The sequence below is a fragment of the Oryctolagus cuniculus genome, chromosome 11 (genome assembly GCF_964237555.1).
Source record: "Oryctolagus cuniculus chromosome 11, mOryCun1.1, whole genome shotgun sequence".
In the NCBI taxonomy this organism is placed as follows: Eukaryota; Metazoa; Chordata; class Mammalia; order Lagomorpha; family Leporidae; genus Oryctolagus; species Oryctolagus cuniculus.
Window position 1 is genome coordinate 79,168,856 of NC_091442.1, and position 254,734 is coordinate 79,423,589.

Consider the following 254,734-nt stretch of genomic DNA (forward strand, 5'->3'; position numbering starts at 1 on the left):
ATGGGAACGTCCAAGCACAATGAGAGAAAACCATTTCCTTCATCGAGTCAACAAAGGCAAGGAGCGGCATAAAAGAAGAGGATTTCCAAATACTTTATTTTTGTCTTGATGGGCACTTTTTAATTTTTTTTAATTTTTATTTATTTAATGAGTGCATTTTTACATAGATAGAACTTTAGGAATACAGTGGTTCTTCCCCCCATGCCCCCCACCCCACTCTCATCCTGCCTCCCATTGCCTCTCCTATCTCCTTCATTATGGATCATTTTTAGTATGACTTTATACATAGAGGATCATCTCTATGCTAATTATAGATTTCAACAGTTTGTTGTGGGCACTTTGAGTGGCTGATACTGACTGAGGCAGCTCTCCACTGACACAATTACCTGTAGTTTATGATTCTAATTAAAACTGCTGGTATTTGGCTCTTGAGTGGAGTCTTCCCTAATATCTCAAATGCTAGCACGAGTGATGCAGAGGTTAGACTAAACCCACATTAGTTTAAGAAGTTGTAGTTCTGATTTTCACTGGTAGCACAATTCATGCTGGCGAATAAAAATTACTTCAGTTCTTAGGTGGTTTTGGAAGTGAGTTGTTAGAAGAGCATCAACTCTAGCTCCCAAGGGTAGCCCTTTAGCCTTGTGCTGAATGGCAACAGATGCCAGCAGTAAAGTGCCAATGTGACTATGCAATCAACTGTGGACTTTTAGAGCCCAGTGTCAGTGGGCATTTAATCACTTGCACTTTTACCTCACGTTCTTTCCAAGGAGAGAGTCCATGGTGCATTTATTTAGCTGATTGAGACAACAAGGACCCTTAACTGGAGATGAAGGAAATAACAATTTAAGTCATTTTTCTTACTCCTGGAGGTGAAGAAGAAGAGTATTCTATTAATGAATCCAGCACTTGAAGCTGAATACATAATGTCCCTTCATGGAAACACAGAACAATGAAAGCAATTTTACCTGTTCAAAGCTTTGCTTTCTTTCCTCCTCCGAGGCTTGTAAACAACTATGCTTTACCAGATGGGGGAATCTGAATTCTTTAAATGGCGAGATGAGCTAATGGTCTCCAAATTTCAGCAACGATCTATATTCCCCAAATAGAATTAGAACTGCTTCCTCTAGAAAAATGTTTACTGAAGGGAAATTTTATTACCTAGGTATTGAATTCAGGGATACCAAGGGCATTCCTTTGTACACAAAAGTCCATCTACCCAGGTTTGATTTCTATTCTTTCAATCACTTCTTGGCCTTTTGGCTAAGATCAAGTATGATTTTTATTCTTTCACTAATGCAATTCAACAATGTCTTTGTATTTTATTTTATTTATTTTTTTTAGAATTTATTTTTATTTGGAAGGCAGAGAGAAGGAGATTCAGGCAGAGAGAGAAAGAGATCTTCCATCTACTGACCCACACTGTAAATGTCCATAACAGCCATGGCTGGGCCAGGCCAAAGCCAGGAGCCCAGAAAACTATCAAAGTCTCCCACATTGGGGCTGGTGATGTGGGCGCAGTGGGTTAAAGCCCTGGCCTAAAGCTCCAGCATCCCATATAGGCTCCAGTTCTAGTCCTGGCTGCTCCTCTTCTGATCTAGCTCTCTGCTGTGGCCTGGGAAAGCAGTAGAAGATGGCCCAAGTGCTTGGGCCCCTGCACCCATGTGCGAGACCTGAAAGAGCTCCTGGCTTCTGGCTTCAGATTGGCACAGCTCTGGCTGTTGCGGCCATCTGGGGAGTGAACCAGCAGATGGAAGACCTCTCTCTCTCTGTCTCTACCTCTCTGTAACTCTGTCTTTCAAATAAATAAAATAAATTAAAAAAAAAAAGCAAAGTCTCCCACTTAAGTGGCAGGAGCCTAAGCTCTTGGGCCACTGTCTGCTGCTTGCATAGGCACATTAGCAAGAAGCTGGATCAGAAACAGAGCAGCCAGCTCTCAATCCAACACTCTCATATAGGAAGCAGGCATTGCAAACCATGACTGTACCACAGCACCAGCCCCTGTTCAATTTTTTTGATGGATTAAATAATACTTTAGTCTTTGTTTAAATGATTCAATTATTTATTTGAGAAGGAGAGAGAGGGAAAGAGAGAGAGAGAGAGAAAATGAGAGAGAGAGAGAGAGAGAGAGAGAGAAATTGAGAATTCTTTTCACCTGTTGGTTTATGTCTCAAATGACCACAATGGCCAGGCCTGGGCCAGGCCAAAGCCAGGAGACAGGAACTCCATCTGGATCTCTCTTGTGGGTGGCAGGATCTCAAGTACTTGGGCCATCTTCTTGGACCTGAACCGGCAACTCTGATGTGGAATGTCAGTGTTGCAAGCAGCAGTTTAAGGCTCTGCACCGCAGTGCTGGCCCCTACCTTAGTCTTTTTAAAATGTCTCTGGCAGGCATGTCAGTTCTTCAGTGTACGTTTTCCCTTTTTTACCCGCTAGGCAGCAGACTGTACAAGGGTCTGTCATCACGGGGAAGAATGCTTATACCAATACTTTTGGGGCAGGGGTGGAAGGTGAGCACAATAAGGGAGCTCCTCCCTTGGACCCTTCTTTTTCTGAAATTGATACTCTTTCCTCCAGGTCTGTTTTAACACACTTGGAAGAACAGTTACTTTGACACCTTACAACCTGTGAAGAGTCAACACTTTCAGAGAACGTGTTTAGGAGGCACAAGTACAATACTTTCCTTATGTATTAATCATAGCAATTTTTTTTTAGATTTTATTTATTTGAGACATAGAGTTACAGACAGAGAGGGAGAGACAGAGAGAAAGGTCTTCCATCTGCTGGTTCACTCTCCAAATGGCTGCAACAGCCAGACTGGGCCCATATGAAGCCAAGAGCCAGGAACTTCTTTCAGGTCTCCCACGTGGGTGCATGGGCCCAAGGACTTGGGCCATCTTCTACTGCTTTCCCAGGCCATAGCAGAGAGCTGGATTGGAACTGGAGCAGCCGGGACTCAAACCAGTGACCATATGGGATGCCGGCACTACAGGCAGTGGCTTTACCTGATATACCACAGCACCGACCCTTTTTCATTATATTTTTAATTAACATATAATGCAGGTGCATATATATGTGGTTCAATGTGATGTTTCCATACATTTGTGCACTGTGTAATGAACCCATCAGAGTAATCGGATTTATCCTTTCTTTGTGGTGAAGCATTCTGATGGCTTCTGCCTGCTGCTGTCCTCAACCCACAGGCAAGAAAGCCCAACTGTGGAACTTTGTTTCTTCTTAAAGCATGTGGCTTTTCTTTCCGTTTTTAGATGATTTTTTTTTTCATTTTATTTAAAAGACAAAGAGACACAGAGACAAACAGATCGAGAGCCTCCATCAGCTTGTTCACTCCCCAAATTCCTGCAACAGCCAGGGTTTGGCCAGGCCAAAGTCAGGAACTCAAAACTCAGTCTGGGTCTTGCACATAGAGGGCAGCAGCCCAAGAACTCGAGCCATCACTTGCCCCCTCTCAAAGTAGACATTAGCAGGAAGCTGGTTCAGAAGCCGAGTAGCTGGGACTCTAACCAGGAACTCCAATGTGAATGTCCCAAGTGGTGCCCTAATGACTTTACCAAATGACCACTCTGCCTTGTTCTTAGCACTAGTAGCAACTAGATAGCTGGCACGATTCACCTAGGCTCAGTTTTCTTCTTCTTCTTTTTTTTTTTTTTAATAAAATTATTGTTCCTTAGAGACATCTGTTTTGAGCTGGTGGGGGAGAGGAAACAGTTATTTAAGAAGAGATGAATGTTTAATAGGTATGCTGAGGATAAAATTGTAACTAAATTCATAAAACATTTGAGTTCATGTTCAACTAACAACAGATTTCTCGTATTCCTTTCACTGTTAGTGACTTCTGTGGGTCCCCAGCAGTTATATTTGAAACCCATTTCATACCTCCCCTTGCCTGTGTTTCTCATCTAAGTGTATTGGGTGTTTTTTCTCTTATACAGTCCTTGATGTGATTATTTGCATTTTTTTTTAAAAATTCCTCCACATAGCTTAACATCCAGTCATGCATGCCAGCCAAGGCCTTTGTTGGCCTTGCAAAGCTTACTGTCTATTTTATTTCTTTTCTGTGTTTTGTTTTGTTATTGTGTTTGTTTTCTGTGTTTTTGTGTTTTCTCCTGTGCAGGCCAGCTGCAACAGTCAAACAGAACCTGAATGGGGGCGTGGGAATGAAAAGAGGGACAAGGGCGCAGAGAATGGAGCCAAGACAAATGAACTGATCAAGGCTCATTTATTCCAGCATCTCAGTGATATTTATACATAACCAGCTATAGCTCAAGGCAACCAAACATAAGCAACATGCACAAGCAACTTATCGGGCTTTCTGCAACAGTTATAACACAGTTAATTTTAGCAGAGTGTTCTTGTTTGATCATTCTCCTTCAACATGAGAGTACGTGACATTTTTATCCCAGGAATTCCACAAGCCGAGTGACCTTGACTTGTCTATGACTTGTCTATGGGCTGCCTACATTCTCCTTTGGTGCTTATCCTCTTGTACCCCATCTTCTGGAAATTGTGGACAGCTTCTACTTCCATTGCTTGTTGCCCCTGTGTCTCTGGCACCCCTCCTAGGTGGTCTACAGACCTGTGTGGCACTCTTCCAGCTGGGTGGACTGTGGACTTCATAGGCATTTCAGGTCAGTAGGGCATGAGACTATGTGATTTCAACAGGAAATGATGGGAGCCCAAGCTGAGTTCTCCAAAATCATGCCCAGCACTCTACACAGAAGAAGCCTTCAATTTCTGTAATTTGCTTGGGGCCATGTCAAATAATTTCTGACCCATGATCCAGCTAGCTCTCTTAGTGAGGGCTCCTCACTTATGAGAGCCCACCCCTATACCTACTGCAATGTACAAGATCATAAGTGAAGCCTATAAATTGGTCCCTTAAAAATTGAAGATTCTAAAGGTGATGGAGGGAAAGAAAACCTTATTTTTACATACTCTGCAAAATCTAGATTGTACAAAGTCCCAGTGTGCCACACGCAGCAGAGTGCCAGGAACTCAACAAATATTGATTTCCTTGAGCCAAATGCATGTAAGGGCACTTAATTGTGACTTCCAGACACTTACGCCATCCTTCCCTCTGAGAGTGGGAGAGACTGAGTCAAAAGACAATTTTGGCTTCCTTTTCAAGCCCTAGTCCTTTGCAGTGTATTCTACTATGGCTGCTTGAGATAGAGGAAGCAGGTAGGGTAAAATGGTTTCTCTTCTGGTTTTTGCCACTGGAATTTAGGAGCCAAAATATGTACACAACTGAAGTAAGATCTGGTCCCAGAACTGTAAATGTTGGTTTCCTGGTACCACAATCCGTCTTGAGGATAGGTCTTTGCCAAGTCTATGGCAAAAGAAGGCTCCTCTGTGGGACTCTGCACTACCCCAGGAACTGGAATTAACCTGGTCACAAATAAAACAATAAAGTAAGGAGTTGCCTTGATACTCTGGTCTTTATGACACAACATGTAGCTTACTAATATAGTTTTTGGAGCCAGACAACTCAAGTTCAAATTCCATTGGCTTTGTTAGGATCTGGAGCCAGAATGTCAAGTTTAAAATCCTGGCTCTGCTGTGAATCTACCCTGGGCAAATTCCTTAACATTTCCATGCCTCTGTCCATCTGTAAGATGAAGGTGATCTGTGACTGTCTGATTAGCTTATTTGTGAAATTAAAGAGATTAGTATGCAAAAGGTACTTTGACCATAAGGGCATAAGGAAATTGCTGGATAAATGTTTGATATCTTCTTTCTGCCAGCTAAAGTTAACATGTTGCATAACTGGCATAAACCATGAGAAAGGTGACAGTTGAGGTTATTATAAGAATGTAGGGATGACTCATGAAAAGCTAAGAAGAAATGACGAACACAGACCTGTGATGACGCGAGAGGGACCAATATGCCATCCTTCTGTTTTCTCTTAGAGACATTAAATGCTGTAAAGTTCTACTCTTTGCTCTTAAAGTTTTTAACTTACAATTAACCTGGTGTGATTCAATAATATTTTTTCAATTAACATCTTATCCTTTTTCCATTGAATACCACTCCTGTAATAAGTCCATATACATATGTAGATCTACTTCTAGATTTTTTTTATTTTCTTCCATACCTATACCATTATCACATTATCTTACTTATATGGCTTTATGATAATCTTGGTATCTGGAAGTCCAGATTTCCCTGGTTTATTGCTGTTTTTCAGGCATATCTTAGCTATTATTGGACCCTTATTCTTAGTGGGTCATTTAAGGCTGCAAACTCTTTGGCATTTCCCTTGATAGAGAGAGTTGATGTCTCTTCTTGTTATGTAGCATTACTTCTGCAGTATTGATTGAAGCAGTCACAAGCCCATTATGATGGACTGAATTGTGCCCCCCCAACAAAAGCCCTAATATGTGGAAGCACTATTCCCCAGCATGACTGTATTTGGAGATAGGACCTTAAATGAAGTAACCTAAGATAATGTAGTGATACAGGTGGAGACCTAATCTGATAGGACTGGTGTCCTTATAAAGACAGAAAGAGCAAAAGTATGTATTTTTCTCTGTGTGAACATAGTAGAAATGTCATGTGAAGATACAGAAAGAAGGCAATTGGTGGTATTTGGGCTAACAGTTAAGATACTGGTTGGGAGACTCATGGCCAATATCAGAGTACCTAGGTTTCATCCCAGGCTCTGGCTCCTGATTTCAGCTTCCTCCTAAGGCAGACCCTGGAAGGCTGCAGTGATGAGTCGAGCAGCTGGGTCCCTGTCACCCATGTGGGAGACCTGGATTGAGTTCCCGGCTTTCATCTTGGCTGTGCTGTAGCTGTTGTGAGCATTTGATGAATTAGCCAGCAGATAAGGGGTTTTCTCTCTGTTTCTTAAATAAATAGTAACTAACTAGATAAGATATTTTATAAAAAAGAAGGGAGCTGTCTATAAGAAAGGAAGAGAGAAGAGTCTCATCTGAAACAAATCCCGATAGGACATTTATCTTAAAGATTGATTTATTTTTGAAAGAGTAACAGAGAGAAGAAAGGGGAGAGAGAGAGTGAGAGAGAGAGAGAACGCAAGAGAATAAGGGAGATCTTCTATCCACTAGTTCAAAGAGAATAAGGGAGATCTTCTATCCACTAGTTCACTCCTCCAAATGGCTATAACAGCTTGGGCTGGACCAGGCTGAAGATAAGAGCCACGAACTCCATCCAAGTCTTCTACATGGGTGGCAGGGTCCAAGAACTTGAGGCATCTTCTGCTGCCTTCCAGGTGCTGTAGTAGGAAGTTCTATTGAAAGCCAAGTAATACTCTGACTGACATCATAAATGATGACTTATCCCACTGTACCACAATACTGGTCCCTAGAACTTTTGTCATAGATTTTCAACTTCCAGAATGATTAGAAAATAAATTTTTGTTGTTTAAACAACCCAATCAATGATATTCTGTTATGGAAGCTCAGTCTAATCTACCCATCTGTGCAGTGTGCAATCCTGAACTAGAAAAATGACTAGTGCGATAACGGGAGAATTTGAACAAAGTCTGTCAGTTAACTAACAGTGCTGTGTCTATACTAATTTCCTAGTTTTGATCATTGTAATATGATTATATAAAATGTTACTATTTGGGGAAATGTGAGAACATTAGTACATTTCAGATTTTCAAATTTTGTATGCTCAACCTTAAGTTTATACAGATATTCCAAAATCTGGGGGGGAGAAAAATATCTGAAATTTTTCTGGTCCCAATCATTTTGGATAAGGGATGCTCAATCTGTAATACAGAACATATATTCAAGTATACACGTAAGTAAATGATAAAATATCTATATCCAAACCCATATGCCATTTTCAGTAGTTTTCACCTTGTGTAAGTTACTGTGAGCCACTTATAGGACAAGCACCATAATCAATTTTGTTTTTTAGGTAAATTCTGGTGAAGTATGGTGAGTGGATCAGGCCAAGCAAGATAGAAGGCAGGAAAAGAAGGTAGGAGATTACTGTTGTTGTTTCATCTATTCAAAAAAACACAATACAATAAATCGATCACCATTCTAGGTACTGGGAAAATATTTGTAACAAGACAATTAAGGCCCTACTATCACAGAACTTATCTTCTAGTTGACTAAGCCAAATAAATAAGTAAATAAATAAATGTATGTAATTTCAGAAAGGAAGAAATGTTGTGAAGAAAACAAAAAGGGTTGTTGGAAATAGAGTTATTGCTAGGCTACCCAGGGGACACCTGGCCAAGGAGGTAGCATATGAGTTGAGACCTGAATTACAAGAGGAAGACAAGTCGCAGGGACAGAACATTTTAGCTACAGAGAATGGCAAGTGCAACCCTTTTGTTCATGTTCTCAAAGATCAGAAAGTGACCACTTTGCCTCACACTAAATAGATGATAGGAGTATTTGTTGAGTTTAGAGGAGTAGACAGGGACCAGGCCACCATGGTCCTCCTGGGCTATGGTAAGGAGTTTAGATGTTGTTCATAATGCAATTGGAAGCTATTGGAGGGTCAGAAGCCATGGGGAGTATAAAAATAAGTGTTAAAAAGTTCATTTATGTGACTGCTTTTTGAAAAGTGGAAACATTTGTTATAAACTACTGGGCTGGGCAAAATAGGGAAAAGGCATGAGCCCAGATAGGTAGGTATGGGGGGATTAACTCCTATATGGTTCATGCTGACTGACCAACCTCCCCTGCAATGACTATAGGTCCTACAGCCTATTCATCTCCAAATCCCTAATGCAACTCAGTGCCTGGCACACAAAGCAGATGAAGTAGACATTCAAAACATGCCTTAGTGAATGAATTGCTACCACAGAATTCTGTCTCAGATGATGGCAGTCGTTACTTAAAGGGTAATGGTGAGCTACGGTCTCAGACACAATGTAGATCAGTTCAACTTGGTGATGTCCCAAGGTCACAAATCATGGTTATGTTGTAATCATGGCAATTATGGTAATATCTATTTGGTTGCCAAATATTTTGCCATAGCAGAGCCTGGGTAATTCTATGCATGCAATGCAGTATGAATCTGCCACCCTTGCTAGAAATTAGTTGCAAAAAAATGGCTACTGTGTTTGTGTTGTTGGTAACATTATCATTATATATATATAAGATAACATGTGTTCAGGGACTTTTTATTGCTAATAACTATCATAACTTAAAGATGATTACATTTGGACATACTCTATTTGTGTAAAGCAAAATAGTCTCATTTAAAAATTTTTTCAAAGAAACAACTACTACTCCAGAGAAGTAGAAGTATGGAATTCCAGTTAAGAATACAGCTTTATCAATAATTAAAAATGAATCTTAATGAAGAATGGGATGAAAGAGGGAGTAGGAGGTGGGATGGTTTGGGGGTAGGAGGGTAGGTATGGGGGAAAGAACTATATTCCAAAAGTTGTCCATATGAAATTTATACTTATTAAACAAAAGCTTTCTAAAACAAACAAATAAACTACCTTATCATAATTTTGCATCTAAATAAACAAAATAAAATAAATGTTCCCCCCACAAAAAATATGGCTTTGGCATCCGATATACCAGGTTTTGAGTCCCAGCACTGCTATTCACGAATGCATTATCTTAGGTAAAGAATTTATGCAACTTTAAATTTTGGAAACTAGTACTTGTGTGCAGAGTTGTTGTGAAGATTGAATGAGACAATTATCCCTTTAGGCTTTTCAGTCCCTAAACTGTTACAGAATTCCGTATTTTTGTGTATTGAATAGAACAAAGATCCTCTCTTCCTGAAGATGTTGAAAGCACTCGAGGTGGGTTTCCTTGCAACTATAGACTTCAATGTTCAGCTGTAATTAAACCAAATTTTGTTGCAGGAGCCTTTGGGAGAGGAGGGAAGATACTGGGAGCTCCCTTCTGCGTAGCAATGGCAGGTGCAGTGGTCACAGTGGTGACACCAGCCAGGTTCTTGGTACAGGAGTGACACTGGTGTGGGTGGACACTGGGTTCTTGGTGCAGAAGAGGCACCAGTAGAAACTGTACCATGTAGTGCTTTGTAACAGTGATAGTGGCTCCCTTGTTGGCCTGGTTTTGTATTACTCCTAGAAATTCCACCAAACATGTTTCTTCAGGTTCAAAAGATTGTAAGCAATCAATATCCTTTGATTAAACTCTCTTATAGCCAGTAAGCTGGAGTTAGCTTTGGTTGTAAGCTGCTCAGGACTCCTGTTGACTTAGATTCTGTATCTATACTCTCAATAGCAAAGCATCTGCAGTAATAGGACTATTATTAGCAGTTATAATCACATGTTCCTAGTAACATCTGTTAAATATTACATTTTATAATGAATTTCAGTGACTTTGCTCCACATTTAGGAGCTCTACTTACTATTGCTTTTACTGTTTTTTTTTTCACTTTGAAATGTCTATTAATAATGTGAATTGCATCTTGATTAATCTAAGATTTTTTTCCTAGACTATAAGCTCCTTTAAGACAGAGGTTGTCTTGCTCATGGATGGATTATTTTCTGGCATTGTGACGACATGGTTGGCACCTTAATAAATATTTGTAGAGGTGGCACATGGAGAGTTTATTGGTGACACAGCAGTGCCATCTCAAGAGCATGGCTGGGGGCTTAGGAAGGGGCTGTAAGTTGCTATTATCTCAGTAAGGTAACTTAATCCAGGATTGGTCCTCAGCTCTATAGGCCTAGAAAGTCAATTTTCCACCTCACCCAAAGGCAATCAGTTTCTTGGAAGTAGACTCATACTAAACAAACTCTTGAGGAGCTGACATATAAACTATACAAGAGGTCTTCAAAACTTGTTGGAGAGGTAGGCATTTGGAGCAGCAATTGAGTTGCTGCTTGGGCCCACAGCATCCCACATCAGAGTGCCTGGGTTCAAGTTCCAGCTCTGCCAAGTCTATGGCAAAAGAGGGCTCCAAACACTTGCTACTACATACCCTGGGAGGCAGCAGTGATAGCTTAAGTAATTGGGTTTCTGTTACTCACGTGGGAGACCTGGATTGAGTTTTAGCCTCCTGACTTCCACCTGACCTAGCCTCAGCTGTCACGGGAATTTGGAGAATGAACAGATGGAGCATCTTTCTCTCTTTCTGGTTTTCAAATAAAAATGAAAAGAAATTTCTTGGAAAATGTGTATTATGAAAAATTTATGTGTGGATTTAAAAATTCCTGGCCCACAAATAAACATTTTAATTCAATTTTCCATGAACTTTTGTAGGCCTCTTGTGTAACTTTTGTGTGGTCTGGAGTGCTGCTCATTTACTCACTTGCTGAATGTTAAGTATTTGCTGTGTATCAGCTACTGTTTTATTCTTGTATAAACAGTGGACAAAATAGCTAAGATTGCTGCTCTCACATAAGTTGCACAATAATGTCAACATATAAATATTTAATTGTGGATAATGATAACTGTTAGAAAAATAAAGCAGGATAAGAAGAAGAGCATTATTGAAAAGGGGTATATACTCTTCAAGTTGGATGCTAATGGAAGGTGTCCCTCAGCAGGTGGCATGTAAACTGAAACCTGAACAAAATGGACAAAGATTGCAGCATAACCAGCTTTTAATAACTAGAACACAGTAGAGGTGATGGAATGCCACTATCAACATCATGTTGCAAAAGATGAGGTTTCTGTCATGGACACTTTATTTTGTCACTCCCTTTTCTTTCCTTTTTTTAAAAGATTTATTTTCTTTATTTGAAAAACATAGTTACACAGAGAGAGAAGGAGAGGCAGAGACAGAGAGGTCTTCCATCTGCTGGTTCACTCCCCAAATGACTGCAATGGCCAAAACTGAGCTGATCTGAACCCAGGAGCCAGGTGCATCTTCTAGGTCTCCCATGCAGATGCAGGGCCCCAGCACTTGCACCATCTTCTACTGCTTTCCCAAGCCACAGCAGAGAGCTGGATCAGAAGAGGAGCAGCCAGGACTCAAACCAGCACCCATATGGGATGCCAGGACTCGAATCTGCACCTATATGGAATGCCGGCACTGCAGGCTGAGGCTTTAACCCACTGCACCACAGTGTCGGCCCCATCCATTACATTTTCTTGCTGTGTATGTAGAGAAGAGTTCACACAGCAGAGCTGAGAATGCTAGCTTTAGAAACGCCAGCGAGTCAGGTTGACCCTGGGCTGCTAAGTAGTTCCTTACACTAATATAAAACTTTCCCTAATGGATAAAGGAAGCTTATGATGCCTAAACTGCAGATAATATGACATGTTGACGACCTGCCTTCCTCCTGGCAGTCTGGAATATCAGTGTGTGCAAGTCACGGGGTGCCTGTGTGACTGGTCCCCAGGAAAACCTTTTGGTGCCGAATTTTAATGAGCTCCCCTAGGCAGAAGCATCACATACACGCTGCTGTGGTTTTGTGGCTGGGAGAAGAATGTGACCCCTCATGGAGGTCAGAGCGCAGGGAGCCTGTCAATAGATTCCCGCAGACCCTGCCTGCGCTCTTTTCCTTGATGATCCAGCTATGTGTCCTTACTGCGTTGCCTTCATAAATCTTAGTGTAAGCATAACTGTGTAGCAAGTCCCCTAAGTTCTTTTAGTTCATCTCCGAGGGTGGCCATTCAGTCTTGGGACTGCCCTCACCTGATTTCTGTTACTTTAACCAAAAGACTCAAGAGGAGCTTCTTGTGAAGAAAAAGCTTTATTTCAGCCTAGAGCTTGGATGTGTTAGCTCGAGATTGAGCAGCCCCGTAATCTGGTGTCTGGTGCGGGCTGGTCATAGCAGGTGCAGAGGATCGATCGTAAGTGAGCCAGTACACAGAGAGAGAGCAGCTGGGCTGAACCTGAACTCCAATCATCAAACCTCTCTCAAGAACCACCCTCGAACGGCATGCCTCCAGTGACCTAAAGTCCTCCCACCAGACGCACTTCTCAGGTGCCATAATCAGATCAAGTCCCCACCCTTAATCCATCAACTATTAACACTAAGACATCAGCACTTAAACATCTGCATGAGTTTTGGGGAGACAAGTACTGCAGAACTCCTAGCAGCAACCTTGAACGCACGTGTTCTGGTAAAGGCCGTTGCCATGAGCTGACCTGTGTCTCTGTGGGAAGGAACTGAGCGATAGCTCTGGCCTAAAGCCAGTGAGGAAGAAGTGAGACCTCAGTCCCACAGCACGTGAGGAACAAAGGTCCACGTGATGCCTAGGAAGCAAGTCTGTGCTGAGACCAACACCATGACTGCAGCCTTGTGATGGACCTGGAGCCAAAAGCACCCTAAACTGTGCATGGATTCGTGGTTTATCTGTGAGATAATAAATATTTGTTGTTTTTAGCCTCTAAATTTGGGGATAATTTGTTACCCGGTAATAGATAACTAATGTAGCCAATGTTATTGGAATACAGGAGGCAAAGGGAATGTGATAGGTGGTGGGTTCAGAGCAGTAGACAGGACCCAGGTCCCAGAGGGCCTTAAGTTTATATGAAGGTTTTGAGGTTTCGTTCCACTGGAGGCTACGGTTTAGAATCACCAAGGGAGATCTATAAAAACGCCTATGGCAGGCCATGCCCCATATGCTCTGGCTCAGTGGCCCTAGGAGACACTCTAGTAATTTTTTTTCAAAGTTCCCCAGGTAATTTTGATGGGCAGCTTAAATGCCAAGAACCAGATGTGCGTTAGGGCAGCAAACTTGCATGAAAAACCAGAGAGCATCGCTTGCTGAGTATGGAATCAGGACAAATCATGTAAGGAGTAATGTGTTTCAAAAACTGGATTGTTATATCTAATTAAGCCGGCTTGGTACATCTAGGATGGTGCACTCTCTTCTGATCAATGCTGGAGAAACAGCTGCAGTTGCTAACCCTTGGATTTTCCCTTTTCATGATAACTATCATCTATCTTTTCTTTCCAAATATGGTATAATACTGAGGATTAGGAATGCCAATACAGTGACAGCAAATGTAAATCTTTGGCCTTAAAACTCTTTTGATAAATTTCCATCACTGACAACACTTCCTACGTTCTAAAAAGGAAGATATAATTAATCCTTCAGCCTACTCAGTTTTGTTCTAAAAAGACTGGACCCAATAGTCTATATTACATGGACCCATAATCAATATGTGCATATAAGAGAGCAAATTGGGAGACACGTCAAATGTCACAAATCTGTTTCTCAAAACATCCCTTATACTGAGCAGCACAGATATTAATTAACTCATCATAACAGAACACTTAATAAGAACGCAACAAGTCTGGATTTTGTGTTTAGTATATTTTCTATCAATTATTTTTTATATTTCTGCCAAAGAAATTCATCTGAATGTTGAATTGTGATCAACACGCTAAAATTCTTAATTGAAATACAATTATGGGGCCGGCGCTGTAGTGTAGTGGGTAAAGCCGCCACTTGCAGTGCCGGCATCCCACTTGGGTGCTGGTTCGAGTCCTGGCTGCTCCCCTTCTGATTCAGCTCTCTGCTATGGCCTGGGAGAGCAGTAGAAGATGGCCCAGGTCCTTGGGCCCCTGCACCCGCATGGGAGACCCAGAAGAAGCTCCTGTCTCCTGGCTTCAGATCAGCACAGCTCCGGCTGTTGCGGCCAACTAGGGAGTGAACCAGTGGATGGAAGACCTCTCTCTCTCTATCTCTCTCTCTCTCTCTCTGCCTCTCCTCTCTCTGTGTAACACCGACTTTCAAATAAATACATTTTTTAAAAAAAGAAATATAATTACAATTTTTGATGAATTTTAACTCAATTGAAAAGTGAATTTAAACATCTTGATTTAAAATGTTATATTAAAAACTGTAACTTTTTGAGGTAGAGATGGAGATAGTTGCGTTTGCATCTCTTTGCTGTCTGTTTGGGGCCCGCGGAAGGGAGATTCACTTGGGGAAAGGGCTGACAGTATTCCCAGGACTTTGAAAAGAAACAAAGACAAGTTCAAAAGCATTCAATCACAACCATTCATTCATCCAACAAATGTATTGAACATACTGTGTGTTAGGTGCTGTTCTGGTATTAGGGCTATAACAGCAAACAATTTATAACAGCAGACAATTTACACGAGATCCTTATTTATGTGACTTTGAAGGGTAAAAGGATCAGGTAAATGTCACTTAGTGGTAAGCACTTTTGTTATAATAACAAAGATGGTATGATTGGAAGGTGGGCAGGGAAGAAGATGGTCACTTGTGTTTGGTAGAGTGAGCTCTTAAATGTGCTTTGCTTTAGAATACTTTGACCCGTGGTATATTTTTAATTGCCTACTTTTAATGTTTTAGGGATTTCACATAAAATGCATACTTCTCTTGACAAATCAGATCACTACTGGCATTTCTGTATGACAACAGGTGTCCTTTCGGTGAGACATCTCATCTCCTCCTCTTTGTAATCCCCGCCTTTACTAACAGAGTAACTTATCTCCTTTACTATGCAAATACTGAAGAATTCTCAATCCCTCGGCTAGGGATTGAATAGAGATACAGTAGGGTACGCAATGGAATTCAAGACATCCAGAAATCTGTGAGTTGGGCAGCCACGGGGGCAGGCCTAAACACTTGTACCAGCTTCTGCTATAGGTTAGCTAGGGTGTGAGTTTGTCCCCCAAAGTCTCAAGTGTTGGAATGTGGGCCCCCAGTGTGGTGATGTGGGAGGTGGTGGAACATTTAAGAGGTGTAATCTTGTAGGATGTCGTTAGGCCAACTGGAGATGTACCCTCAGAGGAGACTGTGAGACTTCACTGTGTCTGGCAGCCTTTTTCTGCCATGTGATCTTCCCTCCTGCTCTGCTGTTGTTAGGACCTCACCAGGCACTGAAGCAATGCACTGCCTGATCTTGGACTCTCAGCCTTCAAAACTGTGGAGCATTTCTTCTCTTTGCAAAGTTACCTAGCTTCAGGTGTTTCACTGTAGCAAGGAATAGCAGATGAATACAACATCTGAGATCACTTTTTTGATTGTTTCCAATATGGACCTGTTATGACATACAGAATCTATTTTTTTAAGATTTATTTATTTATTTGAAAGTCTGTATTACACAGAGAGAGAAGAGGAGGAGGCGGAGGAGGAAGAGAGAGAGAGAGAAAGAGAGAGAGAGAGAGAGAGAGAGTCTTCCATCTGCTGGTTCACTCCCCAATTGGCTACAACAGCCAGAGCTGTGCCAATCTGACTCCAGGAGCCAAGAGCTTCTTCTGGGTCTTCAACATGGGTGCAGGGGCCCAAGGACTTGGGCCATCTTATACTGCTTTTCCAGGCCACAGCAGAGAGCTGGATTGGAAGTGGAGAACCTGGGTCTCAAACTGGTGCCCATGTGGGATGCCAGGGCTTCAGGCCAGGGCATTAACCCGCTGTGCCACAGCACCGGCCCACAGAATCTATTTTTTAAACATGTGCAGAGCTGACCAAATTGTTTAGTGTTCTGGAGAAAGGAATGAACTGTGGCCGAGTTGTGCTGCTAAGTGCTATATAATTTCCCAACATCACGTGTGTGTATGTGCTTATGCTTTCCAAAACAAGCAGAAGTAAGATTTTTTTAGACACTGTTTCTCTCCACTCAGATTTCCATTTCCCATATATTGGACTTTACCTGATATCAGATGACTTCGGAATGACTACAGAAGCCAGCTTAGGAGAGATGAGCTGTGAATATACCACTGTTGCAATTTGTAAAGCCATTTCAGAATGGTTCAATAAAAGTAGCCAGGAATTGTAAACTGAAAATTTGGAAATTTATTAAAAGTACTTTCTTTTGTCAGCTTTAAATTTATTTACTAAGTAACCAAAAGAAAATTATGATAAAAAATGAATGGGATATGAAACAAAATGGACAAAAGGAATACTCAAATCAATGGAAATTATCTTGACATTGAGAATCAAATAGTAGCAAATTTTTTTTGTCAAAGGATAGCAAAAATAGCAACTCAGGAAGAGAAAGAAACAAGATTGTTGGGTTGTCTGATATACTATCGTATGAAGAGGAGTTGATCACATGAAAAGAATTTAACTTTCTCACAATTTGACATTTGTGTGATTATTTATGTACTGCCTTTTTGACTGCTTTTTGAAAAATGTATCAAAGCCCTTTAAATAATTTTCCTTTGCCAGCTGGTGCTGAAGCTTGGGAACAGAGGGTGCTGGGGAGATATTGCAGGAGGGAAAGGATTTACTTCCTGGTTCTGGTGCATTTGGACAGGTTCCCAGGGCACACAGGCTGCAGCGTACCGCTCCTCCTGCCTCGTGTGAGGTTTCCCCAGAACCTGGCTCCTGTGGCGTTCGCAGCTTCTGCAATGCGCAGGAGCCTATGGCCACCTTCTGCAGCCCCTTGAACACCTGGGTCGAGACACCTCTCTCTGACCAGCTTTCACCAGCATGTTATAGGGCAGATTTCTGGCAAGTTCCACCAAAGAGCACCATAGCAACTTCTCTGCCATACAGCTGCTCATAGCCATATGCTCCAACAATGTCTGTGTCTCAGTCCTGATTGTGGGTAGAGGGTGGGGGTCCTTCGTTGCTCTATCATAGCTGGGGGGTGGTAGTTGCTCCTATAATCTGCTATTTCTATATTTTTGGATTTTGTTCTCTTTACTGGTTTTCTTAAACTTTTCCTATCAAATTACTACGGTTTTCTCACCTAATTGGACTCAGACAGATACAATGTGAAATACCAGCATCTATGAAAATTACACAAAAATATTTGCATATAATTGTGAGAACATTGATGAAAAACTGGTTAATATCTGTTATCAGCTCAAGAGCATTTATATTTAGTCATTGCTTAAGAAAATTTAAATGCTTTGAGAAGCAGAAAGCTCATACGTGACAGAGAATTAGTAAAGGATTTTCCCAAATTTGACAGTTCTAAAAATGTGGATGACCTCACCACAATAATTATGAAACTGAAAGAAAATTTTCTAAAGTTTAATTAAAAAAAAAAAAAAGCACAGGTGTTTATTGCAGTGGTTAAGACACCCATATTCTTCACTGGAGTTCTTGCATTTAATTCCCAGCTCCAGCTCCTGACTCCAGCTTCTGGCCAGGAGGAGTGGTGATAGCTCAGATGGCTGGGCTCCTGCCACCCACATGGGAATTCTCATGCTCCGGCTTCAGCTTTCATCCAGCCCTGGCCTTTTGTGGGCATTTAGAGAGTGAGGTGGAATCTCTCTCTCTCTCTCCCTCCTCCCCCAAGGAAGTGTGTGTGTGTGTGTGTGTGTGTGTGTTTGTGAAAGAGAGAGAGAGAGAGAGAGAGAGAGAGAGAGAGAAAGTCTGCTTGTTCTATCTCTGAAATACATACATTTTTAAAAAGTAGTTTTGTTTGACCATGCTTGAGCAAAGATTGAATTATCTTTCAATTCTTTCTAATTAGAAAATGTTATGAAATTATCATATGAATAGGTAATTAAATAGTATGTAGTCCAAAAAGGTAGGAAAGAATAAAAGAGGTTTTAAGCCATTTATTCATAAGAATATTATTTTCTGAAATTTTGTTAATGTTTGTGGTGTTTGTCAGCTTTTAAAAATTTGTAATGTAGCCGGCGCCGTGGCTCAATAGGCTAATCCTCCACCTTGCGGCGCCGGCACACCGGGTTCTAGTCCCGGTCGGGGCGCCGGATTCTGTCCCGGTTGCCCCTCTTCCAGGCCAGCTCTCTGCTATGGCCAGGGAGTGCAGTGGAGGATGGCCCAGGTGCTTGGGCCCTGCACCCCATGGGAGACCAGGAAAAGCACCTGGCTCCTGGCTCCTGCCATCGGATCAGCGCGGTGCGCCGGCTGCAGCGGCGGCCATTGGAGGGTGAACCAACGGCAAAGGAAGACCTTTCTCTCTGTCTCTCTCTCTCACTGTCCACTCTGCCTGTCAAAAAAAAAAAAAAAAAAAAAAAAAAAAAAAAAAAATTTGTAATGTGATGTGACTTCTCATTATAAATAGATTCTCATCTGTATATATAGCATTTTATTTATAATTGTGTATTTTTTCTAATTTTTATTTATTTAATTTCTTTGAAAGTCAGAGAGACAGCACTTATTTATTTGAAAGGCAGGAAACAGAGGGCAGAGGGATGAGGGGGAGAAAGAGAGAGAGCAAGCTGGTCCACAACAGCAGGAGCCGGGCCAGGCAAAAGCCAGGAGGAGCCTAGAGCTCAATCCAGGTCTCTTACATAGGCAGCAAGGACCAAGTACTTGAGCCATCACAAGCTGCCTCCCAGGGTGACATTAGCAGGAAGCTGGAACTGGTAGTAGGACTGGGACTTGGCTTTCTTATATGGGATGAGACATTGCAAGACATGCCTGAATGCACACCCCTGAGTGTTCTTGTTCTTAAAGATCTGCCAATTGTATAAGGTTGCCCACAAATCTAGATTTGACCCAGTCTACTCTCTTCTGCCTATCTTGTACTAAGGAGCTTTGTTTGGATCCAAAAATCTGCACCAGGGGTTGTTTGTCCCTATTCTCCAGGGAGATTTTAGTGATAAGCAACTTGTGCCTATGGATGGTGTGGAAACTTGAGGAAAAAATGGTGGCTTAGTTTGATGAATCTCAGCTCCCAAATTCTAAGATCCCAGTAACATTCTCTATAGAAATGTCCCCACCAAATATGCAGGAAGTAAGGGAAAAAATAGTTCTCCCTTTACCAGATGTTGGGGGCTCTTCAGCTTTGGTTATAGTGTTAAACACAGGCAGAGTAGGGCTGAGCTGGGGCTACATGAGTGTACTTCAGAAAATTCATGGAAAATGGAACTGAAAGACAAATTTGTTTTGGTGGACAAAAAAATTTGAAATCCATCCATACAAGGGGTCCTCACAAAGCTCATGGAAAATGTGTATTATGAAAAACTATGAGTTAACTTCAAAAGTTTTGGCACCAAAATTAACTTTTTTTTTAATTCAATTTTTTCATGAACTTTTAAAGTTCCCTTGTACATTCAACACGGTATCTATCATGTTGGGATGACCTACACCAACCAACTCCCATGTAGATTTTACTGGTATCTGGAATTCAAGACAGCAAATGTAAGCATTATATCATACATACCACTGCATTGGCTGTTTTCTCAAATTAGAATATTTCTCTCTGTCAAGAGATCAAGCCTTTTTTTTCTGCAATGAATAACAAAGCTAAAAATACATATACCCTCAAAGTGATGGCGATTATATCCTTTCTTTGACAGTTTTGATTGGAGACAGGAATGGGGGGGGGGGATTGGAGAGCAACTTCAGAAAGAGGATACTCCTTCCATGTAAAATGGGGCAGTGGGAGATACTGGAGATGAACCACTTCTACATCAAGTTCTGCGTGAAGTCTGGCTGGTTAAGCTAGCTAAAGGACAGGGGAACATGTTTAATAAGAGCAGTGTTCATGAATATATTCATGGTGGGTAGAAATAGCCTTCAATATGCAAAGAAGAAGGAGGCCCATCAGCAAATGCTTACTGCCAGCCCTTGAAGGCATATGAGATGGAAAATTTCAGTGAGCTTACCACAGACCTCTCTACCCCAGGATGTGACTTTTCTGCATTCCTTCATATTTAACAGTATGTCCGGTCATGTTTAGATCTCATTATCCTTTATTCCTTATTTCTACTCACAGAGAAGTAAATTAGTCTGCTTTTTTTTCCTTTTGGCAGAATATAGTGTTTTTAGGTTTTTTGGTCATTTTTGAGGAAAGAAGACAATATTATAAACTTTTCATTTTTGTATTTGTCCAATATTTTTACATGGGATCTCTACAGGAAATGTTTAATGCTGGGTTTTCAAATAAATATCTCTCCTTTCCATAATGAGACAAATATTACAAATTCTGACTCACATATCTTCTATTGAAACTGTAGCTTTGAAAAATTTATGTATATATTTTCATTTTGTTGAAAAGCAGAGGGGCTGGTGCTGTGGTATAGTGGATAAAGTCGCCTCCTATGTACCAGCATCCCATAAGGGCACCTGTTCGAGTCCTGGCTGCTCCACCTCTGATTCAGCTCCCTGATAATACACACGGGAAAGTAGTAGAAGATGGCTCAAGTGCTTGAGACCCTGCACCCATGTGGGAGACCCAGAAGAAGCTCCTAGCTCCTGGCTTCAGATCAGCCCAGCTCTGGCCTTTGGTGCGCCATTTGGGGAGTGAACCAATGGATGGAGGATTTCTCTCTATGTCTCTTCATATATATCTCTCTTTCTGTAACATTGCCTTTCAAATAAATAAATAAATCTTAAAAAAGAAAAGCAGAGAGATGAAAGAGAGGGAGATGGAGAGGAAGAGAGGGAGAAAGGGAGACAGAGAGAGAGAGAAATCTTCCATCCACTGGTTCACCCCCAAACACCTACAATGGCTGGGGCTGGGCCAGACTGAAGCTTAGGAAAAGTACTCTATCTGGGTCCCCCACATGGGTTGCAGGGCCCCAAATACTTAAGGTCCTACCAGCTGTCTCAGGATGTGCACTAGCAGGAAGATGGAGTGGAAGTGGAGGAATTGGGACTTGAACCAGGCACTGTGGTATGGGATGTGGGCATCCTAAGCAACAACTAAACAACTGTGCCAAATGCCACCCTTTGCAACTGTACTTTTTGAGGCAAAGCCGTACATAAGTGACCAAGACAGAAGGGCCAATACTTTTGTAACAAAGTTTGGTTTGATTGTGAGAGTCATTTTGCAACTGGAAAGTACTGCAGTAATATTCTAGTAAAACTTAAGGAAATTGAAGTCCACAAATTGTTAAAATATTTGACAATTGGTAAGAAAGCTAAAATTAGAATTTAATTGATTCCTGGCCCAGGGGTCTTTTCATCATACCAAGTTGCCTCCTGTATTTGCCCCATTGTTTAAATGAGAATGATAATTGGTACACTGATATTGAGCAAGTACTGTCCTTAATATTGAGCACTGTTATCTAATTTTATGGAGTATTTAGTCAATTTAGTTCAAATAACACTAATAACAACCATCCATCTGTGAGTGCTTTTATTTGTGAGGCATATATAGTCTTCATTGATCTTCACAGTAGCCGTGAAATTCCTATTATACCCATTTTACCAGTGAGAAAGATAAAGGCAGAACTGGAAATTCAGCCTTATTTATTTAACTCTGGAACCTACCATTTTAAGGAAGTGCAGTAATGAACTGATGTTATAACCAGTTTTATTTGTTTTGTCTTTACTGTTTAAAAACTTTACTATTTTGGCTTACTAAAATTCAAATTGGGCTGACACTGTGGTATAGTGGGCTAAGCCTTTGCTTGTGGTGCCAGAATCCCATATGGGCACCAGCTTAGGTCCTGGCTACTCTACTTCCTGTCCAGCTCTCTGTTATGGCCTGGAAAAGCAGTAGGAGATGACCCAAGTGCTTGGGCCCCTGCACCCGCATGGAAGACCCGTAAGGAGCTCCTGGCTTCAGATCAGCCCAGCTCCAACTGTTGTGTCCATCTGGGGAGTTAACCAAGAGATAGAAGATTTTTCTCTCTGTCTCTGCTTCTCTCTATGACTCTACCTCTCAAATAAATTAAACAAAATCTTTAAAAAAGAAAAAACTCAAATAAGCGATCAGCTTTTTTAAAAAAATGATTTATTTCTTTATTTGAGAGGCTGAGTTAGAAAGAGAGGGAGAGATAGAGTGAGAGGTCTTCCATCCACTGGTTCACTCCCCAGATGGCTGCAGCGGCTAGAGCTGGACTGATCTGAAGCCAGGAGCAAGGAGCTTCCTCCGGATCTCCCATGTGGGTACAGGGGCCCAAGCACTTGAGCCATCTTCAGCTGCTTTCCTCGACCATCAGCAGGGAGCTGGATCGGAAGCGGGGCAGCTAGAACTTGAACCAATGCCCATATGTATGGGATGTCAGCACCATGGGCAGGGGCTTAACCTATTACACCACAGCATTGGCCCAGTGATCAACTTTTGAAAACATTAGGTTTCTCTGTATTTTCTTGTTTTAAATAGGACAATATGGGGCCTATATGGGATGCTGGTGCTGCAGGTGGTGGCTTAACCAGCTATGCCACAGCACTGGGCCCTATATTAAATAGAATTAAAAAGCATACAGTTACAGCTCACCAGTCTCCTGTCCTTTCCTATAATCCAGACTTCTGGGAAAAAAATCTGGGGGCTAGAAATAACATGTGCTTACCATTAGCCAGCATATAACACTCACACTGCTATTTGAGTGATTGTAAAGCCTGGAAATAGCTTCATTAGTGATCAGAACATTTTTGTACATCAATTTGGAAGAGTCACATTTGCTGGTGCTAAAAAATATGTTGCAGAAATGGATGTAATTTTCTCTGTAGGTTTTCTGTAAAAAATGAACTGCAAGTTGTAGTTTAGAAGAATGAACTGGGCCCAGTGCTGTGGTATAGCAGGTAAAGCCATCGCCTGCAGTGACGGCATCCCATATGGGTGCCAGTTCGAGTCCCAGTTGCTCCATTTCCAATCCAGCTCTCTGCTATGGCCTGGGAAAGCAGTAGAAGATGGCCCAAGTCTTTGGGTCCCTACACCCAAATGGGAGACTCAGAAGAAGCTCCTGGCTCCTGGCTTCGGATTGGTGCAGCTCTGGCCATTGTGGCCAATGGAGAGTGAACCAGCAGATGGAAGACACCTCTGTCTCTCTCTCTCTCTCTCTCTCTCTCTCTCTCTCTCTCTCTCTTTCTCTTTGCCTCTCCTCCTCTCTCTATATAACTCTGACTTTCAAATAAATAAATCTTTCAAAAAAAGAATAAACTAACACATTTTATAATATGGAAAACTAAACATTCAGGAATTCCAATTCTGATAATTTTTTTAATACAAGGGAAAGTTGATCTTCTACCCAAATGAAATGGAAAATCAGCCAATATTTCATCTTTTTTTCATCCACATTACTCAGAAATGTCACCATGACACAATACATGAATTTAAATTATTTTGCTGCTGATGTCTCATTGAAAATTCCCCAAATTTCTATTCTTTCAAGTAGTAATGCAAGTTGAACCATGATGTCCACCTTTATATTTTAAGGAATAATATTTGTTTAATATTTAAAACATTCATAATAAACAAAATATATGTATTTAATTAAAGTTAAAAGAATAACTAGTAAGTTATATGTTAACAAATAATTATATTACATATAAATGTTCCATATACATACTTTTTAATATATATGTATACATATTTGGTATTCAAGGGATTTTTTTAATATTGCCTAAACTGTATTTGATAGTAAGTTACTACTAATAAAATCATGAATATAGTACCAAAATATGATGGAAGATGACACACTTCTAAAAGCTAGCTCATGTCAGTAGTTTAACACCTTGTAATAATATTAATGTCATAATATACTAACCCATTATTTCAAAAATTACAAGTACCCTACATTTTACACACACACACACACACGGAGCTTTGTAATCCATGTTATACTGTATGTATCACCAAAAATGTGTGATAGACTCATAATGTAAAAGGGTTTATTTCCTTTATGTAAGAAGTTTAAACAACCTTAAAATCCTGGGAAATTTTTCTTTGCTGAATTACATTCCACTGTTAGAATGTCCCTCAGGTTTACTCAGGTCTCTTTCCACAGCGTGTATCCTTCTCATATGGTTGTCAACCCTAAGGTTATATGCTGTAGCCTTTTCCTGAAAGTTTCACCTCTAACCTCTCTTTTGGTAAATCCAAAGAAGTTTATGTGGTCTTTTTCCTCTTCAGTGTTTCTGTGGCATTCAACATATCCGTCACCCTAAATCTGTTCTTCAGAGAAACAGAATATCGGGCCATGAACACTGTCTACCAACCTTTTCTGATTCTGTGGTGGATTAACTTAATTCTCTGCTGTGCGGGTGATCTCCACATCGAAGGGAATATAGTTGCAGGCAGCTTAATTTTGTTGTTGTTATTCAGCTTTTTAAAAAACTTTATTTAAAGTATATAAATTTCACGTACACATAGACTTAGGAACATAGTGATACTTTCCACCCTACCCTCCCTCCTGCCCACACTCCCACTCTTCTTCCTCCTCTCTCTCCTATTTCCACTATTAATTTTTACAAAATTCAGATTACTTTATACTCCTAAGATTAACCCTACACTAAGTAAAGAGTTCAACAAGTAGTATGAAGAAAAAAAACACTGTTGCAGGCAGCTTAATTTTACGTCCTTAGGATTTGTAACCAAAGCCCCTGTCAAGATTCCTCTCTCCATGTTCCAGGTTAAAAGACTCCTGGGTCTTTAGCCATCCCCTGAGTCAGTTTTTGTGGCCTGGGGTTGAGCATATTCCATTGGCCTGGCTGGGTAATATGCTCACCATTGAGACGTAGGCACAGAATTCATTGCTAGAAAATGGAGGTAGCAAGTTGTGATCACTGGGGGAATTGTGAGGCAAAGAGATACAATAATTTGTCTTTACTGCAATGATCAGAATAACAGGACCACAAATTTCTGGGATAATACTACATTTTACTGTTACAGAAGAGTAGCTAAGTATATGAGAGTACTTTAAGAAGTTCATAGACAATGAGTGTGTGCAAAAACTATGCATGAATTTCAAAACTTCTTATCAAAATAAATTTATCTTTTTTAAAAAAGATTTATTTATTTCAAAGGCAGAGCAACAGAAACAGCCAGATCTGAGCCAAGCTGAAGCCAAGAGCCCAGAACTCCATCCAGGTCTAAATTTATCTTTTAATTCCATTTTTCTGTGATCATTTAGAAGTACCCTGTACAAATTTTGGAGTCAGCATGAGTTTAAGCTCTTTTTTTCCAGAAAGAAGTTCTTAGAAAAGTGTCTGGTTTATAAGTCTCAATAAGAGACAATATTTATCTTCGTAGTTATCCTTTATGGATGGCTTAGTTTTTTTTTTTTTCCAATGATTTCTTGACTGAAAAATTCCTTCATACTTAGTTTATATATAGGGCATCCAGAAGTCCTATCCAGTCATTTGTAGCATTTGATAAAATGGAAAAGTTGGATCAAGTAGCTCTTGTGAGATAAAAAAACACCCATGGAGGTGGGGGGAACAGTGTTGTGGCGCAGCAGGTAAAGCCACTGCCTGCGATGCCAGCCTCCCAAATGGGTGCTGGTTAGAGTCCTGGCTGCTTTACTTCCCATCCAGCTTCCTGCTAATGTGTCTGGGAAAGCAACAGAGGATGGCCCACGTCCTTAGACCCCTGCCACCTGCCTCCCACATGGAAGACCTAGAAAAAGCTCCTGGCTCCTTTCTCTCTCTCTCCCTCACCCTCTCCCCCCCGCCCCTCTCCCCCCATAACTCCCCCCTTTCAAATAAATAAATAAATTTTTAAAAAGCAAAGCAAAACAAAAATACTCACTGGAGATGGTACTCTATAATCAGAGATGTGCCAAGAGGGCTCAGTATTACACATTATTCTTGCAAATTTGAACACACACATATAGTTATCAGTGGTGAGAAAAAAGCCTCCAATGATGCCTATGTGATGTTTCTCCTAAATTTCTTACACCATGAGTGCTTGAGCAGTGGGTGCCTTGAAAAGTGAAGTTGTTCATAGACATTGGCTGACTGCAGGAGGATCAGAAGCTCAAGTTGTGCATTTTGGGTCACTGTGGCATAGTGCCTCCAAAACCATTCTGACTGGGGCCAGTGTTGTGGCACAGCAGGTTAAGCCACTGCCTGCAATGCCAGAATTCCTTTATTAGAGTGCTAATTTAAGTTCCAGCTATTCCACTTCCAGCTTCCTGCTAATGCACCTGGGAAAGCAATAGAAGATGGCCCAAGTACTTGGGTCCCTGCCACCCATTAGAAAACCCAGATGGAGTTCCAGACGGTTGCTCTCTGTATTGCATCAACCATGCCTATCCTTGGATTGATTTGGAAAAGGTCTTCTGGAGGAGGTGTAGTGAGGATATGATTGGCAACTTACTGAAAGTTTATGATGCTCAAACACCTTCCTTGTATACTTTCAAGGTCCTGGGGACTGGGTGAACAAGTTGTGCCTTGCACAAAATCATCAGGCCTGACAGATGCCAATGAGGGCCAACACTGAGCCTGGGCTCAGCTCATCAAGCTCTCTGCTGTGTAAAGGATTGCAATAACTGAGGAAAACCAGCCAAAGCCTTTCCCTGTCCTATATTTGACTTTACCTTAACACCAGTGGGATTCTTATAGACTTCTATGTAGGATCAGCTAGTTTAAGAACCAGAACACCATGGTGAAAAAACTAGACACCAGCAAAGCTAATAAACATTTTGAAATGCAATATATATCCCCTGGCAAATATAACTCTTCACACCAACTGACTCTTTGCATAAGCATTCTTCTGTGGTTCAAATTAGACATCGAAGAGTACATATTGGGAGTAATCACACTCACATAATGAGGATGGAAAAATTTCAAGATCCTTTAGTAGATTTTTAGTTTATTAGGAAAAATCCCATGCTTTTTAAATGTATTGTTGAAGATTTTATTCATTTATTTATTTGAAAGAGTTACAGATAGAGAAAGAGAGATACATCAAGAGAGGTCTTCCATCCACTGGTTCACTTCTCAAATGGCTACAATGGCCAGAGCTGAGCCAATCTGAAGCCAGGAGCCAGGAGCTCCCTGCAAGTCTCCCATGCGAGTACAGGGGCCCAAGGACTTGGACCATCTTCCACTGTCTTTGCAGGCCATAAACAGGGAGCTGGATTGGAAGAGGAGTAGCTGGCATATGAACTGGCACCCATATGGGATGCCAGAACTGCAGGTGGAGGCTTAGCCCACTACACCACAGCACTGGCCCCTTGAATTACATTTCAATTTTATCCAACAAAATGAGCCTATGCCACTCAACAATGTCTATTGGTTGAAGCGTTGAAGATGTGTGTGAAGCCTCTTGCCACTTGGAGAGTTTTGTTTCTTCTAAATCCCATTGCCTAGAACATAATTCCCTCCCTTTCCATATGTTGTTTTCTAAACCCAGAAATCTTCCTCCATTAATTCAAATTAAGACATAAATGTCAATTCCTTTGTCCAGTCATCTTTGACTTTTCTACATTAGTCATTATCTCTAGTTCTGTCTTCATCTTTTATTTATGAAATATATACCACTTGTTTGCATTGTAATAGGTAGTTTATGGCATTATGCGATTGAATTATGATTTTTCATTGTTTTATTGTTAGATGAATGGATACTTTGCAATGCTGAGAATATGTTTCTTTTGTGGTTTGATGTTTTCGGAAACATTGGTAGCTAAAATTTAAAAAGAAAGAGTTGAAATTATTTTTATTGAGCTTATACTATGTGGAAAGCACTACTGAGAAATAATGATGCATGATGAAGTAGTAACAACAGTACAGTAGGGAAGATGAGGCATACAAATAAATGGCTACCAGATGGGGCAGTATATGGAATATGTCAAGAGAAATATACCTAAAGTGCTAGGGAAATGAAGAAGTTGGAAGACATTACTTCTTGTTTTGGGTTAGAAATCAGAAGATCAAAGCTGATTTTACCTTTTTGTTGGATGTGTTCATTTTGGGGGGCCCTCATTGTGGCCTAATGATTTGGGCTGCTGCCTGCAACCTGGGGCCCCATATGTACACCAATTAGCAAGTCTCTGCTGCTCCACTTCCCATTCAGCTCTCTGCTAATGCACCTGGGAAAGCAGCAGGAGATGTGCTTGGGCCCCTACACACAAATGGGAGACCCAGAAAAGACTCCTAGCTCCTGGCTTTGGTCTAGCCCAGCCCTGGCTGTTGCAGCCATTTGGGGAGTGAACCAGAGGATGAAAGATTCTCTCTCTCTCCCTCTCTCTAACTCTGCCTTTCAAATAAATAAAATAAATCTCTTTAAAAATTGTTAATTCTAAAATCTTTGGTTGCAATTAGCTTAAAGATTAAACACAAAATTAAAATGTATGTTACAACAGAGAAAGATTTGGAATTTGCAGAAGATAAAAGGGCATTTCTGAAAACTGAAGTAAAGTCTAATGAATTTTCTGTAAGATTACCATTAATACCACCTGGCTCACACCTAACCTTCTTGATGAATATGTAAATCACTGAAGGCAAAACTGGCATTATTATATATTTTACAGCACAAAATTGGGGACATCAATTAAATCAGACAAGTGTAACAAGATTATAAATACTTTATTAGTGAAGGCTTCAGTGAGACTTTATAAACATGAAAGCTTTACAACTTTCTTCAAGTTGTAGTGCTCTGTTGGAGCAGTGAAAAAAAAAAGAAATAATGGAAAATGTTATGGACAGTCTTATCAGAGAAAAGCTATTTAATTAAAAAGTTTCAGGAAATAAATGTTGACTTTCTCTGCAAGCAAACTGAATGAGAAAAATGCAGTCTATGTGACCTCAATATAAATGTTGCATGAGAAAGAAAATAAAGTTATCCTCAAACTAAATTTCTGGCTTCCTTTTGAGAAAAAATTTGAGGTAAAGTGCCATAAATAAGATCAGTTATGACAGAGACAGGCTAGCTGGGCATTTAGCTAGACAACATTCCCAGCCTCCCTTGCATGTATGGATGGGTGACTAAGTTCTAGTCAATAGAGTGAGCTTCAATGATACACGCCACCTCCAGGATGGGTCTGTTAGCCATCCCATACACTTTCTCTTGCTCTTATTTGATGTAAATAAACACAGAAGCCTTGGAAGTCATGTCTTGAAGATGCCACAAGATAAGCTGAGTCCATCTTAGAGGGAAGCCCCCACCATCAGGAACATTCAGGCTAGATTTCATGTGTGTGAGAAATAACTTTCTATTATGTTTGAACTTTTGTATGCTTGGGAGTTTGTCATCACAGCCAGTGTAATCTTACTTAATGTAATAGGGATCTGTAAATCTTTCTTTGTGATAGTGGCACACTTCAGACTAGGTTTATCTCAAGCCTCTCCCACAAAAACCACTGCTATGTCTCCCCTTTATCCAAACCTCCTCTCTAACCCATCCCCAGTAGCTAGGTCTAAGCCAAGAGTATAACTGGCTAAGATACAATTTAATACCATGAAGTCATGAGTGATTTACCTTGGGTTGAGTCTCAGCTCTGTTATTACTAATTGCATGACTGAGGGCATATTGCTTAATTTTTTTATGCTTCGGTTTCCTCATCCATTAAGTGAGGATAAAAACCCCAACCCAGAGTTTCTTTGGTAAAGATTTGAATAGAGAATATATGAAAATCTCTCAAAGCAGTGTCCCCATGGAGGATTTAATAGTCAGGTTAGCTATTACTGATATGTTAGGAGAAAACACAAGTGGCCTTGCATTTATGTATTTTCCTTTTTAAGTTCTCCTTTTCCCTTTGTCCTTTTCTTTTTTGGATTCTGCACTTTTCGGATTCCATATTGGAGTCTCTATGAATTGCCTCTTTTGGAACTCCATATGGCCAGTGCCATAAATAGGGCTCAGAGGAGTACATCCTCCCCTGGTGGTCCATGATAAACAGACATTTTCCAAGCTTCCTCCAACCCAGACAAAAGGAAGAAACTTGAAACAGCCTGAGTGCCAAGTTCCTTTGGAGGTTAAATCTAATTCTCCAGAAAGGCATAATCAATGATTTTGCAACCTAATAATGATGGCTGTATGTTTGGTTCACAATTCAAAGCTTTCGGCATCTTGCTGTCCATTTTGTTTTTTAAAAAATTGTTTGCTTATTTGTTCATGAGAGAGAGGGGGAGGGAGAGAGAGAGATTGAGATTTCCTGCATCTACCTGTTCACCCCTTAAATGCCTGCAAAAGCCAGGGTTGGGCCAGGTCAAAGATAGGAATCCAGAACTCAACCCAAATCCCCCATGTATGTGACAGAGACCCAAGTACTTGAGCCATCACCTGCTACCTCATAGGATGTGCATTGCCTTAGCAGGAAGCTGGAATCAGAGGCAGAGACAAGATTTGAACCCAGGTACTCTGATATGGGATGTGGACATCCCAACCAGCAGTCTTAACTGTTGCATTAAATGCCTACCTCCACTTCCGCTTCTTTTATTGGCTTACTAGAATGTGTGTATTCTTTGCACAGCAGTGAGAGTGATGATGCTAAAATGTAAAACATCAGATCCCATCACTCCCTTCCTCCTTGTTCTCCCAATAGCTCCTATGGCAGCTGTGGGAGATTGGCATCCAGCATCTATTACCATTTTCTAACAGTCTCTCATATCATAGAGATTGGAAAATTAAAATTCACATTTCTTAGCTCTCTTGCAGCTGTGACTTGGGTTAGGTCTTAAGTTTCACCAGCTTGATACACATAAGAAAGATGAGGAAGGTGGAAGTTGACTGAGGCCATGTTCTGGCTGCCTTGACTTGCTGCAAGTAAAGAACACTCAGAGACATTGACTCGGTGTATTTTAATTCCCTTTTTCTGCAAAGTTTTTGAAGAACCATTGTACAGAAAAGTGTCAATGGCATTTATATCTGGGTGGTGAGAATTTTATTTTCTTCTCAGTAATTTTCTGTATTTTATAAATTTCCTATAATAAAATGTTATTTAGATAATCAGAGAAAACATTGTAAAACAGAATAAAAACTGAATGTAATAGATTTCATTTCACCCTTAACTGTCGACTTTGAAGCATCCAACAGCAGCAATTGATACAGGATATGTAAGTTCACTGCAGGTGTTTCCCGTCTCACATTTCTGTAAATACGAGGAAATAACTGCTTCTGAGTGTTATCAAGTTCAAGACAAAATAATCAACAGTGCCTGGGGAGCGAGTGCTGGCTTTTTCCATACTTGACACCCAGGAGAGAGCAATTCCCACACCTGCACACCTGACTCTTGGTCTGTCTTCATATCTTCACTTGCTCCATCCTTATGCTTCCAATTTCCCTGCAAAGGTATCTGCAATGGATCTAGGCATTGGAAATATGAATGTACAGTTGCTACTGTTCTGGATCTCCAGAGGGAGAAACAGAAAAGAAACAGTAAATCAAAATGCAAACTGTCACAAAGAGGAACAAAGAATATCTCATGGCCTCATTTGTACAAAATAGTTTCAGACACAGATATTTGTAAACTATTGTTGATTCAGTGTTGTAGGTGAATTCCTTCTATTTAAAAAAAGATTTATTTATTTATTTGAGAATCAGAGTTACACAGAGAGAAAAGGAGGCAGAAGGAAGGGCGGGGGTCTTCCATCCGCTGGTTCACTCCCCAGTTGGCCGCAACAGCTGGAGTTGTGCTGATCCAAAGCCAGGAGCCAGGAGCTTCTTCCTGGTCTCCCAATCAGGTGCAGGGGCCCAAGGAATTGGGCCATCTTCTACTGCTTTCCCAGGCCATAGCAGAGAGCTGGATTGGAAGTGTAGCAACCGGGACTCAAATCAGTGCCCATATGGGAAGCTGGCACTGCAGGTGGCAGCTTTACCCGCTATGCCACAGTGCCCTCCCCAAATTCTTTCTTTTAATCCTGATAGAGGAAGCTGAAATAAAACAGCGCCAATATCTATGTAACCATAAGTATCCCTCTTTCTGTGCTTATAAAAAAAAAATCTCATCTTGGAAAAGAAAACTTCCAAGTCATGCAGCTGAACAACGCTGAAGTTTATATTTTCTAAAAATAATGTGAGGCAAGCATTTAGCCTAGCAGTTAAGATGCCTAAATCTCATATCATCATGCCTGGGTTCAATTCTCAGCTCTTGCTCCTGATTCCAGCTCCTCATTAATGTGGACTGTAAGAAAAAGAATTGATGGCTCATGTAAGTGGGTTCTTGCCACAAGGGAATTCTGCAATAAGTTCTTGGCCCCTGGCTTTGGTCCTACCTAGCCACTGCTATTCTGGGTATTTGGGAAGTGAATCAGATGAGAGTACATTCTCTCTCTCTCTCTCTCTCTCTCTCTCTCTCACACACACACACACACACACACACACACACAAATAAATAAATAAATATTTAAAATTAAATTTGAAAAACAGGAAGTAATCTTTCCTATAATATCTCACAATATTGCTTAAAAAAAACTCCCTTGGCACTGGTGTTGTAGCACAGCAGGTTGGGCCACTGCTTCCGATGCCAGCATGCCATGTGGGAACCAGTTCATGCCCTAGCTACTCCACTTCCAATCCAGTTTCCTGCCAGTATGCTGGGAAAGTGGCCAATGATGGAGCAAGTACTTGGGCTGGATGAAGACCTGGGTGAAGCTCCTGCCTCTTGGCTTTGGCCTGGCTCAGTCCTAGCTTTTGTAGCCATTTGGGAGGTGAACCAGTGGGTGGCAGATTTGTTTTCTTTCTCTGCCCTCCCCCATTCTGTAACTCTGTCTTTTAAATAAATAAATACATTTTTAAAACAAGAGCTCCCTTAGTTTTAGTGACCTTTTTCTTCCTGCTATACTCACTCTTAGGTGATTCAGTTAAGACTCTTGAATGTATAGCTCCAGTCTAGATCACTGCCTTGAACTTTAGATTCACTGCATGATATCTTGGTAAGATAAAAGGCACCACACAAAACATGTCCAAAACTGAGCTCTTGTTCTTCTTCTACCACCTCCTAAACCTGTTATTCCCACTGATTTACTCATTTCCATAGAGGGTAACTTCATCTTTCTGGTTGCTCAGGCCAAAAGTCTAGTCATCCCTCATCCCAAAATTCGATCCATTTGCAAACCCTCTTGGCTCTACTTTCAAAATGTGTCAAGACTCCCACCATGTCTCACCATCACCCCAACTCTATTTCATTTTGCCTCCATTGGTTCACTCTCCAAGATGGCTGCAATAGCCAGAGCTGTGCTGATCTGAAGCCAGGAGCCAGGAGCTTCCTCCAGGTCTCCCATGTGGGTGCAGGGGCGCAAGGACTTGGGCCATCTTCTACTGCTTTCCCAGGCCATACCAGAGAGCTAGATTGGAAGAGGAGCAGCTAGGACTAGAACTGGTGCCCATATGGGATGCCAGCGCCAGAGGTGGAGAATCAACCCACTGCGCCATGGGGCCAGCCCTAAAATCTGAACTTTGTCTCCCTTTCTACCTCCTAGCTACCTCATATCAGGACCTCAGTGTTGGATATGTCAAGTTGGATGCACCCTTTATATTTCTAAGGTCCTCTTTGCCATTCTTTGACTATACTAGGCATGCTTTTGTGTGTGTGTGTGTGGTGGGGAGGGAGCAGTTTACACTTCAGGTCTCTCTGCCCGGCAGATTTTTTGCCCAAAGCTATAGGGCTTTCCCTCTCCTCTCTTCCAGGCCTTTGTTCAAATATCACCTTCTGAGTGAAGACTTCCATGATTACCTTATGTAAAATTATTCTACCCCTGCCTTGTCCCCCAGCTCTACCCCTTGCTTCCCCCTAACTAACCTTCTGCTTTTCATAGCATTTCTCATCACCTGGCATTCTATGTAGTTTACTTTGCTTATTGTCTATCTACCCAAAAGTTGATTATATTCTTTCCTGTGGAAATGCAGAATAATGTCATATTTATGGTTACACATGAGACTGCCTGGGTTTGAGCCCTGGTTCTTTCACTCAAACTCTCTGGGCCTCAGTTTTCTTATTTAGGAAATGAGGACTATAAAATCACCTTTTTCAAAGTCATGTAGTAAGGACTAAATAAGACAACACATTTAAAGTGCTTAGGACAGTGCTTGGCATCTACAAAGTGCTCAGTAATGTTAGCGAATCTTGTGTGTAGTGGGTGCTGTGATCTCCCTTCAAGTCCTCCTTTGTCAAGCATATACACTCATCCCCAGATGCTGAGAGTAACAGCTGCATTCTGTTGACAGCTGCAGCTTGACCTGGGAATTACCCTCAGCTTCAGAGAGCTGCCTAAGCTCCAGTGTCTATCAGGTAGAGGCCAATGGTAAATGACTGACTTACTCAATGATACAGAGACAATCCTGAAAAGTCATCTCCACTCCATTTAAGATAGCTGACTCTTCAGGGATAAAGCGCTCTGGGTCAATTTCCTCCTCTGCCCAATCCTCACTTCCTTACAGATGGATCTGCCAAGATCACTCCCTAATAAACTTTCTGTATGCAATTTTCTGTTTCATAGACTCTTTCTCAAAAAAACAGTCTATGATGTTGAATGAATCAACAATCTTTAATAGGATAAACATCTAAATCTTTAGCATAGTACATGGGATATTTTATAAGTTGGCTCCATTCTCTTTCTCTCTACCCTTATCTTTCACAGTTCCTTGTTTCCTTTACCTCTAAGGCACCCACTATGCTATTCACTGCCTTGCTTAAGCTTGGAAAATACTTACAATGAACTGTACTTAGAATTTCTTTCTGGCTAACTCCTTATTCTCGCAGACTTGGTCCTTGTCTTGCAGAAAGCCTAAATCCATGCTTAATTTAATCCTCTATGCTTTCATTCACTGTGTGTATACTTTTATCAAATTATTTACTACAAAATACTGAAAATTTATAGAGTATTAATATGAAAATGGTTTGATAGTTACTGTAAGGAGATCTAATTCAATATATAAATAACTTCTTGAAGCTTTACAGTTGTTTTGGGGGATGAGGAAAGAAAAATATCAAATTTGTTTATTGTTTTTTTTAAGTCAAAATTTGATATTGGATTATTCTTCAACACAAAAATGTTTCAGCTCTTGGTATTACCAACCATCATTCTCAAAGCAAGATAAAGTAGTTTCTGATGATTGAATCTTAGAAATAAATGTCTTAGAACCAGCATTGAGGCATAGTAGGTAAAACCACTGCCTGCAGAGAACGATCCAATATGGGAAGCAGGATACACAGCAGACTTACAGAATGGCCGATGTCCTAAACAACATTCTGGCCTCAGAATCAGTCCTTAAGGCATTTGGATCCGGCTGAAAAGCCCATGAGAGTATTTCAGGCATGGAAAGCCAAGACACTCTGGGGGAAAAAAACATGACCTAAATGAAAGATCTCTGCCAGTGAGATCCCAGTGGAAAGAACAGGTCATCAAAGAAGGAGGTACCTTTCTCTGAAGGGAGAACTTCCACTTTGACTATGACCTTGTCTAAATATGATCAGAGTCGGTGAACTCAAAAGGCCTCCATAGCCTTGGAAACTCATGACAAGAGCCTAGGGTGATTACTGATGCCATAAACAAGAGTGTCAAATTGTTAAGTCAACAACAGGAGTCACTGTGCACTTACTCCTCGTGTAGGATCTCTGTCCTTAATGTGCTGTACATTGTGATTTAATGCTATAACTAGTACTCAAACAGTATTTTTCACTTTGTGTTTCTGTGTGGGTGCAAACTGTTGAAAGCTTTACTTAATATATGCTAAATTGATCTTCTGTATATAAAGAGAATCGAAAATGAATCTTGATGTGAATGGAAGGGGAGAGGGAGCGGGAGAGGGGAGGGTTGCGGGTGTGAGGGAAGTTGTGGGGAGGAAAAAGCCATTGTAATCCATAAGCTGTACTTTGGAAATTCATATTCATTAAATAAAAGTTTATAAAAAAAAAACAGTAAGAAAAAAAAAAACACTGCCTGCAATGTCATCACCCCATATGGTCATGGGTTCAAGTCCTGACTGTTCCACTTCCAATCCAGATCCCTACTATTGGCTTGGGAAAAGCATCAGGAGATGGCCCAAGTATTTGGGCCCTTGGAACACACATGGGAGACCCAGAAAAAGCTCCTGGCTTCAGCCTGACCCAGCCCTAGCCTTTATGGTCATTTGGGGAGTGTACTAGCAGATGGAAGATCTCTCTTTGTCTTTCTCTCTATGTAATTCTGCCTTCTAAATAAATGAATCTTTTAAAAAAGGAGTAAATGGTAGATAGATGATGGAGATGACACCCCTGATTTGCTGATAGGAATAAGAGGAACACATTGTGTGAGGATGAAGCCCTAGTCATTGTTTTGGGCAGAAATGAGATGCTTATGGTTGGTGTGTTATATTCTTGCTTTCCTGACGCTGTCTAAAAAATAGACTAAATATCTGTGCTCTGTACAGGAACTTTGATGGGAATCAAAGGAGAGAATCCTAACATTCTATTCTTTGCCAGCCAATATCAACAAAGAACATACAAATGATACCCTACTGCCTTGGTGCCAGGGTGTAGGAGATAAGGCAGGCATTTGGTAATGCTTCCTCCCCTCTCCTCCCCTCTCCTACCCTTCTCTCCCCTTTTCTTCTCTTTTCTCTTTGGGTACCTGGTATTAATTTTATAATTGGGTAGACATGAAAGTGTTGGCTTGAATTGTTTCACCAACCCTTAATTGTCTGACTCAGGCACTACAAGGAAAGATGTAGCTTCCTTTCATCCTTTGTACAAATGGTTGAACAAGCAAATCCTGAGTATTATATACTTATAATCTCTCAGTGAGAGGCTATCTTGACTCTCTTGATCCTCAGTCTGGGTGCCCACTTCTGGTACAAACAAATGTGGCAAGAGCTTTGAGTCCTGGAGTATTTATAGGGCAGCTGCCACTGTGGTAATAGGGATGATGTTAACAGAGACAATTTCTGGAGTGAAGGGAGGAGGGGAGAATGTCATAGGTATCCACTGCATTGTTCCAAGTGTTCTTGAAGAAAATGAGGTTTTTCCAGAGTGCCTATCAGACCATTTAGTTAAAATAGGAACGTGAGCCCATAACATACTTGCTAGTTTAGCTTCCTCAAAGAGAACCCATATCTTGAATAATCAAATAGACTCAAACTCCTTGATATTTTGCTTGGAAAATTTTGTTATTCAGAAGGAATAAATAACTTGGTGGGCTGATGGGGGACTTTTTGTTTGGTTAGTTGTTTTTTGTGGGGAGCAACTCGGACTAGACTAAGTTACTGGAATTAAGACTTATTCTATGCATCTGCTCTCCCACAATATGGTGCTGGGAGAGGAGGAAACAGCTTCTACACAGCTGCCTCCAGTTCAACCAATAAACAGCAGGAGCTGCTCCTGATTGGAGTAGAGCAGCGTACTCGGCGTGTGGGTAGCAGAGTTGGGATTGGTGGAAGAGGACTATAAAGGAGGAGAGAGACAACATGCACCAGGAACATCTATCTGAAGGAACACCTGTGCAGCCCCCAAGAGAGCCGGCCGGCGGTGTGCCGCTCCCCCACGGAAGTGGGGAAAGTGGCAGGGGGAACCGCCCTTCCACAGAGGTTGAAGGGTTGGTAGCCAACCCGGGAAGAACCAGCAGCAAACCCGGGGAGGGCTGAGCAGACCAAAGAACAGCGCAGGGTCCTGTGTCGTTCCTCCACGAAGAGGGGGAGCGACAGTTTTTTGTTTTTTGTTTTTTGTTTTGTTTTGTTTTTTTTCAATATTTAGATGTTTAGATTAGGGGAAAACTACAGCTAAACTAAAGAGATTTCATTGTTTGGCCGGTGATGTTTCTAAATGTTTTGATTTATTAATGATCTTTCAATATCTTTTTTGATTTTCATCTGAATTTTTCATACCTATAAATTAAAGTTTACTAGTGTCTTTATGAATACACTGTTAGTGCCCCCAAGTCCACCTGGCAAGTAGTACAAAAGCATCACAACCACCAACAGAAACAGAAACAGCCAGATGGCTCTCTCCCCTGCTAGAAAGTTCATAGGTAACAAAATGAAATAAAGATAATTTACTTCATTGTATTCAACGCAAGCTTCTGTAGTCTTCCTTGAAAAGTACTAGACTGGGAATTGTAAGTGTTATAATGACCTAGTAGCTACTGCCTGTGACGCTTGACAAGTCATAGTTGCTCTGGTTTCAGTTTTCGACTTGTTAAATGAACTGATTAGAATAGATTTCTAAGTGTCCTCCCAATTTCAGAAATCTCATTCTATTAATTGTGGCTTTAAGATCCCATGAGCAAAGAGTTATTTATAGGAGAAATACCTATCATAAGGGGAGGAGAGAAAAAAATAGCAAAGAATGTTTCACTGCCCCAAACATTAAGCAAATTTAACAAAACACAACTCAGTTTGTTAGAAGTCACTGAAGTCAAGGGCAGCACCTCAACAGAACAAGAGGGAAGAGTCAAAGAATTGTATAGGATTTAGGAGGTCTGGGCTCAGGGAATTTATGGCAAATATTTCAAGGCATGGAACCAATTGGGACTGGGTAAATTTATGAAATAATAGTTTAAGGTTGATTGATATACTGAGGTGAGAAGCTTGAAGTGAGTCTTGATAAATGCCAGTGGTGTGATAAGGGACCTATATCCAGATGAGAATATTGTTGTTTCAGATAATCTGATTTTCAGGGATTTCCTGAAGCAAACAGTGAAGTTATTTATTGGTTTATGGTCTTATGTTTTCTGAGAAAATTTTCCAGGAATAAACCATTAAGTCATGTTGATACAGGTGGTCTCACTCTTTAGGTCTTATAGCTATATCATATTGGGGCAGGTGGCCACAGTCCTCATGAATTTTGAGTTGACAGAAAAAAAAATGTACTGCAGCAGTGGGTGTTCAATGAAGGCACCACTCCTGGCCTGCCTTGCCTTGAGTTCCATGCTCAAACATTCTGCTTCCTACTTGGCATTGTCTCTGGAGTATAGTATGTTTCTCAAACTCCAAATAAAACAAATATCAGATTCCAAAGAGAATCCCTGGTGTTGATGTTCTCCATTTCAGTAAACAACACCACCATTCATTCAACCAGTTATTGAAGTCAGCAACCTAAGAACCTCTCTTTCTTTACACCCCAACATATGCCATAACAAGTCTTATGAGTTGGACCCTCAAAATATATGCCAAATGCAATAACTGAATGTCTTCACTGTTAAAAGCATAGCTAAAACAAAACAAAACAAACAACAAAAAAAAACATGGCTCAAGCCTTCATTTTTTCTTGTCCAGGAGGAGTCATTGCATTATAATATGACACACTGATTTTTTTTTCCTTTTCTAGGAAAAAAGCTCTAATCTAGACGACTACTCCTTTGGTTCCTTTTCACTTTTTTTTTTTTTAATATTTATTTATTTGAAAGGTAGAGTTGCAGAGAGGCAGAGGCAGAGATAGAGGTCTTACATCCACTGGCTCACTCCCCAGATGGACGTAATGGCCAGAACCGCACCAATCTGAAGGTGGGAGATAGGCGCTTCTTCTGGGTCTCCCACACGAGCGCAGGGGCCCAAGCAGTTGGGCAATCTTCTACTGCTTTCCCAGGTCATAGCAGAGAGCTGGATTGGAAGTAGAGCAGCTGGATCTTGAATTGGCGCCCATATGGAATGCCAGGACTGCAGGCAGTAGCTTTACCCACTATGCCACAGCACCGGCCCCCTTTTCACTGTTGAAATTTCATCATTGAGATGTCTATTTCCTCAGAAACGACTTTTCAGAATCACCCTAATTAAAGTTGGCCTTTTTCCCCCACTGTCTCCACTCTATCCCATGCCATATTTGATTTATTTCTCAGTAATCAGCAATTTATGAAGCTATATTATCCACTTTCTTTTCTTGCTTTCCATCTGTCTCTGACCAGTGAATATAAATTCCATTAAAGATTTTCTACTGGATACCAGGTACTGTATCCCCACCACTTCAAACAGAGCCTGCAACATAATTGATTCTCAATAAATAATTGTGAAATGATTCAAGAAGAAATTTTTTTAGCAAAAATCAATTGGATGCATGTGTGAAAAGTGAGCAGAAATTGAGTCACTTTTATCAAGTCGTAGCTAAAATAGAAAAATAAATACGCACTAGAGGCTATGCAAGAGGGTATCTCATGCACGTACGCCTAATAACAAGAACTATTTCCAGAAGAATTCACTGTATAACCTTACACATGGTCATGACAATGTTATGCAAAAAATACTTCAGCAAGGATATCTGCCCAGCAACAGCCTGTTCAACCTTGGGCTGGCACTACCCCTGTTATTAATCCTTGTAGCCAAGGATTGTTGTTTCAAAATATATTATTCTCTTCATTTTGCTTTTGAAAACTTCCATTTGCCTTGAGTGCACTCATAGTATACTATGGCACATGTATTCTCATTGCAGTACTCTGCTGTTCCCAAATCAATATCATTGTTCTTTGAAAAATCTCTCTGATTATTATTTAGGTGGATAGATGTATGGAAGTATGGATTAATATATGAATTATATAAAAAGTAATAATCATTTAATGGTAATATAGTCAAAGACGTTAAGTATAAAATCTCTAACTTCAGGAATGGTGTAGCATGCTTAACTCATTACTTATGGTAAATGCCACCTTTCATCTAGCAAATCCCAATGTTAAAGAATGATATTCCTTTTATGGTGAAATTGAATGCTATCATGTTCATAATAGGTATTTTATTGGACTATTTAAAGAGGCAGGAAAGGAAGAATGGTTAGTGCTGAGAGATTCAGAGAACAATTGAATATTTAACTAAGTAGCTCAAAGCTAGAACCAAAATTATTAGGAAGACTTGCTTCCAAATTTAAAAAGTTCCCTGACTTAATATATATTTGTTGATTTTTGCAAGTGCTAAATGTTAAGATAACTTCCTGGGAATGTATAAGTATGTTTAAAATATTTATTCCATAGTGTATGGGATTTGATGATACCTTTAAAATAGAAATTTAATCTTCTTTATTAACTGCTATTCTTTTTTTAATTGCCTTTTTATTAACTAATGTCTGTTATTCATTACTACAACAAAATATAAATGTGAAAATATTTCTCTTTTTAGTTTTCAAGATAAAATATACTAATGGAACTTAAAAACAGTACTCCATACTTTTCTCCTTTTTTCTATTGGTATTTTCTTAAAAATATATACATATACACAGATGTATATCTTTAACAAAATAAAATTTTTACCATCTGTGTGTCTAAAAAATAAAATATTTATTTCAGAAGAGCAAAGTGAATTTTAGTGATAAAATATGTTAATTTTTATATACACCCTACACACGCATCTTAAAAGGAGCTGCTTTTGGCTGGCACCACGGCTCACTGGGCTAATTCTCCGCCTGCGGCGCTGGCACCCCAGGTTCTAGTCCTGGTCGGGACACCGTATTCTGTCCCGATTGCTCTTCTTCCAGGCCAGCTCTCTGCTGTGGCCAGGGAGCACAGTGGAGGATGGCCCAAGTGCTTGGGCCCTGCACCGGCATGGGAGACCAGGAGGAGGCACCTGGCTCCTGGCTTCGCAGGGTGCTGGCTTTAGCGGCCATTTGGGTGGTGAACCAACAGAAGGAAGACCTTTCTCTCTATCTCTCTCTCTCTCTCACTGTCTAACTCTGCCTGTCAAAAAAAATAAAAATAAAAATAAAGAATTTGCTTTTGAGCTGTTGGCAGGGAGGGTGTCTCCCAGGTAGTTCTCTACAAAGCAGTCTGACTGTGGACTAACATAGATGAGTTACATTAATCAACAAAGCCTAGATGCCACAATGGGAGCAGATAAATCCTAACAAAGGTCTAGGAAACAAATTTAAATTTCATCTTCAAAGAGCTGATGAGGAATTCAGGAAATTTGTCCATTTCATATAAGCTTCAATAGATTTGAAAATATATTTTGAAACCACTGAAGTAGGCTAGAAACTCCTTAACAAATATTTGCTGAGTACCCACTATCTTCTAAGCAGTGAACTCGGAGTAAGAATATAAAGATTAAAAAAAAAAAAAAAGCCATAGTCCACTGATGTAGTCATTTCTTCCCCCAAAATTACTACTATAGATTTTGTTTGTGATTAAAAATAAGCATGGAAGTTCCTTTTTTAAAGATTTATTTATTTATTTGAAAAGCAGAATTATAGAGATGCAGAGGCAGAGACAGAGAGAAAAGTCTTCCATCCTCTGCTTCACTCCCCAAATGGCTACAATAGCTGGAGCTGTGCTGATCCGAAGCCAGGAGCCAGGAACTTCTTCTGGGTCTCCCATGTGGGTACAGGGGCCCAAGAACTTGGGCCATCTTCTACTGCTTTCTCAGGCCATAGCAGAGAGCTTTAATAATTTGCAATAAGTTAATATATTTAACAAAAAGACAAGTAAAGATACCAGTTCTATATGTGTGTATACTAAGCAAACATTATGTGGTTGACAAATATATAATTCCCAAATTTGAAAAGAATGCTCTGAATGTGAATTCGTGGGAGGTAGTGATAAGACCACCCACATTGCTTTTATACCAAAAAAAACCCTCTGAATTATCCATATTAGAAATGTTCTAACCACAGTCTTTTGTAATTATCATGTTCTAAAAAAGTACCCTTCAATTAGACAAATAATTACATTCAGTCAATTCCTTTAAAGTCAACCATAAAGCAGCAGTTAAAAGTCTCTAAAATTTTAAAAAATGAAATGACAGTTATTTTAGAAATGCAAAGAAGAGATCTTTCTACTTTATTCATAGGTATTGAAAAGTGGTAATTATTATCATGTTAAATATTTCCCAGTGGATATTTTACACCAAGACATTGTTACTCAAAATAATCCTCACATCAACTCACATTTTGAGCAGTTTGTACAGTTTATGAATTACTTCAATTGTTTTTATAATGTGATGATTTTATGAGTCTTTGTTCATTAAACTAATATTCTAAATGTGTAGATATTTAATTAATATGTAGGAAATGTATTAAGGCATAGGGTAGTGAAACTTATAAACTTGGAAATATGGTTGTAAGTTAATTACAAATTTATAAAATCTACAAGAAATGGATGTAATTGTAGACACACAAGATCATCTTTGTAGAACTGGCTCATTGCCTGAGGGGGCCTTGGATAGGAAGGCTAGGGTCTTATTTATTGCACCAATGTTTTCAAATGATAAGAATTAATAAACATCCAAAAACATGAGAAAAGCAAACCCCATTCTCAGTATTTTGCATGTAGCAGTCCATGAGGAGTGGGTGCCTGCCTGCGCACAAGAACTCAGATTCCAGGGTCCCATTGGACAGCTCCAGGTTTCCTAAGGGAAACCTGCCATGCTGAGTAGGAGCCTATGCTGAAGCTGCACTTGCAAATAGGCTCACTCTTTTCACTTTTCCTTTGCTGTTATTTAGGTTACTTTGGAGGTGCTAAAGGCAAATTGGAAGAGTCTATAAGGCTTTCAAGCTGTCTTGTGTAGCCACTGTTGGCTATTCCTCTATTATAGAGCTGCATGTCTTAGGTTATTTAGAACATATTCTCTCAGTTACTGACATGATGCATTCATAAAAGAATCCTATCTCATCTGTAAAGGAGTACGATACTGTTTTGTTTAAGGGTTTAGTTAAATTGCTCAAACTTGGATGTGTAAAAATGCCTAGTAATAGCAAATAAAAAAATGCTAGTTTCTTTAATAATAGCTTAATAATGCATTAAACACTTACATAACTTTGATAACCAATAAAATTAATTTTTGAATATTATATCAGCTTCCTTTTGCTGCTATAACAAATTACCACAAATCTACTAGCTTAAAACAAAATAAATTTTAGGGGCCAGCGCTGTGGTACAGCAGGTTAATACTCACAAGGAGAGAGAAAGAAAAAGAGACAGAGGGATCTTCCATCCACTGGTTCATTCTCCAAATGCCCACAATGGCTGGATCTGCACCAGGGCAAATCCAGGAGCCCAGAACTTCATCTACTTTCCCATAATGATATCAGGGAGCCAAGTAGTTGCATCATCACATTAGTAGGAAGCCAGATAGGAAGCAGAGTAGCTGAGACTCAGACTGACACTCTGATAGAGGATGTGGGTATCACAAGTAGCAACTTAACCTTCCATGCCAAAATGCACACCCAATAACATTTAATTTCTTACAGTTCTGGAAGTTGAAATACTAAACTGAGTCTTGATGTTAACAGTGCTGTATCCCTCAGGAGGTTCTATCTGTCTCCTAGCTTTTCCCAGCTTTTAAATACTACCTCCCGTCAGCAATCACATCACTTAAACCCCACTTTGGCCATTGTATCTCCCCCACCCTGACTCTGACGTGCCTGCTTCCTTGCTATTGCAATGATCCTACTGAATTATCCCAGATAATCTCTTCCTATCTCAAGATTGTTAACTAACTTATGCCTACAAGCTCCATTTTGCCATGTAAGTTTGTATAATCACAGGTACAGTAGTCATGGTTCTCCAGAAAAACAGAATGGACAGGAGACGTGTGTGTGTGTGTGTGTGTGTGTGTGTGTATTTATATACACACTCATATACATATGTGTATATATATATACACATAGAGAAAGAGATGGATAGATAGGAGTTATATGTATGTATGTATGTGTGTGTATATATATGTGTGTGTGTGTGTGTGTATTATAGAGAGAGAGGAGAGGCAGTGGAAACAGAGAGATTATTAGGAATTGGCTGGCATAATTATGGAGACTGGCAAGACCAAACTCTGCATCGTGGGCAACAGGTTTCTAGACCCAGGAGAGCTGATGGTGTGATTCCAGGTCAAAGGCCACAGGCAGAGACTCAGGAGACTCAATGGGACAGATCAAGTCCAAGGGTCATCTACTGAAGACGTCCCTCTTGCTGGTGGAAGCTGGTCTTGCACTCTCTTCAGATCTTCAACTGATTGGAAAAGCCCCACTCACATCATGGAGGGCAATTTACCCAACATTAACTGATTTAAAAGTAACTGTTATCCCAAAACACTCTCTAAATTGACATAAAAGTAACCATCACAAAGATGTCCAGGATTAGAATGGAGATCTTCGGGGGTGGGTTGGACATCATTCTGTTTCCCCAAATATCAATCCCTGTATTGAGCCCTCTGCTCAGCATTCAGCCTACCTACACAGTATGCCTAGTTTCTGCTTCTAAGGAGTGCACATCTAGCAGAGAGGACTCATAATGATAGTTGTAATGCACTAGAGTAGGTGTGATGATACAGCTATGCACCTTGGAAATACAGAATGACAAGTAATTCAACTGGGAGGGGGCAGTGCAGAAAGGGAGGAAGCGAGTGACAAAGAATTTTCCAGAAGGGATGATGCTTAAGCTGAATTTTCAAGGGTATGTTGAAGTTAAAAAGGGGAAAAGCTGGCCGGCGCCGTGGCTCAATAGGCTAATCCTCCACCTTGCGGCACTGGCACACCGGGTTCTAGTCCCGGTCGGGGCGCCGGATTCTGTCCCGGTTGCCCCTCTTCCAGGCCAGCTCTCTGCTATGGCCAGGAAGTGCAGTGGAGGATGGCCCAGGTGCTTGGGCCCTGCACCCCATGGGAGACCAGGAAAAGCACCTGGATCCTGGCTCCTGCCATCGGATCAGCGCGGTGCGCCGGCCGCAGCGCGCCAGCCACGGCGGCCATTGGAGGGTGAACCAACGGCAAAAAAGGAAGACCTTTCTCTCTGTCTCTCTCTCTCACTGTCCACTCTGCCTGTCAAAAAATAAAAATAAAAAAAGGGGGAAAAGCATTGCGAGCAGAGGAGACACCTTGAGAACAGAGTAACTGCTCCTTTACATTTAATCTATGCTTACTTAAAACCTTTCTCTTTGTAATTTAACTTCCTTTGAAGTTTTTTTTCCCATAAGGAAAAAGCACGTTGGCCAGAGAACTCAAGTACCCACTCCCTTTTTTCATTATTTATTTACTTACTTACTTAGTTATGTAAGAGAGAGACAGGCGGAGAGCTCCCATACATTGGTTTACTCCCAAATGCTTGTAATAACAGCCAGTGCTGGGCCAATTTGAAGCCAAGAGCTTGGAATTCAGTGCAGGTCTCCCATATGAGTGTCAGGGATCCAAATACTTGAACCACCACTTGAAGCTTCACAACACGTGCAGTAGCATGGATCTTGTCGCTCCCCGTCTTCGTGGGGGAACGACACTAAACCCTGCCTAGGCTTCATATCCGAGTCACGGCACCATTATGTCGCTCCCCCTCTTCGTGGAGGAACGACACAAGACCCTGTGCTGTTCTTTCGTCTGCTCGGCCCTCCCCGGGTTTGCTGCTGGTTCTTCCCGGGTTGGCTACTATCCCTTCCACCTCCGTGGAAGGGCAGTTCCCCCTGGCCGCATTCCCCACTTCCGCAGGGGAGCGGCACACCGCCGGCCGGCTCGTCTCGGGGGCTGCACAGGTGTTCCTTCAGCTAGATGTTCCCCATAGATGTTCCCCGGTGCATGCCGTTTCTCTCCTCCTTTATAGTCCTCCTCCGCCAATCCCAACTCGGCTGCCCACACGCCGAGTACGCTGCTCTCCTCCAATCAGGAGCAAGTCCTACAGCTTATTAGTTGAACTGGAGGCAGCTGTGTGGAAGCTGTTTACTTCTCTCCCAGCGCCATATTGTGGGAGAGCAGATGCATAGAATAAGTCTTAATTCGAGTAACTTAGTCTAGTCCGGATTGCTCCCCACAGATCTGAAATCGGGAGTAGAGCTGAAACTCAGACCCAGGTACTGCGATATAGAATGTGAGTGTCACAGCTGGAGTGCTAACTGCTATGACCAATGACCGCCTCAAGTCCAGTTCTCTTTCTTTAAAAAAAAAAAAAGACTTTATTTATTTGAAAAGCAGAGAGAAAGAGAGAGAGGGAGAGAGAGATTATTATTCCATCTGCTGGTTAACTCCACTAATGGCCACCAGGACTCATACTTGGGCCATCATCACACTGCACATTAGCAGGAAGTTGGATCAGAAGGAGAGTAGCCAGGACTCCAGCAAGATACTCCATTATGGGATGCAGGTGTCGAAAGTGGTGGTTTAACCCACAGCACCACAGTGCCTGCCCCAAGCCCAGTTCTTCTGATAATAATATTTCTCAGTGTGAATGAATACATTGGCACTCAGGTATATGTAAATATAGGGGGCGGACTTGATTGTTTACTAACAACCCTCTTGCCCTCATTTCTTACTAACAGAAATCCAATTTCATTCAATGACTTAGCAATATACTCTGGAAAAGTGAGTCCTTGCTTTAGCCTCAGAGCATTCAGGGAAATGTCCATTACTTTTTGTGTGATTAGTTCGGGGGAAGGGAGGTGACATAGTTGTGGCCATTGAGAGAAGCGAGAAAAGAGAAATCACCTAGTGAATTTTTAGAAAATGTTTTCCTTCCTAATAAAAAGAGAGATTTTATGAGAAGCTCTTAGTCCTTCTTTCTTGCTTTCTTTTTGTTGTTGTTTGAGGATGCAATGCTTGGAGCTGAGGCAGATATTTTGGTATCATGATGGTAAAGTAAGATATGCTAAGCAAGAGAATAGAAAAATGAAAAGAAGCTGGAGTTTAAGTAATCATTGAGCTGCTGGACCGGAGATGGTAGGTAGAAGCCAATGAAGATACCATATTGGTGCCCTGTGAAATTACCTAAACAATAACCAGGGACTTTTCATCATGTGTATTTAGCTCCTTGGCACTATTTAAACTAACTAAAAGAGCACCTGTCTGCTATCTCATCATGGGCACCAGAAGGATGACAGGAGAAGAAAAATGCTATTCCGAGGCAAATGTGTATCTATTTAAAACATTTTCTAAACTTTATAAATGATTAAGCATTGGATTTAGATACTAGGGTGGAGTTTGGCATACTGGTTAGGTTGTTTTTGTGATGTCTGCATCCTAACATCAGAGAGCCTGTTTAGGGTCCTGGCTCTTCCACTTCTGACCCTGCTTCCTGCTAATGTGCACCCTGGGAGGCAGCAGAGGATGGCTCAAGTACTTGGCCTCTGCCACTCAAATGGGATATTTAGGCTGAGTTCTGGGCTTTTGGCTTCAGCTTGGCCCAACCCGGTTGTTGTGAGCAGCTGGGGAATGAACTAGCGATAGAGAATCTTTCTGTGTGTGTGTGTGTGTGCGCGCGCCTTGAAATAAAATTCAGATAAATAAATAAGCATTCTAAGAGAAAGAAATTAAGGAGAATCATGTCACCTAACATTCTGTTCCCTCCTTCCCTCTAACTTTTGAAACTTTCTTATTCCAATCAAATCTTAGATTCAAAGCAAACTATTTTACTGGTAGTATTTTAGCACTTACCCATTACATTTTAGAGTTCAGCTACTTACAAAATTATTGTTTTTAAAGAGATACAGAGAGCAATTGGTTTCATTTTCCTTTAAAATTTTTAAAGATTTATTTATTTATCTGAAAGTCAGAATTACACAGAGAGAGAAGGAGAGACAGAGAGAGAGAGGTCTTCCATCCGATGGTTCACTCCCCAATTGGCCACAATGACTGGAGCTGTACCAACCCGAAGCCAAGAGCCAGGAGCTTCTTCCATGTCTCCCTTGTGTGTGCAGGGGCCTAAGGACTTGGGCCATCTTCCACTGCTTTCCCAGGCCACAGCAGAGAGCTTGATCAGAAATAGAGCAGCTGGGACTCACCAGCACCCATATGGGATTCTGGCACAGCGGGGGGCAGCTTTTACCCACTACACCACAGCTACGGCCCCTCCCATTAAATTTTTTTTAATAGAAAGCTTTTATTTGATAAATACAAATTTCATAAGTACAACTTTTGGATTATAGCAGTTCTTCCCGCCATACCTGCCCTCCCACTCCCAAACCATCCCACCTCCTACTCACTCTCCCATACCATTCTTCATTAAGATTCATTTTTAATTCTCTTTATATACAGAAGATCAACTCTATACTAAGTAAAGATTTCAACAGCTTACACCCACACAGACACACAAAGTATAAAGTACTGATTGAAGACTAGTTTTACCATTAATTCTCATAGTACAACACATTAAGGACAGAGATCCTACATGGGGAGTAAGTGCACAGTGACTCCTATTGTTGATTTAACAATTGACACTCTTATTTATGTTGTCAGTGATCACCCGAGGCTCTTGTCATGAGCTGCCAAGGCTATGGAAGCCTCTTGAGTTTGCCAGCTCCGGCCTTATTTAGACAAGGCCATAATCAAAGTGGAAATTCTCTCTTCCCTTCAGAGAAAGGTACCTCCTTCTTTGATGGCCCCTTCTTTCTTCCATTAGATTTTGATTCACACTTACACATACAAAATTGTATTATCTCTGAAATTCTCTAAAAGTAAATTTGAGGTTTATACATACACATTTTTAAAATCATGGATTTCATTGTTTATACATCACATTAAGGGATGGTTAATGATGGGGCTTATGTTGTAGCACAGAAGGTTAAGCCACTGCCTGCAATGCTAGCATTCCACACGAATGCCTGCTTGAGAAAGCAATGTAAGATGGCCCAGTGCTTAGGCCACTGCTACCCATGTGAGAGACCTGAATGGAGTTCTAGGCTCCTGGATTTGGCCTGGCTCAGCCCCAGCCATTTTGGCCATTTGCAGAGTGAACCAGAAAATGGATGATCTCTCTCTCTCTCTCTTGTTCTCTTATTCTGTTTTCCTTCCCACCCTGTAATTCTGCCTTTCAAATAAAATAAATAAATTTTTCATAAAGAATAGCTAATGAGCAAAGAAATAGAGAACACACCTAAAATGAGTATTCTATTCAGCATCTTTTTGCTTGTATAAAAGCATTTTTGTTACTATAGAATACAGTAAATGTTCTGAGCTATTGTGCATCCTTCCATTACGTACACATTGGTTTATAGCACATTTAAGTAGCAATTATTCTCACTATTGTGAAGTGCTTGTGTGCTGCTCACTCAACATGCAAAAATTTTAAATTACTGTACATTAAGATGTCAATGACAAAAGGAACATTCTAAAAATAAAGTCATTTTAAAGCATATTATAAAATGACTAACTCCTTTACCAGTGAAAAAAAATACTCTACATTCCCTAAAATACTTCCCAGGAACCCTTATAAAACAAAAAAATCTTACTTTCAGTTGTGTTATCTTAGTAGATCAAGGAATAATGCCTCCTGACTCCTTAGCATTTATAATAGAATCAGACTTACTTTTCAGGCAAGGATGAGCCTTGCTGTATTCAAAGATAAGTTAATGTACACTCGCTGACCTTAATAGCCTTCCACCTTCATTTTTCCTAAAGCAGTACATCAGTCTTATCTTCAGATCAGACTTAGAGTGAGTCTCAGTTGTCACTCATGAATCAAGGAAGTATTCAAAGATAACTGCAACTACTATTAATAAAATTAATCTTCCACTTATTTGCTCCATAGGCTTGGGAATTTTCTCCAAATGCCTCTGTATGAACCAGGACTTTCTCTACCATTTTAGTCTCCTGAAGGCTCTCTTTTCTAGGTGTCTTGTAGAACATTGGGTAGGGCAAGACTGACCGGTGGAGAGCACATCCTTTTGTACAGACTTAGAGAAGAGGTTTCTAATTTATCCCTTTTAAAGATTTATTTATTTATTTGAAAGTCAGGATTACACAGAGAGAGGAGAGGCAGAGAGAGAGAGACAGAGACAGAAACAGAGAGAGAGAGAGAGAAGTCTTCCACCTGCTGGTTCACTCCCTAATTGTCCACAATGGTCGGAGTTCTGCAGATCCGAAGCCAGGAGCCAGGAGCTTCTTCCAGGTCTCCCACGTAGGTGCAGGGACCCAAGGACTTGGACCATCTTCTACTGCTTTCCCAGGCCATAGCAGAGAGCTGGGTCAGAAGAGGAGCAGCCAGGACTAGAACAGGTGCCCATAGGGGATGCCGGCACTGCAGACGGTGGCTTTATCCACTATGCCACAGCACCAGGCCCCATTAATTTATTCTTTCAGGCATGGTACTTGAGATGCCATATTCCATATCAGAGTGACTGGGGTCAAGTCCCACCTGCTCCTCTGCCTTCATTTCTGATCCGGTTTCCTGATAAAGTGCCTGGCAGGCAACAGTTGAGGGCCCAGGTACTTCAGTTCCTGCCACCCATGTGAGAAACCCAAATGGCCCATCCTGCCTGTTGTGGGAATTTGGAGAGGGTATCAGTGGATGGAAGATTATCTATCTATCTATCTATCTATCTATCTATCTATCTACTGATGGATCTATATCTCCCTCTGTGTCACTCTACCAAATAAATAAATAAATAAAAATTTTAAAAATATTTGGGTAGGAATCTAAAATGGCCATATAGAGAAGTCCAGTGTTTGCCTCCTCTTCCAACAATTTACTCCAGTGTACCTATGTCCATATGTCAGTGCCTAAGGAAGAGCACCAGAGGCAGCAGGAAAAAAGTAAGAACATAGTGGGGTGTCTATAATGGGTGTAACAACTTGAGAGAAGAGAAAGAGGTGGCTGAGGCCTTGCACCAGGAAATTACCTGTGGCAGGGAAGAGGGTGACCAGGAGAGCACAGGTGGAGCCCGTCTGTGCAGACCTCTCACCTGGGTGATCCTCTATGGAGAGGAATCCTGCGGTCACAGATCAGTTCAGTGAGGAGTGCCCCCTAGAAAACTCAGGGCTCCCAACTTCGGAGGGCAACCTGCACAGTTTGCTCTACCACTCCCCAGAGCAGGGAGTGCAGTGGGAGGGCACCATTGAGAGGAGAGCTACTGTCTTGCTTCCAGGGGCCTGCATTCTAGCAGGACATGCTAAGCCTCACAGGTCCAGGCTGGGTCTGCAGGGCAGCAGGAACCTTGGAACCCAGATCCACATGGTGCTCTGTGGTATTGTATCCAGCAAGGGCAGGGCAGCTGTGGAAGTCCCTTGTACTCTGGAAATAAAGAGGCAGTCTCCATCTGAGACTTCGAACATACCAGATGGGTCCAACTTCCCTTCCCCCAACTGATCATAGCCAGAAGAGCGGCATCATGCCCATCTTGGGTGTCACTCTGGACTCTTGTCCCACCCTCAAGCAGTGGTCTAAGCTCCTTAGCCTCACCGATCACACACCCTTGGAGCTCAAGTAGAAGCCTTAGGTGCTCCACTCAGCCCCAGAGGCACATCTTTAGGAATAAACCCTTCATCAAAAAACTATCCTCCAAGACAGACATGCAAAAATCAATGTAGGAACATAAAACACATGACAAGAGGACACCAATACGACTACCCAAAAGGAACACTGTATGTATTAATATTGGACTGTCATGAAAGGGAGATTGACAAAATGCCTGAAAAATAATTCAAAAGAATGATTGCAAAAAATACAGGGCCGGTGCTGTGGTGCAGCAGGTTAATGCCCTGGCCTGACGCGCCAGCATCCCATATGGGCACCGGTTCTAGTCCCGGCTGCTCCACTTCTGATCCAGCTCTCTGATGTGGCCTGGGAAAGCAGTGGAAGATGGCCCAAGTGCTTGGGCCCCTGCACCCATGTGGGAGACCTGGAAGAAGCTCCTGGATTCGGATTGGTGCAGCTCCGGCCGTTGCGGCCATCTGGGGAGTGAACCAGCAGATGGAAGACCTTTCTCTCTGTCTCTACCTCTCTCTGTAACTCTTTCAAATAAGTAAAATAAATCTTTAAAAAAAAATACAAAGAAACCGTTAAATGAAATCAGGAAATCAGTACATGACATGGACAAGAAATTCAGCAAAGAAATAAAGATATTGAAAAAGAACTGAATAGAAATACTAGAATTTAAGTATTCAATAACTCAAATGAAAAACAGGGAAAAAAAGAGGAAGGAGAAGAAATTAGAAAGAACAGAAACAATGTTTGGGGTCTGTGGGATGTTATCAAATGACTAAGTAGATATGTTTTTTTTTTTTCAAAAAGATTAATTTATTTGAAAGGCAGAATTATGCAGAGAGAGAGAGAAAGAGAGAGAGAGAGAGAGAGAGAGAGAGAGAGAGATCTTCCATATGCTGGTTCACTCCTAAATGGCCACAACAGCTAGAGTTGTACCAGGCCAAAGCTAGGAGGCAGGAGCTGAGCTCATCCGGGTTTCCCACATGGGTAGCAGAGACCCAAAAACTTGGGTTATCTTCTGCTGCCTTCCCAGGTGCATTAGCAAGGAGCTGGATCAGAAGAGATGGAGCCAGGACTTGAACTGGCACCCATATGGGATGCTAGCACTGCAGTCAGTAGTTTAATCTGTTGCACCACAGTGCCAGTCCCACAAATACACATGTTTTCAGAGTTCCTGAAGAAATTGTGGGAAAAAGAAGGGCTTAGAAAGTCTATTATATAAATAATAAAATAATAGAAAATTCCCCAATTCAAAGAAATATATGGGCATCCAAATACAGGAAATATATAGAACCCCAAATAGGCACCATCAGAAAATATTCTCAACATGACACCTTATAGTCAAACTTTCAAAAGTAATGCCTAAAATTTGCAAGACAGAAGTGCTAGGTCATTTTTAAAGGAACTCTCATCAGATTGGCAGCAGAATTCTCAACAGAAACCTTTCAGGCTGGGAGAGAATGAAGAGAGATAGTCCAAGTTCTAAAAGAAAACAACAGTATTTCTTGAGTTCTTGTGATGTGGTGGACTTGAGGTGTGTCAGTACCCAAGACGAAAGTAGTTTGCTGTTTTTCTGAGTTCCAGTCTGAGAGGAAGAGAAAGAGGATGAGGCAGGACAGTAGGAAAAGAAAATAGCTAACATTAAAAGAATGGTCATTCTATGCTAGCCACTATACTAATTAACATAAGGTGAGACAGAGAGGAACATGTAAATTTCACAAAATTGTAGAACTGCTAAGTAGAAGAGCTAGGATTATACTACAGTTTGTCTGAATCCAAACTCCATCACTTAAACACTATATCAAAATGTTTCTCTTTCACCTCATGGTAAAAATTACCAAGTAAAGGAAAGGACTATTTTTCTTTAATTGAAAATAAAATGTTTTCCTTCATAGTTGAGTTTATTACTTCCTATTTGCAGGTGGAAATCCAATTGGATATCTTTGGAACTAAGTGCTAACCTTTCTTGTAGATAGAAAGGGAGTTGTCATCCTCAAGTAATCTAACCAGAGAAGCCTCTGCTACACAGAATAGATGCATACACACACATAAGATAAAAGATACATGTGTATTGTATAATTATATACAAAATGGGAAACATTGGCATGTGTGAACTAGAGAATTTCAACAGAGAGATGAAAACTAAAAATATATTTTATATATTATTAATACTAAATATATATTATACAAATATCAAATGAAATTCCAGAAATGAACACTGTTATGTCACAGTGTGAACAGTGCCATGTTACTTCATGAACTCAAAAGCAATCTTGAAAGAATAATGTCAAGGGTCACTGAAAAAGGATCAAAGAAAGGATTATTGAACTTGAAGACATTGGGTCTGCAGACACTAAACATTGCCAAACTAAAACAAAGGCAGAAAAGAGAGGTTAAAAATGCTTGCAACATCCAAGACCTTTGGAACAATATCAATGCTCTAAAGCATGCAATCAGTGCCCAAGAAGGAAAGATGAGGGAGTGAGAGTTTCCAATAATTTTCTAAAACTTTTGAAAAATATCAGCTCACAAATCCAGGAAATTGAACCGAACACAGGCAAGACAAATAAAAAGAACACACACACATATATCTTATAGTCAAACTGCAGCATCTTTAAAGTGCTGAAAGAAAGAGCAAAAACAGTTAACCTAGAATACAAAATGACTCTTTGAAAAGACACAAAAAATGAAGACATTTGCAGATATATATAAAAGGTGAGAGAACTTGTTGATAACTTCCCCAGACTATGAGAAATACTAAAGTATGCTTTTGATATAAAGGGAAGTGATATGAAATAAAAGCCAGATGATTATTAGGAAGTAATAGATATATATCAAGTATGTTTCATATGTTTCATATATATGTATATGTGTGTATATATATATATATATATATGAGATAGAGAGAGATGTAATCTGCAAAAACTGGCAGGAAAATATAAAACAGTGTCTCATTTATACAGACAAGAAAAATTCACAAACTAATTTATAGAATGCACCTAAGAGTGGCATGGAGTTATCGTAAATTCAATTTATGTGTTAGCAGGGATCCCCTCACCATGGAATCCTAAATTTCAGATATGATTGACTCAAACTCTCATTTTCATGCTCTGAATTTTTGTTCTATTCTCTGCATGGTTATGTCTATTCTTCTATTTCTGTGGTGACATTGACACAAGCTGGGTCATACCTTATGCTTTCTGTTCCCCTTTCCCATCCCAAATTACCTTTGAATAAAAGGACTATATCAAGAAGCAGAAATTTTATTGGCAATAGGAGCCTACACATCTCATGTCAAATTACTGACAATTGTTGGCAGAACATTCCTTTCTAAAGAAGCCCCTTGTTGGTTCTCTTTCTGGCCGCTTCCCCAATTGACCAATTATTCTTCCCCCACCGCACAAGCTGCTCCCCTTGCTCTGCCGCCTGTCTGGTTCTTTTTTATCTTTTCTTATGTTTTAATCCAAGAGAGATATCAAACTTCTCTAATGTTCTCCTAAGAGCACCTTACCATTTCTCTCTTTGCTTTGCTTCCTGTGAGCAGGCTCCTCTTTTTCCCAAGAGACTTCAATGCATAACTCGCTGGGCCTCCCTGTAGTCCAGGTAAATGGTGCTCCTGGAGTTGTGCAGTGCAGACTGAACACTGGGATATGGCTGTTCGACTTGTACTTTATTAAGGTATTTTCCAGTTAAAGATTGTTCTGGTGACAGCTGTTATGTATATGAGCTCTTACCTATATTAATGAGAGATATACAAAAAGTTTAAATGAGATTGAAAAAAGATTGAATAAGTAGAAAGCAATACCATGTATTTGGATGGGAAATCCAACATTATAAAAATGCCTATTCTTTCCAAATTACTCCTAGGTGTCAGAAATTTTAATTAAGATATCAACAGGTTTTTCTATTTCTTCAGTATATGAAAACAGTTTTGTAATATATTTGGAAAAATGAACAAGAGAAAACAGAAAAATTAAATCTTTTGGGAAAAAATGAGAACAAATATATCCCCACGCATCTGTCTGTCACCTGCATAGTTACCTAGTTAGCTGGAATCCTTCCTTCTTTCCTCCCTTCCTCCCTTCATGCCCTCCCAATCTATTTTTTTGGACATACAAAGCCTTTTTCTTTCAATAATATCTTCTCCCTCCTTCACAAGTACAGCATCACCCCCGTCATGTACCTTATGTGGTTTTTGTGGTGCTATTTATCATAGCTCCATAGTGGACATGCAATTGTAGGCTGGGCCAATTGGAGTAAACCATCCTCTTGATTATAATGATTGGTCCAGGAACAAGTAAATAGCAAGTCACTCAGAATTTAAATTTTCAAAATGAAGCTGAGAAAAATACATCCTCTTCTGGAAAAAATATCCCTGGAGAATGATATAAGCCCAAGCCTGCTGGCAGATGGGTTTTCTGCAAGAGGAAAAGCCCATCTGTTCTAGGAGACAAGGAAACCAAGCAGAAGTGAGCAAACACAGGAGAGATGAAATGAGTGAGAGAGAAAGTCTTGGAGGTATGGAGTCCCAGCTTGAGTTTATGAAGCCCCAGGACCTCTCTTCTACCAGAGTTTTCTCAATTCTCTCTTTTCCTAATATTCTACTAATAACATAGACATAGACAGTTCCTAGCTCTGACTCCTAATTCTAGCCTTCCACCAGTTCACCAGGAATGGTAATAGCGCAAGTAATTGGGTACCAGCCACTCGTGTGGGAGAGCTAGATTATGTACCCGGATCCTGGCTCCAGCCATATAAATAGATAGATAGATAGATGGATGGATAATAGATAGATACTGATATAGATATAGATAGATATAACTAAACAGAGAATAGTTGTGGGCAGCCACAGGCAGTCGCCCCTTTTGTTTACACTTAAATATATGGATGGAGACATCCCGGCACAGACAATTAGGCTAAGGAGATTCCAGGAAGAGGTAGGAAGAACCGTATCTCACTGCTAGACTTCTCACAAGAAATGATGTAGATAATCAGCCACACCTGAAACCTGCATTTATCACCTGTGTGTTTTATTATACCCTTGTAATCTATGATTTGATAACACTTTGTGATCTGTTAAGCGTAAGAACTTTTTCGGGAACTCTATAGGAACTTTTTGTAACCCCAGAAGAATTTTAGGTATGTAAATCCTAAATCCTGTGTGCCTTCTTGTGTACAACTGGTCATGTTTAAATACTACTGGACTTGTTGAATAAACGAGCCTTGATCAGGATTTGTCTTGGCTCCATTCTTTGCGTCCTTGTCCCCGCATTCCCACTCTCTGTTTCAGGAAACCCGGTTCATTGTGCTGCAGGCTGGCACAAATAGTGTCTTCCTTCTGCCCTCTCCTAGTTGTCTTCCAAAGGAGGAAAGGAAGAGATGCCACTGTGATGGGCCAGAATCTTGGACATGTTTTATGGTTACGATTAACTATTGGATTGCTTTACTCCTGGCTAAAAATAGTAGTGATGGTAGTGATAAATGTATTAGTATTTGTGATAGTAACAACAAAAATGTGCTGGAAGGTGCTTAGATATCCTGAAGTTTCTTCAGGAATGACATGCCTCTGGGGTTGAAGTGGGGATGGATGACTTAAGAAAGTAGATGGTTTAGAAGATATAGTTGGTGTTGAATATTATATTCTGAGCAGATAAATGGTGTGAGTTATTTTATAAAACCTCTGAGGGAATTTTACTAGGGATAGGGGAAAGTCTGGATATCTTTCTTGACTTTAAGCTATCTGAATTAAATTACGAATTTCTCTAGAATATCCTAGGTTACCCAAGTTTACTAAAGCCTCCAAACTGTCTCAGACTATTCAGACATTAGATTCCCATTCTAATTCTTCCTGGCATGCTTTTCTGTAGTTCCTTCTTGTTCATCTTACCTCGATGAACTTTCCCACTCATTTAGAGAGCTTGTGGAAGTTTGTACTGAGTCTCTTTTGTCATTCCTTTCTTGACCCACCCTGTTTCAGATGAATATTTAGTGAGAACCCTCTATATTACAATCACTGAGCTACCGGTCCTCTAGGAGCTTAGATCCTGGTAGTAACAGAGACACGAAGCCACTTAAACAGTTGACACACTCAGCCTCATTTAGCAGGGTCTTAATATGGTCAGTCTAATCTTCTTTCCTTGTATCTAAGTGTCTCTTGCCCCCTCTTTCCTCTCTTACATATCCAGTTTCTTTCAGGGGCTGACACTTATCTCAACCTTCTAATCACAGACAAAATCTAGCAACATATACCCACTTTATTTCCTGGTTACCAAGCAGGGGAAGTACAACTGCCCCACTGTAACATGTGGTGCTTTCCTTTGTATGCATAGCTTACATAGGACAGCCTGTGTCCATCAAGGCTTCCTGTAGGGTCGGGGTAGGAAGTGGAGAAAATTCCTTATTCCAAATCCTGTATAAGAGCTCTTGCTTCCCTATCAAAGATGGCAACATAGAACAATCGGATACAATATGGACTGGAAGTAGTTTCATGATGGACTACTTAAAATATAACTCCGCACAATAAACTTGACCTCATAATATAAAACAACATTTAGTACTTCATTTCTATTAGTACTCATTGTATCTGTGTAGACTAAAAGTGACTAACCTTCACATTTCACTTTTATATATTTTTATTTGTGCTTCTCTCATATTTCAATTCATTATCATATTAAAATTCTACCCACTGGGACTGGTGTTGTGGCACAGCAGGTTAAAACGCTGCTTGCAATGCTATCAATCCATATCAGAGTGCTGGTTTGAGTCCCAGATGTTCCACTTCTGATCCAGCATCCTACTAATGAGCCTAGAAAATCAGTAGGGAAGGCATTAGGGGACATCCCAAGTATTTGGGCCCCATTCTTTCTTCTTGCTCCCTTCCCCCCTCTCCTTCTCCCTCTGGTTTGCAGCTCTGACTCCTGAATCCAATCCAACTTCCCACCACTTCAGACCTTGGGAAGCAAGAGTGATGGCTCAAGTTAAGTGGGTTTTGGTCACTCATGTGGGAGAGCCGGATTGTGTCCCCAGCTCCTGACTCGGGCCCCAGTCTAGCCCTAGCCATTGTGAGCATTTGGGGAGTAAACCTAAGGAGCGGTCCTCTTTGTCTCTGCTCTCCCCCCTCCTCCCTCTCACTCTTCCATCTCTTCTTCTGTGTGAGTGTGTATGTGTGTGCGTGTGTGTGCCTCTCAAATAAAAATAAAAAATTAAAGGGCAGGTCTTTGGTGTAATGGTTAAGCTACTGCTTGGAAAGCCTGCATTCCATACCGGAGTGCCTAGGGTTGAGTCCTGGCTCTGCTCTCCAATTCAGCTTCCAGCTAATGAATATTCTGAGAAGCAGTGGTGATGGCTCAAGCAGTTGGGTTCTTGTCACACATATGGAGACCCTGATTGAGTTTCTGGCTCCTGACTTTCTCCTAGCCCAGTCCAGGATGTTGCAAGCATTTTGGGAGTAAACTAACAGATGGGGTATCTCTCTCTCTCTCTCTGACTTTCAAATAAATAAAGATGTTTTAAAGATAAAAAAGAAAAATTACACATAAAGTGAAATATAAAAAATTTATCCATGCCCATAAAGCCACTAACACTTCATATTTGTCACTGAAGATGCTTAAGCATGTATGGTTTTTTCCCCACAAATGAAGTCATGATACACACACACACACACACACACACACATATACAGGGACACAATTTTATGATTGTCTTTTCCCATTTAACCATATTTCCCCATAGAATTCATAGTGGTGTGTTTAGTAATGTATTTACCTGTTGATTGAAGCAGAATGAGAATAATTTTAGATTTTTCACTATTATAACACCACAAATAACTTTGTTCTTGCATTTTTATATGATATATTTATAGGGTAAATTTCTAGAAACAGAATTGTTATGTTGAAGAGTAAATATTTTGAAGTTTAGATAAATTCTATAAAAATGTCATCCAAAAGCTTGAGCCAGTCCATGGTTTCCACAGCAGCATGTGTCGCCAAAATGTTAGTAAGGCGTAACATAATGTTGTTATTAAATTTGGACTTCCTTAATTGTGAACGGGATCTAGTGCTTTATCATTAATTGATTAACTGCATTTCTCTTTCTCTCAACTGCATTATTTTTGTAGCTGGTTTTGTTCTATTTCAGAAAACTTCTAAGAAAGACTTTACATGTTTTGAATTTCATATTGGGACTACTGGACTTTTTAAAGCATAAAATTAAATTTATAATTAGAGTGATACCAGGGTCATATATAATGAATGTTTTGTATGAGAGCAGTACCCAATTCATCTGGGTGCCCATGGATTCTCCCCTTCCCAACAAGGAAAAGCATATATAAGTATACTAATATCTGCACTGTCATTCTTCATACCTGGGAGTACTGATCTTTAGAGATTCATATCCTCTTTAAAAAGCTGCACAGCAATATGGTTTATTGTAGCCTTAGGGCTCAAAAATATAAAATCATAAAGGATAGGTGGACTCAATGCCAATAGCATAGAAAGTAGTTTTTGAGTAGTCATGTAAGAAAGAGGTGAGAAGCAAAATAGTCGTGCCATATGCAACAATAAAATACTAAGATTGGCCCACACCTTAACTGCAGCCATGAAAAAAGCCAGAGGCAAGAGAAAATGACTGGTAGTGGGGAAGAGTTTGAATACTAGAATACCATCCAAAGATTGAACAAAGGACCATTTTACCTCTGTTTAAGTTCAAGATAAGTAGTTCTCCAAAATACAGATGCCCCCCAAATGTAGCAAACCAAATATTTTACTCTTTCTTTGTTCATTGTTCTTATTGATGGTGGTGATTTTTTTATTGCAAGCTCAAGGAAGTGATTCAAACTGGTCAGGCTGAAAAAGCATTACTAGAGTAGGTATTTGATCTAGTGACTAAGACACCAGTTAAGTTGCCCACATCCCATATCAGAGTGCCTAGGTTCAAATCCTGACTCTTCTCTTGATTCCAGTCTCCTGTTACTATGGATCCTGGGAGGCAGAGGTGATGATGCAAGTAGCTGGGTCCCCGCCACCCATGTGGGAGATCTCAATAGAGTTCCCAATTCCTGGGTTTGGCCCCAGCCTAAGCCTGGCTATTGTGGCATTTGGGTGGTGGAGCAGAGGATGGGAGCATTCTCTGACTCTTAAATGAAACTAAATTAATTAACTAACAAGGGAGAACCAAGATGGATGAATAGTGAGAAGCCACACTGACGTCAGCCACATAAAAATATCAGAAAACAAAGGAAGGGGGCTGGCGCAGTGGCGTAGTGGGTTAAAGCCAACTTCTACAGTTCCGGCATCCCATATGGGCGACGGTTTGAGTCCCAGCTGCTCCACTTCTGATCCAGCTCTCTGCTGTGGCCTGAGAAAGCAGTAGAAGATGGTTAAAGACCTTGGGCCCTTGTACCTGCTTGGGAGAGCTGGAAGAAGCTCCTGGCTCCTGACTTTGGATAGGCGCAGCTCCAGCCATTGCAGCCAATTGGGGAGTGAACCAGCTGGTGGAAAACCTCTTTCTGCTTCTCCTTCTCTCTGTGTGTAACTCTGACTTTAAATAAAAAAGAAATCTTAAAAAGAAGGAAAGAAAACAAAGGAAGAATCACTTTCCTAAGGAAATGGTTGAGAGAAATTTTCAGTGGAGAATGGATAGAACAGAACAGAGACTCCGTGGAGCAGTGAAGAGAGACGAAAGACATACTGCCTCCAGCCACTCCTGAATCTACAATGCCAGCTCCAGGCTGGGAAGTGCCATCTCCCCAGGGCAAGATGAGAGGAGTTGCAGCAGCTGCCACCACTGGTGGCTTTGACTGAGAGCGAATTCCATGGTCCCCACTGAGAAGCTGATGAGGAGTATGCATATCTACTTTGTTCCATGAAGGGAAGCCGCTTTACTTCCCTCTCCTCCCCCCACCTAAGCACCAGACTCAATCTGCTGAGGTAGAGCTGCAGCTGGACTTTGTCCTGTGCAAGGGAACAGTGGACAGGGTTGCTGCTGCCAGAGACTGCTGGGGCCAGCACTGGGCAGCTTACAGGGTGAAGAGCAAACTTCCTGCACCCTGTGACTATGGGAGTTTTGGGCAAAGGCTATGACGATGAGAGGGTCACAGATTGTGACTGGGTCCTGTGCACCTGTCTGGTCTGACAGTAGAGACTCACATCTCCCTGCATGCCAGGGACAGGTCTTGCACAGGGGTGAAGAGATATACTGCAGAGTGGGCAGTGCTCTGCACAGTGGATATGTCTAGGTGGGTGGGGCGCAAAGGCACCATGAGCTCACTGCAGGCTGTGAATCGGCTGGTTCATCCTGGCGCATAAAAGAGCTGAGGCTGTGAACATACTAGCTGGCCCCAACATCCCCTCCCCCCACTGACTGTGGCCAGAAGTGCTTGACCACACCCAACTTGGATGCCATGCTGTATTTGACCCTCCCACAACTGGTAACCATTTCTCCCTGGCCCCATCCAGTACATACACTGCTGAAACCAAAATGTGAGCCTTAGGCACTCCACCAAGCATCAAGGCACATTTCCAGGGAACAAAGCCTTCAAACAGAGAGAGACAGAGACAGAGACAGAGACAGAGACAGAGACAGAGACAGAGACCATCCACCGCTTCACTCTACAAATGGCCACAACAGCCAGAGCTGGACCAAAGTCAGGAGCCAGGAGACTCCTCCAGGTCTCCCAAGTTGGTGGCAGGGGCCCAGTCCCTTGGGCCATCTTCCACTGCTTTCCCAGGTACACTAGTAGGGAGCTGGATCTGAATTGGAGCAGCCAGGACTTGGACCAGTACCCATATGGCATGCTGGCACTGCAGTCAACTGCTTAACCCCTTGCAGCATAGCACTGGCTTTAGTCTCTCTTTTGTTTACTTCTGCTTTGATCTTTATTATTTCTTTCCTTCTAGTAATTTTGGGTTTGTGTTTTTTTTTTTTTTTTTTGCTTTCATAACATCATTTTTTTAAAAAGATTTATTTTATTTATTTGAAAGAGTTACAGATGAGGTAGAGACAGAAAGAAAGGTATTTCATCCACTGGTTCACTCCCCAGATGGCTGCAACAGCCAGAGCTGTGCTGATGCAAAGCCAGGAGGCAGGAGCTTCTTTAGGGTCTCCCACGCGAGTGCAGGGGCCCAAGGACTTGGGCCATCTTCTAATGCTTTCCCAGGCCGTAGCAGAGAGCTGGATTGAAAGAGGAGCAGCCAGGACTAGAACTGGCTCTCATATGGGATACCAGTGCTTCAGGCCAGGGCTTTAACGCACTGCACCACAGTGCTGGCCCCATCATAGTATCTTGAGTTATACTAATAAATTGTTTATTTGAAATCTTGCCATTTTTAGCAGTTGTTTTTTATTTTTAATTTTATTAAATTTATACAAGTTTCATGGATTTCACATATGCAGATTAGGAACTTAGTGAGATTTTTCTCCCATTCTCCCTCCCACCCAAGCTTCAACCCATCTTCCCCCTCCTTCACACATTCCCACTATTAATTTTTACAAAGATCTATTTCAGTTTACTTAGTGATCATATGGTTAACACCACACTACGTAAAAGATTTCAACAAATAGTATGAAGAAAAAAGAAAAGAAAAAAAAAAAAACAACACTGTTCCTCAACAGAAGAGAGAATGTCTGTAAATAATCATTGAATCTCAAAATGTCTATTTCACTCCAATACATAACATTTCAGGTACTCTATTAGTTACATTGGATCAAGGAAGAGATGATATCTGTCTTTTTGGGACTGGCTTATTTCACTAAGTATAATGGTTTCGAGTTGCGACCATCTTGTTGCAAAAGACAGGATTTCGTTTTTTTGTTGTTGTTGTTCAGCTGAGTAGTACTCCATAGTGTATATATACACCAGAATTTCTTTATCCAGTCAACCGAGGATAGATATCTGGATTGATTCCATATCTTCATGATTGTGAATTGTGCTGCAATGAACATGGGCGTACAGATAACTCTTTCATATGCTGATTTCTTTTGGTTTGGATACATTATCAGGAGTGGGATGCCTGGATCATATGGTAGGTATATTCAGATTTCTGAGGTGTATCCATACTGTCTTCCACAGTGGTGGCACCAGTTTACATTTATACCAACAATGGTCCAGGGTATATTTCCCCCCACATCCTCACCAGCATTTGTCATCTGTTGATTTCTAACTGGAGTGAGGTAAAAAGAGCCATTCTAACTGGAGTGAGGTGAAACTTCATTGTGGTCTTGATTTGCATTTTCCTATTGGCTAGTGATCCTGAGCATTTTTTCAAATGTCAGCCATTTGAATTTCCTCTCTTGAAAAATGCCTGTTGAAGTCCTTTGCTCATTTCTTAACTGAATTGTTTTGTTGTTGTTGAATTTCTTGAGCTCTATATAGATTCTAGAGGTTAACCCTTTATCAGTTGCATCATTTGTAAAAAATTTTCTCCCATTCTGTCTGTCGTCTCTTCACTTTGAAGAGTGTTTCTTTTGCAGTGAAGAAGCTTCTCAGCTTGACGTAATCCCATTTGTCAATTTTGGCTTTGATTAACTGTGCTCCTGCGGTGTTTTCCAAGAAGTCTTTGCCTATGCCAATGTCTTGCAGAGTTTCCCCAATGTTCTCTAATAATTTGATGGTACCAGGTCTTAGATTTAGGTTTTTGATCATTTTGAGTGGATTATTGTATAAGATGTTAGGTATGAGTCTAGTTTCAAACTTCTGCACATGGAAATACAGTTTCCCCAGTACCATTTGTTAAAGAGACTGTCCTTGCTCCAGGGATTGATTTTACCTCCCTTGTCAAAGATAAGTTGGTTGTAGATGCATGGATTGATTTCTGTGGTTTCTATTCTCTTCCATTGGTCTACAAGTCTGTTTTTGTGCAGTACCAGGCTGTTTTGATTATAATTGCCCTCTGGTATGTCTTGAAATCAGGTATTGTGATGTCTCCAGCTTTTTTCTGTTGTATAAGATTGATTTAGCTATTCAGCATTTCTTGTGTTTCTCTATGAATTTTAGCATAATTTTTTCTAGATCTGCAAAGAATATCTGTAAATTGCTTTTGGTATTATAGAAATTTTGATGATGTTCATTCTTCCAATCCATGAACATGGAAGGTTTTTCCATTTTTAAATGTTCTCTTCTATTTCTTTCTTTAGTGTTTTGTAATTTTCATCACACATATCTTTCACATCAATGGTTATATTTATTCCAAGGTATTTAATTCTTTTTGGAGCTATTATGAATGAGATTGATTTTTTAGATTTATTTTATTTATTTGAAAGTCAGAGTTACACAGAGAGAGGAGAGGCAGGAAGAGATAGAGATAGGTCTGCCATCCATTGGTTCACTCCCTAGTTGGCTGCAAGTCTGGAGCTGTGCCAATTGGAAGCCAGGAGCCAGGAGACTCCTCTGGGTCTCCCAAGCAGGTGCAGGGGCCTAAGGACTTGGGCCATCTTCTACTGCTTTCCCAGGCCATAGCAGAGAGCTGGATTGGAAATGGAGCAGCTGGGACTAGAACCAGTGCCCATATGGGATGCCAGTACTGCAGGCGATGGCTTTACCCATTACAACACAGTGCCAGCCCCAGGACTGATCTTAAAAGTTCTTTCTCAGCCGGCGCCGTGGCTCAATAGGCTAATCCTCTGCCTGCGGCGTGGGTACACCGGGTTCTAGTCCTGGTCGGGGCATCGGATTCTTTCCTGGTTGCCCCTCTTCCAGGCCAGCTCTCTGCTGTGGCCAGGGAATGCAGTGGAGGATGGCCCAAGTCCTTGGGCCCTGCACCCACATGGGAGATCAGGAGAAGCACCTGGCTCCTGGCTTCAGATCAGCGCGATGCGCTAGCTGCAGCACACTGGCCATGGTGGCCATTGGAGGGTGAACCAATGGCAAAGGAAGACCTTTCTCTCTGTCCCTCTCTCTCACTGTCCACTCTGCCTGTCAAAAAATAAATAAATAAATAAATAAATAAAAGTTCTTTTTCTGCCATAGCATTGTCTGTGTATACAAAGGATATTGTTTTTTGTGTCTGTTAATTTTATATCCTGCCACTTTATCAAACTCTTTTATGAATTCCAATTATCTCTCAGTGGAGCCTTTTGGATCCCCTATATACAGAATCATGTCATCTGCAAATAGGGATAGCTTGATTTGTTGCTTTCTAATTTGTATCCTTTTGATTTCTTTTTCTTGCCTAATGGCTCTGGCTAACACTTTCAGGACTATATTAACTAGCAAGGGTGAGAGTGGGCATCCTTGTCTGGTTCCAAATCTTAAGAGGAATGCTTCCAGCATTTCCCCATTCAATACGATGCGGACCATGCATGTGTCACAAATTACCTTGATTGTGTTGAGGAATGTTTCTTCTATAATCAATTTACTTAAGTTTTTCATCATGAAAGGATGTTGTATTTTATCAAATGTTTTTCTCTGCATCTATTGAGATAATCAATCATTTGGTTTTTCTTCTGCAGTTTGTTAATGGGATGTATCTCATTGATTGATTTGCTAATGTTGAACCATCCTTGCATACCATGGATAAATCCCACTTTGTCCAGGTGAATGGTCTTTCTGATGTGTTGTTGGATTTGACTAATATATTGATGAGGATTTTTACATCTATGTACATCAGGGATATTGGTCCATGATTTTCTTTTTCTGTTGTATCTTTTTCTGGCTTAGGAATTAAGGTGATGCAGCCTTCCTAGAGGAGTTTGGGAGGATTCCCTCCTTTTCAATTGTTTTGAGCAGCTTGAGAAGAATTAGAATTAGTTCTTCTTTTTTTAAGATTTATTTTATTTTATGTGAAAGAGTTACAGAGAGAGGTAGACAAAGAAGTCTTCCATCCACTGGTTCACTCCCCAGATGGCTGCCACGGCTGGAGCTGCATGGATGTGACGGTCTCCCATGTGGGTGCAGCGGTCCAAGGACTTGGGCCATCTTCTGCTGCTTTCCCAGGCCACAGTAGAGAGCTGGATCGGAGGAGGAACAGCCAGGACTAGAATGGGCGCCCATATGGGATGCTGGCACTTCAGGCCAGGGCTTTAATCCACTGCACTACAGCACTGGCCCTAGAATCTGTTCTTTAAATGTCTTGTAAAATTTAGCAGGGAAGCCATCCAGTCCTGTGCTTTTCTTTGTTGGGTGGGTTTTATTACTGATTCAATTTCTGTTTTCATTATTGGCCTGTTTAGGTTTTCTATGTCTTCATGGCTCATTTTAAGTAAGTTGTATATGTCCAAGAATCTAAACATTTCTTCTAGTTTTCCCAGTTTGTTGGCATACAGTTCTTTGTTGTAATTTATGATGTTTTTTTTTATTTCTGTGGTATCTATTACATTTCATTTTACATATCTGATTTTATTGATTTTTGTCTCTTCCCTCTTTTTTTTTTTTTTTGGTTAGTTTGGCCAATGGTGTATCAATCTTAGTTTAAAAAAAAAAACAGCTCTTCATTTCACTGATATTTTGTATTTTTTAAGTTTCAATTTTGTTTGGTTATTCCCTAATTTTAATTATTTCTTTCCTCCTACTAATTTTGGGTTTCCCTTGTTGTTGTTGTAGGTCCTTGAAATGCATTGATAGCTCATTTATTTGGTACCTTTCCAATTTCTTCATGTAGGCACCAATTGCTATAAACTTTCCTCTTAACACTGCTTTTGCTGTATCCCATAAATTTTGATATGATATACTGTCTTCATTTCTTTCCAGAATTTTTTATTTCTTTTTTGATTTCTTCTACAACCCACTGTTCATTCAGGAACATGTTTTTCAGTTTCCACGTGTTCACATAGGATCTAGAGATTCTTGAGTTGGTGCATTTCCAGCTTCATTCCATTGTGGTCCCAGGAGATGATGCATAGTATGATTTCAATATTTTTAATTTGCTGATACTTGCTTTATGGCCTGGCATATGGTCTATCCAAGAGAAATTCCCATGTACCGGTAAGAAGAATGTGTATTCTGCAACTGTGGAGTGAAAAGTTCTGTAGATATCAATTAGGTCCATTTGGTCTATGGTATTGATTAGCTCCCTTGTTGCTTTGTTGGTTTTCTGTCTAGTTGATCTATCCATAGATGAAAGTGGGGTATTGAAGTCTCCCATTAATATTGTATTGGAATCCACCCAGACCAAGTGGGATTTATCCCTGGTATGCAGGGATGGTTCAATGTGCGCAAATCAATCAATGTGATACACTACATTAACACACTGCAGAAGAAAAACCATATTTATCTCAATAAATGCAGCGAAAGCATTTGATAAAATACAACACCCTTTCATGATGAAAACTCTAAGCAAACTGGGTATAGAAGGAACATTCCTCAATACAATCAAAGCAATTTATGAAAAACCCACAGCCAGCATCCTATTGAATGGGGAAAAGTTGGAAGCATTTCCACTGAGATCTGGTACCAGACAGGGGTGCCCACTCTCACCACTGCTATTCAATATAGTTCTGGAAGTTTTAGCCAGAGCTATTGTGGGGAGCAACTCGGACTAGACTGTTACTGGAATTAAGACTTATTCTATGCATCTGCTCTCCCACAATATGGTGCTGGGAGAGGAGGAAACAGCTTCTACACAGCTGCCTCCAGTTCAACCAATAAACAGCAGGACCTGCTCCTGATTGGAGGAGAGCAGCGTACTCGGCATGTGGGTAGCAGAGTTGGGATTGGTGGAAGAGGACTATAAAGGAGGAGAGAGACAACATGCACCAGGAACATCTATCTGAAGGAACACCTGAGGAACATCTGAGCAGCCCCCGAGAGAGCCGGCCGGTGGTGTGCCGCTCCCCCGCGGAAGTGGGGAAAGTGGCAGGGGGAACCGCCCTTCCACGGAGGTGGAAGGGTCGGTAGCCAACCCGGGAAGAACCAGCAGCAAACCCGGGGAGGGCCGAGCAGACAAAAGAACAACGCAGGGTCCTGTGTCGTTCCTCCGCGAAGAGGGGGAGCGACATAATGGTGCCGTGACTTGGATATGAAGCCTAGGCAGGGTTTAGTGTCGTTCCTCCACGAAGAGGGGGAGTGACAGCTATTAGGCAAGAAAAAGAAATTAAAGGGATACAAATTGGGAAGGAAGAACGCAAACTATCCCTCTTTGCAGATGATATGATTCTTTATTTAGGGGATCCAAAGAACTCTACTAAGAGACTATTGGAACTCATAGAAGAGTTTGGCAAAGTAGCAGGATATAAAATCAATGCACAAAAATAAAAAAAATTGTATTGGAGATTATGTCTCCCTTTAGATCCATTAGCATTTCCCTTAAATATCTAGGCACCCTGTATTTGGTGTATAAACATTTATTACAGTCACACCTTCCTGTTGAATTGATCCCTTAATCATTACATAGTGCCCCTGTTTATCTCTTTTAAAAGTTTTTATGTTGAAGTCTATTTTGTCTGATATTAGGATGGCAACACTGCCCTTTTTTGCTTTCCATTAGTATGGAATAGTTTTTTCCATTCTTTCATTTTCAGTCTTTGTTGGTAGGTATGTTTCTTGTAGGCAGCAAATAGATAGATCTTATTTTTTAATACATTCAGGAAGTCTGTATCTTTTAACTGGAGAGTGGAAGCCATTTACATTCAAAGTAACTATTGATAAATAAGGAATTGGCCCTGCCATTTTTCCATAAATATTCCTATTGCTTACTTTGGATTTCTTTTGTACTTCTACAGGGGATTTTCTGCCTTCACATTGTTGCATAATGATGGCTATCTTTCTGTATTTCTGTGTGTAGCACATTTTAAGCATCTTTTGTAAGGCTGGGCTAGTGGCAACAAATTCAATTGCTATTTGTTGTGGAAGGTCTTCATACCACCTTCATTCATAAATGAGAGCTTTGCAGGGTACAGTATTCTGGGTTGACAGGTTTTTTCTCTCAAGACTTGTACTATATCTCACCATTCCCTTCTAACCTGTGGGGTTTCTGATGAGAAGTCAGCTGTGAATCTAATTTGAGATCCTCTGAAAGTAATCTGGCATTTTTCACATGCACATTTTAGAGTCTTTTTTTTTATGTTTTACTGTGGAAATTTTGACTACAATGTTTCATAGTGAAGATCTTTTCTTGTCATATCTGTTAGGAGTTCTATGTGCTTCCTCTATTTGGACATCCCTTTCTTTCTCCAAATTAGGACAGTTTTCTCTAATTTTTTCACTAAATAATCCTTCTAGACCATTCTCTCATTCCACATCTTCAAGATCTCCTAAGACCCATATGTTGGGTAATTTGATAGTATCCCATAGATCTCCAACACTGTTTTTAAGTTACAGAGAGGCAGAGAGAGAGAGAGAGAGAGAGAGAGCAAGAGCGAGAGTGTGTGTGAGAGAGAGAGGTATTCCATCTGCTGGTTCATTCCCCAATTGGTTGCAACAGCTGGAGCTGAGCCAACCAGATGCCAGGAGTCAGGAACTTCCTCTGGATCTCCCACGTGAGTGTAGGGCCCAAGGACTTGGGCCATCGTCTACTGCTTTCCAAGGCCATAGCAGAGAGCTGGATCAGAAGTGGAGCAGCTGGGACCTGAACCAGCCCCCATACAGGATACCGGCACTGCAGACGGCAGCTTTACCGGCTACACCACAGAGCTGGCCCCAATGCTGTTATCCTTAAAATTGTCCATCATGTAGTTGTTGAAAACAAGGGCTATTTCCATCTGTGAGTTCACTCCCCAAATAGCTATAACAGCAAGATGTGGGCCTATATGAAGCCAGGAACCAGGAGCTTCTTCCAGGACTCCCACATGGATGCAGGGGCCCAAGCACTTGGGTCATCTTCCATTGCTTTCCCAGGCCATATGCCAAGAGCTGAGTCAGAAGAGGAGAAGCCAGGACACAAAATGATGCCCGTAAGAGATTCTGGTACCATGGGTGGAGGCTTTTTGAAAACAATTCTATTACTAACCATAATAAAACAAGTAAAATAAAAAAATTGATGCATAAGTATTGTCTAATCTATATAATATATGCAAATTTTGCTATTGTCCCAATATTAGCAAAACAAAATACTGGATTTGGTGTTATTTTCAATTTTTATTTGACATGGAGCAATTCCTTAGTCTTTCAACACAGTGATATTTTCTTTCTTTCTTTTTTTTTTTTTAATAATTTGGCAGGCAGAGTTAGACAGTGAGAGAGAGAAACAGAGAGAAAGGTCTTCCTTCCATTGGTTCACCCCCTAAATGGCTGCTACAGCTGGCATGCTGTGCCAAACTGAAGCCAGGAGCCAGGTGCTTCCTCCTGGTCTCCCATATGGGTGTAGGGGCCCAAGCACTTGGGCCATCCTCCACTGCCTTCCTGGGCCACAGCAGAGAGCTGGACTAGAAGAGGAGCAACCGGGACTAGAACCCGACGCCCATATGGGATGCTGGCACCACAGGCGGAGGATTAACCAAGTGAGCCACTGCACTGGCCCCCAATGTTTTTCTATAGTACTGGCCATAAAATTTGTAGAACATCCCTCAATTTGGGTTTTTCAGATGCTGCCTGATGACTAAATTTGGGATGTGGCTTTTGGGCAGGTTTCTGTGTGAATCTTAACTGCTAAGTCAAATGCCTTCCCCTCTATCAACATTTTGAAGTAACTTCATACAATATTAAGATGGCTCCCTGGAGCTTGGAGAAGATGACAAAGGCCTATGGAAAATGAAGAAGAGATTCAAGAAATGCCTTTACTGCCGTAAGGCAGGTGTCATAAAGCTCAGGCAGTTAAAGTAAATTTATGATACCTAAGAATCCACCATCTAACTGTGTCTTTGTAATAGCCCAGAAGACATAGTTATCTCTAAGGTAGTAAGAAATATGCTGGGGAGGGTGCCATTGACACTGAGAAGTTAAGTGTAGTTGATAGTAAGAGATGCTGCTTTGGAACTAGATTTCCTAATAGAATTGAGTTGATAGGTATCTAAAAAAGCAGAGGCCAAACGGTAGCATTTGACTCCAGAAAGAAAGTGTACATAATTACCATAATGGGCTGCAAGGCCAGAGTGACAACCAGAACGCCTTCACCCACAGGGCTCTGTGATAATAGCTAAAAGAACTTGGATCAAGTTAAATGAACATCCACTAGGATGTTACTTTACTTATATGAATAGCCAGGAAGGAAATCAACAGATAGTGAGCAGAAGGCTGATACTGGCTATCTCAATGGAAATTGTAATTGCAGTGACTTCCCAGATCCAGAGCTTATCATTTGATGGGGAAGACAAGTAAAAACCTTGCAATACTAGTGTAAGTATATACTCCATGTATTCCTCCAATGAGTCTCCAAAAGGACATACACTCATGGGCAGAGAAACAGTGTCCCTGACATTAAAATCAGAAACTAGAGGAATTATCATGACACCTAGGTAAATCGAATTTCATAGAGCCCAGTGGCTCAGGTTTGCCTCATGGTGGTCCAGAAGAATCACAAATCCACGCTATGCTTATATCCTCAGTTGCTAATTGAACCATTGGACTGAATACACTTGGCAAGTGACAGAAACCTCAACTTGGCTTCTTGACATTATAGTAAGTATTAGGAGAGGAAGGACAGGTTGAAGTCCCTGAAATGGTACACCCTCACTGATTAAGATAGTGAATCAGAAGGAATACAACATTCTGAGAGGAAATGCATAAATCAATGTCACCATGAAAGACTTAAAGGATATACACATGTTTATAACTATCACATTCTTGTTCAACTAACCTATTTAGCCTGTTTGGCCACTATAGAAACCAGATTCATCACAGTAAATGATGGTGGACTTAACCTAGGAATAGCTCCAAACACAGCTGCTGTTCCAGGTGTGATATATTCACTAACATAAAATAACATGGATCTTTGGCTCCTGGTATGCAGTTACTCCTTGAGTGAATGAATAGGTTCTTCTCAATCCCATTAACAGAAAGTACAAAACCAGTCTCCTTTTATGTGGGAAAGAGAACAGTACACATTCATTGTCCTACCCAACACTATGTTAACTTTCCTGTTCCCTGTCACAATATACATAGTTCATAGGCCATATTGATCAACTTGATGTCCTGTAGAATACCATGCTATATCAGTGTCATCATGCTAGTTGGACTTCTCAGTGCAACCAAGCCAGTATTAGCCAAAAATGGGCAAATGCAACAACCCTTGCTCAATTGGGTTCAAGTAACTAAGGGTTTCAGCCTTTCCAGTATAAAGAATTACAGGCAACTAACCCAGATCAAGTAGTAGTGGAATAGAGAAGGGGATGACTATCAACTATGACTTTGAGGTCCATTATAGCATCAGGGACAGTGTTCATTCCTCTTTTGTAGACACTGCTGTCAGTTGCCACCATGAAGACTCTGTGATACACTACATATAATACAGGCTATTAGCAGATCTGAGAAAAACATCCTATAGAGCATAACAGACATCTCGTGCTCATTTCACATCCATTGCTACCAACTGAGCCAAAGTGACATCTGATAGCTGCACTAAGTACCTCTTGATTTCTACCCTGGGGCTTCTCTGTTGTGCAAGACTGGAAATGCAAAGGTGTAGACACTCCCAAGGACAACCATATGTCCACAGGGGATGACAGTATCCCTTCTTCTGTGTCTCAGCAAATAATTCTGAATTCTGGTCCCTCAGAAGCTCTCCAGCAGGCCTGGGTTCTCATAGTCTGTGAAGATAACCAGTTCAATAATGTACCACTGTGTTGGTTTTCTTCTCATGTTTTGTTTCTGGTCTTCTACCCCAGCTTTTGTTCCATGAAATCACCTCTCAGAATAAATGACTTTAGAAAGCCCTTGTCTCAGGTTCTTCTTTTTAAGGAACCCAAGCCAAGACAACAAACTAAGAACTCCACATGTGGTTGCTTAAGTTTTTCAGAAGAAATAATGCTTAAGTATTAAAGTTTCACTTGAAAAATTGCCCCAGTGGATAAGAAGTAAGAGTATTCACAGCAGAGGTGGCAGCACGGACAAAGGCAAAGATGCAGGAAAAGGAAAAGTCTTGGCAAATTTGGGGAATTTTAAATGCTTCACAATGGAAGGTGCAATATAGTCATGTGCAGGAAGTGGCACAGGTGCTAGAAAAGTAAGCAGGAGTCAGACACAGAAGACTTCGTATGCTACGCTAGTTGGAACTGCTTTTTGTAAACAGCAACAGAACAATTATTTTAATCCTTATACCAAATATCCCCCTTAAGCTGAAGCAATATCAAAACCACATCACTTTCCTACATTGAGACACCAATTACTATTACGTAGAAACTTTTAAAGATGCGTCTGTTCTTAGACAGCTGATTGAAATTTCAATGTGTGGTAATATGAAACAGACATAGCTGATACTTACCCAAATCAATTCTGTCTCCCCCTCTCCATCTTTGCTGGGAAGAGCCTCAGTGTTGTTTATACTCACTGACCACAAGGACTTATGTTTAGAGGAGAGACTTCCTGGCCTCAGGTAATAGTCTAAGCCAGAGATTGGCAAACTTTTCCTGTAAAAGATATTTTTAGGCTTTGTGAGCCATGTGGTCTCTGTACCAACTACTCAGCTCTGCTGTTGTAGCATGAGAACATCTTTTAACAATATCTAAACTTTATTTATGGACACTGAACTTTGAATTTCATATTATTTTTCAGTGTCATAAAATATTCTTATTCCTTTGATTTTGGGGGAATTCTTTAAAAATGTAAAACACAGAGTTCATGGGCCATACAACATAGGCAAGCAGCCAGAGTTGGCCCACAAGCCATAGTTGGCCATTCCCTTATGGGTGATTGGCTTAGTATGAACATGTAGTTAAATCCTGAGTGATGTGAACTGCAAGTGTTGCCTGATTCAAAACAGAGGCATGTGAGGAAGAATAGCACTTTAAAAAATTATTTACAGTAGTAATACATATTTCAGGAGCTACAGTGTGACAGTATAACATGTCTGTTACCGTGTATACAGATCAAATCAGAGTAATCAACATTTCCTTTATTAGAGACTTGGAACTCCTTTCTTCTATCTAGGTTATTGTGAACTATAGTCACACCACTATGATGTAAAACACTAGAATTTTATTTATTTGATCTAATTCCAATTTGGTACCTATTACTCAAACTCCTGTTACCCCCTACTACCTCTCTCAGCCTCTAGTAATCACTATCATGTGTTCAGATTGAGTTTTTTTAAGCTTCCACATGTGGGAAAGATTATGCAGTATTTGTCTTTCTACATCTGGCTTATTTCACTTAACACAGAGTCCTCCAGTTCCATTCATTTTGCTGCAAATGATATGATCTCATTCTTTTTGTTTTTCTTTATGACTGATATTATTTCATGGTTTGTGTGTGTGTATGTATAATATTTTCTTTATCCATCAGTCTGTTGATGGATACCTTGGTTGATTCCATGTCTTGGCTATTGTGGATAGTGCTGCAGGGAGCAGTGATATCTTTGATACAATGATTTTTTTTTTTCATCCACTTCCATTTCCTCTACTTTGCGATTAGAAGAGGTATGCTTGCACCCAAGGGCAGCTGGGAGATGATGGCAGAAAGCTGCTGTACCTCTGACTAGCACTTCTGGCTTGCTCTTGTCCGTGGAGGAATCTGGGCCCGGGACAGGGGAGGGATGTAATCTGAACACTCCTTTGTCAGAGGTCACCAGGGTGTGCTTGAGGGGACGGTAGACATAAACGGAATTTAGAGGCAGGGAAGACTCCAGAGTAGAAAGGTGATGTGCCACAATCTCCCGACAGTGGATCAGCGGGGAGCTCTCCATCTGTGCTTTCTGAAGCAGTTCAAGTGTAAGAGGAAGCCAATCAGGAATGAGTTTCTCCATTTCCAAACTAACTATGGCCAGAGCAAGCATGGATCCTTTGAACTGCAGAAGGTGGCTGCAGGCCATACAGTGAAGCGGTTGCTTGGTGAGGACTGCCAGATGTTGAGATGGGCTCAATTTGGGCAAACTGAACAGTAACTGTGGCCTAGTTGATACTGCAATGGCATGAAAAATGTGAAGAAAATCCAATGGTGTGGCTGTGTGAAGATCCCAATTCAACTTATCCAGAATAATTCTCTGCATTCTCAGAATTTCAGATGAGGAACATCCACAGAAACTATCTCTTGCCAATACCTTCAGTACTGGAATTCTCTCATCTTCCTCAACAGTCTTAGCAGCTAGGAAAAAACAACTGATGGCAATACAACTCAAATATTTCAGGTGGACCTTTACAGTAGCTAAAAACCTGTCCAAAAGACTGCTAGCCAGAGCAAACGTTTCTGGGTAAAGATTGAACTGGTACTTGAGTTTGGCCAGCCACTGAATTACTTCATCTCTCTGGGATGGAGAAACATTCTGATTTGTAGGTAATTTCGACACATGCACCTTCCACATCTGGGCTTCCCTAGAGATTGCCTTTTCCAATAGGAAAGACAATCTCTGGTTTTCCAAGGGTCCTGGAAACTTCATGATATCCTTTGGGGCTGCCTGCCACCCAGCCTGATGTAGCTTCCTCCTCCCCCTCCCCCTCCCCCCTCCTCCTCCCCCTCCTCCTCCTCCTCTTCCTCCTCCTCCTCCTCCTCTTCCTCCTCCGCTGGTGCCCAGGTGAGGAGGGGGCTCCCATAGGGCAGCGGGGGCGGGGAGAGGCGGGGGTGAGACCAGCTCTGCCCCTGCCCGAGGGAGCGCCTCCAAGGGGAAATGGTGAAAGGGGGGAAGGGGAGAAAAAGGGGGGGGGGAAAGGAAGGGGAAAGGGGGAAAAAATAAGAAAAAGTGAGACAGAGGCGCTGCCGCGTCTGCTCGCGGGGAAGGCTGGGGAGGGAGGTGCTGATACAACGATTTCATATCTTTTTGGATATATACACGGTAGTGTGATTGCTGGAACATATGTTAGTTCTGTTTGTAGTTTTAAAAGACATATCCATATTGTTTTCCGTAGTGGCTATACTTATTTACATTCCCATGCACAGTGTTTAAGAGTTCCCCTTTCAGACCAGTGCTGTGGCTCAGTGGGTTAAGCCACCTTCTCTAGCACTGGCATCCCATATGGGCACCAGTTCAAGTCCCAGCTGCTGTACTTCTGATCCAACTCCCTGCTAATGTCCTTGGCAAAGCAGTGGAGGATGTCCCAAGTGCTTGGGCACCTGCACCCATATGGGAGTCTCAGAGGAGGCTCCCAGCTCCTGGCTTTGCCCTGGCCCCACACTGGCCATTGTGACCATTTAAGGAGTGAACCAGTAAATGGAAGATTTCTCTCTCGCCCTCTCTCTCTCTCTCTCTCTCTGCCTTTCAAATAAACCTTTTAAGAAAAGACAAAATTAAAAGTATGCACAATTATTCTACCGGAATTTAAAAAAAAGATTTTATAAAAAAAATAAATTAAAAATGTTGACTTTCTGGATGGACAGTTACTTTGAACAGGTTCTGTGGGGTCTAGAAGTGGGACAGCTCAATGCTGAGACCTAAAATGGAGTAAGGCCTTAAATTCAGGCAAGTGGTATCACTTTTGCTTTATTCTCATAATGTGATACCTTCAGCCGTACCGTCATCTTTCTGCGTGGATTTAGAAAAGCATTGTATAGACTAGAATAACTTTAAACACCAGACATGGCACTACAACTGTTTAGCTCTTGTTATCTCTGAGAGACAGGCTGTTTAATGCACTGCCTTTGGAAGTTAGTACTATGTGTTGTCTCATTTGAGTGTGCATTAATGATTTAGAAGTGAGAAAAGAGATTTTCTACTGATGGAAGTTATTCATTGGATTTCACTAGTAAGATGTAATATTCCTGGCAATGATTGTGGTAACAAAGACACAGAGAATTTAATAAAGTTCTATGATATGAGGGGCCAGCACTGTGGCATAGCAGGTTAAGCTGCCGCCTGCAGTGCCAGCATCCCATATGGGTGCTGGTTCGAGACCTGGCTGCTCCACTTCCAATCCAGCTCTCTGCTATGACCTGGGAAAGCAGTAGAAGATGGCCCAAGTCCAAGTCCTTGGGCTCCTGCACCCACGTGGGAGACCCGGAAGAAGCTCCTGGCTCCTGACTTCAGATCGGCTCAGCTCTGGCCATTGCAGCCAATTGGAAAGTGAACCAGCAGATGGAAGACCTCTTTCTCTGTCTCTCCTTCTCTCTCTGTGTAACTCTGACTTTCAAATAAATAAATAAATCTTTTAAAAAAAGTTCTATGGTATCAGGGAATTAGAGAAAAATTGGGAGTAAAAAAAATCTATTTATTTATTTGAAAGGCAGAGGTAGAGAGAGCGAGGGAGAGACAGAGAGAAAGATCTTCCATTCATTAGTTCACTCCCCCAAATGGCTAAAAGAACCAGGGCTGGGCCAAGCCAAAGCAAAAAGTCTGGAACTCCATCCAGATTTCCCATGTGGATGCCAGTGTATGGGTTATCGTCTGCTGCTTTTCCCAGGCACATTAACAGAGAGCTGAATGAGAAGTAGAACAGCTGGGACTTGAACTGGCACCTATATGGGATGCCGGTGTTGCAGGCACTGGCTTAACCTGCTATGCCAAAACACCTGACCCAGGAAATAAGTTACTGTCATATCAACATAGAGCAGAAGTTAATTGCAGAGATTGTGGACTTATCATTATCTGTCTAGGATGGCATTATTATTATTAGAATCAGAGATGAAAGAGGCTTTGGAGGGCATCTATGTCATTTTACAGATTTTTACAGATAACAAAACTAAGGCTGAGAAATTAAAGTGACATGCATCACACAGGTAATTAGCTGTAAAACTAGAATCAGTATTTCGTTCAGGTTGTCTTCTATACCATATTTACTGAGAATTTTGTTTGAACACAGTAGGATAAACTAGATGACTTCCTAAACTCTTTTATAGATTAACTACATTAGTCATGAAGTAAAGCTATAATTTATCATAATCAGGGATTGCTTTATCACTTGGAGTCCATTGACCTTGCTCAGGGAGTCTCTGAACCCTCTAGTATTTATGCAAATGTGTGTATGTGTGTTTGGAAATCTGTATATCCCCAATGCCTTTCTGTAACGAACCAGCCTAGCAGCAAGTATCTCAAAAGCTGAATTTACGGTTAGTCTCAATTGAGATTGAAAATAGAAAACATCATGCAACGAATGAGGTAACCAGGTATAGAGCAAACACACTGCAACCGTGAGGGGCAGAGGAGTTAATGAGACTCTCAGTTTGAGTGATCTGGTAATAGTCTCTGGAGTATCTGATGACATCAGTATATCCAAAGCTGAACAGAGATGGAAGAAAATTCACATGGTTGGAGGATTGCCTAGATGTCCAGGTGCCCAACAACAAGTGCATCACAGACTTTCTCTATCTTAATATATGTTCAAAAAAATATGGAGTAAGAAATTCAGCAATTCTGCAAATATCCTTATCTTCTTCAAAGAAAGAAGAAAAATATTATTGGCAGGCACAAAAACACATGACACTCTGAAACAAATAACAGAGAGGAATGAAAAGGCTTACTTCCTAAGGTTGCCCTCTCACTTACTCACCTGCTTCGAGCTGTACTGATAAAAACGCCAAAGTCTGAGAGTCACACAAGCAGCCCCACATTTATAGAGAAGAAAATCAAGTCCATCTCTGCATTCTTCAGATTCTCACTGTACAGTGCTAGAAGTGCCTGCAAGACAGGCTGAAGAAATGGTGAGAGTGAACTATGGGGCTCTTTCTTATGAAAGCAAAGGATTCAGGAATTCTCAATCAGATCAGGAAACCATGTGATATCTGAGGATAGTCCCCTCTGGGAACAAGATAGGACTCTCACCAAGATGGAATGAACAAACATTCAGCAGAGAGCAGGACCCACTTTTCTAATGCAACCAGTATCTTACTTGCCTCAACTAAGTTAATCTCTACCCCACTTTCCCTTGAGGCATATAAAAGTAAACAGAAAATAAAATACTTTATCTTCAAATAGAAATTAAGAGTGGGAAGCAAACTAGACTCAGATGTGGAGGAAAACAAAGTGAAATAGTCACCCATCTCATTTCGCAATAAGTGGAAAGTCTATCAGAGCTTTGAAAGCATAAACAAGTGAAAAAGACATGGTATGGTGACTGTACAGTGGCACAGCCAGAGACCTTATGTAACTTGCCTGAGGTCAGAGAATCAAGGTGATAGAATTGGGATTCAAATCCATATATTCTAACTTGAGAAATCTGGATAGACCTACAAAACAGTGACCTCAATAAGTCAAAGCAGTTGAACCAATCAGTTAGATTTCCTATTCTCAGTTTGACTCTTAGGGGTAATAAAGGAATTAGGTTGAATTCCTCTAACAGGATCTTGGGAAACAGCTCAAGGACAGCAGGGCTGGGGATCATTCTGGAAGTAGCATGTGAACATTTGAGGCCTACAATACCTCATATACATACATACTATCCTAATGAAGCCCTGAGGTAAGTTTACTTTTAACATAGTCCTGTGTAGAAGCCTTGTCAGGGGTCCAGCAGAGCAAAGTTAAGGAACTTGTAGCACTAAAACTGTCACCCTTCTCATTCTAAGTTAAGAATATTAGAGTTAGGGCGGAAGGATATTAAACAGTGGTTGTCAAGGCCACTTCCTCCGTGTTTCACAACTGCCAAATTGATAGCTTCCTTCTTCTTGGGCAGGAGGGGAGAGTGAACTGGGTCCACTTCCTTCTTGTTTCACAACAGCCAAGTCAATAGGCTTCTTTTTCTTTCTGAGACAAAGTGCAAAGAACACTTAGTTTATTGGCAACGTGAGTTTGGGTCAATGAAAATGTGTAGAAGTTACTCCTGTGGTCCAGTAGTCATTTTGTTTTTTTTTTTTTTTTAAAAGACACATTTATTCAGCGTCATGATCAGACTATTACATTTAGCAATCAACAGCATGGGTGCAAAAGAAAAAAAAAGAAAAAACTACATTAAAACCCTTTGTTGGAATGCTTTACACTTTCCACAGAACAGAAACTAAAATAACCTGTTATACAATTAGTCACAAATACAGTCCTCGAGTTTTTTTGCCCATACACATGAGTATTGTCTAAAACATGTCTTCTTTGTAGCAGCTAGGCCCTGCCACCACTGTGCTTGGCTGAGTTCACAAATCTGTTGTAACCTGTAGCTTCCCTGTCACTTCTCTGGCTCTCCTCTCCTGCTAAGCTTTGTTTCCTGGCAGTTATCAAAACCTTCTGCCACTGCCATAGCTGCTGCTGCTGCTAGAACCACCATAGCCACCTTGATTTCGTGGTTTGGCAAAATATTGGCCGCCACCACCATAGGGGCCAGAGCTTCTGCCTCCAAAATTTCCTCCCTTCATGGGTCCAAAATTTGAAGATTGATTGTTGTAATTGCCAAAATCATTGTAGCCTCCGCTGCCTCCAAAACTGCTTCCGTCATTACCAAATCCATTGTAACCATCCCCACTGCCACCATAACCACCTCCACCGCGGCTGCCGCCGAAGCCACCTCTTGGGGTGGACGAAGCGCTGGCCATCTCCTGCTTCGACAGGGCCTTCCTCACTTCACAGTTGTGGCCGTTCACAGTGTGGTATTTCTGAATGACAGTCTTATCCACGGAGTCATGGTCGTCGAAGGTCACAAAAGCAAAGCCCCTCTTCTTGCCACTGCCTCGGTCAGTCATGATCTCAATCACCTCGATTTTCCCGTACTGCTCAAAGTAATCTCGGAGGTGATGCTCTTCAGTGTCTTCTTTAATGCCACCCACGAAGATCTTTTTCACAGTGAGGTGGGCACCTGGTCTTTGGGAATCTTCTCCCGACACAGCCCTCTTTGGTTCCACAACTCTTCCATCCACTTTGTGTGGCCTTGCGTTCATGGCCGCATCCACCTCCTCCACGGTGGCGTAGGTGACAAACCCAAAGCCCCTGGAGCGCTTGGTGTTCGGGTCTCTCATTACCACGCAGTCCGTGAGCGTGCCCCATTGCTCAAAATGGCTCCTCAGGCTCTCATCGGTCGTCTCAAAGCTCAGCCCTCCGATGAAGAGCTTCCGCAGCTGCTCGGGCTCCTTGGGCGACTCTGACTTCGACATGACGGCGGTGGGAAGAGAGAACTCCACGATGCTTCCTCGGCGGCGTCCGCAGGCAGAAAAGCCAGTAGTCATTTTCACAATGATTACTTTTACAATGACTCTAACTAAATGGCAGCATAGAGGGGGGATCTGGGGATGGATAGACATGTGCAAGGGATGTGGGAGGTCATTGAGAAAATGTTTTTGACTTTTCCTCGTTTCTCCCTAATTTGTACAAAGGTCTATGGTAAAAAGCTTCTTTCAACAGCTTTTATTGCCTAATGGTCACAATCTAAAAGGTTAATTTTTAATAAGCTCATTTTATTTTCTCTTAAAGCTATGCATTAATTATAGGAACTATGTTGATTGCCAGTTATAAAAAGTTTTCTAGGATTGTTGAATTGTCCTAGAAAAGCTAGTAAATAATATATAGTATTAGATCAGGGATGTAATTTTTTTTTATTAAAACATTTACTTACTTGAGAGGCAAGAAAAGAGAAAGAGAGAGAGTGGAAGAGAGGGGAAGAGAAAGGAAAGAGAGAGAGACCGAGAGAGAGAGAGAATGCAAGCGAGCCCCTATCTGCTGGTTCACCGCCCAGATGCCTGCCACAGGCAGGGCTGGGCCAGACTGAAGCCAGGAAGTGGGAACTCAATCCAGGTCTCCCACATGGGTGGCAGGGACCCAACCATTTGAGCCATCATCTGTTGCTTCCAAGGGCCTGAAATCAGTAGGCAGAGCCAAGAATCAAATCCAGGCACTATGATATGTAATGTAGACATCTTAGCCATTGTGTTAACCACCAGGCCATAATCAGCCCCAAAGAGGTGATTTTGCATGCCTTTTTAGTTAGTTATATTAATAACCAATCAGTATATCTAACTTCATGGACTATTAACTATTGTCTGTATATTTTATTTCAGGAATTGTTGATGCATCATTAGGCCACTTAATATGCAGGATTCTAAGAATCTCTGTTGCTACCATGTTAGCTTACTGTAAGAGGTTAACTCCATTGTAAAAAAAAAAAGATAATAATAGGACCAGTCTTATAACTTCATATGGCAATTAAGTAGAATAATGTAAATGAAGCACCAGACTGGCACATATGCACACACACAAAAGTGTCTGTCAGTCAGAGCCCCTATGGAAAACAGAATTCCTGCCACATGGTTCAAAAAAAGGTGTTAGTGAAAGCACTACTTACAGTGATGTGGGTAGGGTCAAGGGGATGAACAGGGATGGTGAGTACCCAGAGACTGCAATACTACATGGGCAGGAGAATATTACAGAAGTTGGATGATAGCTGCAACCCTGAAAAAAGAATCTCCAGGTAAGAGTCACAGTCTCAGAGGGACGAGGCTGCTGATGGAGATGCTTCATCAAAGAAGGGCGTGCCTGGAAAGAGAAATACCCTGACCTCTCTTCCTGCCCTTCTTCCTCCTGTCAGTGCTAAGCCCAAATAGCAGACACCTTGGCAAGGCAGGATCAGGATCAGTCCCTGGGGATCAAGTTACAAGAGCATAGAGGAAGGAAAGAGCAAAGAATGAATTTGAGGCAACAGTTGTGGAATATGCTGTTGGACCAGCATACCTTGATTCATTTTTTAAACCAAAACATACCATCTCAATCTTGACAAAGTGGATTTTCCCTCTGGGAGAAATAAATTATGTGAAATTTTGACATCCTTAGATTAATATTGGCCTTCCTTATTTCTTATATTCTTCATTCAAAATTTATTCATTTAATAAACTGGAATAACTACTTTGAGAAAGTATGCTAAGTATCATATATAGGATTTGTATTCTTCATGAAGATTATCAATTACAGACAATTTGTGTCAACCAATATCATTAAAGTAATACAAATCCCCAATGTAAAAATTTCATTCATGTAATAGGAAGCAGTACTTCTGAAAATGTGGATTTAACCTTGGAAATGTTTCTAGATTTGAGCAACTATTTTGGATCATAGATCCATCTGAAGAAAGCGCTATACTTTCTCCCTAGAGAAATGTGCACCTACACCCAGGAAGGACTTTCATTGCTCACTGTCTCAGCTGGGAGGGGGGCAGAGTCTCAAGCTTGCTCAGTGGAGCATTTCTCAGATACTCCTTCTGAAGGAGGCAGGCATACAGGTTAAAATCGATTAGGTTTGCGAGCTGGAAGACCACACCTTCACCATGCTCCGGTGTGACCTCACGCCCTACCTGATACCTTCACCATGCCCCTGTGTGACCTCATGCCCCCACCTGCCACACCTGGGTGCCCACCAGCCAATCAGGTTAATTAGCCACTCCCCTTTGGAAGTGGGTTAAAAGCCTGGGACACAGTGTGTCCCACCCTTCTCTTCTTCCCTGGCCTCTTGCCAGGAGGGGGCTGGCTGTAGCCCTGCTCCTCCAGGGAGCGTGGCCTTTGGGCCACCTGCCCTAGGCTTCCTGGCCTAGATGCTCCTCCAGGTGGCTGGTTCTGGGTGCTTGGTATGAACCCAGATTTACCTCTCTCTATTAGATAAAGCTCTCACTCTTTTATGATTTTTCTCACTGAATAAAAGCCTAAAATGTACCATGCTGCCTTGTTTATCTGTGCTGGTATTTAGAATTCTCTAAATATTAGGCAAGAACCCTCTTGGGCTTATTTATATTGGGGATTTATTAATAAGCATATGGTGATATCGTATGGCACCCCAAATTCCGGTAGCATATGTGGCATCCCAGATGGCGCTTCTGGGGACCTTTAAGGGGCCACATTTTAGTATAGATTTTAGGGGGTCATCTCCATTATCACGTCTGTCTCCCACTAGGGGGTCCCTTTGATACTGTTCTGCTTATTAATAACTTCCAACATTAATAAGTTTGTGGGCTCTTGCCACAGATTCAGAGAATCCTGAATACTGGCTCAAATAGACCAGACAGCATGGTAAGTTTTTAAGGATTTTATTCAGTGAGAGAAATGCTCAGGAGAGTAAGGGCTTTATTTATGGGAGAAAGAGAATTCTAGAAGCTAAGTTGGGTCCATACCAAGCAGAAAGCAAGCCAGGAGCAAGCGACGCGGAACAAGTGTGCAGGCAGAAAGGCAGAGAGCAGGCCACCCGAAGTCCACATGCCCCAAGGCACGGGGCAAAAAGGGCAATAAGGGAGCTCCCCCTTCTTGCTCCAGGCCTTTTGTCCACTTCCAAAGGGGAGTGGTTATATAGCCTGATTGGCAGGTGGGCGTACAGGTAGGGGCATGAGATCACACAGGGGTGTGGTGGAAGACATGCTCATCCAGCTCACAAATCTAATAGATTTTATCTTATCTGCCCTGGAATATTGCAGAGGATAGGGATCAAAAGGAAAGGACTAAAACCTAGTGGCAGTGACAGTCATGGCCACAACTTGAGTTACTTCTAAAGATTAAAATGATAGAGTGCTGGTGCATCACAATGGAAATTTGCCACCACCAACCCCTCCACACCATACATGCATACATAACACATATAGAAACAGGCAAGCACCTGGGTGTTAAGAGGGCTTTGACCCAGGAGGCTCCTCAGGAATCCTGCTCTTGCAGGGGAAATTTCTTTCTTGATGCATTTTCCCTACATTTCCTGGAAGCAAGATGCATTCTTAAGCAAGTTCAGATCCAGTTCTCCATACTTCTGCTATTTAGACTTTCCCACTCTTTTAATATATACACTGTTGTTTCAAATTCTCATTATTTCTCAACACAAAATTCTACTCTCTTCTCTTTCACAAGAGATATTTTGGCTTTTGAAGGCTGATTCCAAGTTATTAGCACTGATTTCTGTTAGGAAAAGAGGCACAGATTGGTGCCTCCTTATACAGAGCACCAAAAATGTTAGGAAAAAGGCATAGAGTAGAGAGGAGGCAGAAAAGAATCTACAGCCAGACAGAATTTATTCAGAGAAAAATTCATAGAGGTGGGTTACCAACTGCCTGTGTGCACCTCGATGGAACATGCAACAGAAGGCCTCAAACCCAGGGGCCGGACTGTTTTATATTTTAGGATGGTTAGGGATGGGGTTGGGAGTAGAGGGAAGCAGACAGAGGGGATTTCCTGGAACTGGGATTTCAAGTGGCCTTGTTGGGCCTTGGGGACCTAGAAAGAATGTGGGGGAGGGTGAGGTATGAAGGCAATAGGGTATGAGACCCAGTTGAGATGCAAGGGCAAGGAATAAATTTCATTGTTTATCTATCTTTTGGACAATGAGGGAGAATGGCTGAGGCTTAGGTCTTTGTTCCATCAATTTCACTCTTGAGGGATGTGAACAGCTCAGTCTTCAGACATTCCCTGAAAAGGAGAAATTTGTGGAATACATCTCCCTCTCCCCCAACAGAAATAACAGCAAAATAGATTACACATTTCTTCTAAGGAAGCAAAACTTAGGGAACAAATTACCAATTCTATTAAGTCAAGTTGACTATTTTGATACTGCTGAATTTTTGTAAACATACAACTTTGCAAATGACTTGGGGGCTTTTTGCATTGTATTACCTATTATTATATAGCAAATTATCTCCACATTTAGCATCTTTGAAAAATAAACACTTAATATTAGTGGATTGAGAACCCAGGCAAAGCTTAGGTTGGTGGTTCTGGCTTGGGATCTCTCACAGGCGTGTGGCTGAAAGGTTAGCTTGGGTTGCAGCCATCTGAGTGATCCACTAGTAAGCAGCTCCCTCACATGCTGCCAAGTCCATGTTTGATGTTGCAGGATGCTTTGGTGCCTTGCCGAGTGGATCTCTCCATAAGGGCTGTATCAGTGTCTTCATGACACAGCAGCCTGCTTCTCTTGGAGTAGGGATCCAAGAGAGAACAAGGCTGAAGCTATGATGCCTTTCATGACCTGGCTTCAAAGGTCACACAGCTTTTTCCTACAATTTCTTATTGGTTACAAAGGTTAGCACTACTCAGTTGGCAAAGTGTAAAATGTGTGAAATCCAGGAGATGACAATCATTAGTGGCCCTCTTGGAAGCTGGTGATTACACATGGTTTCCATATATTTCCATTAATTCTCCAGTTTGATTTTATCTACATAAATGACTCATATAGAATATGAGCACAAAAAATTGAGCTCACTTCACTTGAAATTGTATTGTTATCTGTACTTTTTTATGAACATAGCAACCACTTGCCTTATCCCAGTTCTAAATAGTTAGTAGTTTATTTAGTCCTAGAGTCCACAGTTCCAATAAGACATAGAAATTTGTGAAAACCTTGTAATTAATGTACTTGGTTAGAATTGAAAGAACTATGATTACTGAACTATGATTAGCTGGGTCAAATAATGTTAGTGGTATCTTAAAAAGCGTCTTTATGTTGCAGTTACTGATTCCAATATTTATGCATAACAAATATTTAATAAATAATTTTTCTATGTTAGAATAAATGAAAACAGTAAAGTTGTAGGACGTAAACCACATCCAAAAATTAATTGTGTTTCCATATACTAACAATGAACTTTCCAAAAAAAAATTTAAGAAAACAAATCCATTGGGGCCAGCACTGTGGTACAGCAGGTTAAAGCCCTGGCCTAAAGTGCCAGTATCCCATACGGGTGCCGGTTCTAATCCCGGCTGCTCCTCTTCCGATCCAGCTCTCTGCTACGCCCTGGGATAGCAGTGGAAGATGGTCCAAGTCCTTGGGCCCCTGCACCCATGTGGGGGACCTGGAAGAAGCTCCTGACTCCTGGCTTCGGATCGGCACAGTTCTGGCCATTGCAGCCATCTGGGGAGTGGATGGAAGACCTCTCTCTCTGTCCTTACCTCTCTCTGTAACTCTGTCTTTCAAATAAAATAAAATAAATCTTTAAAAAAAAAAAAAGAAAACAATTCCATTTACAATGGCATCAAAAATAATAAAGTTTAGCCAAGGAAGGAAAAAATTTGTACATTAAAAACCACAAGTCATTGATAAAAGAAATTAAATAAGACAGAAGCAAATGGAAAGACATTCTATGTCTAGGGATTGGATTAATTAATACTGTTAAAATGTACATTCTACCAAAAGTGGTCTACAGATTCAATGCAAAACCATAATGTCATATTTTACAGAAATAGGAAAAAAATATCAAAATTCATACAGGACCACAAAAGACCCTGAATAGACAAAGCAATCTTGAGAAATAACAAAGTTGGACACATCACACTTCCTGATTTTAAAATATGAGCACATTACAGTAATAATATAATATACATGTAATGATGTTTTAGTCAACGATGGACTACAGATACAATAGTGGGTCCATAAACTATATTGCCTAGAGATGTTGCAGCCATTTCAGTTTGTATAAGTCTACTCAATGATGAAATTTCTGAATAATGCATTTCTGTGTGTATCCCTGCCATTAAATGACACATGAGTGTACAAAGTCATAGTTATAACATTATAGCACTCATATAAAAGCAAACACAGAGACCAAAAGAACAGGACACAGAGCCTAGAAATAAGTTCAAACACGCGTAAATCAACTGATCTTTAAAAAGGGGTCGTGAATATATATATATATATATATATATATATATATATATATATATACACACAATGGAAAACTTACAGTCTCTTCAACAAATGGTGCCAGGAAAGTGGGTATCCAATGCAAAACTGATGAAATTGGGTCCTTGTCTGGCCCAATACACAAAACCAATTCAAAGGACTAAAGACTGAGTGTAAGACCTAGAACTCTAAAACTCATAGAAGAAAACATAGGTGAGCGGCCGGTGCTGTGGTGTAGTGGGTAAAGCTGCTGCCTGCAGTGCTGGCATGCCATATAGGCACTGGTTTGAGTCCCGGCTGCTCTGTTACCTATCCAGCTCTCTGCTATGGCCTGGGAAGGCAGTGGAAGATGGCCCAAGTCCTTGGGCTCCTGTACCCCTTGGGGAGCCCCATTGCAGCCATCTGGGGAGTGAACCAGCAGATGGAAGACCTCTCTCTCTCTGCCTCTACCTCTCTGAACTCTGCCTTTCAAATAAAATAAATAAATCTTAAAAAAAAAAAAAAAGAAAACATAGGCAAAATGCTTCCATGGCATTGGGCTTGGCAACAATAAACAGCATGTGACAAAAGCACAATTAACCAAGTGGTATTACAGTAAACTGAAAAGCTTCTGCATAGTAAAGGAAACAATCAACAGTGAAAAGGAACAAACAGAATGAGAGAAAGGGTCTGAAAATCAAATATCTGGGGCTGGCGCTATGGCATAGTGGGTAAAGCCACCACCTTTATGGGCGCCGGTTCGAGACCCGGCTGCTGCACTTCCTATCCGGCTCTCTGCTGTGGCCTCAAAAAGCAGTAGAAGATGGCCCAAGTCCTTGGGTCCCTGTGCCTGCATGGGAGACCCGGAGGAAGCTCCTGGCTCCTGGCTCCTGGCTTCGGATCAGCTCAGCTCCGGCCATTGCAGTCAACTGGGGAGTAAACCAGTGGATGGAATACCTCTCTCTCTGCTTCTCCTTCTCTCTCTGTGTGTAACTCTGACTTTCAAATAAATAAATAAATCTTTAAAAAAAGAAATTAAGTATCTGATGAGGGATTAATATCCAAAATATACAGTGAACTCCTCCAAATAAATTGTAAAAAAATCCCAGATAAACTGACTAAAAATGGAAAAGGACTTGAGTAGAAAGTTCTGCAAAGGAGGGGCCTGTGCTGTGGTTTAGCCAGTAACCTGCAGTGCCAGAATCCCATATGGGTGCCGGTTCGAGTTCCAGCTGCTCCACTTCCAATCCAGCTCTCTGCCATGACCTGGGAAAGCAGTAGAAGATGGCCCAAGTCCTTGGGCCCCTGCACCTGTATGTGGGACCTGGAAGAAGCTCCCGGCTCTCGGCTTCAGATTGGCCCAGTTCTGGCTGTTACGGCTGTTTGGGGAGTGAACCAGTGGATGGAAGAGTCTCTCTGTGCCTCTGCCTCTCCATAACTCTGCCTTTCAAAAAAAAAAAAAGTTTTGCAAAGGAGATCTAGAAATGGCCAAGAGGTAAATGAAGATGTCCAACATCTTCAGGGAACCGCAAATCAAAACTCTATCACCTCACACCTGTTAGGATGGCTACTACGAAAAAAAAAAAAAATCCCAAAAGCTAACAAGTGTTGAAAAGGATGTGGAGACACTGGATCCTTTGTACACTGTTGGTGGGAATGGAAATTGGTACAGCTTCTATGAAAAATAGTATGATGGTTCTTCAGTAAATAAAAATTGAGACAGGTGTTTGGTGCTGTGCCTAAGACACTGCCCTGGCTTGGTACTAATTCCGCTTTCTGCTAATACATACCCTAGAAGAGAGGAAGTGATGGCTCAAGTAGGTGTGTCCATTTCACCCATGTGGGTTGCTTGCTTTGGCCTGACCCAACCCCAGCTGTTGCAGGTATGGGATACTGAACTAGCGGACAGAAGAGCTATTTCTCTGACTTTCAAATGAATAAACAATAAATAAATAAAAATTAAAAATGGAACTTACATATGGTCTGGCAATCCCACTTTTGGATTTATAGCCAAATGAATTGAAATTCTAATCAAGATCTCGAAGAGAATATATACTCTCATGTTCATGTGATATTATGTGATATTATTCAAAATATCCAAAGTATGGGAACAATCTAAATGTCCTTTTGGCATTGGATGAACCTGGAAGAATCCAATTCCAGAAGAATGAATACTGTGTGATTCCACTTACATGAGGTATCTAAAATAGTCAAGTGGATAGAAACCACAGATTGGTGGTTCCTAGAGTAAAGCTGGGGGACAGCAGGGAGTTGCTGTTCAATAGGTATAAATTTTCAGTTACACAAGATGAGATTTTGAGATCTGTACAGCGTGGTTTCCGTGATGCTAAACTTTTTTGTAATTAAAATTTTTAAGAACATACTCTCTTGGGACCGCTGCCTACAGTGCTGGCATCCCATCTAGGCACTGATTTGAGTTCCAGCTGCTCCACTTCTGATCCAGCTCTCTGCTGTGGCCTGGGAAAGCAGTAGAAGATGGCCCAAGAAGCTCCTGGCTCCTGGCTCTACATTGGCGCAGCTCTGGCTGTTGCAGCCAACTGGGGAGTGACCCAGAGGATGAAAGACCTCTTTTTCTCTCTCTCTCTGCCTCTCCTTCTCTCTGTGTAACTCTGACTTCCAAATAAACAAATCTTAAAAAAAAAAACTCTCATGTTAAATGTTCTTTTATTTATTTATTTATTTTTTATTTTTGACAGGCAGAGTGGACAGTGAGAGAGAGAGACAGAGAGAAAGGTCTTCCTTTTGCCGTTTGTTCACCCTCCAATGGCCACCACGGCCGGCACGCTGCAGCCGGCACATCGCGCTGATCCGAAGCCGGGAGCCAGGTGCTTCTTCTGGTCTCCCATGTGGGTGCAGGGCCCAAGCACTTGGGCCATCCTCCACTGCACTCCCGGGCCATAGCAGAGAGCTGGCCTGGAAGAGGGGCAACCCGGACAGAATCCGGTGCCCCGACCAGGACTAGAACCTGGTGTACTGGCGCTGCAAGGCGGAGGATTAGCCTATTGAGCCACGGCGCTGGCTAAATGTTCTTAAAACAGTAATTCAGATGCATTATATAATAATTCTCTGAGGTTAATTACAATAGAAGAACTATGGGGAGAGGGCAGAAGTAGTAGGTTGTGAAAATTCAGGAGGCTTCAGGACATGATCCTGCTACTGCTCAGTTCTGTGGCTTTTATAGGGTTTCTCAGGCTCCCCAGTTGCTTCTCCATCTGTGACACACGATGGAGGTAGAATTGGATGATTGCTAATGCTTTCACTTCTAATAGTCTCAGAAGTTACCTATGAGACACTATGTTCTTTACAATGAATGCCTCATTCCTTACAATCTGCTTCTAAATCCATTGCACCATTCTTCCCCGACAAAGGTCTACTTTTCTCTTTGAATTTATTCTTGTAACCACTCTTGTACATTCCTCCATAATTCTATACCTTTCTTTAGCTCATCTACCCAATCAGTGCATTTTCTTGGCTGTCCTTGAATAAAGTCTCAAGTTTGGGCTGTAGATAAGATCTACCCAATTACTAACATGGACTCTGATTAAATATAACGAGTTGAGGTCTCAAAGCTAACAACTTTTTTCTTACCACCACACAGCAGCTATAAAATCCCATATCAACCCCTCTTTGACTGATTTCGGTAGTCTTACCAATGAGCATCAGGTGTCCTTGGCTATTTTCATTTATTACTGGGGGTATCCAATTCTGGAGTTGCCCTGGACTCATGATAGCATCCAATCCATTCTTAATTCCCTTTTTTTCTTTATTCAGTCTTGGCAGATGCGTCCAATCCAGAACTGATCCCCATTCTCTTTCTAGACTCTCCTGATTCCTTTGGCAGGAATCTAAGCGCTTCTTAAGTTGGCTTACTCCTGCCATCTCCAGTGGCACACCAGGCTTCCCCAGAGCCCTCCTCGGGCAGATTGACAAGCCAGTCTGATGTTGGACTGCGGCCTTTGTCCCGGTGATCTTTGGTAGATAGGGCTTCAACAGGAGGCAGGTTGGTATCAACAGCTATAATAGCCACATCGTTCTCTGAGCTGTTTAGATTGGCAATTTTCAATAGCTAAAAATAAAGAGAGTGCTTTCTAAAACTACCACACCAGCCTATTCCCAAGAACAACCCATTCTGCCCTCCACTTCTTCAGCCCTAACAACATTCGAAAAAGGGCTTTAGTATGCGTTTCAAGTGAATTCCGTGTAAATGACTTAATTTTGAATTCCTGAATCATATCAAAATCTAACAGATAAACATGTGTGGGCTCTGAGATCGCATTTTTTTTTTTTTAAATCTAATTCAAGACCAACAACGGCAAGATTCGATCATTTTGAAAAGGCTTTTCTAGGAGGAAGCCCCAAGTTTAATCTGTTTTTTCCTGGGCGCCCTGTGGAGTCCTGGGTTGCGGGTGACCTTTTTGAGCATGGGGAAAAGGGTTCTTTCGTCTACAGGAGCGATGCACACCCACATCCAAGCCTGAGAGCCCAACACCTTCTCTCTGGAGCGAGACCCCGGGGTCTGCGTGCGGGGGAGCGGGGCTGTCGGTCGCCTGGGGCTCCCCAACTTGGACCGCGCCGGTCTGCAGCTCTGTTCTCGCTCCCGCTCTACCGCTAGGTTTTCCAACCGAACTCATCAGCAGCATAGCCGGCTCCCCCAGCGACCAGCGGCACACATCTGCCTCCGGCCGGGACCCACCCTTGAGCCGCGGCGCCCACGCCCAGAGCCCTGCGCCTGCAGCGGCGCAGTGCAGCAGAGCGCGCTCGCGTACGGGGCCCGGGCCGCGCTAGCGCGCACGCGCGCAGGGACCCGCGCCCTCCGCGGGGGGAGGGGGTAGAGGGGGCGTCACGGGGGCAGGGGAGGAAGGAGGAGGCGGCGGCGTCGCCTCTGGCGGGGCTCGCGCTCGCCCTCGCGCTCGCCCTCCGCCTTGCCCGAGCCCCGCGAGGGTGAAACGCTTTCTCCCGGCATGCAGCGGGAGGAGGGATTTAACACCAAGATGGCGGACGGCCCGGATGAGTACGATACCGAAGCGGGCTGCGTGCCCCTTCTCCATCCAGAGGTGAGAAGCCGCGCGAGGGCATCCTTTGCCCTGCGACCCCCGACCTTTCTCCCCCAGACTCGCAGAGGGCCGAGGCCTACGTGTGTTGGGGTAGTGGGACGTGCCGAAGTTGGGGAGGGCGGGGAGGCGAATCCAGGCCCGAGCGCGGCTGCGAGCGGATAGCGGGGGAGGAGATAGCGGGGCGGGCCAGACCGGGGCGGGCTCTGGGACGCAGTCCCTGGCAGTGCCTGGAGGACAGAGGTGGAGATACCGATGGCTGTGCCCTGTGGTCGCGCAGTTTGCGGGTGCAGAGGTGGTGCGGGCCTGATGCCCTCTTGGAAGCGCGGCTCAAGCCCCTAGTCTCACTCCAACCCTCTCGGGGGGCTAGGAGGAAGCGCGTCTGCTTTTGATTTCCTCCTTTCCTGTGGTGGGATGAATGACGGGGTCTGGTCCTTCCATTTAACTCCCTTCTGGGGGGAGAGGGCACAGGTTTCTTGGACAGTTTTCCAGGTGCTGCCATAGGCAGCACCTCGGGCACCTTGTATCCGGTGTCCTTCTGTGATCATTTGTCTTTAAGCGATGAAAAAAAGAGAGGTCAAAACTTTTGGAAATAAACCCACTCCCAATTAGCTTGTCAAAGTACTGCTTTTTCTTGGGGCCTTGGGGAGGACGGCGCAACACATCTCCCATCACAGGAACGGCTGAGGGTCTTCCCCGTGTAAGCGAACAGTGGCCCGCTCCCGCATCAGTCACATTCTGTGCTTGTTTACTTCTTAGTTGGTGTCTGAGCTGGCGCTTGTTAAGGCCTGGAAGCGGTTCTTCATGCTTCCTGGCTTTTCATGATCCTCAGAGATGTGTTGATGGGGCGGCACATAGCTGCCTGAAGAACTCAGGGGTTTTAGATGAGGTTGAGGGGTGAATGTGTGTGTGTGTTTAAGGGGGAACAGTCATGGAAGCCTCCACCTGGTGACTGTGCCTTCAAATGGTTGTCTATTTCTGGATTTTTGGTTTGGAGGATGCTCGTATTTTTTTAGTAAAATGTGGATAACAGCAACCACTCTCTCCTGCGGTACGTTAATGTAAATACGCAGCCACCCCTCATTCATCACTTTGGTTTGTCAAAAACAGATGAGACTGTTCCTTGTGACTGTACACCTGGGCCAGTTTCAGCGGAAAAGGCAACACTTTGGACTTCTGATAAACAGTGCAGCGAGACCAAACTTTGTGAATCAAAGTGGTAGCATTTTCGGAACTGGCATTGGAGACATCTCTTGTGGCTTACCCCTAGGCCCTAAAAATCTCAAGAAATAGAATAGTTTTCAGGTGATGTCTTGAAAATGTTAAGGAGTATTTCTCTACGTCTTTTCCTGTGAATGTATTTAAGATACTTAAATATTTTTTTCTGTGTATTTTTAACATGTTGTTCTTCATAAGCCCTTGCTTTATAATATGTTGCTTGCTTGTTACTTTAAGAAGAATTTTTTAAAAAAGATTTATTTATCTGAAAGTCAGAGTTAGAGAGAAGAGATAGAGCTTCCTTCTGCAAGTTCACTCCCAAATGTCTGTAATGGCCGAGCCAGACCAGGCTGACCAGGAGCTTGGAGCTTTCCCCTGGTCTCCCACATGGGTGCAGGGCCCAAGGACTTGGGCCATCTTTTTTTTTTTTTTTTTTTTTTTTTTTTAAGATTTATTTATTTGAAAGGCAGAGTTAGAGAGAGGCAGAGGAAGAGAGAGAGAGAGAGAGAGAGAGAGAGAGAGAGAAGTCTTCCATCCACTGGTTCACTCCTCAGATGGCAGCAACTGCTGGAGTTGAGCCCATCTGAAACCAGGAGTTTCTTCCGGGTCTCCTACGTGGGTGCAGGGGCCCAAGGACTTGGGTCATTTTCTGCTTTTTGGGCCATCTTTTGATGCCCTCCCAGGCCAGCATCAGGGACCTGGATCATAAATGGAGCTGCCGGGACTCAAACCAGCACCCATAAGGGATGCCGGCACCGTAGACTGCTGCATAACCTGCCACACCACAGCCCTGTGCATAGAATAATTTTAACTGGTAGGAAGTCCAGAGATGGCTTGGTCTAATACAGCCAGTAGGTTTGAAGTTTAGAGACCAGTCTTGAGGTTGCCAGTTAATAGTAGTATTACTAGAAAATCAACTTTCTCATCATCGAAAATTGGCATTGGAGGAAATGATATGGTACCATTCCTTTGTACATGTGAAATACAAAGTCTGATTAGTAAATGTTTTGCATATTAAGCTCTTAATTACTTTCTTGCTACTTTGTTTTTCTGTGCCGGCACCTGGTGTGGACCTGGTATGGACCTGGTATAGTTCTGTTACTTTCCAGCAGGGTGTTCTTGGGCAAGCTACTTGTCTGAGTTCTAGTTTCACTATTTATAATAATGGAAGAATAATATAATTCATAACTAATAGGCTATTAGAAGGATTAAATGAGGTAATACATTTTTGTTGTTAGAATAAGCAGTGTTTTTGGTTTCCCTTGGAAAGAAACATGTTTGTTGTCTTGGAGAGCAATGAAATAATGGTGCATTTAATCCCATTTTGGAGAAAATAGACTTTGAGTCAGACACACTTGGATTCTAGTTCTGGATCTTCAGTAACTTAAGTGTCCTTTGACAAGTGTTTAATTTCTTTAAGCCATATATTGTTCATTGGAAAATGGAGATGTCCAGTTTACTTGGCTGAAAAGGGATTAATTGAGACTAACATTTAAGTTCAAGAAATGGCACATTATAGGTGCTCCAGTTAATGTGGTTTCTTATTAAATGTTTGCTGAACAGATGAATTATTTGCAGAATAAAGAATTTAGCCATTGCTTAAAACTTGCCATTGTTAAATCTTAGAAGAATCTGTAATTAGATGAACAAGGAACGTTTCTGGTTTTGGGGTAGGAGAACCTTACTTTTTAAGGAATTAAATAATCCATTCATTTAGTAAGTCGTTTAAATATTTGTTAATGATGCTTGGGTCAGGCAAGGTGCTGGACTCTGGGACTTTGTGATTTTTGTGGTAAATTAAATGAGAGCGGCAGTGTAGGATACTGATTATGAGTCAGAGTTCTGGTGATAAACCAGGATTCTGGGTTTTGCCGCTGAGTATCATCATGGTAAAATTATATTTTCTTCTTTTGTAAAATTGGGTGAGTAGTACCTGTGTTTTAGAATTATTGTTAGTATTGGTGATTATTCCTTTTGTCATAATGGAAGAATTAAATGATATTTGGAAAACTGATTCTCTGGGACTTAAGGTGTAGTCTTAGCTCTGTGCCATTGAGCTAGTAGATATTTAATTATTGTTAGTTTCTTTGCTTTTAAGATAAAGAGGCTAGCCTGGGTTATCTCTAAGGTTTCTTCAAACTCTAATGCTGTGATTGTAAGTTGTTATTTTTCAATATAATGAACTTGAGCATCTGTGTTAGGTTATATGGGTTAAAATAAAATAGAAAAGATTGCATGTGTTTTTCAGAAGGTAATGATGTAGTTGGGGAGATATATTATATGTAGGACTCCTGACAGAATGTAAGTGCTGAATTGAATAGTGTTGCCTGTAAGCAGTGTCAGATTCCCGTCATTTTAGAACAGTGAGAAGAAGGACTTAGGTAGAGGGACAGAGGTCTACAGGTCTGGCACACTTCAATCTCTGTCTTCGTTTCACCTACTCTTAAAGCCTCAGAATGTTGTCTTTGCTTTCTCAATGGAATGAGAGCGCAGTACCCCCTTCTGCCAGGGTATTGTAGGGACACCGAGTTTGAGAAAGATCTGACTCAGAGCTTTGAACTGGATTGCCTAGATTATCTTGGCCTTTCATCTCTGGCTTGCTTCCCTTTTTTCTCAATTGCAAAACTTCTGTTATTGCCTCTTTTCTACTATCCCTCTCTTTTTTAAATAGTAACTTTTGAAAAAATCTCACATTCATTTTATCCATACTCAGGTTTCATGATTTTTTTCTTAGACTATTAAATCGAAGTATTACCATATCCACTCTTTTCACAGATTTTGCTCAATAGGCTAATCCTCCACCTGCGGCACCGGCACACCGGGTTCTAGTCCCGGTCGGGGCGCCGGATTCTGTCCTGGTTGCTCCTCTTCCAGTCCAGCTCTCTGCTGTGGCCCGGGAGTGCAGTGGAGAATGGCCCAGGTCCTTGGGCCCTGCACCCGCATGGGAGACCAGGAGAAGCACCTGGCTCCTGGCTTTAGGTCAGCGCAACGTGCTGGCCACAAGACGCTGGCCATAGCGGCCACTTGGGGGGTGAACCAATGGAAAAAGGAAGACCTTTCTCTCTCTCTCTCTCTCTCTCTCTCTCACTGTCTAACTCTGCCTGTCAAAATAAATAAATAAATAAATAAAACTTTTCTTTAGTGAAAATGATTTTGCCTTTTTCCTTTACTGTGTTTTTTCACTACTGTGTGTAGAGATTTATGCACATAGATAAACTCATTTGTGATAGTTTATTGGCAAAACTCCTCTTTCTACAGTCTTTAGGATCTGATGCCTTTTTTTTTTTTTAAAGATTTATTTATTTGAAAGTCAGAATTATGCACAGAGAGGCAGAGAGGAGAGGCAGAGACAAAAAGGCAGAGAGAGAGAGAGAGGTCTTTCATCCACTGTGTCACTCCCCATTTGGCTGCAATGGCTGGAGCTGGCCCATCCAAAGCCAGGAGCCAGAAGCTTCTCCAGGTCTCTTACGCAGGTGCAGGGGCCTAAGGACCTGGGACATCCTCTACTGCTTTCCCAGGCCATATCAGAGCTGTATCGGAAGTGGAGCAGCCAGCACTCGAACTGGTGCTCGTATGGAATGTTGGCACTGCAGATGGAGGCTTTACCTGCTATGCCACAGCGCTGGCCCCCAGTGCCTTTAAAAAAAAAAAAAAATCAAAATGCTGTTGTTCATATGATTGTATGTAGATTTTTTATTTGACAGAGTTTTAGAGAGAGAGACAGAGAAAGGTCTTCCTTCCGTTGATTCACTCCCTAAATACCTGCCATGGCCAGCGCTGCGCCGGTCCGAAGCCATGAGCCAGGTGCTTCTTCTTGGTCTCCCATGGGGTGCAGGGCCCAAGCACTTGGGCCATCTTCCACTGCCCTCCCAGGCCACAGCAGAGAGCCAGACTGGAAGAGGGGCAACCGGGACTAGAACCCGGTGCCCGTATGGGATGCTGGCGCTGCAGGTGGAGGACTTTCAAAGTGAGCCATGGTGCCGGCCCCTGTAATTTAGATTTTAAAATACCATATCTTTAACATAGTAACCACTGAATGAAAATATGTATACATATCATATATATAATTAAAGTTGGGGCTTATTTGTGACTTCATGAATTGTGGTGTAGTCAAAGTTGACACTTACTGATGTATAGAGTGATAAAATTGTATTTTGCTATTGAGAAATGCCATTTTCCTTTTTTGTTTATTTAGCTCATTTTTATTTACCTTGAGAAAATAATTTCAAAAGTATTAAAAACTGGACTGTGGAGTAGATGGGTATAATATCATATCGATTAAAATTATGAGCAAGTGGTTTTAGGGTCCTTGGATTCAAATCTCCATTCTGCCATTAGTAGCTTTGCGGCCTTGGGTAAGTTACTGAACTCTGTGTCCTGAATTTACAAATTTACAAGCTAAATTGGGATATAACAGCACTTACTTTGAGTTTGTTGTAAGAATTAAATGAAATAATTACATGCTAATTGCTGTTTTTGGCACTTAGTAAATGCAGTGAATGTTAGCTATTAATGGTGTGGTAAGAAATCAGTAATATCTCAGTTTGGTAAATAAAGCATTACTATATGTATATTGGATATGGAGGCAGCTGTCTAAAATAATTAGTATTGATTGTCTTGTTATTAAAAAGAGGAAGAGCAGAGGAGTTTTCTAAAATTCCTTTGTACTGTGTGATTTAAAAGTTCTGTACTTTGTGATGTTTTTTGAGCATGTAAGTGTAGTATTAATCCTTTGATAGGCCACAAAATAATTTGATTTACAAAATAGCACCTTTTAAAATGATAAATGATTGATTTAATAATGTCCTTCAAGGCCGGCGCCGCAGCTCACTAGGCTAATCCTCCGCCTAGCGGCGCCGGCACACCGGGTTCTAGTCCCGGTCGGGGCGCTGGATTCTGTCCCGGTTGCCCCTCTTCCAGGCCAGCCCTCTGCTGTGGCCCGGGAGTGCAGTGGAGGATGGCCCAGGTGCTTGGGCCCTGCACCCCATGGGAGACCAGGAAAAGCACCTGGCTCCTGGCTCCTGCCATCGGATCGGTGCGGTGCGCCGGCCGCAGCGCGCCGGCCGCGGCGGCCATTGGAGGGTGAACCAACGGCAAAGGAAGACCTTTCTCTTTGTCTCTCTCTCTCACTGTCCACTCTGCCTGTCAAAAAAAAAAAAAAAAAAAAAAAAGTCCTTCAAATACCTTAGGATAAAGGTGAGTGTATAAGTCTATTTCCTGTTACCATAACAAAATACCAGAGGCTGAGTATTTTGTAAAGGAAAGTGGTTTAACTCATAGATTTGGAGACGGAAAGTACCAGATTAGGTAACCTCATCTCTTTGGACTTTGGGATGGGCCTCCTGGCAGAAGGATGGTTTCACAGTGGCGACTGTGCATGAGGAAAAGAGAACATGATGGACAAGAAGTCAGAGGGTGGGAGGGATGTCTTTTTTTAACTTAAAAAAAGGTTATAAATGTATTAATTATATAATTAATGGACATGTAGTAGTTGTGCATATATATGGGGGACAGTGTATATTTCAGTACATGTGTAATGATCAGATCAGGGTAATTGACGTATTTATCATCTTGGACATTCATCATTTCTGTGTGTTGGGAAGTTTTGCCCTTTTCACAACCACTTGATTTCATAAGAACTCAATCCAGAAGATTTCACTAATTCCTTCTGAGGACAGCACTCTTGGTGACTTAACCATCTTTCCCTAGGCCCCACCTTCTAAAGCTGCTACCACTTAATACCACCATGTTAGGGACCAAGCTCCTAGTGTATGAACCCTTAGGTTACAAGCACCTCCAAACCATAGCACTCTCTCCTTCTCTGTGTGTGTGATTATTTTTTAATTAAAAATGAATTATGGTTCTCCATTGTTGTAGAGACCATCCTAAGGTTCTGTTAAGATAAGTTTGAACAGTAAAGGTGTCAGAGGCAGAGTTACAGACAAAGGGAGGGAGACATAGAAAGGTCTTACATCTGCTGGTTCACTCCCCAAATGGCTACAGTGGCTGTAGCGGGGCCGATCCAAAGCCATTTTTTTCTGGGTCTCTCATATGGGTGCAGGGGCATAAGCACTTGGGCCATCTTCTGCTTTCCCAGGCCATCAGCAAGGAGCTGGATTGGAAGTGGAGCGGCTGGGACTCAAACTGGTGCCCATATAGGATGCTGCTGCTGCAGGCAGATGCTTAACCTACACCACAGTGCTGGCCCCAGTGGAGTATGTTTTTAACAGAACCTCCAGCAGTCACATGATCCAAAAAGGAATTTCACCATGAAGTTATGTAAAGTTTTTTTCAAAGTGTCATTTAATTACAGTGTTATTTCATGATTATATTTTATTACAGATGGATAATTTAAGAATAAAGTAGCAGATATTTTAATTTTGAAGTTTGTAAAGTCATGATTCAAGGCAGTATTTATATGCACAAATAAAATTTTCACCCAGCGGAATAATTATCCAGTCCTAGGATAATATCTTCTAGAAAATAAAAAAGCTTTAAGCAGCTGATTTGCAAATTACAGTGAAACTTCAGCCTTCTGCAAAGGAGATAATGTGAAGAACTTAAATATCTTGAGTTATGGCTGGTTAAACGGAGTACCTTTTTTTGTTTTAATCCTTGTTGAAAATTTGCCAAATGAATTACTCACCTTGTTAAGATTAATGAATATTAAATATAATACAGTCTATCTTTGATGAATCAGGATATTGTCATATTTTAGGATTATTTTACTGATTATCAGTGATATTGTTGAGGATGTGGAGATGATAGAACTAAATGTGCCTGAAGCATTTTTTTAAGATATGCCGGAAGGCTTTTTTTTTTAATCAGTTTTATTGTAAAAAAAAAAAAAAATCAAGTGAACCAAACTTCTGATGGAGATGCCACTACACATCATTGTGTGAGTTTAAAAACTAAAACTATATAATGAGTTTAGTTTTTTGATTATGAGCACTTACTAATTTAGGAAGGATCCACTGAGACACCAAAACTATCCCTGAGGTGAAGACAGGAGTATCTTGTTGTGTTAAAATCTGGTTGCAAATGTCAGCAGCCTTGTGAATTTACTATCTCAGATAACCCAAACACAGGATGGCAGGACTATAGTGATTTAGGGTATGCCTGTTATCGTGGTAGTAGCACAATGATAGGCCAAGCTCATTTGAATGGAGTTAGGGGAAGGATAGTTTTATTTGGACAGGAACAGATTGCAGAGAGAAAGAGAGAGAAAAACTCACGTGTGCACGTGTGCGCGCGCACACACACACACACACACACAGTGAAAGAGAGACCTTGCATTCATTGGTATGCTCTCCAGATGACTACAATGTCTAGGGCTGGGCCAGCCAGGAGCCTGAACCCCCATCTGTGTTTACAGTGTAGGTGGTAGGGTCCTAATAGCACTTTGGCCATCTTCCACTGCTTTCACTTTTGCATTAGCAGGGAACTGGATCCAAAGTGGAACAGCCAGGACGAATTGGTACTCAGATGGGATGCTGGTATTGCAGGTGGCGGTTTACCCCACTGTGTCACAACACTGGCCCCTTGTCCTCTACATTCTTATGGGAAGAACTGTCCTATTTGCTTTGTTTCTAGCTTTCTAGATTTTTTTTTATTCTTTTATACTTTAAGAGATGTTCTAATTACATCAAACCCATTTATTTCTCACAATATATGTTTTAGTTTGAGCTACTGAATAACATTCTCTGAATGATTTAGATCAGGAGTTGGCAGACTTTCTATGGAGGGTCAAGTAGAGCTTTGTGGGCCATATGGTCTTTGTAGCAACTACTCAACTCTGCAGTTGTATGAAAGCAAGCAGCCATAAGCAATGTGGAAATGAATGGGTGTGCTGTGTTCTCATAAAACTTTATAAGATCAGGGGTTGGCAAATTATGACCTGTGGGCAATAATTTGTCATGCCCTGACCTGGGCAATATATAGAAAACAGTTGATTGAATATTACTTGTTAATCACTAGTTAGCTATGGTTGCAGATGTCCTCATTTATGTTTTGTTTTTAAATTTTTAGTAGATAGGTGTTTTTTAGAGTAAGCTTAGGTTGGTGGCAAAAATGGAGCAGAAAGTACAGAGAGATCCATTTACCTCGTCCCTACACATGCATAACCTTCGCATTAACATCCTGCACCAGAGTGGTACCTTTGTTACAAAAAATGAGGCTTTGTCATCACCTGAACTCCATATTTTATGTTAGGACTTATTTTTGTTGCTGTGTGTTCTGTGGATTTGAACAAATGTCTAATAACACACATCTACCATTCCAAATGTCCTCAACTTACTATGGTTTGACTTAGTGAGTTTTTGACTTTATGATTGTGTGAAAGTGGTGGGCATTCAATAGAAACTGTATTTGGAATCATGATTTTGATCTTTTCCTGGGCTAGCAATTTACAGCAAGATACTCTTCTTGTGATGCTGGTTGGAGGTTGGGAGCCAAAGCTCCCAGTCACCTGTGTGATCATGAAGGAGAACAACCTATACTCCGCAGTAGGTATATTGAAGTGCATTTCCGCTTACCATGTGTTCAGACTTCATGCAGATATGACCCCTTCATAAGTCAAAGGACATCTATATATTGTCTTACAATGTAGTTTCGTACTGTAAAATTCCTCCCTGCTCTGCATATTCACCCATCCCTTCCCTCTAAATTGTGGCAGCCCTTGATTGATCGTTTTACTGTCTTGGTAGTTTTGTCTTTTCTAGAGTGTCATATAGTTGGGATCATACAGTATGTAGCTTTTCATACTTCTTTGACTTGGTAATTTTCATTTAAGTTTTTCATGTCTTTTCATGGCTTGATAGCTCTGTTTTTTGTCACTGAATATTTGAAGGTACTTCAAACAATTTTGGAAAAGTGGAATTAAAAGATGAGTGCAAGATTTTTTGAAGTCCATATATACTCACATAGTTTTCTATTGTGTGTATTTGCCACAGTTTATTTGTCCATTCACCTAGTGAAGTACATCTTGAGTGATTCCAAATTTTGCTCATTTGCTTTTCACAGTAGTTCTGGAAAGTATGTGTTGTTGAACTGTTTACAGATTAGGAAACAGGTCAACTCATTTATTACAGTTTACATCTGTAGTAGTTGGCAGAGAATTTGTATTGGAACCTAAATTCTCTCTCAAACCCATATATACTTTGCCATATAAATTAATAGGATCAAAATGATTTATTTCTAATTTTAATTTTTTTATAAAATGTAGGGGAAAATCTCCACCAGTCACCATCAGTTCTTCCTTAAATTTTTTTTTTTTCCTTTTTGCAGCTGCTTTTGAACTCTTAACTTCCAAACCTGCCTGCTACATGGGGAAAGCCATCTCCCATGGGAGCAGAGTCAGCGGGGTGGGAGGCCACATTAAGTTTCTCAGGACCCTGGGCTCATTGGCACTAGGTTCCTGGTTCCTTATTCTCAGCCACCCCCTCTGCTCTTCCTAGTCTCACTCCTTATGCTGCTTCTTGTGCTTCTTGTTCTTTTTCTTCTTCTTTGCTGCCTTGCTGTCTTTGGGTGTGTGCCTGGCCCTCTTGCTTGCATCACTCTCAGAGTCTGAGCTGTCAGTCAGATGACTTCCTGTCTCTATGTTTCTATTTCTTCTTTTCTTTCTTTTTCTAAAAGAATTCTTTGTGGGGTCAGGTTTCTCAAATTCTTCTGGCTTTGCCTCTTCCTTCTCCTCTTCCTCGTCAGGTATCAGAGAATATCTGGTCCCCCCTGGCTGCATGAAGCAATCTTTTGCAAAGTGACCTTTACAGCCACACTTCTTGCAGGTAGTGTTCAGAACAGCCTCAAGGGTGATCTTCTGCCAGTGTAGTCCTGGAAGGACTGCCTCCGCCTCGCTTCTTGCTCAGTAATAACGTTGTTGGGATCCAGGTCTTTCCCAGTTCCGTGGTTGACAACTTTCATGGGGAGAGATACTTTTATCCTATTATTTTTCATCTCTTGACCAATAAACTTCACCCACACTTTGTCTCCGACATCTACTATCTCAGAGGGCTTATCTACCCAAGAGGATGACATGTGAGTTCGATGGACCAGACCTTGCTTCCGACAGCCTGGGATTTTGATAAAGGCTCCATGGTCTGTCACCATAGCAACCTTTCCTTGGAAAATAGTGTAGAGAGCAGGCAAGTTTTCCATGGTCTCAGGCCTCCCTGAATTCATTCTTACTGCTCTAGGGCTCCTCCATTTCTCTTCTGCTAGAGCTAATTCAAGTGTCTTGGCATCAGCTTCAGGTCTCTCCTAATTTTTTTTTTTTTTTAATTTTTTATTTTATTTGAGAGGTAGAGTTACAGACAGTGGGGGGGGGGGGGAGGTCTTCCTTCCGTCGGTTCACTCCTCAAATGGCTACAACGGTCGGAGCTGTGCCATTCCAAAGCCAGGAGCTTCTTCCCACGTGGGTGTAGGGGCCCAAGGACTTGGGCCATCTTCTACTGCTTTCCCAGGCCATAGCAGAGAGTGGGATTGGAAGTGGAGCAGCTGGCGCCCATATGGGATGCTGGTGCTGCAGGCAGAGGATTAACCTGCTGCGCCAAGGGCCAAGGCACCGGCCCTTTTCTTCCTTAGTATTACAGGAGTTAAGGGAAGATTGATTTTTGGTGTCTGCTCTACTGCGGCTTAATTAACCCTTTGACTTCCTTAAAGATCCTCCTTTACAAAATTTCCCTTTATTCAGTTGGTTCTTTTCTCCTGTTTGGTATCAGATAATAATCATTAATTATTGGAAAGGAGGTGCCTTCCATTGAAGTGACTATAGGTGTAGATGAGGTTGGAAATAGAGACTCTCAGTTTTATAGTATCTGTGGAACTTGCTAGTGATAAGATATGAAGAAGTGCTTTGGGTCCCACTATCATTTGTATTATTTGTGCAGGGCCACATTTTCCTGCTTAATAGGGGCACATTTCAGGGAAAATAATGTAGTGAAAATGCTACAACCAGCAGATAGTAGTGGTATAATCTTGGGCAAATTACTTACCCTCTGGGTGTCAGTGTTCTTATCTGGAAAATGGGAATAATAATAGCATCCACCTTTGGTTCTTTTGAGGTTAAATTAATGCATTTTGTAATTTAAACATGTATTTGTTTTGCATCTTAATATCTCTGAAATTGGGATTTATGCTTTATGGTTAACGATGCCTGTTGACTTGGCCAAGTATCAGTAGTAATAAATTGTTACTGTGTATGCGTGTGGTTATTCCTCATAGCATGATTGTACCTGCAAAGACACCATTTCACCCAGCAATCTGTTTAAGGAACATTTGAGAAAGAATTATGTTTCATAGTTAATTTATTTGTGAGTAATTTCTGGTGAAATCAAAAAAGTACACCATCAAAACTAGCCAAATATATGTAGTAGCTAAGAAGGAAATATCAGAGATAATAGTGACAGAATCTTTTTTTTTTTTCATATTATTTATTTGAAAGGTAGAGAGAAAGAGAGAGAGAGAGAGAATATGAATCTTCCATCTGCTGTTTTGTTCCTCAAATGGCCTCAATGGCTAGGCTGGATCAGGCCAAAGCCAGGAAGCCTGTAACTCCATCTGGTCTCCCACTTGGATAGCAGTGGCCTAAGCACTGGGCCATCTTCTGCTAGTTTGCTTTACACATTAGCAGGAAGTTGGCTTTTTTTTTTATTTTTTTATTTTTTTATTTTTTTGACAGGCAGAGTGGACAGTGAGAGAGAGAGACAGGGAGAAAGGTCTTCCTTTACCGTTGGTTCACCCTCCAATGGCTGCTGCGGCCGGCCCACCGTGCTAATCCGAAGCCAAGAGCCAGGTGCTTCTCCTGGTCTCCCGTGCAGGTGCAGGGCCCAAGGACTTGGGCCATCCTCCACTGCCCTCCTGGGCCATAGCAGAGAGCTGGCCTGGAAGAGGGGCAACCGGGACAGAATCCGGTGCCCCGACCGGGACTAGAACCCAGTGTGCTGGCGCCGCAGGCGGAGGATTAACCTAGTGAACCGCGGCGCCGGCCAACAGATTCTTTTAAGAAAAGTTCTGTGCTCCAGTGTTCTTGGTAGTTCATAAAGAATATTATGATAAAAAACATGGGCATTGACAATTCTAAACTGAACCGTGATTCAGAAGAGGCTAACCTTAAATGAAGATTTAGGTATTAAATAACCAGTTTACTTATTTATCTACTTTTAAAAAAATTTATTTATTCAAAGAGTTACTACTTTTTTTTTTTTTTTAAATATTTTTGACAGGCAGAGTTAGACAGTGAGAGGGAGACAGAGAAAAAGGTCTTCCTTCTGTTGGTTCACCCTCCTACTGGCCACTATGGCCGGTGTGCTGTGGCTGGCGCACCGCACTGATCCGAAGCCAGGAGTCAGGTGCTTCCTCCTGGTCTCCCATGTGGGTGCAGGGCCCAAACACTTGGGCCATCCTCCACTGCCTTCCTGGGCCACAGCAGAGAGCTGGACTGGAAGAGGAGCAACCAGGACAGGATCCGGTGCCCCAACCGGGACTAGAACCCGATTTGCCAGTGCCACAGTTGGAGGATTAGCCTAGAGAGCCACAGCGCCAGCAAAGAGTTACTACTTTTGATACTACCAAAAGAGTAATGTATTACAAAAGCCTATCTAAATAAGTCTATAAAAGATCTTTTATTGGTATAAATAAACCTCCAATTAATATAAATAAAAATTTTAGGGGATAACAAAGCATCATATAGCAATTTGATATTGTTTTCTTATTAGTGGTATATACAATAATGGTGTATGTTAACTCACAGCATCTGTGATTCTGAAATTCTCGCTCTAGATGAAGTTTAGAACAATGGTAGGCAAGTAGAGTTAATGATTAGTGTTTTATGTTCTTTACTTTCTACAGTTCAGGATTATGAAGGAGCACATGTATCATTGTTAATCCTGCTTTTCCCTTGGAGATTTTATCTCTCTCTTAGCTATACTGAAATTATAGATACTCATTATCTTTACTCATAATTGTATAAATAAAATCATGAATAAATTGTAAGCATTGTATTTTATGGAAATTTTGCTCTCTGGACACCTGTAATGTAAATATTCAAGATCTTCCAGCTGTTTATGAGAAATTAATTAACTTGATTTCAGAAGTTGTCAGTATTTAAACTTATTTTTCCTTATTAATGTTCTTTTTTTCCTATGAATAATTGAATTTAACCAAGTACAAAAAGAAACACATTTGAGGCAAAAAAATTTGGCAAACAGAATCCATCTAGCCACCACATCTAGGGTAGCTGACCAGATATAAGCTTAAACCTTCTGAATTATTATTGTCCTATAACCTGATACTATTGTTAAATAGTACAGTCATCCCTCGGTATCTGCAGGGATTTGGTTCTAGGAACTGCAGCGTGGAAACCAAAATTTCCTGATGCTCAAGTCCCTTAATTGAAATAATACAATATTTGCATATAACTTAGGCACATCCTCCTGTATACTTTACATCATCTCTAAATTACTTCTAATACTTAATGCAAAGTAAACGCAAGTAATTAGTTGTTATATTGTTTAGAAAATAACAAGCATAATTGTCCAGTACAGTTGCAGTTGTTTTTCCCCTGAATATTTTTGACATGTGGTAGGTTGAATTTGCTGCTATGGTACCCACATATGGAAGGCAGGCTATATATGAGTTTTCAAGATATCACAAACTTAAGCACCAGCTTGGATATTGTAGTCTTTAAAAAGTGACACTGATTATTGTCAAATTTAAATAGTACTATAGGGTATATAGAAGATGAAAATCTCATAGCTCCTCATTCCCAGCAAACGCATAATTTCTCTCAGTTCTCAGAGGTAACAATACTTTTGAATACGTTCAGAAGTTTTCTATGCCTATATAAATGTATATTTTATGTAAGTACTTGTCTGTACTTAATTCCTTGTACTTTCATTATGTAGGTGGTATATGTTATAGAATTCGTATTTTTTCTTAATACAGTTTGGACATAGTTCTGTTTTAGCACATAAATGTTTTTCATTCTTTGTGATGATGTTGATGGACATAATTGTCCAATTATGTAGTCACCAGTGATATGTAGCTGTTTAAATAAAACTGCTTAAAATGAATAAAATTGAAAATTTAGATTCTCAGTCATACTAGTTGGATTTCAGGTGTTTATTAGCTGTGTATGACTAGTGGCTCCTGTGTTAGCACAAAATTAGAGGAAATGTCCATAAAAGCAGAAAATTCTTCTGGACAACATCAGCAGTTTTTAAAACAAATTGTCTATCTTTTAAAAAATCTTTTGAACTGTGTAACTGTTTATTGAAACATATAACTGATGTGTATTAACTTTATATGTAGTTTACACATTTTGAATGTTTAACTTGATAAATTTTCTTTAAGCTTTAAGGTTGATTCATATGTAATTATGAAAATAAAATGCAGAGAGATCCCATGTACCCTTTACTTGGATTTTCTCAATGGTGATACCTTGCAAAATTACAGAATAATATAGCCATATCCATGTGGCCTTCCCCCTCAGCCTCTAGCCTCTCTTTAACCTCCAGAACCACTAATCTGATCTCTATTTCTATAATTTTACAAGTTTAAGAACTTTATGTAAATAGGGAATCATGTAGTATGTAACTTTAGATTGGTTTTTCCATTCAGCATAATTCCCTGGAGATTCGTCAGGTTATGTTTGTCAGCGGTTTGTTTTATTACTGAATAGGATACATCACTGTTCATATAGTAGTTTATTCATTGATTGTTATCTGAGCTATTTCTAGTTTAGGGTTATTTGATTTTATTTTTAAGGATTTATTTTGTTTATTTGAAGGAGTTACAGAGAATTGTAGAGCCAGAGAGAGAAATAGAGGTCTTCCATTCCGCTGGTTCACTTCCCAAATGACCACAGAGCTGAGCTCATCCGAATCCAGGAGCCAGGAACTTCTTCTGGTTCTCCCACATGGGTCCAGGGGCCCAAGGATTTGGGCCATCTTCCACTGCCTTCCCAGGCCATAACAGAGAGCTGAATCATAAGTGGAGCAGTTGGGACTCAAACTGGCGCCCATATGGGGTGCAGGCGCTGCAGGCCAGGGCTTTAACCTACTCTGCCACAGCGCTGTTAGGATTATTTATTTTAAATAAAGCTGCTTTAAGCATTTGTGTACAGGTGTTTATGTCAACATAAATCCATTTCTCTGGGATAAATACCCAGGAGTGCAATTACTTTGTCATATGGTAATTATATATTAATATTTTTAAGAAACTGCTGAGCTATTTGCCAGAGTGGTTGGATGTTTTACCTTCCACCTAGCAGTGTATGGGTGATCTGATATGTATTCACCCTTACCAGCATTTGTCATTTATTTTCCTATGGCTATTATTATTTTGCTCTCTTCTTTTTTTGTAAAGTTCTATTTATTTAAAATTTAAATTTATTTATTTAAAGTTTTATTGTACTTTGAAAAGTACAATGAGAGAGGAAAAGAGAGGCATACACAAACAGGTATCTTCTATCTGCTAGTTTACTCCCCAAATGCCTGCAATGGCCAGAGCTTGTTCGGGCGGAAACCAGGAGCCTGGAGCTCCATCTGGGTCTCCCACATGGGTGACAGGGGACCAAACACTTGGGCCATCATTCACTGCCTTTGCAGTCACGTTAGCAGGAAGCTGGATTGGAAGTGAAGCAGCTGGGACTTGGAACTAGAACAGGCATTCCAATATGGGATGCCGGTGTTGCAAGTGGCAGCTTAGCTCATGCCGCAACACCAGCCCCTACTCTCCCTTGCTAATTTGGTCTTGAAGTCTCTTTCTTGAGAGTGGCTATAATTCAGTTAGTCACTCTCTAGAAGAAACTGAGCAAGGAGTTTGGAGGCCGGTAGTTAGAACCTGGTGTGTGTATCACATGAGGAAGGGCAACCAAAATACATCTTGTTAGGATAATGATAAGAATTCCATTAAACTTAAATATTCATTTGGGGAGAATTGACTTTTTACCATGTTGAGTCTTTCAGTTCATAAACATGATGTGTCTTTTTAGATCTTTTTTTTTTTTTTTTTTAGTGTTTGTAGTTTTCAGCATGAAAGAACTGTACGTGTTTAGTTAGACTAAATTCTGTCCCTTCATGCAAATATAACAACTTTTCTGCTGATCTTTTGTCAGTTTTTTGCTCTACAAGATAATTTCTAATAGTAATTATTTCTCTCAAAGCAAAACATCATATTTTTGTTTGATAGTACTTTATTCTGGCTTTTGCCCTGTTTCTTGCTCTCTTTTATAGCAAAGGTCCTGAAAAGAGTTGTCTGTACTTGCTGTCTTCAATTCATTTCCTACCATCCTTTCCTAAATCAACTTCAGTCTGGCATGTGCCTCTAATTCATAACGTGACCTTTAGATTGATAAGTCCAATGGTCGTTCTCATTCTTCTGGACCAATCAGCAACATTAATATAATTGATCTCTTCTTGCTAAATTTGTCTTTGCTTCATGGAAATACAGATGAAAACTAGATAAAAGTTGATACCTATCATGTCTTCCCAAATTATGAAATTTAGTAAATCTCAGTGTAGTGAAAAGAAAACCATACATTGCTAATGAAAATGTAAATTAGTACTACCAACTTGGAAAGCAATTTATTGACTGTAAAGTTGAAGATACTCAGTCTTTTTATCCATAAGTTCCATTACTAGATGTTTACCTTAGAGACACTTAAAGATGAGACTTTTGTAAGACTGTTCGTTGCAATATGTTTTACAGTAGCAAAAAGTCTGAGCAAACCTGTCTCTTAGTAAAGGGATATATATGGCTTATTCATGTAATGGAATACCATTTAGTGATGATCATGCATAAATTAGAGGGCTACAAAAATCAGCATAGAAAAATCTCAAAAATAAAATGTTAAGTACAAAATAATAGATGTGAAAGTATAAGTATTGTGTGATACTGTATATATTTGTGCGTAGCAGGATAGTGAGTAGAACGTTTCTTGAGATCTCATCATTTTTCCTTGAGCCCAAGGCAAAGGATCTCTGTTTTATAAACAGAGAAGTTGAACTTGCTGGTAAGTGGCCATAGTTTGTCCTAGAACTCTTATCACTTCCAGCCTATACAGGATAAAGAGAATTTAATGTGAGGGAAGGTTACTTGAATCATTATCAGTCCACCAGGGAGTGCTGTAATCTTTATCTTGTTCTTCCTGTGAATGGAAAACAGTTGTGTGAGAGACTGAGAAACTTTGCAGGAGGGAAGATAGCTCTCTGGCTGGATGCCAGTCATGAGTTAGCCCTCCCTTGGAGTGGATTGTCAGAGAACTATTGGAGAAGTGTGATTGGGGTCCTCTGCTGGAGTCTGCTACTGCATTCCTGGAGAAGCATAAATGGAAGAGCTGTATAAAAGACATTTACAGAGAGCCAGAGGAGAGGGCTTTTGTACCATGAACAGCAGTGAGTCAAAGGTATTTCCTTTGGGACACTTTAGAGGCTAGATAGGATAGTGCCATCTTGAAAAAACTTGTCAAGGAGAGTTACCTGCTCAGCAGAAGCTACCCCAGGTATGTACCACTGGAGTAGGAGATAAGAAGTATTAAGGAATGAACTGGAGAGTGTCCCTTTTGATATGATCGGTACTGACTGACTTTATTTTACATTCTTCTAAGTGTTTGGGATAAGTTCATGAAAGGTTTTGTTTGATTGCTAAAATGTTCTCACTTTATGTGTATGATTTTAAAATTTTCAGTAAGGGAAAGATAGGGATAGTAATATGAACAGAACATTTGAAAGGATATTATAGGTGGGGCCGGCGCTGTGGCATAGAGGGTAAAGCCACCGCCTGCAGCGCTGGCATCCCATATGGGCACCAGTTTGAGTCCCAGTTGTTCCACTTCTGATCCAGCTCCCTGCCAGGCAGAGGAAGATGGCACAAGTATGTGGGCCCCTGCATGCGTGTGGGAGACCTGAATAAAGCTCCTGCCTCCTGGCTTTGGATTGGCCCAGCTGTGGCCGTTGAGGCCATCCGATGGAAGATCTCTAACTCTGCCTTTCAAATAAATACATCTTAAAAAAAAAAAAAAAAAGGATATTATAGGAGGAGTACAGAGAAAGGAACTTAGATTTGTTTGGAGGAAAGTAATGAGACTTGTTGATTAGTTCATCAGACCTGAGGATGTGGGTAAAGAATCTAAGTTGAATGATTTTTCTAGCCATGACATTTTGATAGTTAGAAATGCCTTTGGGGCTGGTCCTCTGCCGCCTACATTGCTGACATCCCATATGGGCGCAGGTTTGAGTCCCGACTGTTCCGCTTCCGATTTGGCTCTCTGCTATGGCCTGGGAAAGCAGTAGAGGATGGCTCAAGTCCTTGGGCCCCTGCACCTACGTGGGTGAAGAAGCTCCTGGCTCCTGGCTCCGGATCAACGCATCTCCGGTCGTTGCAGCCATCTAGGGAGTGACCAGTGGATGGAAGACCTGTGTCTGTCTGTCTCTTAACTATACCTTTCAAATAAGTAAATAAATCTTTAAAAGAAAAAAAGGAAATTTATTTAAAGGGCTAGTGTTGTGGCCCAGTGGGTTAAACTGCTGCTTGTGGACACCAACAGGCCATATCCAAGTGCTGGTTTGAATACCAGCTACTCTACCTCTAATCCAGCTTCCTGCTAATGTATTTGGGAAGGCAGTGGAGGATGACCTGGGTACTTGATTTCCTGCCACCTCTGTGGGAGAGCAGGATAGAGATCCTGGCCCAGACCCGGCTGTTACGGCACTTTGCAAAGTGAATCAGTAGATAGAAGATATATTTCTCTTTCCTTCTGTCTTGCCTCCTTGCTCTGTTGATCTACCATTCAAATCAATCTTCTTTTTTCTCCCCTGAAAGAAAATGCTTTTTGATAAATAGCACAGGAACGAGGAAGAGTAAGTCATAGAGGTGGTAGTGAGAAAGAAATCATTAGATGATCCTTAAAAATTGCATATTTAGAGACAAGTATTTGGCCTAGCAGTTAAGATGCCAGTTAGGATACCCAAATTCCATATTGGAGTGCTTGGGTTTGATTTCTGCCCTGGCTCTAATTTCAGCTTGCTGCTAGTGCAGTGTCTGGGAGGCAGCAGGTGATGTCTCAAGTAATTGGGTCCCTGCCACCCATGTGGGAAACCTAGTTTCTGTCTCCAGCCCCTGAGCCAGCTCTGGATGTTGCAGGCATTTGGGAAGGGAGTCAACATATGAGAGCTCTCTTTTTGGTTTCTGTTGTCTCTGACTGTCTCTGTTCCTATCTCTTTCGTTTTTCAAATGCTTTTTTTTTTTTTTGAAGATTTATTTATTTGAAAGATAGAGTTACAGGAAGGAGAAGCAGAGAGAGACACAAACCTGAATAAGTTTTAAAATTAGGGGTATGTTGATCTCTTAAAATGGGTTGGAAAGCATTTGATCATTCCTTTTTTTTTTTTTTTTAAGATTTATTTATTTATTTGAAAGGCAGAGTTATGCAGAGGCGGGGGTTGGGGGAGAGGTCTTTCATCTGCTAGTTCACTCACCAATTAGCTGGGACAGCTAGAACTGTGCCGATCCGAAGCCAGGAGCCAGGAGCTCCTTTCATGCGGGAGCAGGGGCCCAAGGATTTGGGCCATTTTCCTCTGATTTCCTAGGCCATAGAAGAGAGCTGGATCGGAAGTGGATTAGCCGGGACTTGAACCAGCATCAATATGGGATGCCGGCACTGCAAGCAGCGGCTTTATCTGCTACGCCATAGCACCCACCATTCTTTATTTTCTGAAAGAACATACTGTGCCATTACTTCTAATTTAAATGTTTAGTACAATTCACTAGTGAAACTATTTAGGCCTTTAGTTATATCTAGGGGAAGATTTTATAAATTAATTTCTTTAATACACATAAGGTTCAGAAATTTTTTTCTTTACATGCCATTTTTCTGAATTTGTGTTTTCGAAGAAATACATGCATTTTATTAAGTTGTGAAAGTTGTTATAAGCTTATTTAACATTCTTAATGATCTACTGTCTCGGTCTTCTTTGGCTATTTGTGTTTTAATTCTGTCAGTGTTGCTAGAGTATTATTGAAGTGTTTAGGGATAGGCCTAAACACTTTAGGATTGGCCCAGTGTTACTGCTTCTTGGGATACCTGCATATCATGTTGGAGTGTCTAGTTTGAGTTTCAATTGCTACACTTCTGATCCAGTTTCCTGCTAATGCACATCCTGGGAGGCAGCAGATGATGGCTCTAGGAGTTGGTTCTTTGCCTCTCCAGTGGAAGACCTGGCTTGAGTTCTGGACTCCTCCTGGCTTCAGTAGGCATTTGGGAAGTGACTTAGCAATGGAAGATCTGCCAAGAGCCTTTACAGCTTATATATAATATATATATCTACACATTAAAAATTTTTTATTACGCACAAAAAAACGAGAATGTGCCCTGCAGTAAATCTAACAAAATATGTGTAATACCGTTATGGAGAAACCTATGAAAATTTATAGAGGGACATAAAGAGAAACCTGAATAAATTGGAAATATATCTTACTCATGGATGGGAAGGCTCACTTTAACTTTGGTACTTACTAACCATGTGACCTTGGAAATTTGTAAAATCTTAATGTGAGCCCTATTTTCTTTATATAAAATGAGAATAGAATCTCCTTTATAGAAATTTTTGTTTTTAAAAGTAGTAGAAGTAAGTGGCATTTTTAGGACACCTCAAAGTTACATACAATATTTTCTTCTAAATTTTTATTTTCTACTTAAAGGGCAGAGAGACAGCTTCCATTCATTGGTTCACTTTCCAATGCTTGCAGCAGCTGGAACTGGGCTTTGGAACCAGGAGCTGGGAATGCAGTCTTTGTTTCCCATATGGATGCAGTAACCCAATTACTTGAGACATCACCACTGCCTTCCAGGGTCTGTATTGGCAGGAAGCTGGCATCAGGCGCTTAGAACAAAAATTGAACCCAATCACTTTGATGTGGGGTATGGACATTTTAACTGCTAGTCTGAATGCCCATTTCATGTGATTTTTTTTAAGACTTATTTATTTGAAAGAGTTACAGAGATAGAAGGAGAGACAGCGAGAAGAGATGTTCTATTTGCTGGTTCACTCCCCAGATGGCTGCAACAACCAGGCCTGTGCCAGACCAAAGCCAAGAGCCGGGAGCTTCTTCCAGGTCTTCTACATAACTGGCAGCAGCCCATACACTTGGGCCATCTGCCACTGCTTTTCCTACATTAGCAGAGGGTTGGATCAGAAGTAGAGTAGCTGAGACTTGGACCTGTGCCCATATGGGATGCTGGTGTCTCAGGCAGTGGCTTTACCCACTTTGCCACAGCGCCAGTATTTTTAATTGTACAAATATATGAATGTAGTTGCACAAGGAAAGGCACGAAAGAATGCGCACAGAACATAATAGTGGTTACCTGTAAGAACTTAAGAGGGATGTCAAAGTTCCATTATCTGTAATGTTTTTAATTATTTTTAAAAGGAATTTATTAATACTTTATATGATTTTTAAAAATTTAAAGGAGATATTTTAAATGAAATTCCATGTGGATTTTTATACATAATGTATATATAATTAAATAAATGAATTAACTGCAGAAAATTTAGTAAGTTCAATCACTTGGCTATTTTTTTCAGATATATTTGATTATTTGAAAGTCAGTTATAGATCTTCCATCTGTTAGTTCATTCCCCAGATGGTCACAATGGCTAGCACTGGGCTAGGCCAAAGCCAGGAGCTATGAGCTTCTTCCTGTCTCCCATGTGGGTAGCAGGGACCCAAGCACTTATGCCATCTTCCACTCTTTTCCTAGTCCATCAGCAGGGAGCTGTATGGGAGTAGAGCATCTGGGACACAGAAACTGGCATCCATATGGGATGCCAGCGTTGCAGGCATCCACCATACCACCCTGCTGGCTTCTGAATGATTCTACCATGTGCTTGAGAAAAGAGCCAGAAATATTTGATGATTACCACTAATAATTACTGTAGTGTTTTTTTTTTTTTTTTTTTTAAGATTTATTTATTTATATGAAAGAGTTACATACAGAAGGAAAGGCAGAGAGAGAGGTCTTCCATCCACTGGTTCACTCCCCAATTGGCCACATCGACCAGAATTGAGCTGATCCGGAGCCAGGAGCTTCCTCCGGGTCTCCCATGCAGATGGAGGGGCCCAAGGACTTGGGCCATCCTCTACTGCTTTCCCAGGCCATAGCAGAGAGCTAGATGGGAAGTGGAGCAGCTGGGACTCAAACCGGTGCCCATATGGGATGCCAGCACTGCAGGCGGCAGCTTTACCCGCTGTGCCACAGTGCCGGCCCCAGATTACTGTAGCATTTAAGTATAAAAATTAAGAGTTAAGAAAAAGTGTAAGGATGGCCGGTGCCGTGGCTCAATAGGCTAATCCTCCGCCTTGTGGCGCCGGCAAATCGGGTTCTCGTCCCGGTTGGAGTGCCGGATTCTGTCCCGGTTGCCCCTCTTCCAGGCCAGCTCTCTGCTATGGCCCGGGAGTGCAGTGGAGGATGGCCCAAGTGCTTGGGCCCTGCACCCACATGGGAGACCAGGAGAAGCACGTGGCTTCTGCCTTCGGATCAGCGCGGTACGCTGGCCGCAGTGCACCGGCCGCGGCAGCCATTGGAGGGTGAACCAACGGCAAAGGAAGACCTTTCTCTCTGTCTCTCTCTCTCACTGTCCACTCTGCCTGTCAAAAAAAAAAAAAAAGGGTAAGGATTAATGTATGTGACTTTGTATATATGTTTCAGAGCGTGATCTCTGAAATATTGGAAACATAAATTGGTAATTTTAAAAATAGAACAGAACTGTAGAAAAGTAGGAAAATGTTAATATCTAATCTTATATGTACATGAACATCTAATTCAAATATATTCAGTAAATTTCAAAACTTTAAAACATAAGTAAAATAGCCAAAAGATATGAATAAAGAGTTCTCAAAGGATGAATCAGAAAGTAAATTTAAACTCAAAATTACAAGTATTACTTTGTTTAAACAAGGGAAAATTTAACAGTAATACCCAGTTCCATTGTGTCCATTGTGTTTATTATGAAATGAGTAATCATTCATATATTGCTATTGAGATTATAAATCCTTTGACAAAACATTTTAGATACTGTGTCAAGAACCATGAAAATGATTATACCCTTTAGTTTAAAAGCTCCTCTCTAGAAAGTTTACCTCAGCAAACAAGAAGAAATGTTTAATAACTGTTTTTCAGTAATAAGGAAAACATCCATTCTTTATTTTCACTGAGAATGTGTTAAACTTTGTTTTAAGCGTTAGTGGTACACAAATATTTCTGGGCTGGCGCTGTGGCATAGCAGGTAAAACCGCCTCCTGCAGTGCCGGCATCCCATATGGGCACCTGTTCGAGTCCCGGCTGCTCCCCTTCTGATCGAGCTCTGCTATGGTCTGGGAAAGCGTTAGAAGATGGCTCAAGCCCTTGGGCCCCTGGACTCGCGTGGGAAGACCCAGAGGAATCTCCTGGCTCCTGGCTTTGGATCTGTGCGGCTCTGCTGTTGCGGCCAATTGGGGAAGTGAACCAGCAGATGGAAGACCTCTCTCTCTATGTAACTCTGACTTTCAAATAAATAAGTAAATCTTAAAAAAAAAAAAGGGGGGGGGCGTCCTGTCCTGTCATGGCTTAAAGTCTAATGGTGAAGAGATTGTTATTGGAAGACAGAAGAGCGATAATAACATTAGTTAGGACATGTAAGGATAACCTAAATGTTCAGCAATTAGGTAGTGTTTCAGTCAATTTTAATATGCGCAAAGTTAAAAACAGTGCTTACAAAACTATGTGTAATGGCATAAGGAAATGTAGAGGGAAAGAATCTAAAATATATGACTACTATGAATACAGGCCATATAAAAATATATAAGCGTTTAAAATTATTTTTAGCAGTGTTGAAAAAAATTTGCAAAAACAATTAAAAACAGTTCCTTCTCAAAACATAGCTGCTGTCTAATAATGAGAAAAACATCAGACAAATCCTAGTTGAGGGTCATTCTACAAAATAACCTAACTAGTTATCTTCAAAATCATCAAGATGATCAAAAACGGGGAAAGACAGAAAATGTCACAGCCAAGAGGAATGTTGGGGAGTGAGACAAAAGTTGTGTCCTAGATGGGATCCTGGAACAGAAAAAGGGCATTACATTAAAAACTAAGGAAATATGAATTAAGTACTGATTTAAGTTTATTAATACTAATTCATTCATTATAACAAATGTACTGCACTAATGTTAGATGTTAGTAGAGGAAATACAGAATACTGTGCTCTTTGCACTATTTTTGTAAACTTAAAACCATTCTTAAAAAAGTTTATTATTTTTTTTTAAATTTTTTTTTTTTTTTGACAGGCAGAGTGGACAGTGAGAGAGACAGAGACAGAGAGAAAGGTCTTCCTTTTGCCATTGGTTCACCCTCCAATGGCCGCCGCGGCCAGCGCACTGCGGCCGGCGCACCGCGCTGATCCGATGGCAGGAGTCAGGTGCTTCTCCTGGTCTCCCATGTGGGTGCAGGGCCCAAGCACTTGGGCCATCCTCCACTGCACTCCTGGGCCACAGCAGAGAGCTGTCCTGGAAGAGGGGCAACCGGGACAGAATCCGGCACCCCGACCGGGACTAGAACCCGGTGTGCTGGTGCCGCAAGGCGGAGGATTAGCCTAGTGAGCCGCGGTTGAAAGGCAGAGTTACAGAGAGGCTGAGGCAGGGAAGAGGGTTCTTCCATCTGCTGGTTCACTTCCCAATTGGTTGCAGTAGCCGGAGCCACGCTGATCCGAAGCCAGGAGCCAAGAGCTTCTTCTGGGTCTCCCATGCGGGTGCAGGGACCCAAGGATTTGGGTCATCTACTGTTTTCCCAAGCCATAGCAGAGAGCTGGATAGGAAACGGAGCAGCTGGGACTTAACCGGCACCCATATGGGATGCTGGCACCACAGGCGGTGTCTTTGCCGCTACGCCACAGCACTAGCCCCTTTATTTATTTTTAAAGATTTATTTTATTTACTTGAAAGACCAGGCTAGAGAGAGAGGTAGAAGACAGAGACAGAGATCCTGTATCTGCTGGTTCACTCCCCAAATGGCTGCAACAGCCAGAGCTGAGCCAATCCAAAGCCAGGAGCTACTTCCGCATCTCCCACACAGAGGCCCAAGGACTTGGGCCAACCTCTGCTGCTTTCTCAGGTGCATTAGCAGGGAACTGGATTGGAAATGGAGCAGCTGGGACTTGAACTGGTGCCCATATGAGATGCTGGCACTGCAGGACAGGGCTTTAACCTACTGAGCCACAGCACCGGCCCAAAAAGCTTTAAAATCTCAAGGAGACACATTTCTTTTTAATTTTGTAATTTAATTTTTAAAAATTTATTTGTTTTAAAGATTTATTTATTTGATAGAGTTACACAGAGAGAGGAGAGGCAGAGAGAGAAAGAGGTCTTCCATCAGCTGGTTCACTCCCCAATTGGCCGCAACGGCACCAATCCGAAGCCAGGAGCTTCCTCTGGGTCTCCCACGTGGGTGCAGGGGCGCAAGGACTTGGGCCATCTTCTACTGCTTTCTCAGGCCATAGCAGAGAGCTGGATTGGAAGTGGAGCAGCCGGGTCTCGAACTGGCGTCCATATGGAATGCCGGCGCTTCAGGCCAGGGCGTTAACCTTACGATGCGCTACAGTGCTGGCCCAGGAGACACGTTTTTATGTAGACATTTGCTTCATTGTTTCCCAAATGTCTGTGGAAAGAAAAAGTAGGCCAAATTTATATTTACTTATATATATATATTAGTTACAAATACTTGTGTTTATGGGGATTAATGCTAAAAGCAAATGAAGGGAAAACAGTTTCAAAAGAAGTCAGAGGTTGATGAACATTTTCCTGTTGTAAACATTTGTATTTTTATTTAAAGTACCCATGTATTTTCTCAGTCAGCCGGATCTTGCTGTCCAGTCTTACACAGTACAGCAAGTTGGTTAGTGAAGGATTCTGTGTGGACTGTAGTGCCATCTGCTGGCACTGTTAAGTGGTAACATTTTAAAAGTTAAAATTCTGTAGTGGCAGCTGTTCTTGATGGTTTGGTGTAAAAGTATGTTTTATGCCATTCCCTTTTTATATTAAGTAACCAATATTCCTTTTAGAATTTTTCAATAGTATCTTTAGGATTTAGTTCATTACCACCTCAAGTTTTTTTCCTTCCTTGCCTTTTTTTTTTTTTTTTTTGCTTATTTGTATTGCTATGACAGAATTCCTTTATTTTTCAAATATAATTTGGAGTGAAAGGTTTTTTTTTTAAGACTTACATGTTTGTGCTTTGTATTTCATTTTGTCTTTAGGTCTCACATTTGCTTCAGTATTAGTTAAGACTTGAATCTAAGTCAAGTACTTATAGAGACTGTTTTTCCTTTCGTATCTTGTCAGCAATGCTTTATAGTGCTCTAATCATCTTATAAATATGATAGAATTAAATTTGAATAATGCAGCAATGTGATTAAATTCATTTAGAGTTTGGATTCTGAGTTCAGCTTGTCAGAATGATAACCCAACAGCATTTTCATAGTGTAAGTCATAAGCATGTGCTTGGGGCCGCCGCTGTGACACCGTGGGTTAAAGCTCCGGTCTGCATCGCACATGGGCAGTGGCTCGAGTCCTGGCTTCTCCACTTTTGATCCAGCTCCCTAGCTAATGCGCCACCTGGGAACGCAGCAGAAGATGGCCCAAATCCTTTGGGGAGTGAACCAGTGGATGGAAGACCTTCTCTCTCTCTCTCTGTCTCTACCTCCTCTGTAACTCTTTCAAATATATAAAAATAATCTGAAAAAAATAAAAGGATTTAAAAGCATGTGGCTAAGTGCTTTGGACTTGCTAATTCACCAGTGATTTGCGCTGTAAAGGCAGTCAGCTTGTGTATTGTAGGTAACAGGTACATGCCTTAGTGTTTCATTGAAATGTCTCTCTTTCTCCATTTGGAAATGCATTGTTTAAATATTTTAGTTACAGCATCTTTTCATACATGTGTTTGCCGTTATATTTTCCCTTTTTGAATAATCTTCATATTCTTTGCCCACTTTTCAAATATGTAAATATGTGATTGATGCCTTTCTTAGAGCTTTTTTTTTTTTTTTTACACTAGACTGTTATTGCCAATATTCTTTACAATTAAACCTTTGACCTAGCTGGAAGTTATTCTGATAAAAGAAGTGATTCTGGAATCTATAGGAAAAACCTTTCAGCAGACTCAGTCCTCCTAGTGGATTGTAACATTTCTGGGAAGTGTGGGAAATTAATCTTAAATTTACCTTCTCTTGTAACATTTGAGAAGTCTTGGAGTGAACACCAGGCACACAGGCAGAGTCTCTAGAACAGTCAAAACAGTTGAGGGGACGCAGAGACTTCCAGGAACAGGAGGGTACCTCTTCTCTCTCCAAGAGGATGGTGTCATAGGCATCTCTTTGTTCGCATGAAGAACTTGAGGGACCTGGAACCCCACTTAGGAGCCTGCTGTCAATCAATATTTTGTGCACGTTCACAGGGCTGCTCTGAGACACAGTAGAGCCTCTCACAAAAGTGAAAATAGTGACTGATGCTGTCTGTATTTAAACTGTGGATGTTTGGTTCCTCATGGAATCTTTTTTTTTTTTAAAGATTTATTTATTTATTTGAAAGTCAGAATTACACAGAGAGAGGAGAGGCAGAGAGAGAGAGAGAGAAAGAGGGAGGGAGGGAGGGGTGTCTTCCATCTGTTGGTTCACTCCCCAGTTGGCCGCAACGGCTGGAGCTGCGCTGATCCCAAGCCAGGAGCCAGGAGCCAGGAGCTTCTTCTGGGTCTCCCACACAGGTGCAGAGGTCCAAGGACTTGGGCCATCTTCCACTGCTTTCTCAGGCCACAGCAGAGAGCTGGATCAGAAGAGGAGCAGCCGGGACTCGAACCAGCACCCGTATGGGATGCCGGCACTTCAGGCCAGGGCGTTAACCCGCTGCACCACAGCACTAGCCCGGGAATTCCTATTCTATACATTGATTTTGATTTTTGATATTTCATTAAGATATTTTTAAAGTTATGACTACTGGCTTTTTGATATTCTTTTTAAACCTTCTGTTAGCCTCATCCTATCCAGGTCCCAAATTGCAGTAAACTGTAGAGAAGTTTATGTATAATAGGAGCTTGATATGTGTTTTGATGGAGTTGTTATTTCATTCTTCTTGAAAGCTATAAGTTGAATTTTATTCTCTTTCAGAGGTCTTAGTAGTCCTAAGGAAGTGACAGTTTTATTTTTAAAGATTTATTTATTTGAAAAACTTAGATCGTCCATCTACCAGTTCACTCCCCAAATGGTTACATCAGCCAGGGCTGGGCCAGGAGTGAGCCAGGATCCCGAGCTTCATCTGGGTCTCCCATGTGGATGCAGGGGCCCAAGGATTTGGGCCATCTGCTGCTGCTTTCCCAGATCATTAGCAAGGAGCTGGATCAGAAGTGGAGCAGCCAGGACTCGAACTGGCACCCATATGGGATGCCCATGCCACAGGGCAGCAGTTTAATGCACAGCACTGGCCCCTGGAAGTAACACAGAAGATTTAGAATATTTTCCTGTACTAGGGACAAATGGAATCAATCATAAGGGGCTGACTTTGTGGCTGAGCCGGTAAAGCTGCTGCCTGCAGTGCCGGTATCCCTTATAGGAGCTAGTTCATGTCCCGGTTACTCCACTTCTGATCCAGCTCTTTGCTAATGGCCAGTGAAAAGCAGCAGACAATTGCCCAAGTGCTTGGGTCCTTGCCACCCATGTGGGACACCTGGAAGAAGATCCTGGCTTCAGCCTGGCCCAGCCCTGGCCATTTCTCCATATGGGAAATGAACCAGTGAATAGAAGATTCTCTCTCTCTCTCTCTCTCTCTCTCTCTGTGTGTGTGTGTGTGTGTGTGTGTGTGTGTGTATCTCTGTATCTTTCTCTCTCACTTTGTAACTCTGCCTTTCAAATAAATAAATATTTAAAAAAAAAGAAAATGAAATAAAGTTTAGGAGGATGCAAGTGTTACAGGCCTAAGAACTATCTTTTTTTTTTTTTTTTAAAGAGATTTATCTATTTGAAAGGCAGCATTACAGTGAGGCAGAGGCAGAGAGAGAGAGATATTCCATCTATGGTTCACTCCCCAATGGCTGCAACGGCTGGAGCTGGGAGTCAGGAGCTGCTTCTGGGTCTCCCATGTGAGTGCAGGGGCCCAACCACTTGGGCCATTTGCTGCTGCTTTTCCTAGGCCATAGCAGAGCGCTGGATCGGAAGTGAAGCAGCCGGGCCTGAAACCAACATCCATATGGAATGTTGGAACTACCGGTGGCAGCCTCAGCCACTGTGCCATAGTGCGGACCCCAGAAGTTCTTTCTTCACCTCACTCTACTGTGTGTAGAGCCTAGAAAAGGTGACAACTGCAGATCAGTGGAGAAATTAAATAGAAGAAGCTTAAAGAAATTAAATGGTGTTATTTCTAAGTGAGTGTTAACAGAGGAATGCCACACCCTGGTAAATTTTAGAGTCTTATTGCCTGCAGCCGAGAGTAGTATCATGCCCCAACAGGGTTTGAAGAGGCAAAAGCCACAAAATCGGGAGGTTGCCAGGATTGGGGGGAAATAAATGGTTACTGGGGTCAAGCTAACCTAAAACCTATGCAAAACTAATGTCAATTATAATCTTAACAATACCAGTTACCATCTTAACAATTTCAATTATAATCTTGACATTAATCCAGGTATTGGCTTAAATCATATGTAGGTCATAGACAAATTACTTTTTTTTAAAAGATTTATTTTATTTATATGAAAGACAAGAGTTACAGAGAGGTAGAGACAGAAAGAGTGGTCTTCCATCTGGTGGTTCACCAGCCAGATGGCCACAACAGCTGGAGCTGTGGTGCTCCAAAGCCAGAGCTTCTTCCAGGTCTCCCAGTTCGTGCAGGGGCCCAAGGACTTGGGCCATCTTCTACTGCTATTCCAGGCAGTAGCAGAGAGCTGGATTGGAAAAGGAGCAGCCGGGTCTTGAGCCAGTGTCCATTTGGGATGCCGGCGCTTCAGGCCAGGGCGTTAACCCGCTGCACCACAGCGCCGGCCCGACAAATTACTTTTTTTTTTTTTGACAGGCAGAGTTAGACAGTGAGAGACAGAGAGAAAGGTCTTCATTCCGTTGGTTCACCCCCCAAATGGCTGCTACGGCCGGTGTGCTGCACCACACCAATCCAAAGCCAGGAGCCAGGTGCTTCTCCTGGTCTCCCATGCGGGTGCAGGGCCCAAGCACTTGGGCCATCCTCCACTGCCTTCCCGGGCCACAGCAGAGAGCTGGCCTGGAAGAGGAGCAACCGGGACAGAACCGGCGCTCCAACCGGGACTAGAACCCGGAGTACCGGCGCTGCAGGCGGAGGATTAGCTTAGTGAGCCGTAGCGCTGACCAACAAATTACATTTTTAATATTAACCCGGATGCAGCGTATTGGCTTCCAAGCTTGAGCAATCATGCTAGGGGGTTTCTATGCTTTGCCAAGTGTGATGTAGTAGACTGCTATCGTCCAACTGTTTTAGATCATAGTTTCAGACTGGACTCTCAATGGTGGGGGGTTGCCTTCTTAGGTTGGAGTCTCAGGTGCTCTAAAATGGAGTCCCTACTGTCAAGGTTTTACTTCAATGGATAAATCTCATGTGTCAGTTTGCCTTATCACTTATTCAGATGGTTTATATGCCCCAAATATTATACTTGTCCATGTTTTAGTTTAACCAGTTCTATTTTATTAAGTTCAAGAACAATTTTTTTAAGATTTTTTTTTAAGTTATATAAGTTTTATATATTTCATATGTACCAATTTAGGAACTTAGTGCAATCCCTCCTACCCCCCCCCCCCATGCCCATGTTTCAATGCTTCCATTACTTCCTTTTAATTTTTACAGTGATCTATTTTCAGGATACTGAATAATCGTATAGTTTACTCTAAGTAAGAGTTCAACAAATAGTATGAAGAGAGACAAAACAAAATACTGTTGCTCAGTGGAAGAAACAAGGGCTATAAACAATCATGGATTCTCTAAATGTCTGTTTCATTCCAATACGTTACTTTTCAGATACTCTGTTACCTTGGATCAGGGAAACCATGATATCTGTCTTTTTGGGTCTGGCTTACTAATGGTTTCCAGTTACAACAATAGTGTTGCAAAAGACAGGATTTCTTTCCTTCTTTCCTTCTTTCCTTCCTTCTTTCCTCCCTCCCTTCTTCCTTCCTTCCTTCCTTCCTTCCTTCCTTCCTTCCTTCCTTCCTTTCTCTGTCTTTCTCTGTCTTTCTTCTTAAAGTTGTGTAGTACTCCGTAGTGTATATATACCAAAATTTCCTTATCCAGTCAACAGTTGATGGACATCTGGGTTGATTGAAGAATAATCTCTTAAAAACAGCTGGTAAAGCCATTGTCTGCCATGCTGGTGTGTCCCAGTTGCTCCACTTCCAATCCAGCTCCCTACTAATGGCCTGGGAAAAGCAGTAGAAGATGGCCTAATTGTTTGGGCCCCAGCCACCCACATGGGAGACCCTGGTGAAGCCCTTGCTCTGGCCTCAGTTGTGGCCATTTGGGGAGTGAACCAGTAGATGGAAAATGTCTGTCTCTGTCTCTCCATCTCTGTAACTCTGCCTTTGAAAGAAAGAAAGAGAGAGAGAGAAAATTTTGAAAAATCAGTTAATAAATTCTCAGTAGTGTATTGTGAATCTTGTCTTTAGAATGATGCGTGCTTCCTTTTTTCTGCTGCTGTGGCTATATGATTTTTACTGTGGTATTTTGATATCAGCAATAGCATTTTATAAGGAATAAGCATTTGTCCCTTGAAAGGTTAAATACTAAGCAGAATTTGCTTTTGTGAAATTTTATTTCCCTTTTATTGACAATATTCAGATTTCTAAATTTATGGCTCAGCGACATTAGTTTTGAATTTCTCATGTAATGTGGCTAGAGAAGCTAAAGCTCCAGTAAAGTGTGCATAACTTTGTTTTAAATTTTAGTGGTAGGTAATGTGACCATAGGCAAGAGAGCATAAATCCTTTGAAGAATTTCTTTCTTTTTAAATATTTTATTAGGATAGGCCTTCTTACTTACATTTGTAGAAAAGATCAGAAACAGCAATTTGAACTGATGACATTAGAGCTGAGTATACTCAGATTTTCTGTTTTCATGAAAACAAACAATTGTATCTTAGTGCCATATTACATTGGGAAAGCTGACAATATATAGCAGATTTGACATTTCTTTATGTGTTTGAAAGAAGAGTATGAGTTTGAGAGACAGAGGAGTCTTCCATCAGCTGATAAATTCTCCTAATGCCTATAATAGCTTGGGCTAAGCCAGGAGCCTGGAACTCATTCCAGGTCTCCCATGTAGGGGGCACAGACGCAAATGAGCCCTCATCTGCTACCACCTAGGGTGTGTGTTACCAGGAAGCTGGATTGGAAGCACAGCTGGGAGTTGAGCATAGACCACTTGGATTTGGGATGTCATCCTAAGCAGTATCTTAACTGCTGTGCCATCTGCCCGCCCTAATTTTATGTCTTAAATAGAAAATTACACACAGCATTAACTTTGAATGGATGCAGTATTCTGTAGAACTGTGATTAATATTTCATATAAAAGTTTAGTATCTTGAGGATATTGACATTTTTGAAACATTTTATATTTGATCAGAGTAGCTCCATTGTTCCTTATTTGTTTAATAGAAGATGTTTAGCAAGTCCTCAATGAGGCGTGGAAGAGAAGATAAAATCTGAAAATAATAGAATAATAATATCCTTGGGTTTCTTTCATAAGGTCTTTAGAATTTATTTGGTAAATAGGATGGTACATGTGATGAAAGTTGTAAAGTGTAGTGTTAGAGCTAGGTATTTTGCAGAATAATAGGAAAGTTTGAAGGAGAGTTGATTTGATATAGAGGTAAGAGTTCTGTGGTGCTGATTCATCAGTAATTTCTAATAGCTTTTTTGAGAAACTGCACAAGGTATGTATCTACTTGAAAATGTTTTTTCCCTAAAGAGTATGGATTTCAGAATAAGGCAAAACCACTCATTTTGATAATGAACATTCTTCAGGCAGCACAAAAACACTGGTGTAAAATACTCAAATATTCTACATAGTCTCTTTTAAAAATTCTTGACTGTGTGTAATTTTGTCTTTAACAGGAAATCAAACCCCAAAGCCATTTTAACCATGGATATGGTGAACCTCTTGGACGGAAAACTCACATTGATGATTATAGCACATGGGACATAGTCAAGGCTACACAGTAAGGTTTTTATTGTAGTTGTCCTGTTCTTTGAAATCTGCATTTTAAGTGAAATATGAGTCTTAAAACATTTGGTAGAAAAATCAGTATCTTAAGTAAATTTGGTTGTTTCCCATTGGTTAAATGAATGGTTCTGTTACCTTTTGGTAATTGCTGATCTTTACGAGATTTATTATTATGCCCTTAAGAATATTAAGACTGGTTATGGAGAATCAAAAAATATTAGTATTAATACTTTTAATGGTGAGCATTAGTATACAACCAATATTCCTCTCCCCCTCAACTAGGTTCACTGATTATAAATAAAACATAGTTAATGTCAAATACATATGTTTATATGTATATTTGTGTCTTTGGGGGATTAGTTCCAGGCCCCCCCAAAATCCATAGATGCTCAAGTTCCTTACATAATAGTATCATAGTATTAACATACAACTTAGGTGTATCTTCCCATGTATCTTAAATCATCTCTAGATTATTTATAACACCCGTCACAATGTAAATCTTTGTAAATAGTTGCTACACTGTTTAGGAAAAAAAATCTGTACATGATTAATACAGGTTTTTTTTCTCCAAATATTTTTGGTTCATGGTTGATAAATTTGTGGATATGGAGGGCCACACACATACACCCACACACACATGTTTATTTAACCTGTGCTGAGGGAAAGATTACAAAGTTGCCTAACATAATGACCTTTAGAATGCCAGATTATAAAGTTATTTGAGATAGGCCAAGGAAAAGAGTAAATCTAAGAATATTTTAATGCAAATCTTATAAAACTTGAAATACAAGCTGATATTTTTATCTGCAAAGAAGAGAAACTGTGTTTAGTTCACAGGTTCTTAAGAATTGTCTGAAGTTCGTTGCATCTGGCAGAGTTAATATATTCACAATGGAATTACTTCAGGTATATGTTTTTATTGGTCTTGATGATCATCTGTTCATTGACATGGAGTGATATGTTATACCAGCAAGTAAACTAAGTAAAACTGAGGCGCTTTTAGCTTCTTAATATTTATTACATGGAATGATGGAAATTATGACACCTCTCAGTGAAAAACAAATTTCAAAACAGTATGGCCTTTATTAATACTTGTTTAGAAGGTATAAATTACTTAGCATCCTTTCCTGGATCCTAGGAAGAATTTTAGACTTCCCTTGAATCCCTTGATTTTCCTAGAATTGTTTGCAAAAGTTTGTTTGTTAGATCATTTTTTTTGGGTAGAGTCTTAGGACTTTTTTCTTTAAAAGATTTATTTATTTGAAAGTCAGTTAAACAGAGAGAGGAGAGGAGAGGCAGACAAAGGTCTTCTAATCCACTGGTTCACTCTCCAGTTGGCCGCAGTGGCCGGAGCTGTGCCAATCCAAAGCCAGTAGCCTCCTCCGGGTCTCCCATGCAGGTACAGAGGCCCAATCTTCTGCTTTCCCAGGCCATAGCAGAGAGCTAGATGGGAAGTGGAGCAGCTGGGACTTGAACTGGCACCCATATGGGATGCTGGCACTGCAGGTGGCGACTTTACTTGATATGCCATAGCACCGGCCTCAAGTTTAATAACTTTCAAAGGATCCTGTGAGTCCCATGAAAGATTAATAATAGTAGATCTTTATGATTTGATTATTAAGTGATTTCATCCTTTGCATGGACTTTAAGTAATACAACATAGAGAAACTATAAAAAGTTATGTTTGTTTCTTTTTGTGTTTAGGTGTGAATAACCTATCTCTCCTAAGTACACATTTTAAAACTTGAATAGCCCATGTAATCTTGTTTTCTTTATGCATACAACAACAAAACAAAGCTCTTAAAATTTCTGTTATCACAACACAATTAATTATGTTCATAGTGCTCTCTTCCTACTTGATATTTACTTGGAAATTGCTTATTACAGTAGAAAGAAGAAGCAGAATACTACATTTCGGTATATAAATTCAGTTCATGTTAAAATTACATGGATCTCAATGCTTTCTCCAGTTATCTTAGGCCTTTAAACATTAAGAAAATATTTCATTTTGTCAAACAGCTGAAACTTTTTGACCTGGGGGCCCTTGAAAAAAAAAAAAAACTCAAAAACCTACAACAAAATACTAGGACTTCTAGTTAATTTTCAATTTCAGAAAACAAGGACTAACTTTATTAATGTAATTGTTCTGTAGTACATGATAGCCCTGTTAATTGAGCCTTTTATGCTTTGTAAATTGCAAGTTTAATTATCTTTTATATGTTTTGACATGAGATACTATCCCTTCTAGTCTTGCACTTACTTGAATTTTAACTCTTTAATACATTGAAGATACTCTGAGTGGGAATAGGTGCTTTATCTAAAAATAATTATTGCTGTTATTTTTCTCTACAGTATGTGCACTGTTTTCAGCTTTCTCATATTTCTGTCCTCATGTCTGTTCCCTCTTTTGTTTTCCAGTTTTCCTTCAGCTCAGTTTGTGCTCTAGGTCTTGTAGTTGGAACCAGTGAATAATTATTTACCCCCCTGATCTGGTGAGGATAGGTCACAGAGGGAGAAGCTGAAGAGAAAGTTGAAGAGTCTTGACCAGTTAATGGTAGCAGTAGTAGTTGGTTCGGAATCTTTTCTGCTAAGGAAAGATCCTACTTCTTGGTAATCATGAATAGGATAATCATTTAACAAAATGATTGGTGTGATTCCAATATGAAAATAGCTAATGCATAACAAAAGTGCTATGTGCTTAGGAGATTGTAAATACTCTCTGGAGTGTTACCTGTTACTTTTTTTATTTTATATTTTTAAGATTTATTTATTTACTTGAAAGGCAGAGTTACAGAGAGGCAGAGAGAGAGAAAGAAGTCTTCCATCCGCTGGTTCACTCCCCAAATGGCCGCAGTGGCTGGAGTCAGGCCAATCTGAAGCTAGGGAACCTTTTCTGGATCTCTCACATGGGTGCAGGGTCACAAGGACTTGGGCCATCTTCTACTGCTTTCCCAGGCCATAGGAGAGAGCTGGTTCGGAAGTGGAGCAGCCAGGACGTGAACCAGTGTCCATATGGGATGCCAGCACCACAGGCAGTGGCTTTACCCACTATGCCACAGCCCCAGCCTGTTACTTTTTTTTTTTTTTTAAGATTTATTTTATTTATTTGAACATCAGAGTTACACAGAGAGAGTAGAGAGAGAGAGAGAGAGAGAGAGAGAGGTCTTCCATCCACTGGTTCACTCCCCAATTGGCCGCAATGGCCAGAGCTACGCCGATCTGAAGCCAGGAGCTTTTTCCGGGTCTCCCACATGGGTGCAGGGGCTCAAGGACTTGGGCTATCTTCTACTGCTATCCCAGGCCATAGCAGAGAGCTGGATCAGAAGAGGAGCAGCTGGGACTAGAACCAGCACCCATATGGGATGCTGGCGCTTCAGGCTAGGGCGTTAACCCGCTGCACCACAGAGCTGACTCCTGTTACTTCCTGATCGAAGTTGATAGGGATCTACCCTAAGATTTTTCAAAAGTTGTTTCTGCTTAAGGTGCTTTAGCACCTATATGCTCCCCCCACCCCCATTAGGTCCTTGTTTTCCCCAACTGTTAATATTTTTTAAGGTTTATTTAATTGAAAGTTGGAGTTAGAGACAGATCTTCCATCCATTGGTTTACTTCCCAGATGGCCACAACTGGGCCCACCTGAAGCAAGAAGCTTCATCTGGGTCTCTGACGTGGCCCAAGGACTTGGGCCATCGTTTGCTACTTTTCCCAAGCCATTAGCAGGAAGCTGGATTGAAAGTGGAGCAGCCAGGACACAAACTGGTGCCCATATGGGATGCTGGCATTGCAGGTTGTGGCTTTACCTACTGTGCCACAGTGCCAACCCTGTAGACTTGACCTTTATGTTAGGGACTGTTTTCTTACTTCTTTCAATTTGAACATTTATAATAGTACTCATTTTATTAGTTGTATTGCTCTTAAAATATAGACTAAAAATGTCTAAATTTTTATTTCTGAAAACATTTGGAAATTCTCAGAAAATGTCATCTGTATAAAGATTAAAAAAACTTGGAGAGCCGGCGCCGTGGCTCAATAGGCTAATCCTCCACCTTGCGGCGCCGGCACACCGGGTTCTAGTCCCGGTCGGGGCGCCGGATTCTGTCCCGGTTGCCCCTCTTCCAGGCCAGCTCTCTGCTATGGCCAGGGAGTGCAGTGGAGGATGGCCCAGGTGCTTGGGCCCTGCACCCCATGGGAGACCAGGAAAAGCACCTGGCTCCTGGCTCCTGCCATCGGATCAGCACGGTGCGCCGGCTGCAGCGGCGGCCATTGGAGGGTGAACCAACGGCAAAGGAAGACCTTTCTCTCTGTCTCTCTCTCTCACTGTCCACTCTGCCTGTCAAAAAAAAAAAAAAAAAAAAAAAAAAAAAAACTTGGAAAATATTTGAAAATTTAAAAAAGAGACAGATGTATTCCATATTACTAGTGTGGGGAGCAAACCGGATTAGACTGAGTTACTGGAATTAAGACTTATTCTATGCATCTGCTCTCCCACAATATGGCGATGGGAGAGAAGTAAACAGCTTCCGCACAGCTGCCTCCAGTTCAACCAATAAACTGTAGGACTTGCTCCTGATTGGAGGAGAGCAGCGTACTCGGCGTGTGGGCAGCCGAGTTGGGATTGGCGGAGGAGGACTATGAAGGAGGAGAGAGACGGCATGCACCAGGAACATCTAAGGGGAACATCTAGCTGAAGGAACACCTGTGCAGCCCCCGAGAAAGCCGGCCGGCGGTGTGCCGCTCCCCTGCGGAAGTGGGGAATGTGGCCAGGGGGAACTGCCCTTCCACGGAGGTGGAAGGGATAGTAGCCAACCCGGGAAGAACCAGCAGCAAACCCGGGGAGGGCCGAGCAGACAAAAGAACAGCGCAGGGTCCTGTGTCGCTCCTCCACGAAGAGGGGGAGCGACATAATGGTGCCATGACTCGGATATGAAGCCTAGGCAGGGCTTAGTGTCGTTCCTCCACGAAGAGGGGGAGCGACAACTAGCCTGAGAAGTACAGGTAGCAGTTTCATAGTTGTATAGGCTGTATGTACAATAATAGTCTTGTAACGTCATGGTGTAGCTGAAAAATTTCTGTTACTTAATCAGTTATCTTAATGGTATTGCACAGTATATTACTGACATGTCTTGTAATGATACTGATAATTGCACTGCAAGTTATATAAAAGTATAGTGCATGCAGTTATGTACGGTACACATTACTTGGTAAAAATGATTATGTTACTGGTTTATGTGTTTACAGTATTATACTTTTATTATTATTTTAACATATCTTCCTACATATATTAAAAAAGGTAAACTGTAAAAGAATCTCAGGGAGACTTTGAGGTGGTATTCCAGAGGAAGGCATTGTTATCATAGGAGATGACAGTTCCATGTGTTATTGCCCTTGAAGAGCTTCCAGTGGGACAAAGTATGGAGGAGGGGGAGACAATGATATTGATAATCCTGACCCTGTGTAGCCTCTTCTAATGTGTGTTTGTGTTTTACATTTTAGCAGAAAAGTTTTTTTTTTTTTTTTTTTTTTTTTTGGACAGGCAGAGTGGACAGTGAGAGAGCGAGACAGAGAGAAAGGTCTTCCTTTTGCCGTTGGTTCACCCTCCAATGGCCGCCGCTGCCGGTGTGCTGCGGCCGGCGCACTGCGCCAATCCAAAGCCAGGAGCCAGGTGCTTCTCCTGGTCTCCCATGCGGGTGCAGGGCCCAAGCACTTGGGCCATCCTCCACTGCACTCCCGGGCCACAGTAGAGAGCTGGCCTGGAAGAGGGGCAACCAGGACAGAATCCAGTGCCCCGACTGGGACTAGAACCTGGTGTACTGGCGCTGCAAGGCGGAGGATTAGCCTATTGAGCCACGGCGCCGGCCAGCAGAAAAGTTTAAAAAAAAAAATAAAGAAAATTTTAGTGGAAAACTTATATATTAAAGATAAAAAAATACTTTTTTGTACAGCTATATGGTAATATATGTTTTAAGCTAAATGCTATTGGAAAAGCATTCAGAATAAGAGGATTAAAAAACTTAAGAAGTGGGGCTGGTTCTGTGGCATAGTGGTAGAGCTGCCATCTGCAGTGCTGGCATTCCATATGGGTGCCAGTTCAAGTTCTGGCTGCTCCGCTTCTGAGCCAAACTCCCTGCTAATGCACCTGGAAAAGCAGTGGAAGATGGCCCCAAGTCCTTTGGCCCCTGAACCTGTGTGGGAGACCCGGAAGAAGCCTCTGGCTCCTGGCTTCTGATTGGCTCAGCTCTGGCGGTTGCAGCCCTTTGGGGAGTGAACCAACAGATGGAAGATTCTCTCTCTCTCTTTCTGTCTCTGCCTCTGCCTCTCTAACTCTGCCTTTCAAATAAATAAATTTAAGAGAAAACTGATATTCACTATCTCAAAATTTAAAAAGAAAAGAATTCAATAAGCTAACGTTAGATTATTGTTGGACAAAGAAAAATTTTCATAACTTTAGCCTAAGTGTACAGTGTTTATAAAGTTCATAGTAATGTCATAGGCCTTCACATTCACTCACTCACCCTTAGCAACTCAAGCTTATAAGCTCCATTTATGATAAGAGCCCTATACAAGTGTACCAACTTTTATCCTGTATATTTTTCCTCTTAAGTTGTCTATGGTTAGATAAGTTGAAATACATAAGTACTTAGCACTGTGTTAAAATTGCCTACAGTATTGAGTACACGGTAGGATGCTGCACAGGTTTGTGGCCTGGGAGCATTAGACTTAAACTATGTAGCTCAGGAGTATAGAGGGCCAGCCCATCTAGATTTGTGTAAGCATACTCTGTGATCACACAATAATGGAACTGCCTAATGACATACTTCTCAGAACATATTCCTATTGGTAAGCGACTTACAACTACAATTGTTTCATTAAGACAAACATTTTTTAAAGTGTGGGCTTTTCCCCCTCTCTTTGAATATACATATTGAACAATAATCCTTATTGTTCAGCTATAACAAAAATCTCAAGAAATCTACATTCTTGTAATTGGAGGAATTAATGCATTTACATATAATGTAATTAGCGATGGGGGCCAGTGCTGTGGTGTAGTGGGTAAAGCTGCCGCCTGCAGTACCGGCAAGCCGTATGGCCGCTGGTTCAAGTCTCGGCTGCCCCACTTCAACCCAGCTCTCTGCTATGGGCTGGAAAAGCAGTAGAAGATAGCCCAAGTACTTGGACCCCTGCACCCGCGAGGGAGACATGGAATAAGCTCCTGCCTTCCAGATCTGCACAGCTCTGGCTGTTGCAGCCAACTGGGGAGTGAACCAGCGAATGGAAGACCTCTCTCTGTCTCTGCCTTTCCTTCTCTCTAACTCTGACTTTAAAATAAATAAATCTTTTAAAAAATGTAATTAGTGATGAAGTGACATTTGTATCTAACATTTTATTTCTTTTCTTCTATATATCTTTTGTCTTTATTAGTCCACAATTCCTCTATTACCTGTTGAGAATTCTTTTATGTGATGACTCCCCCATTTTTTTTTCTTTCTTGGCCTCTGTTAAAATTCCCTTTAGTTTCTAACAGTTTGATTTTGATGCCTAGGTTTGAGTCTCCAAATTTCCTGCTAAGATTAGCTAATCAAGCTTCCTAAGTGCATAGATTGTGTGTGTAGAGACAATATGTATGTATGTGTGGATCTTAGATATATATAGATTGATATTTTGCATTCAGTTTGGGAAGTTTCTTGCTGTTATGTCTTAAATATTCTTTTTCCACTTTTTCTCCTTTCTTCCTGTATATGTTTGATGATGGCTCTGTTCATTTTGTGCGTGTATATGTTTATCATCGATATTTTTTTCTTCTGCCCGCTCAAGTATGATTTTAAGTTCCTTCATGACTTTTTTTTTTTAAATACTTGTTTTTATTTATTTGAAAAGAAGAATGTCAGAGAGGGAAAGAGATCTTTTCATTGGCTGGTTCGCTTACCAAGTGGCTACAATACCCTTGGCTGGTCAGGCTGAAAGCAGGAGCCAGGAACCCCATCTGAATATCCAATGTGGGTGGCAGAGGCTCAAGTACTTGGGCCATCTTCTGCTGCTTTCCCAGGTGCATTAGCAGGGATCTGCATTGGAAGTGAAACAGTCTGGCCCAGAGTCCCGGAGTCCAAGCCGGTTCCCAGCCCAGTCCTGTCCCGCAGTCGCCTGGCTCCTCTTTCCTTCCAACATGACAGATGCCGCTGTGTCCTTCGCCAAGGACTTTCTGGCAGGTGGAGTGGCTGCGGCCATCTCCAAGACCGCGGTAGCGCCCATCGAGAGGGTCAAGCTGATGCTGCAGGTGCAGCATGCCAGCAAGCAAATCACTGCCGATAAGCAATACAAGGGCATTATAGACTGCGTGGTTCGTAACCCCAAGGAGCAGGGAATCCTGTCCTTCTGGCGTGGTAACCTGGCCAGTGTCATCAGATACTTCCCCACCCAGGCTCTCAACTTTGCCTTCAAAGATAAATACAAGCAGATCTTTCTGGGTGGCGTGGACAAGAGGACCCAGTTTTGGCGCTACTTTGCAGGAAATCTGGCATCAGGTGGTGCTGCTGGAGCCACATCCTTGTGTTTTGTGTACCCTCTTGATTTTGCCCGTACCCGTCTAGCAGCTGACGTGGGCAAAGCTGGAGCTGAAAGGGAATTCAGAGGCCTCAGTGACTGCCTGGTTAAGATCTACAAATCTGATGGGATTAGGGGCCTGTACCAAGGCTTTAATGTGTCTGTACAGGGCATTATCATCTACCGGGCTGCCTACTTTGGTATCTATGACACCACAAAAGGAATGCTTCCAGATCCCAAGAACACGCACATCTTCATCAGCTGGATGATTGCGCAGTCTGTCACTGCTGTTGCTGGGTTGACTTCCTATCCATTTGACACTGTTCGTCGGCGCATGATGATGCAGTCGGGGCGTAAAGGAACTGATATCATGTACACAGGCACACTTGACTGCTGGAGGAAGATTGCTCATGATGAAGGAGGCAAAGCGTTTTTCAAGGGTGCATGGTCCAACGTCCTCAGAGGCATGGGTGGTGCTTTTGTGCTTGTCTTGTATGATGAAATCAAGAAGTTCACATAAGTTATTCCCTAGGTTTGTTCCCCTGTAAACAGGCATGTTGTATTATAATCTTGAGCATTCTTGACAGGCTCTTGTCTGTCTTATCAAAAGCAACTATGTGCTGGTTGAAAATGGGAAGCAATAATATTCTTCTGACCAGTTTTCTCTTAAAGCCATTTCCATGATGATGATGATGATGATGATGATGGGACTCAATTACATTTTTTTATTTCAGTCACTCCTGATAAATAATTTGAAGAAATAAAAATATACACAATAAAAAAAAAAAAGGAAGTGAAACAGTCTGGACTTGGACTTGTGCTTCAGTAGCGGTTGCTGGCATCACAGGCAGCAGCTTTAAGCCAGTACACCACAGTGTTGGCCTGCTTGATGAATTTTTCATTTCAGTTACTGTAGTTTTCACCTCTAGAATTTCTATGAGCCCTGTTTATAATTTCTCTTTACTGATAGTCTTCAGTAGGTGAGACATTGTGTTTTTCTTTTTTTTTTTTTTTTTTTTTTTTTTTGACAGGCAGAGTGGAGAGTGAGAGAGCGAGACAGAGAGAAAGGTCTTCCTTTGCCATTGGTTCACCCTCCAATGGCCGCCGCGGCGGGTGCGCTGCGGCCGGCGCACCGCGCTGATCCGATGGCAGGAGCCAGGTACTTATCCTGGTCTCCCATGGGGTGCAGGGCCCAAGCACTTGGGCCATCCTCCACTGCACTCCCTGGCCACAGCAGAGAGCTGTCCTGGAAGAAGGGCAACTGGGACAGAACCTGGCGCCCCGACCAGGACAAGAACCCGATTTGCCGGCGCCGCAAGGCGGAGGATTAGCCTAGTGAGCCACGGCGCCAGCCAAGACATTGTTTTTATACTTTGCTTTAAGTTCTTTAGATATGATTTCCTTTAGCTCTTTAGTATTTTTCATAGCAAGGTTCTCTGGGTTCTTGAGAACATTTGAGTATTGTAATTTGAGTTCTGGAAAAGTTAATTCTGCAAATTTTTGCCAGTTTTTCATTGCTTTTGCAGAGTGACAAACTTTTCAGAGGTTTTTAGTCCTCTAATGTAATCTTTCATTCTTCAGTGTTTTGTACAAAGTTCACTTGTTCCAATAGCATTTAGTAAACAAATTGCCCTGTTCTACTTTATTTCAAGGAACATTCATAGTGAAAGTTTATAATTATGCTTTATTAATTACATATGGAAGTAACCAAAAATTTGAAGCCTTTTTCTTTCAATCATGTTTCTTGTAATATAATGGGTAGCATGATACCAGTGTTAATAATTATTTTGCAGATACTTACACATTAAGTAACTTTGTATTTTTCTCTTACTTCTTATGCCAGGTATCATAAATGCATGTCAGATTTTATGGGACTTCATGAATAGTTGTTCCTATTTAGTTTATTTTTGTTTTTTTTTGATAGCCTGTTTTCTCTGACATTATATATTTGGACAGTTAAGTACCTCATATCCTGGATTCACATCCTATCACCAGTTCTGCACACCTGTCTATCATGTGGTTCTTTTTCTTACTCCCAGAGTCCACTTTTTCTTTTGCTCCTTTTGCTAACTTCTTTATCTTGTTGTTAATCTCTCCCACCCTAATTCATTATTTCTCATCAAAAAGTGTATTCTAGCATCTTCCATCTTCTAACATCTTGCATCTTCTTTATCATTCACATACCATTCTAGTTATCCTATGTGTTAATCCATTAATTTCTGGTTTTTTAAAAAATTAAATTATGAAACATTTTAATCCTATAGCTGAAGCCAGTAGCCTGCAGCGCCAGGTGGGTGTAAGGGGCCCAAGTATTTGGGCCATCCTTCACTGCTTTCCCAAGTATATTAGTAGGGAGCTGGAGCTGAAGACGAACAGCTGGGGCTAGAATCAGTGTTCATACATGATTCTGGTGTTGTAGGCAGTGGCTTAACTTGCTATACCCCAATTCCAAACCCTTCATACTCACTTTTAGGTGTGTAGAAAATAACCTTTGATTCTCTGTATTGTTAAAAAAAGATTTGCAGAATCATTACTATCTTATTTGAATTGTCAGGAAGATTCTGGGTTGGTTTGTTTATCATTTCCTTTAAGGCAGAGAGATACAGAGAGATCTTTCCTCCACTGATTGTCTCTCCAAATGCCTGCAACAGCAAGAGCCTGGAACTCTACCTGGGTCTCCCATGTGAGTGTCAGGACCTGTGTACTTGAGCCATATCCTACTGCTAGGAAGCTGGAATCAGAAGTTGAACTGGGACTCAAACTTAGGCACTGTGATGTGGGATGCAGATATCGCAAATGCTGTCTGAATTACTGTAGCAAACACTTGCCCCAAGATTCTGTTTTTTAAAGGTATGGTTAGTTCACATAACTGGATACATGTAAACAATTTTCTGAACAAGGCAAACAAATAGAGGTACCATTGTCATCTCCTGTGATTTGTGAAACTCCTGCTTTTCCCTTAGATTGGTTATCCCGTGTGTGTATGTGTGTGCTCACAGATGCAAAACAGAACCAAGAAAAGTATAGCAGAATGAAATGTTAGTAATGGGGTAGCTGTTTGTTGCAGTGGCTTAAATGTTTATTGGGATGCCCTCATCCCATATCAGAGTGCCAGCAGGTGGAGGATCCTCTCTGCCTCTTTATCTTTGAAATAAAATGAAAATAAATAAAAATTAAAAGAAAATATTGGTGAATATTAAATATTAAATGTTAGTAAAATGAATTTCTCTGTTAAATAAGATATGAATATAGGTAGAAGTTCTAATGTTTGCTTTCAGTGTGATGTGCCACCCCCATTTTAGAGGCTACTTTGAATAAATTAGAAATATCACCAAATTTATTTAAATTTGCTTTTGTGTCGTTTCCAAAGACTCAGTATTTTGCCTTGGATAAAGTTGATGGTGGTTGTGGCTCAGTGATAGATCATGTTTTATTGTACTATTCTTTCTACTTCAGTTTATGTTTAAAAATTTCCATAATTATTAAGAAGTCAAAAAAATAGATGCCACCACATCTTTCCTCTCGTTTCATTGGCTTGTGCTAGGTCAGAAGATTTTTCTTTTCACCCCACTTTGTACCCTACCTCACCCTTTTCTGTTTGCCTTCAGAAAGTATTAATTCCAATGCTAAATTTGACAAAAGTGAATCCTGGAACTTGTGAAAAAAATTCTTTCTTCATGATTTTCTTCTAAATTATTATATGCTCCTTTCTGCTGATTTTTATATATTTAATATTTTAGCATAGTTATTTTTATAATCTCACAGTGGTTTGTGATGCAAATGGTGACATAAAGAAAAATTAGCAGCTCTTTGAATATTATTGTTGATATACTTTTGCACCTAATGAGATTTTACAGTCTTGTAAATGAAGCATTTTAAAAGTAAAATGGATTAGTGAAAGCTTTTAGAATACTGATAAAATCACTTTTATGTTGAAAAAATGTTTTAATTTTCATGTATTAATGTAGCATTAATTTCTTTGGAAAATATTATTTTCAGCTTTAAATTTATTAAGTGGTAATAACAATGCTTTATTTTCTTTCTTTTCAAGATACGGAATATATGAACGTTGTCGAGAATTGGTGGAAGCAGGCTATGATGTACGGCAACCAGACAAAGAAAATGTTACACTCCTCCATTGGGCTGCCATCAATAACAGAATAGATTTAGTCAAGTATGTGTTTCCTGTATATTTAATGAGTAGTTGTTTTTTTATTATAAATTATTAAATATTTATCATAAAAATAATTTCTAAAAAGTCATGGCTTTTAAAATATTAGATTTTACGTACCTTTTTTCCTGATGAAAATTGCTTTTAATATGTATTGATTGCTTTTCTGAGCCATGTATTGTAATGAATACTTTTATTTCCTTTAATCTTAATTCTTGAAGTAATCCTGTGTAAAATACAGCAGGTACCCTGTCCTACTGATATGGAAACTAAAGTCAAAGAGGTTAATTTGAGTTGGAATTTTTAAGAAAATATATTTCTATTTTTATTTTTTTTAAAGATTTATTCATTTATTTGAAAGTCAGAGTTACACAGAGAGAGGAGAGACAGAGAGAGAGAGAGAGTCTTCCATCTGATGGTTCATTTCCTAATTGGCTGCAATGGCCAGAGCTGTGCTGAAGCTGTGCTGATTCGAAGCCAGGAGCTTCTTCCAGGTCTCTCACATGGGTGCAGGGGTCCAAGGACTTGGGCCATCTTCTGCTTTCCCAGGCCACAGCAGAGAGCCGGAGTGGAAGTGGAGCAGCTGGGTCTTGAACCGGCACCTATATGGGATGCCGGTGCTTCAGGCCAGGGCGTTAACCTGCTGTGTGTCACAGCGCTGGCCCCAAGAAAGTATATTTCATTCAAAACTAACTTCTCTTTAGTTCTAGTATAACCATTCACAAACCATTTTCAGCATTATATAATGTCTTCCAGGGTATCTTAGGAACCAATTTATGAATAGTTAAATAGTTGTGCTCTTTATAATTTGATATTCTGGAAATACTTTGTTAAGTTACTTTGAACTATTCTGCATAATAAGTGGAGTTGGCCGTTTATTGTATAATGTTTTAAAAGTACTGCTGTAACAAGTATTTGTATGAAGCACAAAACTTCTGAATTAAGCATGAGTGTATTCAGCGTTTAAAATGATGTACACTAGAAATAGTAATCTAAATCATTAATCCTTACTTAAAACAGCTTCAGAGCTTAAGTGATCAACATATGCCAAGTATTTGACATCAAATGCCTTTTTAAAAAATGATTTATTTATTTATTTGAAAGCTAATGTAACAGAGGAGATAGTCCATCCACCGGTTCACATTCTAAATGATTGCAACAGCCAGGTCTGGGCCAGGCCAAAACCAGGAGCCAGAAACTCCATCTTGGTGTTCCATTTGGGTAGCAGGGGTCTGAGTACTTGGGCAAGTTTCCTATTAGCAGGAATCTGGGATCAGAAGCAAAGAAGCTGGGATTCAAACCAGCTCTCTGATACGGGAGGCCAGTGTTGCAAGCTGCAGCTTAACCTACTGAGCCAGAACAGCAGCTCTGTTAATCAAATGCCTTAAAATAGTTTATGCTCAAGAATTAATGCATTGACTAGTCCCAGAGAAAGTATTGTATTAAACAGCTAGATCTCATTTATTTCAGAGGATATCAAGCTATTATGATGTTATTAAGCAATATGATAGCTATGTCTTTTTAAAGTATCATAACTTTAAAAGTATAACAAGGCTTAATGAAGAATCTTTATGTTATAATTTAAAGTTTATAAAATATTTCATTGTTTGATTTGACCTATAGAAAAGTAATGTTTAAAAAGCTGAAGTTACTCAAGGTAGACAATATCTTGCCTAATTTATAGCTGTTCTAATTTGAAGACTGTATGCTACTATTTTAAATCTTTATGGTTCTTTGACTACCTTTTTTATTTATGTCATTTCTGTTCTTTATGTCATTTCTGTCATTTTCTTCTGTTCTTTGTCATTTTTGTCATTGTTCTTTATGTCATTTCTTTTTGTTGCTTTTAAAGCTATTTTCATTTTACTTTTTGAACAAAATAGTTGTATTTTGATACTAAACCATCAAAATATTTTTTTCTTCAAAGGCACAAACTAACATGAGATTAAAATGGAAAACTTTGTATTTCACATAATTTCTTAGAATTCAAAATAAAAAGTTAAATTATCAAAAAAATTTTTTTTGTAGATACTATATTTCGAAAGGTGCTATTGTGGATCAACTTGGAGGAGATCTGAATTCAACTCCATTGCACTGGGCCACAAGGTTTACATTTATTTATTTGTTTTTTCTGTTTCTTTTAATAACAACTAAGCAGCTTCTTTTTAAAAAATGATAGGCTACAATTAATGAGACTTACTATACTAATAGTTAGACTGCATGATTTTACCTGCCTTGGAAACAAAATTTGTGTTCCAAAGTATCCTTAGGGAATTGGCTATGGTGATATTTTTCCAGTCATAAGATTGGATTAGACTTTGGATTTGTAAATGTAATATTTTTATAGCTTATATTGCATTTACAGTTAAAAAGCCAGTTCAGTTATTGGGATGATTGAGATTGTACTGCAATAAAATAGAATATGGTAGTTATTATATATTTAAATGTTATATCTCTGTCAGTTCATCAGATATCCAGTTAAGACTTTTTAAGAAACAAAATTCTAAAAAGTCTTAACATATATCTATTTTAAAATAACTCCCCAAAATTTGTGTAATCTTTCTACCATTACCTAGTTTTTTAAAAAGTTTTTTCAAAAGTTTTTTCAGAAGATTCTCATTGAAATAACTTATTTATTTAAATGTTTATTCTTCTATATTTTAGACAAGGCCATCTATCCATGGTTGTGCAACTAATGAAATATGGTGCAGATCCTTCATTAATTGATGGAGAAGGATGTAGCTGTATTCATCTGGCTGCTCAGTTTGGACATACCTCAATTGTTGCTTATCTCATAGCAAAAGGACAGGTAAAAATTATCACGATGGTTTGACTTTTAATTAGATGTTCTTCATAGTTTAAATGCCTGATATCATTGGTGCTACCTGTGTAACTATCTGGTAATATTTAAATAGTGCTTTCTGTTGGATAAAGAGAATAGATAAATACATAATTGGTATTGACTTACTTATTCCACTTACCGTAAAAATATGACACAATCATGGATAAGATAATGATCTATTAAGTTAGGTTTTTATTTCAGAATGTGATGGAGATAAAGCAGAAAATTTAGGTATTTGTTCCCTGAATGTGTTTTTTGAATATAGTATCTGAATTCACCTATACGTTTTTTAAAATTTATTTGTTTAGTTGAGAGTCAGAGTTACTCAGAGGGAGGAGAGGCAGAGACAGAGAGAGAGCTTCCATCCGCTGGGTCACTCCCAGTTGGCCGCAGCGGCGGGAGCTGCACCAATCAGAGGCCGGGAGCCACGAGCTTCCTCTGGGTCTTCCACTGTGGTGCAGGGGCCCAAGGACTCGGGCCATCTTCTGCTTTCCTAGACCACAGCAGAGAGCTAGATTAGAAGTGGAGCAGCTGAGTCTCGGACCCACGCCCATATGGGATGCCGGCACTGCAGGCAGCAGCTTTACCTGCTACACCCCAGTGGCGGCCCATCTATACATTTTTGAACTTTTTATTTTCTCTATTAAGTACTTCTTGAAGGGGTTATGGTGTTTAAAATCAGTTTCTCAATTTTTGCTAAACAAAATAATGCTACTTTATTGTCAGGGAAATTTGTTGTGGTTCTTAATTTTTCTTGAATGTGCAGTAGCCATAATCACACTAAATATTTCCAGTTTATATTACCATGTTTTTTGTAATAAATGTATTTTGTTAAAAGTACTGTCACTCAGTTTTTCTTCCATGTATATTTTTGGGGGGCTATATTTAAACATGTTATAACTAAGGATCTCATCACAAGAGTAAGATAAATTAGTTTAATTCATTGCTATTGACATATTTACTGTTATTCAAATTGAAATTTTTCATTTATAATTTGAAAAGCATTTTTTTAATGACTGTTAAGTACTTGTTGGAGCATCAAGCAGTGACGGTGTATGTTGTGTATTGAATCTTAAAAGGTATAGACTATTAATTGCTGGAAGGGGGGGTTTCTTAACTATTACCCTGATAACAAACTGTTCCCAAATGAGTTAAGAACACCAGCCTTTTCCTTTTATCTCACAATTCCATGAATTGACTTGGCTTTGCTGGGTGTGGGTCTTTTAATAATGGTTGGGAACTACAGTCCTCTTGGGACTTGACTGTTTTGGAGGATTGGCTCACTTCGGTATCTTCTGCCTTAGTAGGAATGGATAAACAATCATGCTTAGCTAGGATGCTAGCATAGCTAGGTTTCTCTTCATTCAGTGCCAGAACTTCTTCACAATGCAATACTATGTGCTTTGTAGCAGGAGAAGTAGGCTTCTTAAACAGCAGTTCTGTGTTCCCAGAAGAACAAAGGCAAAAGTTTCAAGTCTTAGGTCTTGAAGTGGCATGGGAACATTTCTGCTCCGTATTGTCTGTTATAATGGCTAGCCCGTATTCAGGGCAGGAAGTGTCAGCACAAATATGTGAGTACAAGGAAGTGACATTTATTGAGTGCCCTCTTTGGAGACCAACTACCACTGAAGATTGTCCTGTTCTCCCATAGTTTCTTTTGGACCTAAGTTTGAATCAGTACATAGTGCTGTGTCTTCAGCATTTTTTCTAATGCAGATATAATTTACAATGCGTAGTCACTTTCTTTCAATTTTTATCTGCAAAAGAAAAGTGGTATAAGTTTTAGTCTTCATGATATTTTTATTAGCTTAATGATTTTGGAGGTCTGATAATCTCAGGCATTTTAACTTTGGTGTAGTATGAATATATAGGCTATAATATTCTTGGGGTAGGATTTCTGCTTATCACAATGCATTTATACGAAAAGCATGATTGCGATAATAAATGTATGACAAATTAATAGATTCTATGAGTATTTCACTACATACAAAAATAGCATCTTACTATTCAAATGTAATAGAGTATGAGTTAGAAAATGAAACCCCAATTCTATCCATGCCAATCTCCCACTGAGATCTCTTCCTTTAACAGTTTAGTGTATACTTTTCAGGAATTTCCCCCATCTCTATACAAAATATTATGAAAATACTTTCAGCACATGTTGTATCATAGTTTGGTGTCCAGGGTCATCCTTTGCTTTCCAGAGTACTTGTGTGGTCTAGCCCCTGGACACCTCCTGTGCTCTTCTTGTCTCCCCCTTATCACTCTGCTTCAACCACACCAATCTTGATACTCCTTGAACTGCTCTGGCAGGCAAATGTCTTAGGGTTCTTGGTATTTCTACTGCCTATATTTTCTTTCCTCACTTAGTCGCATAGTCCTTTTTCTTTCTCTTTAGTGAATTTTTTATTAGTTTCAATAGTTACCAGTTATCAGCAATGTTGTTTTTTTTTGTTTTGTTTTGTTTTGTTTTTAATTTTTTTTTGACAGGCAGAGAGCTGGCCTGGAAGAGGGGCAACAGGGACAGAATCCGGCACCCGACCCAGACTAGAACCCGGTGTGCTGGCGCCGCAAGGTGGAGGATTAGCCTATTGAGCCGCAGCGCCGGCTGATCAGCAATGTTATAATTGGCATATTTTAATTTCTTTCCTTTCGCTGTTTCACTGGCTTTAGTTAGTGGTACTGTCTTTCTTAGTGTTAATTTTGTTGTGACAGATGAAACTACATTTCTGTGACTTGAGGTTTTAGCTTTAGATAATATCCCTTGACTCATAGCTATTGCAGATGAGGCCATCAGCATACTTTCTTGTCAACTTTCTTCTTTTTTTTTTTTCCTTTTTTTGTTAATGCTTTCAGTTTTACATTGTTAGGGCATACACATTTCCATTCAGTTTTGTCATTCTATTCTTCACAGTTGTTTCATTTTGGTTACACTGTTAAATATATTCAGTGCTCACTGCCAATTCTTTTGGATGATCTTCGGGGGACGATGCTAAGTTTTGGAGCCCTGTTGATCATAGAATTTCCATAAGCTTTTGTTCTGGGCTTGTTAATTCTTCCTAATAGAGAGTCATCATATGTCTAGGCGCAGCTTGGAAAAGAAGTACCAAGTTTTAAATCCTGACCCAAAGAGAGAGAAGGTTGAATTTGATTTTTCTTTTAATATTCTTGAAATACAGTATAATTTTACATTTTATTTATTGATAGTTTTACAACTATTTTTAAAACAACTAAGAAGAAACTTAAACATAATAATTCATGTTTGCTTTAATTAGACATCAAATGTGATTGTACTTTCTTGAAACCAGAGCAGTAAGATATAAAATGTTAGAGTTCTGTTACCTCTTATATAAGAAATAAGGAACTTTGTCATTTCTTCAGAAAAAAATTTTTTAAGTCACATAATTTTTTAAAAATCATTCTGAATATTGGAAATGTTGAGTGAGGCTACAGAAGATACTCTTTTTTGTTTTTTTAAGATTTTATTTATTTATTTGAGAGGTAGAGTTACAGACAGTGAGAGAGAGAGAGAGAAAGGTCTTCCTTCTGATGGTTCACTCCCCAGATGGCTGCAATGGCTGGAGCTGTACTGATCCGAAGCCAGGAGTCAGGTGCTTCCTTCTGATCTCCCATGTGGGTGCAGGGGCCCAAGCACTTGGGCCATCTTCCACTGCTTTCCCAGGCCATAGCAGAGAGCTGGATTGGAAGAGTAGCAGCTGGGACCCAAATCGGCGCCCATATGGGATGCCAGCACCATGAGTGGAGGGTTAACCCACTGCACCACAGCACTGGCCCCTACAGAAGATATTCTTATTTTTTATTTTATTTATTATTTTTTTGACAGGCAGAGTTAGACAGCGAGAGAGAGACAGAGAGGAAGGTCTTTCTTCCATTGGCTCACCTCCCAAATGTCCGCTACGGCTGGTGTGCTGCGGTTGGCGGAACGTGCTGAACCGAAACTAGGAGCAATGTGCTTCCTCCTGGTCTCCCATGTGGGTGCAGGGCCCAAGCACTTGGGCCATCCTCCACTGTACTCCCTGGCCACAGCAGAGAGCTGGACTGGAAGAGGAGCAACCTGACAGAATCCGGTGCCCCAACCGGGACTAGAACTTGGGGTGCCAGCGCTGCAGGCGGAGGATTAGCCAAGTGAGCCGTGGTGGCGGCCAGAAGATATTCTTAACAACACTATATAAGGAAATCCAGAAATGGATTGGTAATAGATAAGTCGTCACATTTTCTTATAGTATTCATGAAGAGGGGCTAAAACTAATGACATCCATAAATAAACTCTAGTTCTTTAACAAGTGATTCTCAGCTTTTATCTTCCTGAGTCGTCTTGTTGTCATTGAGGCATATTCCCATCAATAATAGTGGCTCACAGAGAATTGCTTTATAGAGATAGCAGTGTTTCACAGTGAATTTACTGTAATCCTGTCCTCTCTCTCTTGATTGGCAAATTAGGTTACACAGCTTGGATTAGAACTGCTTGTTTAATATGATCTAGGAATGGGTGATGGGGTAAGGAAGAAGAAGAAACATTAATTGAATGTCAGTTGGAGACTTATGGACCGGGTACCATGCTCATATTATTTTGTTTAATAATCACAGGCCTCTTAGGAAGTTATTGTTTGTGTTCACATTTTCTAGTGAAGAAGCTGAGGCTCAGAGAACTGAAGTACTTTTGCCCCTTTTTTTTTTTAATGATTAAGTAGGAGAAGTAAAACTGTAAAATTCTAGTGGAGAGTTTTGGGATAGTAATTGTTAGTTTTAATTTTAATTAGCTAGCAATCTAAGCAAAAGAAGGGACAAGAAAGTTCCAGGAAAGGAAATCATTGGATAGAAGAGGAAAAGTAATCATTGTTTACTACATAATTTGGCAAGAAATGGCATTTGTACATATTTATATTATTATATTTATTTATTATATTATAATATAATTATAATCTTATAACTATAATATAATATATAAAATAAAATATATAGCATATATTATATAATATAGTTATATAATCATATTATAAATATATAATTATACAATATATATCATGTATCATTTATTATATTTATATTATTTATAATAATATAAATATTAAATATTTTTGTAACTAAAATTTCAATAGACCTCTTGAGAGGAAAGAATAGGAAAGGTGCAATTCTGTGATGGAAGAGAGAGATAAGGAAGAGGAATTTTCAATTTTAATTCTATGGTGTCTCAGAAGATAATTTCTGAAACTGAAAAAAACCAGCAGCAAAATTCATGTATCTTATTTACATATGTGGAGATAAATACCAAAATAATGTACTTTAAAAAGGTGGAATTGGTGGAAAGTAAGACAGAATATTGCTTTATCACATTGCTTTTACTTTGGAAACACTGCAGAATTACTTAACTAAAAATGTGCATGTACAACAGTAAAATAATAAACTTTTGAGATTTAAAAAAAAATTTTTTTAAAGTCAGGTCTCTTCATTCTTTGTTTTGAAACACCTGGTAATAAACAGTTTATCATGTATTATTTTAAGTAAAGGTTTTAAGAGACTTAAATCAATCTGTTGGTGGCTGAAAGTTCAATATAACTCAAGTTCTTTAAATTTAAAACATTGCAAATGTGTTTAAGAAATCTTAAAAGGTAGAACTATAAAACATATATAATTAAAATATTTAATGGAAATAGTAGATATTAAGTTTACTTTAAAGTTAAGGAAAATTTTCATAAATCATCCTTGACTGAGTAGTACTCTGCTGGCTTCTATGATGTGCACATTAGATCTTTCTAAGTAAATTTGGTTAGGAAGTTAACACACTTTCACTGTCTGACTTTTCTTTTTACACTATCAGGATGTAGATATGATGGATCAGAATGGAATGACACCTTTAATGTGGGCAGCTTATAGAACACATAGGTATGTAAACATTATAAAATATTCAGCTCATTTTTATCATAATTTAGTGGAACAAGTGATGAGAAAAAGCAACTGATGTTATATTTACTAATATGTGACTGTATTTTATAACATAAATTCCCTTTTTGGGTGTTGAAATGTCTCTTTTACCCTGCTTCAATACTTGTAGTTTCCCCATCTATTCCTCTTTTAACAATTTCTAAGACTGGAACTTGAGAAGTTATTTTCTTTAAGAGTATTGCCAGGTTTAATATGATAATTAGTAAGTTGTTTAAATGATTTTGGAATAATCTAGATTTAAAGTAAAACACTTTTTAAATTCAGTTCCTAGTGAAAAGTGGAAAATGTCAGGACCAAGGGTTTTATCCTTGTAACTGTATGACTTTATATGATACTGTACATGTCTTCATTTTAGAATATCATCTCGTTATTGATTGAAAGGTTATTGAATAGGTTAGAATAGAAGTGTGCCAGTATGGAATGTGAATTCAACCACAAACAGCTTAGTATCTGTAATGATTTCTATAATTGAAATTAGGGTTGTTGTTGTTGTTGTTTTTTTTCTTCCTTTTCAGTGTGGATCCAACTAGATTGCTTTTAACATTCAATGTTTCAGTTAACCTTGGTGACAAGTATCACAAAAACACTGCTCTGCACTGGGCAGTACTAGCAGGGAATACCACAGTCATTAGCCTTCTTCTGGAAGCTGGAGCTAATGTTGATGCCCAAAATATCAAGGTAAAACTATATTGATGATGTTGTATGAAATGTGGCAATCATAAATTCCCTGTTATAAAGTTTTTTCATAAACTATCGAAATTGAAAAAAACCTGTTTAAGCTAAGTCATTTGTTTTCATACAGTAATTTGTTTGAAAATGGGATTATTACCTTTCATTTTTCAATACTGAAGTAATTTTTAGATTTTAGGAAACTTGTCACTTGTGAATTCCTACTGGTTTTGTGAAATTATATGATCAGTATTTTTGTAAGTGATGGGGATAACTTTCTGGTTCCTTCAGAATTGTTACAGAGAATACGAGCATGTAGTTAGTCATATTATGCACAATAAATCTTAGTCTTTGACTTGGTCATTTTTTCCTTTTTTTTTTAAAGGTTAGCACTTTTAAATTTGATAAATTCCTTTATGATGTTTATAGGGGAACCTCCAAAGAGTGGACTAATCCAGGAAAACTATGTAAAATTATCTAAGAGCCAAAACAATTAGCATTTATACCCTAAGCATTTAGAAATTTATAGACATTTTATGCATGCATGCAAGAAGATCCTATGGGTAGTCTCATTTTGGTTAACTCTTCTCATATTTAAGGCTTTAAGATCTATCACATCTTTTATCACCAGACTTTCTGAAATAATTTTAAAAAATCTTTTAATGTGCATTCAGAAATAACTGCTTATCAACATGTTATTTAATTTGGTCTGTAATTCAGAGTGTTATCTAAGACATGTTTCTTAAATTCCTAAGGGATATGTGATAATTAATATGAAGAGGATGCAAGCCACATATTAATCTGAAATGGCCAATCAAAAAGTAGGTTATCTCCTGCTGGATCAGGGCATCTCTTTATATTCCAATAAGTAGTTCTTTGATTTGGTTACTTTAAGAAGAGAAAGTTAAACGGCTAAAATAAAGTAGGTTAGAATATAGTTATATGGTGCATAATTTAAGTTTATAGCTGATTTTTAAAAGTATGTAATTATTTAAAGCAAATGTCTAATATTGGAAAATGATAAAATTGATAAAATCATGTTTTCTTTCATCTTAAAAATTTTAAGTTATCTTGACCCTACACAAAGTTGCTAGAATGGCCAGTATCTGCCGCTAAACAGGGGAAGAGGAAAATTGGCAAACCACGCGTAGTACTTGACACTCAGTGGACACTCTAAATATTTGTTGACTGAATGAAGATGTATTTAGTCTTGAGATATACCTAAGCTAGATTTCATTACTGCTGGTCAATCTCTCTGCCACTTCAGAATTTATAGGTAGTAGTTTTGCTTTGCCTAATGTTTTAAAGTAGAACGCTCTGAAAAGTTTATAATGTTGGAATTAGTAAATTAAGCTAATCCCAGATCTAAAGGGTAAGTTAAGGAAGGAGGAGTTTGACCAAGCCTAATACCCTTGTTAGAAAATATTTACTTCATGTTTTATTTTCTAAATGGCTCTTGAATGTTATTTTGCTACCAGATAGCTGTTCTAAAATGAACATTGCCCAGGAATGCATTTTGATATATTTAGTGTTATGTTATTGAAAACTAGAACCAATGCTGGTATGCCAAATAGTCTCCATAGACTTTCTAGTATACTGACATTGCAGTAATACCAAAGTATTGAGACAATAAGATGACTACATAGTTCTGGAATTTTAAACTAATTATGTTTTCCATCTGTATAAAATATTAGGTAGTTGCTCTTTGATCACCATCATTACATATATAAAGTGTGGTTTGTAAGTTTAGCACCTTTTCGGGTTATGAAGTCTTGCTCATTAACCATTATATAAAATTTGGATTAATCTTAAATAATCTATGATGAATTTCATAGAAAGGAAATTAAGAGTAGAGATATTTGAGATTCTTTAAGTTATTTTTGAACCTTGTATTTCCAGTGTTTTATAGGTTCAGGCATATCAGACATTTTGTAACAAGCTAGGATAAAATGTAATGTGGTTTTGTTAGTGCAGTTCATATGAATCTTCAGGAGTATCTAATAATTGAGCTGAGTATTGTACCTGTAAAACTTTTACTTAAATTTATGTTTTTTTCCCAGTAGTTTTGTTTTGTTAATGATTATGACACATATAATCAAGGTTGATTATTGATCAAAAACTTATTTTAAATCTAATTTTTAGTAACTTTTGGAAAGACATTACTTCTAAAGGAAGAAAAAATGTATAAGCTGTTTCTTTTGCTCAGGGGACATTTATACTTTAAGGGTAAAATTATCTTTTAATTCACATTGGTAAAATAATTTTTATTTTAACATGAAATTTATGTGTATTTCAAAGGACGACATATGTATCACATGCCTTTCTACTGGGATCTAGCATTTCCAGTAAAATATAGTTATACCTTATTCTAATAGAAATAATATATTCATTCATACAACAGGTATTTGTTTTCTGGTGGAAAGTTACAGTATTTAAGATTTATAAGGTCCTTATTCTTTCAGAACTTTCCTTCTGTTAGGAAAATGACAATAAGTTTTTTTTTATTTTATTTTTTTATTTTTTAATTTTTTTATTTTTATTTTTATTTTTTGACAGGCAGAGTGGACAGTGAGAGAGAGAGAGACAGAGAGAAAGGTCTTCCTTTGCCGTTGGTTCACCCTCCAATGGCCACCGCGGCCGGCGCGCTGCGGCCGGCGCACCGCGCTGATCCAATGGCAGGAGCCAGGATCCAGGTGCTTTTCCTGGTCTCCCATGGGGTGCAGGGCCCAAGCACCTGGGCCATCCTCCACTGCACTCCCTAGCCACAGCAGAGAGCTGGCCTGGAAGAGGGGCAACCGGGACAGAATCCGGCGCCCCGACCGGGACTAGAACCCGGTGTGCCGGCGCCGCTAGGCGGAGGATTAGCCTAGTGAGCCGCGGCGCCGGCCTATTTTTTTTTTATTTTTTGACAGAGTTAGTGAGAGAGAGACAGAGAGAAAGGTCTTCCTTTTTCCGTTGGTTCACCCCCCAAATGGCCACTATGGCTGGCGCGCTGTGCTGATCCGAAGCCAGGAGCCAGGTGCTTCCTCCTGGTCTCCCATGCGGGTGCAGGGCCCAAGCACTTGGGCCATCCTCCACTGCCTTCCTGGGCCACAGCTGAGAGCTGGACTGGAAGAGGAGCAACCGGGATAGAACCGGCACCCCAACCGGGACTAGAACCCGGAGTGCTGGAAGACAATAAGTTTTTAAAAGAAAGCAACTGCGACAGAGGGACAGGACTGGGAAGACTACATCAGTTGAGAGTGCTTTGGGAATGCTTCTGAGGCAATGATGTTTGCTTTGGGAATTATATCATGAGAGAGGTCAGTTATACAGATAGATGCATGGAAAAACTATGTAAAGGCACGCACAGGTACATGATCCTAAGCAAGAATAAACTTGATGTGTTTGATGTGCAGAAAGAAGGACAGTGAAGAAGGGGAGAGAAGTCATTTGAGATGGGCAGGTGCCAGGTCTTGTATTGTCAGTGATGGGAGGCAGTTGAAAGAATGTATGTAGGCTAGTTATGTGATCTGCTTTTTGTTTCAAATATTAATAAAACATGGGTTTGGTTGATGTATGGAGAATGCATTGAATTTTAAAAAGGTCAGAGATCAGTTAGGTTGTGGCAGTAAATCAGGCAAATGATATTTAGCTTGGGAACAGAAGAGTGGAAATGGATAGATTTGAATGGATTTGGGGATGACATTTTAGAGTAGAAATGAAAAGGTAGATGTGGGAATGAAAGAAAACATGATTGATGACTTAGGTTTCCTTTCAGTAACTATCTTGTGATATAAGTTGAGGCTTTGAAGATTGAAGGCAAAATGCTTTTTGGGAAGTAAAGTTGATAGTAATTGGTTCTGTTTTGGTAATATTTAATTTGAAGTGATGTCTTGCTATGTGGAATATTAAGATAATTAAGCAACATAAATTTCAGCACATTTTGAAAAGGAAAAATTCATTAAAAAAAAACCTAGAATCTTTGTCTAGGAATTTGATAGTTTATTTATACCTGTATATTTTTTGTTTTTACTTTAAGTCATAGGAAAGAGAGTCTTGTAAATAAATGTGACTGAAAACAATAAGGAGGTAACCTTCGAATTTGGTTATGACTTTAATAGTATAAAAAGATGTATTCAAAGAATATGAAAAATTATGCTTTGTGTTATGATAATTATAAAACTATTTGTTGATCCTACTTCTAAAAATAACTATTAAATAAGAGTAGGCTTAACTTTCTTAGAAATCTCTCTTAATGTGAACTAGGGATTTACCCTTGTTATTTGAGTAAGGTGTTCAATTATTTTAATATAAAAACAAATGATTCTTCTATTAGGCTAAGAAGAAGTTATTTTGAAGACAGTTCATACTAAGTGATAGGTAACTTTAAAATAGCTGTTTTTATCCTTAGTATGAATAGTATGTTTTGATCCTTAGCCACTTACCCTGGATTAGAGGTTCTTATTCTGGGGTCCACTCCTGGATTGTGTTTTTCATGGAGTGGTCCAAGTTACATGGATCAGCATTTTGGGGGGAGAAGATGATCAATATTTTTCATCAAATATGACTCGAAAGAATTTAAGCTCTGTAGCCTTAGATAATAGTTACACAGAATAAAATTGAATCTTTTCTTGTTAAGTAATACAAGGTGGGGTGGGAATAAGTGACTTAGCATACTAAGAACAAAAACCAAAATAATGGTCTATGTAGAAATCTCTTTTTATGATAGCATCTTGTTTATGAATTCTTAAAAAATATTTCACCCCTTGGCTTATGTTTTTAGTTATACAAGTAAATTTAGGTGAATTGTCCTTGGAGAGAACAACCTGAAAGATCGCTTTAGAGCTTATTGAAATGCAGTAGGAAACATCTTTCAGAAAGTAGTATTTTACTAAAGACCTGACCTAGATGGTCTCCAAGGGAGAATTTTCCTTAGTTTTGATAATGAAATTCAACCTCACTTAGGCAGACTTCAAACAATCTTCTACTCTAGCCATAATGTTTGACTAAACTCTTTGAAAGCTGTTGCTTAGTCTATAGATACTCCATGTAGATTCTTGCTGTTAGGCATTTTTATTATTTTGGTTGAGACATGGAGTGATTAAATATGGACTTGAACTAGAGCCCTGGTTTTAGTATAATTTTTTAAATTAATTGCTTATGTATTTTACCAGCTGAATAAAAGAACTCTACAAAAAATAGTCAGATGATTAGAGGAGTAGTTGAAAGATTTCTTAAAGCTCCCTCAATCTTTTTGTCTAGGCAATCCTTAGGTGTCACATGGCCCTCTAGTGGAAGGGATGCTCAGCTGGACCGAGGCAACTGCAGGATATTCTCTGGGAGTTGTTACCCAAGGGATTGCTTTTATTCAGGTAATCTTTATAGTTTGGATTAAATAGCTGGTTCTGACAACTTAGGTGATGGAATTTTGGAATAGGTAAGGAGATACTTTAAAGTAAATATTCCTATTTTTGAGAGACTCAGATTCCTTATTAAATACCGTTGATCTTTATATTAAAAGATTGGTTAGCCTTTTTGTTAATTGTTTTGTAATAGCTGTGCTGAAGGTGGTAGTGGTATGTTTTATTTGGTTTGTTTTTTAGTTATTTACTTTTCAGTAAACTGTACTTTAATTTTGACAAGTAATCGTCCTTCATAAGTAAGGCACACCGAGTTTCCTTATTATTTTATTCCTTTCAGCTAGTCTTTTGAAATAAAAATCTCATCTTTTTTATTTTTAAGAGTAATTTCAAATATTTATGTGCAGATTTTGAAATTTTGGCAAACATTTTAAATTTTGGTTTTCTATTTAAAGAATTAGTGGAGGATGTTCAATAGAATGGAAATTTAGATATATGACAAATTTGCAAAAGGAGACATAAGGTTTTTAATTAGCAAAGGCATGAAGTAGCATAGATTTAGCTTATTTTTCTTGTCTTCATTTAATATATTTTAGTCATGTTCACTTGTACTCCTTGGCTGGCTTTTTCTTGGGGCTAAAGGGTTTCTCAGATTTGTTACTTGAACTTCTCTCTCTCTTTTTAAAAATCATTTCTCTTGTCCTCTAGAAATTACAGTATGAGTGAATAAACATAGGTCAAGAATGCCAATATGTTAGTAGTAGAAGTAGAAGCTGCGTTTTCTTTTTCTTCTCTGTTATCTTAAGACTCTTATCACTGAAATAAAACTGAGATTTCTGGCAATTTGGTATTAGAGCAGCATGTTTTATATCAATAACTATTACTAATAAAATCTTTAAAAATGTGAAATAACTGATAAACTTACTGATAGCCTCTGATCCAGCAGGTACTAAAATGCCTACTTTTTGATTTGCTCTCTAATATGTCAAAATACAAACAAAAAAATAGAATCTATAGAATGAGATGAGGAAATTTACTGTATTTTGAATAGGAAAGCATAAGAAATATGTAATAATTTAGGTTCTTTAATAATTGACTTTACCTAATGTCAGAGCAGTACTTTTGAATCAATAGTGAAGTTTTTTTTTTTTTATGGAAGTTCTTTACAAGTAACTAAAATACCTTTTCTTTTATTTTTAATGTACTTATCAGGGTGAATCAGCTCTTGATTTGGCAAAGCAGAGGAAAAATGTGTGGATGATCAACCATTTGCAAGAGGCAAGGCAAGCAAAAGGATATGACAATCCATCTTTCCTTAGAAAGTTAAAAGCTGATAAGGTAAACCCATTATTGCAGATTTTCAGTAAGATTTATAAGCGTACTTACTTTGAAGTAAGATTCATAGGCATACTTATTTAGCATGAATATTTACAGCCTTTAACATTGATATTGTTCAGTCTAATTTTCAAAATGTAATTCACCAAGATGAAGTAATAGTGTTTCTCAGCACCTACTTAGATAGTGGCCTATCTAGGTTATCTGATTATTAAGAAGAATGGCCATAAAGCATCATAAGTTATTAACATAAATTTTAGTTTATTGATTCATCTGGCTTTTGTTAAGTAATAGATAAAAATAAAGGTTTTTTCCTGTGTGTGTACATTTGTTAGTATGATACTAAATTGTGCATCTAATGCATCTGTTTCTCTTTTTTAAAAAACAAAAGTTTATTTATTTGAGAGGCAGAGTTAGAGAGAAATTGAGATAGAGTGAGGTCTTCCATCTGCTGGTTCACTCCCTAAATAGCTGCAATGGCCAGGCTGAAACCAGGAGCCAGGAATTTCAACTGGGTCTTCCATGTGGGTGGCAGGGCCCCAACCACTTGGGCAGTCTTCTGGCACTTTCCCAGGTGCATTAGCAGGGAGTTAGATTGGAAGTGGAGCAGCCAGGAATTGAACCAGTGCCCACATGGATGCTGGTGTCATAGGCAAGCGGCCTAACCAGCTGCACCACAAGAGTAGCTCCCATATCTCTTTCAGCAACTCACAACTTAAGCTGTAATTGATTAGAGCTTTTCAGTTTTTGTGATTCATTGTAATGCTTTTTAGAGAAAAAACTTACATTCTTGATTTTCCTATGGAAGGTTAATTTTAGATTGTCCATATACCTTCAATTTTAAACTATATGACTGGTGGTTTAATTGCTTAATTATTATAGAATAATTTCCAGATTTAGAGCATTTCCATGAAGGGGAAGTGTCTAGATTGTTAAAAATTATTTCTATCAAGAAACGAAAAATTGGCTGACCAACAGTTTGTTTTTTTATGTTAAAAACTGAGAAGGTACCTGTTAACTTATAGATAATCACAACTTGAGTGTCATTAGGCACTGAGTACCATTTTATGTGTGTCCTACCTATGCCATTCTAGTCATGATACTAATTGCTTAGTTAGCTATGGGCTATCTGTTATCAAGGTAAAGGAGTGCCTCATTTATTTATCAGAGTGTAGACTCCTTTAATGAGCTGTCAAGGTCTCTGGTCCCTTATTTAGACATCAGAAGAATTAGATCTGTAGTTTTATAGACTTGCCTGTTTACAACCTTGTGGCTGAGAGCAATGAACATGTTTTGGCATGTCTTAACTTTTTCATTTAAATACTAGGTATGATATAGAAAATAATTTATTTGCTTTTATTTTCTGCGATATAGGGTTTAGAGTAGTTCTGTTCAGTGGATGAAAAATGGCTAATGTCTCATGATAATTAGGATAATGACAAAAATGTCTTGCATTATTTGAAAATCTCATAATCTTTGTGTTTTCGTATTGTTGAATGTAAATATTTTGAAGTTTTTTTATTTCTACATATAGACAGATGAAAATGACTTCTAAATTCTAGATGCTGTATTAGTAGGTAAAAATACTTATTACAATATTAGTGAACCGTATCTCATGTTTTTGTATTTGGTTAAATTTTTTTTCAAGATTTATTTATTTATGTGAAAGAGTTACACAGAGAGAGAAGGAGAGGCAGAGAGAGAGAGGTCTTCCATCCGCTGATTCATTCCCCAGTTGGCTGCAATAGCTGGAGCTGCGCTGATCTGAAGCTAGGAGTCAGGAGCTTCTTCCAGGTTTCCCACATGGGTGCAGGGGCCCAAGGAATTCGGCCATCTTCTGCTGCTTTCCCAGGCCACAACAGAGAGCTGGATCAGAAGTGGAGTGGCCGGCAGTTGAACCAGCGCCCATAAGGGATGCTGGCACTGTAGGCAGCAGCTTTACCTGCTATGCCACAGCACCAGCCCTCAGTTACAATTTTCAATAAGAGAGCTTCATAAAAAGTTTAGTGCAGTTTTACTGTTTGTACATTGTTGTGATAGGTTCAGAAGTTTAGCTTTTTTCTGTTTTATATTTCCATAGTAACTTTAAATATTAAAAATTAAAGTTTATAAAAATGCTGGTTGATGGCTATGTAGAATTGAATAGCTGTAATTATGTAGATGGTATTTGTTAGAAAAATTATGAATATGATTTGGTTTGCTACACTTTAGAGATGTGCATTTAAAACTAAATGAGATGGGGGCCAGTGCTGTAGTGTAGCGGGTTAAGCCTTGGCCTGCAGTGCCAGCATCCCGTATGGGTGCCGGTTCAAGTCCCAGTAGCTCCTCTTCTGTTCCAGCTCTCTGTTATGGCCTGGGAAAGCAGTAGAAGATGGCCCAAGTCCTTGGGCCCCTGCACCCACATGGGAGACGTGGAGGAAACTCCTGGCTCCTGACTTCAGATCGGCATAGCTCCAGCCATTGCAGCCAACTGGGGAGTGACCCAGTGGTTGGAAGACCTCTCTCTCTGCCTTTCCTTCTCCCTCTCTGTACTCTTTCAAATAAATAAATAAACCGTAAAAAAAAAAAAAGAACGAAATGTGAAAAACAGTGATACCTCAGATTCAACAGTACTTATTTTATACAAGGTTATCTTTAAAGGAGAGTGGGCAGGATATTTTTGAGCATTGCTAGTAGACAGATATGGAGAAAGTCTTGATTTTAGACAACTATTTTGAAAGCTCTTAGATTCTAAAAGGATTGTAAATACACACATTAATGGTTAAGTGTTAACTGCTTAATAGTAAGTTGCAAGGCTTCTCTAAATTAGTATTTTTCAATAATTTAAAAAATCCCATTTCTTAATGATAAAAATACCATATGTCGTCTTTTTAAATAATGGAAGATGGAGTAGTTGTTTTCATATTCCTCTCACTGAGTACAACTAAAAACTCTGAATATTATATATAAAACAAATGTCCTAAGACTCTGAAAGATGGAAAGAAGAGGGCAGAGTAGATAGGGATGGAGCCTAGAACCTGAAGAATGATATGATGAATTCCTGGGTTTTGCTTTGTTTTGGCTCATATTTCTAATATATCCCAGAATAGGAGTTGATAAAGCCAGCAACACAGAATCACAGCTGGGTGCAAATAAAAGGCCCAAACAAAAGCCTGTTTAGCCAAATGACCACAAAAGACAGTATAGCTGGACAGAAAAGTTTCAGAAAACAAACTACTATACTATAGCCAAATAGTGTAACAACAGCAATAACAAAAATGTGGTCCCATTCGGCTCACATCAGGTGAGCCTGCCTAGAGGCTGTCTTCCTGGGTTCCAATGAGGTGTTCCCCAGCTTCTCTCCTGGGTTAGTGCCAGAGAAGGCTAAGTAGAAATTTGGAACTGGGGCCGGTGCATTGGTTCACTTGGTTAATCCTCCACCTGCAGCACTGGCATCCCATGTGGGTGCCGGGTTCTAGTCCTGGTTGCTCCTCATCCAGTCTAGCTCTCTGCTGTGGCCTGGGAGGGCAGTGGAGGATGGCCTAAGTGCTTGGGCCCCTGCACCTACGTGGGAGACCAGGCAGAAGCACCTGGCTCCTGGCTTCGCATTGGCGTAGTTCCAGCCATAGTGGCCATTTTCGGGGGTGAACCAACAGAAGGAAGACCTTTCTCTCTGTCTCTCTCTCTCACTGTCTAACTCTGTCAGATAAATAATAATAATAATAAAAAAGTTGGGACTTTGATTTGTACTAGCTGTTAATGAGGTTCCACCCTCCATCCCCCTTGTTTATTTGGGTGCCAGTAGGGAACAGAAATGAAATACTCCTTCCTTTCCCAACCCCGGGGAATTCTCAGCAGAGGTATAGTGAAGATGGATGTCTGACTCTTGCCTAGCAATAATGAGAAGCCATTTCTTGTTAGTGATGGCTGACTGAGAATTCTGGACTTCTAGCTTACCTAACTTTAATGAGGAGGTATCTCTCCCCTCTGCTCACCAAACTGTATCAGAAGAATTATTTAAGAGAAGATTTGGGTAAGATTCAGTCTAAAATCCCCAAAATGTCCATATTTCAAGTGAAAATCACTTGTTAAACCAAGAATCAAGAAGATTTGAAATTGAATGAAAATAAAAATAATCAATAGATGCTGATACTATGATGACAAAAATTAAAATTTCCTGGTGGCAAAAGATTTTAAAGTAGATGTCATAAAAAGATTTCAATGAGTAATTATTAATGTTTGAAGCATTAAAAATAGAATCTCAGAATAGAAGTAGAAATAGATAATAAAGAATCAGACATTTTAAAACAAAATTATAGGAACACCAACAATAAAATCTCAATAGGTGGACTAAGCAATAGAATAAGAAAGACAAGAAAGAATAAGTGACTTTGAAAATGCAAAACCACAACTTACCCATTGTGAACAACAAAAGGAAATAGAATGAAAAAAAAAAAAAGAACAGTTTTAGGTAATTCTGGTTCTAACACAAGGTCTCACATTAATGTGATTAGAGTCCTTATAGATACAATGGCTGAAATAAAATCTCAAATTTGGCAGGATACAAACCTACAGATTAAGAAGCTGAGCAAACTTCAAATAGAATAAACTCAAAGAAATCCTCACTGAACACACTGGAACCAAACTTCTGGAGTTGAAAGACTTTTCCCCAATAAGGTATCTTAATAAATAAGGGAAGAACAATTCAAATGACAGATCTTTCATCAGCAACCATAGAAGCCAGAGGGAACTGGTACTTTTTTAAGTACTCAAAGAAAAGAACTCTTAACCCCGAATCCTACGTGCAGTGAAAATATCATCCAGGAATGAAAGTGAACTTAAAATATTCTCAGATGAAGGAGAGATAAGAGGATTTGTTATCGGCAGTTATGCCTGAGGGAACGGCCAATGGAAATTCTCTAATTCTTTTTTTTTTTTTTAAGTTTTATTTTTATTTATTTGAAAGCAGAGTTAGGGAAAGGAGAGTTGGAAGGAGAGAACAGGGTTAGAGACCTTCCATCCGCCGGTTTATTCCCCGGTGGGACTGCAATGGGACTGCGCCAGGCTGAAGCCAGGAGCCAGGAACTTCTTCCATGTTTTCCCATGGGTGCAGGGGCCCAAGCACTTGGGTCATCTGCTGCTGCTTTCCCAGGTGCATTAGCAGGGGAGCTGGATTGGAAGTGGAACAGCCAGCTCTGCATTCTGTGCCTATGTGGAATGCCGGCTTCGTAGGCAACACCTTAACCTGCTGTATCAAAATGCTATCCTCCTTCCCCTCCTTTATTGGGGGGGAGGGAAAGTAACAGCTTCTTTTATTAAAATGAAGTCAGAAGAATTGCCACAACAGGGGCAGGAACTTGAGGGGGAGACAGAAAGACTGTAGCAGAAACAGGACTGGAGATAAAACTGCCTGGAAGAGTTGCGTCTAACTTGGCTCTCTCTCACCCAAGGTGACTTTAAACACAAGGTCAAAATGAGTGGCATGGATACTGGTTTGAATAGGAGAAATGAGAATCCTTTGAGTGCAAAAAGATGAGACAATTAAGACCATGATTAATGTGGCTCAGCAGTTAGGAGTGCAGAAGTGGGAGAGAGAATACTCTAGTTATACCCATGTAAAACAGAGCATAAACAGGGGAATGCAGTTTAATGTTAATGGAAGATCATCTTACCCATAACACCACAGAGGACAACAGACCTCAGGGCCACAGGAGCATTAACAAACCTTGCACCCCACTTTCTGCTCCAGTGAGAGGGTGAGGAGCTGGGTATATGTGTGTGTCACAACAACAGGGTGCCAGGGCTTCGGCCAGGCAGGAGCAACCACTGCTGCCGCAGTGGGAAGTTGAACTAGGTAGCCTGGCCCTGTGTTAGGGGGTATGCTGAGAAGAATATTGGGATATCTTTTTTAATTTTGAAGTTTTTTAATGCATAAAAAGAACACTCCAGAAATGGAACAGGTATTGACTTATTAAGTATTGAAGCACACGACCAAGCCATCCCACTCCTCAGAATTTACCCAAGGGAAATTAAAATGGCAAATAAAAGAGCTGTCTGCACCTCAATATTTATTGCAGCTCAATTCACAATAGCTAAGATATAGAATCAACCTAAATGCCCCATCAACAGAAGACTGATAAAGAAATTATGGGGTATGTACTCTATGGAATACTACACAGTGGTAAAAATAAATTAAATCTGGTTATTTGCAAGAAAATGGAAGAATCTGAAATAAGCCATTGCCAAACGGACAAATATCATATGTTCTTCCTGATCAGTGACAACTAACTGAGCACCCAAAAGGAAACCTGTAGAAGTGAAACTGACACTATGAGAAACAATGACTTGATCAGCCCTTGTCCTGTCTGCCGAGGAACAGCTTACTAGTTTATTCTTTTTAGTATTTCCTTTTTCTACTTAATGCCATTGGTTGAAATCATTAATTAATACACAGTTATTCTCAAGAGTTTTAATCCAACTAAAAATTGACCTCTGTTAAAAAATTAGAGTGGGAATAAGGGAGGAGATGTACAGTTCAGCACACGCTGACTCGGACTTACCCCTAAGGGTAAAGCTAGAAACGTGCCATGGGACTCCAAATCCCATTAAGTTGGCAGATACCAATGCCAACTTAGTTAAGTGATCAGTTTAAGTTTAGTTTAACTTAGTTAAAGTGATCAGTTTAAGTGCATAATTGATCATAAAGATAGGATTAAGTGTCAAAGGGGTCACATAAATAAGACCAGTGTCTGCTAATAAGTACTGATAGAATTAAAAACGAGAGAACAATCCAACATGGGAAGTGGAGTACACCACAGACTCATAGGATGGCAGATGTCCTAAACAGCACTCTGGCCTCAGAATCAGCCCTTAAGTCATTTGGATCTGGCTAAAAGGCCCATGAGAGTATTTTAGGCATGGAAAGCCAAGAAACTGTGGCAAAAAAATATGACCTAAATGAACGATCTCTGTGAGTGAGATCCTAGCCATTAAAGAAGTAGTACCTTTCTCTGAAGGGAGGAGAGAACTTCCACTTCGTCCTTTTTTTTTTTTGAAAGGCAGAGTTAGACAGTGAGAGAGAAAGAGAGAAAGGTCTTTCTTCCGTTGGTTCATCCCTCATATGGTGGGTAGGCCTGCACGCTGCACTGATCTGAAGCCAGGAGCCAGGTGCTTCCTCCTGGTCTCTCATGTGAGTGCAGGGCCCAAGCACTTGGACCATCCTCCACTGCCTTCCCGGGCCACAGCAGAGAGCTGGACTAGAAGAGGAGCAACCGGGACAGAACCAGTGCCCCAACTGGGACTAGAACCCTGAGTACCGGCGTTGCAGGCAGAGGATTAGCCAAGTGAGCCATGGCGCTGGCCGAGAACTTCCACTTTGATTAGGGCTTGGTCAAAATAAGGTCGGAGTTTCTGAACTCAAGAGGCTTCCATAGCCTTGGCAGCTCATGAGAAGAGCCTTGGGTGATTACTGACGTCATAAATAAGAGTGTCAGTTGTTAACAGCAGGAGTCACTGTGCACTTACTCCCCATCTAGGATCTCTGTCCTTAATGTGTTGTGCTATGTGAATTAATGGTAAAACTAGTTTTCAAACAGTACTTTTTACTTTGTGTGTCTGTGTGGGTATGAATTCTTGAAATGTTTACTTAGTGTATACTAAGTTGACCTTCTGTATATAAAGATAATTAAAAATGAATCTTAATGAAGAATGGGATGGGAGAGGAAGTAGGAGATGGGATGGTTTGTGGGTGGGAAGGTGGTTATGGGAGAAAAACCGCTATAATCCAAAAGTTGTACTTTTGAAATTTATATTTATTAAATAAATGTTTTCTTAAAAAATGACATCAATAGATGGTGATAACTTTTATTTTTATAATGCCAGATCAAGCAATAAAAAAGATACATGAAGTGATATACTCAAAAAGTTTTGTAGATCACATCAAAGTAGAATTCTAAGATGTTCCAGTAACCCACAGGAAGGCAAAGAAAAAAGGACCACAACTGGAGAAACTCAAATATAAAATTGCATACTAAAATATTATAACATCAATAATTACATTAAATGAAATTGTCCAAATGTACCAATTGAAAGACTGATATTGACAGTATGGGTTAATTATTTCCTAGCCATTTACTGTCTACAAGAAACTCACTTCATATTTTATTTTATAGGCAACTCGAAAGTAAAAGAATGGAAAACAGTACCTGTTATCCTGATACCAAAACCAGATAAAAGCATTCCAAATAAATAAATAAATATTAGAATAAAACTCCCTAATAAAATATTATCCAATAGAATTCTGCCATATATAAAAGGAGTTAACACCATGACTAAGTAGGATTTATTGCAAGGATACAAGCCTTTGCAAATGTTGAAAAGTTAGTGTCTGGGGCCAGTGCTATGGTGCAGTGGGTTAAAGCCCTGGTCTGAAGCGCTGGCAACGCATATGGCACTGGTTCTATTCCTGGCTGTTCCCTTCCAATCCAGCTCTGTTCTATGGCCTGGGAGAGCAGTGGAAGATGGCCCAAGTCCTTGAGCCCCTGCGCCCACGTGGGAGGCATTGAGGAGGCTCCTGGCTCCTGGCTTTGGATTGGTAAAGCTCCAGCTGTTGTGGCCATCTAAGGAGTGAACCAGCGGGTGGAAGACCTCTCTCTCTGTTTCTACCTCTCTACCTCTCTCTGTAACTCTTTCTTTGAAATAAATAAAATAAATCTTTTAAGAAAAAAAGTGTAATTTATCATATTAGTATGTTGAAGAAGAAGAAAAATCTTATAGTTACCTTTTTTTTTTTTTATTTGACAGATAGAGTTAGACAGTGAGTGAGAGAGAGAGAGAAAGGTCTTCCTTTCGTTGGTTCATCCCCAAATGGCTGCCACTGCCAGTGCTGCGCCGATCCGAAGTCAGGAGCCAGGTGCTTTCTCCTGGTCTTCCATGTGGGTGCAGGACCCAAGCACTTGGGCCATCCTCCACTGCCTTCCCGGGCCACAGCAGAGAGTTGGGCTGGAAGCGGAGCATCCGGGACTAGAACCCGGTGCCCATATGGGATGCCGGCGCTGCAGTTGGAGGATTAACCAAGTGAACCGCAGCACCAGCCCCACAGTTTCCAATGTTGAAAAAAACATTTAATAGTGATCTATATCCACTCAAGAAAAAAAATCAGAAAAATAGGAATGAGTGGAACTTAATTTTAAAAAGAGAATTTATAAAACCTATAAGCAACATCCTACTTACTAGTAAAAGGTTGCTTATTTTCCCCATAAGATCAAGACAAGGATGTCTCTCTTACTGCTGTTCTAAACATAGTACTAGAAGTTCTGGCTAACACTGTAAGGCAAGGAAAGGTAATTATAAGGCATATAAATCAGAAAAGGAAAAAATAAAAATATCACAGTCCATAATTTGCAAGCATGTCTACAGAGGAAATCCCAACGAGTTCAGCAGGGTTACAGGATATACTCAGAAATGTCAACCAAGAATCAAATCAACCTTGTTGAGAAAAAAATTATATGTACTGGAGGAGGGCCAGTTGGGATAAAATCTGGGAAAACACAGATTCAGGCAGCCTTAAAAATGGGCACATTTAAAGGTTAAAAATCACAGAGGGATAGTGGTTCTCTCATTTGCTCTATAGGAGTTGTAGAAGCCAAGCTAAGTTGTAAGGAAGGCATTGAATATTGTCTCAGTCTCTAGGTAATTTAAGAGAAGTAAGGGTATGTACAAGTGGTTTGACCAAAGCTAATGAATTGCTGCGTGGTCCATTCCAAAGGTCAACATGTATCTGGGTGTGCACTTGAAGGCAGCCCAGTTCAGCTGTGGATGTACCGGAAACGTGACTTAACATGGACTCTCAGTTATTTTGTGAGCCCAAACCAATGCTACTCCATTTTTATTTTCTTATTTCTTCCACCCCCCCCCCCTCCATTTTTAATTGTAACCTTTCTGCAGGAAAGCATTGGTGATCAACCTAAGAGTTGAGATCCCCTATAGCTGGGATGGTCTGTGTCCTAGGAAGTTAAGATTCTCATAGCTGGAATAGACATCCTTCATTAGGGGTGTATTTGTCAGCCATGATGATGGAGGAAATTTTGGAGTTTATATCTCATTTGGCTAACAATAAAGGCAATTGACATATCAGGTTAGATGTTTGGCTCAGTGGTTAAGATACCACCTGGAATACCTGTATCTTCTATCAGAGTGCCTGGGCTCAAGCACTGGCTCTGCTTCCAATTCCACCTTCTTCCTAATGTGCACCTTAGGAGGCAGCAGATTGTAGCTCAAGTACAGAGTCTTTGCACAGATTGAATTCCTGGCTGTCAGCTTCAGCCTGTTCCAGCCCTGACTGTTGTAGGCATTTGGAGAGTGAGCTAACAAATAGAAGATCTGTTGTCTCTCCCTGTCTTTCTTGCTGTGTCTGTCAAGTAAATAAAAAATTAATTACAAAACAGAGAACCTGTATCTTTAAGAGAAAAAGGAAAAAGATCAGAGTCTCTGACAGTTCAGAAATGATTGTATTTTCTGAGGTCAGTGGAAAGTCTGGTGGGGCCGCGGCTTGGTGAATATTTTCCAAGCATTGGACTGCCATTATTTTGGTTTTAGTAGTAGTCCTGAGGCATTGAGATGCACAAAAGACATACAGTGTTTACAAGGCAAAGACAAACAGCCAGTGCTAGTTAGCAACAGAACAATTGATAATCCTGACCTCAAGAGTGCCCCTGTTCCTGCAGGTAACAAACTAATTGTCAGAGAATTTAAAATTAAAGCAGTTAAGGAAATAGAAGTAAAGCTGTAATATGCCTTTAGAGATTGAGTTTAAGGAGCTTTGTGGTTTCTAGTTCAACTTTTAAGGATATCCTAATCCAAGTACAGCAAGAAGCGTTACAGAAGGTAGAAGTCAATTAATTGATATTTTCAGAAGTGACTAATATATAAACCCTGGATATTTTGGGTACCTCAGCTATCACCTAAAGCTTCATTCTTCTCTGACATAGGGTAACTTAATTAAGCCTGGTTCTGCCTCTGGGGAGGAACAATCTTTACTGAGATTTTGTCTGTTTCGAATCTGGGTTCAGAAGTTAATCTCAGGTCAGTTGTAGTCAAAGGTCTTCAGTAGTTTTGAAGGTCTGCTTAGATTTGAGGATCTCTTTTTAATGAATTCTTGAGTCAGCAATCTTAAATTTAGCACATGAGTTAGTCATCAGTACTTCATAGGGTCTCTAATGAAAGGTTTGGAAGGAATCTTTTAGCTGATTATGTTTCCAAGAGACTTAGTGTCCAGATTGAACATCATGATTTTTGATATATTCATCTTCAGGGAGTATACTCTAAAATTTCTTACCAATCTAGTAGTTTTGTTTGATCAATCCTTGGCAATAGTGAAGAAAGTCTCTTGTAAGGAAAGTAGGTTCATAGGCTCCTTTGTCTGACACATACACCTTCCTGTGATTATTTCAAATAATTGATGTTCAAAATGACATGTACCATAGGTTAAGCAAAATCAGTGGAAGAAACTTGTCTTAGTTATTGGGATTTTTTAGCATATGCAAATTTATTTTTAAGGTATTCAGACTTCTTGCATTTCATAAGTACAAATTTAACAGTGATTCTTACCACTGCTACCCTCTATCCCACCTACACTCCCATCCTTCTTCCTTTCCCTCTCCTATTCCCATTCTTGTTTTTTTACTAAGACCTATTTTCAGTTAACTTTATACACATAAGATTAACTCTTCTATAAGTACAGAGTTCAACAAATAGTATGAAAAAAAAAAAGGTTGTTTTTCAACAGTAGAGACAAAGGCAGTTCAAAGTCACCACATCTCAGAGTGTCAGTTTCATTTCTGGATTACCTTTTGGGTATTAGTTACCACAGATTAGGGAGAACCTATGGTATTTGTCTTTTTGTGACTGGTTTCCATTTGCATCTATGTTGCTGCAAATGACAGAATTTCTTTTTTTTTTTTTTTTTAACCACTGTGTAGTATTCTGGGGTGTACATATCCCATAATTTCTTCATCCGGTTTTCAGTTTATGGGTATCTGAGCTGATTCCATATCTTAGCTTTTGTGAATTGAGCTGCCATAAACAGAGGTACAGATAACTCTTTCATATGCAGATTTCATTTCCTGTGGGTAAATTTCCAGGAGTGGGATGGCAGAGTCATGTGGTAGGTCTTTATTCAGATTTCTGAGTTATCTCCATACTGTCTTCCACTGTGGCTGTACCGGTTTACATTCCCACCAACAGTGGATTGGGGTACCTTTTCCCCCACATCCTTGGCAGCATTTGTTTGTTGATTTCTGTATGAAAGCCATTCTGACTGAAGTGAGGTTTTGTGGTTTTGATTTGCATTTCCCTTATGCCTAGTGATCCTGAGCATTTTTTCATGTGTCTGTTGGCCATTTGGATTTCCTCTTTTGGAGATAATGTGTTCAAGTATTGTGCCCATTTCTTCACTGAATTGTTTTGTTGTTGTTGAGTTTCTTGAGCTCTTGATATATTCTTAAATATTAATCTTTTGTCAATTGCATAGTTTGCAAATTTCTCCCCTTCTGTTGGTTGCCTCTTGACTTTCTGAGTGTTTCTTTTGCAGTGCAGAGGCTTCTCAATTTGGTGTAATCACATTTGTCAATTTGGGCTTTGATTGCCTATGCTTCTGGGGTCTTTTTTTTTTTTTATTTTTTTTTTTATTTTTATTTTTGACAGGCAGAGTGGACAGTGAGAGAGAGAGACAGAGAGAAAGGTCTTCCTTTGCCATGGGTTCACCCTCCAATGGCCGCCGCGGCCAGCGCGATGTGGCCGGCGCACCGCGCTGATCCGATGGCAGGAGCCAGGAGCCAGGTGCTTTTCCTGGTCTCCCATGGGGTGCAGGGCCCAAGCACCTGGGCCATCCTCCACTGCACTCCCGGGCCACAGCAGAGGGCTGGCCTTGGAAGAGGGGCAACCGGGACAGAATCCGGCACCCCAACCGGGACTAGAACCCGGTGTGCCGGCGCCGCTAGGCGGAGGATTAGCCCAGTGAGCCGCGGCGCCGGCCTTCTGGGGTCTTTTCCAAGACCTCTTTGTCTATGCTAATGTCTTTCAGGGTTTCCCCAATTTTCTCTAATAATTTGATGGTATTGGAGTCTAGATTTAAGTCTTTGATCCGTTTTGAGTAGAATTTTGTGTAAGGTGTAAGGTAGGGGTCTTCATAATTCTGCATGCAGAGATCCAGTTTTTCAGCACAATTTCTTGAAGAGACTCCTTGCTGCAGGGATTGATTATAGCTCTTTTGTCAAAGATATGTTGGTTGTAGATGCGTGGATTGTTTTCAAGAGTTTGTATTCTGTTGCATTGGTTTCTGTGCCAGTACCACGCTGTTTTGATTATAACTACCCTGTAGTGTGTCTTAACATCTGGTATTGTGATGCTTCTAGGTTTATTTTTGTTGTATAAGATTGCTTTTGCTATTTGGGGTCTCCTGTGTTTCCATATGAATTTCAGCATCATTTTTTTCTATATGAGAGAAGAATGTTCTTAGTGTTTTGATTGGTATCACAATGATTCTGTAAATTGCTTTCACTATTATGGACATTTTGGTAATATTGGTTCTTCCAATCCACGAAAATGGAAGGTTTTTCCATTTTTTGTGTCTTCTATTTTGTTCTTTATTGTTTTATACTTTGCATTGTAGAGATTTTGATGTCCTTGATTAAATTTATTACAGGGTATTTAATATTTTTTGTAGCTATTATGAATGGGAAGTTCTTTCTCAGCTGTGGTATTGTCTGTGTATACAAAGGCTATTGAATTTTATATTGATTTTATATCACCTTACGAAACTCTTTTATGAGTTCCAGTAGTCTCTTTGTGGAATCTTTGGGATCCCATATATATAGAATCATGTCATTTGCAGTTAGGGATACTTTGACTTCCTCCTTCCTAATTTGTATTCTTTTGATTTCTTTTTCTTGCCTAATGGTTCTGGCTAAAACTTCCAGGACTATATTGAATAACAGTAGTGAGAGTGGGCATAATTGTCTGGTTCCAGATCATGGTGGGAATGCTTCCAACTTTACCCCATTCAGTAGGATGCTGGCCATGTGTTTGTCATAAATTGCCTTGATTGTGTTGAGAATGTTCTGTCTGTCCTCAGTCTGCTTAAGGTTTTCATCATGAAAGGATGTTGTTTTTGATAAAGTGCTTTCTTTCCAAGTGTAGAGATAATCATTGAGTTTTTGTTCTTCAGTTTGTTAATTTGATATATCACCTTGATTTATTTGCGAATGTTGAACCATCCCTACATACCAGGGATTAATCCCACTTGGTCTGGGTGAACAATCTTTCTGATGTGTTGTTGAATTTGATGGGCTAGTATTTTGTAGAGGATTTTTGTGTTTATATTCATCAGGGAAACTGGTCTGTAGTTTTCTTTCTCTGTTCTTTCTTTTTCAGATTTAGGAATTAAAGTGATGCTGGCTTCATAGAAGGAGTTTGGGAAGATTCTCTCCATTTCTGTTGTTTTGAATCACTTGAGAAGAATTGTTGTTATTTCTTTAAATGTCTGGTAGAATTCAACAGTGAAGCCATCCTGTCCTGGGCTTTTCATTGTTGGGAGGGTCTTTATGACTGATTCAATTTCTGTTTTGGTAATGTGTCTCTTTAGGTTTTCTGTGTCTTCATGGCTCAAGTTTGGTAGGTTGTATGTGTCTAGGAATCTGCATTTCTCCTAGGTTTCTTTATTCATTGGCATACAGCTCTTTGTAGTAATTACTGATGATTCTTTTTGTTTCTTTAGTATCTGTAATTTCCTTTTTCATCTCTAATTTTTTGATTTGCGTCTTTTTTTTTTTTTTTGGTTAGTTGGGTCACAGGTGTATCAACTTTGTTATTTTTTCAAAAAACCAATATTTTGTTTCACTGATCTTTTATATTCATTTTTTGGTTTAAATATTTTAATTTCTTCTTTAATTTTAGTTATTTTCTGCTACTAGTTTTGGGTTTTGTTAGTTGTTGTTTTTCTAGAACCTTGAGATGCATTGATAGCTCATTTATTTGGTGCCTTTCCAATTTTTTGATGGAGGCACCAATTGCTATAAACTTTCCTCTTAATAATGCTTTTGCTGCATTCCGTAAGTTTTGATATGTTGTATTGTTGTCTTCATTTGTTTCCAGAAATTTTTTGATTTCTCTTTTGATTTCTTCTGTGACCCACTGTTCATTCAAGAGCGTGTTGTTCAGACTCCAAGTGTTTGCATATGTTCTAGAGTTGCTGATTCCTGAGTTGCTGATTTCCATCTTCATTGCATTGTGGTCCAAGAAGATGCATGGTGTGATTTTAATTTTGCTTGAATTTGCTAAACTTGATTTATGGCCTAGCATGTGGTCCATCCTAGAGAAAATTCCATGCACTGATGTTAAGAATGTGCACTGGATGGAAAGCTCTGTAAATATCTGTTAGGTCCATCTGGTCTATAGTGTCAATTAACTCTGTTGTTTCCTTGTTGATTTCTCTCTGGTTGATCTGTCCATTACTGAAAGTGGGGTATTGAATCCCCCATTACAATAGTATTGGAGTCTATGTCTCCCTGTAGATCCATTATCATTTCTTTTAAATAGCAGGTATCCTGTAATTGAGTGCATATACATTTATTATAGTCACATCTTCCTGTTGAATTGATCCCTTAGTCATTACATAGTGCCCTTATTTGTCTTAACAGCTTTTGTGTTAAAGTCTATTTTTCTGATATCATGATGGCTACACCAGCTCTTTTTTGATTTTTGCTAGCACAGAATATCTTTTTTCATCTTTTTACTTTTTATTAAATTTTATTTGAGAGGTAGAGTTACAGACAGTGGGAGGGAGAGACAGACAGAAAGGTCTTCTTCCATTGGTTCATTCCCTAGATGGCCGCAGTGGCTGGAGGTCTGCTGATCCAAAGCCAGGAGCCAGGTGCTTCTTCCTGTCTCCCACATAGGTGCAGGGGCCCAAGCACTTTGGCCATCTTCTGCTGTTTTCCCAGGCCATAGCAGAGAGCTGGATTGGAAGAGGGGCAGCTGGGACTAGAAACGGTGCCCATATGGGATGCCAGCATCACAGGCAGAGTATTAACCTACTGCGCCACAGCGCTGGCCCCCGCATCTTTTTACTTTCAGTCTGTATGTATCTTTGTTGGAGAGATGTGTTTCTTGTAGGTAAGAGCCAGGTACTTCTCCTGGTCTCCCATGGGGTGCAGGGCCCATGGACTTGGGCCATCCTCCACTGCACTCCCTGGCCACAGCAGAGAGCTGGCCTGGAAGAGGGGCAACCGGGACAGAATCTGGCACCCTGACCGGGACTAGAACCCAGTGTGCCAGTGCCCCGCAAGGCGGAGGATTGCCTAGTGAGCTGTGGTGCCAGCTGGGGCTTGCTTTTTAATCTGTTCAGCCAGTCTGTATCTTTTAACTGGATAGTTGAAGCCATTTATATTCAAGGTGAGTATTGATAAGTAATGACTTGGCCCTGCCATTTTTCCATAAATGTTCCTACTGGTTTACTTTTTATTTCTTTTGTTCTTTTACTAGAAAATTTTCTGCCTTCACAGTCTTTCAAAATGATGACCATGTTTCTGTGCTTCTGTATGTAACACATCCTTAAGCATCTTTGGTAAGGCTGGACGAGTGGTGACAAATTCTTTCTATTTCTGTTTGTTATGGAAGGTGTTTATTTTACTTTCATTCATAAATTAGAGCTTTCCAGGGTGCAGTATTCTGGGTAGACAGTCTTTTTCTCTTAAGACGTAGAATGTATCTTGCCATTCTCTTCTAACCTATAGGGTTTCTGATGAAATGTCAGCTGTGAGTCTAATTGAAGATCCCCTGAAAGTAATCTGGGGTTTCTCTTGTGTACCTTTTAGAATCTTTATGTTTTACTGTGGAGAGTTTGATTACAATGTCGTGGTGAAGACCTTTTCTCGTCATGTCCATGAAGAATTCTATGTGCTTTCTGTACTTGGATGTCCCTTTCTTTCTCCAAATTAGGGAAGTTTTGTGTAATTCCATGCCCTTGGGAACTCCTAAAACCCATATGTTGGGTTGTTTGATAGTATCCCATGAGTCTCCAACACTGTCTCTAATTTTTCTAATTTCTTCTTTTTTTTTGTTCTGACTGTAAAATTTTCAGCTATTTGTCTTCTCACTCAGATATTCTTTCTTCTGCCTCACTGATTCTGTTGTTAAAGCTTTCCAGTGCATTTTTTATTGATCTAATGAATTCTTCATTTTTATATTTCATTTTGGTTTCTCTTTAAGAGCTCAGTTTCATGGGAAAATTTTCATTCATGTCATGTATGGATTCCTTTAATTGTTGCATTTGCTTCTGATTACTTAGTAATTCTGTGATCCATTTTTTTTTTGAATTCCGTTTCTGGCATTTCTTCAGCTCCACATTCTAGTATTGAAGTTTTGTTGTGTTGCTTTGGGTGTGTCATATTGCCTTCCTTATTCTTTTTTGAATATCTACATTTATTTTTAGGCATTTGTTGAGATGCTTGTTTTTAATTTTATTCCCCCTGTGATGGCTTATCTTTGCACTATGTCTCTCTGGCTTAGTGGAGTGTCTGCTCTTTGAGTGAATACCTAGAGGTTTGTGCTGGTTGTGTCCAGGTGGCTCTGTTAAGTGTTCCAGGGTGAGCGGAGTATCCAAGGTGACACCCAAGTTGGGTTTGGTCAATCTGTTTTTCATCAGAGCAGAGGGTTTGATTAGCTCTATTGGCGTAGCCTCATGCTCAACTCCTCTCCTCCAAGGCTACTGATCCCCGAGCACTAGACCCAGTGGATGCCGTATTCATCCAGAGCCACACAAAGGATCTGTGCAGTCCTCAGTGTGAGCACAGATACCTCAAAAATGACCCTCCCCAGGCAGTCAGTGAGCCACAACCATGTGCAGCCACCACAGCAACTGCTCACAGACCCAGCCACACCAAGTGCCCTCCCATGCAGCCACAGTGTTTTCACAGTCCTAGCAGACTAGGCTTCCACAGTCATGGACGCCAAGCCTCGGGTCAGTTTTCCCAGCCAGACTCAGGCATCACCTGTCAGCTGGTTGCTTTTGCTTGGACACAAGCTAGCTCAGCTGTTACATATGTCCAAAATGCTGCCTGCCCTCTCTCAGCTAGTTGCAGGATGCTGTTGTCAGGAGGTTGGGGAGAAAGAAATATGCCCCCTCTTCTTCCTCTAGGTTAGCAGGTACCCTGTCCACCACAGGGCTTCAAGCTGGACTCATGCCATTGTCTTCCTACAGTTTTTTTATTTTTTTTTTAATTTTTTTTGACAGGCAAAGTGGACAGTGAGAGAGAGAGACAGAGAGAAAGGTCTTCCTTTGCCATGGGTTCACCCTCCCATGGCCGCCGTGGCCAGCGCGCTCCACACTGATCTGATGGCAGGAGCCAGGTACTTCTCCTGGTCTCCCATGGGGTGCAGGGCCCAACGACTTGGGCCATCCTGCACTGCACTCCCTGGCCACAGCAGAGAGCTGGCCTGCAAGAGGGGCAACCGGGACAGAATCTGGCGCCCCGACCGGGACTAGAACCTGGTGTGCTGGCGCCACAGGTGGAGGATTAGCCTAGTGAGCCGCAGCGCCAGCCTCTTCCTGCAGTTTTATTGCTAGTGGCTTGGGTAGCTGCAGTCTGGTCTCACCTCACTCTCCAGATGGTGCTGAGGCTCTCAGCTGCTGGGGTTCTGTGTTGCGTCTTTGTCCACACCCTCCAGGTAGATTCACAGGGTCCCTCTAAGTTGCATGGAGTTTCCACTGCAGTTTTCTCCCTCTTTCTTGAGTCTGCATTCTCTCCACTTTTTTTTTTTTTTTAAAGTGTCTTCCCCTAGACTAGTGCAGTAAGGTCTCTCCCTATTCCACGATCTTGAAATCTGCCAGTTATTGGGTTTTTTGATTCTGTTAGTGCAAATATACTAGTCTAGAAGACTAGGGAGTGTTGTGCTCAGTGCAAATGACAGAAGATGGACTTTTATGACAAATCGATCATATTGCTTTACCAGAGAAATGAGTGCACTGCTTGCTGTGGGGTTCTAATGGAGCTCCATTAGGGAGTTTCCCCCCTCCCCCCCAACAGTATTTTGCCTACAATTTGAGCTGTGGCTCTGTGGCATGTGGATGTTTCAACTGAATAAGAAATCTAGAAATCATTACTAAAACACATTTGCATCCTTGGGCTGGGGATAATTTGATAAAGTCTAGTTGCCAAACATCAAAAGGGCTGAAAAGGAGAGGGAAATTTCCCTAAGAACTGTGGTTATTTGGGTGATGTTTTAGGCAGAAATGGCACTTTAACTGTACCTTTTGAGCAGTTCCTGGAAAGGGTTTCCAGTTTAGTACTTTTTACTGCAAGCTAACATTTTGTCTGGGCTCCAGTGAGATAGGTCTTTTGCATATACTATACAAAGATCATTTATGAGCCCTCAGGGAGGGGTAGGTCAGCCATTTTAGACTATTCCTTAAGTCCTTTTCTGTTTTGAAAGTATATCTTCAATGTACCCAGTTTTTCTCTTTCTTTTTTGGGGTTGCTGTTTGTGCCTTTTTGGTAGATCTTATAAGAACATCTAATGTCATGCTACTAACTTTCAAAGAAAACTGAAGGAGACAGGTAGGGTCTTAAGGCAGTACTTTTAGAAGAGACATCAGCAAATTTGATTTGGAATGCCAAGAAATTTTTATAATGGCCTTAGATCTTGGTTCTTGAATGACTTCCAAAGGGTATGTGTGTTTTGGATGTTTTTAATAGACTGGAAGAAGTTAGAAATCCTCATTGTTCCACAGTGTACCAAAATCATGAGCAACCTCATAAGTATTTAAGAGATTTAAAATGTGGTAAAATAGGATCACTATGAAGTACTAGTAAAGCTGAAGTAGCAACAAAATGTAAAGGCTCAGAACTCATGAAGTTACAGATTCTTTGTTTTCTGTGCAAGTTACGTACCTCTAAGGTAAACTATACAGTTTCCTGTTTAGAGCAGTTCAGTGCTCCAAGAAAATTCTGCCATTCAAACAAAGGGGATCAAACTTCAGTTTTTCAACAGTGTACTTTTCATAATCAGTGTTTAATCTCTAGGAAAACATACATGATAAACAGTTTCCAACTTGATCACACAAAAAATCTTTCAGAAGATTCACTCCTTTTCATAATCCTTTAATAGATTAAATGTTTCACACCTTGTCTAAACTCTTAAATTTATGTACTATACCCTTCTTTCCTGTTTGAAGTAGTCATTTTTAGGACAACATTTTTTCTTTTTCCCTCAACATATCCTTATATTTCTTAATTTTTCCATAAAACATTGATAGCTTACAGAGTTTTTTTCTTCCGCTTACCAGGTCCTAGCAATTGTGAACCACCATTCTGTAGACTAACACCATGTTAGAAGTCTTAGAAAATACGTTTTTTTTTTAATTATTTTTTTTAACTTTTATTTAATGAGTATAAATTTCCAAAGTACAGCTTATGGATTACAATGACTTCCCCTCCCATAACTTCCCTCCCACCTGCAACCCTCCACTTTCTCGCTCCTTCTCCCCTTCCATTCACATCAAGATTCATTTTCAATTCTCTTTATATACAGAAGATCAGTTTAGCATATATTAAGTAAAGATTTCAACAGTTTGCACCCACATAGAAACACAAAGTGAAAAATACTGTTTGAGTACTACTTATAGCATTAAATCACAATGTACAGCACATTGAGGACAGAGATCCTACATGATGAGTAAGTGCACAGTGACTCCTGTTGTTGACTTAACAGATTGACACTCTTGTTTATGGCATCAGTAATCACCCTAGGCTCTTGTCATGAGCTGCCAAGGTTATGGAAGCCTTTTGAGTTCACCGACTCTGATCATATTTAGACAAGGTCGTAGTCAGAGTGGAAGTTCTCTCCTCCCTTCAGAGAAAGGTACCTCCTTCTTTGTTGACCTGTTCTTTCTACTGGGATCTCACTAGCGGAGATCTTTCATTTAGGGTTTTTTGTTTTGTTTTGTTTTGTTTTTTTCCAGAGTGTCTTGGTTTTCCATGCCTGAAATACTCTCATGGGCTTTTCAGTCAGATCCGAATGCCTTAAGGGCTGATTCTGAGGCTAGAGTGCTATTTAGGACATCTGCCATTCTATGAGTCTGCTGTGTATCACACTTCCCATGTTGGATCGTTCTCTCCCTTTTTTATTCTATCAGCTAGTATTTGCAGACACTATTCTTGTTTCTGTGATCCCTTTGGCTCTTAGTCCTATCATTATGATCAACTGTGAACAGAAATTGATCACTTGGACTAGTGAGATGGCATGGGTATATGCCACCTTGATGGGATTGAATTGGAATCCCCTGGTATGTTTCTAACTCTGCCGTTTGGGGCAAGTCAGCTTGAGCATGTCCCAAATTGCACATCTCTTCCCTCTCTTATTCCCACTCTTATATTTAACAGAGATCACTTTTCATTTAAGTTTCAACACTTAAGAATAACTGTGTATTGATTACAGTATTCAACCAAAAGTATTAAGTAGAACAAAAAAAATACTAAGAGGGATAACATATTAAGTTGTTCATCAACAGTCAGGGCAAGGGCTGATCAAGTCACCGTTTCTCATAGTGTTCATTTCACTTTAACAGGTTTCCTTTTTGGTGCTCGGTTAGTTGTCATCTATTAGGGAGAGCATATGATATTTGTCCCTTTGGGACTGGCTTATTTCACTCAGCATAATGTTTTCCAAATTCCTAACAGGGATCACTTTTCAGTTAAAATTTAAATGCCTAAGAATAATTGTATGTTAATTACAGAGTTTAACCAATAGTAGTAGAACAACAACAACAAAAAACCACATCTCTTCCCTCTCTTATTCCCACTCTTATATTTAATAGCGATCACTTTTCAGTTAAGTTTCAACACTTAAGAAATACTAAAATTGATAAAGTATTACATTGTACATCAACAGTCAGGACAAGAGCTGATCAAGTCACTGTTTCTCATAGTGTCCATTTCACTTCAACAGGTTTCCCCTTTGGTGCTCAGTTAGTTGTCGACGATCAGAGAGAACATATGATATTTGTCCCTTTGGGACTGGCTTAATTCACTCAACATAATGTTTCCCAGATTCCTCCATCTTGTTGCAAATGACCGGGTTTCATTGTTTTTGACTGCTGTATAGTATTCTATAGAGTACATGTCCCATAATTTCTTTATCCAGTCTACTGTTGATTGGCATTTGGGTTGGTTCTAGGTCTTAGCTATTGTGAATTGAGCTGCAATAAGCATTAATGTGCAGACGGCTTTTTTGTTTGCTAATTTAATTTCCTTTGGGTAAATTCCAAGGAGTGGTATGGCTGGGTTGTATGGTAGGGTTATATTCAGGTTTCTGAGGAATCTCCAGACTGACTTCCATAGTGGCTTAACCAGTTTGCATTCCCACCAACAGTGGGTTAGTGTCCCTTTTTCCCCACATCCTCACCAGCATCTGTTGTTGGTAGATTTCTGAATGTGAGCCATTCTAACCGGGGTGAGGTGAAATCTCATTGTGGTTTTGATTTGTATTTCCCTGATTGCTAGTGATCTTGAACATTTTTTCATGTGTCTGTTGGCCCTTTGGATTTCCTCTTTTGAAAAATGTCTATTGAGGTCCTTGGCCCATCTCTTAAGTGGGTTGTTTGTTTTGATGGTGTGGAGTTTCTTGATTTCTTTGTAGATTCTGGTTATCAACCCTTTATCAGTTGCATAGTTTGCGAATATTTTTTCCCATTCTGTCGGTTGCCTCTTCACTTTCCTGACTGTGTCTTTTGAAGTACAGAAACTTCTCAGTTTGATGCAATCCCAAATGTTAATTTTGGCTTTGACTGCCTGTTCTTCTGGGGTGTTTTCCAAGAAGTCTTTACCAGTACCTTTATCTTGCAGGGTTTTTCCAATGCTCTCTAATAATTTGATGGTGTCAGGTCATAGATTTAAGTCTTTAATCCATGTTGAGTGAATTTTTGTGTAAGGTGAAAGGTAGGGGTCTTGCTTCATGATTCTGCACGTGGAAATCCAGTTTTCCCAGCACCATTTATTGAATAGACTGTCCTTACTCCAGGGATTGGTTTTGGATCCTTGATCAAATATGAGTTGGCTGTAGATGTTTGGATTGATTTCTGGTGTTTCTATTCTGTTCCATTGGTCTATACATCTGTTTCTGTACCAGTACCAAGCATTTCCACTGAGATCTGGTACCAGACAGGGATGCCCACTCTCACCACTGCTACTCAGTATAGTTCTGGAAGTTTTATCCAGAGCTATTAGGCAAGAAGAAGAAATTAAAGGGATACAAATTGGGAAGGAAGAACTCAAACTATCCCTTTTTGTAGATGATATGATTCTTTATTTAGGGTACCCAAAGAACTCTACTAAGAGACTATTGAAACTCATAGAAGAGTTTGGCAAAGTAGCAGGATACAAAATCAATGCACAAAAGTCAACAGCGTTTCTATACACAGGCAATGCCATGGTTGAGGAAGAACTTCTAAGATCAATCCCATTCACAATAGCTACAAAAACAATCAAATACCTTGGAATAAACTTAACCAAGGACGTTAAAGATCTCTACGATGAAAATTACAAAACCTTAAAGAAAGAAATAGAAGAGGATACCAAAAAATGGAAAAATCTTCCATGCTCATGGATTGGAAGAGTCAATATCATCAAAATGTCCATTCTCCCAAAAGCAATTTATACATTCACTGCAATAGCAATCAAGATATTGAAAACCTTCTTCTCAGATCTGGAAAAAATGATGCTGAAATTTATATGGAGACACAGGAAATATGTTTTTAAATATTGTGAAACAGGACATACTTAAATGTGTGTATATATGTGGGTACATTTTGTATATCATAAAAAATGCTGAAGTATATATACTTTAGCCTTTCATTTAGTAACTGATATTTTTATAGTTGAACTTATGGAGAGTTCATCCATGTAAATTAGTACCTTGGAGAAAAGTTGGAAAGTTTCTTTAAAAACAAACTAAACATGCAGTTACTATGCAACCCAGAAATGACACTCTTACACTTTCATCCAAGATAGATGAAAACTTAAGTTTACACAGATTGCTGTATGCTAATATTTATAACACCTTTATTCATAATAGCCCGAAATTATAAATACCCTTGTTGTCTTTCATTGGGCAAATGGCTACATGAAGTATGGTACATCTTTACCATGGAATCTCCTCAGCAGTGAAGGAATGAACTAGTGATTTACATGTTAATCTGGATAAATCTCCAGAGAATTATGTTTTGTGCAGAGGCCATTACCATGGGTTACATGATATATGATTCCATTGAAACAGAATTCTTGGGGCTGGTGCTGTGATATGGAAGGTTGAGCCTCCACCTGCAGTGCCAGCATCCTATATGGGCATCAGTTCGAGTCCTGGCTGCTCTACTTCCGATCCAGCTTCCTGCTAATGCACCTAGGACAGCAACGGAAGATATCCCAGGTTCTTGGGCCTCTGCACCCATGTGGGAGACCTGGAGGAGGCTCCTGGCTCCTGGCTTTGGCTTGGCCCAGATCCGGCCATTGTATCCAGCTGGGGAGTGAACCAGTGGATGGAAGAACTAGCTAACTAACCAACTAACTCACTCTCTCTCTCTCTTCTTCTTCTCTCTGCCTTTCAAATAAAATCTATTTTAACAAAAAGAAAGAAACAGAATTCTTGAAATCCTAGAAATGAAGAACAAATTATTAGTAGCCAGGTATTAAGCAGGGGATGGAAACAGGAGGGAAGTTGGCTATAAAAGTGCAGTATGAGGAATCCCTGTAGAGATGGAAGTATTGTGTATCTTGACTATGTCAAGTTCCAGGTCTTGGTTGTGATTATTAACTTGCTGTTCTGCAAGATGTTACTATTGGAGGAACTTGGATATAGAGTACTCAGGATCTGTCTGTAGTATTTATTAAAATTGTATTCAAATCTGAAATTATTCCAACATGGAAAGGTCTATTAAGAAATAGGTTACTAAATGGTAGAGTCTTGGTGTTAGATATATGAGTATTCACCATAAACTTCTTCAAAATTTTCTATAGTGTTGAAAATTTCCGTAAGATAGAATAGATTTCTCATATCTATATAGCAGTGTGTCATTATTATTACACCTTTATAAAATCACCATATATATGTTAAATGATGGTTTGGAAAGAAAAACTTAACCGAAAAGTCCTGTAGATATTTATCCAAGTAAAATATACTTAGGTTCACAGATTAACCTGTATGGAAATCTTTGTAATAACTTTATCCATATCTCATAAACTGATAACAACTCTAGTTTGGCAGGTCAGGAATGGATAAATTTGTAGTACTTCTATATGGTGGAATACTACTCAATATTTAAAAAGTGCCAAACTTGGGCTGGCATTGTAGGTACTATCATCCCATATCAAGAGTTCTGGTTTAAGTCTTGGCTGCTCTGCCTCTGATCTGACTTCCTGCTAATGGGCATGGGAAAGTTAGCAGATGCTGGCCCAAGTGCTTAGGCCCCTGCCATCCATGTGGCAGATCAGGATGGGGAGTACTTGCTTTTGGCCAGACCCAGCCCTGACTATTGCGGCCATTTGGCGAGTGAACCAGTGCAGGAAGATCTTCTTCCCAGGCTACTCTTCAAATAATTAAATACATACATGTTTTAAAAACCTTAATCACAGGATATAAAAAGAAAGTGGCAAACTGCTGATAGGTGCAGCAACATGGGTGGATGTCGAATGTGTTTCTTAAGTGAAAGAAGCCAGACTTCAAAGGATACATTCATTATGATTCTGTTCATGTGAAATCACTGCAAAGAAAAAATTATACAGAAATCAGATTAGTATTTATGCAAGACTGAGACTGTAGGACATGGAGTAATTTTCAAGCTTTATAGAACTGTTTGATATCTTGATTTTGGTACTCATCATACAACTGTATGTTAGTCAAAACCTGGAGAATGGTATATATAAAAGTTAATTTTAAGACATATGAATTATATCTTTTCGAAAATGAAAATATGTGGCCACTGCTGATGGAAAATAAATATTTTGACTAAAAATACTGCAAGTTAAACATAATTTTAGAAAGTTTTCAAATAACAACATGGCTGCCTTCTTCCTCTAGCACTTATAATACTCTATCTTGTGAGTTATATATACTTTTCTAAATATTGAATAAATGCTACATATACTAGAAATGAGTAGATTAGTTTTCTTACTACAACATAAAATTAAACTGATATTTAATTTTCAATATTTTACATTATAATATGTTACATTTTACATTATAACTAAGCATTTCACATTTTAGCTGAAAAAGTAAATTACAGTGGCCAAACTTGGAAAGTCATGAATATTATGTGAAAAACAAACTTTTTTTACTAGAAGCCAGCAGCATGAAAAGGGTAAAATACGTATATAATTTTAGTGTTCAGGAAGATACTCAGTGAGGAAAGTAATACTTGCATTCTAAGTTTTGTTACACTCTAGCTGGTATATCTTACATAGTTTTGTCATCTAAGATAACTCAAGAGAGGCTTGATACCTGCCTGTGAATTTTTGAAGGACAGTTATTTGGAAGAGGCAACAGTACTTTTTGTGTTGCTCTGAAGATAGAATTATGATAAAAGTATATATAAGGAAGTGTACACAAGTGTATTACAAGTATAGACTTTTTTGTTTTTGAAAATCCAGCTTTTTTTCTTATTTAAAAATATTTATATTAGGTGAAAAAATTTCATGTATTTCATATATACAGATTTAAGAGCATAATAATTCCCATCCTATCCTCCCTCCAGCCCTTGCTTGTCGCTCCCCCTCTTCGTGGAGGAACGATACTAAACCCTGCCTAGGCTTCCTATCCGAGTCACGGCACCATTATGTCGCTCCCCCTCTTCGTGGAGGAACGACACAGGACCCTGCGCTGTTCTTTTGTCTGCTTGGCCCTCCCCGGGTTTGCTGCTGGTCCTTCCCGGGTTGGCTACCGACCCCTCCACCTCCGTGGAAGGGCGGTTCCCCCTGCCACTTTCCCCACTTCCGTGGGGGAGTGGCACACCACCGGCCGGCTCTCTCGGGGGCTGCTCAGATGTTCCTCAGGTGTTCCTCTTAGATGTTCCTGGTGCATGTTGTCTCTCTCCTCCTTTATAGTCCTCTTCCACCAATCCCAACTCTGCTACCCACACGCCGAGTACGCTGCTCTCCTCCAATCAGGAGCAGGTCCTGCTGTTTATTGGTTGAACTGGAGGCAGCTGTGTAGAAGCTGTTTCCTCCTCTCCCAGCGCCATATTGTGGGAGAGCAGATGCATAAAATAAGTCTTAATTCGAGTAACAGTCTAGTCCCAGTTGTTCCCAGTTGCTCCCCACACTTGCTCCCACCCTCTTTCTTCCTTTATTTTTCTTTTACTTTTTAGAATAACAAATTTTATTTATATACATAGTTTATTTTGTAATCACAAGCTTATCAATCCACAGAGTAGTAAGTAGAAAAAACACTGTTCCTCAAAGAGTATAGACAAGGGCTATAAACAATAATCAAATCTCAAAATGTCAATTTCACTCATATAAATTACATTTTAATTACCACAAGTCAGGGAAACATACTTATCTTTTGGGGTTTGGCTTATTTCGCTAAGTATAATGGTTTCCGTTTGCATCCACTTTATTGCAAGACAAGATTTAATTCTTTGTTACGGCTGAGTAATAATTCATAGTATGTAAGTGTATATATATATATATATATATATATATATATATATATATATACCACATTTTCTTTAGTCATCAGTTGGTGGACAACAACTTGGATATTTTGAATTGAACTGCAATAAATATGGGGGTAAAGATAATATTTCATATAGTGATTTATTTTGTTTGGATAAAGTCCCAGGAATGGGATAGCTGGGTCATATGGAAGATCTATTTAAAGATTTCTGAGGAATCTTTATGCTGTCTTCTATAATGGCTGTACTAGTCTACCTCGCCACCAACAGTGAATTGTGGTACCGTTTCCCTTCATCATTGCCAGCATTTGTTGTTTGTTGATTTCTGTAAGAGAGCCATTCTAACCGGGGTAAGGTGAAACTTCAATGTGATTTTCATTGTTATTTCCATGATGGCTAGTGATCCTGAGCTGTGTGTGTGTGTGTGTGTGTGTGTGTTGGCCATTTGAATTTTATCCTTTGAAAAATGCCTGTTTATATCCCTTGCCCATTTCTTACCTGGAGTCGTTGTTTTGTTGGTGAGTTTTTGAGCTCTTTATAGATCCTGGATATTAATTTTTTATCAGTTGCATAGTTTGCAAATATTTTCTACCATTCTGTCAGTTGCCTCTTCCCTTTGTGGAGTTTTCTCTTTGCAATGCAGAAGCTTCTTAGCTTGTTGTAATTCCATTTGCCTATTTTTGCTTTTTGTTGCCTGTACTTTTGAGGCCAAGAAGTCTTTGCCTGTGCCAATATCTTCCAGAGTTTCCCTGATACTTTCCTCTAATAATGTGATGGTATCAGGTCATAGATTTAGATTTGGATACATTGAGTTGATTTTTGTATAATAAGTAGGGGTCTTGTTTCATACTTCTGCACATGAAATTTCAATTTTCCCAGTCCCACTTGTTAAAAAGACTATCCTTTCTCCACTGATTGATTTAGCTTGTTTGTCAAAGATTAGTTGGTTGTAGATACATAGATTAATTTCTAGGATTTCTGTTCTGTTCCATTGATCTGCATATCTGTTTTTATACCAGTACCAGGCAGTTTTGACTATAACTGCCCTGTAGTATATCTTAATGTGGTATTATGATGCCACTGGCTTTGTTGTGTTAAGACTGCTTCAGCTATTGACGATATCTTGTGTTTCCATATAAATTTTTCATTGTTTTTTCTAGATCTGAGAAGAATGTCGTTGGTATTTTGATTGGGATCACATTGCTCTCAGTAGTAAGGACATTTTGATGATATTAATTCTTCCAATCCATGAACGTGGAAGATTTTTCCATTTTTTTTTTGTGTGTGTGTCTTCTTCTACTTTATTCTTTAATGTTTTATGACTTTCATCATAGAGATCTTTGACCTCCTTGGTTCAGTTTATCTAAGGTATTTAAATTTTTTTGTAACTATTGTGAATGACACTGATCTTAAAAATTCTTTCTTAGCATAACATTGTCTGTGTATACAAAGGCTATTGATTTTTGTGTATTGATTTTATGTTCTACAACTTTACCAAACTCTCTTATGAGTTCCTATAGTCTCTAAGTGGAGTCTTTTTGTTTCCCTTTGTATAGCATCATGTCATCTGCAAACAGGGTTAATATGACTTCCTCCTTTCCAATTTGTATCCCTTTGATTTATTTTTCTTGCCTAATGGCTCTTGCTAAAACCTCTGGTTCTATAGTGGACAGCAATGGTGAGAGTGTGCAACCTTGTCTGGTTCCAGATCTTAGTGGAAATGCTTCCTACTTTTCCCTGTTCAGTATGATGTTGACCATGAGTTTGTCATATACTACCTTGACTGTGTTGAACAATGTTCCTTCTATGCCCAGTTTGCTTAAGGTTATTGTCAGGAAAGGATGTTTGTTTTAGCAAATGCTTTCTCTGTATCTATTGAGGTTTTAGCAAATGCTTTCTTTGTATCTATTGAGATAATCATATGGTTTTTATTCTACAGTTTGTCAGTGTGATTTATCACGTTTATTGATTTGTGTAATTTGAACCATCCCTGCATACCAGGGGTATCTCACTTGATCTGGGTGAATGGTCTTTCTGGTATGGTTCAATTCGATTAGCTGGTTTTTTGTTTTGTTTTGTTTTTTAATTTTTGCATCTGTGCTCATCAGGCATATTGGTGTATAGTTATCTTTCTTTGTTGTCTTTTTCTAGTTTTGGAATTAAGGTAATGCTGGCTTCACAGGAGTTTGGGAGGGTTCCCTCTCTTTCAGTTGTTTTTGAATAGTTTGAAAAAATACTGGAATTAGTTCTTTAAAGTTTTGGTAGAATTCAGCAGTGGAGCCTTCCATTCTTGGACTTTTCTTTGTTAGGAAGGGTTTTATTACTAACTCAATCTCAGTCTTGGTTATTTGTCTTTTTAGATTTTCTGTGTCTTAGTGACTCAATTTTGGTAGATTTTGTGTGTCTAGAAATGTATCTGCTTCTTCTAGATTTCCCATTTTGTTTGCATATAGCATTTTTTAGCATCTACTGATGATTCTTTTTATTTTTGTGGTACCTATTGTAACATCTCCTTTTTTTTTCATCCATTATTTTATTAATTCAGTCTTCCTTTTTTTCTTGGTAGGGCTAATGGTATATCAATTTTATTTTTCTAAAAACAGCTCTTTTCACTGATCTTTTGTATCTTTTTTTGGTTTTAAGTTTGTTTATTTCATATCTAATTTTAATTGTTTCTTTCCTCCTAATTTTGGGATTGGTTTGTTCCTTTTTCTGTAGGTCTTTAAGATACATTGTTATATCTTTCATTTGATGGATTTCCAGTTGTTTCATGTATGCAGTAATTGCTATAAACTTTCCTCATAACACTGTCTTTTCTGTGTCCTATAAATTTTGATGTGATATGATGTGTTTCATATTTATTCATTTCTAGAACTTTCTTTTCCCTTTTGATTTCTTCTGTGACCTGTTCATTCAGGAGTATACTGTTCAATCTCCATGTGTTTGCATATTTTCTAGAGTTTCTTAGGTTGTTAATGTCCAGCCTCATTCCATTGTGGTCAGTAAAGAACGCAGTATGATTTCAGGCTTTTTTTTTTTTTTTTTTTTTTTGAAACTTGCTTTATTTGTAGCACATCCTTAAGTATCATTCGTAAGACTGAATGAGTGGTGACAAATTCTTTCAATTTCTTTTTGTTTTAGAAGGTGTCTATTTCTCCTACATTTATACTTGAGAGCTTTGCAGGGTACAGTATTCTTGGTTGACCATTTTTTTCCCTTAAGACTTGGACTATGTCTCTCCATTCTCTCCTAGCTTGCTGGGTTTTTGATGAGAAATTAGTTGTCAGTCTAATGGGAGATCCTCTGAAGGTAATCTGGCATTTCTCTTGTGCACATTTTAGAATCTTTTATGTTTTACTGTTGAAAACTTGACTATAATGTTTCATGGTAAAGATCTTCTTTGGTCATGTCTGTTAGGAGTTTTGTGTTCTTCCTGTGCTGGGATGTCTCTATCTTTCTCCAGATTGGGGGAGTTTTCTGCTATTATTTAACTGAAAACATCTAATCCATTCTTTTTTTCTACACCTTCGGGAACTCCTAGGACCCAGTGTTAGGTCGTTTGATAGTATCCCATATATCTTGGACACTGATTTCAGTTTTCCATTTTTTCTGCTTTTTTTTTTTAATCTGAGATATTTCCACATATTTGTCTTTTTATCTTGGATATTCTTTCTTCTACCTCACCAAGTGTGTTGTTAAGGCTTTCTACTGTATTTTTTATTTGAGCTATTGAATTCTTCATTTCTAATGTTTCAGATTTATTTCTCGTCAGTATCTTTTCATAATGTCATGTATGGATTTCTTTAACTCATGAATTTGCTTTTCATTATTTCTGAGTAATTTTTTTAAAGATTTATTTATTTCAACGAGTTATACACAGAGAGAAGGAGAGGCAGAGAGAAAAAGAGGTCTTCCACCTGCTGTTCATTTTCCAGTTGGCTGCAACAGCCAGAGCTGCGCCGATCCAAAGCCAGGAGTCAGGAGCTTCTTCTGGGTCCCCACGTGGGTGCAGGGGCCCAAGGAATTGGGTCATCTTCCACTGCTTTCCCAGGCCATAGCAGAGAGCTGGATTGGAAGTGGAGCAGCTGGGACTCAAACCAGCACCCATATGGGATGCCAGCACTGCAGGCGGAGGCTTTACTTGCTATGCCACAGCATCAGCCCCTTGAATAATTCTATGATCATTCTTTTGAATTCCTTTTTCAGGCATGTCATCAATCTCTTTTCCTTCACATTATAAAATTGAAGTGTTCTTTCGGGGGAGTCATATTGTCTTCATTGTTCATGTTTCTTGTACTTCTGTTTGTGTTTAGACATTTGTTGATGGATTTGATAGATCTCCTGTATTATTAGCAGGGGTTCAGTAGGATCACATCAGTTGGTATGATCACTGTCTCACCACCTTTCTGCCAATGTGATCAATGCCCAGGGCAAGCCCACAGTTGCTATATACCCAACCCATGTAGGATCTGGATGTTCCTCAGTGTGAGCACACAACCCTGTGCATGATCTACCACAAGCACTCAGGGAACTGTGAGCCTTTGAAGCCAGACACGTTGATTTCCCAGAGATCCAGCTACACCTCAGTCCCTATCATGCAGTTGCAGAATTCCCACAGTTATAAGTATCAGGGGTCCACCCTCCAGTGTGCTCTGCTCCATCCATGGAAAGAGCTGAGGTGTTCCCAGAGCCTACTGCCTGTTGGTGTTCTATGTTGGCAGTGTGAATAAGTTTGCCCATGATAGATTAAGGGGAGTGGGTGCCTCATATGCTTAAGTGGGTGCCCTGCCGCCATCAACACAAGTATGGACTTTCTAACAGCCAGACCAGTATAGAAACAAAATGGAATAATTTCTGGAATATTGAGCACTCTGTTTGATTGCTCTTCAGAGGCAAATGTCTCTGTTTTGTGGACTCTGGGAGCCTGGAGATTTCATTCTTATCACATTTTTATGTTTTAATATAGTGTTTATATGCATTACTCAAAATTTTTCTCCAGTGTGGCCATCTTCAGCTTTCTTTACCTGATATAGTTCTTAATCCATTAGTTATTCTAATCATCTTGTAGTTATCTATGCCCCTGTAAAAGGGGGACACTAAAACAAGCTATTATGAAGCATTTTCTTGCCAGTCTACGTGTTACCAGGTGGTCCTGCTGTCTAATGTCTCTGACCAATTAGAACCCATTCTTAGAATGTCTGTTCTCATTCTCCTCAATTTTAACGAAGTTCTTTTATATTGTTCAGTGCCTATGTCTGTCAGAAGATAGAGGCCAACACCTTGAATATTACTGCACATAGTAGGCATATCTGAATGAATGAATTTCACCTCCTGTTCATACTTTCAAAAAATAAGACTTTCAGATAGAAGTGATTTGAACATGCAAAAGCTTTCTAATTGTTTGTTTCTCTACAGGAATTTCGGCAGAAAGTCATGCTAGGAACTCCTTTCCTAGTTATTTGGCTGGTTGGGTTTATAGCAGACCTAAATATTGATTCTTGGCTCATTAAAGGGCTAATGTATGGTGGCGTTTGGGCTACAGTACAGTTTCTTTCAAAGTAAGTGTGTTGTTTTTAATTATTTTGAACTGTATATGGAAAAATATAATTCGTACACTATACAAAATTAATGTAAGTTTACACTGTTTTTTTATGGTTTGATCTTAATTTGTTATTTAAAGAATTTTGAGAAGTTTGTATATTCTGATTTTTTTAGCATTCTAATGTGATTCTGAAGTTGAAAGGCTTTACTGACAATAATTTATAATAATTTTTAGCTTGTAAGTTTTAAGGCTAAAATACAAATTCAAATTATTTGATAGGTTTCAATAGAAGTCAACTAAGGTTTCTGAACTCTAGGTGTAGTATATATTGTCTATTTTGGTAATTATAATATTTGAGCTCACCTTTTCATTGAAGTTACCATTTTCTTTGGTCATTGGCAGCAAGAAAGAAGAGGTTTTATTTTTAGTAGCAGAGCAGACTCTAATTATGAAATAGGCTCTGTTTTTTTCATTGTTTCCTCTTTCTTCATTGAATATTGTGACCATTCCTTTTTCCTCTTCCCCGTAGATCTTTTTACCCTAAAGTTGCCCCAGCCAGCAGACGTAGGCATGTGTTTACTTCCATCTGAGTTCGATTCTGTTAGTATCTCATTTTCATCTGAATTTCGAAACGGATTTCTTAAAATCAAATTCACCCAGATGAGAATGATTAGTAATATGCTAACGTGTTTCTCAAAGAATGGCTTAGTTCTTGTTAATTGCATTTAGTATTTATATGAGTTCCAAGTGATAGTAGAAATAGAAAGTCATCAAGGCTTCCTAGTTAGCCTGCATAAACATAGAAGTTTATGTTTAATGAAATTTATTAATATTTATTTTTCCTTTAAGTATTATAAATATAAGCTTCATTTGTAAAAATAGCATGTCTTTGTTGAATACTATGCTGGAAGAATACTATATATAGTAAAGTGAATTATTGACTTAATAAGAATATACTGAGATTCTGAAGTTGAAGAGTACATGGAATATAATTTTAATTCTTGATGAACTAAAAGAAATTTCAGAGTCTTAGCAACTCATTCTGCTGTAAAGTCATTTACTATTCATTACCATAAGAACTCTCTTAGGTTTTTAAGCAAGTCAAACTTCCAGATTCTGTTTAAACAAGTCCTTACTCTGAAGAATGTATGTCATTATCATTTTAATGAACATTCATTTTTATAATATAGAACTTATTTTACAAAACTTCTGTTTTTCAGATCCTTTTTTGATCATTCAATGCATAGTGCATTGCCCCTTGGGATATATTTGGCAACCAAATTCTGGATGTATGTAACGTGGTTTTTCTGGTTTTGGAATGATATCCTTTTTTAAAGATTGTTTCTAGCACAAATTTGTTTTTTAATCAAATGTTTGCTAATAATTTCACAATAGGACTGAAGTACTCTTGATGATGTAAAACAGTATTCTTAGAAAAATAAGTATGAACTACTAGAAATAATTTTTTATGTTTCATATTTAATAGACTGCCTTTGAAAGCTACCTTTAATAGCATAAATAATAGTAAAAGTAACTACTACTTATTGAATGTTTAAGAAGCATTTTCTTCAGTATTCATTGAACTCACATTCTTTAATTTAGTACCAGTTGAGAATCACTGATCTGAAAACCCAAAATCCAAAATGCTCCAAAAACTGAAACCTTGAACACCAACAAGTACTAATCAATATTAAATATTTACATGTAAAGTGTATACTAAGGTGTCCATCTTCTCAAAAATTCTGTGAGACAGATACCTTTAAAACTTAATATTCTCAGACTACAATTTTTATTTGAAGAGTGTTGTTAAGTCAACAATGGGGGTCACTGTGCACTAATTCCCATGCAGGACCTCTCTCCTCAATGAGTTATATTCTGAGAGTTGCCAGTAAAACTTTTCTCAAAAAAAAATTAGATGAACAAGTTACTCAATTTTTTTTAAATATTTATTTATTTATTTGAAAGTCAGAGTTACACAGAGAGAGGAAAGGCAGAGAGAGAGAGAGAGAGAGAGAGAGAGAGGTCTTCTATCCAATGGTTCACTCCCCAACTGGCCACAACGGCTGGAGCTGCGCTGATCTGAAGCCAGGAGCCAGGAGCTTCTTCCAGGTCTCTCACGTGGGTGCAGGGGCCCAAGGACTTGGGCCATCTTCTACTGCTCTCCCAGGCCATAGTAGAGAGCTGGATCGGAAGAGGAGCAGCTAGGACTAGAACTGGTGTCCATGTGGCCATGGTGTTAACCTGTTGCGCCACAGCGCCGGCCCCAAGTTATTCAATTTTTTTTAAAGATAAAATATATACCAGTGTAATTTAAAGGCAGAAATATTTAAACAGAAATTAAATAAACCTGTTCTGGCCTGCCCTTCAAAATCTACCATTTTGAGACTGGCACTGTGGCGCAATGAGTAAAGCTGCCGTCTGCAGTGCTGGCATCCCATATGGGCGCCAGTTTGAGTCCCAGCTGTTCCACTTCTGATCCAGCTCTCTGCTAATGCACTTGGGAAAGCAGCAGAGGATGGCCCAAGTACGTGGGCCCACACACCCATGTAGGAGACTGAGAAGCTCCTGGCTCTGGTTTGGCCCAGCCCAGGCTGTCGAACCATTTGGGTAGGGAGGCAGCAGATGGAAGATTGATAGATTGTGTGTGTGTGTGTGTGTGTGTGTGTGTGTCCTTCTCTCTCTAATTCTTTCAAACAAATTTTTTTAAAAAATCTACTTGTCATATTCTCAGCTTTTATAAGCTTGTATAGCTATATTACTTCCAAATAAATAGAAAAAAAGATTCCTATGACACTTTATTGTACTCTGCCACTAAGTTTTCATTATTTGATAATATCTAACTTTCCTGATTTTTCCACTTTCACATAGCAGATTAGGAGTACATCAACAATTTAAAATTATTTCTGGATATGAATTTGAACTTTTTTTCTTTGAAAATAAATTTTAATGTCCACTTTAGGAAATATAAAGTTAGAAGGTATGTCTGGAAATTGAAAGTCATTCCAGAGGTCATTTCTTTTTATAAAAGTAAGCATATCTGTTCTACTCATTCTTCATGTCCCAATGTGACTATTCTAATGCTTAATGCATAAGAGTGGACACTAAATTTTTGAATCAATATACTTGTAGATTTGTGCTTACTTATCTTGTCTATTTCTCAAAGGACTCTCTTATTCTACCAAAAGCTCAACAAAGCCTTTAACTTTTAAAAATTTTACTCAAGAAGACATTGTCGTTGAGTCTGAAAAGTACCTAGTATGTTACAGAGGATGCTGATTATTGCCCCTCAGATTTTCCTAGTACACAGGATGTCTTTTCATTGTAGAGATAATATATTATGTATACAATATTAAAAATGAAGGTTTTTCTTCAGTTCTTGGGAATTTTTCTAAATTATGATCTCTGAATTCTATTTGTGGTATTGCCCTCTTCAGGGATAACATTGTCCTTATGTTGAACTATCTTTGGCTGTCATCTGTCTTATCCTTTGGTCTCTAATTATTATTTTGAATTTTTTCTCTTATGTATTGTGATTGCCTTAGTCTTTTGATGCTCCTTCTATTCATCTTTATGAAATTTGATTTCATATATAATGGTTTAGTCTTTGTTTTCTGATTTCTAGAGGCACCCTTTTCATCTGGTTGTAATTGTTTTATCTTAATTTTTAAGCTCTTTGTAGGATTTGTATTTTAATTCAATTATGAAACATCTTTGGTTAATTCGCATTTTTCCTTGGATTATGTTTCCTTCCAGACTGGGTCCTTTGTTTTGTGAATACTGTGTACCTATTTTCTTCCTCTTCTTTTTTTTTAAATGTATGCTAGTAATGTTGTTAGACCATTTCTTTTCATCTTTCATCTTGTTCATGACTAACTTGGGCAGATTCATTAAGACTTTCATGCTTCCTCTGATATATTACGAATTCATTCTTGAACTTTTTCCTTTCCTGAAAGGTAGTAGAATAAATATCTCTTCAGTGTTACAATCTGGCTAAATTTCTATCCTTTTTTTTTTTTTTTTTTTTTTTTTTTTTTTTGTATCCTGAGGATAAAAGAGAGCTCAGTTTTAAGTTCTTGGCTCAGGACCTTGGGTTTAGCTATTTTAAGATCTTAAAAGTTCTGCCTGTGATTCCATTCTATCTAGCGTTAGCCATGGAATGATGCTAGCATTATCCCCCATAACCACTCTCCCAGTGTATGTAAGATAACCATTTTAATGACAAACTCTGGTATTTTTTGAGGCTTAGTGGAAACCACACAGTGGGATTCATAGACTTCTATTTCTGAAGGGGTTTTCTTGGCTTACCTGCTCACCGCTTCATCTTTTTCCTTGCAGTTGATTGGAGCTGAAGGATCCAGTTAGGTGTTAGTCAGCTCAGGCTGCTTTAACAATACACTGCAGACCGAGCGCTTTAAATGAGAGTGATTTTCTCCCAGTTTTCTGGTGATGACTTTCTTCCTTGCTTGCAGAAAACTCTTCTTTGTGTATCCTCATGTGACAAGGAGAGAAAGTAAGAAAGTTCTCCCTCTCCCTCTCCTTATAAGGCCACAGTCCTGTTGTTTTAGGACCTCACCCTTATGATCCCATTTAACTTTAATTTCTTTTTTTTTAAGATTTTTTATTTATTTGAAAAAATTATATTTAGAGAGAGACATCTACTGGTTCACTCCCCAGATGGCTGCAACAGCTGGAGCTGAGCTGTTGCAAAGCCAGGAGCCAGCAGCTTCTTCCAGGTCTCCCATGTGGGTGCAGGGGCCCAAGCACTTGGGCCATCCTCCACTTCTTTTCCCAGGCACATTAACAAGGAGCTGGATCGGAAGTGGAGCAGCTCGGCCGAGACTCGAACAGGCAGCAGGGCTTTAACTTGCTGCACCACAGCGTGGGCCCCAACTTTAATTACTTCGTTTTTTAAAGATTTATTTATTTATTTGGAAGTCATAATTACACAGAGAAGGAGAGGTAGAGAGGGAGAAAGAGAAAGTTCTTCCATCTGCTGGTTTACTCCCCAATTGGCCACAATGGCTGGAGCTGCGCCAATCCGGAGCCAGGAGTTTCTTCCAGCTGCTGAAGTGGCTGCAGGGGCCCAAGGACCCAGGCCATCTTCTACTGCTTTCCCAGGCCACAGCAGAGAGCTGGATCAGAAGTGGAGCATCTGGGATGCTGGCAGTGTAGGCGGCGGCTTTAACCCACTGCACCACAGCATCGGCCCCAACTTTTAATTGCTTTCCAAAACTCCAGATATCATTCTATTGAATAAATAACATGAATTTTGATAGGAGGTTGAGGGTCACACAACTGTAGCAGAGGGCCGACCTGGGTTCTCAGGTCTTCTCATTGGCAGTTTTTCACAGTACTTACATAAGTAGAGGCAGGAGTAAGAGCTACCCCAGGCAGCCTGCCTCACCAGAATCCTCTGCTTTTCTTTACCTTCAGTTTTGAGTTTCTTGATATAGAATGGCTTATCCTTTTTGTGAAGTTGCTGATTTCTTTGATTAACTTTTTGGTTCATTTTCTTGATTGTTATGCAGAAGAAATTTAGTAGATGAATTACACACTTTGACCTTCAAACTTGAAAGTGTTACTCAGATATGTTTCTTTAAATATAATCAAATTAGAGCTATAGGTGTCGGGCCGGCGCTGCGGCTCACTAGGTTAATCCTCCGCCTAGCGGCGCCGGCACACCGGGTTCTAGTCCCGGTCGGGGCGCCGGATTCTGTCCCGGTTGCCCCTCTTCCAGGCCAGCTCTCTGCTTTGGCCAGGGAGTGTAGTGGAGAATGGCCCAAGTCCTTGGGCCCTCACCCCATGGGAGACCAGGATAAGTACCTGGCTCCTGCCATTGGATCAGCGCGGTGCGCCGGCTGCAGCGTGCCGGCCACGGCGGCCATTGGAGGGTGAACCAACGGCAAAGGAAGACCTTTCTCTCTGTCTGTCTCTCTCTCTCACTGACCACTCTGCCTGTCAAAAAAAAAAAAAAAAAAAAAAAAAAAAAAAAAAAAAAAAAAGCTATAGGTGTCAAAATAATATACAAATATTTTAGAATTAAGTATCAATAATGATTCCATAGCCATTTAAGTGAAAATATTGATGACAGATTTTTTATTTTATCTCTAAGGGGAGTACTGTTGAAGCATAAAAACATAAATGGAAATTGAAGCAATAAAATAATGGTTCTTTTGCCTCTAAGATTGTCAGTGGTAATACATATGTACTAATTAAATATTTCCTGCTAGTGGGTATAAATTGGTATATCTTTCTGGAAAACAATCTGATGATATAAAAGTAGATATCAAGCCTTTTTTTTTTTTTTTTTGAAGATTTATTTATTTATTTTAAAGAGTAACAAAGAGAGAGGCAGAGAGAGGGGGAGAGAGAGAGAAAGAGGTCTTCCATCTGATGGTCCACTCCCCAGTTGGGAGCAGCGGCTAGAGCTGCGCCAGTATGAAGCCAGGAGCCAAGAGCCTCCTTCAGGTCCCCCACGTGGGTGCAGGGACCCAAGGACTTGGGCCATGTGCTGCTGCTTTCCCAGGCTGTAACAGAGAGCTGGATTGGAAGTGGAGCAGCCGAGACTCAGACTGGCACCCAAATGGGATGCCGGCACTGCAGGCAGTTGCTTTTCCTGCTACTCCACAGCACCGGCCCCAGTATCTAGTCTTAAAAAATCTTCACACACTCCCCCTTTCCACCCTAGGGATATTGTTTCCAAAATCTTCCTCCTCGGTTTTATTATGTCAAGTGAGGATAGCAGGATTTACAATAGTTTTCATATTCCTTGAATGGTGCATTGTCAGTGATTAGTGTTACTTACTTTGTTAACCTTAAATACACTATGATCCCAGTTATTAAAAATGCATGTTAAAAAGTTATCTCTGGATTGTGGAATTCATTTTTGTCTATTTTTTCAGTGCTTTCTGATTTTCTGTAAAACTACATTAATAGGAAAAATAACCATGCCATTTGTAGAGTGCTGATTTCACTTAAATTTTTAAAATTGGCTTGTCTGAGCTTTTGCAAAAACTGAGTTCAAAATGCAATTTGAAGACATCTAATCTCCTTACATTTAAAAAGCAAGCAGAAGAATTCTTTATCTGATATTTAAATCCTGTATATCATATATATACACACACATATGTGTGTATGTATATATTGTCAAAGGAAATTTGATCCTTTAAAAATATTTAATGTATTTGCTGACTTTTAAAGGGTTGGATAACTTGATTTAAGGTTTAAAGAAGTCACATTTTTTACTTTTTATATTTAGTTGTAAACATCATGGAGAAATGTATCTCTATATGTGTATGTATATGGTGTCATGTGTTGAGCTGCTAGTGGCCCTCTGCAAATTTAATCCAGGCTGTAAGAGCCTGACCTATTTATTTACATGTAAACAACTTTTTGAAACTGTTTTAAGATTTAACCAAATTGCCAGCACCGCGGCTCAGTAGGCTAATCCTCCGCCTTGTGGCGCCGGCACACCGGGTTCTAGTCCCGGTCGGGGTGCCGGATTCTGTCCCGGTTGCCCCTCTTCCAGGCCAGCTCTCTGCTGTGGCCCGGGAAGGCAGTGGAGGATGGCCCAAGTCCTTGGGCCCTGCACCCCATGGGAGACCAGGAGAAGCACCTGGCTCCTGCCATCTGATCAGCACGGTGCGCCGGCCATTGGAGGCTGAACCAAGGGCAAAAAGGAAGACCTTTCTCTCTGTCTGTCTCTCACACACTGTCTACTCTGCCTGTCAAAAAAAAAAAAAAAAAAAAAAAGATTTAACCAAATAGCAAGAAAGCATGAAACTGTTGTAAATAAGTAAAGATACTGGCCAGGAATTCTGTGTTCTTTGCACATCTAAGAGATCTTTAAAAAGTTCCTAGAAAGTTTATATTTTGAAAAATATGATTTAAAATTTTTCGACAAAAATAAACTTATCTCTTAATTATATTTTTCTACAAGCTTTTTGAGGTACCCTTATACATTTAACGAACTTCATTCTCAGGAGATTTTTTTTAGCTGTCAGACTAGCAGAAAATTGATTTATTTACTCTCTGCTGACAGTGTATTTTGTAGAACAAAGTTAAAAAGTTGGGGGGGGTGTAGATGACTGGCAAAAAATAGGTTACTTTTGAATATAACAAGAAATAATTAGTAGCTAATTTTTTCCTTGTTTCCCCTGTGTTTTAAAGGTTTTGTTTAGTGTTTTGGTATGTATCAAACAGATACAGGAAGATTTCACTCAAAAACTGTTCTTTTTCTTTCTTTGCTTCTCAAGAAATATGGACAGTATATACACATAATATTACAAAATTTTGTGTGATACTTGTATCCACAAAAAATGTGGAAAGTGGCATTTGAGTATACCAGATGTTTTGTGCATTTATTTTTCATAGTATTATTTAAAATAGTGTTTTAATTATGTCTAGGTACCTAGTACATTGCTTTGGTTTCATTAGAGGAGATGTGAAACCATTAAATAGGATTATAAATTACCTTTTCTAAAATTAAGGTCAACTTGAGTGTCATCAAAAAAGACAAAGGAGAAAATATTTTTCTTCCTTTTTTTTACTTTTCTGTAGTTAATCTTTTAAATGTTTGACACTGATTATATAATGTGTTTGGTAGATTATATAATTTTAATGCATTTAGATGAAGTGTATGTTAATATTTTAAACACAAGAAATCCCTTTATTATCATAAAATAATTTGATCCTTTAAAAATATTCACTGAATTTTCATGTACTTGCTGACTTTTAAAGGGTTAGACGATCCTGCCTGATTTCCGGTTAAGAAAAAGTCACATTTTTAATTTTTATATTTAATTGTAAACACAGTGAAGAAATGTATCTTAATAAAAATGTTGCATTTTTGATTCATGGGTATTGTGTGGTAAGATTTTGTGAATTATAAATTTATATAAAATTACTCATTTATCATTGCTTCTTTAGAGTCCTTAACTTTAGACACATCTTAACTTTTTATTTATCCATCTTCCATTCCTCGCCAATAGTGTTGCACTTTTCTACAATTTTGGAAAATCTTGGAAATCAGATCCAGGGATTATTAAAGCTACAGAAGAACAAAAGAAGAAGGTAGCAAAATACAATCTAGGTCATATATGTTCAACTGCCAGATTGTCAGTATTTATAACAAATATTAGAAAGTACCAAAGAAGATACTGCCTTTTGGCATATATAAAGTTTCATTGTATATCAGGATTATATGTAGTTTATTGGATATTCATCCTTGGTGCTTTGTGATGCCTGTCTTTACACTCTGATGGCATTTCATAATTTCATGTTTCTACCCATTTTAAGACAATAGTGACTACTTTCATAGGTGAATGTAACATCTTAAACATCTCAAAATCCCCAGCAAATAAATGTATTTAGTATATTTTTGTTATATGGCTGTGTAAGACAGAAGGCCAATAGTATAGATATACCTTTCAAATAACAGAAATATTACCATATACAATCCTGGGTATCCATTTTCTATAGCTCAGGTACTTAGGAAAACAAATTCATAATCTAAATATGTCAGAAAAGAGGAGAATTGGACTAGAAGTATTTAAGATCATTTTAAGAGCTGTTTTATCCAGTCTGTGGGGGGAAAAAAAACCCAGCAAATTCTGATGAATTATTCCTATTCACAGTAGGCTAAGACAGTGGCAGATTATCAAGGTCTAATCCCCTGTTTCCTGGGCAGAGATTTCTATGTTGGTGTTACTCATTATTCTTATTATATTGAAATAATACAAGTAAATGAACAAAAGGTCTTCTTATTTTGAGCTGAAAATATTGGTAAATTAAAGATGAGCATCATTTATTAATTCATGCTGATGACAAGAATTGGTGAACATTGTTCAGTTTTGTATAAAATATTTTTTTAAATTTGCAGACAATAGTTGAACTTGCAGAAACAGGGAGTCTGGACCTCAGTATATTCTGCAGTACCTGTTTGGTAATATTTTCTTCTTTGTTCTTCCCTCCCTACTTCCCTGACAGTGGAATGGCATAGAGGGTGAAGGGAACAAGGAGAATTTCTTTGCCTGAGCACATTTTCAGTGTCCTGCCCCTAAGTATCATTCAGACTGTGGTATAAAAGAAAAGATGATTAAATGATGTCTCTTCCCCAGTGTTTATTCTCCCTGATAATAGACCTTGACTATGCTTTTCATTCAGAAGTGCCATTCATTTGTATTCTGATCCTTTTTCTCTCTATAAATGTAACTCAATAATTAAAAAAATAATTAAAAAATAAAGTATTTAAAAATTGAAGGTTTACTATAATTCCCTGAAGATTTTTCTTACCTACATTTTAAGAAAATTTCTAGGGGCTAACGTTGTGGCATAGCTGGTTAAGTTGCTGCCGCCTGCTATGCCAACATCCCATATGGGCACCAGTTTGAGTCTTTGCTGTTCCATTTCCAATCTAGCTCCCTGCTAATGTGCCTGGGAAAGCAGTGGAGAATGGCCCCAAATACTTGGGCCCTTGATACTCTTTGTGGGAGATCCAGATGGAGTTCCAGGCTCCTGGTTTCAGCCTGACCCAGCCCTGGCTTTTGCGGCCATTTGGGGAGTGACCTCTTGGATAGAAGAACTCTCTCTCACTCTCTCATTCTCTCTCTATTTACTTTGCCTTTCAAATAAATAAATAAATCTTCCCCCAAAAAAGAAAATTTCTAATAATATAGTCACAATAGGAAAAAATCCATTTGATAACTTTTAAGACAGTGCGTCCTACAAACAAGTTCAGTTTTAATAGTATTTGCCTTTATTAAAGTATTTGTGTAAGTCTGAACAATATTTTATTGATTTTAAAGCTGGTCATCTTCAACCAGGTCATGGGGGAGACATTTACGTGTGTGTGTGTGTGTGTGTGCGCATGTGTGTTTAAGTGGTATTTTTTTAGTTGGGTATAAGTAATACTGAAGTCTGTCTTATAATTATAGATGTCAGTTTTCTGTAAAATAATACTTTTATGTTTTAATTATTTATTGCTTTTTTTTGACAGGCAGAGTGGACAGTGAGAGAGAGAGACAGAGAGAAAGGTCTTCCTTTGCCGTTGGTTCACCCTCCAATGGCCACCGCGGCCGGCACGCTGTGGCCGGCACGCTGCGGCCGGTGCATCACGCTGATCCGAAGCCAGGAGCCAGGTGCTTCTCCTGGTCTCCCATGGGGTGCAGGGCCCAAGTACTTGGGCCATCCTCCACTGCACTCCCGGGCCACAGCAGAGAGCTGGCCTGGAAGAGGGGCAACCGGGACAGAATCCGGCGCCCCACCAGGACTAGAACCCGGTGTGCTGGCGCCGCAAGGTAGAGGATTAGCCTAGTGAGCCACGGCGCCGGCCTTATTGCTTTATTTTAAGCTAGTAATCTAGAGACTGTCCCCCTGGTTTTTTTTTTTTTTTCCTCTATATGAAAAAAAAAGTTTAATTTATTTGCAAGGCAGAATTAGAGAGAGAAATAAAGATCTTCCACGTGCTGGTTCACTCCCCAAATGGCCACAGTGGCCGGAGCTTGGCCGATCTGAAGCCAAGAGCCAGGAGCTTCTTCTGGGTTTCCCACATGGGTGCGAGGGCCCAAGTACATAGGGGCCATCTTCTACTGCTTTCCCAGAACATAGGAGGGAGCTAGATCAGAAGTGGAACAGCTGGGACTTGAACTGGTCCCCATATGGGGTGCTGACACTGCAGGGGGTGGCTTTATCCACCACGCCTCAGTACCAGCCCCAAAAGTTTAAATATTTCTAGTTTCATATGTGAAACTAAATGTTCTTTTGTATTTTTATTTTATATGCTGCAAATGAATTAATGTCTTAACATTTTACTAGCAATAAAATTTCTTAGTTAAGGGCTATGGGTGTATTTTGTTTGTTTTTAGACAGATTTTTTAATTTGAAAGGTAGACAGTTATTCCACTCCCCAAATGCCTGCAACATTTGGGCCAGGCCAAGGCTAGGAGCCTGGAACTCATTCTGGGTCTCCGGCATGGGTGTCAGGAGCTCACGTATGAGAGTCATCTACTTCCCAGGAAGCTGGACTAGAAGCAGAGCTGGGACTCAAATCCAGTATGGGATGGGAACGTCGCAAGTGACAACGTAATCCCAGGCCAAACACCAACAACATGATGAGTTTTTGAAGTAGAATTCTGATTCTATAATTTTTTTGTTGTTTCACTTTGACTAATTATGATTTTGAATATTCAAAATATAGACCACTTTATTTTTGGTAGAACTTTATGGAAGTGACTGGATTCTTTTGTATGTTAGGGCACTTTTTAACAAAGTTTTCAGTTTTGTGCTTTACAATGGATAATTTATATGATTGGCAACTTTCCTTAATATTTAGATTGTTTGACACCTTGCTCTTCTGTGAAAATTTTTTTGTTACACAAAATCATGTATGCAATGCTGTGTACATGCCGCAAGGAAATCAAATTACATAGTCACTCAAAACACAGATCAGTTTCATTGTTGGGGCCTGACATTGTGGTTCACGAAGTTAAGCCACCACTTGGGATTCTTGCATCCCATATCACATTGCCTGTCTGATGTCCCAAATTCTCTGTGCTTCCAGTCCAGCTTCCTGCTAATCTGCCTGGGTTCCTGCCACCCAGGTGGGGGACTTGATGGAGTTCCTGGCTTCAGGCTTCAGTCTGGCCTACCCCCAGTCACTGCAAGCTTTTGGGGAGTGAATTAGTAGATAGAAGATAATTCCCTTTTCTATCTCCATCTCTCTGAAACTCTGCCTTTTAATTTTTTTTAAAATTTAATATCTGGTGGTAGGAGCAAGACATCATAGTATAAATGTTTTATTGTATATTATAAGCTAGATACTTCTGAATAAATAATTCCTTGAAGTAAAGAGCATATTCTGTTACAATTCAAATTGACAGGGGTAGTCTTACGTATATGGGTATGCTGCATCTTGATAAATAGGTCCCTAAAAAGACGCACATAGATCAAAGTAGTTATCCAAGTAGACTGTTATGTTCACAGATCTTGAAATCAAAGTCACCTCTTCACTAGTTACTAGTCACTAGTTAGTCTGTTCAGATTTTGGATTCACCTTGCCCAGAGTCAAAATGTAGCTGAGGGGTAGAAGCTGTTTGATATATCCTGCCACTTTCTCCAAAATATTGTTTACCACAGAGGTGAAGAATAACTTACCTTTTCTTTGGCCCACAGATCATTTCAGATTTAAGATCTAAACAGTCCACCTGTTCGTTTCCTTGGTATCACAAAGTAGTCTAAGACTTTATGAGAACTGATTGAAAGGTGGAAGTGCTTTGTTGAACCACCAACATAAGATATTGTAAATTTTATCTTTAGTGTGGGTTGTTAACTTTAACTCTTCAGATATGCAGTCCTTTGGAGGTCACCAATGAGTTTTTGTGTTCACCTGGCTGTTTTAGAGTACTTTAGGGTAAAAAGCATTTCAGAACTTAAAACAGACCTCCTAAATGTGAATTCTTCTTGGGAAGAGTTTAATAGTAGATTTTAATTTTTTGCAAGAAATATTGACTATCTAAAGTTCCTAAAAATATTCTACCCTCGTAGTGGTAGTCATGCATTCCAGCCAGAGATATGCTGTAACTTTTTTTTTTTTTTTTTTTTTTTTTGACAGAGTGGACAGAGAGAGAGAGACAGAGAGAAAGGTCTTCCTTTTTGCCCTTGGTTCAGCCTCCAATGGCCACCGCAGCCAGCGAGCTGCAGCTGGTGCACCGTGCTGATCCGATGACAGGAGCCAGGTGCTTCTCCTGGTCTCCCATGGGGTACAGGGCCCAAGCACTTGGGCCATCCTCCACTGCCTTCCCGGGCCACAACAGAGAGGTGGCCTGGAAGAGGGGCAACCGGGACAGAATCCAGCGCCCCGATTGGGTCTGGAACCCAATGTGCCGGCGCCACTAGGTGGAGGATTAGCCTACTGAGCCGTGGCGCCGGCCTACTGTAACTTTTAAGGTCTTAGGAGGTACTTACAGAAGTGTGCACTTAACTGGTTTTTTTTTCTTTTTTCTTTTTTTTTTGCTAGATTTGTTAATTTGGGGAAGACACACATTTTGTTAGTGATTTTGATTTTTGAAAGATTCTTTGAGTTCCAACCTGATCTTCCATTTACTAAGGAACAGTTTTATTAAGAGCAACCAGCATCATGACCATTGAGTATTCATTTAGAAGCCTTGAAAGTGATATAGTATTTTATTTAATTTGAGGAATACAAATTAAATACTGTATCACTCATCACAACATCACACTGACCTTTATTCTTGGTTGTTATTTTTGCAAATTGTTGGTTCTCTTCCATTCTTAAGAGTTTATATTCTCTAGTAGCCTTATCCATTTTGTCTTCATTGTTGCAGTTGAAATTTTATTAAGTAAAACGACGGTAATTCTTGTTTGGTTTTAATTCATTTGGAAACCTTGGTCCTGTTTTATTCAAAAAATATAATTTTATTTTTTCATGATTGTATTTTGAGGAAATAAATGTTCAGCTTTTCTCTTAGGTTTAATGCCTTCCATAATCCTTTAACATGCCTATTAACAGATACGGAAACCAGTGAGGTCCAAACATTGTGGTGTGTGTAACCGATGTATAGCAAAATTTGATCATCATTGCCCGTGGGTGGGTAACTGTGTAGGTAAGTTATATTAATAATTTCTAAGAATATTGTTCACTTAAGTAACTTTAGGTAATTTATTAAGTACTATGTTAGATAGTAGAAAATTCATTCCTGCACTACTGTGCTCTTTCATTATCTTCTGCTTGACAAAAACAGCCATTCAATTGAGAGAGTTACAAAATCAGTATCTAGAGGAGACTAGTATCATTTCTCCACGAGTTCTCTCACTTGGCTACTCTTTCCCACTTTCTCCATTGGGTTACTGAAATTGTTAAGAAGGCTAATAATAATATTTAGTGAAAGTAAGGCAGTAGTATTTGGAATTATGTTCTGTTTAGAGGCAGAGAGGAATAATGGAACTGTACACACCTCAGTGTTCCAAGAGTAGAGATGAACTTGAGTGATCAGGGGTTTGGAGATAGGAGGTGACAGAAAGGAAACTTTACAAAGATTGTGACTTTTTGGGGAGAAGCCTTTGAAAAATTGTATTGTAAGGTTTATAATTATAAAGATAAAAATAAGTTAAACCTCACAAAACTGTAGGATTGAAGGTCAGAATTGTGATTTCTTTGGAACGTCATTGCAGTCATCAACATCTTTGTGTATAGTTACAAGCATTCTTATTTTAAGACTTTTATTGAAACATTTATTTTCTTGAAAACCATTTTATAAAATAATGTATGTGATTACTGTCCAAGCTGTCACCCTTCACAGCATATTCCCTCAAAGGTGTATTACCAGTTGTTTTTTCTTAGCTGAAAAAAATTGCTTCTGTGTTGTTCTTTAGGTGCAGGCAACCATAGATACTTTATGGGCTACCTATTCTTCTTGCTTTTTATGATCTGCTGGATGATTTATGGTTGTATTTCTTGTGAGTACAATTGGTTTTTTGCCTTCTTAAAACATAGTATGTTTGTATACTCAGATTATACTTGTTATTTTACAAATTATAATGACAAAAAGTCTTTTAACGAAAAATTATGGTTCGGGGCACCTTACAAAGCATAAAAGAAAAAAAATAAGTGTAGATCTGCCAAATATGTTCAATTTAGAATAAGTAACCAATTATCAATTAACCACCCTTACATTGTGTCCTCTGTAAAACATGTTAGTTTAATAGGCTTTGAAAAGCTTCTGGGTAAAATACACCAACATTTTTCACATCATGTGCTTGCTTTACCCCAATGGTTTATAGACTATCCAGTGACTGTGCCAGTTACTCTTTCTTACCAAACAGTTGGGAAAATATACTTAAATGCACAACATTTGAAATATAAACATAAAGGATAATTATTGCCTATTAAGGAATATTAACAAGTATCAGAAATAACCTTTTTTTTTTTTTTGACAGGCAGAGTTAGAGAGAGAAATACCTTTTTAAGAATATTTTGTCATTCATTTGGTCATGTGTTTAGGACCTTAGAGGAAATGATGGGTCCTTATTGAATTAAGAATCTGGAGGAGTTTAAATGAAGATACTAGTAACTGTGCTTTAGGTACTGGTGGTACTTATCATAAAGAAGTATTAGACTCTGGTTTAAAAACAAGTCTTGAAAGGGTGATTTCCTTAGTTCTTCCACTACAGATATTAAAAATAATTAATGTTATTTTGCTAATGAACAAAAAGGAGGCTTCTTCCTCAATTTGAGATTAAAAGAAATATTTGGTCAAAGAGCTTGGTCTAATTTCTGTCCCAGCATTCCTGAGAGAAAATACTTTTCTGCCAGTAACAGTGATTCTTCTTGACAGCAGCTCTCACGGAGCGTGGGGTCTTATATTAGCAAAGCCCTCTTCACCAAGTAGAGCCCTCCAAAAAAAACTCGCCCAAGTGTACCATTTTCTCTTGGTTTAAACAAAATGCCCTTTTCTGTATCAATCAAAACTATTTACTCTTAAGGCACAGGATTTTTTTTTTTTTTTTTAAGATTGGCTGCTGCTTTTCCATTATTGTCTGTGATATGTTTTTTCACCAGTGTATAATGGACTTGTTTAAGAGAATAAAAACATTTACTTTTGAATATCATCAATTAGACTGCTAGATCATATTTTCTAAATGCTGCCAACACAAATGCCTACATGAATTGTTTGGATGATAACTGAATTAATGTGGATCACTTCTGGTCTGCTTTACAGACTGGGGACTCCACTGTGAGACCACGTACACCAAGGATGGATTTTGGACCTATATCACTCAAATTGCCACATGTTCACCTTGGATGTTTTGGATGTTTCTGAACAGTGTTTTTCATTTCATGTGGGTGGCTGTATTACTTATGTGTCAGATGTATCAGGTATGTGCAATTACACCTTTGTTCTGTGTAGTACGCTAACTGAAAATGCTTTTATAATTTCCCTCTTTGCCTAAAAGGTGATAATGTATTCTCTTCCTAACCACTCCTTCTTTTCAAGTACAAATTTAACTCCTCCTCATGTTACACAGGTAATACTTCTCTCAACAGAAGTTTTTATTTGTTGTTTCTGATTCGAAAGTCCTTCTGAGAAACGTAGGGATATTTTAAGTGTTCCTTCAGGATAAGTAATGGTTGGTTTCTCTTCTCTCTTAGATATCATGTTTAGGTATAACTACAAATGAAAGAATGAATGCAAGAAGATACAAGCACTTTAAAGTCACAACAACATCTATTGAAAGCCCATTCAAGTATGTTCATATTTATAAATTTAGTATTTTCCTCTGTCATAGAAATTCCCTTATCTAACTTAGAAGTTATTTAGGACATATATCAAAGATAGTATATGGATATGCAGTATTCTATTTGGGGATATATAAAAATAGTTAAGTCCTACTAAATTTAAGGTTTCTGAAGAAGTAGCAATGGCTAGTTCACCATAATGTAGAATACAGAATTCATCTCATTAACGGTATGTAAATTTGTGATATCCCTTTTTATGTACATACACACCCACATCAGGGTACTTCAAAAAGGTTGTGGAAAAATAGAATTAAAGATACTTATTTTGGTGCAAAGAAATTTTGAAATGTTTGCATAGTTTTTTTTAATCACATTTTTTCATGAACTTTTTTCTGCTTACAAGCAACAGTGTTCTAATTAGATGAGGCTCTGGAATTACTATCTCCTTTTTTTAAGCTATAGAGGTGGGGATGTGTGAGGGAGAAAGCTACTTCCCATCTACTGGTTTACTCTCCAGATGACTGCAATGACTAAAACAGTGCTTGGTTGAAGCCAGGAACAGGGAACTCAATCCAGATCTCTCATGTGGGTGACAGGAACCCAATTACTTTGAATATCACCATTGCTTTCCATAGTCTGCATTAACAGGAGGCTGGAATCAAGAGCTGGAGCTGGGGATTCACCCAACTATCAAAATACTTTTAAGCTTTTCTGGTGCTATTAATTATTCACACTTCTAGAAAGCAAGCAAGCTTTTCCCTAAGAATAGTCAGCTAAGTAGTTTGGAGAATTCTCCCATAGGTACAGTAACCAAGGTTTAAAATTGACTGCTTTATTCAGAGGTGTCATTAAAGTTAAAATGTCCTGAAAATATCCTTGATAAATTTTTGAAAATATATATTAATTTGAAAGGCTGAATCTCAAGAGGGAGGGAAGGGGTAAGAGGGACAGTCTATCACTCTCCAAATGGCCAGAGAGAGAGAGAGAGTCTGTCACTCCCCAAATGGCTACAACAAGCAGAGCTGGGCCAGGCTGAAGCCAGGAGCCAGAAACTTGATCTGGGTCTCGCACTCGGATGGCAGGGGCTTAGGTACTTGGGCCATCTACCACTGCCTTCCCAAGTAGTAGGAAGCTGAATTGGAATCAGAGCAGCTGGGATTCAAACCAGCACTCTGATAATAGGATTCCTGCTGGCATTGCCAACAGTGGCTTAACTTTCTGTGCCACACCACCAGCCATCTTTGATGTTTTTAATTGTTACTTTTAGCTCTACTTCCAAATTCATGCTATTTGTAATTATTTGCCTTTTTTTCTTTTTCAACTTTGAGCTAGTTTGTCTCCTTGCCAGAGAGCCACTATTCAAATTTGAGTAACTATAAAATGTAATTGTAGGTGTCAGCATTGTAGCATAGTGGGGCAAACCTCTGCTTGCAATGCCAGCATCCCATGTTGGTGTGCTAATTCAAGTCCTGATTGCTCTATTTCCATTCCAGCTCCCTGCTAATGTGGCTGGGAAAGCAGCAGAATATGGCTCAAGTAATTGGGCCCCTGTCACCTACACGGGAGACTGGAGTGGAGTTTCAGGCTTCCGGCTTTGGTGTGGCTAAGCCACAGCTTCTGTGGCCATTTTGGTAGGGAACCAGTGGATGGAAGATATCTCCATCTATCTCTGTCACACTGCCTTTCAAATAAAAATAAATCTTAAAAGTATGAGTGTTTTTGTGTGTGTATAAATAATTGTGTGTGTGTGTGTGTGTAAATAATTGTATAACCCCCTTAAATTAGCAAGAGAACATCAGTGTTGGCAGACTGGAGATCCAGGAATATACATATATGTTTTGCAGTTATAAATTGATTGTTCCGTGCTAGCAACCCAAGATTTTAAGTTTAGAAAAAAATATATTTATGCCAACATTATGTTGAACTTGTGTTGAATAATGTTTACTAATTGCTTTTTTTTTTCTTTTGGGAAACGATTTTAGCCATGGATGTGTAAGGAATATTATAGACTTCTTTGAATTTCGATGCTGTGGCCTCTTTCGTCCTGTTATCGTGGACTGGACCAGACAGTATACAATAGAATATGATCAAATATCAGGATCTGGGTACCAGCTGGTGTAGCAACATCTTTATCCTGTGAAGCATATTGCTGAGTGGTGCCTGAAAATTGTGTCTGTCCGTGTCTCTCTCACACACTCGAATCCACATCCTTTGAACAATAGCATGCTATGTGTAGGGCTAACAGTGAACTTCACGCTCTTTCTTTTCAACATTTTTATTAACAAAAGTTAACATGGACAGAACACACTGCCACTTCTTGGAAAGAATAAAGATTGTAAAAAGAATTTTAATGGTTCTTAATGTGGGAATTCACAACATACTCAACTTTTTGATTTTGTTTTCATAACATTTTTCACCAGAAAATAGCGAACTTACTCTGCTGACAGATGTGATATACTGATTAGAAATGTTCAATTCTAACTAAAACTAATTTGACTAAATCTTATGATACAGTATATGAAAAATATTGCATCTAATTCCAGGAGAATCGTCTTGATTGATTGAGTACTATTGTGTACATTTCAGAATGTACATGTAAATACTGTGATGAAAATCATGTGATTTCATTAGGGATCTAATGTTTCTAAAAAGGCTTGAGAAAATAATGTTCACAAAAAAAGTGCTAACAATATTTTGTTTCTCTCAGCTGTTGCAATGCTGATATATTTCTAGTTCAGTGAAATAATTTGTAGTAACCTTGCTCTGAGGTTTCATGGTCTGATAATAAAGCACTTGCATGAGTAAATAGTAAGTCATATTACTTTGAATTTAAAAGCCCTACTAAGTGCATGATACACTTAAGAATGTATACTAGCTGATACGTCCATTGAGGCATAAATTAGAACTTTGATGTGTAAACGGTCCAGTTTTTAAGAATTGAGGTGATATTTTCAAGAAAAGGCAGAATTTGATACAAAAGTTTCCGTAAGAGGTAGATGTGCTTTTAAAATTCTGAGCTGCAAAATAACAGTTTAGCTAAAGATGGAGCATGATCTCTGTATATAGCACATATGAATAAAAGAAAATGATATATTCTGGTTTTTAAAAAATGACCTATCAGAAAGTAGAATTTAATCCCCAAGATTATTTCATTGTTCCCAAATATTGAAAATGTTTTAAAATTTGTTAATGCTGTTTGAAACAATTTCAGAATGATTTTCTTGTTAAATGTGATGCACTGAAAAATTTTTGTTAGAGCATTTCCATACACTCATGGTGAAACACTAGTCACTGCTTCCATAAATATTGTTTACAGAGTGAGACTTGGTTTAGTCCTCTTAAGTGCTGTAGCAAACTGTGGTTCGAGCGACCTGTGGGAAACCTGTGAGAGGGAATGGTGTGAGAGGAGGGTGGGGGTAGGGTGGTCAGACTGATAAAAGATCCTAGACCACTGTAAAGAATGTGTATCTGTATATAAATAATTTATCAAATAGTTTCCTCTTTGTGTCCATATGTGTTAGTGTTTTTAAAGCTGCTCATTTCATTTTATCCAACCAAAAAGAAAAGGGAGATAACTAATGAGCTTCTAGTGATGTTCAATATTGCTGTTAATAGGCGTTATACCCTGCAAGTTCACTGCATGTCTGATGCTTGGTAACATTAGTATTTCCTGTATAATACAGATTATTACAGGTATTAAAGCAATCTAGTGGTATACCCGCCCCTTGGCCTTAGGAAGAGGAGCAGTGAAGGTGTATATAGTTGATGTTCAGTATTTCTAAGTACTACCATTTTTATATAGTAATTTCTTTGATCATAAGTCATACATCAAAAAAGATCACTTTTAATGTACCTGAGTGTTTTAATATTAGAAAATTGGCATATGTCCTTTATTTTTGAAAAGGGAAAAGATGGGTGTGGGGTGGCAATAGCATTGTGCCATTTTGTCATAGAATGTAAAAAATTGGTTAACTTTACAAATGTCTCTGCTAGTTTTGACTACTAATTGGGGGAAATTTTAGATAATTTTTAAATTCAGAGTTATTTATAAAATGCTAGAATTTGTTTTAATTTTTTGTACTTTAAGCCACTTCACATGACGAATCAGTTGCAATTTTTATTGAATACATTTTTGTCAACAGTTGAAGAGTATAGTCATTTTATCAGAGTTTGGATAAGAATGTTGTTACCATGTTTTCTGTGTGGTACAATATTCTCTTCAGTGCAGAAGACATGTTTTTCAGTTAGACAAATGGAAAAAAAACCTTTAAATGCATAATTACATGGAAAATACTAGAACTTGTAGATGCTTTACATAGCAATGTCAATGCTAACCAAACCATTTCATCCCGATAGGACTCTAACTCAGAAATGGTCAGGTGGTCAGGAGCCAGCTATACAGCAGTGTACCTGAATGTTTAATTATTTAGTAGGTCATCCTGTGAAGGTGGACTTCAGGGAGTGGTTCCAATCAGCCTAATTGGATACTTTTAGTAAACAGGAACTCCGTTTCCAGCTCCAAACATGAATTATTTCTTTGGAGGTTTTTTTTTTTTTTTTTTTTTCATTATTTTTGTTTCCAGGGATTTCTTCGAAGTAATTAATAAGTGTAAGACAGCAGCATTATACTTAAGCTATGGAATTTTTATTTTGTATTTTATTTATAACTGTGCCAAGTATTATTTTGCTACTTATTGTGTTACTCTGTGGAAAGAAAAACCTGTAAAGTGTTTAATTGATTAGCTCTCCTTACATAAATTAAATGTCAAAATTTTGTAAAATATTAATCAGAATAAATATTGACTCTTAAGTGTGTGCTTGTTTTAATTTTGTTCAATTCTTCAAGAAGTTGATGAAACTGTGATAGTGGGACCTAAGATACAAAAAGATTATTTTGTATATTTATATGCTGGTCCACTAGGAGTCAAGTGGCATATGAGTCTTGGAATTCACAAAAGTAAAAAGGTGGTGTTAATATTTTTAAAATTTCCAATTCTAAAATCTCTAGTTCTGTATGAATTAGTACATAATTAATGGAATTTTTAAAATAGTAAATTTTTCTTTTAAGAATTTTGGATTCCATGGAGTGAATTAGGATACCCAAGAATTGTGTGAATCTCCAAGTTTTAAATGTAAGTGTATCTAAACATACTGTAGTATACGTTTAAATAGTTACTTGAGAAGTTATTGTGGCTTTGTTTTATGTGAGGGAATTTAAAAGCAAAACTGATGAAAAGGTTCTTTTTTGTTGTCCAGGTGGTTATTTATATTTTGAGAACTTAGTGACTAAACAGGAATGTTGTCATACCTAATACTCAATTCATAATTATTTTATGATGTTGAAAAACTGCCCCAAAGCTGTCTGAACATCTAGTAACATATAAAAGTTACTATATATTTTACTGTAGTAAAACATACTTTACTATATACTATATTGCTAAAAAACTATAATGAAGCCCCCAGTTTGCATCTATTTAAGTACTTCCCTCCTCCTCTTCACTATCTCCCTGTTTTCTTTAAGTACTTGCCAGGCTGGAAGACTGTACCTAAGATGATTTGGGTATCTGCTTCTAGGAACTGAGAGGTGGTCGAAAACAAGTAGTTCAATTGCGATAACAAAGTAAATCTTCGGTTTCATAAAATGCTTGTTACAAGTGTTTTCTGTGTGATTTGTGGCTTTAAAAAAATAAAAAAAACTAATTCCACGCGGGACATCCAGAATGTCTTGTTCTAAGTGAACTAAGTTCAAACTCCAGGACACCAGATGTGGCTCTTAGAAAACACTGACTCTGAATTGGATTTGAATGTTTCTGCTCAAATTTTATTAGAATGTTTGTCAGACATTTACCAGAACTATGCATTTTTTCACAGTTAGAAATGTTTTTAGTACTCAGATTATCTCTCATGTAATTTTCCTCTTCCTTTTAGGAAAGAGACTCTATTATACAGAGATTTGGCCACTTGATATTGTCATAATTATAGCTCACTGATGCTCAGCGTTCCCCTCCCCACCAGTGTTTACACTGGATAGTTTGTCTTTTAGTTCATCAGTGTTTTTTTTCCCCAGTGCCTAGCCTGACCTGTGTATTTTCATCTCACACTTTATAAGTTTTCATCTAGTGTTTGATTTATACCTTTTGTAAAAAAACACATATCTTCCTTACCTCTGCTTTGTGAAAGTATGTGGTAGTAAGAACTTTTAATATACTTACCTGCTAATTTTCACATCTGTGCCAGTTCTGGGTTGGTCTTGATTTTTCATTACGTGTCCTTGTCTAGCTGTTTTGCATGCCTGGTAATTTTTGGTTGGTTGTCGCTTTATGAACTAGGTTTTAGATATTTTTGCATTCCTATAAAAATTCTTGGTCTTTGTTCCGAGATGCACTTGGAAATTGTGATCCTTTCAGGTCTTGCTTTTAAGATTTGTTAGCAAAACCAGAGCAGTGCTCCATTTAGGGCTAATTATCTCCATTCCTGAGGTAAAACCCTTCTATACTGTTATGCAGAGCCCCAGGTATCATGTTTCCCAGTCTCACTGGTAACCACAGGCACTATATGCTGTTCCAGATGGTTCTTTATTTGGCCTCAGGTAGTCACCTACCATGCATGTTTTGTCAGAACGCATCTGCATACTTGGAAGATATCACTGGGTGAGGGTCTTTAGAGTTCTTTCTGTGCAGCTCTCTCCATTCCTTTGAACTCCAGCTGCCTTGGTCCTCCTCATCTTTCAGCTATCTCTTCAACTCTAGGAGGCTCATCGCTCCACCTTGCGTAGTCGTCCAGACACTCAAAGCAGTAAGCTTTAGTTATTAAAACTGGTAATTTTTCTTCCCTGTAAATGTCTTCTGTGGCCTAATGTCCTGCTGTCAATAAATTTTTCATGTAATCTTTGTTTCCATTGAATCGGTAAGTCTAATGTTACTTCATCTTGGCTGTAAACGCAAGTTTGAACTAAATTTTTAACAATTTTTTTTTTTGATTTATAATATTGAAAATATTGAGCTACAACTGTCTAAAGCTCTTTGGAGTCCCAGTTTAAAAATGTAAAGGGATTCGGAGATCACTTTTGAAAACCACGGGTCCAAACAATGTATGCCAAGATAATAAGTGATTCCCAGAACAGCCTGTTCAATGTAAGGCTCTCAAGTTGAGTTTTCAGCCACTGAAGCTCAAGGCCTTTGGTATGATGGGCAATGTACAGTAATCTACTTATCTGCAACATTCCCTGACCTTGATCAGGAAGACTTTGCTACCAGAGTTGCTAGCAGTCATCTATAAATATAGCAAACCAACAAATGGGGCTTAAAGTGTATCAGATGGATAGTTCATAAAGTATTTATTGACCATTAAATACTTTAATATGGAATTTGTGTAATTTTGGGACTTCCCTACTAATATCTAAATAATCAAGGTTATTACCTCTCAGAAGAGATCCTGACCCAAAACCAAATTCTCTTTTCTAGTCCTAGAACTACTGGCAGCTAAGTTTTGTAGTAGCTGTTCTGTCATGGCTCCCAACTTAAGAATTTTAATTATGAATGGCTGTCTTATTTTACCAAATCTCAAATTACCAGCCACATGGCAACTTAGAGTATTTTTTCCTGTAGAATTTCTACTAGCAACGCCCATACAGTTTGGGGAAATGGTTGGGTTCAGTATTGTTTGCTGCCTTAACCATCGCAAAACTGAGTGGCTGAGAGCATTTTTGTTCAGCAGGGATCGCTTACTTGGTTGCACTTGGTATCAGCAGAGGTAATTCCAAAACTGGGACTGCAGTTACTCGAAGTGTGATGGCTATTTCTGGTGAGCAGGACGAGACCTCCCCTAAGGCTGTAAGTACTGGTGACCTCCCCATGTAGTGAGGGCTTTCTCAACATGTGGCTGAACTGGATGCATTCGCATCCTGAAAACAGGCAGGCAAAAGTGTCATTGTCTTATCTGACCTAGTTTTGGCCATCGTACTACATTAGTTTAAAATGAGCAAGACTGGCCTTTATTCAAAGGGAGGGGACTTATATTATCATTGTCAAAGAACTTGTGGGCATGTTGTAATAAAACTACCACAAAGATCTGAAATTACTCCGTAACTTCAGTTTAACCTGATATGGCCAGTTAACTATTTCTCAGGCTGCTTATTAACCAAAGGGCTCTTGCCTCAAAGTGGACTGGTATGCCTTAAACACCTGAAACTGCTCAAGGCTATGATGTAAAAATTGTTTCACCCAGTACACCCTGAATCAACTCCAGGTGCTCATTTTTTGATATACATATAACCCATTCACTTCCCAAAATAAGCAGTGGTGTGTTAAAATGGCCTATAGAAAAAAGATTTGTGAGGCTGGTTCAGTTTTACTAATATAGACCAGTTCCGTACCCTTCACCTGGGGTTGGGGGATAATGAAAACAATCCTTATAGTCTAATGTGCCTTTGTCTACCTGACCCAGCTCATGTGCCCAGACACTGCTCCTTACACACGACTGTGTGAACGGTATACTTCAGCTTCCAGGATTTGGTCAGCCAACACCTATCACAGCAGTCGAGGAAGAGCCATATGTAAATTCTATGGTTGTCTAATGATTAAGTAGATGTATCAATAATTTTTAAAGATTTACTTAAAAGACAGGGAGTTCCATCCGCTGGTCCACTCCCCAACTGGCGGCAATGGCTGGAGCTTCTTCTGGGCCTCCCACGTGGCTACAGGGGCCCAAGGACCATAGCAGAGAGCTGGATCAGAAGTGCAGCAGCCGGGACTTGAACCAGCACCCACATGGGATGCCGGCACTGCAGACCAGGGCTTTACCCACTACACCACCGCACAGGCCCCAAAAACTTCATTGTTTTAACAGCTTGCCCAAGTTGGGTCAATGGGCCTTTGGGAAACTTGTTAAAAGGGTTTCTCTCTGCACCTACTATTCTGCTTCCGTGGGGCCGAGGTAATTCTAAAGTAGGGTATCTACAAGCTGTGCTCTGGGGGAAAACTGCCAAGCAGTGATGGGTGGGAAGGAAATAGAGGGCAATAGCTTGCTACAGACCAGCAACCCTCTTGAGCCACCACGTCTGAAGCAACCGTTAGCCTGGGAGTCACCTGAATAACAGGATTTAATTCTCTAACAAATCAGAGCAGCTCCTCAAAACGATTAATTAAAAAAGTACACACCCAGATCAAACTGAAGTTTTATTTAAAATGAAGAAAGGGTTCTTGAAAATGCTGGTGAATAAAGCAAAAGAATACACTGCTCTCTTCCTGCAAGTTGGCCAGCTTAGCCAATTACAGGGCAATACACAGTACTTAATGCTGGTGGATTTTCACAGTAGTTTATCGGTGTATAGATTATGAGAAGATTCTTGGTGTCTAACAGTTCTGGGGTTGCACCTTTACTGAGCGTGAACGAGAGCTCCTGCTCCTTGGCCATAACCAAATCCCTTAGGCCCAAAGTTCTTTGCATAACATCCTAGGAAAGAAAGCATACAAGCCCAGTAAGCGTTGATAGCCTTGTTTAAGACAAGACAACCTCAGTATGCCAAAGAGTTGAACTTACTCTAATTGCAATATGTGCCTTTAAATGTCTTCAATCTATGAGACAAATGTAAGGCATTCTACTTCCTCAATGCTCATGGTCCCTTTGAATATCAAGCATGAAGGACCAGGTAAATTATGTTATCTGTTACCTTCATATGTCCACATGCTTTACTTAAAACAGGCTAGTATATTTATGGGAGAGTTGTAAATGGGCACTATTTGTAGTTTTCTGCCATCTCTAAGTATCTGGATTTTAAGACTCATTTACAATTGTTTACATGAATGGAAAGTGAACTTCCCCAACAGCTAGAACTGGGACAGGCTGGAGCCAGGAATTCCATTTGGTCTCCAACATGAGTGGCAGGGGCTTGGGTACTTGTGCTATTGTCTGGTGCTTCCCAGATGCGTAAGCAGGAAGAGGCAGTGCACCCAGGATCCCAACCCGCACTCTAGTATGGGATATGGCTTAACCTATGCTACAACACTTGCTTCAGGATATTTTATTTTCACATAGCCAATATATATTTTCCCTACGTGCAGAGTCCTTGTTTTGTTCTTGCTTAGTGCTGGTGACTTTGCATTAACCAGCAGTTTGTATAGTATTTTCATATGGAGATCAGTGACAAATTTTACCTTTACAATAGATTTCTCCTTCCTTCTCAGTCAGAGTTGTTGATTCAAGACTCTTTCCACATTTTGCACATCGGAAACAGTTTTTGTGCCAGGGCTAGAAGCAACAGATGTGTTAGTACATTTGAGAGGCATGTTTCCTGTTTCTTTTAAAGATTTCTTTCTTGGAAAGGCACAGTTAGCGGGAGGGAACATCTATCCACTGGTTCACTACCCAAATAGCTGAGACACGGCCAGGCTGAGGCCAGGAGCCTGGAACTCCATCCTGGTATCTCATGTGGGAGGCTGAAGTCCAAGTTCTTGGGCCATCTTCCACTGCAGAGAGCTGGGTGGGAAGCAGAGCAGCCAGGACTCAACCCAGTGCTCACAGGCAGCTTGACTCACTGCACCACAGTGCCAGCCCCCTGCAGTGTAACTTAGAGAAGCTGGGAAGATCGACCCAATGCAAGTTCCTGATTGCTTTGGTTCAACGTCATCAAGGAAGTTTACAGAGACTCGTCAGGGTCTTACATCCTAGGTCACCTGCAAAAAGGCAGTGCTTAAACTTTATTCCATGGACTGAGAGCTGTTAGGGAGCCTCAGATCTTGCCAAAAATCCAATGTGATGCTTTCAGGACTGCCTGTAGCCTTTCTGGGTGAGGCACTATAGCTCCAAAATGTTATATGGTTATAGTTCCAAGTCCACATACATACCCAATAGGCAGCCAGTGACTGAAATCTGATTGTTTTAAACTACACTGAATAACCTGTACATTCCAGGTCTGTAACAGTCTGGCTTTTTAGGTGGCTTAGGTGAGAACTGGAGTCATTTGCTGTTAATTCAAAATGGCACTGTGGCGTAACAGGTAAAGTCATCACCTGCAGTGCCAGCATCCCATATAGGCACAGGTTCAAGTCCCAGCTGCTCCACTTCTGATTCAGCTTTTTGCTGTGGCCTGGGAAAGCAGTGGAAGATGGCCCAAAGTCCTTGGGCCCCTGCACCCATGTAGGGGACCCAGAAGAAGCTCCTGGCTTTGGAATGGCCCAGCTCTGGCCATTACACCCATTTGGGGAGTGTACCAGCAAATGAAAGACCTCTCTCTGTAACTCTGCCTTTCAAATAAGTATCAAAAAAAAAAAAAAAAAAAAGGTACTTTACCTTTCCAGCTCCAATTATCTTCTCGGCAGCATATACAGAATCCCCACATCTGGAGCACTTCTCAGCACCTCCGTATTTCTGAGCAAATTTAGAAGTGTTCGGATTTGTTGTAGGTCTGTGAGGCTGAACACTTGTGGAAAGGGGAAAAGACATGTTAGTATTTTCAAAAATGCCTTTAAGTCCACAAGGTAGGAATGAGGGAAGTGCTATTCTATCTTAAGGCTAGATGCCTTTGCAGATAATACAGGAAAACAGAAGAAATTAATGTCAGGTGCTAGCCAGAGTTACTCCTTTACCCTGTACAGAGGCTCATATTAAAGCCAGACAGTACTCCAAACTGTTAGAGCTGTCCGAGTCCAGAGAATTCATATAATCAAGCATTAGTTTCTCTGCTCAACAATTATGTTATGCCTTTTGAAAAAAAACCTACTACAGCACACATTTTGACCCCAGATCCACATTAACATCACTGGAATCACAATTAGCTTTTTCCTTCAGAGACTGAAAACAAATATGTTAAGTAGTTAGGTAATTCTGCAAATAGGTCAGTTGCTTTAATAAGTACTCGATAACTAGAAAGTGAAATATGCTTTTCAGATTGCTTAACTTTTCCCAGTACATCCTAAATAAGGGAAAATGAATAAACTTTTCTTACAGTTTAGCTTTTTCTGTGGAGATAGTAATATTTCTTTCACTATTCACTGGGTGTAGTTCTCAGTAGGAACTTTTTTCCCCATTTAGTAAAGTAGGTGTGCCTACTCTGTATATAACATCCTGGGGGTCTGTAATATTTTAAGAATCTTGTTAGTTGAGAAGATACATAATGATAGTTGATACTTAGCTATCTGCTGGTAACATTTTTTTCCATTAGGAAAAATTTGTATTCTCTTTAGTTGCAAACTTATTTGACATCACATAAAATGTTTACTTATAAATACCTTTTCATAAACAATTTACTCAAGTATTTCCCATGCATTTCCAATATATTATACACTTCTAGCTAAGCATTTTTTTTAACCATCTGATGTGGCCACTGGAAATCTTATCTAATGACCAATACCAATTCAAAGTACTTCAATGTCCTTAATTTTCCAAAACTCTGCAACCTTCAGGTACACTTAAAAGTGATCTTTAAAAGCTTATTAACATTTGAAGTTAGATTTCCATGAAGAATTTCCAAATCCAGCAGTCAGTATAACAAGAACTTCTCATATCACCCATCTGCTTTCAAAAAAACTTTGAAGGGTTTGTTGCCTATTATAGGTAAGGCACAACAGGGGCTCAGACATTAAATGAATGGCTAGAGAATCAGTAAATTGGTGAGCCTTAACAAACAGGAGATAATTCCAATTCCTAATCGGTTGGAGGAAAGTAACTTCTTGAAGAAAAAGTCTTACACAAAGAAGTGACAGGAATTTTTGTTGACATGAGAAAAAACTCATGATTCAGATACCACATTTTTCCACCACTGAATTTCATTACATCTGATCTCCGAAATGCTATGAAATGCAAGTAAATTTAAATCACTTGCTTTTGAGACCACAAAGACTCCTTTATACTTCTTGGAATGCTATAAAACCAGGAGTAGAAATCACTGGAATAGTAAGAACTTGAACAGTAATTTATATTAGAAAACCTGAGTCACATTTTGTTTGCTAAATTTCAGCTACAAATCTGGAAACTCCTGGGTTCCTGCCACCAGGTCACATTGTAAGAACTCATTTCTGAAGGTAACACACACACTCCTATCTCACCTCTCTGGCTTGATGCCCAGTCTCTCACCACGGTCCATGTTGAGCGTGCCAGCACCCTGGCCATAACCATAGCCTTTGGGCCCATACTTCTTTCCATAGCAGGATTTGCAGTAGATCTCTTCATCATGAATTGCCACTGTTGTGCTATCTAAATTTTTCCTGCAAACCACTGGGGGGGGGGGGGGAGGGAGTTAGACTTTTACACATGTTCCATTGACGCCGTTTCTAAAAGTGGGGGCTAAGTTGGTCTATAGTCGGTAAAGGCAGAGACCCTCACATTCCTAGTTTACCCTGTGATTTCCCAAAAGCCATGACATCACCTGGACTGATCGGCTGCACTTGAGGAGAGTTTCTTCCTCCACAAATATGATAAAGGGATTTTTTAATATCCAGCAGAGTTTTCAAAGTGATTTGCTACTCTGGCAGAAGGGAGAGAAGTTTCAGACAGCTATAATTACATGAACAGAAGGAATAAAATGAACAATGCCTTACTCCCACCCTCAACACAATTTTTTCATCTATCTTTACCAGGCATTGTCAGGCCACAACCGAACAAAGAAAAGTTATTTTGGTGCCTCTGTGGCACCTCCCACCCAAAATGCATCCTCCCGGGATACAGAGTTTTGAACCCAGGACTCTAGTTTTCATCACTGGTCTGGAGTGGGGAAGTGGGATGCTCTCATCTACCCTCCGACTTCTCCAGCAGTGATAAGTGTCTGAAACTCACCAAGTGGCTTAAAGTCTGCTTTGTTTTCCCTTCTGTCCCAAAGGAGATTCATACATTCTTTCTTGATGGATTTCTCGCCACAAGACATTTCCACATATCCCACTTCATAAAACTGCCAAATGTCATCATGTTTTATCCAGACATTATTTCACTTTCTAAAACTTCAGTTAAGCTTGAGAAAAATAGTAAAGTGTGAGAGAACATGCTGGTAGCACAATCAGGCAGTTGGAAATCGAAGAGGAGTGTATGAAAGAGGGGTTTCCCTCCCCAAATAGGAGGGAGGAGGGCAGACAGCAAGAGGGAAGGGAAAAACAAGCTGGCCAATTTAAAAGAATTTAAGTTTTCTCTTATCTTAGACTGAAGTCTTGGCTTCTGGAACCTAATTGTTAAGGCTAAAAAGTGACAAAATGTATTTGCTTAAAGATACAGCTAACCTAAAATTACACCATTGCCAAAGTACAAATATTCTTACTGGACAGAATAAAAGTAAATAAGTAAAATCTGCTATAAAACCATGTATTGCCAGCACCGCGGCTCACTAGGCTAATCCTCTGCCTTGCGGCGCCAGCACACCAGGTTCTAGTCCTGGTTGGGGTGCCGGATTCTGTCCCAACTGCTCCTCTTCCAGGCCAGCTCTCTGCTGTGGCCAGGGAGTGCAGTGGAGGATGGCCCAAGTGCTTGGACCCTGCACCCCATGGGAGACCAGGATAAGTACCTGGCTCCTGCCATCAGATCAGCACGGTGCGCTGGCCGTGGCGGCCACTGGAGGGTGAACCAACAGCAAAAGGAAGACCTTTCTCTCTGTCTATCTCACACTGTCCACTCTGCCTGTCAAAAAAAAAAAAAAAAAAAAAAAAAAAAAAAAAAAAAAAAAACCTACAACATGTATTAACCAAGGTATGCTTGGGCATAGGAAAATTAAACTTAACCACCCATCTCTCCCTCTTCTCATTCCCATTCTCTGTAGTAAAGTTCTTAGAGGTCTGCAAACCACTTTGAATTATGTCCTTCAAAGGCTTTAGTCAGCAGAGACCAATGTTAGGAAGGAGTAAAAATGACCAGTAGAAAACTTGCCAATTAGTAAACACTAACTTTAGATGAAACAATAATTTCTAAAGTATTTGCATTTTTGTTCCTTTGCTTTCTTGGTTGCAAAACTGCTGAAAAAAGACTCTTTAGAAAACAAAAAGTAACCAAAAAATGGCTAGACCAAATCTGAGGAACAGTAGCTACTATGGAGGTTACACAGCAAACACTTGCGATATTTTTTCTGACTGCAATGTTTCACTGTTTGTGAAACAATTGCACATAAAGAATCCTGACACCTTGAATGCTGAGACAAAGAACAATACAGGGTTCTGAAGATGACTTTTTGATGTCACTTAATTTTTAACATACGGCTTCTTACAATAATTTTGACTACAATGAAGAGAGCAGGTATCTGCACTCTAGGTGGCTTCCTCTGACCTAATAAATCTTTCATTAAAGAAAACTCATCAAAAGATGAATCAATGAAGACTTTGGTTAAGCCGCTCCTTTACCGTCTTAAAAGTGAAGATGCTGTTGTCAGACAATCTGCGGGGGCTGGGCTGCTCTCCTGTGTGTGTCTACTGCTCTTGTGGTTAGTGTCTACTGTCTAGAGGGCATGCGGACAGGTGGTGGTTTAAGTCCAGTCTGCAAGTCACTGAGATTTCCCATGCAGTACTTCCCAGTCTGCCCCTGAGGTGTTCCCACCTAACCTCCTGTCCCTCAAATTGAGAATGCAGATAACTAGAACTCTGGACATTCACTCAGAATAAAATTTGACCAAGATATCTGAATTTTAATTATGAGTGCAGTACCAGTTAAGCAAGATTTCAAACACAAGGAGCCAACCAGACAAGAAAGCTGGAGTGTCACTAAAAATCTGGAGCCATGTCCTTAGAATGTGCCAGAAACTGTTAGGTGCCAGACTCCATCATGATACTGAGCTCTCAGGCAAGCAAATGAGACAGATAGGGCAACTAAGTGGAAGCCAGATGGCTAAACCGAAGGCCAAGAGCTTCTTGTGTCCAGGCTGTTAAGCTCAGCACTTGCATACCTCAGAGAACTGCCAGGTAAAACCACTGTGCATCTCTATTAGCAAAACTACATTAAATAGGTAAATGGAAGCTTTTGACACATGCATTCTGTGAACGAAGAGCATGGAGACACACTTACTGCATAGGAAGCAGCAGCGGTGGAAGCTCCTCCCATCGCACTGCACCTCTTCTGCATGGTACACGGTCCTCCCGCAGGCCCCACACTTGTTGCCACCTCCCCAGACAGGCATTCTGTAAAGAAAAGGATTCATTAGAATGACCTACCCAACTCCTCTTTTCTGACAAGCTCCCTAGAGGGCTGTTTAAACCCTGGGACGGGCCAGCGCTGTGGCGCAGTGAGTTAATGCCTTGGCCTGAGGTGCCAGCATCCCATATGGGCGTCGGTTCAAGTCCTGGCTGCTCCACTTCCTGTCCAGCTCTCTGCTGTGGCCTGGGAAAGCAGAAGAAGATGGCCCAAGTCCTTGGGCCCCTGCACCCACGTGGGAGACCCGGAGGAAGCTCCTGGCTCTGGATCGGTGCAGCTCCGGCCGTTGCATCAATTGGGGAGAGAAGCATCGGATGGAAGACCTCTCTCTCTGCCTCTCCTCTGTGTGACTTTCAAATAAATCTTTTTTAAAAATAAACCCTGGGACAGCTGCAGAGGTTTTAATTTATCTGAAAGTGACACAGAGACAGGAGAGACAGATCTTCCATCCACTGGGCTGGGCCAGGCCAAAGCCAGGAGCTACTTCCAGGTCTTCCACGTGGGTGCAGGGGCCCAAGCACCTGGGCCATCCTCCACTGCTTTCCTAGGCCAGTAGCTTAACCCACTGTGCCACAGCGCCCACCCTCTGATTTTCTTTATTAACCACTCCGACCACTTATTTTAAAGGCCTGTGTTTCTCCAAAATAACCTCATGTCTTCTCTCAAATTACAGCTGTCTTGAGGAAACTGAGAAAAACTTATGCATGACAAGCCAAACAGACCTAAATTCAGCGCAGCAGTGCAGGTTACACCAGGCATGAAACAAACCCTGGCACTAGAATCCACCGCAGATAAGGAAATGCGAGAAGCGAGAAGGCAAACACGGGCTTCTCCAACACCTCCACTTTCCATGAGTGTTTGGAAAACTCAGCTGGAGAGCTTCCTCTTGGGTAGACACTTTTATTGCATTTAATTCATTCTAGCACTAAATTCTTATCATTTAACAAACACAAGCTATAACACACTTGCTAGGGGGAAAGAAAGGGTGTTGCCCTGTAAGAGCAGGTTTTGTATTTGTCTTCTGCAATTGTGTATAATTACTGCCTACGTTGTGTCTGTGACTGGTACAGATGCCAGCATGGAGACTGCTGTGACCACAATAGCCAGCCACCCAGATGGCTGTGACTTAGGTCTCTGTGCCGCACTAAGACCAAGGTCCATTTGCTGGGCCACCAGGGTCTTCCCTCTTCCATAGGCCTATCAGAAACACTACCATGTTCCTGCACATGCATTCTTTGTAGCCTGCCTGATGTGGATGAGCTGGAGTTTGAATCCTGGGTCATCCTGCTGGCACTGGGCCCACATTTTCTCATCTTCCCCTCAACATATTCGTCTACCTGGACACAGTTTAAAATGCCTACTTCTCATGGCCAGCATCCTCAAGTGCCTTAGCCAAAACAAACTTGTGCTGCTAAGAAAGCATGTTATGACTGCCTTGCCCTGATTTATAGACAGATAGAAAAGGCCAGCAAACAAAAGCAGAGTAACTCTTTGCCCCAGCATCCTTTCCATACTTCCTCCTGTGATACTTGCAGCCTTTTCCCCTTAAGTCACCCGGGGTGTGCAGCCTGCTTCTCTGGGCAACAGCTGATTATGAACCATGAGACCTCTTTCTAGTCACACAGGTGACTACAAAGTGGGAAGAGAAGCGCTGCTTTGTGCACTCGCTCCCCATGTAGGATCTGTCGTTAATGTGTTGTACTATGCGAACTAACAGTAAAACTAGTATTCAAGCGGTACTCTATACTTTGTGTGTCTATGCGGGTGCAATCTGTTGAAATCTTTACTTAGTATATACTAGGTTGATCTTCAGTATATAAAGATAATTGAAAATGAATCTTGATGAAGAATGGGATGGGAGAAGGACTAGGAGATGGGATGGTTTGTGGGTGGGAGGGAGGTTATGGGGGGAAAAACCGCTATAATCCAAAAGTTGTACTTTTGAAATTTATATTAAATAAAAGTCCTTTAAAAAAAAGAAAAAAGGGAAGTGCTGCTAGAGCAGAAAAGATCAAAGAAACTTCAGTCTCAAAATAAAAAGGGAGGTGGTGAATTCTCATCCTAACCTATGAAGACAGTCCAAAACCCAACAATTTCCTGCACACTAAGATAAGGACATTGCAAAACAAAGATCTAGAGAATTCATCACTGTGCTGGGTGTCTTGTTTTAGGAATAGCTTTTTCATAGTTTCTTCCACAAAAGGAATCATATCCCTCTCACATTGAGTCTCCCTCCCTCACTCACACAGATGAAGGGAGGGCAGAGGTATCTCCCATCTACAGGTTCACTCCCCAAATGCCTGCATCAGCTTCAGATGGGTCAGGACCAAAGCCCCAATCCATGATATGCACCCAGTGGTGGGAACTATCTGAGCCATCATCTGCTGCCTCCCAAGGACTGCGGTAGTATTAAGCTGGAGTCAAGAGTCGGAGCTGCAAATTGAACCCACACTCTCCAATGAGACATGGGATCTTAAACACTAGGCCAAATACCCCTGTAAAGTAATTTTTCTGTGAGATGGAGCAATTTGAAGAGTGAGCATCCATCTACAAGTTCACTCTCCAAATTCCCACAACAGCTGGGAATGGCCTGGAGCTGAAGCCAGGAGAAGGGAACTCAATCCATGTGCGTGCGGTAACCCAATCACTTGAGCCATGATGGTTGCCTCTCAGGGTCTTCCCTAGCAGGGAGCCAGAGTGGGTCATTGAACCCAAGCTCGTTGATATGAGATGCAGGCATATCTGCCCCCTCCTAATCTTTTTAAACACACGTCATTCAGAGAAGCAGTTACTAAAATGTGGTCTCCTAGTGATGGTCCAGCATGCTGGTTACAAATTCAAGACAAAACTGCAGCAAGCATTTGAAGCTCTTTTATATATATAGCTCTGTTATATATATAGACATAGACATGCAGAGTGGACAGAGAGAGAGAGAGAGACAGAGAGAAAGGTCTTCCTTTTTCCGTTGGTTCACCCCTCAATGGCCACTGCGGCTGGCATGCTGCGGCCGGCGCACTGCGCTGATCCGAAGCCAGGAGTTTCTCCTGGTCTCCCATGGGGTGCAGGGCCCAAGGACTTGAGCCATCCTCCACTGCACTCCCAGGCCACAGCAGAGAGCTGGACTGGAAGAGGAGCAACCAGGACTGGATCCAGGGCCCCGAGTGGGACTAGAACCCGGTGTGCCGGCGCCGCAAGCAGATCAGCCTATTGAGCCATGGCGCTGGCCGCTCTTTTATATTCTTAAGCCACACCAATCAATGACTTGAGCAATGTACTCAATTTGTTGAGCACAATCAGTCTGTACTTAGAAGCTAAAAAAAAAAAAAAAAAAAGAGTCCTTAAGCTAGAGAAAAGCACTAATTTAGATACTGATTCTGCCCCGTCTTCATCCATTTTATGCTGCTAGAATACCTGAAACTGGGTCATTTATGAACTACAAAATTTCTCAGTTTGGAGGCTGGAAGTCCCAGATTAAGGCATCAAGTGGTTCCGTGTCTGGCGAGTGCCCAGTCTCCACTTTCACAATGGTGCCTTGCACACTGCATCCTCCAGAGGGGAGGAGTGCTGTTCCTTACCTGGGAGGACAGGAGAACGCCAAAGTCACACTGCAAGCCTTTTTCAGTGGTGTTACTGCAGTTAACCAAGCACTTCCTATTAGGCTCCACCTCCAGACACAGCTGCATGGAGGACTGAGTTGCAACATGAGTTTTGGAGGCAACAAAACATTCAAACAGCAAACCGAAGCTCCAGGGCTGGAATGAGGCTTAGCCATGGGCAATAAGATTAGGGCATCCCCCCTTCTTGCCACAGTTACTGGCAAGAAAGGAACGGGCACATACCCAATCTAGTTCAATGAAAGTTAAACTCACAGCCTGGGTATAGAATTTTGTGAATATGGACCTGGAGGTGCTAGCAACACAAAGAACTAGAATGGTTTATAAGAACTTAAGAATGAAGCTAGCAGAGAGAAAAAGATGGTTTACATCGTCTCAGCTTGAGTCCAGCTGTTTCTCATCTTATCCTGCACTACTCAGTTATATGAGCCAATAAATTCCTTTTAAAGCACTTTGGAAATGGAGCTCCTGTTCCTTTAAACAAACATCACACCACACACAAAGACCTGGCGGGTATGACTAGTTATCACTAACCCTTCAACCTTGATTGCAAAAAGCCTATTTCTTTTATACGAACACAGAAAAGTAATTCCAAGAGTTCACAAATTGTATATGGCTGTGAAGGCATGCAAGTAGGATCAGTACCTTGCAACAACTGGACGCTTCTGTAGTTACATGAAATTGTTCACTCCCTTCCCTGGAGACAGGTGCTCCATTGTTTAAATCCAGAATGAAACTCGAGTCTGACTGTAAAACTTCAGATACACAGCTTTGGTTCTAGTAGCCTGCACGGGCCTGAGTTTGGAGTGCAATCAGTGACTGACTTTCCCCTTGCCTCCAAGGTGACCTGAGTATTGGAATGCCCATGGATAGGACAAGACATTGCTGGCAGCCCTTTTATGATACCTGCAGAAAACAAAGTCCAACACAGGCCAGGTGTAATGACACTACAAACACTCGTATTGAATCCCAAGCACCAGCTGGCTCTCAAAATACTCTGCTTGCCAAAGCATTTCTATGACTGTGGCACTGGTCAGGGCATTAGGAAGTGACCTGTTTGGTATCAACCCGGTTATCTTTCATTTTCACACATTCTTGTTTTGGAACAATCATCAATAAGGAGCCAGACTTGTATCAAGACTGAGGTCAGAGGAGGTTGCCTCTAATATTTAAAAATACATTCTTAAAAACCTAACTCATCAGTGTATGTTATTCTCTTCTATGCTTTTGAAAAGCAGCATGGATTTGTTGAGGGAAGAACCTATCTTCCCTGTTTCTGTAATTCTAGGTTACATTAACTTCACCTGGGATAAGTCAACTCTTTCTATTGTATGCATGACACCAGCCCAGTGTGTGTGTGTGTGTGTGTGTGTGTGTGTCAGATCTCAGGAAACACTCAAATTCCACAACACTCAAATTCCTGTAAGTTACAAGCTTCTGCTCCTTGAGAGAAGACCACATCTCTGCATTCCTACACCAGTATTTCAAGTTCTACCCAAAGGGTTTTCTTTCCTTTTTTTTTTTTAAGGAAAAAAAAGATTTGTTGATTCTGTTTAAAAGGCAGGACATAGAGGGAGAGCCATTGGCTGGCTCACTCATACGGCCCCAACAGCCAGGTTAGGGCCAGATCAGACAAGAACTCCATCCTGGTCTGATACATGGGTGGCAGGGGCCCCAGCACTTGGGCCATCTTTTGCTGTCTTCCCAGATGCGTTCCATTTAAGGGCTTTCCCGGGGATTGCTGTTAACAGATTTAGTTATTTCAAAGTTTATTACTTATAATAATTTAATTTTATTATATAAATTACTTATAATTTACTTACTTGAAAGAGTTACACAGAGGGAAGGAGAAATAAAGATATTCCACATACTTGTTCACTCCCAGCTAAAGTCAGGCGTCAGTAACCCCATTCAGGTCTCCTGTGTGGGTAACGGAGTGCACTACCTCCCAGGCACATTAGCAGGGAGAGGATTGGAAGCAGAATTGCTGGGACCTGAAGGTGCTGATGTGGAATGGCTGCCTCACGAGCCTGGACCACAATGCCGGTGCCTCCTGAGGATTTACGGAATCACCTTTACTGTGATAAAAGCCAATGACGCAGGAGATGATGCAAATGACGATGCTCAGAAAGCGTCAGCAACATTTATGTTTTCTAAAGTAGATCATGAATAGTTGGGCATCCTTAATAGTATTCTCTAGTTTGTGTGCCTGAAACATCTTACAATGGACGGCATGAGAGTGAGCAGGCTGATTGGTTTAGACAGACCTGGATAACTCCAGTATTGCAACAGTTGTGCAGTCCTGGGTTTAGTTTTCTCATCTTCTAACTGGAGAAAGGTGGCTCTGTCCACCTCAGAGAGAGGGAGGTATTGTGAAGCTAAAACAAAGGAACAATTACTTGGAGGAATCAGTAATTGCTAGGTTGAAGATGGAGGGGGCACCTCGTACTATCCATCCTGCTTTCAGTACTCCAGGAGGAAAATCCAACGATCAGTGCCTAAGGGACACAGCTATAGAACTACAAACCACGTAAAGGAAAAACCATCTGATCAGCCGGTCAAACTTTTCCTGAGATGCCAAACACGGTACAACTCTAACAGTTCCCCTGGCGGTAGTGACCGTCGAAGAAAATGAAGCTCAGATTTACATGAGGCAGAGCCTCTTTGGACATCTCCTGAATCTGGCAGAAGGACGTGCACCTCTACCACTCTTGGCATAGTTGTGCACATAAGAATGCAAGGCTTCACTTTTCCTACAAGCCTTTGGCTGTCCTACTTCATGACAGCTGCCATTCATCACAGCAATTGGATCTGCACTGAGCAATGGGAGCTCCCTGCCTCTCCTGAATCCTGTGCATCCATTACAGCCTGCAAAGGAGAGAAATAAAATCCTATTTGACACCCATCTCAAAAAAAAAAAAAAAAATAGGCCAAACACAAGCTTATTCTGTTTCTCAGTCTCGTTCTTTCTCAATCAAGCACTAGGATTTACGCACTGGGATAGATTCAAACGCTTGGCCAGGAGCCGAACACCTGTGGTCACCTTTTCCTTGATCCTTCTCTTCAGCCGAACTCCTAGACTTACCCCTTACCCCATAGAAAAATTATAGTCTGAATCTGAATCACCTGTGGTAAAGTTACCCGATTTTCTAGTGAACAAACTGAAAGCTGCTACATGATTACAAAGATCATCCTTGTACCACAGCTGCTGCACTTAGCACCTTACCTTAGAACCCCAATGACTTAATTCCATGCATCCTGGGTTCACATGTCACCACTCAGTTTCAGCTGTCTGCTCTAACATTAAAGGTTTGGGCTGACTCTGCCTATAAATCCAGATTCTAAGTGTTTCCAGAAGGCTTGGCATCGTCTTACTACATATGAGTCTGTTATTACACTAGAATGTGGCTACAACCCAATTTGCCAAAAGGAAGAACTTACTATGATGAACCAATCTCAAGCCAGATCCATAAGGATTTTGCTGCTTACAGTTAGTAGAAATATCCCTAATTACAAAGATTTTTTAGCAAGGTCAGGATTTCAGGGCTGTAGATACTTGGAAATTACGGTTTACTCAATGCCTGTTTCAAATTTTTTTCTTCTACTACCCAGTTTACCTGGGTATTCAAGTTCCTTTTGACTCACTGGATACTATGAACCAAAGATGTTTAGTGATCTGGCATCTGCTCCATTTGGCTCCTCCTCCCAAAGTCACATCCTCATCCTGGCCTTTAAGACGGCTCAGCTCAAGGGTGAAACAAGAGCGTGGGTTTTGGAGTCAACAAAGTGTCAGTGCTCACTTGTAAACCAAGGATAACTGTCTTGGAAGAGTTTGTAAGAGGACTTGATAGGAAAATGCGTGTATAACAGGCACTCAACAAATGACAGTCTTTGTTTTCAATATTTTACATTGTTCAACACTGCTATCAGTGTGTGTGTGTGTGTGTACACATACTAATCTTTCCCTCCCCATCATACATCCATCCTCTCATTATGCCCCTATCCTCTCTCTCTCAAGCCAAATACTTACCTTCCTCCTTCATCCAACTACATCCTGACTTCATTACTGTGTCTCACGTGACTGGGTTAGAATAGGGACAGCTTGCAAAATACTGTGCAATGCTTTACTGATTATGAAGCCGTCCAACATTTTATAAACTATACGCTGGGTTAGGAGTTGAGAATAAAACGGTTATAAGCAAAGGTGCCCGTTTCTCAGGGAATTCTACTTTGGTAAAATATACATATTGTATATGTAATACAATACAATCAGGGATAGAGGCATGTAGAAAGGGCTTTTGGAAGTCTGTGTGGTTTATTTTTTAAGAGATGGAAAAATGGTTTCTTGTTGCAAACTCAATGATAGTGCATTCCTGAACTTACACTGAAGATTATCAAGTGCAGTCAAAGTAATTAGAAATACTTGCCATCAAAACAATGGCATACATGCCACCTCTTAGGGCTTCCCTGGTGTAAAAGTTCATGAAGAAAACAGCGTGGAGATTAGAATCACACAGACCGAAGCCTGACATCCAGTTATCAGCTCCGTGAACTCAGCCAACTTCCTTAACTCCTGAGCATCAATTTCTTCCTGTTAGAACATGGAAATGGAGAGCTCACAGGTGACTGTAAGGATTTAATGACAATAGTTGTAAAGTACCTGGAAAAATGCCAAGACCACACATTTTGACTTCCTTTTCCTTTAGCAACATTGCTGGAACTGAACCCGGCCACCCAGCTCAGGCATTAGGCTAGTCACTGAGGTCACCGCCCAGAGCCACACTCACAAACCCTCTGTAAGGAACACTAAGGGATAAAGCCATTCAAGTCACTGAGAATGACCAACTCGAGTGACCAACTCACAAGCACAGGAGTGCCTTCCTCTCCACCCAGCTGCACCTACCCCGCTGGCAGTAAGTTCCCTCTGTCTACCAACCTCACACCCAAACCACTACTTCCAACCAAAAACCTGGCACTCATTTCTGCTAACCGAATTCTAACCTTACTCTTGTGTTTACCTCAGCCTCGCCATTCTCACTAATCCTGTATCCTGTAGTCACTTAAGTCACACTGGGTACAGCAAAATTCTTGACAGATTTGGATCACTACTTGCCAAAACACTTATTTTAATTAAAATGTAGCTTATGCTGTAAGCTGGGTAACTATAACACCCAATATGTGCCACACAATCCACCTTCTGTCCAAAGTACAAGACAGTAATTATTCAAACAATTTAGCATTCGCATGACTTTTACATGTAGCCAGGCCTAGATTTATATGCCAATACCAGAGTTTATTTGCCAGATGATTTTGGGTTGTCTATGTGATCTGCTAGTTTTCTAATTTTGAAAATGGAAATGTTTAAGACAGTCTGAAATGAAACAATATATGCAAGACATTATCTGTTGTGACAGGCAGTAATTATAAATATTTACATGAAGTTTACTATATGGCTTAGCTACCTTAGTTTATTTACATTTAAGCTTTTAATCCTCCCAGCTAAAGAATATATTATTCCCACTTCATGGGTGGAGAAGCTGAGGCACTGAGATAGAGTGGCTCCCGACTCTGAAAACAGAATTAGCAATTCAACTTAAAAATGAACACCAACAAAACTCAAATTCAAAGTTCTGTAGTGCTTTGCCCAAAATCAAACCACTGCTGGCTACATAGAGGTAGTACTGTCCCCTCTGGCAATGGCATGGGTTCTTTTCAACTCGGTACTACCTTGTGCCTTGTGGATTCAGTTCTTTTCAATTCTGAGGATTCAATTTTCTTTATTTTCTCTTGGAAGTGTTATTACTCCACCATGAAATGTTCTTTCCTAGAGCGATTTGAAGACGTATCTGGCCCTAATGTATTACGCAGACTCTGATCTTTTCTTATTAGACTAATAATAAAATCAGTAGTTCTAACAGTGTTGGCACACTCAGATTGTAAATGAAAAACTAAGAGACCTGATAAGCTTTCCAGTGATCCACAATACACTTCCACTGGCCCTTCCACTAATAAAATTGTCAACAATCAGAAACTGTCAGACTCTTCCACATGCAGACTGAGAAATACTGCCGTAAATCACAATTCTTAACCAGGGAGGACTGACAGATCCCTTCAAATTTGGGGGAACTGGTGAACTTGCCACTATGTACTTTATTTTATGCACTTAAAAATGCTTTGCAAGGGGTCTGGTAGTCTCAGAATGTCAGAGGTATGTAAGACAAAGTGAGAAATTCCCACCAAGACCCGAAGGGAATCTGGGGTTGCCATTCTCAGAGCCCAAGGGACCACATGAAAACACCAGCCCAGGAAATGATACAGCACATCAAGGAAACCTCTTAACTATCTGCATGGGGCAGACTGGAGACCACTAGTGAAGGCCTGGGAGACACCGTGAAATTCCCTAACATTTCTCTCCTGGAACAGACTTTCACTGGTAGCCATTCCCCCACAGGTTCAACACATGACAGACCATCGTCTAATTACAAGGAGAAGCTCAGGCTAAGCAGGGCTTTTTTTTTTTTTTTTTTTTTGGACAGGCAGAGTGGACAGTGAGAGAGAGAGAGAGAGAAAGGTCTTCCTTTTGCTGTTGGTTCACCCTCCAATGGCCGCCACTGCCAGTGCACCGCGCTGATCCGGAGGCAGGAGCCAGGTGCTTCTCCTGGTCTCCCATGGGGTGCAGGGCCCAAGCACTTGGGCCATCCTCCACTGCACTCCCTGGCCACAGCAGAGAGCTGGCCTGGAAGAGGGGCAACCGGGACAGAATCCGGCGCCCCGACCGGGACTAGAACCCAGGGTGCCGGCGCCACAAGGCGAAGGATTAGCCTAGTGAGCCGCGGCGCCGGCTTGAGCAGGGCTTTATCCAGGCAGCAGTGTGCTGCATGACAACCCTGCAAGAAGTACGCCTGACCTCATTTTACAAGATGAAGTAACTTGCCTGTGAGCATCAAGCCCATGGGACGGATCTGGGCCTGACTGGCTTTGGCCCTACCCTTTTCTGCCAGGCCATCCTTACTCGCCCTTGGGGCCTGTCTTTCTCGTTAGACTCATCTCATTTTTGGCATAAGGAAAGTTGGGAACCCAGATCATGAAAGCTATGTTGGCAGAGCTGTGTGTGGACCCAGGCTTCGAAGGTTCCCCATCTCTACTCTATAAACATCCTCGGTGCTTCAGGATAAAATACAATTTTCCCCAAATCCAAGTGTTTCTGCAATTGCATCAGGAAAGGCCTCCAATCAGTGTAGTACTTTCCGCACAGACTAGTGTCATGCAGTATTTGATACATCTGAAAATCCCTTAAAAACTTCTGATAATCTTCAGACCAAGTCTGCTAACACTACGTGAGTCAAATTTCATCTTTGGTCACCTCACCTGCACTCTTACTCCCTCTCTCATTCCTTCCACTGACCCATATTTGGCTCTGATTCAACATGTTCAAAGCACCCAGGCAAACACTGTCAAATTTCAAAGACTCAGAGAATGTAGATCCTGCCTCTAAGGAAACAGGGCTCTGAAAGACCAAACAAAATGCAAAGGAAAAAGAACCTGAGAGATACTGAGGAAATTATCAGATAACCAACAGAACTGTGACCCAGATAGTAGTAGAGGAAGGGCACGAAGTATTCAGACAGTTTGGGGTGCAGTTTAGCAATTATGTGCTTTCCCCTTTCCAATCCTATCCTCCCCAACTCTCCCTGGAAAATGTGAATGGGGGAAGGAGCTTTGTGGTGTGATGGGGTAACTCCCAGCTGCCCTCCTTCCCAGGCAGCTCCCTGCTAATGCACCTGGGAAGGCGGCGAGCAGCCCCCAGTGCTTGGGCCCCTGCCACTCCTGTAGCATGGAGTTCTGGGCTCCTGGCTTTCCAGCCATTTGGGGAGTAAATCAGCAGATTTAAGATCTTTTTTCCCATCCTGTTTTTCAAATAACAAAATAAATCTTAAAAAAAAAAAAAAAAAGAAAGAAAGAAAGAAAGAAAAACGTGAGTCAAAGTATGGCCAACATTGGGCTGTCCTATTAAAATTCTTGTTATTTTAAAAGGAGTGCTTTGGTACAGGTTAATTACAAAAGTCAGGAACTAGAGACTGTTTTCACTTGCAGAGTTTAAGTACTACCCAAATGAAAGCATTGTTCTGCATCAAACACCATTCTCAAGTGAAAACCTACGTGGTCTGCAGACTGCAAGCAAACAGGTTAAACGCGTTGGGTAACCCCTTAATCCAGATCTTTCACCAAAGGCCCAGGCTTAGAAGAGGGAAGGGATCCTTGCCTGGGAAGCCCTCCTCTGCCCCCGGGAAGGGGGAGGGATTGGGGCGGAGTGCCTGCCTGCGGGAGCTCAGGAACCCAGCTCTTTAACCCCGGGGTAATTTTCCCTGTTCAGTACCTGTTGCAGGCTCTTACAACCACCATTCTGCTCCCCCTGCTTGGAGCTGAATGGTGGAAAGTTCTGGAAAAACCCAGGAGTGACCAACAGCTCCAGGCAGCCGGTAATGGGTGGGCAGAGGCCACCACACAATGGGGTTGCCCGGGGCCCAGCGCGGCTGCACGGAAAGGTTTCTGGGCAATAGAAGCCCCAACTCACCCCCAGGGAACCAAACCCGCCCAGAGCGCGCACCCGGCCTCCCGCCTGCGCCAGCGACGGGGAAAGGGGCTCAGCGCTCCTAAAACGCGGAGCAGCAGCAACAGGAACCCCGGGGACTCCGCCTCGGTCCAGAGGAACCCGGCAAGGGGAAACTAACGGTCAGGCCGGATTTCTTCCCTCCCACGGGCGCGCGCAACGAGCAGGTGTTTTGGGGGCAACGGAGTGGAAAGTGGGAGCTGGGTGGGGACAGGCGGCGCCAGCAGGGCAGCCGACTCGGGGGCGGGGAACGCTGCACGGCGGAGATGTTCCCAGCCTACTCACTTAAGTCAGAGACGCGGAGCCTCCCCGCAAGCGGAGCAGCCGAACCTCGTCGTGAACAACCGCGCAGGGAATCCGAACACCCGAGCCCGGCGCGGCGCGTGCAGGCGTCTTTTAAACACACGCCGGTGGGCGTGGCCTGCCTCCGCCCCGCCCCCCGCCCCGCGGCGGATCCTGGGACTCGCTCCCGCAGGTGTGGGGGTCTGACGCAGGCGGGGTGCGCGCGCTGCTCGGCTGCGGGCCGAGGACCGAAGACAAAAGGCAGGAATCCCGCCTCTTCCTGCTGCTTCCCGCGCGCCCCGAGTCGTGGGGGCGCTCCCGCCGGCCGAACCTGGGCCCCTCCAGACCACAGCGGGCAGATCCCAGAAGCCGTTGTGGGTGGGGAAGAGGAGGTCCTCGCCCACCGGCGAGGCGAGGCCGGCCGGCAGCACCGCCCTGCCCGGGAAAAGCCCCCGCCTCCGGGCAGTGGCTCTCTGCGTGGCGGGCGCTGCTTTCCTTCGGGAGGGAACAATACGAGGCTGGGGGCGGGGGGCGTTCGGCCACAGAAATGGGCCAAGCGGGGATTCCCAGCGCCCTCCCGTGTGCCTTGTCCTTTTAAGTAAACTGAACTCCATGGCCTTGCCCAGGGGACAGCTGTTCTCTGGTCCCATTTCCAGGCTGGGGGCCTGCGACATTCTTCTAGAGCAAAACTCCTCTTCCACACTAAATAAATGACGTCAGGGAAACGCCGCTTCCCGAAATGTCTAGCTTTCCCCATCACAGGGCACAGGGCACAGCGCACGTTGCCGAGGGGAGGAAATGTAAACCAGGAAGAAACCTGGGCGCCGATGGGCTCTAGTTCTGGTTTGTTGAGGCCGGAAAACGCCAACGGTGCCAGTGACAACCACAGGGATCTGCAGCCCGAGCTACAGGTGCTTCATGTTTTACATGGAAAGGAGACAACGCCGTCTCCACCCAGTCCACACTGTGGGCCTGCTGATGACCTCTCTGCTAGGATAACCAGCCCTGAGCATTGGGATGTAGGGAATGGGGAGCGGTGACCAAAACGCCCCCTCCCGCCGCCAATGCGATAGCCTCCCCCGGACCGGAGGTTCTCAGCTCCACGCTGGCCATCTTGGGCCGGACACGTCTCTGCTGAGGGGAGGCGGTCCCGTGTGCTGTAGACACCTCCACCCTCTAGATGCCGGTAGCATCCCTGCCCCCACGGTGTGGCAATCCAACATGGCTGCAGACCCTGCCAGACGCCCTCTTGGAGGGAGGCAGGGCCCAGGGGTTGAGAACCGCTGCTCTGGTATACATCTGCATGATGAAGTGCAGAACGGGCTTATAACCCTGTTTTATTTGTGTGCTGGGGCCAATCCAGGGTAAATTCAGTACAATTGCAGCCTTATTCTCAGGCCTCCAACTCCAAGTACTGTACAAAACCACGTAGTGATGATTGACGCGTCCTGATACTGTAGCAGGAATCTGAAAGCATTCCTGCCTGCTGTGACCTTTTCTAAATATGGCAATCCTTATTTTCATGGTATCAGCTAATGTGTGACTTGGCTCCTGGGACCAGCACGAAAATTCTGTTACTCAGAGTGGAGGTTTGCGCTCCTTAACAGTACTTATGTTTTCCTGGGTAGGTTGGTGTAGTGTTGCTGTGGAATGAAACTGTAGAGAGGGTTCCCAACCCAACCTGCTGCTCTTCCGTCAGGATCCTGTTGTCCCTCCATTCCACAGCTAGCATCTGAAGTTGGGCTTGCTTATGACCGAAAAAGGTATTTGTGCTATCTGTTCCTCTAAGTATTTGTATATCTCAACATGAGTCATCTGTACCCATATTTAACTATCAACATTTAAAAATATTTTATTTCCCTTTTCTATAAATATTTCTTTGAACTGTTGAGTCTTTTAGTTTTGGACAATGATGGAATTATTTTTATGTGTTTTAAGACACAGTGGTGTAAAAGAGTGTGGTTTTGGGTCCAGCACTGTGGTGTTGTGGGTAAAGGTTCCGCCTGCAACACCGGCATCCCATATGGGTGCTGGTTCAAGTCCCAGCTATTCCACTTCCTATCCAGCTCTCCACAAATGGCCTGGGAGAAGTACTGGATGATGGCCCTGATTCCCTTTTGGAAGACCTGAATGAAGCTCCTGGCTGCTGGCTTCAGCCTGGCCTAGTACTGCCCCTTGCAGTCATCTGCGGTGGGCGAGGGTGGGGGGGGTGAACCAGCAGGTGGATGATCTCTCTCTCTCTCTCTCTCTCTCTCTGTGTGTGTGTGTGTGTGTGTCTCCCTCTCTCTGTAATTCTGACTTTCAAATAAATAAATACATCTTTAAAAAAAAAAGTGTGGCTTTGTAATCAAATGTGGTTTTAAATACAGCTTTGCGACCTAACTAGCTCGGTGAGCTTGGTTTGAGTACTTGATCTCTTGCACCTGTTTATCTGTAAAATGATGCTACTGCACACCTTGAAGGGCTGTAACAAGATTAAATCAGATGACGTAGGTGAAATGCTAATCATAGCACCTGGCACATGGTAAATACCCTAAATACATGATGGCTGTTAGATTGAGCAAGAATATCTAGATGTAGTTTTCTGATCTTTGGAAATAGTTATAAATGGTGCTTTGCTAAGCATTCATCTAATGTTGTGTTTTTGAGGGTTTGGTAGTGAAAGACTATTAAATGTTTTCCAACACAATTAAGAGCTTTCAGTGGAAAACAGCTTGTGAGGCTGGGAAAGGCAAGTGTGAGAGATTCTCCCTCATGGAGAAGAATAACCCTTCTTAATTCCACCTAGTCCTTGTCTCCTTGACCCCTTCAGCATTGTAATAGGCAAAACCGAAGTTAAGTGTGTCCAGCAGCATTTTTTCCCCATTGAAAATGCACATTATCCTTGAAGTAACTCCTTCATTCTCTGGGACCCATAAACCAATTCTGAATATGAGTCCTCTGTCTAGGCCAGTGTCCTAAGGCAAGCTGAACCACAGTTGCCTTTTTCTGTAACCTTGTGTTCTAGGCTTAGATTTTCCAAATATTTTATTTCATGCTCCTCTTAACAAAACTCTGAATCAGATGAGTTGACTATAAACACAAGACCTCTTTATTTTATTTTAGGGCAAAAATTCTTCCCAGAAGCCAGCTAGGCTCTGTTGGGGAGGACATTTTTAGTATGTACTAAATAAAGGGGAAAAGTAAAGCCTTAATCTGCTAATCTTTGCAAGAACCCAAAAAGTAAGTACTTTTCTACTTTATTTCTTTTTTAAAAAATAATTTATTTATTTGAAAGGCAGAGTAACAGAGAGGCAGAGACAAAGAGAGAGAGGTCATCCATCCACTGGTTCACTTCCCAGATGGCCGCAAGGCCAGAGCTGAGCCAGTTTGAAGCCAGGAGCCAGGAGCTTCTTCTGAGTCTCCCACTTGAGTGCAAGGTCCCAAGTACTTGGGCCATCTTCTACTGCTTTCCCAGGCCACAGCAGAGAGCTGGATCAGAAGTGGAGCAGCCGGGACTCGAACCGGTACCCATTTGGGATGCTTGCACTACAGGCAGCAGCTTTACCCACTATGCCACAGCGCCGGCCCCTCCACCTTATTTCTTTTTTTTTTTTAATAATTATTTTATTTATTTGAAAGACAGAGTTACAGAGAGAGATAGAGAGGTAGAGCCAGAGAGAGAGAGAGAGAGAGATATCTTTCATTCTGCTGGTTCACTCCCCAAATGACCGCAATAGCCAGAGCTGAGCTAATCTGAAGCCAGGAGCTTCTTCTGGGTCTCCCATACAGGGGCAGGGGCCCAAGGACTTGGGCCATGTTCTACTGCTTTTCTAAGCCATAGCAGAGAGCTAGATCAGAAGAGGAGCAGCCAGGACTCAAACCCATGCCCATATGAGATACCTGCACTGCAGGCTGGGGCTTTAACCCACTGTGCCACAGTGCTGGCCCGTATCTTATTTCTTAATCAAGATGTAGCAGTGGTGATAGAGATTAAAAATTATTCAACTCTAATACTCTATGATACATGTTCTAGTAGACAAAATGAGCTACATGCTCATGCACTTAACATGTTGAAAGGTAGATTCCAGTATCATATTCAAATTTACCATAGTTGCTGTTTTAATCAGTCATCAACTGCTTCCTCATACTTGCTTCGTTCCCTTACCCTTTTTTACTGGTGTTATTTCATATTTTTATTATGCTGTTATTCATGTTCTCTTTTCCACTAACGCATTCTAGTTTTTCCAGTTCTGCTTATGCTTTTTTTTAAAAAAATATTTTATTTATTTATTTGACAGGCAGAGTTACAGACAGTGAGAGGGAGAGACAGAGAGAGAGGTCTTCCATCCACTGGTTCACTCCTCAGTGGCCGTAACAGCCGGAGCTGCGCCCTTCTGAAGCCAGGAGCCAGGAACTTCATTCATTTCCTTCCCCTTGAATATAGACAGGGTATAGTGAATTGCTTCTAGAAAACCCAATAACATGTATAATTCTGAAACTAAGTATAAAAAAAGTGGGGCCAGCGCTGTGGCGTAGTGGGTAAAGCCTCTGTCTGCAGTGCCAGTATCCCATATGGGTGGCATTTTGAGGCTTGGCTGCTCCACTTCCAATCCAGCTCTCTTCTATGGCCTGGGAAAGCAGTAGAAGATGGCCCAAATCCTTGGGCCCCTGCACCTGCGTGGGAGACCCAGAAGAAGCCCCTGGCTCCTTGCGTGGGATCAGCTCAGCTCTGGCCATTGTGGCCAATTGGGAAGTGAACCAGTGGATGAAAGACCTCTTTCTCTCTCTGTCTCTCCTCCTCTCTATTTAAAAAAAAAAAATCTTAAAAAACCATGCCTCCCTCCTCAGTCTTCCTCATCTTCTCATCTCTTCCTCACCTTGTATGTCTGTCTTCCTGTCTTCCATCACCTGCTGCAGAGGAAGCCAGCCGCATGGCAGGAGGACACTCAAGCAGCACATGGGAGGCACATGTGGTGAGGAACAGAGGCCCCCGGCCAACAGCCCTAGAGAAGGAGAAAAACAAAGGCACAAAAAGCACATGAATGTTCTCGTGTGATTCTACAGTACTGTGAATCACAGGAAGTGATTCCAGCCCTGGCCAATACTGACAGCACACCCTTGAGAGGTCTGGGGCCATTAGTGAGTTCCCTCTTGCCAAACCAATTACCATTTTTCAGACGGAACCCTCCCTGACCGCTAAGTTACTGGGCAACCTTGAGTGGGTTGGAGTGTGTATTCGTGCACAGAACAGAGTCTCCCGAAAAGGGCCACACAGCTGGAGTTTCACACGAATGTTACATTCCGTCTTTGAATCCTGTTTTGATGCACAATGTGAATATGTTCTCAAACCATCACCACTAGGAAGCTTATTTCTTCCCCTAAGTTATAGTGATGTAAGAGATAGAGAATGCTACAACGCAATAAAAATATTTTATTGTCTCACTTATGATTAGAAACACCAGACACTTCCAGGAAAATGAAGTGTATGCATGTGTATTTTCTAACTTTAAACGACTTTATTTAATGCGTACAAGTTTCACGTACTTCGTATATACAGATTTAGGAACACAGTGATACTTCCCAACCTACCTTCCCTCCTGCCCATGCTCCAACCCTTCTTCCTCCTCCCTCTCCTATTCCCACTTATTTTTTTTAACAAGGGTCTATTTTCAGTATACTTTATACTCAGAAGGTTAACTCTACACTAAGTAAAGAGTTCAAGGGCTAGCACTGTGGCATAGCAGGTAAAGACGCCACCTGCAGTGCCGGCATCCCTTGTGGGCGCCGGTTTCGGTCCTGGCTGCTCCACTTCTGATCCAGCTCACTGCCTGGAAAAGCAGTGGAAGATGGCCCAAGTCCTTGGACCCCTGCACACGTGTGGGAGACCCAGAAGAAGCTCCTGGCTCCTGGCTTTGGACCGGCTCAGTTCCAGTCATTGCAGCCAACTGGGGAGTGAATCAGCGGATGGAGACCTCTCTCTCTCTCTGCCTCTCATTCTCTGTGCAACTCTAACTTTCAAGTAAACAAATAAATCTCTCTTTTTTTTTAAGAGTTCAACAAATAGTATGAAGAAAAAAGACACTGTTCCTCAACAGTAGAGACAAGGGCTGTAAACAATCATTGAATCTTAAAATGTCCATTTCATTCCAACATGTTACATTTCAGGTACTCCATTAGTTACCCCAGATCAGGGAAAACATGATATGTGTCTTTTGGGACTGGCTTATTTCACTAAGTATAATGGTTTCTTTCTTTTTTTAAAAGATTTATTTATTTATTTGAAAGTCAGAATTACACAGAAAGAGAGAAAGAGAGGCAGAGAGAGAGAGAGAGGTCTTCCATCCGCTGGTTCACTCCCCAATTGGCCACAGTGGCCCGAGCTGCGCCAATCCTAAGACGGGCAAGGAGCTTCCTCCGGATCTTCCCACATGGTTTCAGGGGCCCAAGGACCTGGGTCATCTTCCACTGCTTTCCCAGGCCATAGCAAAGAGCTGGATTGGAAGTGGAGCAGCTGGGACTTGAACTGGCGCCTATATGGGATGCTGGCACTGCAGGCGGTAGCTTTACCCACTATGCCACAGTGCTGGCCCCAAAGTATAATGGTTTCTAGTTGCATCCATTTTGTTGCCAAAGAATGCATTTCTTCTTCTCCATCTTCCTTTTTTCCTTCCTCCTCCTCCTTCTCTTGCTCCTCCTCCCCCCTTCCCCCTCCTCCTCCCCCCCTTTTCCACTCCCCATCCTTCCCTTCTTCTTCTCTGTCTCTCAACAGCTGAGTAGTACTCCATAGTGTATATACACCATAATTTCTTTATCCAGTCCTCAGTTGATGGGCATCTGGGTTGATTCCATACCTTAGCTATTCTATATGATCCTATAAGAAAATGTATGCTTACCCACCAAATCTCAAGAAACATTTTCAGAATTTGAAACAGAGCTTATCAAAAGACTTTGGTGGTATTTGCCCATTCAGGAAAAGACTAACTTTAAAAAAAAAAACCACTATAATTCAGCATTTAAACATTACCATTTAGGTGTACAGTTTATTTTAAATATAGTTAATGAGATTTCCATATGTATGTTGATTATTAATCCAAGCTGCAAAGAAAATGCCATACAAGTGTCCAGTGGGGGGCAGGGAGTGTGTACTTGTTTGGAAGATATGGTGAGGAAGGATAACTGGACTTTGAAACAGTGTACCATGATGCAATTGATAGGAGTTATTTATGTAATAGGACCACTAGGATTTTTATAAACTCTTTACATAATGGGATTAAATGTCATTTGTAAAATGAACCTTTCATTGTAAAAAAAAAATACTAAAATCTTTCATGTTTCTGCAGCTCTCACCTCATCAGAAATATCCTGAGTTATAAAAAAAAATAATTCTGTTTAAAAAAACAAATTGTATAAATTCTATATTTATGTTTAAAAGAAGTGCTGGCTTAGATTTTACTTTAAACATTGGTGATTTACACTGTTCCAAAAAGATTGTGGGAATACCTCATTACCATTCTTAATTCTTGTATATAAATGTCATGCATTACAAAACTCAAGCTTTTGATTTCTTGCTCCCTATGTTTATTTCTAATTATAAGACTTGAAGTACTACAACCCCTACTATTAATGGCTGGGTATGAGTTAAAATATATATTCACATGGACTTGTAAAATTATCTGCGTCCTCTGTGAAAGGTCAGTGGGCTATCCCGGAGTGATCGTGCATACCCAAATTCAGCAACAAAATCATAAATGAGGAAGAACAAAGTGTATATGATATTCTTCAAGCCAATAACATGTTTCAGCCAAATAGCAATTATTTATTGAGTGCTCCTTGCATGTCAAACATTGTAGGAATATTTTTTCTCACCATACTATAGCCTTGTAAGATTATTGTTTTTCTTTCTATTTTAAATATGAGGAGAGTGAAAGTCTTGGAAATTGAATAGCTTACTTAAAGCCACATAGTGAGTATGTGGCAGAACAAGGAATCAAATACAGTCCAATATGAAGTTCACACTCTGTGATTGGATGAGTCCTTTCAACAGTGAGTCTTCCCTGCCATACCACAGAACAAAAATCACCTCTGCTTAAAGACCCAAAGACTGCTGGCTCCCAGGGAGCAAGCCTTTGGCTAACCAGACAGAAGCCTTTGCTGCAGAGGAGACCCCTGCACCACAGCTGACTGATGTGAAGGCTAAGACAAATAGTGAGTCGGTGCAGAAGCCTAGCTGGTGTTCAGTCTGGGGTTGGTGGATAAGGTGGATGCAAGGAGGAAGCCAGTACAATACAAAAGATGGCGCCTTGACTATCCCTCTTTGGCTAATGCCTGCCAGAAGTGAATGAGCATGTTACCCACTGTTTACCAAAACCTCCAGACTAAGCTAAATGTGGGGGCACAAGTAGACCACCATTTTCCTACCTCCTCCTTTTGGGGAGGATTGTATCACTTTCTTAAGCATAGAGGGAATGAGGAGATCTGCATGTGGCTTTTGCCTCTGCCGCTGTCTCTGAAAACTTGAGTGAGTTGATTAACTAACTTATTTGTGTTTAACTTTCCTGAGTCCAGCTGGTCACTTGGGTTTCATTTTAGCTCTAAGATTCTATGATTCTACTAGTAATAGGAAGTACATAATACTATTTTTGATAAGAAAATGTTCGTAGGTATCCATTAAAGTTTATAGCTGAAGATAACAATTTCTTAGAGGATCAAAGAAGCAAGACACACATCAGAGGCAGCATCTGCTCCTGACACCATAAAATGTGTTGATTTTTACTTTTTTTTACTTTGTTTTTAAAGGATGCCCACTGCTACCCATGCCTACCTCTCGACAAAATATGAGAGTTTAAGAGTTGAGCTTATACTTCAGCTACTAGAAGATCTGCTGTCCCTGACCATGGTTGTCACCTGGGTTGCTCACTTGCCTGCCAAATCCTCCACCAGACCTGGTGGAAATGAGGTTACGGGTTGAACCCAAGGTGCAAAGGAGACTTAGAAATATTAAGCTTTTTAGTCTCTGGCTTATAAGAAACCTTCTTTGAAGAGTAACTGGGCATTAGTTAAATGAACTTATGTGTAGTGTCTGCCACATCATATTACATTGCAATGCAAAAAGAGGGGGGAAGGAAAAATTGACATGCTGTAATCCTTTTCACACCTTTATATAAAATATGCTATACAAAATATCCAAAAGGGTATATTTTAAAATGTTGTGGTGTTTTGCTTTGATCAGACAGATCACTGTCTTTGTTGTCTTTGTACTTCTCAAAATTGATTAATTATTCTACCATGAATGAGTAGCATTACTTGTATAATTTCTTTCTTTCTTTCTTTTTTTTTTTTTTTGACAGGCAGAGTGGACAGTGAGAGAGAGAGAGAGAGACAGAGAGAAAGGTCTCTTTGGCCATTGGTTCACCCTCCAGTGGCCGCTGTGGCTGGCGCATCGCGCTGACCGAAGCCAGGAGCCAGGTGCTTTTCCTGGTCTCCCATGCGGGTGCAGGGCCCAAGCACTTGGGCCATCCTCCACTGAACTCCCGGGCCATAGCAGAGAGCTGGCCTGGAAGAGGAGCAACTGGGACAGAATCCGGCGCCCCGACTGGGACTAGAACCCGGTGTGCGGGCGCCACAAGGTGGAGGATTAGCCTAGTGAGCCAAGGTGCCGGCCCTATATAATTTCTTAGACAAATGATATTTCTTCTTTATGTTACTGTGAATCTACATGATATAGAGATGGTGACCCTGACTCTTTGTATCTCACAGATGTCTGCCTTGAAGGTATAGGCCACAGACTTAGACCTTGAAAATAACTTTAAAACACATGTATACCTTTTTTCCAGTTCAGATAATATAATCAAACTTCTCCATATTTGAATCAATTTTTAATGGAGACGCACAACAATAATTATTTGAGAATTACCTGGAGGAGTCTCTTTTTTCTTTATTTGAATTGTTTTCTTTTTTTCTGCTTAGATCACGTCTCTCAGTGACCATATTAACAATTTTTTATAATTTTCTCATGAAGTGAGATTGGTGTTATTATACAGTTTCATTAGCAAACAAAGATACATTTGAATTACAAATTATTTACATGAAGAACAGACAACTTTATATACAGGAGTGGTGAAATTGGAAGAAAGATAAAACTTGAAAAGTAGGCAAGGTCTAGACCATGGGGATCTATGAACAATAAGGAATGTGGATTCAACTCAAGTCTCATCCCCTCTAATTCTCTTCATGGGTACTGATTTCATTTTTCATTAGAACATACTAACTATATTCAACCTATTGCTTAAATTTGAAGACTCATTTTTGAACTTGGAAGAGCTTATGAGGTTTCTAAGTTAAGATGTAATTATGTCTCATGAACTATTAATTTAGGCAATAGATTTCTATAGTGCTTTCTAAACTTTTTTATTTTATTACATTTGGTGTTTGTGTTTTTTTGTTTGTTTGTTTGTTTTGTTTTGTTTTGTTTTTAGGCTCCTGCTATATGCCAGGTACATTGTTTGGCTTTGAGGAGAAATAGCAACCAAAGAAGGTTTCTGGTCTCAAACTGTTAATGCTTAGGAGATCTAAGATGTTCACTGATCCCTGCTGCACAGTTTATAATGTGAGTCATAGATGAAAAGGGAGCCTAGACAAGGAGATGAGTCTGACATAAGGATGCAAGAATAGGGAGTTGGATTCTGAAGGTGTAGGGAGGTAGGGAAGTGGAGAGGTGGGATAGTAAGAGGAGGTGACCAGTAGAAAACACATATCAAGGGGCTCTCAATGTGGCATAACATGGTTAAGCTGCTGCCTGTGACACTGATGCCATATGAGTGCTGGTTAGAGCCCCAGATGCTCTACTTCTTTTTTTTTTTTTTAATTTATTTATTTATTTGAAAGTCAGAGTTACACAGGGAGAAAAGAAGAGGCAGAGAAAGAGAGAGAGAGAAAGAGAGGGAGAGAGGTCTTCCATCCACTGGTTCACTCCCCAAATGGCTGCAATGACTGGAGCTACGCTGATGGAAGCCAGCAGCCAGTTGTTCCAGGTCTCTCATATGGGTGCAGGGGCCCAAGGATTTGGGCCATCTTCTACTGCTTTCCCAGGCCATAGCAGAGAGCTGGATCAGAAGTGGAGCAGCTGGGTCTCGAACCAGTGCCCATATGGGATGCCAGCACTGCAAATGGCAGCTTTACCCATTATGCTACAGTGCCAACCCCAGATGCTCTACTTCTGATTCAGCTCCCTGCTAATGTGACTGGGAAAGCAGCCAAAGATGGTCAAACTTCTTGGGCCCCTGCACCCACGTGGGAGACCTGAAAGAACTCCTGGCTGCTGGCTTCAGCCATCGCTGCCATTTAGGGAGTGAACCAGTGGATGGAAGATCTCTCCATCTCTCCTTCTCTCTTTCTGTAACCCTACCTTACAAATACACAAATAAATCTTAGAAAAAAAGAAAATACATATCAGGCCTGTTACTGTGGGGAGCAGGGCCTGTCTCCCACAACATGGCGAAATAAGTACTGAGACTACCGAGACTAGACTAGACCACTGAGACTATTAAGACTAACTCTATGCATCTGATCTCCCATCATATGGCGCTGAGAGTAAACAAATCTTACACAGCTGTTTCGTCAATTAGCTGATTCCTGATTGGCATGCTCAGCACACAGGCAGCAGAGCACGGATTGGTGGGAGAGGACTATAAAAGGGGGAGAGAGCCAACAGCCGCGCCCCCCTGAGAGAGTCGGTTGGAGAGCTCGCCAGTGCCGCTCCTCCACGGAGGTGGGGGAGCGGCAGCAAATCCGCGAAGGATGGGGGAAAGAGAACAGCGCCCGGTGCCGCTCCTCCACGAGTCGGGGAGCGACATGTTACCATTGTGAGTAACTGGAGCTTTATCCCCTGGGAAACTGGGAGATGCTCTACATACAATGTTAGGCTTATTCCAATCAAGAGGTAAAAGGGTTAAAATGTTTAGTCACTGACTTCCAAGTCTTTTTTTTTTTTTTTTTTTTTTTTTTGACAGGCAGAGTGGACAGTGAGAGAGAGAGAGACAGAGAGAAAGGTCTTCCTTTGCTGTTGGTTCACCCTCCAATGGCCGCCGCTACTGGTGCACTGCGGCCAGCGCATAGCGCTGATCTGAAGCCAGGAGCCAGGTGCTTTTCCTGGTCTCCCATGGGGTGCAGGACGCAGGCACTTGGGCCATCCTCCACTGCACTCCCGGGCCACAGCAGAGAGCTGGCCTGGAAGAGGGGCAACTGGGACAGAATCTGGTACCCCTACCGGGCCTAGAACCCGGTGTGCCGGCGCCGCTAGGCGGAGGATTAGCCTATTGAGCCACGGCGCCGGCCATGAGGAAATATTAAAAGCCAGTCAGAGGGGAAAACGCCGCAGTATATAGAGAATGGAAAAAAAGAAAAAAAAAGTTAAGGATGACAGCTGACTGCTTGTGGGAAACATTGTAAGGTACCAGACAGAGGGGCAAAATACTGTATCGTTAAAGTACAGGGGGAAAAAAATCTCTAAACTTAGTATTTTAAAACCAGTTAAAAGATATCCTTCAAAGATGAAGGTGGGGGAAGACCTTTGGGACAGCAGTTAATTTGTTGCTTGGGACACCCATATGCTGTATTGGTTTAACTGGTTCAAGTCCTGGTTACCCTGCTTCTGATCCAGCTTGCTGCTAATGAACACCCTGGGAGGCAACAAATGATGACTCATGTACTTCGGTCCCTGCCACCCATTTTAGAGACTCAGATTGAATTCTAAAATCCAAACCTTGGCTTGGCCCAACCAGCTGATGGGAGATCTCTCACCTTCCCTGTGTGAAGCCTAAACAATTTTTCACAACAGATTTGCACCCCCCCAAAAAAAAGTGTTAAAAGGAAGTCTGGCATTGTGGCATATTGGGTTAAGTCCCTGCCTGTGACACCAGTATCCCACATTGGTGTTGGTTTGGGTCCCAGCTACTCCACTTCCAATCTAGCTCCCTGCTGATGTACCTGGGAAACCAGTGGAGGATGGCCCAAGTCTGTGGGCCCCTGCACCCAGGAGAGAGATCTAGAAAAAGCCCCTGGCTCTTGGATTTGGTCTGGCCCAGCCCTGGCTGTTGCAGCCATTTGGGGACTAAACCAGCAGATACATGATCTCTCTCTCCCTCTCTTTGTAACTCTGCCTTTCAAATAAATAAAAATTTTTTTTTAGAAAAAGAAGTTCTTCAGGCAACTGGAAAAGGAGACTACAGGGGCTAGAATTGTTACATGAATGGTAAGCCATCACCTGAGACACCAGTGTCCCTTAAGAACACCAGTTCAAATCCCAGCTGCTCCACTTCCAATTCACCTCCTTGCTAATGTGCCTGGGAAAACAGTAGACTGTGACCCAAGTACTAGGGTCCCTGATACCTATGTGGATAGAATTACAGACTCCTGGCTTTGGTCTGGCCCAGCCCTGGCTATTGTGGCCATTTGGAGAATGAACCAATAGGTAAAAGATCTTTCTCTCTCTGTCTCTCCCTCTCTCTCTGCCTTTCAAACAAATAAATATTGAGAAAAGGAAAATGACACTAAAAAAGATATCTCTACCTATAAAAGAATGAAGAACACTAGACATAGTAATTAGATAAGTATAAAAGAATTTTTACTCTTATTTTCAAAATTTGATCAAAAGATAAATGGCATTTAACAGGCAAATGTGAACAATGTATACAATGTATTGTAGAGTTTACAATATATGTATAAGTAAAATGTGACAATTGTGGCACAAATGCCTAGAGATGGGATAAGTGGGTACACTGTCGTCAGGTTTTTACACTGTATGTGAAATGGAATATTATCATTATGTAACTATAATGTGTTAAGAATATATCCTATAAAAGCAGAGCAATTACTCAAACAAAACAAAATAGTTATGGCTAATAAGCCATAAAAGGAAGTAAAAATAAATAAAAATACTCAATCCAAAAGAAAGCAATAAGTATGAAAAAGAACAAAAAACAGATGGATCAAATGAAAAACCGCAAGATGGTAGATTAAACCCAACCATGTCAATACACCCTCACTTATACTTTTAGACAAATAAGCCAGTTAACTTTGATCACCTACCTGCATGAAATTTCTCTCAGAAAGTTGGTACAATGAAAAATTAGAAACTTGACGTAATCATGGTTGGAACAGCAAAATTATCTTGGCAGTGTTTTTCATTCTGACTTGAGCATATCACAGAAAGACGTCTAACAGGTTCAGCCAAGAGACACTACGCTGAAGGCACTTTCCATTTCTTTTTTCACAGAGCACTTACATAACTCAGATTGCGATAGCGTTAATAACCCAGGCCCAGAGAGTTTGAAAGTGATTTCAGCATTAACTATGCCCTTTCTCACAAGGCTAAGGCTTAGGAACAGAGTTAAAAGGGCTTTTATTTGTACTTTCGAGATTCAAATAAACCCTGCAGGACTTGTGGGCTTCATTTTCTTATTTTCATCAATGATGACTGCTCTCTGGCCAGTACTCAAGGCCATGGGCTGCAATTTCATCTATGTCATGCTACCCTCACTTTGAACCCATGTTTTCGTTTCAGTTCTTCCCCCAGGCTTAATGTCTGATGATGTGCATTTTTCTCAAAACATATTCTCACCTCCCAATTCCATATACTTCATTAATTCTTGTTTATCCTTTTCAACTTAATCCAAATGTTCATAACTGATCCTCTAACCTGACTTCTACTCCATGTTCTTAGCACATATTGAAATTACATGCTAAGGAAAAAATATTGGATGACAGATATGGAAGTAAATATATTATATTTATCATTTCCTTAGATTAAAATATAATACTTGGCTACTGGGCCCCTCCCACATCCACTTATTAAGGGAATTTCTGAACCATATTAGGTAGGTTGGAGAAATTAGTGGTGGGAAAGCTTGAGAAACAAGCCAGGAATACCCCTACTGAGGGAGGAAAGTACTCTCACTACAGATGAGAGAAAAGTGGACCCAGAACAGAGTTGAAGCACAATAAATGAGGGGAGTACAGCAGGGACGTGAGCTATGGCTGGGATTTTGTTAGAGACTAGATAATGATGTATGTCGCTGGGGCAGCTATGGAATATGAGGGATACTGACAACGAGGGGAAAGGGAAAAGAGAACATCAAGATATGACTGTGGGTAATCAGTTGAATCCTCCATGACACTCTTTGAGAGGCACCGTTAAGGAAGAAATTGCTTCAGTGGGATTTTGGTTGCTGTATTTGTCTCCAGGAACAGCAGGGCACAAACCGACCTGTATGGGGCATGGTAGTGGATGGCAGTGGATTGGCACTTTAGCTACCAGTGCCTAGTCTCCATTCTTTTGATAAGACATCCCAGTTTCTTCTGGAAACTAATATTCCTGCTCACTCTCAATTTACAAGCTTCTGCTAGAATTGGCTCGATGCCCCCCCCCCCATCTCTGAGGATGAAACCAAAATGCAGGGGAGCAGGGCTGAAAGGGGAGGCACCAGATCTGTTGTTTGAGCCCCTACACCAACCCATCCTGCAGTTTCTCATTGATTCTTTCACTTCATGAACCAATAATTCCCTCTTTGGGAGAAGTGGGACTTAAGTGAATGCAAGGTAAGGTTTTAACTACTTGGAAAAGAGTTCTAAATTGTATAGCATTTGCTTTTGTGTCACACATGACTAAGACTTGTTTCAGTGATTAAACTTCATGAAGACAGTGACTGGGACTGTTTTGTTGTTTTTCTCCACCGTATCCCTATCAGCTGGGACAGTGTCTGGAGTATTAATTGGATGAATAATTAAATTCATCCTGTATAAACACATTAAATTATTTTGTTCCTGGTTGTTACCTCTTTCTTTGTTAGACTTTATGTTTCTGAGGGCCAGTCGTTGTCTCTATCTGGTACCCAGCCCATTGCACAAGGCTTAGAACGTGTGAAGTACTTCACAAATGTTGGCAGATAAAGGAAGAAATGCAGAAAAATAACTCAATCAGTGCCCACTATGAAATTAACTTGGTTTTTATAAAATTGATTGCCCAGATGCCTATAAGTAAACCTTGATTCTTATAACATATTTGGAAAGGTGTAAATGAACCAGGAATTGATAGCCACGGTACTATCATTCTTTTATTTCATTTATAGGAATGATAACATTTGCTACTAGATTTCTATGCTTCTTTGATCCTAGAAGGCCTGAGGCTATGTTTGTAAGATCTTAAAGAAAAGAATAGTAGTTAACATATCACTACTGAGTTCAGATACTTGCAGTATCTGGGAAGAAATGACTGAAACGCTATTTTTAGTATTTACAAAATCAAAAGTTATGGCAAAATTTCAAGTCAGATAAGCTGTATTTCTAGAATATTTAAAATCCTAACTTATTAAAGATGCAAAATAAAAAAGACCATAAAAATCTCACAAGCAATTTTATATATTAATTACATTACTTATTTGAGAGGCAGAGAACACACACACACACACACACACACACAGCACCCATTCACTAGTTCATTTCCCTAATACCCGCAATGGCAATGGCTGGGCCAAGGCCCATACTGGGAACCAATGTGGTTGGGAGAAACAGAATTACTTGATTCATCACTTTTGACTCCCAGGTCTGCATTAGCAGGAAGCTGGAGTCAGGAACCAGAGGCAAGTAACAAACCCAGGCACTCAGCTATTGGATGTAAGTGTCTTAACCACTGTCTTAATCCCTAGGCCAAATGCTAACCCCACCCATAGTGTTACCAATAGTAATTTTAATCCTAATCCTAGACCCATACATGCAACGAATCTATTCAGAGTGCAGGAAAGCAACTTTTTAAAAATCATTTCCTCTCCTTGTTTAAATATTATACATTCATCAAAGAAAACAGAACTTTCTGGAAGAGACTAGGTACAAGTTCTCTAAATCATCTTTAGTACTTGGGGGAAAAGCTGCGGTGGCAGGAAAACTTTGTTTTGCCAGCCGTATTCTTCTGTCAGAGCACCACTGGGGAGCAGGCTTCTGATGTGAGCAGAGCACTCTTCTCTCCAGCAAGACCCAATTTAAACCATACCAAATTTTGAGAAACCAATGGCAAATAGGGACACAGTAGGACCTTTTTTTTTTTTTTTTTTTTTTGCTAGCTTGTGGCAGTCTTTTCTCATCTGTTCCATTTTTTATTCCTTCTAAAGTGAAATGATCCATTAAGTTCACAGAGGCAAGCATACAATACACATGAATCTCTGATTACACCAATTAATTAATGCATGATGAGGTCAGAAGCTATGGTCTGCAGTACCCATTATGAGGAGGTCTAAAGAATATGAAAAAATTGAAAATAAATTTAGTTTTAATGGACTCATGATTAGAAACAGGTCTGAAAGAAACTATTGACATTCCTTCCTTCTGTGGTGAATTAAGGACAAAGGATTGAACTCAGAAAAAGGGGAAAGTTTACCATTAAGGTAACTTCTAGAGCAAGGATTTGAGAATTTACACAACAAAGGAGGAAGTGAGTTCTTCTTTGACACGAAGGCAAAAAAAAAAAAAAGTACAGCTTTCCGGTACCACTCAGCTGAACTCTCCCCTCCTCAGGAAAGTGATAAACTTGTGGAATAACTTTTTTTTTTTAAAGAGAGATATGCAGGGGCTGGTGCTGTGGCGTAGCAGGTAAAGCTGCTGCCTCAGTGCCAGCATCCCATATAGGCGCTGGTTTCAAGTCCAGGCTGCTCCACTTCTGATCCAGCTTCCTGCAAATGTGCCTGGGAAAGCAGTGGAAGATGGCACAAGTGCTTGGGTCCCTGCATCCGCGTGGAAGACCTAGAAGGAGCTCCTGACTCCCGACTTCAGAACGGCCTAACTCAGGCAGTTGTAGCCATTTGGGGAGTGAACCAGCAGATGGAAGACCTCTCTCTCTCTCTCTCTCTTTCTCTCCCCGCCCCGCCACCGTGTACCTCCCTCTCCCTCTCTTTCTGTAACTCTGTCTTTCAAATAAATAAATCCTTAAAAGAAAACAAGAGAGATATGCAAATATATTTGCTGTATGACAGAAGGAATATGTTGCAATCAGATCAATAGCACAGTGACATGAGTATTCTGCCATATTTACATATAAAATCCTCTTCATAATTATATTTATTATAATAGTATTTCATTTGTACTATTAAAACAATATAGTATTGGCAGCCAGCATTTATTTAGCATAGTGGTTAAGATGCCTGCATCCCACATCTGAGTTCCTGGGTTCAATTCCCAGTTTCCACTCCTGACTCCAGCTTCCAACCAATGCGGACACTCAAGTGCCTTCTCAAGTAATTGGGTTCTTGTTACCCACATGGGAGACCTGGATTGAGTTTCTACTCCTGGCTCTAACCCTGGTTCCAGCCCAGTGCAGGCTGTTATGGGCATTTGGGGAGTGATCCATCAAATGGGATCTCTTTCTCTCTCTCTCTTTGTCCCTCTCCCTCTCAAATAAAC

The 254,734-nt window shown here is 40.5% G+C and overlaps 4 protein-coding genes, 1 long non-coding RNA gene and 2 pseudogenes across 10 annotated transcripts; 3 read left to right on the plus strand and 4 right to left on the minus strand.

The window, feature by feature from the left end:
• Positions 1-75,733: 75,733 nt before the first annotated feature.
• On the minus strand, positions 75,734-76,836 carry LOC100357054 (cyclin-I-like). 2 transcript variants are annotated; one of them, XM_070053174.1, is made up of 2 exons: positions 76,559-76,836; positions 75,734-76,483 (listed from the first exon to the last, which is right to left on the minus strand). In XM_070053174.1, exons 1-2 carry the CDS (start codon positions 76,799-76,801, stop codon positions 75,749-75,751), a joined length of 978 nt encoding a protein of 325 aa, XP_069909275.1. In that variant the 5' UTR covers positions 76,802-76,836; the 3' UTR covers positions 75,734-75,748. The 2 variants fall into 2 exon arrangements, with proteins under 2 accessions (XP_069909275.1, XP_069909274.1); XM_070053173.1 differs by having other exon boundaries at positions 75,734-76,836.
• Positions 76,837-81,124: 4,288 nt separating this feature from the next.
• LOC100347480 (heterogeneous nuclear ribonucleoprotein A1-like) lies at positions 81,125-82,421 on the minus strand. The gene has a single exon (XM_051846463.2). It carries the CDS (start codon positions 82,360-82,362, stop codon positions 81,493-81,495), a length of 870 nt encoding a protein of 289 aa, XP_051702423.2. The 5' UTR covers positions 82,363-82,421; the 3' UTR covers positions 81,125-81,492.
• An 11,210-nt stretch (positions 82,422-93,631) lies between these two features.
• Positions 93,632-212,516, plus strand: ZDHHC17 (zinc finger DHHC-type palmitoyltransferase 17). Of its 4 annotated transcripts, none has more exons than XM_051846461.2 (17): positions 93,632-93,891; positions 128,244-128,347; positions 140,942-141,064; positions 143,090-143,167; positions 143,726-143,870; positions 149,743-149,807; positions 150,383-150,545; positions 157,091-157,216; positions 190,326-190,468; positions 191,673-191,773; positions 199,400-199,524; positions 200,333-200,395; positions 204,980-205,073; positions 205,843-205,926; positions 207,189-207,346; positions 207,620-207,714; positions 209,200-212,516. In XM_051846461.2, the coding sequence occupies exons 1-17, from the start codon at positions 93,799-93,801 to the stop codon at positions 209,339-209,341; spliced, it is 1,902 nt and encodes a 633-aa protein (XP_051702421.2). In that variant the 5' UTR covers positions 93,632-93,798; the 3' UTR covers positions 209,342-212,516. The 4 variants fall into 4 exon arrangements, with proteins under 4 accessions (XP_051702421.2, XP_002711399.1, XP_069908756.1 ...); XM_002711353.5 differs by having other exon boundaries at positions 209,689-212,516; XM_070052655.1 differs by lacking the exons at positions 190,326-190,468; positions 191,673-191,773; positions 199,400-199,524.
• On the minus strand, positions 104,564-105,352 carry LOC100348557 (zinc finger CCHC domain-containing protein 17 pseudogene; annotated as a pseudogene).
• On the plus strand, positions 133,862-140,074 carry LOC100349098 (ADP/ATP translocase 2 pseudogene; annotated as a pseudogene).
• Positions 212,517-212,713: 197 nt separating the features above from the next.
• LOC138844400 (uncharacterized) lies at positions 212,714-224,614 on the plus strand. The gene is made up of 3 exons (XR_011380173.1): positions 212,714-212,838; positions 215,423-215,538; positions 224,475-224,614. It is a non-coding gene; the product is annotated as an uncharacterized lncRNA (long non-coding RNA).
• Positions 216,870-236,710, minus strand: CSRP2 (cysteine and glycine rich protein 2). 2 transcript variants are annotated; one of them, XM_070052656.1, is made up of 7 exons: positions 236,312-236,394; positions 231,843-232,006; positions 223,676-223,788; positions 220,750-220,918; positions 218,996-219,125; positions 217,861-217,954; positions 216,870-217,159 (listed from the first exon to the last, which is right to left on the minus strand). In XM_070052656.1, the coding sequence occupies exons 3-7, from the start codon at positions 223,785-223,787 to the stop codon at positions 217,083-217,085; spliced, it is 582 nt and encodes a 193-aa protein (XP_069908757.1). In that variant the 5' UTR covers position 223,788; positions 231,843-232,006; positions 236,312-236,394; the 3' UTR covers positions 216,870-217,082. The 2 variants fall into 2 exon arrangements, with proteins under 2 accessions (XP_069908757.1, XP_002711400.1); XM_002711354.5 differs by lacking the exon at positions 231,843-232,006 and having other exon boundaries at positions 236,312-236,710.
• Positions 236,711-254,734: the final 18,024 nt, after the last annotated feature.

Excerpts from the sequence above, each read along its gene's own strand:
- ZDHHC17 (XM_051846461.2), top strand. The coding sequence starts at position 93,799 with ATGCAGCGGGAGGAGGGATTTAACACCAAGATGGCGGACGGCCCGGAT. Across the intron at positions 157,217-190,325 it reads GAAAGTTAAAAGCTGATAAG|GAATTTCGGCAGAAAGTCAT; the intron begins GTAAACCCATTA and ends GTTTCTCTACAG. Across the intron at positions 205,927-207,188 it reads GATTTATGGTTGTATTTCTT|ACTGGGGACTCCACTGTGAG; the intron begins GTGAGTACAATT and ends TCTGCTTTACAG.
- CSRP2 (XM_002711354.5), bottom strand. The coding sequence starts at position 223,787 with ATGCCTGTCTGGGGAGGTGGCAACAAGTGTGGGGCCTGCGGGAGGACC. Across the intron at positions 220,919-223,675 it reads CCGCTGCTGCTTCCTATGCA|TGGTTTGCAGGAAAAATTTA; the intron begins GTAAGTGTGTCT and ends CCCCCCCCCCAG. Across the intron at positions 217,160-217,860 it reads AGGAGAAATCTATTGTAAAG|GATGTTATGCAAAGAACTTT; the intron begins GTAAAATTTGTC and ends TTTCTTTCCTAG.
- LOC100357054 (XM_070053173.1), bottom strand. The coding sequence starts at position 76,801 with ATGAAGTTTCCAGGACCCTTGGAAAACCAGAGATTGTCTTTCCTATTG.
- LOC100347480 (XM_051846463.2), bottom strand. The coding sequence starts at position 82,362 with ATGTCGAAGTCAGAGTCGCCCAAGGAGCCCGAGCAGCTGCGGAAGCTC.